This window comes from Cupressus sempervirens, chromosome 3 (genome assembly GCF_028749045.1).
Source record: "Cupressus sempervirens isolate cs-2001-9-10 chromosome 3, ASM2874904v1, whole genome shotgun sequence".
NCBI classification, from domain to species: Eukaryota; Viridiplantae; Streptophyta; class Pinopsida; order Cupressales; family Cupressaceae; genus Cupressus; species Cupressus sempervirens.
The window spans coordinates 1,053,152,530-1,053,440,887 of NC_143120.1; the positions used below are offsets into that span (position 1 = coordinate 1,053,152,530).

Consider the following 288,358-nt stretch of genomic DNA (forward strand, 5'->3'; position numbering starts at 1 on the left):
ATCAAATATGCGGCTTTGAATTTAGAAGGGGTGGCACACAAATGGTGACACCATGGGCAATTAACTTTGGTTATAACCAGATTAGCACATATGCTACTTTCACCAAGAGATTCATAGATAGGTTTGATTCTAAGGACCTTGAACTTCATCTTAAGGATTCAACTCAGCTTAAACAAACAAGGCCAATAGAACAATAATTTATGAATTTGAGAAGTTAGTAGTCCTAGTAACTAAGATTATTGAGAGAAAAAAATGCTATATTCATTTGTGGGTTATCTGGTGCATTTAAAGGATGAGTCACATTTATGGGTTATTTGGTGCACTTAAAGGATGGGTCAAATCTCTAAATCTTCCATCTTTGTAGACTACCATTGAAAAGGCAACAAAATTAGAGTCTATTTCTAAGGGAAAAAACTTTTAATAGGAGACTAACACCAAAATTAGATAATGATAGAAAGCCTTTCACGAATGTTCCACCTTCTAGAAATAAGTTGGATTAAGAGGAAGGAGATGAGCTTAGGAGAAAATAGTTATTTTTCAATTGTAAACATGCTTGGGCATCGAGTCATACATGTTTGAAGAAAGGGAAAATACATTATATTGAGGTAGTATCAAATAGTGAAGAAGAAAATCTAAATCTAAACCCAGAACCTAGCCCGAAGACCATTGAACAAGCTTAGGAAAATAAACAAGAACTCTACATTATAATATTTTATGAGTGAGAGGAGTATTATAGGGCTAGCGAGTAGTTGTTATGTTGGATAGTGGATCTACACATAATTTCATTGATACCATGCTAGATAAAAAAAATTGTGGTTTATATACAGTGGAACATGAAGGATTTGATGTTCAAGTTGCAGGTGACACTAATTTAGTAAGCACACATAAGGTTCCACAACTAAGTGTTGCTCTTGTTAATTATACAATAATAGATGATTTTTATGTGTTTGATTTGGCTAATAATAATATTATTTTGGGAGTTCAATGGATGGAGACTTTAGATAAGTATTCATAGAGTTTCAAATGTATGAAGTTTTCTTTCAAGGTTGATGGGAAAAAGGTAATTCTCAAGGAATGTCAAATGGCGGACCCAAGATTGTCTTTGCTAACAGGATGAAAGCATTTCCGTCATTATGATGTTGTCTAGTTAGCACAATGTTTTATCTCCACCGAGGTAACAAGTTTTGAATCTAAACATTATCAAGATGATTTATTGCAGATTTCAGATTCACAAAGTATGGTTTTTAGTGATATACCCCCAAGAATACCTTCGGATAGAGGTTTTGAACATACTATTGAACTAGAAGAAGGGGCAAAGGTAGTCATCACTACTTTATTCAAACATCCTAAGGTGTTCAGAGATGAAATAGAAAAGGTTATTAAGGAGTTGTTAGATATGGGATATATCAGGCCCAACTCGAGTCCATTTGCTTCGTTTGTGGTATTGATTAAAAAGAAAGATGGGACTCTTTGTATGTGTATATATTACCGTACTCTCAACAAAAAGACTAAAAAAAGGTATCTGATTCCTCAAATTGATGAATTGTTAGATGAATTACATGGTGTTGTGTACTTTTTGAAAATTGATTTTAGATCAGGATATCATCAAATTAAGTTAAGGGAACAAGATATGCATGAAACTACATTTTGTTGTCATTTTGGGTATTTTGAATTCCTAGTTATGCATTTTGGCTTGACAAATGCCTAGACAACATTTCAATCCTGTACGAACCATATTTTTAATAAACAATTGAGGAAAATTTTGTTGGTTTCTTTGATGATAAACTGATTTACAACAAGACTTGGGAGGAACACTTGAAACATATTGATGAGATTTTGGGTATCATGAAATCTTGGTCTCTTTATGCAAAAGCCTCTAAATGTGAATTTGGTATGACAAGAATTTTACATTTGGGTAATATGAGTAGTGCTAAAGGTGTGCAGGTGCATCAAGAGAAAATTAAAGTTATTTTGAGTTGGCCACCTCCACAAAATCTTTCAGAATTAAGGGGTTTCTTTGGCTTATGGAGTTATTACAGGAGATTTGTTAGAGGGTTTTCACAACTTGGAGCACCATTGATAGATCTTACAAAAAAGGGGGCATTCAGGTGGACTAGGGAAGCACAACAGGTATTTGATAAACTTAAGGAGGTAATGAGCTCTTGCCCAATTCTTGTACTTCCAAACTTTAAACAACCTTTTGTACTAGAATGTTATGCTTCTAGCGAAAGAATAGGAGCAAATATCTTATAGCTTATGAAAGAAGGAATCTCAACAATATTGAAAGGTTGTATTCAATATATGATAAAGAAATGTTGGCAATAATGCATACATTGGCTAAATTTCGACAATATTTGGTTGGTGGTTGATTTGTGGTTAGAATTGATCATAACAGTTTGAAATATTTCTTGGGCCAAAAAGATTTAAATAAAAGGCGACAGAAATGGATCAGTAAGATCCAAGCATATGATTTTGAAATTGAATACGTTAAAGGTAAGAACAATGTGGTTGTTAACGCATTATCTAGGAAACTTAAAATTAATGGTATATCAAGAGTAACAACTAAATGGAAATCTCTTTTATTAGTAGAATATTTTAAGAATGCATTTGAATGTGATTTATTGGATGCGAATGTTCAAGATGGTAGATACAAAATTGTGAGTGATGTTATTTACTACAAGGATAGATTCTTTCTTGTACCTTGTTCTAAATTAGAATTGAGAATTATTCAGGCGGTCTATGATTTACCCTTGGTATGTCATCTAGGTTATTTCAAAACTTACAGACAAATCCGTGAACAGTTCACATGGAAAGAACTCAAGGATGATGTGTTGCGCTATGTGAAGGAATGCATTACATGTCAACAGAATAAAGCCAAGCATTCATATCCAGTAAGGTTACTCTAGCCTTTAGCCATTCTAGAGAAGAAGTGGAAGAGTATATCCATGGATTTCATTACTAGATTACCCCAATCACATGGTTAATAGTTATAGACTTGAACAAATGAGTTAAAGGGTACCTTCGTAATTATGTTGTTGGACATCAAAACACTTGGGTTGGATGGCTACATTTGGGAGAATATTGTTACAATACAACCTATCATATGTATATTGGAAATGCTTCATGAATGTCGTGATATTCTTAAAGCACTTAAGGAAAACTTACAAATTGCACAAAATCAACAAAAAAATTATGCAAATAAGAAATTTACCGAGCACAGTTTTGAAAAAAAGTTGGTGTATCTTAGATTGCAGCCATATCATCAATCTTCACTCAAACACAGTGGAGCTGAAAAATTGAAGCCTCACTTCTGTGGACCTTATCAAATTGCCAAGAAAATTGGTACAATTGCTTATGCACTGAATTTAGTGAAGGGCAGTCATATACATAATGTTTTTCATACTTCTTGCCTTAATAAAGCATTGGGAAAACAAGTGATAGTTTTAGAAGAATTACCACCTTTGGATTCAAAAGGGAAATTGGAAACCATACCTGAAATTTTTTTGGATATATGAGTAAGGCATTTGTGTAATCAAACCGGTAAGCAATATCTGAAACAATGGAAGAATTTTCCAATGGATGATGCTACGTGGGAAGGTGAACAAGTGTTAAAACATTCCTCCAGATTCTCCAGGTTTGTCTTTTTAAAGACAATATAAATATATATAATATAGTAGTAATTAATTTAATATTTGTTTCTATAAGCTTATAATAAATAAAGACTTAGTGAAAATAAAATAGTAATAGTTGATAAAACTCCTAATTAAGGGAAAGGGAGAAATAATCTTTTCATCAATGATTTATTACATATCTAAGTAGGAACATCATCCTTTCGTCAATTCTTGGTGACTGGCCTATTGGAGATCAACAAGAGAATCACACGCAGACCCGTCTGTCATCATATTGTCCAGAGTACTGAGTTGGGATAATATTGAGTTAAGAAGATTCATCTGTCGTGGAAGTAATTATCTCAGTCGCAATAGCAGCCGCCTGTGTTTGTGTTTTAAACGGCACCAAGTTGAAAATCAAATCCAATCACCGTGGATCCAAAGGGGTTCATAACGCGTACACGATAAGACGAGTCTACTGGAACTTGGCAATCCTAGTCAGGCAAGAGGCAAGATTGTCGGGCGTGGAAGGTATTGCATCACAAAAATAACGTTAGTATTTTCTTTGAAGAGCCGCGTCAGCAATAGAGCAGTGTACGAGTAAATCTTTCCATTGGGCAGAACTACTGGAAATTGGAATAACCGCTGGAGGATGAATCTGTGGCTATGGAATTAACTGGGAATCAAATTATTTTATTGACAAGTGATCATATTTTTTTCATTAACTGTTACAGTCACGTTCAGCTGTTTGGTTCATATTTGTTTTCCAGAAATTATTTAAGAAACTCAACTTATATTGCTCTGTTTAGCAAGTGACAAATAAATCAATATTTCTTTGTATGGCAAAAATTACTGTTATAGATATGAAAGAAATATTCAGTATTCTGATATTAAGTGTTCAGTTCAGTTAATTGTCCAGTACATTGATTTCAATTTTCCTATTTCAATTACCTGCCTTGGGATTTTACACAAAACACACGCTCAGAACCAAAGTTGCCTGCACAAATCGACTATCCAAAACTCAAGAAAGATGACTTCATACAAACTGTTTGAAGCACAAGCATAAAATATTGACAAGGAAAGTTGAACATAGATTCAACACTATTTTAGATCAATTTATTGCGTCAGAATATAGAAGGCCATGTTAGTCCACATGTTGAACATAGCTTCTGACAACTGTGTTCCGAATTGTATTCCATTATCACATAAATGTTACATAAATTGTTTGTAGAATATATACATAAAACTCTGTTATCCTCAGCATAGAAAATCAAGTTAATGCAATATGAAAATTGGTAAATACAATTTGTTTGATTACATGTGTGAGATATACTACAATCCGTCAAAGTGCAACTCAAGGATGGAAGGTGAATAGCTCTTGTGAAGTCAGAATAGGACGAATAGCTCCTGTGAAGTCAGAATAGGACTACACAATTTGAATGTTTTTTCTCCGACTGAAGCTTCGATGGACAGTTAGAATTGGTTAGCAAGAATCCAGCAGACTTTCCCATCAAATGCTGGATCAAGGAAAAGAGAATCGCAACATCGACATAATGCTTTTCATTCTCTTATAGTAAACAACTTCTTGTGCCAAAATTACAATGAAGAATACTTAAAAGGACACAAAAGATGCTAGTTATAATACAGCTTATTCATTAATCGTCCTCTTCACTAAGGGAAGCAAAAGAGAACGGATTGAACTTGTAACCATCCCCTTCATAAAATTTATTTTGAAACTCAACCCAGTGAAGACGCAATGAGTGCAGAAGTGCACTAAGAGTTTCCATAAGAAGTAACACAACAATTGTTGCACAAGCAAACACAGAAAATCCAGCTACACGAATAAGGATGTTATCATAGCTGCAAATCATCACAAACAAATAACATGTTCTATGATTCAAAAGATTTTGAAGAGAAAAATTCTACCAAAACTCAATACATTAGTAATACAAATTATCTCCCATTAACCATAATCCTGTGATTGTAAAGATAGACTTGACAAAATATTTATGTTCTTACAATTGACCAACATATATATACAGAAGTTTAACACCTGAAATGCAATGGACGTGTTATATGCAAAAGACATCTCATTTATTTACTTACCCCCAGGCAGACTGAAGCACTTTCTCATAGAAAACAGACGACAATTCTGAGTGTGCCAAGCTGCAAGACACCTTATGTCAGCCCAGGTACTAGTGAAATATCTCCTCTCAGATACATGTTATTGCAAGTTTACTAATTAATAAATAGATACCTGAGGGCCCAAAGCCGCAGATAAGATGCAGTGTTTGATACAGCACCTAATACAAATTCAATTGAATGTATCATTTGGTGGACACAAATTTCACTGAAGTTGAAATCTTCATGTCCAACATCGAAATCACGTTCCATCTCAAATGAATCTGTGTCTGAGCTGTCAAGAATGCCATATGCACGACCTTGAAGTTTCTGTATGAAATTAAAAAGATAAATTGGTATCCATTCTGGGATGGAAAATTACCCTGCAAAAATTAGGATTTTCCATATCACATGTTGATGGCTCTACTGACAAACCTTGAGAAGCAAGCAATATTTTATCTATTATAATGGAAAGACTCCCCTAAGGCTTAAGATTCTAGTTAGAGTTCTAACTTTGTACTTGAAATGTTTAATGTAGATGTTTCTACAAGGGCAGACTAGAAACTGGCATTAGGAATTTAAAGACCCTGAATCCAGACGCTAGTCTGCCCTCATAGGAGCAAATGCATTAAGGTTATGGGGATACAGTCAAAGCCCTAAAGGAAACCTCAGGGCTTGAGGAATCTTTATCTTTCAAGAACGAAAATATTGCTCACATTGGTATTGCCAAAGGTCAACATCACTTTTAAAAAAAAAAAAACTAGATCACACTAACCATTAATGGCAGTACTGATCTCATTTCTACCATCAACTATAAAGACTAAAAAATCATGTTTGCACTAATAAAAAAACAGTATTCTGAACTTCCAATAGAAATTATTCTATGATGTGTGCCTGCTAAATTAAGGACATGCCTTTCTCAGAAAACAGACAAAACCTGTTCTGTTTGAAAGAACTCAAAATTCCTAATTGAAACAATTCTTTTAAGAGAACAATCACCTAAAGAAATCATTAAAAAACAAAAATTGCTTAAGCTATTATTTGAGAATGCTTAGTAGATCAAAAGATTGAAAACCTACCAAAAGATGTTGCTTCCTTAAAAGCAAAGGTTTTGGCAGGAGCATCCAAGGCACTGCGACAAAAGCCAATAGTAGCAACAGGATCTGACGAGAATAAAACAATTCATTTAAAATCAAACAATCAACACAATTTTAAATTGATGGAACTGTTTCAAAAAGCTTAATGTTATGAGGAAAAAATGATGAAATTATTTTGTAACTTACATTATCATCTCCATGAATACAGATTTTTATCTCTAAACATACTTTATATTTCAGTTATGTAATACAAGAGATTTTCTGAGATATAAATAGTACCTGTATGGGTTTCTGACCCCAAAAGAGTTGATTTTCACCAAGATCATCAGTGGGACTTAAGAACATGTATATCATTACATGATAAAGATCAGCTTTACTACCAGTGCACCACTTAATTAAAATAAGCAGTGAGAGATATCCAAAGAGGCTGTTCAGAAAAATCATCTGGGGAACAAATTGGTACCTGTAACATACACCAGCACACAAGTTTAAAGATATGCCCCATGTTGCAACAATTACAAGAACTCCAGAGAATTATTTAAAATTTTAAATAATAAAAACAAAAAAAGGCAGGAACTGTGTCCATATCATTCTCACCAAATATTAAGTGAATTGGCAAAGAACTTAGCATTGAAATAGCTCATAATGATTCCTAAATTCATGTGAGCAACGCCCAACAAAATAGACATCTTCATTTTTAATGAATTCAGAAATGGCAATTCCGTTCGACTGCCACGCCACATAGGATCAACACCAAAAGGGTATGGACCACGATACTTAAACAAACCACGACTTGAAGCGTCACTGCAGGATACAATAATAATCAGCTTAAGAAAACATGATGTCAGCATTTCCATATGTATTGGCAATATGATAAAAAGTCCATCAAAATACTTAAAAGTATAATAGAGCTTTCAATAAATAGATTTAACTTGGGCATAAACATTTATCAAACACACAAACTAATTAGCTACATTGGATAATGAAAGGATTACAATCCCAAAAACCAAGTATTAAAGAGAGTGAACAAGGATGTCTTAAAAAACATGGTTTTGGCTGGTTCCCTCTCCACCCTCCCACCAAAATGAATTTCAGAGTTTCTGGGAAAGGCCATTCCCAAGACTTTGGACTGGGAGAAGCACTACCACCTACTGCCGGAAACATTCCTCGGATTGTCGCGCACCATAACGGCTGTTTCCACCACCAAAGGGTGATCATGTCTCCCCACACTCAAAACACAAATAATCACTTTATGAAAGAGCACTTTTTAAAAATTGTAAGTGCAAACTTGCACTAATGTGCAAGGGAAACCAGCAAGACCCCACATCCCCCAAAACTTATAAATATAATAACCAATCCTCACTTGAAATTGCTACTAACCCATTTCAAATTTCAATTGAACAAGATGAAGACTCTTCATCCACTTCAGTCAACTTTGTCAATCATAATTTATCGAAGTTCAAAACTGAACCTTACACTCAACTTTTAAGTTTGTTTGCTGTTTTTTTAGGGTTACAATATTTAAATATCAACAAAAGAAATATGTTGTTTTTTTCCGTTCCTTGTTTTAAAATACTTCCTTTTATGTTAAGGTATCAATTTTAAAAATTAGTTTTCTGGATTTTTAAACGGTTTTTTAATTTTCTTTATCCATGTATATTTACACAATGATACATTAGATAGCTTAGTTAACTTTTATGTATCCTCTACGTTGTGTAATTTAAGACGAGCACAAGTAGAATCCTCTTTTTGTTTTAACAATAAAACATCAGTATTATAAAATGTTGCAATTATTTATTTATGTTTTGTAACTTACAGTCAGAGGCATTTCATCATTTCAATATCCTCTGCTTCTGCTTTCATACACCTTAAAGTGTGGTGGGGGGAGTGAAAATCCTAGTTTGATAAACAAATTGATTAAATTTTTTTTTGTAATTTTATTATTGAATTAATCAGTTATCAAACAAACAACTCAATGTCGAAGAAATAATGCAATTTTTGTGTATCTCTTACTTCTGCACTCCATGAGGCCCGAGATAACAATAACAGAAGGAAAATTCTGTTGCATGAAGTTTGTGTAGTACAGTTACACCATAAATCTTATTATTAGAGGAGGTCTGGGTAAGAAAGAGCAATCCTAAAACATCCTAGATATAGAGATTTATACTAATTAGTAATTTAAAAAGTAAAATTAAAATAAAACTCACTTAAACTGCATTAGTTAAGTGAATCTAATATATATTGAAAAACTTACAAAGGCAATATTTCATATCAATATATTGATTTTTTCAATTTCTATTTTTAAAAGTTATTTTTCACTTTTTACTGTAAGTTTTTTATTTTCTTTAATTCCTAATTTAACATTGAATTCAAGAAAAAAATCTATTTTTCAATTAAATTAATCAATTTATGTCATTGTAAGTTCATATGTGTGCATCAACTTTGATGTGGCTGCTCCATTGATCTTCAGATGTCTTTTTCAAGGTGGATGATGCACCTCGTTTAGAATGTCAAGACTCAAAACAGAAATTTTTAATGCAGATTATCCAGAATTAATACATGCAGAAACCTTTGACTGTAAATTGGTGCTTATATGGTTGCCATCCAAAATTAAACTATATTGAGGATTAAGCTTCTACAAATACAACACGATCATAACAACAGAAATGGATATAGTATAACCAGAAAAAAATTGGCATATTCTCATCTGCTACAGCAATGGTATACATGCATTTAAATAAAAGGTTAAATATCAGTGTCAAATTTAAAAATGTTTCTTGAGCAGCTAATATTTCTTACTCAGAAATACATATTGATTGTGAAAATGGAAATGTTGTAAGATTTAAGGTGTTTTAAGTGAAGCTAAACTAACACCAAACAAGATACTAGAATGATTCATTAAAGAGCTCTATATACATACTTTACCTGCAGGAAAGATCATGACATTTATATGAAGATGGTCCAAATATGTGGAAAGGAATTGAAAAGAATTCATTGTAGATAATTCCACAATAAATTGAGAACAATGCCATCATCAAAAGAATATAGCGCCCAGCAAATGCCATCTCCATAATGTCTCCAAGTTTCTGCCATACAAGAAGAAAGGTAACACATTCCCAAATTAATAATAAACATGTGTAAGCAATCATACTCAAACATTATTTGTTATCATTTCGATATGCAAACTGAAATTCCCACATAACTAATGAACATAACTCAATATGCAAATCATGTTGCAAATTAGCCTAGTTTGCTGAAATTTAAACTAATCATTACCAGCATCGAATATGGTCATCACACCAAAATATAGATGGCCAGTGGACAAACATTTTTTATTTCCTTCTTTTTTAATCCGCTATTTATTTTCTTTATATTGCTAGTGAATCGATAAATTTGAAAAATCAAATAAGTCGAACAGTAGTAATTTGAACAATTAAATGAATAATACAACCAAGCAAAAGAGCGCAATATTGACATTTTATAAAGCTTACAAAGAGATAAACACTCAATCGCTTGAATTTTCATTATTTAATACAAATAGTCCCTGAAATTGATGACTGTAGACTTGCAGAAGACATCTGCCAGGCAAGGCAACTCTCTTGACATTGCAGCCAAGTAAAAAATCTATCATGGGCATAATTTAAGTTTTAAAATTAAAACTTTTTCTTCTTTTATTTTATTCTTAATATTGAAAATTAAAGCTGGACAATTTTTTTTTCATCTCAGATGCATGGTAGGAAAAATTTGGTCCGAAGGTACCGTATCTTCAAATGATTTCAATTGCTGATCCAACCATGCAATGCTTCATGTTGTGAGGACAATTGTAGTATTGTTTGAGCGCACACACCAATAAGCTCAATAGATTCAGTGCATGTAATGCCCCCATTTTTACACCATCTTGTTCAACAAGTGTTGATAATTTTTAGGGTCTTTGTAGAATTCTAGATTTTCCTTGGAAAGTTCCAAAGTTATTGGTGAGCTCCATTCTCGATTCCTGTCAATTTCGACACTATTCGGTACTTACAGTAAGTTCCTGCATGGTACTAATCTTTCTGAGTTTGTTTTCTTTGCTTCTTATGAACATAGTGCCATCTCTAATTTGTCATATTCTTGACATGAAATCTGAAATCTGCTATACTAGAGTTGTCTCTGATATGCTAGTATGAATATGCTCTGTATAAAGTGTCGTCTCTAATTTTCTTTATTAATGCTTGCACTTTAATTTGTAATGGTTGCGTTAGCAACCAAAATGCTCAATTCAAACATAATCACAAGGGGATTGGTTTTATGTAATGTCCCCTTTTTAGCATTCATAGCATGATGTTGTTGTTGGCCTATTTCCCCACGGTCCCGTAGGCTAACCAAGACATTAAAGGGAATTAGAGGCCATTTGGCCTAGATAGTTTCAGTTGCAGGTCTTTCTGAGGGGTTTTGAGGCAACTTTGGGCATACTTACTATTTATAGTAAGTCATCTTGGATATGGTCGGACATCCAATGGCAGCGGTATGTAGATGGTAATTGTTTAAAATCGGCATGAAGACTTGTTTATCATTGATAAGATTTGTTATGCATTGATAAAGCGATTTTATAAAGTTAAATTTAAATATTTAACTTTATTAATGCATAGACTATAGTTTGTGGAAAATATTTAAATTAAAAGAGTCCCCTTTATTTTATAACACATTGGAGACATAAGTTACATAAAGGGAGTTATGTTTTATCCCACATTGAGAAAATGAAAGATGGAGCCCTTGTGAGAACACTATAAAAGAAATGGAAAAACTTCTTTTAAGTAGGCTTGGAAATACCAAAGAAATTGGAAAATTTTCTGGAGATTATGTCTCAATAGTTTGAAGGACGAAATCCCTTCAAGCTATAAATCTTGACGCTATTGAAAGATATGGTATTGAGATTCAACATGGTAGCAATTCGAAAAAGAAGATACGAAAAAGCAGTCCGGAAAAGCAAAACCGAAAAAGCAGGCTGAAAAAGCAGTCAGTGAAAGCAGTTCAAAAAGAAAATCCGAAAAAGCAGTTCGAAAAAGCAAAGCAGAAGGGGCAGCATTGAAGGAAATATTTACAGCCATCTACAACCAGGGTCCTTTGTTAGTATTGCTTTTTTAGGTGTTATAAGTTTCAGCTGTAAGTGTGCATTATACCAGCATTATCATTTTGTAATCCATGTAAATGCCAAAAGTCTTGGCCATATTTCAAGAGCATTGTATTAGAAAATTTCATTGCCATTAAGAAGATAATAGTTGTTGGTGTCATTTAAGCAATTCGATATCATTATTTATCAGCTAGTCAGTTTGCATACCAACTGTTTGTAAAAATGTCAGTTGGCTGTAGGTGTTCATTTCTCATGCTTAGATTATATATATGCACTGAATATTGTCAAAATTAGTAGCACACTCATGTTAGGTCATTGTGTAGTCCATTTGGAGTCTTCTAGCACAAGATTCTCATTGATGCAAATTGAAGAAAGAGTCATTTTAAGCCAGCTGAAATACTATATCAGTCATACGTCCCTTGTATGTGAATTGTTTGATGAAATTCCTTGAGTTTTCATCAGCATTTTTGAGCGCAGATTTAAGGAGGGTCATTACAGTGGTATCAGAGCTTGCTTGCAAAGTGTTTGACGAAATGTCAAACAACTGAAGTATAAAGATTTTTGGTGTTTGAAGAAGTTATAACCTATTGGGGTTATTACATTTTATGATATCAAATCTCATACACGTCTCTCTTAGCCGATCGGCTTTGATACATATGTGTCAAAGAGGCACAACGAAAAGATGCCAACTTCATTAGCAGTAATTACCATTGATAATTGATAATCAATATAGTTAACAGTTTTCTATATTAGGTTAATAATTAGTCAATCATTGTTGACTCACTAACCAATGTGCTTTACCATGATGATAACATGCAGATGAATCCATAATTGAAGATATGATCAAGATCTGAATCTTTGTCAACTTATCTTACTATATCTTGGTGATTAATCATATCCTATACCCTTGGTATCAGATGCTTGATGTCCAATAATAATTGTGACTTATCAATGATGTCAACATCGACACCCCTCTATTGCTTCCATGAGTCCCTTGACGCAATACCCATGTTGGTGTTAATAATCTTGCTTTCATGTTGGGCAATAGTGTTTGGAATAATAATCAATTGATGAGTCGATGCTCCCAAACTCATACTTGATGTCTATACTGTCGTCAAAGGTTTAATAGCTGGCACTTCACCATTAATATGCATGTCTTATGTCTTGTTGTCGACAAATACACGTATACCACCATTGTGGCCATTTTAATTAAAGACTCCCTACATTGTATCATCTATGCCACTTAATGATATCAATGATGTCGGTTAGTGATTGGTTTGTCTATACCAATCAATATTCACTAGCTACTCACTACATCATCGACTCAATATCAATACTAATTAGTATTGTATGATGTGGCTTACTAATTTATTAATAATAAGTTTCAATATTTGATTAAAACTGATTAGATCATATATCTTTTTAAATTTAGTGATACTACAGTCTCCTCCTCCTGGAAAATGCTTGCCCACAAGCATTCTTATAATTGCCACAATGATCCCTAGATACCAAGGACATGTATAGAACATCTCTTGCCTAATGTTGATGTCTTTGGACTCATAATTCAATTTAGTTGTCATGAAGATTTCCAGATCCTAACAATTAAATACCCAATGGTTCTTAAGATTATTATTGAGAACAATGATTTTGTAGCGTTCATGTTTAAGGTAATCCACTTCTGTAGCATCATGTAGATACTCTATTCTATTTCAAATAATCTGAAATCCATTTCCAAGCTCTAAATGTCCTTTTGAGACCTTGGGTCGTTTTTCATGCCTAAACTCATGCTCTTAATCTTATTGAAGATAAAAGAGCCCTTTTAAATTATATAACAAGAAGTTTTGTATCTTCTCTCAAGATGCCAAAAGAAGAATTCCAATTCTGCATTGCAACCCCATGAAGTTTGATTAAGGTATGTTTTGGGATGGCATTGTATGGATTTATCATTTTATTCTGACTCTTATGGCTCCATTAATTAAAGGGATACTAGGATCCCAAAACCCATTTTCATCTTCTCCTTTGTTTGACTTGAAGTTAACTTCTCCATACACCCCAGGGGGTGGGTTGTCACAAATTTTGTCTTTCAACTTCAAATAATGGATTAGGAATAAGTTGAAGCTTGCTCATGAGATCCAATTTCTTTGGACAACTATTCAAGTCATTATCATCTTTTTCATTGTCACTATGCCCCTTGAAGTGTTTGGGTACATTTCTTTGTATCTTTGATGGCAGTGCCTCATCTATGCCTCTTATCTTATCCTCTTCTTTGTAATGATTTGGGGCTTCATGACAGTGAACATTTCTTCTATTTTTATTTACCTTCTCTTGTATCTTTTTCAATATTGCCTTTCGAACTATCTTTAAGTGCTTGGGCATACAAGAAGCTTTATTAGCCTTTGTCACCCTCATGGCTGCTACCTCTTCTTTGGAAGGTGGAAAAGTATTTAGATTGATAGATGTGTCTCCAACCAATTCAGCAGAACTGGAACTGTGGTACAAGGATTCAATCATTATCTTGTCGTTCCCTCTGCAAGGCCCTTGTTATGATGCATAATCCAATTTACGATCATTATAAATTTGCACACTCAATTCATTTGTGGCTACATGTATAGAAGAATGGTCAACCGTTTTTGTTATTTTAGGAATATCTAAAACAGTTTCATCATCTGCTACCTTTTGTTAGAAGTTGTAATCTTTCCTTGGTGTGTTTATAAACCAAGGTTAGACCTCCTTTATTTATTGTTATAATATATTAGGATATAAGCCAAGGTATCCTAATATATTTCTTTTTTGTCCCTTTTCCACTACATTGTATTTTGTCCTCTAGTGGAATATGTGAGGACAAATATTTATTGTAATTTGTAATTTAGATTATTTCTCCTTAAGAGGAATCTCACACTTGGCCTCACACACTTATGAATGGTGGCATTCATAGACATGGGAGTTACATTCTAACTCCTCTCTCTCATCTCTATTTAAGAGATGGCCCTCCTCTCTCATTTCTAATGAGGTTTCTTCCTCTTCTCAATTACTGTATGAGCGATTGCTTTCTCTCTCTCTTCCTTCTTAGGCTTTTCATGCATCATTCATAATGTCACAAGGGGTTTTCTTTGCTTTCCCCTTTCAAAATATCTTGTCTCATGGTGTTGGATCTTGAAGCTTTCTCTCTCCTATCTTAAGGTAATATCTTTTCATGCATTTACTCACTTAGATTCTTTCCTGGTATTGCTTATTTACATATTTCTTTTTCATTTCTAACATGGTATCAGAGCAGTTTAATCTTTGTTTTGAGTGTTTGCATGAAGGTACGATTCGAAGGAGACTCTTGAGAGAGATTTCACTAATTTCTTTTTAAATCTTCTTAAGATGGAAGAAATTGAATTTTTTTTGAGTTTGGCTGGTTTACCGCCAAACCCGATTAACTTCTGTTTGCTCTAATTTGTGCAGGTTACTTCTTATTTTCTATTATTTTTCATCTAACCCCCTTTGGAAGGCTTGCCGCCAAAGGGTTTTCCTATCTTGATATCAATGTTTGTTAAAAATTGTGATTAATTTTCCATTTTTTTTTAAAAATTTATCTTAAGAATGATTCAGTCGTATCGGACAGCCTCTTTGATGGTATATTGAAGATTTTTCGTGCTGTCTTGTTATTCGAGTTGCGTTGCTGTTTGTCGAGGTTCTTTGGCTGCCGTTTTTTGGTGTTCTCCATTCTGGTTTCACCCTTGCCGCAGCCCTGCTACGTCCTTCCCTGAAAACATCTCTAAAGATTGTGGGTCCGTATAAATCTTTTCTGGAACCTCAGTTCCAGACTGCAGATTTGCTGAAACCTCTTATGAATTTCTGTCTCAATTTTAGAGGAGGAACTCCTCTTATTACCAGAAGATAACTTACGTTAGGTATTCGACCGCTGGCTCATCCATGCTCAAGAACGTGCAGCTCTTTGTGGCCAGATACAGGTTTGGATCTGTCGGTGTTGCCCACAATGGAAATCTAGTAAACTATCGAACCCTAAGGGACCGGCTTGAAGGGAGTGGTTCTATTTTTAATACTTCCTCTGATACAGAGGTGGTGCTGCACTTGTTTGCCATATCCAAGGCTAGGCCCTTCATGCAAAGAATCGTGAATGCCTGTGAGCAATTAGAGGGGGCATATTCGCTAGTGTTCCTAACTGAGGATAAGCTTGTGGCTGTGCAAGATCCACATGGATTTCGGCCCCTTGTCATGGGAAAGTTCCCTTTGCGATTGAAATCCGCGGGCCTGTCCGCAACAAGAAACCCATCGTCGAGGTCAAGGTCCAGGTCCAGGTCAAGAGCGCGCTCCATCCGACGCTTCTCATCCTCCTTGAGAAGATGATCATAGTCACTCTCCTCCTTAACAGGACTCTGAGACGGAACTCGCCGTGACTTAAAGCTAAGCATAACATTATGCATGTCATAAACCTTAGCCTTCCAGTTACCCACCATCTCAGTCTTCTCCTGCCGGCGCCAATTCGACTGCGGAACAAGGAGCGCTCCAGTGACATCTATACCAGGCCTATAGACATTAGAATGAGTCATGGCCGAAGCCTCATTATCAACCTCTGCATCCGAGGGAGGAACACCAGCATCCTCAAACGCATTCATAATCTCCTTATCCTTATGAGACAACATCAGGAGCGACCCAGGCGTGTATTTTTTGAGCACATTTATTTTTCGCTGCCCAACTCATTGGTCTTTGGACGTTCAGTATATCAATCAAGGTATACATTTGGACAGATCCTGGCAGATGAGGCGCCTGTTGTTTGTGATGTTGTGATTGCTGTTCCAGACTCAGGTGTTGTGGCTGCACTTGGCTATGCAGCACGGGCCAATGTGCCTTTTCAGCAGGGCCTCATCAGGTCACATTATGTTGGGCGAACCTTTATTGAGCCATCACAAAAGATTAGAGATTTTGGTGTGAAGTTAAAGCTTGTCCCTGTCCGGGCAGTCTTAAATGGCAAAAGGATGGTTGTTGTGCAAGAGTCTTTTTCTTTTTTTAGCTCCTGACAGAGGCGCCAGAGGTAACATTTTCTTGTCTTTTCATGCAAGATTCTTTCTCTTTTTTTAGCTCTTGACAAAGGCATCATTTATTTTTTATCATTGCCTTTTGTCAACCTATTTCTGGCATTTTATCATTCATTGTCAGAAAGCTCAAACACAAGTGCAATATTTTACTTTAAATCTCTCTTACTCCTTTACGTGGTTTTAAGTTGAAAAAGGAGAAGTTTAAGGATATTTTTTTAAAGAAGTTTTCTTAGTATTCAAACTAATTAAAGTTTTATTATTATTTTTTACATAACAAGTTAAAAGTTTTTATGCTTTTTTTAAAAATATCCTCATTTATATTTCCTTTTTTTTCATTAATCTAGGAGGATTCTTGTCTTTGATGGTGGGCCCATCCTTAATATCTTCTCACTTGTGTTCACCTTGCATGGAGATTTTAACTGATAACTTATGTTTATTGCTCTTCCAAATACTTCTTTTTGTTTATGAGTACATTACACTATTGCCTTCATTATTTAATGATTTGAGTTAATTGATCTATCTGCACATGGTTGCAGTTTTATGCTTTTATAGCATCATTCCATGCCCATGTTGGCACTTTATGGTTTTATACCATTGATATACATGATTTATATGATATTTGTTTTGAGTTGCATAGGGAGCCAATTTTTTCAAGGATAACTATGTAGGTCCCCTCAGTATAACTGATACATAGTTTCCTTATTTGGCCCATGGAGTATACCTTCATCCTATATTGGTGTGCACTCATTTTATATGGAGTTTCCCTCCATTTGGTTCTATTGATTCCACTTTGAAAGATTAATATTTATATGGAGTTTCCCTCCATTTGATTCTATATGCTCTACTTTGAAAGGTTGATATTTATGGAGTTTCTCTCCATGTTGTTCCATTTTGTTCCTCAATGCAAGGATGATATTTTATGGGGATTTCCCATTTCAATCTCTTTATCTCCTTGGTGTATGCTCCTAGTTTTGATTTAGTCATGGTATGATTTCCTACACTTTGCTCATTTTTGAGTGTATAGATGACGAGGCTACCATATCTTGGAGCACTCCTATATTGGAGACTTTATTTGAGAAGTTGTTTTGACCCATGTTGATCTTTTCCTCGTGGCAATCATGTTGCTTGTCCATGATGGATTTCTTATTTGAAGGCAATATGTTGTTACTCCTCATAAACCCTTCTTTTGGTCCACTTCAGCTATAATTCTTGGAAAATTTGTAACTTGAATTATTTGGTGCTTGAAGCACTTATTTATTATTGTCTCTCTTATATTTCTTTGATAAATATACAATGTGATAATGTTCTGCATACTTTATTGCCTAGATCATGAGTCATGCATGTTATGGAGGGACGCCCCCATTAACTTGCAATGGGATGATTCATTAAGTGGACTGTCTATATCCACGTGATTGATGCAATGTTGATGCAAGTTTCATTAGTTGGCCTTGTCTGTGGTCATTTGTGCATTAGTATGTTCCTTTCATGAGAGATTTATTGCATCTATTATGATCATTTTGAAATTATGTCTTATTTTAGATATCATGTTAACTCCATTGCATGTTGGTGAACACATTCATTTATTCTCATCTCTCTTAGTTCCTCCTTGATTAAATTATTATAACTTCATTTTTTTTACTAACTTGACCATTCAATGTAATTCTACTTGTGGATAGTTGTCTTGTTTTTTGTTCTCTATTTTTTTTCCAGGTGATCCATCAAGGAACCTTCTCGATTTCTCACATATGAAGATGTGTCTATGCTTCCACTTGATCACAATCAAAGGACTCGTGTACTTCTCTTGGATCTACAAATGTACCATATGGCTTGAAGGCAATCGAATTACTTCATATTTAAGATTAAGTTGCAGATTTTTGTAAATTATGGGTTTAATACCCCTTGATGTAATTACCCCAAGTAAAGATTAAAGGGGGGTGTTAGAAGTTGTAATCTTTCCTTGGTGTGTTTATAAACCAAGGTTAGACCTCCTTTATTTATTGTTATAATATATTAGGATATAAGCCAAGGTATCCTAATATATTTCTTTTTTGTCCCTTTTCCACTACATTGTATTTTGTCCTCTAGTGGAATATGTGAGGACAAATATTTATTGTAATTTGTAATTTAGATTATTTCTCCTTAAGATGAATCTCACACTTGGCCTCACACACTTATGAATGGTGGCATTCATAGACATGGGAGTTACATTCTAACTCCTCTCTCTCATCTCTATTTAAGAGATGGCCCTCCTCTCTCATTTCTAATGAGGTTTCTTCCTCTTCTCAATTACTGTATGAGCGATTGCTCTCTCTCTCTCTCTCTCTTCCTTCTTAGGCTTTTCATGCCTCATTCATAATGTCACAAGGGGTTTTCTTTGCTTTCCCCTTTCAAAATATCTTGTCTCATGGTGTTGGATCTTGAAGCTTTCTCTCTCCTATCTTAAGGTAATATCTTTTCATGCATTTATTCACTTAGATTCTTTCCTGGTATTGCTTATTTACACATTTCTTTTTCATTTCTAACACCTTTAACTCCTTGAGTTTCTTTGTGATCACATTATGATTTTGTCCTTGATGACTAATATCGGTTTTGAACTCTTCTAGCATTCCATATTTTGCTACTACACTTCTCTCATTTGATTCAACTAATCCCAACCTTTCTGCTGATGCATGAACATGGGAGACTTGTGGTGCATTTGTTGTGTTGCAATCATTTATCACTCATTCCTTATAGTGTATCTTCTTTTCATCTTCCCTTTTGAAGTCCAGGAGATGAATGCTATGTTTTACGAGAGTATTTTATTCATAGATCAACGTAGTCCTCTAAAGAGGTATCTTGTTGAAGAATGCTATACAACCAACCAATCATGTTGAAATTGATTTGGCCTCCCATCACCAATGATTTTGTAAATGAACAAAAAATAACTTCTTGTCGTCCTTTCTTTGGAAGGAAAATAGGAAGGTTTGGTCTATTGCTCGCCGAACTAGGTAGTTAGACGATTATGGGTATGGGTACAGCACTGTTGCTTCATTGGCATTGTGTCGGATGTTATAAATATGGCATACACTTATTTAATTGGCATTATGTTGGTATTGAATATTATTACCTTGTGTGGAAGCATTTGATGAATGAATAATACTTTACTTTGTTAAGTTATATGTTTATTTCCTATTCATCTATAGGCTGAACATTTGGCATCATTGCCAATTCAAATCCAGAGTTGCAGCAAATGTAAAGCCGAGGATAAATGGGAATACCTGTACTAGACAACCATAAAACTAATGATGAGGACGAGACAAAAACTCCTAGAAAGTGAGCACGAGGCAACCTAGAACTTCCACATCCTATACCGCATAAGCCTCGAAACCCTCGTACAGAGAGAAGCCGCAGAAAACAAGGTTACACAGGATATTGTGTGGGATGCCATGCATGCAAGCCCAACAACGAACAAGTTCCTAGACCAACTCCCCCATTTAATTGCACATGCATACCTGTCCCAGAAGAGAGATAGGGAAGAAGTGGAACAAGAGAAATGTCGTCAACAAACCCTTGAGAATTTCTGAGGGGAGAGATGCATGGCATCGCAAAACTAAACCATGAGCTTTAGAGCCATGTTACCAAGAGCACTCAAGAGTTTGTAACTGTTGCATGAGTTGACCACATGATGTATACCGATTGAATAAATAAAAGTGTTTTATTTATTTATTTTTATTTTTTTAATATAATGGTTATGTCAAATGCCCAACCTCTTAAATAAAAAAAGGAACTTGAAGGAGGATATTGATGAATTACAATCTGTGCGTGGAGAGTTAATCCAAGCCAAATGAAGGTGGCCACTAAGACAACTTGCCGAAGAACAGGCCATGGAGTAGTCGGAAGAATCACCAAGTGTGGTAGAAGGCAACCGCGTGGGTGGCGCAGGAACCACCGAAGGTTGCCACAGTTCGCCTAAACAGCAGGTACAAAGCAACGAGGAGTTGCTCGAGGAAACACAACACAGATTAATTGTTCTCGAGGAGACAAGGGAACAATTTCCACATTCGTCCCGTATGCCACTACAAGAGGGAGCACGTGAAGTAGGAAAGGAGGCAACGACAACAGAGGACACTGGGGCACAAGGAAGTGTTAGAGGGACACTGCACAATGGTCAGAGTAACCCATCGAGACCAATTCCTAACAGTTCCAAGACACAATCGAGTGGTATGCACACAACTGGTCGTAAGAGGAGAAGAAAAACAATGCCTCAAACAAAAACTCCCAAAGTTCACAGGGGACAGGAAGGAAGACCCTACACAACATTGTCATACATGTGAAACCATGTGGATCGCCAACTCAGTCACAGACGTGGACAAGTAGTTGCAACAATTTCCAGCCACCCTATGGGGAGTAGTGGTGGGTTGGTTTTCTGATATGGACAAGGCAAAGATCAACAAATAGCACAATCTCAAAAAAGAATTTCAAGCAAAATTTCGATTGTTGCAAGATGACGAGGTTGTCACCGAGATCTACAATTGTAAACAAGGGAAAAAGGAAACCGTACGAGCCGACAATGGAAGGCTCAAGGATCTTCTTAGCAGGATGGGTACTCAACGCGCCGATGAATTAAAGAAATGGTGGTTCATAGAAGGACTCCACGGGGCACTGAGAAGGAAGACGAAGATAGTCCCGCCCACATCGTACACAGACGCCTACCACTATGCCATGAACTTGGAAAGTGAGGTAAAGACGACAAAGAAAAAGAAAAAGAGGAGTAAATCCTCATCCTCCTCTGAGAGCAATGAGTCCTCTGAAGAGGAAAGCAATGCCAACAGCGACGAAGAACCCAACAAGAAGGTACAAGCCCTCCAAAAGGACATGGAGTGGAGGATGGAGGAGTTCAAGTCCATGAAGGGAACCATTAGCCGTACAGAGGAGGGCGAAATATGGTGTACCGATTGTAAAGAGAATGGACACACAAGGGGAGCATGTCCTAAGAAGGTGATGTGCGATATCTGTGAAGTTTTGGGTAATTCTACGAAGGAGTGCCCCTATAACATGAAGACACAAAGCCAACAAATACTCTTCACGCAGAAACAACCATCCACCTCTGGTACTAATAATGAGATGTAGGGGAACAACAACAATGCTACGTTCGGTAGCTACAGAAACAACCACCAGGAGGGACAAGGTGGAATTGACAACAGGAATTGGATGCAGTATGAGTCCAAGGGAAGGCCCATAGCCCAATGTCGTGCATGTAGCCCAATGGGGCCACTTTGCTAGAAATTGTCCAAAGGGTGACACTCCTCAAAAATTGTGTCGATGGTGTGATCCAAGGGACCACAAAGACGCCAACTACCCAATACAAGTGAACCTCTTGAAAGGAGGAGAAGGTCCTCGTCCTCACCTGCAACCAGGCCAACCAGGCAACATATCCTGATCCGCACACCAAGAAGCAAAGACTGCGAGAGGCACTAGAAGAAATAGAAAAGGCAATGAAGGGTAAAAAAGATATCAATGGAACTACTTCTAGACGAACAGAGGTGGAGAACAACTTATTGAACCAGATGTTGCAAATGGAGGTGCCGATCAAACTTCAAGACCTCTTACAAATAGTACCACAATTAAGGACAACATTATTAAACACTTGCACAAACACGCCAACAGTATCAAAGACGAATGAACAACCAACTTTACCAAGAGGGTCAGCCACAAACCCATGTTGCTGATAGTAAGCAATGTCCGTCACCTAGTGGTGGTCAAGATGGGAATCCTCGGAACCATCCTGACAGACACTATTGTGGATGGTGGGTCTGGGGTGAATGTCCTTCCCAAGGAGACTTGGAAGAAACTCAGCAAGCCTACCCGATGGCCAACCACATTCAACCTACTCAGTGCCAACCAGCACAGGATAAAGCTACTAGGGACCCTAATGGTTCAACAGGTAATCATTGGGACACAACCATTTGTGCTTGATTTCATTGTGATTCCCTTGAAGAAAAAGCGAAACAAAATGCCATTCTTGGAAGAGGAGTGGCAGCCAAGGTGAATCACAATTGGAAAAAGAACATTCTATCTATAGAAAGTGGAGGGCAGAGGTTCGCCATTGATCTCCAATCATAGATAGTAAGTGAAGAAATGGCATCATCATCGGAGTTTGAGTCAAACGGGCAACATCGAATGGATAAGGGAAGAGCCCACATGGATATGAACAATGAAAGCATTTTGGAATTGGAGGAATGTTCAGGAGATGAGACTAGTTCAATGAATGCACTTTTCTGTTGGCAGATGGAAGACTATGAGCTCTTCTATTCTTACATGCTTGGCATCGAGGAACCTGAAGGTGAGAAGGAGGTAATCTCACCAAAGTTTGTGGAATACAAAGAAGGCAACGCAGAGATCAACGAGAGTCCTACCCGTCGCTTTGAAGGGAAAGCCATTAGATACAAAGAGCTATAATGGAGGTCACCAATCTTGGTGATATGTAAAACCCGAGGAAAATACTTGTTGGAGATGACTGGAACCCTGTACTCAAGGCAGCAACATTTAAAATCTTCATGGAGTATAAAGATGTATTTGTCTAGAGTTATAAGGATTTAAAATGGGTCCTGCCAGAGATGTGCGTATACCTTTGGTGGGCAGAGCCATACCTGTGCGGAAGGACCGTACAAAATGAATAAGAACTACATGGCACACGTAGGTGAGGAAATACAATGAATGCTGGAAGTCGGCATAATATTCAAAGTCCAAACAAGTGAGTGGGTGTCACCAATCGTGATATCCATGAAGGACGGGAACCAAATCTCAATATGTGTGGACTTTCGATGCCTAAATACTATCATGATAAAAGATCCCTTCCCCATCCTTTTCACAGACACAATTCTCAAAGAAGTGGTACGACACAAGATGTACTCCTTCACGGATGAATTCTCTAGCTATAACAAAATCTCCATTGTTGAAGAAGATAAATTGAAAACTACCTTTGTGGTGGAGGATGGAGTATACACTTACAACTGGAGGCCCTTCAGATTGTGTAACGCACCTACCACATTTCAGAGAATCATTTTATAGATCTTTGTCAAGATGTCAATAGGTAACTTCCAAGTTCTTTTGGATGATTGGTCCATCTTCAGTGGACAGGATAACCACTTGACAGCACTCCAAGAATGTATGGAAAGGTGTCGACGGGCATGGCTGGCACTAAACCCTAAAAAGTGTTGGTTCATGGTTCCTCAAGGCAAATTACTTGGGCACATTGTGTGCAAGAAAGGATTGAAGACCAACCTAGACAAAGTGCAAGTAATTGTGGAAATGGAAGCCCCGTCAAAAGTAACTGGAGTGAAATCTTTTCCCGTGCACATTGGATACTACAGACGTTTCATAAAGAACTATGCCCAAATTGCTCTTCCCCTCGACAAGTTGACATGGAAGGGAGAATCGTATGTCTGAAGCTCCGAAAAGGAGACTTCCTTTAAAGAGTTGAAGAATAGATTGTTGGGGGCGCCTATCTTGGCATATCCAAATCGAGACAAGGAGTTCCACGTCCATGTGGACTCTTCTAACTTCGCCATAGGTGGAACATTAGCGCAAACTGGCGACCATGGCCTTGATCACCCAGTATATTTCGCAAGTTGGCTACTTTCAAAAGTTGAGAAGAATTACAACACCGCTGACAGGAAGGCCCTCGAGATGGCGTACATTGTACAAAAGTTTTGGCATTACCTCTTGGCTACACCATTCACCTTTTACGTGGACCAACAGGCGCTAATGTACCTAGTGAACAAAACGATCATCCAAGGAAGGCTTAATAGATGGTTGTTACTCCTACAAGAGTTCACCTTCACCATTATTGTGCGACTAGGGAAAAGTCATGTCATTGCCAACCAGTCTCCTGAATCAAGTTAGGAGAGTCATTGGAAGGGTTCAATGATGATTTTCCAGATGCACACTTGTTTGGGATCGCCATCCTTCCAAGATAGTATAAGTCTATTAGGGAATATCTATCCACGTCACAATATTCGAGGGAGACACCGCCAAGCGAACAGTGAGAGCTAGTGTTAAGGAGTCAAACCTTCCAACTAATAAATGGCCTCCTATATAAGATGTGCCCAAACCAAATACTAAGGCAATGCGTAAGGGAAGAGGAAGTAAAAAGTGTTTTGAGGGAGCCATACGAAGGTCCAACAAGCAGCCACATGGGAACCGACACAACTACAGGGAAGGTCCTACTTGCCAAAATATGGTGGCCCACACTTTACAACAACATATGAGAATGGATGTTAAGCTGTGATACATGCCAGAGAACCGACAAACACTTAAGTGGGACTTTATGCCGTTAAACCCTTCCCACGCTCAAGAATTGTTTGAACGTTCGGGACTAGACTTCGTCGGTTTGCTAAAGGCAAGTAGGACCCGACATTGTCAATACTTGGTAGTGGCCACTCAATATTTAACAAAGTGGATAGAGGCACGGGCACTACTAGAGAACTCTGCAATAAGCATTGCACAGTTTTTATATGAGCAAATCATCACGCGGTACAACATACCCATCCAGTTGACAAGTAACAAAGGAGGTCACTTTGTAAATCATGTGATCAGATGATCTGATTAGGATCTAGGACTATTACAGAGGAAAGCTTAACAATATTACATAAAGTTAAATTTCAAAGCGTTAATTAGCAAATTAACACAACTTAAATTCTTAAATGAACAAAGCATAAAAAGGTAATGACTAAAAGAGAGTAGAGAGACATAAGACAAAACACGATTGATAACGGAGTTCATCTGCGGGTCGGACTACATCTCCGGGTCCTGCTCCAATAGAGGGACCGATCCGATTTGCTCCAAAATCAATTACAAGTGTTCAAGATCTTCCCTTCAAGCACAATTGCAGCATTACTCTCCAATGTGCAGGAATAATCATCAAGTCTCCAAAATCATAATCTCCTTCTCATCACCTGGATGCTTTTCCAAAGCCTACTACCCCCATTTTATACATCAAATTTAGCCAAAAATGGGCTAAAACAATTAACCAACATAATCTCCCATTTTGATTACATATTTCGAATTTGCCGCTTTTACCATTATTTTGTTATGATCTCACACCAAAATTAAGGGTTTGTTTTCAACAAATACCCTTATTTAAATAAGATTGGGCGGATTTGTTATGCATAGATAACAACTCTTCCCTTAATATTCTATATACCATAAATAGCCCATTGGTTGGCCTTAATTTTAGGGGGCCAATGGTTAGGAGTTCAACTCCCATTATCTCATTCCTTTAATTCGAATTAAATAGCTATTTTAATTTGAATTTGAATGTTTTCCCTCTCTTTATGATTTTGTGATGTCATGCTGATGTCATCAAAATCCATACTTTTACTTGAATTTGAAACCATCATAACTTTTATATCCGATCTCCATTCTTGATGAAACGAACGCCATTGGAAAGCTTTTGACGAGCTCTTTTATTTGGAATCCATTGTCAAATACTTTTGAGATGATTAATTTTTCACCCTTTTACGACCTCTAGTCCCAGTTTGATCAAATTTTGACCAGTCATAATTTTTGCACTTGAACTCCAATTTTGCTCGTTTGAGTTATGTTGGAGTCAAAATTGTGAACACTTTGTACTGATGTTGATTCTTGGAGCATTGGGGACATTTTACGTTTCAGTAATTTTTATCCCCTGGATCATCAGATCACTGACAATTGAATTCTAGATTTTTCATTCATTGTCAAGTCCATATTACCCAAGAGCCAATGGCCAAGTGGAAGCGACAAACAAAATCCTCGTGGCTATCATATACAAATCATGCGGAATAGAATAGGCAGACTAGGAGAAAAAGTTGCCTTCAGCGCTATGGGCCTACCGCACAATGTTCAAAGTCACAACTAGAGGAACGCCATTCCAATTAATGTTTGGGCAAGAGGTCATGGTACTAGCTGAATTCATGGTCCTGAGCCTCTGGATTGCAATTGAAAATAGACTCTAAGATATGGAAAGTCTATGAGAGCGCCTTTATCGACTGAACAAATTGGATGAATGAAGGTTAACGACGCAATGGGCGACGGAGGTGGCCCAAACTCATCACAAGGCACGGCACGATAAACATTTGAAAAGGAAGAGGTTCCAGCCAGGCCAACTAGTGCTTTGGTACAATGGACACAAAGAGATAAAAACCAAGGAAACTCAAGGTCAAATGGCTTGGAGCATGTAAAATCAAAGAAGTCGGTGATAATGGGTCTCTAAAATTATGGACCTTGGAGGAGTGTTTCGCAAGGGAAGAGAAAAGAAGAGGAGCACTCCATAGGGAGGAGAGGAAAAATGGATGCATCCCATGGGGAGGTGAGGGAAAAACAGTCACATCCCACGGAAATGAGAGGGAAAAAGGAAAAAAAAAACTCTGTCGGTAAAGAGTAGGCGTGGGAAAGAAGAAATAAAAAGAAAAGCCATTGCTATCAAGAGAAACATTCTCGCGGAGAAGGAGAAGAAGGAAGCATTATGTGGGCACTGGGGGAGAAGAAAACATACCACAGAAGGAAGAGAAAAGAGATATCGCGGGGGTGGAAGACAAATGTACCAAAGGGGCTGAAGCAAGACATGTCGCGAAGAAGTAACAGCAAAGCAACTGCATGGAGCAACCCTAACCGTTTTTCTTGCAATTAAGACAAAACAAGAAACCATTAATCAGTTGGAGTATGCAGTCTACAGGGAAAAGGAGGCAATGGAAGGATCAGTTGAAGGAGAATAGTGCCAAGATGGACAAGAATGTGAGAGTATTAACTTCAGGAGTTTGGATTATAGAGCTAGGAGCATTAAGTGGCAAGAAGAAGAAGAAGGTGCATCCTAAAGTGCAGCCATCCACACGGAAGGCCGATATTTCTAATCTCATAGTACAGTTTGAAGGGTTGAATGATAGTGAGTGCCACAGATGGTGGCAGGAAATGGCTGACACAGACCTCATCAAACAAATACTGATCCATGTGCAAGTACATTGGCTGATTCAACTTCCGGTATTTTCCATACAATTGTTTGAGACAATATTAAGAGCTATAATTGAAACATACAACAATGTTGGTTGACAGTTTGTCCCTCTTGCTAACATGGCTTTACCTTGACTCTAGATGCCCAGAGTGTAGGAAACGAAAGGATGTCACCAACAAATGGGTCACTGTATGTGTTATATCACTACCCTTTGAATTATAAGGTACGACTCCCTTATATGCAATATATGAAATGAATTGTCTTTTTAATAGATCATTGGGATAGGGAGTATGCTCCTAACTGAGAGCAGAAGGGAATAAACCAAGATACTCATAACTACAAACACCCCAAGCAGAAATAGATTTGGACAACCTATAACACCCAGCGGAATGAATATCAAAAGCTACCTTAAAGTCCCTTACTACTCATAATCTAATCTAAATGCAGATTAGTCCTACTGATATACAATCTCGAGAGAGAGCAGAGATGCACATGAAAAATGAAATGGAATCCACCATGACTGATAACCCTACACTAAAATAAAATCTAGTAAGGTATCCTCAGCTTCAAATACATCTGTCCTGCAATCCCATAGAGACTACTTTACTATGCATGGTTAGCTCAGCTAGAGAAGACAATAAATAGAACATTAGAAATGCTGATCCTAAATGGAATTTCGACCACACAAAACCTAGTTGTAAATATCAATCAGATCCTCCATTTCATACAACCTCTCGATTGTCCCTCAAAGAAATACAGGGGGAGAAGTTGCATAAAATTGCCAATCCTTTTTGTTAACTTTGAAAATTACATATATGCCCCCCCACCCCTCCAGGGTTCTTGGCCAATTACATATTCATCAATTACATTGACAGAGCACTTGAATCGCGCAGAAAACCAACAGTCATTCAATACTAAGAAAATATGAATAATAAATGGAAAATATCTAATCTTCAACATGGTATAGACGGGTGACATCATTCCCAATGATGATCATGCTCCCATGGCACCTCTAAGAACACCTAGCGACCTTTCATCTTCAAGCAACTTCAGAAAACCCTGTTAAACTCTTTGTTTCCTCCATATTCTGTTGTTTGGCGCCAAACCCATATATTTCATATTCCAACGGTCACTGCTTTTTCAATTTTTGGTCGTCGATCTTAAATTAACGATCGAGATTAAAACGTTATGATCTTCTTGTCACTGTTGTATTTCCTTCTATGGGTCCACCATTCCATGTGTCTCATTGTCGCTTCCTCGCATGATGTGGCTAATTAGATGTGTTTTGATTTGTCGATTCAATTTCAACTTTGGTCTTCACCACCTTTGACCATGTTCTTCACTATTTCTGCATCTTTCAGTGTTCACTCTGCATCAAATTCAACAGATATTGTTTTCTAGCTTGTTCTTACAATCTACGTATCATCTTTAAGCTTCAATCTTTGATGTTCTCTACTGTATTTTCTCTGTATATGCTCATGATTTCTTCATTCTACCTACATTATGCCTTTGACGAAACATTTGATTACAGAATTAGGATTTCTCAAAGATTTGTAGGAATCCTTTCATGAAGAGCTACTTCTCAACATGAATCTCCATCTTTAGCATCATTAAGAACAAAAAAATATGCATCACTAGAATATCCAGACCTTCTTCTCATCGAAAAAAGCATGAACAAACCCCCCAAAAAACCTAATCACCTAGCCACGAGTTAATGCATTGCTCATATAACCGCACCAAGTTAGCTTTAAGGAATGATGAAAGAAAGGCCATCCTATGGGCAATCTAGACTCAGACTTGACATTACACTTGATTTGACTCAAACCTTGGAACTTTGAAAAATATGTAGGAAACTGGAATCATGGCAACAAATAGACAAGAAGCATCATCTCACAATCTTGTTCAAAGCCCGTGACTTCACTAGGATTCTTGGCATTCCTAACCAAGGAGGCCACAAAGTGCCAACTACGAACCACAAACTTCCACAAGAACGAAATGAGTACTGGTTGAAGTTGGTGGGATGCAACCTCATGCCAGAGGAATTTGAGTTCATCATAAAGGATACTAAGAGTCGAGGACTGCATTAGGACTTCATTCAGGAAGGCCATTGAAGGTGTATCATGGACGTGATAAATAGCAAGTTAACAAGGGCAAGTAGGGCTTCAGATATTGCCCTGCCACAAATTACCTTCATGAATGGCATTATGAATGGTATGGTATATGATTGGGTGACCGTCCTCGCTGATAGAATGGAGGAATTCATGACACTGCAGAATCACACAGTCTATATGTCACACCATGCTATTAGGTTATTTCTTGAAGTAGCACTCCATCAAATTCCAACGGATGAGTTTGAAGTTCCACCGAAAGGAAGATTGGCGGCAGGAGAACCCCCCATATTCTATGTTTATTTCTATATTTCTATGTTGTCTCCTAATTTTGTTAGTTTTGAGTCGCCAGGAGATGACTTCTCTTTTGGGGGGGATGATGTTGTCTAGTGAATGGGGTAGCTAGACAGTTATGGATACGGGCACGGCGATGTCGCGTCATTGGCACCATGTCGGATATTATAAATATGGCATACACTTATGTAATTGGCATCATGTTGGTATTGAATATTATTACTTTGTATGGAACCATTTGATGAATGAATACTACTTTACTTTGTTAAGTTATATGTTTATTTCCTGTTCAACTACGGGCTGAACATGATCTATTTTTAAGGGTGTGATATCTTGAATATTCATCTTTTTCTCTTTTCTCTTCTTGTTTTCTATGATTGTTATGGTTGGAATAAGTAATGCAGACAATTGATATAATTTCTTCTAAGTGTTTCTTGACCATGCATTGAACTTTTCAAGGATGTGGTTGCAGAGATCTCATATTCTTCTATATTTTGAAGCTTTGTTATTAAATATCAAGTTCCCCAATTATTCTCATCTCCACAAGTTGGCAAGGTTCATGAGCTTTGATGCTAGTTGTAATGTCCCTTTCTATTATTCCTAGACACTATGTGATCTAATGCAAGGTCAAGAACAATAAATGTATGAATGACTAGTAAATCCAATTGCTAAATAGATTAAATGAATTACAATTTATAATGCAAGTATAGTGTAATGAACAATGTATTATGATGCAACAAGTATGTAATGAATGAAGATTGAATAATATATATATTTACAATTGTAATTCCAATGCCACAATGGAAAACAATGTATCTTCACAAAGGTTGTGAGTAAAATGGTACTTAGCACTTCAAATCTCAATATATATAAATATGGCCTTCTCTAATCCATTGAATATGGAATATGCACATAACCTTCAAGCTGTCTTAGACAATTTTCTATATGCTGATATTCTTGATATGAACTATGCAGTCTCCTATTCTAGAGTCATCTCTGATATGCTAGTATGAATATGCTCTAAATATGGTGTTGTCTCAGATTTTCTTTGCTAATGCTTGCACTTTGATATATAAAGGTTGTGATAGTAAACGAAATGCTCAGTTCGAGCCTGATCCACATGGGGATTGGTTTTATAATATCAGATTTCATACATGTCTATCATAGTTGAGAGGCTTTGATACACATACAAACTGAAGAGGCATTATGAAAAAAAGCCAACTTCGTTATTAGTAATTACCACTACTAATTGATAATCAATATAATTATTGGTTTTCCATATAAAGTTAATAATTAGTCGGTCATTGTTGACTCACTAGCCCATGTGCTTTACCATGATGTTAACATCCAAGTGCATCCATAATTGACAATATGATCAAGATTTGAATCTTCATCAACTTAACTTAGTATATCTTGTTGTTGAATCATATTCTACACTCCTTCGCATTAGATGCTCAATGCCCAATAATAATTGTTACTTGTCAATGATGTCGATGTTGACACCCAACCGCATTCGCGAGTCCCTTGACGTGATACCCATGATGTCATTGTTAATCTTGCTTCTAACATAATCTCCAATGTCAATTAGAATGCATAAACAACTTTCATGTTGGGCAATGGTGTTTGGAATAATAATTAATTGATGGGTTGATGTTCTTGAACTCATACTAGATGTCTATATTGTCATCAAAGGTTCAATATATGTCACTTTAGCATTAATGTGTAAGTATTATGTCTTGTTGTCAACAAATACACGCATACCACCACCATGGCCGTTTCAAGAATTCTATTACTTTGTATCCTATATGCCACTTAATCATATTGATGTTGGTTATGTCATTGGTTTTTCTAAACCAATCAATGTTCACTAGTTTCTCCCTACATCATCCTCTCAGTATCAATATTGATTAGTATTGTTGACATGGAATACTAATTTATTAATAATAATTTTAATTAAAACTCATTAGATCATATATCTTTTTTAATTTGGGGATATTACATATATTGATTGTTGATCATTTGTACAATTTAGTAGCTTGCATCCGTGCTACACATCTCAGGTAGACAGATCACACAACTCCTATCAGTTTAGAGAAGGTTGATCCTCTGGAAGAGTTTAACATTAAATTGATGATTCTATCTTCAGTAATGAAAACTTTGAATGGGTTGATCAAGCGGATAAGGAGGCAAAGGCAATAGTGATATAAGAGGAGGCTAGAGCACAAGGAGACCCATTGGAGGACCTTGAGAGTAAGAATGAGGATGATATGGATGTTATGAAGGTTGAGCCTCAAACACGGGCAAATATCATGGCTATAAAATCTTCCAAGGCCTATCTTAGGCATACATATAGGAAGATTGTGGGGTTCACTAGTCACTAGTATAGGCTACTCAAAAACCTTTGTCTTCTAGGCTCTAGCTTATATGTTGATATATGTTTTGAACTTTTGATTTAATGGAATTCATATTCCATGAATATTGTAGACATTTGATAGAGAAATTATTTATATTTCTATTGTGCTATTTAGTTTAACTATTTTCCTTCAAAATTTTGCATTTATACTTGCGTGATCAATGTAAACTTGTGTATGTGTGCAAAGTAGTTTTTATTTATCTCAAGTATGGTGTCTTTAAGGTTAATTTATTAAATGATGCATGGAAAAAGTTTTAAATCCTTAAAATCTTTGAATGTCTTGGGCTTTTCAATTTGAGGAGTCCCTGTTGAGTTTTTGTTGAGTTGTGGGTTGACTAGTCACTGATATAGGCTACTCTGAGCCTTTGTCTTGTAGGCTTTAGCTTTTATTTTGATATATGTTTTGATCTTTTGATTTGATGGAATTCATATTCCGTGAATATTGTATGCATTTGACAGAGAAACTATTTATATTTCTAAAGTGTTATTTAGTTTAACTATTTTCCTTCAGAAATTTGCATTTATACTTATGTGATCATGTAAACTTTTGTATGTATGCAAAGTAGCTTCTATTTATCTCAAATATTGTGTCTTTAAGGCTAATATATCAAATGATGCATGGAAAAAGTTTTAAATCCTTAAAAATCTTTGAATTTCTTGGTTTTTTCAATTTGATGAGTCCTTGTTGAGTTTTTGGCATTTGCTGAATACACAAGTCCAGTCTGAATCTGAGTCCAAATGAAAAATCAGCTTTCCGAGTTTGAGTCTTGTAACACTGATTTATAGGAAGTAGATGCATGAAACAACCCTTTTTGGTTTTCTTTGAGTTAGTTCTCTTTGGTCCTTGGAGAACACTGCTATTTACAGTGACATGACACCAAACTGCGATTTATAGTAAGTGGTCACATAGCACCAAATCTGTTGGATATTTTGGGTTTGTTTTTGTTTCGGTCTGCTAAGAAAGCTACAATTTATAGTGAATGATTACATGACACCATCCTTTTTGGGCTTTCCTAGGTTTGTTCTCTTCGGTCTTCAAAGAAAATTACTATTTATATTAAACAATTAAATGACACCTACCTTTATGGGCTTTTCTAGGTTTGTTCTCTTTGGTCCTCAGAAAACAATATTGTTCATAGCATAGTTTGCAAACTTGGACTCAAAGAGTACTCTGCAAGCCTAAAATTTTCAACTCGGCATAATATCGGAGAAAACTTGATGAAAACTCAGCAAAAACTCAAAAACTTAGAAGGAACAAAAAACTAAAATCTCATAAAGAAACTTTTTCTCTCTTAAAATTCAATTGCAAAACGTATTAAATTAAAAATTAACATCCTAAAAGAGAAAATGCATTGTTTTATAGCAAAATCAGCATGCAAAAAGCACATTTTAACCAGCATTTTACCTGCATTGTCATTTTTATCCATGGTTTTTTGAGTCTATAAAACTGTGAGACTTAACTTGCCAAGCAAAAAACATAGAAAGTACTCAACAAATTAGGGAGTATTCAGAAAGTTTGTAAACTATGGTTAATAGGATAAGCTTGTGCCAGCATCAGTTATCATGCATCAACTTCAATTTGTTCTAAAATGTTCAATTCTCCATTTTCGATACCTTAGTTTTTGTAAGAATGTAGAAATTATTTTAATATTTACACCTAAGTTTTAAAAAGAACTTAAGGTGAAATAAATCTTTTAAAATTATGATAAATCAATTTCGGAGTTGTAAGGTTTATTAAATTAATAAATTGATTTTATAAAGGATTTTCTATAAAGTTCCTTGAAAAACTTATAAATAGGAGGTTTGAGAGCTCATTTGGCATATTGAAGTCTAAAATTCCTCTATTTGAAAATCCTTTTCATTCTGGAGATTGAACTTGGTTCATATCAACTTCCTAAGGACAAAACCCTCTTGGAGAAGATTGGTTTTAGTAGTGAGATCTACCCTAACTAATGAATTGACATAGTCACTCCAATTTTGCACCAGCACTTCAATGGTTTGGTAAGAAATTTATGAAGTCTTCGAGAAGATAAATTTTAGTTTTTGTAGTCGCGATGTCAAAGAAAAATATAAATTGTTGGTTCAAGTTTATGATTGCAATGTGAAAGAAAAATATAAGTTGTTGATCTTGATTTGGGATTGGGTTCAGGTTTGAACTTTCCGTCGATGGATTCGACTAAATTTTTTTTCTAGGGGTTAGGCTTGTTTTGGGATCTTTTGGACCAAAAATATATAAAATAAAAGTATATATATATGCAGCGTTAATTAAGTTAATAATACACCAGTATGCTAATAGACAAATAAAATTATAAAATAAACCACTATAATAATAGTTAAAACTTGACTATCATGATATATATTAAAACTTTTAGCTTAAATAATGTAGAAAAATACCAAAATATACCACCATATTAATGTTTTAGGTCAAAAATAATGATGTCAAGTTGTCCACTATGAACAATTAGCAATCAATAATGTTGTTACAATGTGGCATGTGGATCTCACCATGGTGTATGGGGATCCAAATATAGTTGGCAAGTTAGGTGATTCTTTGGCTAAGTGTGTTTCTACACATATGAGATGGCGAGTTTGTTCTCGTAATTGTGGATCTGGCATTGGGCTATCTGTAGTATGTCCGTGGTCCTGTCTCCCCTAGGGTGGATCATGCTACGGGATTTAGGTCTGTGTTTTACATTTAATGTTTCTCTCTTATCTGGATGGATGTGTGCCATGTATGACCTATATTTGAAGTTTATCTCTATCCAATTGTGTCCATTCTATATTTTCATGTGGATGCTTTCAGCATGGGACCTTATTGCATTTTGTTGTTGTCATGGCCAACTTGTATTTTGAATTGTAATATCCTTTTGGCATGGCTGACTTTGTTGTAAACTTCAATGAACTATGTTGTATATAAGCATAGTTTGTGTTTTGGCAAAGTATAATAGTGTAAGAGAGAGTGTCTTGTAATCGAGTGTGTGAAAATCTACAAGCAGATTTTTCGAAAGAGCAGCAGTTAGATTGTGTAATAGAGAAGCAAAGATAGAGACAGTGTGACAGAGTTGTGTGAATCAATTGCATTATTAAGAGATTACTTTTTCTCTATTGTAAAGAGTTATATGTACCTTGTCCCTAGGATAATGTGTCTTGGATGCACATGCTATTTGCAGTATCTTGCTACTTTAGTAGCAAGCCTCTGTTTGCATGTCCGGAGTAGTGAGCTCCTATTTGTATTTATGGTTGTATTAGCAGTGAGTCTCTGGTTGCAAGACTTCTGCAATGAGCTCCTTTTATCTTTGTAATCAGAAAATACATCAGATGCAGACAAAAAACAGAATAGGGCTGATGAATTGAAGACCTCTTATTCATTTTAAATTTTTAGGTACTCATTTTTTCATAAAATCTATTTTTCTTTCAATAAAGAAAGGCATGGAGCTAATAATGTAATAGTTTGAAAAGGAGTTATACTATTAACAAAAGATGCTATCATTGCAATAAGTTAGGGCATAAGGTAGTTTAAAGCAAATAGAGAGTAAATTTGGTAACTTCAATCAAGTGAATGAGAATAGAAATGATAAGAATTCCAATGGACACTGCTATTGTTGTAATAGATATGGACACAGAAAGGTTGAATGCAGTATAAATATTAGTATCAAGAATAATAAATTGATGAAAGTGAAAAAGGACGGTGTGGTTTGCTATAAATGTAATATGACATGACAAATTGCAAGGAGCTGCAAGAATATGGAAAAATAGGATAATTGTTAGATGATCGTAGAAGACTAAGAAGAAAGGAACAAGATATATTTAATGTGGAACACATGAGGCGTTTTCATTATGATAATAGATAGTTTCTATTATTTCTCTAAAGTATCTAATGGTTATCTATTGTAATCTTCTATAAATATTAGAATGTTTCTATAAATATTAGAATGCTTCTAATATTTAGTTTTATGTTTTCGGAATAGAATGTTTCTATTCTTTATGATTGTTTCTTAAGGAAGCATCTTTCAGTCTCTTGTATAAATTGATGTCTTGATCACTATTAATAACAAGCAAATATTTTCAAATTACTTCGTTATAGTTTTTTATAGTGGTCTGGCATTAATTTTGAATCTTGTTTCCTCCTCTATTAAATGACTGAAATTGAAAGTCTGAGGGGACGAGGAGTGGGTCAGTTCTATTGGGTGGATATTTTGCAACTGATAGTTTTGGGTAAAAATCTAGTAGCAAAATAGGATAACCAGCCACAACATGTGAGACTCTCCTACCTTAAAGGAAGGCTCCCCCTTCTCACCATTCCTTGGATCAACTCAAGGTAAGCAAGAAGTCAAGAGATTTTACAAAATGGGTGTTACCAATATCCTTTCTTCTTATCTTTCAAGAAAGAATTCACTTACTCGTGGAGCGAGTAATGGGCAGGGTGACTCTCTAACTACCCTTTTATCAAGAGCTGGAAATAGTGATACCAATAAACCTTCACTAACTCAAAAGGCTAGCTGAGGTTTGAATTTAAGTCAAGTCGTACTTCTAAATGGAAAAGCTTTACAATAAGGGCATAAAGACTCCTAAAAGTAAAAATAACTTAACTATTTTGCAAATTAAAAAAGAAGTATAAGCTACAGACAAAGCTTCTAGCTATATATTTCCACAATTGCTGCTGATCACAGCTCTGGCTTCAATTGCTTCTTAACTCTTTTTATATTGCTTCTTAACTCTTTTTATATTCAATTCACAAGATACAATTACCCAAAACACAAAATAACATGAATGAAAGATAACTTAGATGAAATATAGACAAAGCTTATATCTCACACGTAACAATCTCACTTAATCAAAGTTAAGTTTCAAATGCTCCTTTGTATTCACTTTCTCTCAAAATAGTGCTTACACAAACAAAGTTCTACTAGCACAATTTCTCCAAAGCTCTCTTTCATAAAGATAATGATGATTTTACAATGAGGGGGCACTCCTTTATATAGGTATAGGAGTTGAAAAAAAGGTGAAGGAAAAAGTGGGAGCAACTCAACCAAATTTGACCTAGTCTAACTAAAAGAGAAAATATAGGGTTACATGCAATTGCACATGCAACTCCCTTTACATCTTTTTACATACATGTAACTCACATTACATGTAATTACACATTTTCATATAATGCATCCTCTTAGACCTACAAACACGAAATAAAAACAAAAATAACAATCTTAAAGATTGTTTCTTAGTGCCTTGAATTTAACAATGATATGACGCACTGTGGGAAGATCAACAATTTCCATGGTCTTTGATATGGCTTCGATCCTCACTGCATCTACATATACTGATTTCAAAACTTTGGAATTTGCTGCCATAGAATCTAACAAGTGTTTTGTCAAGGGTTTATACAAGACAAACTTGTTCATTTTGTGTGAACCAAAGTCTTCAGAATCTACATCGACATTGATCCTAATCATATATTTTGAGCTTACCCTTTCAACTGCACTAAGATTACTAGACTCATCAATAACATGGCATCCCATCTGTTCAAATCAAAAGTAACACCTATTTCAACTGCTTGACAATCTCCAAGTGTTGCCTACAACTTTATGATCAGCTTCCTCAATATTTCCTCTTTGTAACTAATAAGTCCTTGAAATTTGAGGAACATTTCACATGATGGAAGAATGTCAGATGAGACCAAAGCATATAGATCAAAACTTGCCATTCCATCCCAATCATTCAGGATTTTCTTCAAATTATCTGCTTCTCGAGTCAAAGAAGAGATCAAGTTTTGCTCTATTCCATTTATCTCTTTGACACGCTTAAGAACTGCAAATGTCTCCATGATGACTCAGACTCCTTCAGAGATGAATTCTCCTATCCAAAATTTGGCAGCTTCAATCAGCTTTCTCTCTTTGGATGTTTAAGACATAGCAACAACACTTTGAGACGATTGTTGCCGAATGACCTCATTCAGGCGAGAAACTTCTTGTTTTAGTTGACTTTTCTTTTCTCATAGCTCATGATTGCTCTTTGATACACCAGCCAATGCATCTTGAGCATCTTATAAACAACTTAGACGTGATTGTTTTCCAATTTCAACCTTAGTGAACTTGTAATCAGAACAAGTAAGTTCTTTTGCAAGTTTCTCCACCAAGGGCTTAGCAACTTCAACAAACTTGATCTTATTTGAATCAACCAAAATCCTTGAAACAATCTTATCTTTCAAAGATTTAGATTTGGTCTTCTTGACAGGGAGATTATTCAGAGGTACAACCACTTTTCTTCTCTTTGTTGTTATTCTGCTCAACCATGCAAGCAAATTGAAACCTTCATCTGTAGAAGCAGATACAGTGGAGACCATTGGCATTGATCCAAATTGTATTTCCATTGTAGCAGAGCAAGATTTAGTTTGCACAACTTAAGGCATAGGAACATGCTGAGAGGACTCTGTTATGAAAAGCTCAAAACCTGTCAAAGAAGTATCAAGTTAGGAAACTTGACCACTTGTGAGAATTGGAAAATCCTCAAATACATTTGCCAAATGCTCATATTGTTCATTTGCAGAAATGAGAAGAGCAGCAGAAAAAATAGGAAGGGCCATTGTATTAACTTTCGGGACTAGAATAGGAGTGAAAACCATGGAGAATGAATCCACATCGTTATCTACCTCATCCAAAAAAGGTGCTTCATGAATAGATGGTGCACAAGTTTGTGTAGGCTTTGGGGGAGATATGATCATGACTTCCCCTTCTTCATTTGATTTTGTCTCTAGTTCCTCTTCTGATTCTTCGTCTGACACTTGAACTGGTTCAAATATTTGAGAAGATTTAGATCCTTTTCTACCGTTTAATTTCAATTTGAAGGAACCCTTAGCATCATAAGATGAGGCACCATCTTTCCCTATAATCTCTAACTGTGACTTCCTACCAAGAGGGCCAAAGCTTCCACAATCCAATACCATCTTAGGATTAACTCTTTTAAGGTCTTTATTTTTCAGTCATTTGTTAGTGTTTACCAATATGGATTGAAATCTATCCATGATAGATGTACCTTCCTTCTGTTGCCACTGAATAGGAAAAGGGCACTTTTTATCAAAAACAACACGATGAAACTCCGGATCAAGAATGTTGACATCGTCGTCAACTTGGAAATCTGAAGGGATCTCCAACATGTTGAGATCAATTATCTGTTGCAGGGTTAATCTATAGTAGTCCATTGTCATTATATCAAGCTCTGTTCTCATATCAATCAAGATGTTCTCAATGAGATGAACATACGTATAAGCTCTTTTCATTTGAGAATTCATCTCTCAATAATTAAAGTCAAATCTGGCCTTGAACTTTTCTAAGGTGATCAACTACAACTCTGCTTCCATGTTCTTTGCTTTGCGCACATAATTTATTGAATAGTTGTCAATCGCCAAGGGTTTAGCTGAGGTAATGTCGAAACTAGGCCTATGCATAGCATGCTGATCAGTTTGACAACCATGAGTTTGTCTAGCTGGCTCCATCAAGATGATTCGGTCTATAGCATACCTAGGTAAAGTATACGATTCGCCTTTAAAATACCCAACTCTTTAAGTATGTAAAAGTTAGAAATTGATGAAAATACAGCCGTATTGATTCACCTTTTCCCATGCTGCATCAAATACTCTCTTGACAGATAACTGTCTATCAAATAAACACCAAAAATGCCCAAAGAAGGCATCTTGGACTCTTCTGTAATGAAATTTACTATTTGCCTGAGTGATTTGGTCATGGTAATCCCAAACAGGAACCTAAAGACAATCTCCCTTGGTTGAGAGACCAAAGAAAGATCACATGGCAAAAGCAATGTAAACAATGTAAGAATTCATGTAGAAGGGCACTAAAGTTCCCACATTTCCAATCTGCTGGCAAAGTGCAGTACTGATTAGCTCTCCCCAAAAGATGTGTTCTTTGTTTTCTATGATTTGAAAGATGAATTTGTACATCCATGGCTCGAAATCAATAGAATCTTTGAGACCACAAACTCTGTTGAGAAGGATGATGAGATTCTTGTACTCTTGTTTAAAATTAGATCAATGAACGATCTTTGGCCATCGTGAGAACTTGTTCTTTTTATTATCTAACTAGTATTGGTTGACATACTTCCGATAATCACCTTTCTGCCCATTCCAGCATGCCAAAGATGATTCCTTGATTAGATTTGCGCACTCTACTTTATGTGGTACCTTGAAAATTTGTTTGATGACCTCTGAATCAAGGGTAATGACAACCTTGTCATCAGCATCCTTGATAATCTTTGATTTTGGAGTAAAACGTCGTGCACATCCAAGAACAAAGTCAGGTTTCATGGCTGCTATAGGAAATACGAACACCAAGTGAATCTTACTTCTTTTTATGCGCTTCATATCGTGACCAACAGGATTTTCAACTCTTCACAGAAAATCAGCCATGTCCTCGTGACCAATCATTGCGTCCATTACATTATCAAGAACAGATACAACTAATGATGGAGTTCCATGAGCCAACTCTTTATCGTATTGATATTTCATCTTTCCTTTGGATTTTGATGATGAGGGCATCTCTTGTGTTTGCACTACAACACAAAATCTCAAAACATAAACACATCATCAGAAGGAATCGCCATACAAGTTGATTTGGGATCAGCAACAAAGGATTGGAAACAGATTTGGAGACTTTGTAGATTCGATGAAATGATCTCAAAAGGAAATCATCATGCATATGCAGTGAATGAAGATGAAATGAACGGAATATGGAATGTAAGTGTTATGAAGGTGGAAAATGGAAGATGGAATGAAATGAAAATGTGTGAATGTGGAACACATGGAAGTGCGTGTGAATGAAGATTGCTGATTTTGAACATGATTTAGGGTTTTCAAGGCATTATTGCATGAAAAATGAGTACATGTAAGTGAAACATGTAATAGGAGATGAAAAGTGAGATGAAATGCGAATGCAGATGGAGGATGCACATTACATGCAAGTGCGAATGGAGGATGAAGTGCAAAGCATGGAAAGATGTGGAAACATGTATTTGCTCGTGAAGGTGCAAATGCATATGGAGAGATGGAAATGGAAAATGGAAGAGAGGATAATGAGCTTTATAGTCATCTTTGGTGAAAAGGTGAAGTCAAAGTACATGGAAGATGAAAATGGCATCTTTTTGACTTTTCAAAAAATGACTTTTAGTCAAAATCAGACCTTTGAGATGCTATTACACGTAAAAATATTCGTGTAATCGTGTCGTACGAATCGATGCGGAAAGTGAGATGAGTGAAAATGGAAGAGGAAAATGGGATTACATGCATGTGCGAATGGTGAATGAAATAGAAAACATGTAATTGCATTTGTCGGATGAGATGCGAAGTGTTGTGACATGTAAGATGGAAGTAAAACGTCATGATGCTTTTGCATGAAGTGAAACAAGTTCTTGGGAAAGAACTTGTGACTTCTCCAAAGTGGAGAAAACCGGCAACCAAAAACAAAACACAAAAACTCAAAAGAAAAGCGTACCTTTGGAAAGTGACTCAAACATGTAAAAATGCAATGCACTTCAACACACAAAATTCGAATTTGGAAATTGGGGAAAAACCAAAAACAAAAAAATGAACAATTTCTTCATTTTTAAAGGAAAAATGTACTTTCCATGGCATTGATTTCAACAAGTGGCAATTATCAAGCAACAATGTGCATAAAATCAGCAAGATAAGCAAAAATTAAATAGCAAGAAAGAATAAGTCCACTTACATGAAGATTAAGTGCCAAATATGAAGGAAAAAGATGCTCCAACGTTGAAAATGTCTTCAAAAACACTTAGACTTTTTCAACTTTGCAAATTTGAATGGGAGAGAGCAGAAAGCAAGGAGTTATTGTTGAAAGATGTCAAAACGTGTCCAATTCATGCTCCATGATCCAACATTTTTGGTGAAAACGTGTTTCACCAAGAAGCATGATGATTACATTTTGATCATTAAAGGTCAAAATGTGCATCAATATACAATGCAATCACCATAAAACACCAAATTGATTCATCATTGTGCAAAAAAAAAGGGTCAAAAATGGATCTATGTGGAGTTGTTTCCAAAAACGTGCCCTAGGATAGAGCTTCCAAAAACGATTTTCAGCATGATAAATCTATTCTTGATGTTAGAAAAACCATTGTCAAACAAAATCAACCTTGATGGAGAAGATCTCATGCAAAAACCTCAAGTAAATCTCTCAAAATGAGCAAAATCGGGTTCTTGGTGAGCAAATGCATGTGTTCTTTGTAAAATCAAACTTTTTAGAAGGCACATGATGTTTTAAAATATGTTTTTGGTCAAAATCAGACCTTTTGGAGTGACATGCATATTTTAAAAACTCCCAACAAAGAAAATCGAACCTATTGGAGTGCATAACACATTTTAAAACATGCACATGGTCAAAATGCCACCTTTTGGAATGCAATGCATATTTTAATGGGGCATTAAAAATATTTATATATCATATTTAAAATATATCACATATATATCATTTAAAAGTAACATTTAAATGAGCGTTTGATTTTAAAATAAAACATTAAACTAAAACTATATTAATTAAAAACTATATAGTTTATATAGTGACCTTAAGTGAAAAATCAAAAAGTAACTCAACTTAAAATTATAACATAAAGTGCACTATAGTTACTTTAAGTGAAAATTTAAATAATAAAGTAACTTAAAAACATAACATAAAGTGAATTTAAGCTATATTTTTCAAAAAGTGAATGTCAAATTGAAAATATAACATGATATTTTTAATTCGTATTGTTGCATTAAAAAGGTCCACTTTTGAGGCATTAAAACGGTCATATCTCTTGACTAACAACTCTGATTACACTCTAAGTTAGACCAAATCGAAGGAAAAACCGAAAACCACGACATGAGCAAGACCAAAGGACTAAAAAAAAACAAATGCAAACTCAAAAACAAAGAAAAGGATGATGAAGGCCTCAAAAATCAAGCGAAGGCTCAACAAAAAGCAAAACAAAAAAGGTTTGATGAAAGCCTTCAATAAAACAATTTGATATACGAATTGAAGTCGATTGATCGATCATCATTAAACAATTGGATATCAAATTCAAACTTGAGATATGCGAAACTAACTTGAAAAAGTTTCGTGTTGTTACTAACATTTTGTGGCGACAACATGCAGGACAAGAAGTTCATAAGAATTCATTCCCTCCTTGAGGTTGGATGTTGAGTTCCTTCTCAGTATGACAATAAGAGAATGAAGAATTTTCTAGAGGTAAGATTTGTATTATGTGGTATAGAAAGGTGATTGTATGGTTTTCTAAACAGTATATTAATTGTTTGGTTTTGTCAAAGATTGTTCATACTATCTTGTATTCAAATATGGATTGGAAAAATGTTATGTATTTGGATAGCTTGGATGTTACATCCCAATTTTTGACCTAGCTTGAAATATAGCCGTTGAGGTTTGCATGAAGTCAATTGGCAGTTTAATTTAATATAATCTGGCAAAATGGTAAGATGGTCGTTATGATTTCAAGTGAAGATGACATGTTAGTTGATCATTAATCGCGAATTCATGGAATTAAGATGAAAGGTTAACTGTTATGATTATTTATAATTAAATAATATAAAAATTAATTACGAAGAATTTCCTTGCAAGAAGCATGTCGAAGGAGTGAAAGCATTGTCAAAAAAAAATTAGGCAAGGCATCACCATCACTGGGTAGACGGGTAAAGGACCTAGCCAGAATACATCTGCGAGACTTGCATGAGTTATTTAATAATTTAATTAAAATAATTGGAATAAAATATTAAACGTATCTTAAAGCATTTTAAATTATCTTTTGTCATAGTATTTTTAAAATTGTTTATAAATGTTCATTTAAATATAACAATGATTTGACACCATTATCATTTAATAATTTCATAGTTGTACATTATAATAATGTTCGGATTATAATAATTGTATTATTATAATCTTTGAATTTTAATCTTCCAATTCTTTCCAACTTATTCTTTTGTTTCTTCTTAGTCAATTTAATATTTGGAATCCGAATGGTCATCTTGGATTTTCGTAGGGGTTTTCTTGTAATTGATGGAAGTCGTAAGAACATTTAATATATTTATATGAAACCTTTAAACGTATATGGACATCCATCCTTGCTCTCAACATTCTTCCATGCTCTTGGCATTCTCCCCACTCTCGGCTTTCAAGCCATTCACATTCGAACCCCTCATCTAGCATACAAATAATTGCAGAGGTAACAACAGGTGTATACTTGCATACGGCTGAGTATACTTGCCACGGATTGGAGGTCTCCCCAAACACTCAAGCTACTTAGTAACCAGGAAAAGTCACGTAAGGTTTATATTGCATTTCATTGAAACCGTTTTCCATTCCATCATAATTGTTAATGTATAAGTAATCGTTCCTGTAGCAGACGTACATGTTAATCATCTTTCATTGCAAGTATATCATTTTCCTCCTGTATTATAGAATACAAGCTGTGAAGAAGTCATACATTTTCCATATTCAATTTGCCTTTTATTTAATAGTGTTGCAAGATAATGGTTGAAGCCAACTACCGTCTTTTTCCAAGTTCATTATAATCTTTCAAGATCAATCGACTGCCATAGTAATTTTCCAATTTGAGTCTGTTTATCATTATAATATCCAAATGTGCAATATTCTGTAAATCATCTTTGAAATGTTTTTCTTCTTAGATAAAATTATTATACAATCTGAAATAAAGTTATCATCTAGTTGGATATCAATTACAAGATATTAGGTCACCAAATATGTTCTTATCGTTGATTGTCCCTTTAACTATAAACTGTCTCAATTTGAAAAATGGATATTGCAATGAAGTTTAGGATCTAAACTATTCCATTTATACTCAATCTGGAGATGAATATGAAATCATGATAAATCCAACGTGCTAGAACTAATATAATCACAGACTAAATCATGGACAGCAATAGATTTCTAGTTATTGGAAACTACTCTTATATCATACATGTTTTCTTAATTCATAAGAGTGTATCAATCATGCATATAAAAGATTGAAATGCAATGAAAGTTGTCACCAATTAAATTTAGCTTAGAATGTTATACATTCGTTCAAACCATACATAGATGAAAATATTATCATAAATCCAATTACCATTGAACTCACCAGGCAATATGGTGAAGAGGTGGAGTTAATTAGACATTCAATTTTGAGATCTTTAGACAACATAATTATGTAATCACTGTTAGTGAAATGCTGGATGCATGTTTAATTGACAGAACCGGTTGTTTTGAGAATTCCTAACACCTAGGATCCACCCGGCTATGTAGCCAAAAAAAAGGGTGAGGAGGTGAGAGAGAGGAACCATCAATAAAATGAATCAAAATCAGTTATGACATTTCAATATTTATCATTTAATATGAATTAATTAATAGCTCATGTATATTCCTGTTATTGTGATCTTTTGTTGCCAAGTCATATAGTGAGTTAATTACCAGGAAGCCCAAAGGATGGCATGATGACCCTTAACTATTCCGGGTAGGGAGGGCCTTTCTCGTTAGAAATCGTGTGGAGATATGTTGTGGTCTGAGGTTCGGTGGTTAAGCCCCTGACAATGTTTCACCTCTCTCAAGATGTTGGATTTGCATCAGACAAAAATAAGCTATGCATTCAATTGTTTATCAAAAACAGGTATCATTTTTAGTTATGTGGAGGTAGGATTAAATTGAGTTAATTTATTGTTACCGTTATAGAATAGTGGATTGTTTTTCATATCAACTATAAGTATATTTCTAACCTTGAGTTACTGTCACAGTTAAGCAATCGAAAGGAAAGGAATCTGAAGCCCAATGCGATTCTGTCGTCATGGAAGCCCTAAATTGAATCCGTGGTCGCGAAAGCCCTTAATTGAATCCATGGTCGTGAAAGCCCTAAATTGAATCCATGGTAGCCGATGCCCTAAGTGATATAGCAATATCAAAAGCCCTAAATGAATCGATGGTAAATGATGCCCTAATTGATACAGTGGTATGTGATGCCCTAATTTAAAATAGAGTAGTATTTAATTGTAATTATCCTTTTTTCTAAGATAGCAGTTTGTAGATGATAGTCATCATATGAAATTGTTATAGTGTATTTGTGGACTAACTCGGGTGGTTGCAGAAGCATCCCTGGTTTGATTCGAACTCATTTTTACAAGGTATGTGGTTTTCAATTTCTGTGGTAATTTCATTTGATGGTAATTCAAGTTTTTAATTAAGAATTTTTGTTTAACTATTTTTAATAGTAAATCTTATTCACATGAACATGAATGATATAACTGTCTTCCTATGAAACGAAGTAGTAACTGTATTCCTTGAGTATGTTGAATGATAAATTAGACCCGAAAAAATGGGATGTTACATTGGATGACAATCTTGTTGACTGTACAAGATTCTTTGATAGGTTGAAAAATAATATGAGTCTATGGAACTAGTTTTTTCCTATTCAAATATATTGTTTCTATGTTAATAAGAGTTGTTGCTACATAGACGTAAAGTCTAAAATTGTTTGGGCAACTATGTTTTCATGTAAGACTACTGACGAATAATGTACGTGCAATATTGAGACTCTTAAGGATACTAGTGTTTTTATCTCTTTTCTGGCCGAGCTTGTTCTATGTTTTGGTTCGAATATTTTTGGCATGGGAACTTATTGCATTTTCTTGTTGTCATGGCTGACTTCTAACTTAAATTGTAATATCCTTTTGGCATGGTTGACCTTGGTGTAAACTTTAATGATCAATATTCTATATAAATAAAGTTTGTGCTTTGACAAAATGTAAGAGTTAAAGAGAATGTGAGTTGCAATTGAGCATGTGAAGATGCACAAGCAGTGTTTTAAAAGAGAAAAAGTTAGTTTATGTAATAAAGAAGCCAAGGCAAAGATAGCCTGACATAGTTGTAAAGATCAGCTGAATTATCAGGAATAATTTATCTTTATCTACTGTGAAGAGTTGAATGTGCCCTGTTTCTATGACAGTGTGTCTTGGTGCACAAGTTGCAGTATCTTGCTAATTCGGCAGTGAACCTCTGTTGGCAAGTCTGGAGCAGTGAGATCCCATCTGTATTCATTGTTCTATTGGCAATGAGCCTCTGGTTGCAACTCTGAAGCAGTGAGCTCTTTTTATCTTTGTAATCAGAATAGTTACACCAGTGAATTTTCTTTGTGGGCAAGTGCTCACTGTGGTTTTTCCCAGTTTGGGTTTTTGGCATATAATAATCTTGGTATTCATGTGTTGTTTCACTTCTTTATTTGCTTAATATTTTATATGGTGGAAATTGAAGTTAATTGATTGCTCGAGTGATTTTAGTTTATGTTGATTCACCTCCCCTCCCCCCCCCCCCCCACCAAACAAATCTCAGCATCCAGACTGTTCATCAAATACTTCGAACAGTTATACTAATGTTTTCAAAACACACGGTTTGGTAGTTAGCAATAGATTTTAAAATTAAAAAACACCCTTAATGGAAACCGAAGGCAAATAAAAGCAACCATGAACATAATAGTTTTGTAAAACAAAGAAAATATCATACACAAAGAATATTCATAAGTGATCTCCAGAGTACATAACTAAATAACTTATTTCTTGTCATACACTACAATGTTAGGCTATTCATAAGCATTTAGATCTATGAAACAACTAATTTGTAACATTATCACTGCAGTACCTGTCGCCCAAGTTTCTTCTCTCTCAAAATAAGTACCAATGTTGCCAACAATAAACACAGTCCATGACCCCAATCACCAAACATAACAGCAAACAAAAATGGAAATGTGATGATTGTATATACTGTAGGATTGGCTTCTCGATACTTCGCCATGCTGCAAATTTAACAAATATGCACATTAATTTCAAAGAATTATCATGTCTTCCAAAATATTTTTCCGAAAAAAAAAACCCAAAATTGTAATATTTGCTTAATGGTATGATATTAAGTATCCTGTATCAGAGAGAATAATTATATTCTTCTAATAATTGCATCAGGTCTTCAATCACCTGATGAATATAAAGAGTAAAAATCTATAGTGAAATTATTTTACCTTTTTCTTCCAAAATTACTTATAGTTACAATTTGGAATACCAGTGCTTTACTATCGCCAAATATTTGATTGCAACCAATTTTCAACATCAACAAAGACACGACTTTTCAGAGCAGCAAAAAGCTTATTATTTTGTAGCTGAGAACCATTATCCAGCCAAAACAAGGTAGAGGAATACATTTACTATATATCCATCACATAGGAAGAAAAGACCAATATATGAATAGTTAATTATTGCACTCTCTACTTCTATCAAAACTTTGAAGCTGTACCAGAGATGCCTTTTGTGCAAGATCATACACACTGGACTTGATATATGTAGTGCATTTCTTGGTTAGGATTTAACTGAGAAAATTCTATGCACATACCGATAAAGACGTCTTCCGCAATAAATGAGAACTCATCTGACTGTTTAAAGGGTACTAGTTTTACCAAACACTTCACTTAATAGCTGATGCGTTCTTTAAGATTTCCAAACAAATGCTGATTATTTAAAAAATAAAGATGTCTATTAAAAATTAAAAGTCTGACTCATAGAAAATAAAGGATTACTGCAATCTCACTTGCAATTTCAAAGACAAGCTTCAAATCCTAGTATAGACCAACCTTTAGCCAAATGTAATCTTAAATTGTTCATTTTTAAGTGGCTAGTCATCTCATTGTTGATATCAACCTTCAATACAAGACTCACAGAACATTTGTCTTTAACGCACTTGAGCCATGTCTAAAGATCTCAAAACAACAAAGACTTTTAAACAAATAAAGACATGGAATCAAATTTTAAAATGAAAGTCTGACACATTGTATATGAAAAATAACAAATAATGGCTAATCAAAATCCTTGTAGAGACAGACATTAAGCCAGAGGTAGCTTTGATTGCTAATTATGTTTATTTTTTAAGCATCTTGTGATCTCATTGTTGATACAAACCTTCGATAAACATTTTCAGATAAAGGGGATAACTGATGGTATTTTCTCCCAAATACTGGAAATAATATTACACTTTTATTATTTTTAAATGATGTACTTTCCTGTTATGCTGACCTATTTTTGATCACTCGTTGACATAGATATTTTTCTCTCGAAGGCTGAAGTTTCTTATACAAGTCTGTTGCTTTTATTAACTAAGTTGCCAGTTTGGATTCTAGTACAAACGTGGGCTTAAGATTCGAATTCAAAATTCGTCCAAATTGTTGGGGGTTGGTTTTGTGTTCATTTTCGGTTTTAAGTACAAGAAGTTTTTTAATGTAAATAAATGTAAAAATATGCTGCAGCAAATAGGTTCACACACCTCTATGCTAATATTAAAGCAACCTAGCAAAATACACCACCACAAATAGTAATGTTTTAGTCCAAATGACAACAAAATGCTGAAATACACCACAATATCAATGTTTCAGTTCGAAAACAATAATGTCAATATTAAGAGTCAGCCATTAGTGATCAAAAATCATCAAACAAATCATCATCATTCTGCTGTTGCAAATTAGAAGCCCAGAAAGTGCCACTAGCATCCGTACTAGCAGCCTCGGGCCCAACCTCAAAATCGGCCTCAACATCACTAAGTACCTTGCCATCACCATCATCAATTAAAAGTGCATCAAACTAGGCTTCTGATTCTGCAAAATCTGGTTCAACACCCCAATGGTTTGCCTCCCCTTTTTTGTAAGTATTATCTTTGTGTTAAGAGCCTCAAGTTTGAAAGCACAAAGACCAAGTTATTTGTCTTCTTGGAGTTTAGTTTGTTGCATTTTATTGAGCGGATGAAAGAGTATGTGCTCTACTTCCTCTCAGATGATGATGAACTAGCAACCTATCAAGATTTACAATTTTGATATTAGAGAGTTAAAAGTTTTGAATCAAATATAAGTTACAATATTCATCAAGAAGAATTTAGATATTAGAATCCTAAGAGCAAAGTTGTGAAAAAAAATTTATGGCAATGGTTTACAAGTGCTAGTACATTTGTTCATGAAGGTACCGCCATTTATGAGCATCAACATTGTTCTTGTCCTCAAGAGCTTCAACACCACAATCATCGGTATATAGAAACTCATGAATTTAGACCTAACAGCAGGTCGCATGTGCCTGGGAAAGAGTCTACAAAGGGCTTCCTTGTACCCTTGAGCAACTTTAGGATCTCTTTATGGGGCAACTCTAATGGTACTCCCCTTGAGGATCGATTAACTATAGAACCCGGGGCTCAATACAAAGGCAAGTGGATGCAAAGGGGTAGTCATTTTGTTCCATCTCTCTACCATGATTACCTGGAATTCCTCAAAGAACTTTTTATCAGGATCTTCCTCTCTCTCATTTATGATACTTCTAATATCCTCAATCATGGAGTCAATGCAATCATATACCTCACCCAAGAAAGGCCTATCCAAGTCACTGCATTCGATCATTCTCAATATAGGCTCAGTGAACTTCAAGAGGTACTGAACACGATCCCACACAGAGTCATCTGGGTATCAATGCCTTAATGGCAGCTGCCTTGACACTATTAGATTGCCTCCATTCACACTAACTAGCATTGATTACCATTCTAGATAATGCCTCTTGAACCTTGACAAGGCACCTCAAAACAATAGTATTGGAGGCAAAACAATCCTCAGCAACCTATTTAGAGATCAAAAGGATAATAAATTAAAATCAAGATTGATATTTAAATTTAAAAACATAGAAATTTTACTAAACTAAAATGACTACATTTCCATGTTTAAATTTTTAAATAATTTAACTTACTTGGAAGGGCTCCAATTTCAAGAATTGTCTATATATGGCTTGCATTATATTGTGGTTTGTGATGAACATTGGGATCTTGTGCATCTTCAAACATTTTTTTAATCCACTCAATCTAAGTGTCAATGTTTTATAGCATTAGGTAGAGTGAGTGCATAGCACAAGATGGCCAAAAAATGTGTTTGAAGCGCTCCTCAACTAATAACCCGACAACCCTATAATTCTTGGCATTGTCAATTATTTCCTAAACAACACTTTGAGGGTCAACTTGCTCAATGACTTGGATGAGAATGTTTGCGATGAAAGGACCGTCATTCACCTCCCCTTCACAATCCACAACTTGTAGAAATATTACACCTCTTGTGGACATTGCAATAACATTGACTAAAGGACGATTTCTTGCACCTTTCCATCCATTACATACTATGGTAACACTTGTTCCAATCCATGAATCCTTGATGGGTTGCATGGAAGCCTCTACATTGATCACCTCTCTATCCAATGAAGTGGTGCATACCTTGTCATAACCCAGGCCCTTGAACCCCTTTTAAGCCTCATTATTTGCTCTCACCATTTCTTGCCAATGCATTGAGCAAGCAATACTAAATGACAATTCATTTGCATTGATGCATCTTGCTACGACTTCCTCGGAAAAGTCTCTACCTTCATTCTGAAATGATATTTCCAAGGGCCCCTTTGCTTTCTTATTTGCAACTAGTTCTTGAGGAGCACACAAGAATGGATAGCCCTCTAAGGGTAGTTCATTGGAAGTGGAAGTTGAGTCCATAGATGATGATTTTGTATTTTTTTGAGCCTTTTACAAGGGATTGGAATTTTTCCCTCCACGATGCTTCACCTGCTTGTTTTTTTCTTCATTATCTTTGTTTACAATATGGTTTGGAACAAGGGTTTTAGGTAGCACCCGATCAACTCTTGGCTTCCCTATACAAAATTTAATGCCTTTTCGAGGAATGGAGCACAAATTTGCTTTTATTCTACTATAAGAGCTACTAGATTCCTCTTTCCAATGGCTGCAAATCCACAAAAAACCTCCTCCACCTAGTATTGGTTGAACCATTTCCATAGTGGAGAGCATATGTCTATTTTGAAGGGAGATTTTCCAGTGCTAGAAGTAGAAACACTTGCAGAAAAATAGACTTAGAGAACTAATTTTATTTTGTTATCTCTGTTATTTTCCAAAGAAAAGCTTCAGCACAACGACAACTTGAATTTACTGAGATTTGCAGACCTACAAAAGTTATCTTGATTATCACTTATCTCTGTTATTTCCCAGAAAAGGCTTCAGCTCACAATTAAGTTATAAACTAACTGTCCCTGCCTACAATCGTTGCCCAAGCTTGAAGTTGGAAGACAGTAAAAGGGAATACTCACTGCCTCCATTAAATTGTCGCTGCCTTCCAGGCTTGCAAAAATCACTGCCTACATAAAACTATTGTTGTAGCCTGTCTTCCACAAATGTTAAAATCTCATAAAACTGTTGCTGCCTTCCACAAATCAGAAATGACATATTAAATAGGGAAAAGGTCTTTATAAAACAAAAGTTGTATTAGGCTTTGGAAGTTTGATTCGAGCAAAAGGTCAAGAAAACTTTATGAAAAGTCAACAAAATGATATTTTCCCCCAAACTCACCCCAAAATTATCAGAATTCTGTCTGGGCTAGCGTGGCGATTTAAAAAGTCTAGCGAATGCCCTCCAAATTTACCCATGGTTTGGAAAAGCATTTACGGCAAATTTCTCAGACTAAAGTTGACTTTTGACCAAATTCGAATTCACAGTGAATCGAATTTCAACTTCCCCCTGTTCTGGGTGAATCCGCTAATCATGTTAGTTTCTTTGATGTTTATTGTCACTTCTCAGTTTTCTACTTGACATACAAACAGGAATTGGAAATTTATTAATTTTCCCAACCAACAAATAAAACAGAAAAATATATCAGAAAACAAGAACCAATGTAACTCAACATAAATGAAAAAAAGCCCTTTGTTGTACCACTATGAAAAATATTGTATTTAGTCATTGTTGGTAAACAGGCCCGTCTTTACAAAATTTAGTCGATTTTTAACTCTATTTGCTCAATCAATAAAGAAAAACGCCACCAAAAATGTAGAGAGATCTACAGTTTATTGCTTTTTTTCCTCTGCATTTGAGAGGGGCGTCCCCCTTGCATGATACAATTTGAGATTATTTGGGGTATGCTTTTGAACGGAAAGCAGAAAAGTAAAGCTAATATCTGTGCATAGCCATAACACAAATGTGAATACAAACTTTGAATCAATGGAACAAACACAAACAAGGCATTGATTACTTACTCTGTACTCACAAATGATAATCAATAGAATGAATAGAATTTCCTTTCAAATATGACTAGATAAGAACTCACAGATTCTGAAATAAACACATACATAGTCTGATATTCATATTACAGAGAAGACATCGAAAAACAATTGTAAAATCACAGAAGAAAATATGCAGTCAAATGGAAAGATAAATAGACAATATACACAGAGTCACATATCACCCTGAACTTCTTCAATGAAAAGAGAGCTCAAAAACACATTTGCCCCTGTACAACAGCTTATGTTTGATAATAAAGTACACTGCTGTCTTCCCCCTTCTCTCCATACTCAATCCACATTCCTTGGACAACTTTTCAATAAATATTACAGGATGACCATTCAATTTTCCATAACTGCTTCTTTAAGGTTGGAAGTTTTACCAAAGATTATAAAATAGATTGCAAAATGATTCCCATGCACAAATCATTAATTTGAAAAATCTGTCAAGTAATCATAAACATAAACTTAAAATTAAAATAAAATGATATGCTCCAGCTTAAAGTTGACCACCAAATGACTGTCAAGGAACCAATGGACAAGAAACTAAATTTTGGAATCTATATCTTGCTTTCTCTGTTTCACTCTTGGTAAATTCTTTCCAAAAGCTTTTAGATTCTTGGTTGTTTCATTGATAATCTCCTCACAGAAATATTTATCATGTAGCTAGGATTCAATTCCCTATGATGACAACATTGCTACTAGTCAACTTCACTTCAATGGTCCTTGTGCCAGCTTCAATTTTCTACCCCAACCTGAATTTATTCCTTAATTAAATTAGTAGAGGAGCTTATTTCAGTGATTGAATGTTGCATTTGAATCCTACTGTTCATCCAATGAAGTAGAAAGAACCAATTTTATCAAGAAGGAATTCAATAGTTACAACCCCGATGTCGTAGCTGCAACAATAGCATTTCCCATGCTTTTTCTTAGCTCAGGATTCAAAGTAGGTGATGGTGCCACCTCTGAAAGCTACTAATTCCTCCTCCAAATACTGCATTCATCCTCATGAAAAAGAAAACAATTACTGTATTTATCTGCAAAAATGTAAATTTCAATTTATCTTTTTTTTTTTAATTTTCTTTTGAAAGAGAGTTCTGGTTATCCCTTCCCTGGAAGCCCTCAGCTCACACAAAACTTTTCCAGATATGAAATTGTTTTTGTTAGGCATCTTTCTCTCATCTGAAAATACAAATACATATAGCATTTATCTTCTCCACAGATTCTCAACTCCTATTTGATAACATGTTTAGGAATAGAGAAATAGTTGCATACGTCATAACGCAACCCATCTACCATTTTGTAATATAAACAAGGCATAAAAAGTAATAATTACCTAAGAGGGCATCCCTGATAAAGCAATAAATAAACAATAAAAACTCAATAAATTTGTCCCTGGAGGACCAAAAAAATTCAATAAAGTTATATTGAACCCTCTGTTAGATTTCAAGATGAGACCTCCAACCACTAAACATTGAAATGCAATGGTGAATCTTGAAAATGAATCTACTCTATAAATGGAATTGTTTTCATCCAACCCTGTTTTAGATTCTTCATTGACATCAATAAGTCACTTTAATTCTCAAAAATAATTAAATATGAATGTTGCTAATAGGTTTGGGACTTATTCAGTACTTCATTTTAGATTACGGTAAAAGCAAATTTTGAAGGGACTCAAAACCCTTTACAAAAAACTAAAGATAAACATTAAGCACTACTAGGTTTTACAAGGACCTGAAACCTAAAGTTTTAAACAAAGAAACCAGGTTTTATAGGAACCTGAAACCAGAAGTTTAAACTATAAAAAACAACCAGGGTTTACAAGGACCTGGAACCTAAAGTTTTAAACAAGCTAGAAAACATAAAGCAAAAATCCAAAAAAACCACCCGGACTAGCACGCAGCACACCCGCTCTAAGACCAGCGGCTACAACAACTCTTTGATGATATTCGCCACCTCTTTACCTGCTTCTGCAGTACTCTGGATAATGTCCGCCAAAGCTAAAACAAGAGCCTCAAGAGCCTCAGTGGCCTTTTTCCTCGTGCTTTGCCTAGTTCTCTTACTAGGACCACCTGGACTCCTCAACCCCATATTACCAAAAGACATTATCTCCTCATTACTCTTTTTACCCAAACTTGCCACTGCAACATACAGACTAGATGTCGCCTGTTCCATTCTTTGACCACTTTCCTTAATAAGGTAACAGAGCTCTTGCTCGTATTCTTTGAGCTTTTTAGGGATGTTACCAATTTGTACTTCCATCTGAGCTCTCATAGTGCGTTCGTAGTCCAGCTCTTTCTGCATAACCCTCATTTTCTTCTTGAGAACCATTATTTCATTGTAAAGCCAGGAATCACCCTAGAGGGAAGCCTCCGCTTTAAGCTTAACAGTGTGAAGAAAGGATAATTTAGCCTCATGAGAATCTTCCCTACCATCATCAACAGCCCTAATCTTAGAGTCAATGGCAGTAGTAGCAGTATTGATCTGGATATCATAATGGATATCTTGCTTCTCTGTCCTCTCCTCCTTTTCGACTTTTCTCAAGCTATTGTCCTTAGCTACAAGGTCTTTATCTTCTATATTCTTACCAGTTTCCTCCTCCATTTTCTCCTCGTTGTCATTCCTCATCGAGTGGGTAGGGTGAATACTCTGTTTCTCTTTATCCTCCCCGAGGGCTTCCAAACCAACATTAGAATCAATGATTCTATCCTTGCTACCCTCCATATTATCTTTACCAGTCAACACCCCTTTACTCCCAGAATAACCATCCAAGTTGGAACTAAGTTCTCCCATTTTTGTCTTATCATCATTGTCAGAATCTTCAAATTCTATGATCTCCTCCACATTAATATTTTTCCTCTCCCGTTTGATAACCTTCTTAGTCTCACTGGTACCCTCCTCTTTTTCAACCTTAATTCTCTTAGAATGAGAGTCAATTCTAGACCATTTCCTCTTCTTCCCGAAACCGGAGAAGGTTTAATAGCTTTACTTTTACAGAAATTTTCTATAAGTAAAATTAAACCTTCATGAAGCACGGGGAGCAATTTCTTCTTCCTATGAGCATAGAGGCTTTGAAGCAAAGAATATTTCAGATAAAACAAAAAGGAAATCCTATCTTTGTGCCTAAAATGATTTAGGAAAACAAAGTGAAATTTATGGACTCTCTTAGCCCTACCATCAAGTATGAAGTACTCACAGATACATGACAACACGTCCGTCCAAATAACCTTAATTTGTTTCAGGTCATAGAAATCACCATTTTTCTCCAAGTTTTTCTCTTCAGCTTCCATCTTCGAGAATTTCTTAAAAGCCACATTCGAGATACTATCTCTTTACTAAATTTTATCCCTGCCATAGGAAGCCCCATAACCTCAGAAATAAACTCTTCAGTCAAGTTCACTGTGATCCCATGCAAAGTGACCCTTTCTTCAAACCAATTTTTGAAAAAGGTCTATGTAATGTGAGGTTTATACCTATGGAGTCTCTCAATGTAAGGCGTCACTTTCCCTTTTTGCAAAATCTCCCATACAGAAGCATTTGCCTTCCATTCCCTACAATTGCTCAATTCTTGCTTTCTAGGTTCCCCTCCCATCTCAAAATCTTGTTTACCCCTGCAATTCCCCTAAGAAATGGAAACCAAAAAAAAGAATAAAGTGTTTATGATTACCGAGGAGCTATTAGCCTTACAAACGTGCCGAGTGCAAGTCATAATAGCACTAAAGTACTTCCTAGGGAAAATCAAATTGTCCTTCGCAAACCCATCACTCCCCTTAATAAATTTCCCAATCTTAGAAAATCTTTCCTTCTCTAGCATGGGTCTTGTCATAATTAGTCTTCACTGTCAGCTCCACTTCCTTGCATAGGTCAGCTTGCCAACTCAACTTTCTTTCCCTATAAGCAGCTTGGTTGGCAATCCAGTCAGCAACTGAATTGCCCTCCTGAAAAATATGAGAAGAACTTTATCAAATTTATTAATAAGGTTTTTAATTTCCATTATACTTCCCTCAATAGTCCAAGTAACCGGGCTCTTATTATTTAGCATATCAATAATGTTGAGCGAATCTCCTTCCATCCACAAACTCCGATAACCAGAATCCACAGCCAACCTCATAGTATACAAAGCAGTCGTAGCCTCAACTTTATGGCTAGTAGTTATACCTATAGGAATGGCAATAGCATCAACAATTCTACCAGTATGGTCCCTCAACACCTCTCCACAACCAGCTTTACCAGGATTACCTTTTGCAGCACCATCAAAATTACCTTTAATCCAGCTCATAGGAGGGGAATCCCATTTAAAATTCTATCTTTGACCATCAATTTTGGTCTTAAAGTTTTTGGTCTCCATAGGACTGATAATTTGAATTTCATCACTTAGTTTTCAATAAGACTTGAAATTTTCCTTGATAGCTCTAATAATATTATGACCAAGAAGAACCCACTCTGGAGTTTCTTTGTCTCTAAAAATTCTATTATTTCTTTCTTTCTAGATTCCCCACCAGAGATGGGGTAGTGAAATTTTTCACAAAAAACCAATATTAACATCCTTAGGACATGTCCAACTCTAGAAGCATTGATCGATATTATTATGCTGAACCCAATCTAAGTTCTAGTAGAGAAGTATAAAACTCCAAACTTTCTGACTGAACCTGCAATTTAAAAAGAGGTGATTCTTGTCTTCAAAATCCCTTTTGCATAGACAACATCTGTTAACCACATAAACCCCTCTCTTATGCAAATTGTCCAAAGTTTAGATTTTGTTTTGAAGCAAGATCCAAAAGAAAATATTAATTTTAGGAGTAAGCCCTTTAATCCAGACTTTAGCCCATAAAGGTCTCATTCCCTTTTCCTCACTTCTAAAAATAGAAGAGACTTTAAAACAACCTCTAGGACCAAACCCCCAAACCATTTTATCTTCAATATGAGGATAAAGCCTAAAAGCATTCAGGATTAACTAATATCTGGTAAAGGCCATATTGATTTCAGCAAGATTGACCCATTCACCATTAATCCAATAATTCCCTACTAATAAACCAAATCTTTGTTTACATCTGTCCACAAGAATTCTATCCTCAAAATCCTCAATCAGAGGATGTTCCAACAACCATACATCATCTCAAAACCTGATCTTATGCCCATTCCCCACTTGCCAAATGCATCCTTCGATTAAGATATTTTTGGCTCCCTTAATGGCACCCCAAATAGCAGAAGAAGACTGGACATTAGGGTAAGATAGAAAATCAGGCAAAGAAGGAGCAGCAAAGAGGTATTTATGTTTCCAGATAGAACTCCACTCCTTATTGTCATGATAAACTCTCCAACCCTGCTTTGCAAGTAAAGCTTTATTCATACTCCTGTCAAACATGATGCCCAATCCACCATCCAATTTAGACTTACAAATTTTCTCCCAGGCAATTAAAGCCATTCTCTTCTTCTCCTCAAATCCTAACCGCAATAAATTCCTTTGGATTTGTCAATAGTATCAGCAAATTTAGCTAGAATCCTGAAGAGACTCAAGGCATAGGTAGGGATAATTTGGAGGGAAGCCTTAAGGAGAGTAACTTTACTAGCTTGACTAAACAAGTTACCTTTCCAACCTGCCAATTTCTTATTGAATTTCTTAATAAACTCCTCCCAAAAAGAATCCGAAGGATTAAGGCCCAAAGGGAGACCTAGGTAAATGCAAGGAAAAGATCCTATAGAGCACCAAGGATATTAGCAATCTTGCCATGTCTAGAAATAGGGGTATTAATAAAATACAAAGAACTCTTGTTCCAATTAATCAATTGACCAGAAGAAGACGAATAAAGATTTAGGGCCTTCTTGAGATTCCTCGCTTCCCTTACCTCAGCTTTACCTAAAAAAATAGTATCATCCACAAATTGTTCATGAGAACAAATAAGAGGATGAGAAGGTCTCAAGCCTTTAATTTCCCCTAAAGATACCAGTTTCCCAATATATCTGTCTAGACAATCAGCCATAATCGTGAAGATGATAAGAGATAAAGGATCTCCCTATCTCAACCCCCTTGTCGGTTCGAAGAAAGCAAAAGAATTCCCATTAACCAGAACAACAATCATAGTAGTAGAGATCATCTGCATAATAAGCTTAATCACATTGATACTAAATCCAAAAGATAAGAGGATCTTACGAAGAAAAGACCATTCAACTCTATCATAGGCTTTAGCGATATCAACTTTCATAATAAACCCCTAATTATTTGAAAGAGACAAAGAATGGATATTCTAATGCACAGAGATAATAGAGTTAAGGATTTGTCCACCAGGAATAAAACCATTATGTTGCTCAGAAATAAGAGAAGGAAGCAAAAGCAACAATCTCAGAGTTAAGACTTCAGAAATAATTTTGTAAATCGACTTGCAAAGACTAATAGGCCTGAATTGATCTGGGGAATCAGCACCAGTTTTCTTAGGAATCAAACATAGGAAAGTAGAATTAATTTCCTTCAGCATCCTTTTAGCCCCATAGAACTCTTTAACAGAATCACACACATCTTTGCCAACCAGTTTCCACTCTCTCTGAAAAAAAAGCATGGGAAAGCCATCCGGTCTTGGTGATTTATCCCCCCTAGAGAACAAACAAATTTATAAATTTCCTCTTCCTTAGGAATAGCACACAGCAATCTATTCTGATTTTCAGTAACCAGAGAAGGAATAACATCCAGCAATTCAGCCTAATGATTCAAATCAATTCCAAGATTTGAAGCCATCAGAGAAGAAAAAAAGGAAACCATTTCCTCCAATATTTCCTTTTCATTAGTTAACTTAGTTCCTCCTTTATTAAGACTTGAAATTCGAGTTTTAGCTCTACGTTTGAAAGTTGGCAAATGATAAAATTTCGTATTTCTGTCACCTTCATCTAGCCAAATCAATCTGGATCTCTACCTCCAATAAATATCTTCTTTAGTAACAATATCACAATATTCCACCATCTTCTCATTTTCTTCCATTACTAGATCCTTAGAATACCCTTCCACTTGTATTCTATTTTGGATAGATAGCAAGTCCTCTTTAAATTTAATTTTTCTATCAAAAATATTCTCAAAAAATCTTTTGTTCCAAACTTTAACTTTCTTTTTAACATTCCTGAGTTTAGAAGCCACTCGAAATAGAGTCGTTCCTTCAATATTTATGTTCCACCACTCAGCCAATCAGTCCTCAAACTGTGATGCTACATCCACATTTTCTCAAATCTAAAAGGAAAATTCTTTTTGTTTAAAAATAGCGTCAACTGTAAATAACAAAGGAAAATGATCCGAACCAATCTTCAAGATAGCGCTTAGATTACACAAAAAATCTTTCATCCAATTTGGTGATATAAGACCTCTATCTAGACAAGCTTGGATGCAGTCACTACCAACCCTTTTGTTACTCTAAGTGAAATCAATCCCAAGAAGATCTAGATCCATTAATCCTTCCGTATTTGTGAAATCCATAAAATCCAGTCTTTCATCCAGTTGACTAGCATTTCCCTTTTTTCAATGCTCATAAAGTGGAACATTAAAATCCCACAAAAAAATCCATCTACCATAGTAGTCATTACTCTTAATGTTAGACAAAGTATCCCACAACTTTTTTCTAGCATTCTTGATGTTCAGTACATACACATTCACAATATACCATTCATTGTTCAGAGCAATACTCTTAATCTTAATGTAATGCCCCGCCAAGGGATCCAAAAAATTTCACTAAGTTTGCCAAACAATTTTTTTTTTAAAACATGGAAGTAAAACCATACACAACACTTGTGGAAGCAATAGTAACATCCAACTGAAAGCAAACATAACATACATACATAACAGATTACATTCTTTAAAGATCCCTTAACGTTGAATTACTTCTAATCATAACTTATTCATCTAACATTACATCCTTAACAATGAAATAACAAGGATACATCCAATGTTCTTAAACAATATACATGTGTCCTTTTAGTAACTACATTTTAGATTGCTCAATCATCCACTGTACATGTTACAAGGTATGAAAAGCTTAAAAGAATAAACATCCATGTAAATAAAGTACATCATCGTCCAAAATTAATCTATGATGTAATAACATAATGAAACCATAACCATACATGATACATCATCATCATAAAGATATAAACATCCATCATAAAAGATAACCATATACCACAAACATAAATAACTAAGTGCACGGTTCCTCCCAACCGTAAATAGCATCATTAGACCATCATGGATCTTAGCCATCCCTCCGTGCGTAACATTCCAAAGCACCGAAGAGATCATCGATATTATCATAGTAGGAATGTCACTCCTAAAACATCCTACTAACATGAAAAGTAAAGCATAAGATATCATCATCTAACATATGCAAATCATCAATGTAAGGAACATACCAGTAAATACATCCATCATAGGGTATATCATCTACCATAATGATCCAAGAACATAATGAAGATAAATACCAACCAATAATACTCCAGCCACGGTGTCTCAGACGGATCTCAAATGATAAGAGTGATAAAACACTACCACCCGACCGCGTGGTACCTAAGTGGTCCACTCCCACCGTGCTGAGGAGATAATCTCAAGTCCCAAACAAGATATCAAAACCACAAAGCATAAATCTCTTTAAGTCTAGGAATCCTAAAAGTATACTAACTCAAAGGTTCCATCACACAAAATCTGACATCTAATTCCCAGAGGCACACAATGACATGTAGGAAACCTACTCTGCAAGCGGGAAAGTGTCATCGCATTTATCTCGTACAAGTTACCCTGGCAGTTAGCTAAACTCCACGGGTCCATACAGATCTCATACGGCCACTAGTATCCTCTCATACTGACGAGGCATACTATGGAATGCAAGGTCGCAACCATGCGTCTCACTACTCCCATCCTAGCCTGTACAAGCGCTCGAGGCATGGGCGAGAACCAAAACAATTATCTTTTTAGGTTCATTTAATCCTCATTTAGTGTGTAAATGTTATCACTTATTAACCAAACTTACAATGAGTTACCCTGGCAGCCACTTAGGGCCCCGGCCCCCATTGCAAGCCACTTCCTGACACTACAAGTAGATTACCTACCCTAATGCTCATGGAATCATAAATCACCACAATCCTGTACAAGCGACTGTAAAGAAATCCAAAAAATAATCCATAAAAAGAATCATCAAATATCCACAATAAGAATCATCAAATATCCATGATAAAATCATCAAATATGCATAAAAGCATCAAATCTCCATGAGCAACATCCATAGAAAATCATGACCACAACAATTCTCTATTGGCAACTGAAGGCATCACTGATAATCATAAGTATCCATTGGTTCTCAATAACCAAAATAAATCATCACATCCATTGGTTCTCAACAAGCAACCAAGAATATCTCAAAATCATACTGATCGAAGACTCCAAAATGGTTGAGTCAAACATGTCACAATATGACATCATCAAGAATAAATCCATATTTCAGTCCCATCATGGCGACTAGAAAATAATCCAAGGATAACTGATCGATGACTCAAAAATGATTAGCTCAAGTGTCTCAGATACATATACATCTCAGCTTCACACATGAAGACTAATGAACAATAACAAACATTTCATAGAGCATACGATCACATAACCATGGTTGGGCTTATAAAGATCGAGACCAAATAAAATCAACATGCCATCACATCTCATAACCCCCGAGCCTTTGGTAACAACCTAGGACTGGTCAACACTAGTCAACCCAAAAACCCAAACAAGAAGCATATAGAATACACGATGCAAACACATGTTTTGGTTTTGCTATTATCTCATAGTTGAATGAAGTGTACAGTTTCATTTTTTTCATTTTCAAGTGTAGGGATTTCAGTTTCCATTTTCAAGTATACTTCAAATGTCTAAGTTTCATCATTTGACCTACAAGTCAACCCAATTGTTCCCCGATAGCATTATCCTAAGAATAACTTAAGGATAATTATTCACTAAACTGATCATCATTGACCTTCATCAACTTGTTCTCTTTATTTAACTATGATCCATATTTTAATTAATTAACTCTTCTTTAATGTTACTTCTACATTTCAACATTATCAAAGGATCATTATTCTTTTAGGTTATAAGAAAGTCAGTTATTAGTCTTCAAATAAGAAGATTATAACTTTATTAAAATGATCAATTTAACCAATCAATTAACATAGATATAACATTCATGACCTATCAACATTCTAATAGTCTTCAATTAGAAACTTTATTAAATATTACTAAAGTTTGAGTCTTTTAATTTAATCGTTATCACCGTTGACAACCATATAATATCTAAGGTCATAATTCAAGTCATAAAACTTGTCAACTTCGATATAGATAATTTACAACCTCATCAAAAGATTTATATTAATTAAATCTCCATTACATAACTTAAGTATTAAATCCAATTAACTCTAATTAATTGATTTAATTAATAATTTCATAACCAAACCATCAACTCAATGAGTATTAGTTGACTAACAATAGTTTGTACGTCAAAGTCAACTTCAATCCAATACACAAATATTAATATTTTAATAATAATAATATTAACAAATTATTTTGGAAATCTTATCCATAATGACTACATTCATCTTTCTTAACGATTTCGTATTAATGATAATCATTTCCTAGTTAAATCTTTATCGCATTTAATTATATTGACAACTCATTAATTGATTAAAATCATTTATAATCCAAAAAACTAATGTCTTTACAAGACTTCAATCGTTAAATAGTCTCTTCTAGATTAATTCTAATCGAATTAGCCATTTATACTATTATTTAAACCATTATTTATTAATAGTTTGTTAGACCCAACAAACATTAATAAATAATAAACTTATCAAACTATTATTTCCATAAATCTCATTAGTTAATATTTGACCAACTCTTAACACCATTAAGGTATATCCATAATCTATTTAATAATACATAACAATTCCAATCATAGCAAGATAATTAAATGTTATAACAATGTCTATGACCTTTGTCAATTAGATCCATTCTTAATCATCATCATTAAACAACTATTATCAACATAACATAAATCACCATCTCGTAATTATTTAATATATATTAAATAATATATTTAATATACATTAAATAAAATTAATATTAAAGTCAACCATATTCAAATTAACAATTTAAATGAATTTTCAATATCTCATTTTGATTAACAATAGTTGATAATTATCATTAAATCAATTACCATCATTCAACGTTTATAAGTAATAAGGTTGAAGTCAAGTGCTATATATGTATATATGTAATATAACTATTACCAATTCACATATTTAATATATTATATATATATATATATATATATATATATATATATATATATATAAACTCACAATATATATATTACAATTTCGAAATATCATTGAAAGATCGAATTGCATATTTATCATATTGCAAAATAGTTTATAAAATAACGTACGCGATTTACATTGTGGCGCAGGCTTAAAGCCGCTGCCACCAAAGTTCACGGCAATGCCGTGTGGCAGTAGACAGGCCCGTTGTGGCAGTTTAACGCCCCGTCGCCGGGTACCCTGCCATCCCATCATCGGTCGCGGGTACTCTGCAGTCGCAGGTACCCTGCGACTGCCGCCGCCGCCGCCGGGATTAGTGAGGATGGGGGTGCGGTCAGGGTAAAGCCCGCCCACCCCACTACATATATATTTTTAAAAAAATGTTTTCAAACAACGTTTTCTTTAAACGTTTGGCCATATGCGATTTCGGATTAATTTCGACTGTGATTAAATATTCGATATTCCACTAAATAAATATATATGTATATATATATATACATATGTATGTATATATATATATAAGTATATATGTATATATATATATATATGTGTGTGTATATATATATATATATATATATATATATATACGCAGAGTTTGTGTTACAACATTAATATATACAAATGCGTAGATATATCGCAAATTCAAAAAGGTAAATAATCATGTATAGAACATATACACAATTTTAAAAGACTTCCAAAACTAAGAATATTTGTTTCTCTAAATTTATCCAATTCTTCTAATAGGTTTGGCTATAGTTTTAGAAACCATTTTTCCAAATTTATTTATCAATTTGATTCTAATTCGAACCCAAACCCGTTTAGATCTAATGTCTCTTTAATTGGATCTAGGGTTTTCTAATGTTTTCTTCTCAAACAAATAAATACATATCTAGATTCCGATTTCAAATTGCAATTTCATTCATGGAATATAACCGGACACATATAACAACATGATGAAGACAGGAAGAGAAATGGTGCAAGGAGAATATGTGAATATCACGAGTGCACCTGGACACTGATGCTAATTTTGCCATGCCTCAGAAGTCCATAGAAAATCCATTCCTTCTCCATCATCCACGATTCCTCCAAGATCCAAGCCAACCAAATCCTCCAAGTGACTAGAAGAGATAGAAGGAACATAGAAGCATGTCAAAAAATATATGAGCATATGAACTTCTCCAATGCATGTAGCTTTGAAGCTTCCATTTAAAGCTTGTAGCTTGTAGCTTCCATTCCGCTTGTACAAACACACTAGGAGAGCCTCTATTTAAAGGCCTCTAAGATGCATCTAGAGTGTCTCTAGAAACAACTAGAAGATAAGCATGACAACCAAGCATGGGCCTTCTCCAACCTTCTAGATAAGTCTTAAGGTTGTAGACACCATGTGCTCAAATAAAATGCTAACTTCTAAGTGTAGACAACTTGTGCATTCTTAGAGTGCAAACTTCCGTATTGTCTACATGACAACTCTCGAGAATTTGCCAACTCCTATGTGAGCAAATATAAAAATAATGCACATTAATTAATATAATACAAGGTCACCGGGAGACGGGGAGACTTTGAGGTCTCCGGTACTGGTACTGGTACCGGTACGGCAATTTTTCAAATAGGAGACGGGGGTACTTGGAGACGGCAATTTTTTTTTTTTTTTTTTTAAATTTTTAAATAAATTTTTAATAGTTTAAACTTATAGAGTCTAATACTAAAAGTAAATAGAAAATTTCAAAATAGTAATACCGTAAGACTAAAAGACTAAAGTAAATAATAAATTAATAATACTAGTGTTGTCACATTAAAAATTAAAATAGATTCATAGAGTCAAACTGTCAAAGATTATAATAATAATAAGCGGTCAAATACAAAAGTATATTACTGAAATAGATTTTAAAACCTGACAAATTGGCATTGCTACAAAAAATTTGTGAAAATTATTGAATTATTCAACATTGATGCATGCATAGAGACACACTTAGGATTTCTATTTTCTAACTAAGAGTTAGGATTGCTTAGTTTAAAAGGGAGTAAATCATTTTGTAATAGTGTTTTTTTTCCAGTTACACAGATTCAACTAACAAAGATTCCTATATTGGTACTAGGATATTGCCAACAGCAGATAAACAGGTACGAATAAAAAATACGACTTATACATCAAACTGAAACATGATATCCTCTTGAAAAAACAGAAATATGGGACCAAATACATTCATGTTAACATACATAAAACCTCTAGTCTATCACTGTTATCGCTGAGTCTTTATCAGCAAATAGATGCTTGGTTTTCATGAGGAATAATACTATTATCAAGCATTTGCATATCAGATTTCTGTAACATACGTAATACTATCTTCTAATGCACTAACAACAGTTTTTGCACCCTAATTCCTCAGCCACATAAATTTATGTGATTTGGGATCTTTACTGCAATCCTGTACAGCTTCCAATATGTTGTCTTAGACTTCTATCGTGTTCCTGTAGGTGACGTACATCACCAAGCAGTTGTTACGGAATTCATATAGTACCTTAGATTTTTGCATTAAAAACATTTAAATGAGGGCTAAAATATATAAAATTATTTAATATTATATTTTACATTTATATTTTATTAGGAGACTTCGAGGAGACTTCACTTTTTGGATTAGGAGACGGGGAGACTTCAGGAGACTTCGTCATGAAGTCTCCAACCTTTTTTGAGGTCTCCGGAGACGCGAAAAGTCTCCGAGACGCGTCTCGGTCTCCGAGACGCCACTTTTAGGGGGGAGACGGGTCTCCTGGTAACCATGATATAATATTTAATTTACTCTTTCCAATTTAATTAATTTATTAAATCTCATGCACTTACTTTAATAATTCCACTTTTCAATCTTAATATATTTATATTTTAAGCACATGAAATTTAAAATCTTTTATTAATTTAAATATATTTTCCACTTTTAAATTTAATTTTCCAAAACTTAATTGCTAAAATATTTATTAGCTTTAATAATAATATTATTTAGTCATTTATTTAAAAATGAACTCCAAATATATTATTATTGAAATAAATATTGTCACATTCCAAATTTAAACTTTTAACTTTTTATTTTCAAATTTAATTATTTTATTTAATTAATTTTCCAATTAATTAAATAAAATAAATATTAAAATATCATATTAATTTTTCATTTAAATTAAACCATTAATTAAATCTTTTAATTAAGCTTAATTAATAGAAAATACTTCAAATACTCATAAGGTAAAAATATGAAAATCCATCATAGCCAAAATACATACAAAATCAAACTAAGGGTTTATATCACGAATTATGTCATCCGACATATTCGGAGGGTACTCAACTCGGATACTTGTCCTAATTTTCCAATTAGAACAAATGGCTTAAAGGATTGGGATTTGGACTTGAGAATTTATCTCCCCTCTCTTATCATTGAGATAGTGTGATAGGATACGCTCATCCTGGCAATTCAGGGAAGTCGATACCCGGTACCTGCAACCTGCATAAAAACCACGCATGTACAAGCACAATATATACTGTTGGTAAACAGATTTGTCACAGTAGAATTGCCCAACGGAGTGTGTGTGGCAAACCGTTCACAACAGTTGGATAGGCCCTTGATATCCGGCCTTCCTCTGCGTTTTGAGGGGCAGCTCCCTCGTATGATATAATTTTTAATAGATTTTCAAATAAAGAATTCAAACTTCAAATTTCAAGGGGAGAGTCATGGAAGACGAATGCACTACACGCCCTCACAACCCTCTGTGGTTAACAAGATCGATAACGGTGGTGTCCAAGAACTACGCTTGAAAGCAACCAATGTTATTAAGCATATTCATTATCATTTGTAAACACTCGCATAGCATCATGAGAATGTCTACCAAAACGTATAACAATTTGGATTTTAAAATAAGAAACCCAACGCACATCTCGTTTCTTTTTCTTGCACCAAGAAAGCAATAGAGATTTTTCAATTCAAAGATAAAAAGTGTACATACTTTCCAAAATTTATCTCTAGATCAAAATTTCAGCATAGTGTTCCCTTATTTTTCCAACCAAAAAGTCCCCCCCCCCCTTTACAAAGCCAAAAGGTGTCCTTATATAGACATAGAGGTTAATAACTACCTCTCTGAGGTTAATAACCACCTCCGAAATATGAAATTTTGGAAGGTTAATTAACCTCAAGAAAATTAACCTATACAAGGAAACTCGTAAAAACAAAACTTTAGCTAGAGTTCCTAAAAACATTTGCATATACAATCACCAATTTTTCTAGCTACTAGCCCTATCTATCCGGACACAATTGATATATCTCGGAAAGCTCTGTAAGAATCTCGGATGAGTATCATTGATTCATAGTTTGGAATGAGCACATTTTCCATCCTGAGTTTGGCTGTGAGATATCTATCTTGGATTTCTTCTGACTCCTGCCGATAAGCTGAAATGTTACAATCTCCCAGCGTGACTGCAACCAGGCTAAGCTTCATCATAGTTTCAGCATCTGATACATGGTTCTCTATTTCTGAATGAATATGAACACTGAAGGAATCAAGGAGAAACTGACAATCAACATGCTGAAGATCACTTACTGGCACCCCACCTGTGATAGTGGAGATTAATTCATCTGTACTTTTTGCTTTCAGTTGCTCCAAAGAAGTTATTAACTTTTCGAACTCAGTGATCCCTTTGTTGATGTTTATCATCTTCCAACCAACACCTTTACTCCAGATACGTATTTGGTTGTCACTTGGATCAGAAATAATTTTCTCAAGGAGTAGGGTGCTCGTATCCAACTTGGCCATTTCCTTTAATTCATCAGCTACTTTTTGCCAGCTATATTTATGTTCTTTGCTATTTTCCAGCTCCTTAGAAATTTCCTGTATCTGCGTGATGGTTTTCCCACATATCTCCTTTACTCCAGTTATAAGTTTTGAAGCATCTTCTATCATCCTGTTTATCCAAGCCTGTTTATCCAAGCCTCGATCATCATACTATATGACTTTTGTTGGTCGATTCTTTGAACAACAGTATGATCTAAAATACCATCAAGACCTGTTAGAACCGGCAGGGTGGCCATGACTTGGGTATTAGAAGGATTGCTGATTGAATTAACATAAGTTACCATCATCTGAAGTCAAAGACCAATCAAATATTTGAAGGTTTGAAAATATTCTGTCTGGATTATAGCTCTTGGGCAGCACAATCACTCCCTGTTCTATTCCCCATCTTAAAATAACCTGGGCTCTAGTCTTCCCATACTTCTGAGAAATCTCATGGATGATGGGGTCATCCATCACCAAATTTGAGCCCCATGGAGTATTTGGAGCTCCCAAAGGACAATATGTACTCACATGAATGTTATGCTTGCCACAACACTCTCTCAGCTTCTTTTGCTGCCACATTGGATGCATCTCCACCTGATTAACTGCAGGAGGTATCTTAGCATGGGCCAATAGGTCTTCAATCTTCTTGGAGGAAAAGTTACTAACTCCAATAACTTTGGTGAGCCCCATCTCCATGCAGTGCACCATGCCCTTCCAAGTAGATTCCATGTCTAAGGGCAAAAGGTCTTCTTCCTTGGGTTTGGATACGCAAATTGGAAGTTACTTTCTCATATTGATAGGTAAGTGGACAAGATAAAGATCAACGTAATCTAGTTGCAAATTCTTCAAACTTGTCTTGGCTGCAGTGACAAGGTTGGGATGTTGGGTACTCCATAGTTTGGTGGTGACCAATATATCTTCCCTCTTAACAAGTCCATTTTGAAAGGCTGTATGCAGAGCTTTTCCCAGTGGCCACTCTGACCTGTAAACGATTGCTGTGTCAAAATGGCGATAACCTAGCTGCAAAGCCGTAATCACGGCTGCCATAATCACCTCCTCACTCTGATCAACACCATCAGTTCCCAGACCAGTCAATGGCATTTTGGTTCCCGTATAAATGGAGTAAGAAAGAAGAACGACTTTGGGGAGCTGCTCATAGAAAACTGGCTACCGCTGCTTCATTTCGCTCTTATATAGATCCGACGTCATTGATTTCGTTTGGAACCCGAGACTGCATTTGTCCTTGCTCACGCATGCAAGTTCTAAGTTTGGCGCTGAAGGTTTGTTCTTCAAATTCTCTTTGAAATGCCTTGACCAAACTTATATCATGATTCGGCTTCACACCATCTGCCTTTCCAAATCGTGAAGTATCCTGCTACTGTAGTAGGAGAAATAACCGCCGGTTGAGCAAGCATGATATGGGTTTTAATTGCTTCTTTAAAGATATCTTTATTATGCACTTGGTGAAGAGGATGATCTGCACATGGTCAGATATATTCCAACCTATTTCCTTCATAAATCTGGACTCCTATAGTTGATGGCAAGCATTCAAACTTCAGTATCACACCCACTATATTCGAGCCAAAAGAATTTACATATGGTTTATACAATTTGGAAATTTTCAAGCAGGTTAATAACCGTCTCATGGAGGTTAAGAATTACGTGTTTTTAATCACTATCATTAACCTATTGAAGAGGTTAGGAAAAACGTATTTTTCGTTGTTAACATTAACCTTTTATTTGGAGGTTAAGAAAAACACGTTTTTGATGGTTAACATTAACCTTTTAAGAAGTTAAAGGTTAAGAAATACGTGTTTTTGGCGGCAATCATTAACCTTTTATATCTTGAGGCTCAGAAGTTGGATTTCAATGATCTCAAGCGCTGTATGGAGTTGGGAACAAGCCGGGGACATGGAAGTTTGGAGACTCACAAAAATTCAGCGATAAAATGGCCAATTTAAAGCTTAAAATTGGACAATTTAATAAAAATTAACCAAGGCTTATAAAATTGAAAGAATTTTATAACCGGGTAACATATACTAAACTAAACAAGCAATGGCAGGAAGTGGTGCATCGTGTAGATCCCGACTAGCAGGTGACTACGACTCCCTTCCTTAACCACATCAGACACGCCATACAAAAGCAAACACGCAAAGCAAACACGCACACCATACACATGCAAGTATGGCGTAGGTATCCATAAGAAAACACATATGATAATAAATAATCTTACTAATCATCATTAATAACTGCAAACACTGAAAATAACCATCATACATACATGAAATGTAGAATCTAAGTAATCTCATCACATGATAAACTGAATCCATAGCACAATATCTGATAATCCCAAAACAATGTTGCTAACCATCAACATAAAACTAGTTCTAAAAGAGTTCAGCAACGATAACAAAATGCGAACTAGGGGCAGGCACTACACTTAAACACCATAAAATGTTTATTAGCATTCAGCAAAGTACCTGAAAACAATGAGTGCTTCCACATTATCATCATTCCGCTTGAAGCTCCTTTTGAGCTACTAGCCATTATACAATAGTTATTAAAAGATTTAAACTTTTCGGCTTTCTCTTTATCCATTTTGGTTTCCTAAAGCACTAAAAAGTCTGGTTTGTCTCTCTAACAAAATTTTGAACAATATCTAACTTATGAATACTATTCAACCGTCTGATATTCCAAGTAATAATATTCATCATAACTTTTTAGGGGTAAAATCCAAAATAGTTGCCTGTTTCCCATCAGCAATATTCTATAAACTTTCACTTTCTTTGATTTTTTTAGTCGTTTTCCTTCCAGGATTCTCTAGAGTACCAACATTTTGTTTCAGTTTTCGAAAGCACATTTCCAATTTACTACTGTGAGTCTCAACTCCTTTAGATAAAATTTTACCTTTCTTCTTTGTTTTCTTTCTTTGACTTTATTTCTACTTAGGTTTTTTCTTATCTGATATCACATCCATACCTTTAGATTCAAGGGCATTCTTTATGGATACAATTACTTGACAAAGGGGTGACGTTTGAACCTAAGTTTCAAACACCTGAATACTCTGTAATGCCAAAATACGACTCCTTTCCTCAAGAATTTCTTCTTCCTCTATCTCTTCTAATTCTTCTAAATCTTCCCAATCTAACTATTTTTTTTGGTAAATGACCATCTAATTCATCGGAACTGCATCCTCCTCTTTTTCCTACACACTTGAAGTCTCTTCTACTTCCTTCTGCAATCCTAACACTTGATTATCTTGGATATCTTTACCTTCAATCACCTTCTCAAGCATTGCTTTAGGTCTCCATACACTTTCCCTTTGTTGGATCTTAGTTTCTTTCTTTTTTTCCACATTTACCAACTTAGGTTGGTTCTTAACTTTCAAAGGACAATTTTTCACCCAATGTCTCTGTTTTTACAAACAAAACAAGCATTTGGAAGATCTTCAAAGATTATCTCTTGCATCCTTTTACCAAGTTTTGAATTCAATTCAATCTTTTGAGGAAGGTTCTTCAAATTAGCAACTTTTATATAGATTCTAGCACACTAAAGTTTTGATCTTGAGGCTGTAACATTATCAATAGCTACAAGTTCTCCGAAAGATCCAACTATCCCCTTGAAGATTTCCTCATGCCAGAACTCAAGGGGTAAACCAGGTAGCCTCACCCAAATTGGTCATTAGGAAGAAGGCATCAAACAGATCCATATTAGGTTCCCATTTTTTGATTGTTAAAGTATTATTACCAAACAACCAAGGTCCTCCACATACCACCATGTTTAAATCTTCCTTACAAGTAAAAACAAAGGAAAAGAAACCATTCATCATAGAAGCAATATCCACTTGTTTGCGAAGTGCCCATTTTCTTCTGATCATATTTCTTAATGCATCAATATTAGGCCTAGCCCCCAAAAATTTACCAACTAGAGTAAAATCCATTGTCGAGACAGAATAATCAACAATCAAATTTGGTATAAAGATTTGAAACTCACCTTTTTCCTAGCAGGATTTCGATGTAATATAATGACCCTGCTTAAATCTGATCCCAAAATGCTAATAAAGGTTCAAGGAAACACTTTGCATACAAGGGTCATATGACTGATATAAAATTTCAGTTTGCTTTTATGGCTCTTTCCTTCACTTAGCATCAATAAGAATGCTTGCAAAAAGACTCTAAATTGACTAAATAATGACCTAACATGAATGCGCAACTTATTTTGACAATATTCAATGCATATATGTGACTGAAACTACTTGCAATATGCAGCTACAGCAACTGGTAATTTTGACAAACACTTGGTATGCAGAATTATAACATTATTTATGCCAAAAAGAGAACCTACAAACAATTGACATTTTGTCAAACAATTGGCATGCAAACTAATAAGCTGATCATGAATGATAAATACATATTCAATTACACTATATCAGACCAGCAAATTATGTCTCCTTTATTGCACATAAAATGTTAACTACAATGCTAGTATGAAATGGCCAAAACTCTTGGCTTACATCCGTAAGAATAATGCTTAAATCTGTTACAACTTTCACCTACAGCCTTACCTTCTAATATGCATTTAAATGATAAGAACAATGCATGTAATATCCGAAGGAACCTAATTGTAGATGGCTGTAATAATTTTCTCCTTTTTCGAACTACTTTTTCAGATCTGTTCTTTTGGACTGCTTTTTTCGATCTGTTTTTTCGGACTGCTTTTTCGGATTGCTTCCAAAAACTCAAACCCTCAGGTACTCTAAGTATACAAATTAAGCTCAACTTGAAATGGCTGAATACCACTTCCAAAGTGCAACCCTTCAGAATGTCTTTCACTTCCTCAGTTATGCAATCTCTTGAGAGGTATCATTCTCAAAGATTACGCTGAATATTTGCAGACCTGGATGGTGCCACAGATGCTCAAGAGAAAATGTAGTAGAATTATCAAATTCAGTGTGTCCAAATGAGAGGCCAAGCCCTTTATTTATTTACTTTTCTAAGAAGTTACTAAGGACTTCTAGAAGCATCCTTTACTAAGAAGTTACTAAGAACTTCTAGAAACATCCATTATAAGATCTCATTATAATGCACTTTTATAATTAAATAACTTTATAAAATAAAAAGTGCAACTCAACCTAGAATTATAACATGTAGGCCCTATATAAAAATGATGATAAAATATAAATAAAATAATATCTCCAAGAGCATAATAAACCATCCAATCCCCAAATAAACACCAAAATGACTCTCTCATCACAACCACCCGTCTACGAGAGTTCGTGATAGACTGATCCGGCACGCAAAACGTGCCAGCCAAAACAGGGACATTACATGTAACTAGAGGGAAAGAAGACTTCCCTCCAGGTCTTTTCCCAAACAAAGAAGACCACTTTCGTGGATCAACTTCCACCTTTTCCTTTTTCTCGTCCTCTGCACTCCACACATTTTCATTCTTATCCACACCTTTCGAGAGATTCCTTTTGTGCAATGGGACCCCTTTGTTAACGTGACAGTCAGACAAAGGAACGGAAACATCCCTACCACCACAATTTGTGGAACAAGAACCCAATTGTTTGTCATCTTCTTCCAGGGATCCATCACAAACCATGTCCGATCCTACATTTCCTATCAAAATCCCCACTTTCCAACACCCGATCCCTCCAGGGTCAGTCCCTGCCGCTGAGTTTCCGCCTTCCAAATTCTTGCCTACTAGAGCTCTAACCATTTTCAAAATTTTAAATTTTAAATTTTAAAAATAAAATTTAAATTAAATAATTTAAATACCTTATTGAATAATTTAAATAAGTCATAATTATATATATATATATATATATATATATTAAAGCTTATAATTTAAGCCATTTACTTAAATTCTAAGGTACAAATATAGGAAACATTACAGAAGATGTGGTGTCAACAACATATGCCCCTTATAGGATCTATAATTACAAAAAGGTATACTGGTATGCGATTTTGATCCTTCAGCCAAGGTGAAGTCCTAACCCTAATTTCATGAGTGAAGAGCGAAGGAATGGTTTCCATAACTTTGTGAAAAGTCTCTTGATCCTAGTTTGATAGTCAATAGTTCATCTTCACCTCAAGCTAGGTCAAGAAATGCCTAGTGCTTTGTCTAGAACATATGGTAAACTTGTTATCACTGAAATTCAGGGACTCACACCCAACCCAAAGCTCAGGAATGCCCAGTGTTGAGGTTCTAGGACATGTACTTGGAGTACCCAAGCACCTCTATTGCCACCCAATCATTGTCAAACAGCAATAGCACCTGCTGCCACACCACTTAAGTGCTTGGAGACTAGGTCATCCCAGGACGTCAAGAGGACTGCTAGGCATCCCTCAACCATCCCTGGGACATCTGAGCATCCCCAGTCGGCGTCTGGCAGCTGAGCCAAATAAAGTGTTTTTCTTTTTAATACCCTTCATAAGCCCCATAAACGTTATTTGTATCTCACATTTGGTTTCACAATTTTGTTACAACTGAGACCAAAGAGTAAAAAGCAATTGAAAGAGTGACTACAAGACCAAGCAAGAAGATCAAGAAGAAGAAGTTTCATCAAGCAAAAGCTAAGGTTTTTAGAAAAAAAAATTGTTTTACTTTCTGATTTTCAGTTTTATTTCTAAAACTATATGTTGAATGCATTGTTGGTTTTTGTTTGTAAATCCTATTTCATTGTTTCAGATTCTTGTTGAAAGTATTTTCACTTTTGCTCTATCAGTTTGTCAGCAAGATGACTCTATCCTCCATGTCTTCTTCCACTTCCCATTTTCTAGGAAGTTTGGGACTTATTTGGTTTTTTCTTATGGCAACTTCTTTGTACATAACATTATCTTTGGAAAAATAATATGCAGCAATAAGTGGTGCAATGTGTTTTGGTCTTTTTTATCTTCTGATATTCTCTGGCTTATTTGGAAATTTAGGAATGATGATGTATTTCAAGGTAGAGCAAGGATTCTTCCTGAATCTCTAAGAAGACTCATATTTCTTGATGTTGTATAGATCACTGCAGTGTTTCAAGTTGAAGGAACGTGCTTTCCTTAAGATCCTTTAGGAGGGGAAAGGGGTTGTAGAAAAGAAAGATCTGGCCCATGGATATACTACAATGAAAGATGTTGTTGAATTCAACATCCCCCTGGCGCAACTTATTTAGAAACTAAGGAAAGAGGACAAATGGAGGCCCAAGGAGTGGGAGAGGGACATCCCTGCATATCTGTAAAAACCCCAACTTGGTTATACTTAAACCACATCAATTTTCTTCATTAATCAGAGATTTGGCATTTAACCAAACACTTGGCAAACATACTTATAGCCACTGAAAAAAAACCTGAACATAGATTGCTACTGTATATATTAATACCCTTTTGAATGCAAATAATAAAATGTGCAACGCTTAGGTATTAAGTTCAAGAAATGATAATCTTTATTTGCTCAAAGCCAACTCTGATTTATTTATACCAGGATCAACATTAATCAGCAAAAACATTAATTAATGATAAACAATGTGGAACCTGGCTGTGCGTGAACAATCTTTCAATACCCAAGGGCAATCTAGAAGTGAATGCAGGGTTCTGTAATGATTCGCAGATCTCAAATAATGCCACACCTGTCTCCCATATTAGTTGCAGCTCTAGCACATAACTACTGGTCGCAGAAATCAGTAGCAGACCTGTGATAATGAAGTTCAGCCCCAATACACATATGCAGATGACAATCAGAAAATTGCCCAGATTCACCTCTTTGAATCGTAACGCAGCTTCCAGAATTTGATTATTCCTTGACCTTTGAATATTAGGTAATGATCTTCAGCAACAACTCTCTAGACTTGAACATTGTTGTTCAATTTGCATGTGAATTTCCCTTAAACCAGTCAATATGCACAACTCTAATTTTCTCCTTAGTCACAGTAGAAAACAGTAGCGGAAATGGCAAAGTAACAGTCCAAGAAGCAATTACAATTTACTTTACTTCAGCAGCAAATTGCAAGACAAACTCATAAGGAAACTCAGTATCTCAGAACCACGATATATACAACAAGAGATATTAATAATAATTTCAGAATTTTAATCCGCAATAACCTCAGTTATGGATTAAAGGCACAACCCAGTTTCAAAACCCTTATACTTCAGTAGGGGCCACAAAATATCAGAACTCAGAATAGCCACAAAGGCAACAAAAGCATATAAAATATTCAAGCATGCTTTTCTCAACTAATGGGCCTGTATTTATAACCTCCAAATTCCCTTGTGTTGTCAAAATGTAACTTCACTCAAGAAGCTTCACCACACAACATTAATTAGAAGCTTCCTTTAGATTCTCTCACTTGACTTGGCTTAACTAATTAATAAATGGTACTTTCCAATGATAACACTCAAGTGAAATTATAAAGTTAGATTATAATTTTATAATAAGTCATTTAATAATTAATAATAATTTGGCCACTAAAAATATAATAACTCCTAAAATACTCATCATTTAAATGTCGTCTGAAATAGGAGTCATACCTATTATTTCTCCATGTGACCAAATGCATTTTCCAAAAATAGAAAGGGTCCATCTCAATCAACACCCAACTTACCAATACACCAAAATTAAGCCCAAACGAAGTCCAATCTGAGCCAAACAAATACCAACTTGTAGCTTACTGAAATGTGGACATTATGCTGATATGCAAAGAGAAACCAAGTATCAGAGCATTGAAAAGTACAGTCAAAAGTAACGAGTTCGGAACTAAACTATCATCTACCCAGGGAAACAGCAAAAAGAACTAAATCCCACCCAATACAAAAAATATCAGTCACTTATGCGACATCGGAGAGTATCTTTTAATACAACTTAATATAGTGCCAAAATGACAGTAAGATCACTATCCTTCTTCTTCTTCGCCGCTGGATTCAATGGTGGCACATCGAATCGGAGATGGTATGAGAGGCTACTGTAATGTCCCTATTATTGTGATCATTTGAAAAGCAAAGATTATACATTTCTGAACAAATCCTAAGCTTCAACTATTCTTAATTAATATTGTGGATGTCAGAAGTCTTATTTTGAGCGTGCCCAAAGACGTCTTTAGAAAATTGTTTTTAACCGAGAAATTATATGTGCTACATATAGAAAATAATTTGTAATGGTCGTTTCATATTCCCAACTACTATAGTTGATCAGTAGTTAACTATGGGTGCACATACAATCCATAACTTAGAGCTACTGAATGGATATTGGCGTCTACTAGGAGTCATACTGAACAAGTTCGAGGTGAATCTACAGGTGTAGTGTGGATCCATTACAGGAACTTAAGGGGGGGGTGGGGGGGGGGGGGGGTCTTTGCTAAGTGCTAGTTGCCACATATGACTAAAGGAGAAATACTAATTATTCTATGGATGCATTACCAAGAATTTGTTTCATTGTGCTTTTAAAGGTTGTGGTCCGTATTTGAATTGAAGATGGATGCGATGTGTTTGAGTTTATCAAATAGGCAATAGATGACAATATTATAGCAGAAATAATTGTTCATTCAGTGGGCATGAGTTGTAATGTCTAGAACCCGGAATAGATTATTGCTGGGTAATTGACATTGCCGTGAGATATTAAACATCAAATTGTTTTGGAGACAAATATTAATGAAATTTTTGGAGGTCCTAAGAGTTCCCTAAATTGATATATTACAGTGATTAAAACCTTTGTCTCTACATTTACAACATTTTCTTGAAGCTACAGATAGAAGGAATTGTCATAAGGTGATTGCTAGGGCTTGGATATTCTACAAGTTGAGCATGAACTCATTGGCATAGCAAACATCTGTCATTCCTTCTATGTAATCTCTGCTACAGTAATAAGTGTTTAAGACAATGATTCTTGCTTGATAGTAATTCTGGAAACATATTCAGTTGGGAATAACAATGGTTTTGTTTCATAGTCAGAGACTTGGGAAAAATCTATGAAAGATTTATATTTTTGCTGAAATTGATAATTGCTGTTGGGTATCAGAAAGCGTCTTCAAACTAGCAGAAGTCTGGTCATGGAGCCTATCCATATTTTAAAAATGTCTTTTTGAGCGCTAATTTCATCAATCCTCCACAATTAGTTGGGATTCGAAGATTTTCAAAGTGCATAGAGATTATTATGACAGTTGTTAGAAGTGTAAAAAACATCAGTTTCCTGTTTGAAGAATCGATGGAACACAGGCCTAGAAATAGTGGGTGTGCCAGAATTTGAAGGGTTTGGGAAACTCTACCAACTGTTTACATGTTTGAGATTTATCAATAAGATTCAGTCTGTATGTTGATTTTTGCTCAATTGAGTAAAGCGGGAACAAAGCTGGTAAGATCTTGTTTCAGTCTCTATCACTTGGAAATAAGCTTAGTTTGACATTGCCGAAAAATTAATGCTTAAGAGAACCAGATAAGAAAATTCTAATCTTCAATGCATTGACCAACAAACTAAACAAGGATTTAGCACATAGTATGCAAGCTAATTGTGACAGAGTGTCCTTGCAGTTGTATTGGTGCAAGACATCTCAATGAAACAATTATACTCTAAGTTAATTTGAAATTTGAAAAACAAAGTGTTCTCCATGGAATTTAATGAGACCTTTAATGGTGAACAGGTAAGAGACTTACATAAAGAAATGGAATTGGGAAATCGTTGATATGTGGATGGATTAGAATTAGAGTCCATGAAGTCGTTAAATGCCATTCTTTGGAAGTTGGAAGTGATAGAAACATATTTGACTATGATACAGCTGACAGATTGTAGACTCCTAAAATGGGCTTTACAACCTTCAATGGTAACCTTGGTCCAACCCAGATTTATGGAGCATTCAAAAAAAAAAATGTTTTTTTTACCATTGCCTCATGTTTTAACCAAATTATGCGAGTAATGGCCCCTATGGCATCATATAAAGATCATGTGTTGAGGAAGGTTTTGCAGCTGATTGTATAAAACTTAGGGAGATTATATGATGACAAGGACCCTACGTTTGCCAATAGCATTACGGATGTGCCATGGGTCGAGTATGCAAAGCTGCTATACGAGCGCCTACAAGAGGAGAACAATTCTCCTAAGGTGAATACTTCAAAGGAACTCTTCACAGTTGATGATATCAAAACGGGGATAAAGAAATTGGCAAGTGGCAAAGCAAGTGACATTGATGAGATGCAAGCTGACTTCATAAAATGGGGAGCGAATATTATTGCGCCTCATATAAAGGATATTTTCAACCATGTTGCTTTCGAGGGTTTCCCATTAGATTGTACTACTAGTGTGGTTATCTCACTTTTTAAGAGTGATGATATCAACAAGGCATCTCAGATGAATATAGAGCAACAACCCATAGATTATATGACAAAGTCAGAGCCAAAATCAGAACTAGTGATGGTATGTCCAAATGTTTTGAGAGTGACATTGGTGTCAAGCAGGGATGCCCTTTATCCCCTACCTTGTTCAGGCTATACATCGATAAACTAGAAAATTGGTTAGATAACACAGAGGGGGAGGGTGTTAAGTTGGCAGGGAATGTGGTGAAGCTTCTTATGTATGCTGATGACCTTATTTTGATAGCAAAAATGGCTCAAAGATTAAGAGATCATTTAGGAGCCTTAGAAAAATTTTGCCAAGAAGTTGGTATGCAAGTGAATATCTCCAAAACCAAAGTCGTGATTAGATCTCTAAAGAGAAAAAAAGAGAATACTATATTCCTTTTCAAAGGCAGCCCATTGGAAATCGTGAAAGAATACAAGTACCTTGGGATTGACTTTCATTATAAACTCAGCTGGGAAACTTGTAGAGCGAAAAAGGATTCAAGGGGGTTGGAAAGCTTCATTTCTGCTTCAAAATAGATGCAGGACAGCGGAACTATGGGATTGGAAAACTAAGAAGACTCTCTTAGGTTTGCTGGTCACACCGGTGGTTCTTTAAGGCTGCAAGGTGTGGGGGCAGCATGTCAAAATGTGGATGGAGGCAAATAAAGAGAATTCAAAAACACTTAATCACAAGCAATCTCAAAGTCAAATCTTTCGTTCCCTATGAAATTCTTTTGTTAGAAGCCAGTGCTTTTCCCTTAAAGGCTTCAGCATTAATTCAATTAATTAGCTACTTGAAAGGGACCGAAAACATGCATGACCATCGATAGCCGAAAATTGTGAAAGAAGCTCTTAACCGTAGGTAGAAAACATGGATGAAGAAAAACATTAAATGGATAGATAAATGGAACATCAAGGTGCAGTACTATCTGAACGATAATGCGGGCATAAAAAAGTTTGTTAGGGAAAAGTTTCAAAGTGCCATGTAGAATAATAACATTGGCAGAAAAAAGGCTTATTACATAAAAGAATTCAACCCAACCAGGGATCATGGTGAAAAAGCATACCTTGGGGCTGGTATTAAAGGTAAGGCAAGGTTATTATTGGCTCAGTTGAGGACTAGATCCCATCACCTCAGGTGCGAGAAGGCCAAATGGAAGAGGCCCAAGAAGGTTTGGGAGGAGAGAATATGCATGTTTTGTAGGATGGGAGCTATTGAAACAAAATGGCATTTTCTCTCCGAGTGCACAGCTTACCACAACATCCGAACTTACTATGATTTCATACAAATGGCAGTCAACATGCATAGTTTGTTTGAGGTTGACAGGATCAAGCAAACGATGGATTTCTTAGTTAAGATTTGTATTAAAAGATTGGAAATGAAAAGAAATATGGAATCTTCTTAGCACTTTTTGATGGTCCCATAGACTGCTATGGTCTCATGGACATCATTAAAATCGCATTCATTCATTCATTCAAGAGTGTTAAAATTCTAGATACTATAGCAGAGGTGGGATATTTTTACCTTAGGATTGACCTTGGATGCAATGACTTAATAGTCCAATTGTTATATTGTTTTTTTCCAGAATTACAAAGCACCATTCAAGAAATACAAGGACTTGCATCCACACCATCATATCCGCAATTCTACATGATGATGTTAAAATCTGCAAAAGGTTGCAGTCAACCTTGTTAGCTTTTTAGAGGGAATATTGCAAAGGATTGTTTAGGTTGATGCTCCCATTTGCAGCGTGTGAGCCTACAGAGGAAAAAATTAAGCTTAGAATCAACAAATTCCAAGATCTCCTGACAGATAGTGAGCTGATCTCCATAGGTTTACAGATTAAAGGAACTCCTATAAGGCAGGAACAAATCTGCTTGACATGTGAGGACACTTGAACACCTGATCATGATTGTGGGAATTGTAGAAATGAGACGAAACTAAAGAGAAAAATATAGATAAGATGATTCTAGCTATGTATAAGGAACACACAAGTTTCTAGATTGGTGATTTAGAGATTATTCTTGACAAACAATTTGATGAGGTTAGTCCGATTCAAAGCAAGAACAAGCTAGAATTATCACACGATGAGTTTTGGCATGAGAATGATGACATAGCAACAGATTTGCCTTTGCATGTAAATCAAATGAACAAGGAAATTGAGGCCTACGATGATGATATTACTTTCATCCCACATAATGTTGATTGGATGAAGCATAGTAATTCACTTTTTGAGATGGATGCTCATTGAATAATGGTGAATCCGCTATTCAAGTTTGAGATGGCAAAGAGTCTCAGATTGATATTTATTGCAGCCAAGAGGTTGCTGCCCTGATAGAAAGACATAACGCTGATTACAAATCAACCTTGGATAGAGATGTGGCAAACAATATAGCCAAAGAGCATACAGTTAGAGGAGTAGCGTTGCAGTAGTTGAGCAACTTGGATATTCCACCCATTATGGGCACAGTGCAAAAGGATATTACAGAGTCCAGACAATTGAGAAGGTGGATGGCCTTTTTGTTTGTGGGATCTAGGAGGAACTTTCCCATGGTTAGTAATCTTTCCAGGAGTTGGTTGGTACACAGTTGAGTTCCCACGGTCATTCGACCATAGTGGTGCTTGTGATCTCAATTGGAATGAGATTTTTAGTTGGATAGAGGATCTTCTTGTATATAATGGTAGCACATGGTAGGTTGTTCTAACTAATCATGCACATAACGTAATTTGGGACTCTGGTATTGGTACAATTGATGCATTGCTATTGAGGGAAACTGATGAGTAGCTTCATAGTTTTGGACATGTTTGTATCAAAGTTGCACAACAACTTGTTCGAGCAGCTTACTTGAGATTGATATGGGACCCAAGCATTATGGTTGCAAGATGCAGATCTTGATTGCTTGAGGGCAAGCAATCTTTGGGAAGGGAGGATTGTAATGTCCCTTTTTCTGGTTCATTACTATTGTCACATTCCTAGCCCTCCCCGCTATGCCATCGTGGGCTAACCAGGAATCTTTGAGGTATCAGAACGAGATTTGGTCTAGGTACTTGCAATTCCAGGCTAGACAGAGTGTTTTAGCCAAGTTTCTAAGATACTTGCTATTTATAGTAAGTCAGTTGGGTTTGTATTTTGGTATTTCGATATTGGACTTAAACCAATTCATTGAGAGCTTTCCATCGAGCTATCCCACTAGTTATTTTGAGTTCAGTTGGTTGTTCATTTTTATGCTAGAGATTCATTTAGATTTTTTATCATGCCACTTTCATATTACATCGAGACATTAATTAAAGTGGAATAATAAGGCAGGGGAAATATGGAGAGTCAAGCAAGGGGAAAATGAAGAGACACATAAATAGATATAAAAGGGCATTCAAGTGTTCATTTTGGTCATGCTTGGTTTTGATTTGGATACAAGCTTCAGCTTTCAGCCCACTTGGAGGACGAAAACCCACAAGTCGAAAGATAGTGGACGAAAACCCATTGTAGTGAAGGCGTCATTTCAAGTGTCTCACTTGTATTTATTTGTATCTATGATCTTCAGTACTTCTAATCTGACTTTATCTCTATTTGTAGGATTGGATTTGGGTGGTAATAAGAGTTATTGTATTGCTGATGTATAATGCAATAACAAATCTGAGGTTGCTTTTAATTTTTGATATTGGTGTAATTGCTAGTTTAGGTTGAATAACTGGTAAAATCTGGTAATGCATTTGCTGTTCATTATTTTGTGATTTTCATTTGAGAGTTTGAAGACAGTAGCCAACTGGGGTATTACAAGAAGCTAGTTGTTGTACATAGTGCCTTGTGTATCATAGATTGCAAGACACACATGTACAAAAAGATCCCAGCAACACGATGGGATTTAGAGCAAGAGGATCCATCTTAGATTGGCAAGGATGTGATTCCAACAAAAACCAATGTAGGGTCGGTTTCTATTCCTTTGATAGAACTTGATAATGAGTGGTCCAATAGTTCTAGTGATGAGGGCTTTGGCTTGGGAGATGAGTAGGGGTTTCCCTTCACTACATTTTGACATGGTTTTGTAATTGTTTGGATGTCCATCATGATATTTTAATTTGCTGCTAACTTGAATTTCTACATAAATTTTGATTTTTGAATGTTACCATGGTTTCAGGTATGTTACTTTGTTGAATGTTCAATGATTTTGGTTCGTGTTGCAAATTTGCTACGTTCACCTATTTCAAGATTCGATTTGGTATACCATATTGAAACATCATTTTATAACTAGCATTTCATGTTCTATATGTGCAGTATGCAACATCCATCCCCTCCCCAAACCCCTAACAACCCCCTTGTCCCCATGCCGTCCCACCACTATCCCATTGATGTCCCCAAATTGAGGCCTCTTCCCATCCCAGAAAGTCATCCTGGTGTTCCTATGTTTGTCTAAAACTACTTGTTATCCATCGTGGTTTTTTGAAAAGATAAAATAACTTATCCTTCTTTGATGAAATTTCAAAGCTCAAACCCAGGTGTCTTTGAAAACATCACTCTTGACAAGAAAGAAACAAAGTCTTAGCCAAATAGACCTTTAATAATTGGCAAAACGCCGAGGAATGAAATGAGAGAAATAGGCATGTCTTCTCATGTGTAGAGCATCACATTATACTATTCAATGTATGCTAAAAAACAAGTAATTACATGCTAAAATATAGATGTATCAAAATAGAGTAGAAGTTACAACAAACTAATAGCTAAGACAGCTTGACTAGTGTACATGGATAATTTATTATTATATTAAACCCCTACCTACAATGGTGAAACCAAAACGATCTAGCAGTTAAGTCATTAGGTTAAAAAAAGGTCTATGAAATGTACAACAATGAGAAGCAACCTTCACAATGATAGGCCTTGTTGATACTATTAAACCAATATTGTAATATTCAGAAAGATGGTCTCATAAGTAGCTTTCTTTTAAGACAGTCAGTTTATAGTAGCTTTTTGTTCTTTAAGTTGTTTAGTTAGTTCAGTAACTTTCAATTTTTGACTTTAATTCTCAATCTTTTCCATTAATGAGAGATCTTGTGATGACTTATCTAAGGAGTTCTCATCTCCTTTGTTTAATATTTAGAATCAATCAATTATCATTTCATGGCATCAAAACAGAGGTTAGTTTTTTTTTTTTGCAAATTTTTACATCTCGGGGCTTTTTGCCCCTTTTTTAAAACAAAAATAAATGAGGTTTTTTCAGCTGACTTTTTTTATTGAATAAAATTAGTGGTTTTACTTGAACATTATGTGAGGAAATTTGCAAACAAAATTTTCAATATAAACAAGGATTTTACTTTTTGGCAATTTTTTTGATAAAAATTCTGAATTGTGATTTTTGCAGCTTTCTTTACCATTTTTCACCAAAAAAGGGGTTTTTTTTAGATCACCAAGGGTTTTTCTTGTGACGGGGAGTTGCTAGATCTTTACTTTGTGACTTCTTGATGTAAAGATAAAGATAAATATCAAATTTTTTAATTTCCAACAAGTGACCTCAAACAGGTCAAAGGGACTGAGGAAATGTACAAAAGAAACTCAACATCAAGAACTCCAAACGATGACGAGAAACCAACCAAGAAAAGAGAGAGAGAGAAGGAAGGAACAAGTAGAGTCCCTAACAAACCCTGAGCTAGGGGACGGAAGGGGCAAGACAATAACCCCACAACACCAAACAAAGCTAAAAAGTTAAAGAGGGAGTGAAAAACCTCAAAACAAAAAGATAAACTGTAGAAGTGGTAGTGGCGTGGTGGCAATGATGTTCTTATCTCTGGAGGTGTCTCATACAAGTAGAAGGAGTGGATCTGGATCACTGTGAATAGGATCTCTAGAGTCTTATGGATCATAGTTTAAAATTTTGGTTTCGGCAATATCTCGTTTGATCCAAATTTTTTGAAAATATCGGAATCGGCGAAAAATTCGGCAATAAATCGGCACTTTTATCGAACATTTGAAAATACACAATTTCTTAAAATATTCTTAAAAACTCATACATACACACCAAATTTGTAGAACACATAATGATTTGAGATATTCACCATATATTAATCAAAGTTTTAAGTTAAACAATAATTCATAGCAAGTAAAACTTAGTAGATTAACACAGTGATAGAATTATATACCAAAAAACAAGTGCAACATCTGAATATAAATAAATTCAATACATATAGAAGTCAAACTCCATGAAACTACAACTTATGAGTTCACATTAGGTTCAAGTTTCAATATCAATGAAAACTAAAAGTAGCAATCAAAAGAGATTGTTGTTGCTGAGTGGGTAGTGTTGAAGTGGTTTCCCTAGCAACATCATGCTCCTCCTTACATGCTGCCACATCTGCATTCCAGTTATCTTCCTCCATCTCAAACTCACCTAGTTGCTCATCTGTCAATAAAGGATCCTCATATCTGAGGCCGAATAGAAAAAGCCTCTCCACTTGTTTGTGATCCTGTAGAACTAAAAGTTCCCATTGAGGCTGTCATGGCCTCGAATGTCCTCTTTTTTGCTTCCTTATTTTGTGCAATTTTTTGAAGTCTCGTCAAAGCCTCTCTTGAAGCCTCCTTTGGACATTTATCACGTGGTGTAATATCTTTGTTTGCAATTTTCGCAAGATGGTATTTCAATTGACTTACACTTGAAGTCATATGCTTGTGGCAAAAGATACATTGGACTTCTCCTTTGTTTGCTCCTACGATCCCGTATTTCCATAAAGAGTCCTCTCTGCCACCAGCCATCTTATGAAAAAATAGGTAAGAGTTTGAGAACCTAACAAATAAACAATAAATTATTATTAGAAAGTGTCCAAATTTACAATAAATCAAACTTAATATTTTATAAATTTAGTTAAATACTGTTATAAATCTATTAATTCTTAAAAAATATAGTAAATACTAAAGTCCAATACTTATATATAATAATAAAACAATATTACTATAAAAGTTAAATTTATAGTAATATTGTTTTATTATTATATATAAGTTATTGTTTTATAATTTTATTATTATATATAAGTTTAAGTTTTATAATTTATTAATTTTATTATTATATATAAGTTATTGTTTTATAATTTTATTAATTTATTAATTTTATAAGTTTAAGTTTTATAATTTATTAATTTATTATATATAAGTTTAAGTTTTATAATTTATTAATTTATTAGTTTTATTATTATATATAAGTTATTGTTTTATAATTTTATTATTATTATATATTGTGATATGAATATCAGGATTTAACTGTGTGATTTTTGAGTCAAACTCGATGACCCATGTTTCATGAGTAGTGATTCAACATGAATCCATCTCTCATGAGAATAAATGGAACACTTAGCACTCATTGGATCTAGGTGATGCTCACAAGGGTGAAGCACCGGGACTTCCCGGGAGGTCACCCATCCCAGTACTACTCCAGCCTGAGCGCGCTTAACTACAGAGTTTCCTCCCGGGAAGTCCCGGTGCTTCACCCTTGTGAGCATCACCTAGATCCAATGAGTGCTAAGTGTTCCATTTATTCTCATGAGAGATGGATTCATGTTGAATCACTACTCATGAAACATGGGTCATCGAGTTTGACTCAAAAATCACACAGTTAAATCCTGATATTCATATCACAATTTGACTAGCTGTGGAAATTATCTCCTATTATATATTATTATTAATTTATTATATTGTAATCACTAATCTGTTTGTAATAAATTTAGTCCAAATAAAAAACTAAAACTCCATATTCTGGAATCTGAATACAAAACTAAATATAATAATATATATTAAAATTTAATAAAGTATATTGAGTATTGTATGACTATGAAGTTGGATGATGAATGAGAACTATGAAAAACAAAAAAATGCAAATATAAAATGAGCAAAAAAAATAAAAAATGAACCCTACCTGGAGAGAAAATCCTGACAGCAGACTGCAGAATCACGGCTAGATACTTCACGCGGCAGTTTGCAGGCCTATCATCAATCACAGTGACTGCTATTCCGACTACAATCCGACTGCTATCCCGACTAAATCCTGGCGTCAAGTTTCACTCTCACAATTCACAGTGACGATGAAAAGACGAGTTCATTTTCGCATATATAAGCCGTGCGACGAAAATGGAAAACCTAATTTGCGTTGACGTTGAGCGCAATCAACAATTTAATCCGGCGTTTTATTGTTTTATTCACGATATATTCTGCTAGAAATCGCTGCGAGTTTTATAAAAATCCAGGCGCGATATTTTCAGCGTTTAATTCTTCTTCAGTTTAGACCCGCGATAATCCACAATTTCGGCGATGTATCGCCGACTTGTTAAACTATGTTATGGATCAAGACTAAAGAGGTGAGTCCAAGTGCCTTTCGGTGCCATGAACCATCTCTAGGAAGAAAGAGGTTTCTCTTTTTTCCCAAAAATCATGGTTCTCCATCATGGATTTGTTATTTTTTGAGGACTTTTTAAAAATTGTCTTTTTTTACTACTTTTTCATCAAAGTAAAATCTTTGACTATTTTTTGGCTAATCATGTTTTTCCATCTTCGACAAAATGTTTTGAAGATTTTAAAATAAATCATGGTTTCTAGCAAATCATTTTGGGTTGTGCTTAGGGTTCCTAGGAACAATATTCTTGCAAGTGTAGAGTTTTCTGCACGAGTTTTTTACAAAATAATGGGTGTTTTTCCCTAAAGCAATGGAATGTTCTTGACAAATTTTCCACAAAATCATGGAGCCTTTTTGCAGCAATTTCTATTGACGACTTTCGGAAAATTTGTGGTTCCAGAGTTTCTTTTCCATTTTTTTATCAAAAACATGTTGAAGTTTTTTGAGAAGTTGATCATTGGTTTTGTCTTTGCATAACGAGAGGAATGTTGGGATTACCCACCATTGGGTTGGCAAGCACTCTGCTTGTTCTTGGTCATATAAAGAAATCTGTAGAAAGCAATCAGATGATCAAAATTCCAACCAAGGAGGGCCACAACGGTGACCCATGATTTGAGTGCTTTGAAGAGAAAGAATTATAGAAAAATGACCTTCAAGTTATGTCAAGTCTTTTGTAGAGTGCTTAGTACAATAACCATTAGGAAGGGTATTCAAGTTATATTGTAAATTTAGTATAATGTTCATGTAAGAAACTTTCATTTCTATCTTTAATTCTCAATCATTTCCATTAAATAAAGATCTTGTAATTGGTTGTAATCAGTTATCTAAGGAATTTTCTTCTGCTTTGTTTAATGTTGAATATTAATCTATTATCATTTCAAAAACATGCAGAGATAATATTATAAACTTGTCCTATTGTAAAGCTATCAATTGATTTCCCTATCATTTGAGGTGATGCAACTAATGTTGTGTGATCATCATCAATCATAACAATTGAGTTCCATCACAATATCTAAGCAATAACAAGTGAAGGCTTTAGAGACAAGATCTAGGCTAGTTGAACACAACCAAAACAAAGACATATTTAGATCCATGTTGCAAAAACACAAGTACAACCCATATGAGGAGACACAAGATTAGCGAGGATGAATTAATATAATGCAAACTTTACCAATTTAAAATTTTTTCAGCACAATAATGTCATTTACTCAACATAAATAATCAAATCGTGCACATGAGATAAACACAATACCACAAAATTATTATGATAATAGATAGTTTCTATTAGGTCTGTTTAGTTTCTAATGGTTATCTATTGTAATCTTTTGTAAATATTAGAATGTTTCTAAAATTTAGTTTTTTGTTTCTAGAATAGAATGTTTCTATTATTTACGATAGTTTCCTAAGGAAACATCATTCAACCTCTTGTATAAATTGACCTCTCAATCTCTGTTAATATTAAGCAAATATTGTCCAATTACTTTGTGATATGGTATCAAAGCAAACACTCTAAAAAATTTCGAAAATAATTATAATTTCTTGGTTGAAATTATCTGGCTTTTATTTTCGAAACTATTTACATGCATATTTGTTTCCAACTCTCTCTATAATCTAACTAAGGTTTCCGTTCTGAGAGATTTGAATCCGCCGACTTCTAATCCTTGATGGATTTTTTGAGATCTCAACTACATTGTCTATTTTTTCTGGGTGTCTTGATTTTCAAGCTAGCCACTCTAAAAAACGAACACATTCTTTCTAGGTTTTTCAAGCTCTCTTCTGGGTCACCCTTCAAATTTTTTGGGTTTCTACTTTTTGAGGGTTGCATGTATTTGCATTTTTGTTGCATGCACTTGCATGTTGTTTGCATGTGTTGCTTTACCATGCAAAGTCTCATGTTTTGCCTCTCTTAAAATTATGGTGGGCTTTCACAATTTATTTTCCAAAAAAAAAAAAAATTGATGGGTTTTCATTTTTTTTTCCTAAAAAAAAAAATTCTTATGAGTTTCTACAAAATCTCCCATAAAAAATTATGATTCTATAGTTTGCAAGATTGTGTGGGATTCTTTTCTGGGTTTGTAATATTTTCTTCAAAAATTATCTATTGGGTTTTACCATTTTTTCTAAAAAATGAAGCTTTGTATTGTCAGGTTTTGATTGTTTTTTCACCTCAAAAATCATGTAAGGTTTTGATTGATTTTTCATCTTTAAAATCATGTTGGATTTTGATTGATTTTTCACCTCAAAAATTATGTTGGGTTTTGATTGACTTTTCACCCAACAAATTGTGTTTGGTTTTTTCGATTTTCTCCTAAATATCATGGCTTTTTTTTGGTTTTTTTGGAGCATTATGCTCATCTACAAAGTTTTGGAGCATTATCCAAGGTACCATCAACAATCTTCTTAGCAGACATCCTTTGCTTCAAATTCAGAGGGCTCCTACAAAAAGAACATTCAATGCAACTATTGCCACAAGTATGAGCATAGAAGGTTGAATGTCAGAAAAATCTAAGCAATCTAGTTCGCAGCTCAAAGCGAACAGTTCAGAGCCCCTTGAGCAAACAAAATCTACCTTTTACGCTTTTTGACAGCTTTGTGCTTTGAATAGATTAACCATTAAGGAAGGGTATTACGATAATAGTAGTTTTTATTATCTTTGTTTAGTTTCTAATGGTTATCTATTGTAATCTTCAGTGAATATTATAATGTTTCTAATATTTATTTTTTTGTTTCTAGGATAGAATGTTCCTATTATTTACGATTATTTCCAACGAAACATTGTTCAACCTCTTGTATAAATTGACCTCTTGGTCTCTGTTAATACTAAGAAAATATTTTCCAATTACTTTCTTAATAAAAATAAGTACGTGGAAAATTTTAAAAGAGAAAATGACGATAAACTTATATTTTTATATACTCTTTATTTTAAAAAAATTATATGCACACTTCCCATTCAATTGTAAGCACCAACTTCACATCTAATTTGTAGGTTACCCTACTAGAGAAATACCAATGTCTCCTTTAGGAAGCACCAACATCAGAAGCAAAGTACCACCCTCTATATTGCTCCTTCAATAGGTGATGCGCAATAAGAATTTTTCACCAAATCTATATTCTATTAGTATTATATAGGTAGAAAATAACAGTTACATGCAAATATAACCAATATCATAGAGGAATAAAGTACACGTAAATGAAAAGAAGACGCAAAGATTTAATGTGGTTCACCCAATACCTAAGCTACATCTACCAAACCATGAGTCCAATATTATTATCCAATAACTTCATCCTATTACAATCTTCAATCTTCCTTACAGCTCAATACCGTTGCAAGAAGCTATATATTTTACATCAAGAAAAACCCTAACCGTAAGCCAATATTACATGACTTATGTTGGCTTAACAAGTTAACCCTAAGCATACTTAACAAGTTGACCTTGGGAAATGGTCAATGAGTCAACTCAAAAATGCTTGACGAGTCAACTCGAACACCATGGCTTATGAAAAGTGTACAATACTTTCCTAATCACTCACAACAAATCAGCAATCTCCCACTTAGGAACTAATTAGGATCCACACAAAACCACTACACACTTGGAGACTAACCCTATAGCCACATGCCTGTCCTTGAAGCTCCCACTAGATTGATACACCCTAGACTTTGTTATTCTTTTATTATGTTCAATCTAGAAGGCCAACCGAAGCTAAAAAGGAGTTCAGCTTCTCCCTTAGCACTGCCTTTGTAAACATATCTATTGGATTATCATCTGTATGTATATTTTCCATCTTTAACCATCCATCATCCAAAAACTCACTGAATGAAATGGTTCCTCAACTATATGTGTTTTGTCTTTGAATGTTAAGAAAAAATCTTGGCAACATGAATGGCACTCTAGCTATCTGTATACAGATAATTTTTTGTCCATGGGAGTCTAAACTCTTTCATAAAAAATTGAAGACATATCATCTCCTTGGATACCTTTGTAGTAGCAATATACTTTCTCTCTGTAGTGGATAAAGCATTTCCCTTCTGTAACCAAGAAATCCAACTCATTAATGTCCCACCAATAGTAAAGACATATCCTATGAACCCCTACCAAATTTGAGTTAACATTACCTTCTAGATCAGTAGTAGAGTCCTTCGATGTACCTCTCAAGTATTTGAGAATCCATTTGACTGCATTCCAGTGCTTAATTCCAAGATGACTCATACCTACTAACAACTCCCACAACATGTGCAATAGCTAGCTTAGTGCGTACCATGGCATACATTAAACTTCCTACAACTAAAGCATAAGGTACCTTGGACATTTTATCCTCCTCTTCTTGTGTCTTTAGACACATCTCCTTAGTCAATTTCAAATAACTAGGCAAAGTTGTATTAACATCTTTCGCATTATCCATATAGAAACGTTGTAACACCTTTTCAACATAATTAGCCTAAGATAGAGTCGATTTCCTGTTTTTGCAAATTTTCATGAAAAGGAATTTGTTTTGTTGCCCCTAAATCCTTAATAGCTAATGAATATACTAACTGTTGTTTCAATCCTTGATGTGATCCATGTTAGACCTAGCTAGAAGCATTTCATCAATATATAAACATAAATTAACAATGGTCAAAACCCCACACATCAAGTGCACAGACGGCCCTGGTGCGAGTACGTTGCACACCCAAGTACCCCCACTACAGCAAAAATGTGGCCGCACCGAAGCTGCACCTGGGCAGGACACGAGGACACAGGTGCATCCAAGGTGTGGGGGTGCGCGCTCTCATGCATACGAGATTCGCCCAAGGTGCATGCAAGATCCGGTCAGCGCCTTGACTGAAAAGTCAAAAAAAAATTGCAATTGTGTTTTTTGGCAAGGGAACCCTATTTGGGTATGCCCCATGAGGTCTATTTCAAGGCTTAATAAGGCCAATACACCTTATTTTCATTTCACATTCCCATTTCATTGTTTTCAAATAGCAAGAAGCAAAGTGAGCAAAAGAAGATAGAGGAGAATGTGAGAGCTAAGAGGGTAAATTTGCAAGGGATTGCAAGATCAAGAGGAGCAAGAAGATTTGATTTGGCAAGTGTCTCATCAAGTCCAACGTAGGTTATTTTTATTTTTACAGTATTTTTTTGTTTTAGAAATCAATTTTTATTTAGTATTTACTTTCAGCTTTACATTTAAAAATAAATTTTCGAATGTTTAATTCTTGAATCATGTTGATAGTTCTATGATTTTTATATTAAATTTTTATTATTAAAATAGGCTGAAACGTATTTAGTTTACTATTTTTTATATTTCTTAAGTTTTGAGTAGGCTGAAAATAGTTTATTTTAATGTTTTTTTAAATAATTATTAATCACTTGGGCTGAAATGTATCATGATTCTTAATCATTTTTATTTTGATAAATGCAGTTTTATAAATGGCATCTAGATCCAATCAAAGTGTAGAAGACATGGAAATTAATGAGGGAACTGCATCTGATTATGAGCTTGAGCCTAAGGGAAGTGATCACGGGCTAATGTAGATGCACAATTTGAAGAAGAGCCTCCTTATGTTGCACCAGGGGTGCCTTCTATTGATTGCCCTTCACAAATTTTGGCACAATTTGCTAGGGGTCCTTATGGTTCAAAGTCCCCTCTAAAACAATTTGCTATAAAAATTACACACTTTACACCTATAGGTGGAGGCACACACAAATGGAAGTGTAATATGTGTGGCAGAGAATGGTTTGGCAGCATTACGAGAGTTAATGCACACCTTTCTTGGACTGGTTATGGTGTGACCTCATGCATATTATTTGCAAATCCTAAGAATGTGAAATGCAGAATTGAAGTCAACAAACTATTGGGCATTTCTGATGATATTGAAGTCCCAGTGCCTAGATCTTTGGCTGCTAGGCAATAGGTACAAAGTGTACAATAGTTACATGGGCAGCGAGATACATCTACTCGTATCTTGCATCAAAGAGCAGGGACTATGTCACCTACACCATCATTTTCCTCACCTACACAATTCAACAAGGGATAGCAGCAACTACAAGTCATAGTGGATGTAACCCCATTGCTCATTTATTTAACACGCACGCAAGGGAGCAATTAGATGATGTTGTTGGTGATTTCTTCTTTTCCAATGTCATCCCTACACCTGTGGCTCAATCTCCTTATTTTGTGAGGATGATGTCCCTGGCAGTGAAAGAGAGAGAGCCATCATCTGTGCCACCAGGTGAACACAAGTTGAGGACCACAGTGTTGAATAGGGCTAATGACAAGGTTGGGATCTTGATAGAGAAAATGAAGGCATGTTGCATGGATTTAGGCAATAGCATTTTCATGGATGGATGTACGAACATTAGTCATTGTCCACTCATCAACATTAAGGTTACATGCCTCGAGGGCCCATACTTTTTGATGGCAGTCGATTGTTCAGGGCATCGTAAAGATGCTTATTTTCAGTTTCATGTGCTCAGGGAAGCCATTGAGGAGGTTGGGCCACAAAATGTGGTCCACGTTTTAACAGATGCAACATATGTGTGCAAAGTTGCACGAAGGCTTGTTGAGACAGCCTATAGGCATTTTTGGTGGACTCCATGTTGTGTGCATGCCATGAACAATGCACTCAAAGACATGGGAAAAATTGACTGGATTAGACAGGTGGTTAATGATGGCAAAGAGGTGCAGATGTTTATTAGCAATCACCATGCATCACATGCACTTTTTAGGAGCTTTGCAAAGAAGCAATTCTTGAAACCAGTTGAGACTAGATACACCTCATATTATATTCTCTTGGAGAGAATGATTGAGCTGCAAGAACCAATGGTTATGACACAAGAATGGAATCAATGTCCTGAGTCCAAAACAAAGAAGGGAAAGAGGGTAAAGGAGACAGTGAAGAGTCATCGGTTTTGGATTGATGCAAAATACAGTCTCCATCATTACATCAGTGTTTCAAGTGATTAGAAATGGAGATGCAAATTCGCCTAGCCTTGGAAAGGTTTATGACTACATTCATTCCGTGCTTGTGTAGATGAGGGATTTTGTGCGTGAGAGACCCCACTCTAGCATTCTATACGGAGCACACTGAGCCTATTATTCACCGCAAGTGGAAAAAGCTAAACACTCCTTTGCACATGGCTGCCTATGCTTTGAACCCGAAGTGGTACATGCCTAGGCCTCATAGAGTTACACCACTTCAGGATGATGAGGTGAAGAATGGATTCTTTCAGTGAATTACCAGGATATATGATACTGAGACTGCTAGTGAGATTCGCACCAAGTGGACCAAATTCACTAGTCTTTCAAGTAATCCTTGAATCTTGATCCAATGTTCTAAACTCTTTATAATTATCAGTTCTTTTAATTGTTACTTATAACTTATTTTAATATTATGTTGTAAACTTGTAACTTGTACAATACTCGTATATTGCAAAGGTTGATCTAAAAAATATGGCACAAAAGAATCCCATTTTACGATGGAAATGTCATGGATCACAAAAGTCAAAGATCATCTCACTAGCCATTCCACTGCTTTCAAAGGTGTGTTGTGAGGTTTTCACACCATGGCCCCAAAACTTTGGGGACCCCCTATTTCATGCAAGCCTTGGCAATTTTCGTGGATTTTTTTTTGGAATTTTTTTTAGTTTCCTTAGCAAATTTGGATTGATCCAGAGGTTTTCGATTGAAAATTTTACACCCTAGACACCTTCAGGCCAAGAGGGATTTGATTTTCATTTTCACCCAGTGCAAAACTTGATTTTCTACATGTAATTTTATCCTTAGGCCAAACAAAATTCAACAACATTTTTTGCAATGGTTAAAACGAATACCTGGCAAGATAAAATTGCAAATTTTTGGACATAGATGGATTTTGAAAATTTGATATAATTGTATAAGCTTGAGCATTTTCAAAATGAATTTGTTAGATTTAGTCATTTTGGAAAATCTTGAATTTTTTGATGAAAAGCGAAATTTTTGATAGTGAAATTGGAATTGGAGTTTGAATTTTGACTACTAGGAAAAGGATTAATTTGTTAAAAATAAAAATAAAATTTGAAATTGTATTTGCAAAATTAGAATTGCATTAATTTGGTTGAAATTTTGCCTAGAGGATTTTTAAATATTAAAGAAAATTGGTAAATTGGAATTGAAAATTGATTTTAGCTTGATAGATTCGATTTTAATGATATTTTGATTGTCAAAGCATTATTAAATGAAAATTTTGACATCTCCTAGGCTTACCTTGTTTCTATTTTGCAATTTCTAATCAAAACTGGCAATTAAATGGGCCAATTTCACTATAGACTAAGTAATTTAATGTTGCATTTAAATTGGGGCCATTAATTAAAGGGCTAATTTAATTTTGTTTTTTTTCCTCTAGGCAGATCGACCCACTTGAAGAGGCAAAAGTTGTGGTATAAGAAGGGCTTCCTCTCCTCTTATTTTCTCATTCCTTCCTCCTCCTCCTCCTTGGATGTGCAATTTTCTTCTAGAGGCAAATTTCAAACTTGGGCGATTTTTCTTGGGGCAGATTTGGCAGCATTTTTTCTCCTTGTTTGGCTGAATTTCTGCCCTAGAGCAATTTTGGAGTAGATCTTATTTTTTCTAGATTGGGTGATTTTTTTTTAAGTCTAATTTCTCCATCTTTGGCTGTGATTTCTCCTTGCAGAATTGGGTGATTTTGTTTGGTGAAGGGCAATGTGATTTAAGGTCTAATTTTTGGCAAGTGTGGGCAATTTCAAGGAAGTCGAAATTCTAATTTTTGCTAGGGCATCATTATTTGAGAAAAAAAAAAGCTTGAAATTTTCGATATCTAATCCAAACTTGAAGAGGGCCCGATTATTGGTAAAAGCAAATTTAAGGTAAAATTATATTCATTTTTAGAGGTGAGGATTGGTTTTAAAGGCAGATTCTATTCCTTGTTCTTGCTTGGGTTGTTTTCCTTATATTCTTCTTGCACTCATCATCCACCACTTCATCATTCCATTGATAGGCTGAAGTTGGGAGATATAAGTGTAGATTTCATGATAGGACGCTTGCCTAAGATTTAAGTTGAGAGATATAAGTGTAATCCATCTTAAGGTAACGAACAGGCAAAAATAAGTGGTAGTCCCACCCCTAGGTTGAACTTCGGAGATTGATAAATGTAGGGGGTAGCACTTGAAGAGGCAGAAATAAGCTAGATTCCATCGATAGAAAGAAGGTTGGAGATTGGTAAGTGTAGTCCATATCATTTAGAATGAAGGGGTAGAAATAAGTGTTTAGGATGGTAGATGTTGTTGCAAGCAAGAACCCAAAGAGAATGAATACCCAAAAAGACAAAAAAGACATGATGCATAACACCACCTTCTTCTCGAAAGTGAGGTGAATAAGTGATACCAATATCAGTACAGTGAACATGGTACAGTTGAAGGACAGATTGAAGGACAATCCCCCATGGCAAAGAAGATCTACAAGAGCGGAATTGTATACACGGCAACTTTCCCTCCTACCTTGCCTTGTCTAGCATTGGTAAAGGAATGTGCATCCCGGTTTGATATTGTTACTAAGTCCATCATTTTTTATGAAGGGAAAAAAGTGTTAGCCAACATTAGCGGACAAGTGATCGAAGAAGTATTTAATATTCCCCACTATAAAAGCATGACAGAGCTAATGAGGATCAGGCAGCCAAGTTATTTCAGGAGAATCAAGAGGCTTATTTCATTCATCTAAAGCAGAATTGGTTACACGAGGGAAAGAAGGAAGTCACCAAGTCATCAAGGCTCACCAAGTCAGATTTCAAATTAGAGTACGGCGATCTTATTATGTTCTCAGCCGAATCATGGACATAACTCAAGGTATGCAATTTGAAAATTGGATGTACTACTTTATTGATGAAATTGAAAATGGAAAGAAAAAATTTGATTGGGCTTAAATCATAAGTGAAAATTTAGAATTGCAACTTAGGACAGCGCAAAATCAAAAGCAATTCTATATGGGATCCTATCTTTTCTATATGATTGCGAGACTATATGAAAATCCAGGACTTAAGGCTTTAGGAGTGATTGGAAATGGGCGGGGCAATGTTTGGTGCATGAGAGCTATCCACAGCTTCATTTGCACAACACCAAAGACTACAAGATGTTTTATGACGCCTTTGCCATGAAGATGGTAAGGATATTACAAGGGACACCTGCTAAGAGGCTCTCAATGGAAGCGGAAGTAAAAGTTAAGAAGTATGGGAGTTGGTTCATCCAATTTCCATAATTCACATATATTAGAGTAGCAGGATGTACAGTTTGTCCCAAGAGACTTCCAAGGTACCCGCCTGACAAGGTAGTTTTGATGGAGTTAGCTAGGCAACTTGAGCATTAGGACAAAATGATGACTTAAAAGTGAGACAGGGATTACCTTCTTATTTAGAATAGGCAATGATGCTTGCCCGAATCTTGTCGCCTTTGCAGCTGCGGAGAAAGAGTTAGAATGGTATCATCTAGGATGGTATAGAGCAAGATAAGAATTCGATCCTAATGGTCTTATCAAGGCATCTCAATAAAATACATTCAATCATATTCCAACCATAGAAGATTTTTGGGCCAACATAGAAGATGACTTTTGTGTGAGGAAGCTAGCTTTCTCAAGGTTGTCAGTGAGCATGATGAGGGCAATCAGATGGAGAGGTCTTGATATTCCTAATCAAATGGAAGATGATGAAAATGTCCTAAGGAGAGATTATGATACAGTGGATGGAACAGAATTGGGCCCAGTGGATTGGGATGATCATCAAGATCCTTTCTTAGAGGCAATTACAAGGACAGTTGATCTACACACCAAGTTGTGGTACAATGAGAAGTTAAGGCAATTACAAAGTCGGAAGGCACGCCTTACTTATGAGATGATGAAATCGGAGGAGGAAGGTCCAGCAGAGTCAGTCAGACAGAAAGGTGAAAGCAGTAGCCAGCAACAAAGAGTAGTTAAGAGCAAGAGGAGAAGTTTGGAGGTTGAGAAAAGTGAAGAACATCAAGAACCTCCAGCAAAGAGACGGAATGCAACACCGTCAAGGGAGAGCATAATTGAGGCTAGGAGCAAGGAGATTAATACAAATGGACAAGGGGTCGCGGTAGAGGTGAGTTATGATTCAGAATCAAGTGGCAAGCAACATGATGAATTCGGCTGAGATCAAGACGAAACACACGCTTTGCCCTCCCATGAAGGAAGTCAACAACAACCTAGCCAAGTTCATTGCCTTGGCTAAAAAGATGAAAGAAAATGGTAGAATTATATTAGAAAATCATTTGATGTAAGCTCAAGTGGCAAATTCTCTTTCTTCTTGAGTAGGATAAGTGTCTGATTCTGATTGGCTACCATTTTGGTGCCTTCTCATTGATTGTCACTTTTCCTTTTTTTTCACTAGTCCAGTGATGAGGTGGCATCTTCTCATTGACCGATGGAGTGGCAACCCTAATTAGGGTTTCTAGGATCTAATCTGGATCGTCGATTTTGCCTCTTAATCTCTACCGTTGGTTGTACTTTTGGCCCCTATATAAGGCCATTTGCTCTCATTTGTAAAGGCTTGAAGAAAATTGTTGCTTAAGATAATACAAAAATTGCCTCTCTTTATCATTGTTGTAACTTGCATGGTGATTAAGAACATGTGGTGTTATTCCATGGTTTCTACTTCCAATATTTAAAGTTGGATTCCTTAGAAGTTGTTAAAGTAGATTTTATTTCAAGAAAGTTGTTAAGAGTAGGATTAGATGGATAGTTGCATGGTGATATTAGTGGATGTTTGATAGGGATCTATAAACTAGGCCACTAGCATCCTAGCGGCTGGTTAGGAAGCCTTGTGTGGTAATCTAGTCATTTTCCCTTAAAGTATTGCATCTATGGAGATAGAGCCGCTGGTAAACTTTCATCAAATTCGATCCCCATCCATTTGTGACTCTTTCCATTCATAGGACTAGAGGTAAAGTAGCAAGTAGTGTGGTAGTTGGAGTTCATTCTTAGAAAGTTAGAAAATTAGAGCATCATTGGTAGACACACCCCCCATCACCATCACCATCAACATCAACATTATTTGGCACTCGTATATATTACAAGACTAGATATCATTACCATCACAATAAGAGTTCAACAATCCTCAAATGAACAACGTCAGGCCGCCTACATAATTAACCAGCAAATCACATTAATATAACTGAGTTAGTATCCACAGGTGTAAGGAACATTGGAGCTTTTTTCATGTCTTCATGAGTATTTACTTTTCAAGAAAGGGATTGAGTGTTTGATATTCCATATCAAATATTCAATTGCTATATGTTATGTAGTGGTACAAAACTGACATCAACAGTGTGTAGTTTCACCCTTTTATAATCTTAACTTTAAGAGTTCTACTTTACTGATTTATGATTCATTAATTCAAAGATTTATCATTTATCATTTGTCACAAATTGTATGAACATTTGTTTGTAGGTTGCAACTTTCAACTTTGTTATCTCAGGTTTCTAGCTCCTCGGCTGCAGGGATGAATTGCTCCACCTATAGCTTCATCCACTCTGTTAAGAGGAACAAACTTACCTCTAAGAGAGTGGAGAAGTTTGTTGTTGTACATGGTTTCTTGTAGCTCAAAGATCACAAGACATGCGAGTACAAGATGTAATGTCCTCATTTTTAGTAGGTTCCTATAGTTGGCTCGGTCAGTTCATCATCGCGACCCTCGTGAGCTAACAGTGGGATTTGAGGGTCTCAGTTGTGGGGTTATAGGCTTTTCAGTAGCCTATGGTGTGTTTTGGCTCCAATTGAGGTATTTACTATTTATAGTAAGTCAAACTGTTGGTTCCAATGAGCTCAATTGAGTTAGAGGAGTTGGGTGATGTTCTCAATTTTTATTTCAGGCTTCCGGTTTGGGCTCCAAGAATCTTGATGGGGGCGTCTATTTATAGTAAGTCACCTCATCAGGTTCATTCATCGTCTTTCATCATCAAGATCACTTTAGTGTTGTCGGATTTCAATTCTGATGCTTTTTCAATTGTTTTCGCAAGACGGGTGATTATTATTATTATTCATCTAAATACGTTGAGTTTGCTATTTTTGTTGGTATTGTTGGTCGGTCACCTCAATATCATAGCTCGTTGGACTTGGGATTAAAAATTTTAAATTGTGGGAACAAGAAACAATGGCCTTGCATGTCAGAATATTAAGTTATGGTGGAAAAGGTCATTTTTTGAGCCAAAAGCAATTAACAAATTATATTACTGGCACTTTATTATATTTTAAAGTTGTGTAGAGAAAGCTTCCTAACTGAAGTTCTTTTGGGAAACTGGTGTCATTTGGAGATTATAAATATAAGGACATTTGATGAGAAAAGCATCTAATTATTTGCTTATCTTATTTTGCTCTTATTCTCTTTGTGACATTTCTAAGTCTGAAGTTTGTGCCCTTGTTAAAGTATAAGGGTTTGGTATCTACGACAAAAGTATTGTAGATTTAATTCTGAGAATCCACAGCTAAGGTATTGTGAACTTTTGAATTTTATTATTGTCTCTTCTTTCTGTATTAATTGTGGCTGAGGAGCATTTATATGATTGATTATTATAATTTCTATGTTGCTGGATGAGGGTTAGGTATGCAGATTGGAGTTTGTTTTGGGCAACATTTGTAAAGGTAGATTGTGAACGCTATATTGAAATTGGACCAGGCAGCTTTCAGTTTGACTTTGCAATTACATTCTATGGCAAAGACCAGGTTCTTAATTTGTAAAATTCAGTTAATATTACATAGTTTGAAAGTAAACAGGATGGCTTCAAAATCTGATTTATAATCAGCCACCAATTAAATTTATTTTTCATTATATTGCTCTAGGGTTTGTTGATGAATGAATTCAAAGGCTAGTGTGAATCATTTCAGAATTGTTTATTGTCATTTGGTATTTATTTATACAAAACTTATAAGGCCAAAATTAAATAAATTTGTGATGAATTTCCTGTACATCCTCATATTGTGTTTGAAAATCTAAGACATCGTATATAAATGGTAATTGGGTTGCTTGCCACGTGTTTGACAAAATGTCAAACCATTTAAATGTAAAAGAAATTGATGCGTGATTTAGCTATAAACAGATAGGGTTATTTCACAAGGAGAGCCCAGCAACACGATAGGATGTGGAGCCAGAGGATCCAACTCAGATTGATGAGGATGACGATGCAGAAGAAGCCAATGTAAGGCTAGTTGGTGTTCCTTTGGAGGATCAACTTCTTACCCATCAGGAGTTTAGTAGTTCTAGTGATGAGGACTTCGGTATAGGGGATGATTAGAGAGCATTTGGGATGATTCCATTCTTATTATTGATATTTTGTCATTTTGTTGATTGTATTCACTTTGATATGGCTATGATACCTTATTTCATTTCATTGTTTCACGATACTCAGATCATTGTCATCATGAGCATCTTTATAATACATGATATTCATATTTGAACAATGAATTTTGAATCTTTCCTCTTTGTCATTTGATAAATTGATAGTGATGTAGCCCAAACCCTTCAAAATAATAACTCAAAAGAAATTACACAACACCGATTTTCAAAATGCCAGATTCCTCATTAAACTTCTCCAACTCTACTCTACCTTACAATGAAAGAAAAACTACTTATTACAATTTCAAAGATTAGCATATTTGGTAGATTTTCAGGAAAAACGGGTTTTTCCATTTTTGGTAATTTTCAAAAGCCATCCTACTAATCTCATTTTTTCCCAAGAAATGCCCCCAACTAAGGCAAGATGAATTGCCAAATAATCTACAAAATCAAGAATAAGATTCAGAAATTATTACAAAAACAACTTTCTAAAGAAACTGGAAAAAACACAAATCTAATTTCGGAGGCCAAGATGATATTTCAGGGTCTCATAGCAAAGTCGTAACGGCCACCAATCGAGTTGAGCTCAATTGGCAATCCAAATAACTCTCACACAACTGCCTAAAAAATTTTATACATCTGAGTTGAAAGTTATGACCCCCAAAAGTAAATCCCAACCAGAACCTACATCTAAGTCAACAGCCTTGATCCTCAAATGCTCCTGCATTATTCTCCCCTACTTGAAAAGAACGCAGCTCCTACAAGTTCTGGTTCACAAAGTTCTTCCATTTAGGCTCATCTAGCTTCTGCAAATCCCATTATGTAATAGCAGTGGTATGGTTGGGCATTCTAGGAAGGATAAAACAACAGCTTTGACAGCAGATAAGTACTACTGGCCAAAGATGAAGCGAGATATCACCAGGTTTGTGGAAAGGTGTCAAATTTGTGAAGTAGCCAAGGGGCACTCCCAAAACACCACATTGTACATGTCATTACCACAAGGTGAGTAGATGCTAGTACTAATAATATTTTCCCGCATTGAGCCTATAGGAACACACAACTGCTTCCCCTTGAATAAATAACCATCTTGCATAAGATACTCACCTTGAATAGTGTCTATGTGCCTAAGTACTAGATCCTTCAAATGATCAACAACTACCCAAAAGACACTATCAAATTCATACAAGTCTTTGATTGCATCAAAGCCAACCACTTATGTTTCCATGATGGTCAAAAGAACAACTCACCTTCTCAAGGCATCTGCAACTTGATTCTGTTTCCCTAATTTATGCTTCAGAACAAAAGTAAACCCTTGTAGGAAAGAGACCCATTTTGCATGTCTAGTGTTCAATTTCTTTTGTGTGTTCAAGTATTTCAAAGCAATATGGTTTGTAAACAACACAAATTCTTTGGCTACTAGATAATGCTTCCAATGTCTCAAAGCTTGCACAATTGCATGGAATTCTATATCATATGTAGACTATTTCTTTCGCACATCATTCAATTTTTCACTAAAAAAGGCAATGGGCCTACCTTCTTAACTAAGTACAGCACCAATGCTCACATGTGAGGCATCACAGTCCACTTCAAACACTTTATCAATATCTGGTAGGGCTAGTATTGGAGCTTCAATGACTTTCTTCTTTAAGTATTGGAAACTCTCTTCAGCCTCTTTGGTACATGAAAACTCCCGCCACTTAGTGTAGTCTATCATAGGTGCTACAATGTTGCTGAAATTACGAATGAACTTTCTATATAAAGTAACCAAGCCATGAAAACTTCTCACCTCGGTGATACTACGTGGACTACGCCATTCAAGAACAGCTCAAACTTTTTCTAGATCCATCTTGATACCATCTGCAAAAATGACAAACCCCAGAAAAACCAAACTTTCTTGCATGAACCTCACTTCTTCAAATTAGCATAGAGTTCCTCTCTTCTCAATACCCCCAATATGATCCTCAGGTGTTGCAAATGTTCTTCCCTTACTAAAAATCGGTATATCATCAAAACAAACAACTAGAAACTTACCAATCTAGTAACGCAACATAGTGTTCATGAGTCTCATTAAAGTACTAAGTGCATTGGATAAACCAAATGGCATAACCTTCCATTCATACAAACCATCCCTAGTTTTGAAAGCATTTTTCCACTCATCCCCCTCTCAGATGCAAATCTAGTAGTACCCATTTCGAAGATCAATCTTACAGAAATACATTGCTCCAGTAAGAACATCCATCATGTCATCCAAATGTGGGATAGGAAAACGATGCTTAATGGTTATCCTATTGATGGCTCGATTGTCTATGCACATCCTCCATGTTCCATCTTTCTTTGGGGTTAATAACATTAGGACAGCATAGGGGCTCATGCCTTCCTGTACTAAACCTTTTTGTATGAGCTCAGTCACCTGTTTGTCTAGTTTTGCATGCCGTGTTGGACTCATTCTATATGCCGCTTGATGCAGAAGACTTGCTCCTGGAATAAGATCAATATCATGTTGGATATCTTGTTTTGCGGGAAGTCCATCAGGTAGCTCCTCTGGAATAATATCTGAATAGTCTTCCAACACCGCAGTTGCTTCTAGTGGTATATTCAAGTCTTCATCTTTCCCCTTTTGTACTACCAATGCATAACAACACCCTATTACTTTCATCTCCTTGACAAGTTCTTTTTCAGATAGCATACTTTCAGTTTTTCCATCACCCCTAGGAGGTAATAAGATTAGTTTAGATCCATCCTTCTAGAAGGAGTATTATTTTCCCCATTATGAATAACCTTTCTATCATATTACCAGAGACAACCCAAGAGGATATGGCATGCGTCCATCAAAATCACATCACACCATAGCTCATCCTTGTAGACCTTTACTATGGAAAATTTAACAAGGCACCTCTTATCTATTGTGACTTCACTTCTCTTTTTAAACCATGCAATCCGATAAGGACAAGGGTTCTTTTTACACCAGAGATTTAGTTTCTCCACCATTTCTTTAGAAACCATATTCTCACAATTGCCTCCATCAACAATTACTTCGCATACCTTTCCTCCTAAGGTACATCTTCTCTGAAATATGTTGGTTCTGAGCAATGAATCATCAATGCCTTTCTCCTCTACATCCTCCTTGGCTGGAATAATCATTGTCCTCCTCATCACGAGACTTTCTCCGATATCCAGAGACACTTCTTGTTCAGATCCGTCATTGTCAGCCTAGGCTAGCTTCACTCTGGATGGCCCTCCTTGATTTCTATCTTGCTGTTAAAATTGGAACACTCGAAAGCCCTACGTCCTCCACACCTAAAACAAGTGAGAGGCCTTCTCTAGTTTTCCCAGCCTCTTCCGCTTCCGTAGCCTCGACCTCTCTGAAACCCACTTCCTCTTTCATGATTTGGAGGATCTTGCCTAGTGTCTATATTTTTTTCAAATCCTTGAAAAGACTCTTCCCGACCATCATTAGAACCTCCCCGAAATGGAGTTGAGGTACCCCTTCGACCAACTCTATTTGCCTAGATATATTGCCTATTATGCTTTTCTTTAGCCTTTAGAGCTAATCGGTAGGCTTCCTCCGTACTGTTAACACGATGCATGCTCAATTCCTCTTGAATAGAAAATTTTAGGCCATTTATGTATCTAGCAGCCATTTGCTCATCATTTTCTTGATGGTCTATTCTCATGGATAACTCATTTGTGTACTCCTGTACAGAAGACAAATTTTGCTTCAAATTTTGGAACTTACAAAAGAGGGTTTGTGAGTAATCCAAGGGTAAGAACTTTTCCCAAAGCTTTTTCTCCATCTTGCTCCATGTTTTGATCTTTTCCTTTTGTTTTCCAGTTCGTTCCTTCTAGAGGTGATCCCATCATATCATTTCATGTCCTTTTAATTTTGTGCATGCAAACTTCATCTTCTTTTCCTCCAACATAGGCTTCCATTCAAAAAAATTCCCCATCTCATTTCGCCAGTCTATCAACTCTTATGGCTTAGGTCTACCAGCATAGTCTGAAACTTCGATCTTAATCCCTTCATTTTTGCCTTCTAAAGCCCAAAGCACTCTATCTTCATAGATCAACTCTTCCGAGTGTTTTTCATTTTCTTCATTTTGATTAGCACCTCTTCGATTTCCCTCTTCATCTGATTCGTTCTCTCCTTGTACCACTGGTATTCCTTGATTATCCATTTGCTCATTCAGCCATTCCATCTACCTTTATATATCCAGCATAAATCTTTGCATTGGAGTGATAACTCCTCTTCCTCTTCCTCTCCTAGCCATCCTCCCGCTCTAATACCAAATGATGTAGCCCAAACCCTTCAAAACAATAACTCAAAAGAAATTACACAACACAAATTTTCAAAATGCCATATTCTTCATTAAACTTTTCCAAGTCTACTCCACCTTACAATGAAAGAAAAACAACTACTTATTACGATTTTGAAAATTACCATATTTGGCAGATTTTCGGGAAAAACAAATTTATCCATTTTTGGTAATTTTCAAAACCCATCCTACGAATCCTATTTTTTCCCAAGAAAAGCCCCCAACTAAGATGAATTACCAACTAATCTACGAAATCAAGGATAAGATTTTGGATCTATTAGAAAAGCAACTTTCTAAAAAAATGGAAAAAAACAAAAAAAAAAATCTAATTTCAAAGGCCAAGATGATATTTCAAGCTTCCGAAAAAAAGTTGAAATGGCCACCAATCAAACTGAGCTCAATCGGCAATCCAAATAACTCCACGCAACTGCCTGTAAAATATCAACTAAAACCCACATCTAAGTCAACAGCCTTGATCCTCGGATGCTCCTACATCAATTAGTCAATCGTTGACTTACATAGTAGTATGTGTGGTTTCTATTTATGAATTTTTCATTTATCATTAACATTATTATGTTTAAAAGTTTTGGCATTTTACTAAGTTCAATGGTCATTCGTAATGGTTATGAAATTTCAAGTTTCAAGTTTGAACTTATGGTTCGTGAATCGCATTTCAATTTTCTATATTCAACTATATTTGGTATGTTATTATTGAAGTATCATTTCATAATCAGCATTTCAGTCATATATATATACTATGCAACCTCCCCCCCCCCCCCCCCCCGCCGTCATACCCAAATTGTGACCCTTCTTTTTCCCGCACACAAAACTCCTCCTTGCGTCCCGCCACACCCCCATGCCAGTGTAACACTGTAAATTAATGGAGTTGTCATCATCCAACCTCTTAAATAAACACAATGGCCTGAATGACACTAAGAATATCCATGCTCAATCAAAAAATTGTCAAATTTAAGATACCATTGCCGAGGTGCTTGCTTTAAGCCATATAAACTTTTATTCAATTTGCATACTAAATTTTCCTTACCTTTGATCTCAAATCCCTATGTTTGTTCCATATACATTTCTTCATACCAATCACCATGAAGAAAAGTTGTTTTAACATCATATTGTTCCAAATGCAAATCTTTAGTAGCCACAATACTTAGAACAGTGAAAATAGAAGTCATTTTAACAATTGGAGAAAAGATCTCATCAAAGTCAATGCTCTTTTTCTGTGCAATTCTCAACCAAGCTTTTTCATTCCTTAGAATTTTCAAATACATCAGATTTATGTCTAAGGAAATAAATTCATACTTTCCTAGTTGCATTATCAATGAATGTTGTTTGTTCCATATACATTTCTTCATACCAATCACCATAAAGAAAAGTTGTTTTAACATCAAGTTGTTCCAAATGCAAATTTTCAATAGCCACAATACTTAGAACAGTGCAAATAGAAGTCATTTTAACAATTGGAGAAAAGATCTCATCAAAGTCAATGCTCTTTTTCTGTGCAGTTCTCAACCAAACTTTTTCATTTCTTAAAATTTTCAAATACATCAGATTTATGTCTAAGGAAATAAATTCATACTTTCCTAATTGCATTATCAATGAATGTAACATAATATAAAGAGCCACCAAGGGAGGATACTTGACCTCGTCCCCATACCTCTATATACACAAGCTCTAGTTTTTCATTTTTTTTTCCTTCCCACTCTTTAGAAAACTAACTCTCTTTTTCTTTCTATAAACACAACTTTCACAAAAATCCATATTGACACATCTTAAATTGGGTAAAACATTCTTTGAATGAAGTAATTTCATCTATTTTTCAATCATGTGCCCAAATCTGTTGTGCCACAGTGCTATTTCAGAATCTACAACTGTTTGATTTATGGGCACTGCATTGCTGAGCTTCTGGGTGTTAACAGTGATGTCTTTGGGCACTGCATTGGCATTTGTAGGCCCAATGCTTTGTGGGTATTATAAATTTGGTAACTATGTATGAAGTTGTATGGGTTCATCACAAAATGGTTAGCAAGCAATTTAAATGTATTACAGTGCTCTATTTTATGGCAGCAGAAATAATGATCTCATTCTATAATATATATTAAATTTAATGCTTCAATAATTTAATGTATATGTATGTCTATAAAAAGGAGACTATATTGCATAAACACTGTCAATCTATTACAGTTGTAACATCACTGCATTTCATAAAATTGTATTACACTCAAACTATTTGATAAAATCCTTGCATCCAATCATGGAAGACAACAAAAAAAGTTAACAAGGAATTTCACAAAGTATCTTGCTTGTGTGAAAATGAAACGAACTATAGTCTAATGATAAGGATGAAAACACACTCACCCATATGCATCCACAATTTCTTGAAAAGCACTTGTGAACTTGTTAGTTCTGAAATATGTAGGTGGGGACTCTGTTGTGTCCATCATATGGAATATAGTTCCAACTGGTGAGTTACTGTCAAGAGTTGCACGATGTAGTGCATCTTGAATCTGTTGCACAGCATGAGTGGTGCCTACTTTTAAATTCCATAGTTTCCATAAAATGGAAAACAAAAAACAAAATGATACAACAAAAAGGCAAAACAACTCAACAGTACCTAGAACATTGAAAAGCAAAACAACTATACAGCTTATGTTGTAATTTTGGTACATTCAAATATTCTGCTAGGACCAAAAATAGAAAACGGGAAAGTCAGAAGCCACCTGAGTTTTTGCAAAATTAGGGACCCAACCCACACCAACTAGGCACTTCTTGGTAACATCAACGTTGAGCATGTTCAAAGTGTGATAAATAGCTTTCTCCTTTTTCAGCTGAAAAATGCAAATAGATATGCTTCAGGAATCACCTTCCACATAACTTCATAGTTACTATATGCTTGTTTGTTTTATTTGTTCTTAATTCTGCTCTCCTAAAACAGATCAGCTTAAAAAGCACCAAACACAGCTTTTACACATTGACTCATAGTTTTCATTAATACTACTCCATGACAAATCATTTTACTACCGAAATAATCCATTTCTCAAGCTGGTCCCCAATAGTGATAAGAACATTATTTCGATGACGGATGCCAGCATCTATTGTTGTTTGAAGCTCAGTCAGCCTTTCAGAGACCTGCATATCACAAAGGTTAAGAAAAAACTTTCAGAATGTCACCCCATTTGTAATAACCCTGACTACATTATAACTTTAAAAACTCCAATTTTTAACAAATTCAAGAGTTTGGCAATTTGTCAAACACTTGGCAAGCATTCTCCAATATCTGCTAGTGCTACTGAATATATATATATAAATTTTTCTAGACTGAACTAATCAATGATTTATGTATTTCCAGTAAAAATCTGCCAAATAAGTAATGATGAACAAGAACAATTCACCATTAACTTTCTATGCTCAATAAAAGTCTGCAGATTTCAATTAACAATGATAGCTAATGATAGCTTGGAAGGCTAATACAATAATCAGTTTCAAATTGTAATGAGGAACCTATGGTTTTCACAGTCCAAATCTGCAGCTTAAATACCAAGACTCCAACAGCAGTGACGCCAAATCTGGAAATGCTATGCCAAATTTCACAGTGACAATCACCTTCTTTGCAGCAGTATAGGTGATCAATAACAGGCCCTAGTAATGCTAAAAAGAATCACAATCTCCAATGCCCACTAGCAGATGTAATATACAGTAATTAATTCTAACAATTTCTCCCAACTCCTCAACGTCTTCTTAGCAACAGCATATACAGAAAGAAGACTCAGATTTTCAGCCTTGAACAAGTCTCAAAATTTAATCCACAATACTTCAGTTGTGGATTAAATGCACACTCAAAATCAAACTTATACTTCAGCAAGGGCACAAACTTCAGCATGAGAACTCAACTTTAGAAATTGCGGAAGTTTTTTAAAAGAACTCAACACTTCAAACTTTCCAACACAACTCTTTTAGTAACATTTTATACTTGGCTTAGGCATATAATTAATTAAATAAATGGCTCCTGCCAATGATGACTCAACCCCAACTTAAATGAAATTATAAAGTTAAATTATAACTTTATAATAAGCCATTTAATAATGTAATAATAATTTGGCCACTAAAAATATAATAACTCCCAAAATACTCATCATTTAAATGTGTTGTCTAAAATAGGAGTCACCTATTATTTGTCCATGTGGCCAAATGCACTTTCCAAAAATAATAAGGGTCCATCTCAATCAACACTTCACTTGCCAGAAATAGTCAATACACAAAATTAAAGCCCAAATGAAGTTCAACATGAGTCAAACAAAGACCGACCTATAACTTACTGAATTGTGGAGATGACAAGACCCTCCCAAGCCAAGCAATTGCCTCAAAAGACCTTTCAAAATAATTAGCCCACGAAGACCAAAATAATAAGCTAATCTCTCAAACTCCGATGTAGACAAAAATTGGGACATTACACCATTCTTCATCCATGTCTACGCACATTGGGAATTTGTAGTGTCCCTTTTTTCTGGGACATTATAATTCAGTGTTGCCAGCTCACTTTCCCTAGGTTTCGGGGGCAAAAAGGTTCTTTACGAGGTACAGTTCGAGAATTGGCCTAGACATTTCCAATTTTAGACCCATCTTAGCAATTTTGGCAAGTTGTCCGGATGATTACTATTTTTAGTAAGTAAACAGAGCTCAAAATTCTTGATAACTCAGTATTGGTTTGGAAGCGTCTTGCCGAGAGCTTTCCAATGAGCTATTGTACGTGCTTATCCGAGTTCATTTGGTCAGTTATTTTGATGCTTGATGATTATATGGTTTACTGGCTAAGTGACTTTTAAAGTTTATTTAACTTGTCACTTATTCTAAAAAAGTACTTCACTTAAGTGACTAAAGGACAAAAAAAGGCGCTTTATCCCACATTGCTTAAAAGAACATGCATCCCATTGGGAAAAGTGATAAAGGTACAACAAGCTCCACATAGGAAGTTATGAAGTTTTTAATATTTAAAAAAATATTAATCTAGGAGCTAGAAACAATTACTAGTAATCTCTTCAAGGACGCAAACCCTTAAAGAAGCTTTTGGAGGTTGGACACAAACCTAGCCTTCTTACAGGTTTTATCTATATTACCAATCTTATTGTTATTTCTGTTTATAAGATTGGATTTTCTAGATTGTTGTGGGTTATTGTATTGCTGTTGTATAATACAATAATGTTATTTGGCAACTATTTGTATTAATTGCTGGTTTAAATATGTACTTCTGAATATTGGAGGAAATAAACACACTTTTCTGGGTTTTCTCGTATGCATATCTACTAGTTATAAATCGATTAACATTCTGGAATTTATATCAAATATTGGTTTACTGTTCGATTTTAAATCTGCAAGTTTATATCAAGGGGTTTTAGTAAAATATTTGGAAAGGGATATTACATGTATCAGAGCCATGAATCCTGCCATCTTGTGGAATCACACAACACAAGAATTTATAAGCAAAAGCATTTGAAGAGTTCTAGTTGCTCATTATGACTGGTCTTCCAGAAGATGTCCACCTTTTGGAAATTAGTGAAGCTAGACGAAAACCTAGCATTCACGTTTTCTGCAATACTAAGTTGGAAGGTTTTAAAAATAAGCTTGGTAACCTACGGTAGCTGTAGGTACAGACAATAACACGGGTTTTTGCACCAGTTTATACATGGATTATTGGCATCTATTATCAGTATTATGTTGAAGGTAGCATGTCACATTCATGGTGAGATGGCAGTTGTCAGCAAGAAAGGCATTCCCATGGTGAAGAGAAGGCCAGCGTGCACGGAAAGAAGCCAACGATACAGTGGTATTGGGAGTCAGCCGCCAATCATGGCCATACACCAGCAGTGAGCGTTGGATGGCTATTGTTCCAGCTGCAAACACTATGAGCAAAAAGTCAAGGACCCCCATTTCCCAAGTCACATGGAGGATCGGTGGAGGCAAACTCGATTGGGTCTGATGTCTAGTGTTCATTCATAAATACGAGTTCAGCATTGGGTAGTCGACAAAGTAAAATGATAGACTTAAGACCGTAGGGTAAGAAGATTACAAACCTACCACGAATACTGTATGGACGGGTTGAAATCACCGGCCGGGAGTGTTCAATGAGGGATCATGAATCCAGGCAAACTTACGTCAAACTGCTAGGAGTGTTGGAGCCATCATTTCCAGCTCAATACAAAGAACGTGACCGCCACCGGAAGCACAGTCTGAGGACCACGAGGTGAGCTCGGCATTTATGTAAACGTCAGAAGTTATAGTACAGGTATACTCTCCATGATTGAAGCCGACTCCTGCTTTCAACATTACACTTCCCACAAGTTGAGACCAAATCGTAGCCAGCAACAAGTTGGACGAAAATCAAGGGTGTTGACTGTGTGTATGCATGGAGCAGATCAAAGGTCTTCAACGGCATTATCCTTGCTCGATCTGTACTTTCGTATAACTCTCTTGCATTATTTTGATTCATTAACATGAGTGGGTCTATTATATAAGCCTGGGAAAGGCACGTAAGTACACTTTCATGAATGTTGGGCAAAGTTCATTAGAATTTAACTACAGTATTATTACAATTGGCCAAGTTGAATACAACGCCGTAGCCATTATTTCATCAAATGTTGAGTACTATATGCATGAACTCTAAGAATCTATGATTTCACGATAATTGTTCGTCATAATACCACAAAGTTCAAATTTATCAATTAAACAGAACTAGCTAAAATTAGCACAATAATACCAGAGGATTTTCAGGTTATCTGAGAACTGTTTGACGAAAATTCCTCTCAGTTTAACATTCAGCAATTTTGATTTTAAAAGTCAAGTTCAGATTATTACAGTCATACCACTTCCCAGTCTGAAAAACTCAAGACGAAGAACAGTGTTTCCAGAAGTGTTGGAAGTTCATCCTGAATCACCTCTACTCATGGGTTGTCTTTCACGCGGGTCGGGAATCATTTCCAAGTCATGTCCGAGTTTCCCAGTGGTTGCAGACAGTTGGGTTGTCCTCTTCACATGAGTTCACTCTGCAATTCCAATTGGACACAACCCCAACTCACATGCCAACAGTGAAATTGCCTGTGGATTGTAATTTCATTGTTTTATCAGCTAGATCGAACATTGTGGTATCAATTTTGGATAAGATTATTATCTTCATAGAAGGTACATTGTGTGGAAGTATCTAAACATTCTAAAGAGCCCAGTTAAAGATCATCAGCCAGTCATATTACTTTGGCATTTATTTATTCATCGCAAGCCATACAAACATTAGAGAAGGTACACCAAGTGGTTGACCAAATTCCTACAGCAAACATTTAAACTCTCTATTCAGGTTAGACAAAATTGTGAAGTTTATTACAGCGGTTTGACGAAATACCTTCTATGTTCAAAGTTCAGCAACAATTGGCAATCGGACTGTAGCTTTAAGTTCACCAAATTATTGGTCAAAAATTGGGAAGTTGATTACAATAATTGGCATTGAGTCGGAAGCATAATCTTGATGAGTCTTTCAATATAAGTATAGAATGACAAGAATTGTTGAAGACGCAAATCATGCCTACAACATACCTTCAAAAAAATAAGAATTCAAGGTACACTCATGATGGACAAGTCAAACATCCTTATGAATGTAAAACTGAAGTAAGGAGATTGTACGATGATTATAACAAATTTCCGTCAAAGCTTCAAAAAGAATTTCCTTTCATTAATTATGTGGACTTTCAACTAGAGCTGCAAAACAAGACAGATATGATAAGAAACGAATACTATGCATTGGCTCGAGATCTCCTTGCAGAGGACAGTTATAGAAATTTGCATAGGGAAGATATCAATCAACTTGATAGTAGTACTATTAATGGCACAAGTATACTAACAAGTAATTGGGAGAGAAGTATCTTATGGAGCTATTTACACTGGTCCTTTTGATGAGCATATTGATGGCCCAGGTAGAAGAGTTGACCAAACCGCCAACGTTGGCAACTCCCCATCTTATTTAGACATAGAAAACACCAAAATCTTATTTGGTGACATGGAAATTAACTTGGATATTTTTATGGTGATACTAAGCTGAAAATTATGTCAAATTTTGAAGAGCAAATGGACCGCAATATTGGCAGGATAGATGATCTAGCACACATTGAGTTAGAGGATATATCTGAAAATGTTGTTCCCCTAGGTGATGAAAAATCAAGAAATTCTATGGAGAACAACCCACTTGTGTTTGAAGGAGATGGTCAAAAACCATTATCACTCCTTGACTTATTGGATATGTTTTTGGTCAAAGATGACAAGATTGTCCAAGTGTTGATGAGGATGAAGATTCTTCCAATTTGATTGAGGATCTCGTGCAGAAGTTTGTGATAAAAGAGAGGCATGAGAATGCATGTGGTGTCACAAGTCCTCTTTTACATACTATTTTTGAAACTTAGAAAATGATAAAATATGATTTTCTGCAACAATTCATGGATAGAGACTTAACAATAAAATTTGGAAGCGACAAGGATAGTGAGGTAGATGAGTTATGCCTTCAATTGAGCTTAACACATTACTCCATCCACAAAGCTGAAAATCAAACAAGTGAGGCAGCCACTTATGAAAAAGATAACCATGGTTCAAGGCCACAAGAAATCTCACAAATCATTGAAGAAATTCATAAAGTGGGTAGATGTGAAGGCAAACAATGTAAGTCAATCACGTGTCCCTCGTTTCAGACTTTTTATGATGAGAAAAATTCTATGGATCAGCAAATTGATGAGTCTGAAAATTCTGATTTTTATGACAGCAGTTGTACATCATCACATGAGCACATGGTGATACAACAAGTGAGGATAATTCAGAGATTTCAATTAATGGTGAACCATCCTTTTACAAAGTCTTGTACTTATGGTGGAGTAGGGAGTTCAGATTTATCCTTAGCATGCTTTGAGGGATTTTTCAGCTTACCTAGAAATTTATCACCTAGCTCTTACAAGATGGCCACAGCCTACTTGTTGATTGGCGATTTTTCCTATTGGTATATTTCAGCTATCAGTGATTTGCATGTGTATGTTAGTAGTATATTCATTGATTCTATTTGGCCTTCAGGGCTCAATGAGTTATTTGCAGATGAGTGGGGAGAACATACACTACCCTACATTCCACATGAGGTGTCTACATTTTTTATCCAACAGTATATTGAAGACAGTGTGAGCATTCATGATGTTAGTGATTCACCAACCATTCCTTCCTTTATCCAGGATCATGTTGATTGGGTGATCAAGAATCCAAGTGTTAATAGTATTTTACATCTGATGGATTATGTTGTGTTGTTACACAGTCACAGGATTATGATCTATGTGTTTCAACCCCCTGACACATCAAAGTTCCAGAGATTAGGATTACTTCGTTTTTACCGGGGTGATATAGTGATTGAGTCAGATTGACTGAATTTATCATTGTCATCGGTACAGTTATTTCAGGAGTGGTATAGTGGTACAGTGGTACAGATATTACAGGAGCTAGTCAGTGGTATCTTAGATAGCGCACGAGTTCTCACTTGGGATCCACGGGGAGCATCCCTATGTATTGCCTTTTATCAAAGAGCTAGGAGGAGAGTTTGGTTGTTATCATCTAGGGGTGAATATTGGTATATTGTTGAGCTCCCATCTTCACTTGATAGTTGAGACTTGCAGGATCACTCAAGGAGTGAAGCATTCATTCTAACTGAGGGTATTGGTACACAGGGCAGCAACACATGGCAGTTAGTGTCCCTTAATGGTGAGCCTTGGTATCCCAGCATTCAGTTATTTGGCACATCAATTCCTATTGTACTGTTTCACCATTCCAAGTTAGGGAAGATGCATGTCGGGGTACATCAGTTGAGGTGTAGAACCTTTTTCTCAAGGCGAGTATGAGATCCTGGCATTTGGTTTCTACAGGTATGAGCAGATTGGTTGAGGGCAAGCAATCTTTGAAAAGGGAGGCTTTGTAATGTCCCCTTTTTCTGAGACATTATAATTTAGTGTTGCCAGCTCACTTCCCCTAGGTTTTGGAAGCGAAAAGGTACTTTATGGGGTTCAGTTCGAGAATTGGCCTAGACATTTCCAGTTTCAGGCCCATCTAAGCAGTTTTGGCAGGTTGTCTGGATGATTACTATTTTTAGTTAGTAAATAGAGCTCAGAATTCTTGATATCTCAGTGTTGGTTTGGAAACGTCTCGCTGAGAGCTTTCCAACGAGCTATTGCACGTGCTTATCTGAGTTTATTTGGTCCGTTATTTTAATGTCTGATAATTATATAGTTTACTGGCTAAGTGACTTTTAAAGTTCATTTAACTTGTCACTTATTTTAAAAAGGTACTATGTTCACTTAAGTGACTAAAGAATTAAAAAAGGTGCTTTATCCCACATTGCTTAAAAGAACATGCATCCCATTGGGAAAAGTGATAAAGGTACAACAGGCTCCACATGGGAAAATATGAAGTTTTTAATATTTAAACAAATATTAATCTAGGAGCTAAAAACAGTTACTAGTTATCTCTTCGAGGATGCAAACCCTTGAAGAAGCTTTTGGAGGTTGGACACAAACCTAGCCTTCTTACAGGTTTTATCTATATTGTCAATCTTATTGTTATTTCTTTTTATAAGATTGGATTTTCTAGATTGTTGTGTGTTATTGTATTGCTGTTGAATATTACAGTAACGTTATTTGCAACTATTTGTGTTAATTCCTGGTTTAAATATGTACTTCTGAATATTGGAAGAAATAAACACACTTTTCCAGGTTTTCTCATATGCATATCTGCTGGTTATAAATCGATTAACATTCTGGAATTTATATCAAATATTGGTTTACTGTTCAGTTTTAAATCTGCAAGTTTATATCAAGGGGTTTTAGTAAAATATCCAGAAAGGGATATTACAGAATTCGACAGCTTTTTTCTGCCTAAATCTTGACAACAATGTAAAATTGTACATGTCATATTTGACATAGAGATTCCAATAGACATTTTTAACATTAAAACAACAAAGCATAATCATAGCTCTTCAATAATGCCATTATAAACACAGCTCTAGTGTAAATAGCTGAATAATTGTGCACTGTAATGTATCTAATTAACAGATGAAAGATTAAAATCTTAAAAACAATACTCCAAATATTACAATGGTCTTAGCTTCGTCGGTCAAGAGTAGAACAAAATCATCCCATGGCTATTTCACCATATCATCTCCTCAAACATTTGGCATCCTCTAACATGGAGGCCATTTACATCACACTCACAAAGTTTGTGAAGTAAAAAACACCTCTTTGATCAACTTTTTGTTGAGAATCCAATGTAATTCAACGTGATCAATGTTCCTACATATGCATTTTCAAACAGCCCAGTGGGACAATGCTATGATCCAAAACTACAGCAATCAGAATGTTTATGTGTCACAAATTTTCAATCAAATTGCACCCAGATTTGATCAACAAGTATATAGTCATCTCTATGGAGACCAATTTCCACAAGTAATCATTACTTAATTATCTTTTCACATCTATGATGGTAAAATTCACAAGGCAAAGGTAACTACAAAGAGGAACTTTTAGACCAGAAATAAGGAATATATGAACACAACTAACCAAGGACTCTCACTACAGACCTATTCTGCTTTGCCAAGTTTGCAGGCTAGTAAAAATTGAACACGTAAATTCAAATTACTTATCTTCACACTTTTCTGTTAGTTTAAATCGCACATCATCCAGCATTTCCTGATCAATCTAGCTCTTATTGCATGCATGGTCACCCTCACTCAAATTCAATTGTGTTAAAACCATTTCAAATTATAAACACAGGACATAACACAAAAAGTGTTTTAGTTAAGAACCACATGCTATTCAAGAGGCCCTCCCAAACAGGAAAATATTGTTACCCATCACTAGGGAGACATTCGTGTTAAAGAATCTAATGAGGCTAAGATGAGCTTAAAAAATAAGTGGAGATCAAGTTATTTTGGGCATATGATAGTGATTATAAAATAAGAGTAAACAAACATTGCAAACAGATGATCTTTTGCATAACATTACCGGAAATGTACTCTAGTTTAAGATTGAATCATTCAGGAGTAGGATTTTGAGGATGGTGCATTATCTCCAACAACATTTTATGTGGAATATTATGCGTGTCTTTAAAATATTCAGATTGTACTTAAGAATACTTGATGAAACCAAACTCCAATCTCATACATAAAAGTGAAACATTTCAACCACAGAGTGAAATACCCACTCATATTGGTCAATTAAGTTGCAACAAAAGGAGGATGACAAGGATTTTGATTCAGATGTTTATGTCAAACATATTCAACCAGGCCCTAAGTTTACACCATATTTTGGTTCACTGAGAGCTATCCACACATCTCAGCCCAGCACCCACCTTCCCTTGGTCATATATATTGCCAAGTTGAGGTTCAGCAAGATCAGGCAAGGGGTTTCCACATTGCTGTTACTTGTTCTCAGAAGATTATCGCGCTTGAATTTATGTGACGAAGGGGACCCAAAGTGAATACAGAGTGTTGTTAAGATTGTATTTGAAACATTTTCACCGAACAGTGGAAATATTATGACTAATCTTTGCACTACAAGGAAACTAATTCAGAAATGTACACAGAATTTCTAACGTTTTTCTTCTTTATGTCCTTTAAATAGAACCACAACAAAACTCCAATAGATGTGGTCATCATGATGATCATATAGAAATGAACATTATACAAATTACCCTTCCTTAACAAAGATGGTAATTTATGTCAAGCTTTGCAAGTCACAAAACCTAGCAGCTCCATCATCTCTTTAGTGGTCACCTTGGTAAAACTTTTTGGCTTATTTTCCTATGCATATCTTTAGTTCCCTAATCAACTCCATGCAACAAATCAAACTTCCTTATTTCGTTGACACAACTGTCGCTTCCGAGCTTTAGTATAATTTCTTTATTTATTTCTACATCTCAGACACCTAAGAATACCTTTGTTCAATTACAGCTACAAAAGAAGGATGAAAGGAGTAAAATAGACCTGTCATCTACAAAACATTCGATTTTTTAGAAATACAGAAGTAAGCATTTTAGTTATATTATTGATAATCAACTGTCTTGCAGATATTTTATTTTTTAAACAGAACTGATTCAAAATATATTTACAAAAGATGCTGTTTGAAGCCTATCTCTGAGTGTTGCTAAGTACCAATCAAGATCCCCATAGGAGCAAATCTTCTTTGATGGTAGCAAAACTACCAGCTACATTTTGAGTGATTATGAAAGCCTACAAGAAAACCCATGCTACCAACTATGTTTTAAGAGTATGAAAGCCTAGAAGAAAGCCAAAGTCCCTTTTAGTGGTCTGTGTGTTATCTTGAAAGTTAATTTTAACAATACCATGTCAAATAATTCTCTCCTCTGTCTTTTGGTTAACAGATTGGGGTTTTTAGTGCTCCCTGCATAGCTCTTGCACTACACTCTTCCGTCAATGGAGTATATAGTTTCCCCTGCACGTTGTGAGTCCATGTGTTTTGGAGTCACCCCTTTTTTCCATGTTCGTTCATTCGTCTGTTTCAGTGAATTCACACACGCTCACTCTTTCATTTGTTCCTTTTATTCCTTTTGCACTCATTTTACCAACGTATGTTGCTTGCTTGTTGGTTGTTACCTCTTTCTCGCTAGACTTCTTTCACAGCTTTAACAATACCATGTTGGTTGTTACCTCTTTCTCGCTAGACTTCTTTAACAATACCATGTCAAATAATTCTCTCCTCTGTCTTTTGGTTAACAGATTGGGGTTTTTAGTGCTCCCTGCATAGCTCTTGCACTACACTCTTCCGTCAATGGAGTATATAGTTTCCCCTGCACGTTGTGAGTCCATGTGTTTTGGAGTCACCCGTTTTTTCCATGTTCGTTCATTCGTCTGTTTCAGTGAATTCACACACGCTCACTCTTTCATTTGTTCCTTTTATTCCTTTTGCACTCATTTTACCAACGTATGTTGCTTGCTTGTTGGTTGTTACCTCTTTCTCGCTAGACTTCTTTCACAGCTTTGCTCACTTGTGTAGTGACCCTGTGTTTGCTTCAGCAACTTTGCACACACTCACTCGCACAGTCTCTTTCGTCTTCAAAGATGTGGCTTCTACAAGTCCTTGGTGGCTTTCCATGCCTCACTCCCAACTCGCTACTTCCTATTGCTCTTGGTCTGTGCTTGTCCCCACAACATCCTTTTTTGCCATGTGGTGGCTTCCGTTCTCTGTTGCAAAATTATGTGATCCTTCTTTGTCATTGCCTTCATGTATGTGGGTCTCAAGGTCAATTGTGTGTATTATACATGCTTCACACATTAATAGTTTCATATCCTTGTTGACACTCGAGCTTCGACTGGGCTTCACATTTTACCAAGCTTCATTTTCTACCTATTCTAGCACATCTTCTCTCTCCCACCTCATTTGGCATATGCATTGACGAGCTCAATGCCTTCCTTTGGGATTTCTTGCTCCCAAATGATAGTTTCTACTTGCATCATATTTTGATCTCCATTGTACTATTAGCGGATGATGTGGTCCAGAGGCTTCTTGATGGTTTGGCTTCCTTTTGCAACTTGCGACTATTGGTTGTGAACTTGGGCAAGACCTAGGCAATGGTCTTCAACTGCTTGAAGACCTCCCATCTTGACTTTAATTACCAAGGCGAGGAGATTTGAGGTTGCATCCTGTTATACTTACCTAAGGGTCAAGTTTTCTAGACCCCGTTTCAGTATAAGACTTGTCACGCAACCTCATGCTAATAAAGGGTTTGGCTTCCTTTCTATGTTGGAGAAAAAGTGCTTTAAGAACCATGTCCAAGATGTCTCTTTTGGACTCCTTAGTCAGATCGACCATACTTTATGTCTCTGTTGTGTAGGGACCCTCTCTCTTAGAGTCGGATTGGGTTACAAGCAAGAGTCCAAATCTTATTTCTTCAGCACATCATTAAACGTCATCAATCCACTCCTCACATTGTCATTTTGGTCGAGTTTGGGGCCCATCCTTTCAGGCTTAGGGTCATCTTTGATCTAGTTTGGTTCCTTTATAATCTTCGAAGTTTTGCTAACTTGAGCGAGGGTCATCACAGATACTCTTAGTTGGCCTATTGCTCCTTTAAGGCAATTGCAAGTTTGATTTTGCTAGTAGGGCCCGTTGCTAGTACGCCCAGACATCTGTCTTGTTAGGTTCAATAGAGATTGAGATGGATTGTCTTCCCCCCTTTTAGTTCTCTTCGGATGCCTTTGATCACCTTCTTCCTTCTAATGAGTTAAATGATCATGCCAGGCTCAACATATGCAAACAATATATTATCATGACATGGAGTAAACCCCCACACAGACTCCATCTGAGGATGGCCTTTTATGCTGAGCACTATATGCATATTCAAGATATTCATGATCCTTTGCATTATCATTCATTTTAGCATATATTGTCCTTTTGACTCCCAAAACAAAGACAATTACAAGAAAATTGTTAGAAAGATCTTGATTTAAAATATCATAAATTGAAGTCTTATTCGACGCTTGGCAAATGAACATAAAATAGAAAACTAAAAATAGCATATGATAGACAAATGTGATGGGGCTTTCTCTACTCCTTCCACAGGTGTCATTTGGGTTGTCTACTTCTCTTTATGTGCCTATAATGCATTGACAACTGCAACTATATCTTTAAATTCTAGAACTGTAACATTGGTGTTCTGAACAGTCCAATAAGCCATTTGCTCTTCAATTTCTTTGGCTTTCGTGAGGAAAGTCGGATGATGGTTCTTACGCCACATTAGAAAAGCATCAATTGGCCAATTTCTTGTAGACCTCTCTGCAAGACACCTAAGGATGAATGATCACAACAATATTTTGCTGATATTATTTCTTTATTTCATCTACAAAGATTATCCCAGAATTGTCTTTTTACAATTTGTATCCAATATCTTTAAAGTAACCAAATATTTGGTCTATCGTCTCTTTAGCCTCCTTTAAGAGTTTCCTTAAATTATTCACACTTTTTGAAACACATTCGCATTTATAACCCATACTAAACATCCATTTCGTACAAGTTGATCAGGTGATTGCAACAAACTAAGGTTCAAAACTGTAGTAACTTTCATGTCTATTACCTCCTTGGTCATCTTCATGTTTGTTTGTCATTTTCCATTTTAGTGACCCTTATCTCAGAGACCACTACATTCCTAGCCAACACCATAGCATCGTATGACTCATTTATCCTATCAATAAAAGGGAGACCTCTAACTTTTAAACTTGCAATCCACTCCCTGGTCACTTCTCCAAATTGAATGTCTACTTGCATTTGAAAAGACCAATTCCTTACTCTACTCAGTGGTAGGGTCTCTGATAAAAATTGAACCATTACCTTTAATTGATCTTTATTAAAAAAAAAATAATAATTGTCTTATGCATCAACTCATTGGAAAACTACCATACACACACATCTTTCTCAAACTCGAGGTCCCCTATGTCAATCCTCGTTATATTGTGCTTGAAGGGAGTGGCAACACATAGATCTTTGTCTATAGTAGGTTAGGTTACCTCCTGAAAAACATGCCTTGTTAGTTTGTCCTCTACAAGACGAGAAGCAGTCTTCAATTCTTCATCTTTGCATGTAGGATATTCTGCAAGATTTGGGAAATGGCACCTTTAGGAGGACATTTCTCTGTTTCTCTTTCCTCTTGCTTTCCAAACTCTCATGCAACCAAGTAGGTGATGCTAGCACTTGGAAGGCAGCCTTTAGGTCAATAGGAAAGAGTTCTCATGATAGAGGGAGTGGTGGTACTTGGAACCAAGCTAGAAAAGGGGACCTTAAGCACCTTTCTGGGGCAAGTCGTTGAGTTTCTTGTGCTTGTCGTTTCCCTTTGTCTTCTCCTTGTTGGCACGTTTCTTTCTCCTACTCTTGACTTTCTTAATTTCCTTGTCCTAGGACCGGATCATCCACTATAAGATCAATAGTAGGTAGGGGACGTGCTTTTCAAGTTGAAGTAATCCCAGGATTCTTCTTTGGCAATTGTTCATCACCCCTTCCACCACATTGGATGAACCTGCAATAGATGCACTAGAAACTGACATTTCGTGTTGGTTGGGCTGTAGAATTTCTAACCAGCCACAGAAAAAGTGCCTAATGGCCTGGCATCACTCCTTCCCACTTGTCCGCATTAGTCATTTTTGACTTCTTGTGAGAGCAGGTGTAATGTACTGGCACATAATTTAGCACCTACATCCACAATACTTTCACTATACAACCTTCCCTTTGATGTCCTGACAAAATATGGCCCATACAACTAGATTGTTCACCCTCTCAACACATGTACAACACTCCTTGACACTTGTATAGTGCACTTAGAACCCTCAATTCATATGAGTCAACTAAATGGTTCATATATGCCAAATGTATTGTTTATAGCTTATTCTAAAACAGGGAACTCACCACCAACCAGAATGAATTGCAAAGAACAGAGAATTGAATTTTCAGATTATATATCTCAGATTTCATCAGATTTGTCTTCAAGTGAAGACTTCACAAGTTGAACAATTATGCACAAGTGAATTATCTAAAGTGATATCTCTAGCGGCAGACTAGAGTGGCTACTAACCACCGAAACTACAATCACAAACTAGAGAGGCTCTTGCACCTCAAAAACTACAAATAATGAATGAACATTAAGCAAGTTACATGTATGAAACTATGATGCATTATATAAATTTATAATTGTAGTAATATAAAAAATGTATGCATATATGTGTGTGTGTATAATATAGAATATAGAATTTATTAATATACATACATAGCACGTGTGTGTGTAAAAAATCGCAGCAATTCATGCAATACAGCGGTTTGATTCAAACTAGGTGATTTTTTGTGAATTGGTGAATTGAATCGACAATTTCTTGGCGTAAATCGCCATGAATCACATAAATTGCCATGAATCAGCTGGAAAAATTGGGCAGCCTTATTGGGCAACTTAAAAACATAAAAAAATACAACTTTTTTAATGACTTTTTTTCACATTTATCTTTCTTATAACTCTAAAAGGCCTTCAATTTGTTGAGTATGACAAAAAGAGAGGAAAAGGGAGATAGAATTGAGCTAGAGCTAGAGCAGATAGACTTGTCTTTTCATTTTGTTTACAGATAGACATATGTTTCATGGATCTTCATCTTACATACATTTATGATTTGATGTCATTATTTTTATGGATCTTCATCTTACATACATTTATGATTTGACAACATTTATAATTATTTATATCTATGTCATCACTCATTATGTTCCTATGATTTCTATTTATTTAAGCTAAAATGTATATTTTACATATGTGACGGATTTATCATTTATATTCCTTGTTTATGTATGTTAGATTCTATTTGATGATGTTATAGTGTGTTTAAGTTATATTCAATCAAGGGTGCATGAAATAAGTTTAAAATTGTTAAAATCTCTAAATTTCAAGGGTTTTTTAAATCTGTCGATTCATAGTCGATTCAATTCCGATTTATGGCCAATTCGCGATTCGATTCAGCCTTGCCGATTCTGATCAGACTCTGATTCTCGTTACTTTGATATATACCAATGATACCAGAACCTGCCCAAAAAAAATTGTTAAGAGTCTGCTAACCTAAACCTGAACCCAAAACTATATTACAACCAAGATCAGCAACTTAAGGTTTTTTAAACCCACATGTTATTTGCTCGGTCGATTTGTTTGCATCTACAATTTTAGTGGGCGCTTTCCTTGCAGAAGGATCAAGGGTTTCTTGTGATCAAAGCATTATGATGATTTATGCAAATCACGAGTTTCAAACTTGTGTTTTTCAGCATATTGAAGGAACAAGGAAAGCTTTTGTTTTATTGTGACATTTCTACTTTGACCATGTCAGAGAAAGGAATGTTTTCATCCAAGAAATCGATAATATTTTTGTGACTTGATTCTTCAAACTACATCATTCCTTTTTGGCTTAGGTTTTCTATGAAACCTATGAAATGCGCCATTTTTTACAGTCACAAATGATAGTTTTTTCCACTCAAATACAAAAAATCGTTACAACATTCTTTAACACTCTTAGTTTTTCATTCGATTTCTGGTCCTTTTTTGGGTGAACTCTACATCGTTCTTGCATGCAATCTACCAATATTTTCTGCTACACACAGTTGCCTTTTAATTCACAAGGGTTTTTTACACGATTTCACCAAAATCACGACATGTTCCTACTTTAATAAACACTATGATTCCTACACCCAAGGGTTTTTTGCAGGTCATTTCAGCAAATATTGACCTAAGGTTTCAACACTTGTTAATCAATCTTGTGTGTTCTTTGTTATTTTAGTCAGAGATTTTTTCTATAGTCAAGCGCCTTGGGATCTATGTTGGTGCAAATTGGTCTAATTTTATAGAGCAAGCTCAGATTTTATCGAAGTTCAAAGTTGATTGTACATCTTACACCATTTTCCATGCATTGGAAAAGGAATTAATGATATCATCAACCAGCATAAAGTTGGAAAGTAGTCAGTAATTCAACAGAAAATGTTACAACTAGTGGAAAAAATGCATCCTAATGATTTTTGAGTATCAACTAGTCTTTTGGCCATAAACAAGACTCCTTTTGTTCAATATGCTCTCCAAAATAGGCCTTTTGTTGAGACCCTCACTTGTTGGGTTTTTCATAGCCAATTGTTTCTAGAATTGGTTTTTCATATGACCAAGCTTACCACAATAAAAACATGTGATAACCTTCTTGGAGTTTTCCTTAGGTTTTACTCTATTTTTCTAAAAGGAGTTGTCTTTACCTTTGTTTTTGGCTTTGGTACGAAATGCTTGTACAATAGTAGTTGTTTGGCTGCTTCCAAGTTGTTGTTTCCACCTATCTTGCTACAAGAGCTTGGTGCACTAATCTTCAAATGCCAAATCACTATTGGTGGATGTAATGTTGAGAGTTTTGATGAACTGCTCATAGGATTGTGGTAAGCTTTTCAACATGATGACCACCATATTCTCTTTTTTTATTTTGTGACTGAAGGATACTAGTTGATCACAAATCTCTTTTATGTCCATAAGATGATCTTATAAAGAGATTTTATTGACCACCGTAATTGAAAAGAATATATTCTTCGGAAAGACTGCTCTGCCCTTGTTTGATGGTTCGTGGAGATGCTTCAGATGCGTATAAATCTTCATAGTTGTTTGCCAATCAACAATTATGGAAGCATGCCATTAGTGACTCATAACTTGAGGAGCATTGTTGCTTATCTATTGCACTCATCAAATATGTCTTGATCTTTGCATGTTGCTAGGGGATGTCATGTCAAAACATCTTATTGGTGCAATAATTCTAGAACTTCGAACACTTCAAAGTTTAAACACATAAGAGATTGGTTTATAAAGTACACACCTTGGTACAATCCAGTGACCTTTGGAAGAGTTGAAGATGATACAATTGTTGACAAAGGTAATGAACAAATTACACTTGGTGGGAGATATCTCATATTTCTCAATGTATGTTATGTTTCGAACATAGAGCTCAATCTGCTCTTAATGAGTCGGATTATGCAAAATTACCTAAAGTTGGATATCATCTTTAATATGAACAAGTGTACCATTGTTAACAAAGTGTCCAAGATTTCATCTTATTGACATTAGAGAATCTCAAGAACTTCCAATGGCTATGAAGATTTCATCCATCAATTATCTTTGGCATAAGCTATATGGGCAGCTCAACATGTATATTTCTCTAAGTTGGCTCCAGAGAATCTAGTGAATGGTTTATGTAGGATGTAGTCACAAACACATGGTGCTTATGGAGCTTTCCAGCCAATGTAAAAACCCTCAACGAGCTATATCCTTAATAAACATCAATTTAGTTTTGCTAATCAATAGTTTGATATTTTTTCAAACATTTGGCAGGCAAATTATTATCACTCAATAAATAATGCTTTAAATTCAAAGCCAGCTGCTCGTAATTTTAATTGATTAAGTCTTTATCAATTTGGACAAATGAACACCACTAAACAATTCAAAAGTAATTTTGTAATACATCTGCATATATTTATTGCTGAACATATTTTGGGCAAAATCGAGTAAATATCCGATTCGAGATATTTCAGTGGTATCAGAGTGGAGTATCCTGCCATCTTGTGGAGTTAGATCAGAGCAGTTTTTCGGCCAGCCTGTGAGATTTTATAAGGATTGCTAGCGAGCAGGTTAAAGAAACGTTGAACTTAGCCCTCCTAGTTGAGAATCTTGATGGTCATGCTTTATTGAATGAGATGTCTATCTCTCATGGTCTTCCTTAAACAATGATAATCAATTCTGATATTTAAATTCAGAACTACGAAAAGAAATTATGCCAAAGTTGAAGGTGTAGAGAAGTAATGTTTTTTTGAAGTCCAAATTTCTACCGCAAACAAAAGTATAGAGATAACGACAGATTAATGACAAAATGTTTATAGAATGCGTGACAACTACAATTGAAGACCTTTGGGTGTTACATAATCAAATGAGTATAGTAAAGGTGAGAAGACATTCATGATAGACTCAAATAGCTGATGAAATATAGCATTAATATTTTCTGGAGTGCCAATGTCATTCACAGCAGCTTGACAAAACGTAAGATTGTAGCAATATACATATAGGGTAACCTTCTTTGGTGAAAATGGCTTGTCATGGGAAGTTTAGGAGCAAAATTTGGCATATGCATATTCCACTCGTTGTTGGTTAAAAACCATTCGACTCTGTGTTATAGTCCATCCAATCCAGAATAGTGCGCAACGAAAGTGTTTATTTTGGAGAACAAAGCCATTCATTCTTGCGAATTTCTCAAGCTTGGGAAACAATAGTAGAGAGCGTTAACTTTGAAACAAATTCTAAGACAAGGCACGTTAGCGGAAGAACAAGTTTGGATTGGGGAAGCGAAGTAACATATAAATTTCTCTTTCATTAGTGTCTCTAGATGAAAGGATATATGGTGGGTCCAAATGTTAAGTCAGGCTAAATAATTGTGTCTTGGCCTTTAATCAGCAAGACTATTCATTATTTTGGTCTTCAAATGCAAAATTGGCGGGATGTAGGAAGAGCTTCAACACACACCCACCGTTAAACTCTTCGCCTGAGCAAATAAACAGTTAGATGACACGTCAATTTAAGAAGTCATCATATTTTTTCCAAATCAACAGCAACCGTTACATCTTCAGATTCTCCATACATTAGGAAAGGTGTCATTAGCAAGCAAGAATACATGGAGGTTACGTACCATGACCCGTATACATAGCATTAAGGTTTCATCTTACATGAAGGATATTTGTCTTTGGCAGATATGAGACAAATTATTTGTCTTTGGCTATACTATGGACAGAGGTTTGAAGATGGTGCTTGACAGAAAGCATTCAACAGCGTGGAGCCATTACAAAAAAAAAAAGAATCTTTCGAGTGTTCTTTTAGCAAGTGACAGGTTGTTGCATGTGAATGAAGATTGTTGTGAATAGGAAATATTGAAGTATTAAATATTGGACGTCAATAGGAGCTTAAGACATTCAACCTTATAGTCCAATATGCCGTGAATAGGTCTGTTGCCGTAAAGATGATTTTATACGCCAAATCCGTCGAAATCTTCTAACAAGTTTCATTTTTTGGTCATTACCTTAAAAGAGTTGACAAAGGTTGCGTGACACTAGAAGTTAGAAGACACATTGAACACTTATGATATTTGTTTCAGGAGCCAAATAGGGGTGTGTAAATATGCTAGAGTTGTCTTACTGTGTGAACTGGGTGTTATCAGCTATTGGTAATAAAAGTTAGCAGAATATGAGTAGTTGAAGCTGATAATTTCTGGAGCTAAGTATTGATGTATGAGCAAACATAACAACTAGAAGTTGGCCAAGCATATTAGATGCGCATCATCCATCAACGTAATAGAGGGTTAGAACTATACAGTTGGCCGAGAGGAGGTTCCCAAGACAGGCTATTGGCAGAGGGCAATTGCACGTAACTCGTGTCATTGAGTGCATGAGATTGGGTAGTGCAGTAACGTCTTCATGCCAGCATCTTCAGACATTTGAAAGCAAACATAGTTTTCATTGGTAAAATTGAAAACATCTTGTAACTGAACCTGGAATTGGCAAATTCTAACACAACAGAATTAATGAGATAGTGGACAGAATCTACAAAGATTTCAGCCAGTCATTGAGCATGGCAAATATTCATGAGTACTAGGAAAACAATTTAAGGGAAGCACAAGAAATATCTGCATGACAACTTGAGCTGCGTAATCAGATGGCAAAACTGAAGTATCAGTTGGAGTATGAGCAGAGACAGGACACTACAGCTCCAATTGAAAATTGACAACCTATCTGAGTAAAGTCCAAGAGGAGCTTAAAAGGGTAAGAAATAAGGAGGCAGAAGTAAAATCATCAATGAACGAATTTGGACAAGAACTAGATGAAATGAAAAAGAAGCTGAGGAGCTGAAATCAAAGGCAGATGAGTGTGAAAGTGTTCTACAGGAACTAAAAAACAAAGCTAGTTATGTTACAGCAAACATTGCAAAACAGAAGCGACAGATTAGTGGTGAGTATTCTCGCCTGTCACGAGGGTGACCCGGGTTCGATCCCTGGCAACGGCGCCAAATGTTTACCGTAAAGGTAAAGAAAATGAACACATATAGACAATGAACACGAATAGAAAAATTATATTCGCAATAGTAGATGAATGATGCTTTACAATGATCCCAGACGGGATATAAATACTACCGCCGAACCTTCCCGAAGGAGTCCGTCGGCCACAAATATTCTATCCGCTACAAACTATTTACCGACGATGTCGGCTACAGAATACAGAAACACCGCCGGACCGTCGGCTACAGAATACAGAAACACCGCCAGACCGTCGGCTACAGAATACAAAAACACCGCCGAACCGTCGGCTACAGAATACAAAAACACCGCCAGACCGTCGGCTACAGCATAGAAAATACCACCAGACCGTCGGCTACAGGATATAGAAACACCGTCGGACCGTCTAGTCGGCTAACACCATCCCCCCCAAAAAGAAAAGTCGTCTCCTGACGACTGACAAAATATCTGAGACAAATTAACAAACAAAATACATTAACAGAGTGACTACAATAAGAGAAATCTGCTTCTGTCACATCACTTCCACATTCATCCCGCTACATCTGTAGCCTCTGCTAACACAATACTGTCTCCTCAAGCTGCTTTCTCTGTTTTCAATTCTTCGGTACCCTAAGCCAAGTGTCGTTGCACTACCTCCAACTGGATGATCAGCTCCTCCCGAGCTCTCTACGCATCCACCAAGACAGCCTCACAGCCAACACCTACTCCCAGTGCCTCAGTACACAAACAGTCCGTGCCTGCAGCAACTTCAACTCTTTTGAACTGGTCAAACTCCCACGATTGATATCCGCCACGACTGGGGGTCCAGGGGGCCCCCGGCAGGGTCGAGGGGCAGCGCCCCGAGTGCGCTCCCTGTCGTAGTGCTGCCCCTTGCCGCCAAGACCAAATTAGCACTTCGTAACCCACACAGAAATGCACGGAACACACCATTTCTGTCATTATCTACCGATTCTGCACTCTTTCTGGCAACCATGGATGTGTCCCCTTTTCTTTGGCATCATCTGTCACTCATTCTGAACAACTTGATTCTGACATCGTTTTTTTTTTTTTTTTTTTTCTGCTTCCTCTACAATCCACCACAAATCTCTCTGCACACAGAAATTCTTCTCCTTCTGACAGAACAAGAACTCTTCTTTATGTCTCTGTTTCCCCGCGGAAGTCTGTTCCCTTGCAGTGCAGAGGAGAATCTCTGACTGGCGGAGCTGAATCTTTTAATTACACCCGCGGCCTATCTTTCCTTTCTCGCGGTCTATGTTCTCCTCCCCACAGCCTTTCTTCTCCTACCCGCAGCCTAGTGTAGAAAGTTTTCTCTTTGTTTTTTTCGTACGAAAAAAATTGTGCCCGCGGACAGCTGCCCGCGAGGCTTTTAACAGCTCGCGAACAGACTGTTCGCGGGACCTTCCACCAACTCCCGCGGTCTTCTGCCCGCGGGACTTACACTGCCCACGAGACTTTCACTGCCCATGGACAGCAGTTGCCCGCAAGCCTTTCTGTCCACGGCCCTTTTTTCAATTTTTTTTTTTTTTTTGTTTTTTTTTTTCTTCTTTTCAATTTTTTTTTTTTTTTTTCTAAAAGAAATCAAATAACAGAGGTACCTCCATTTTGCCTCCAGGCGTCGCCATTCTGCAACGACAACGGAGTCAGCTAGCCATCCTGTGACAACGATGGAGTCTTCCTGGCACCATATATTTTGAATTTGGATCTGTTGACTACCGGAGGTATCTTCTGCCCGTCCAAAGTTGATAATTTGATCGCTCCATTGTCACCGACCTTCCAAATCTGATATGGTCCAACCCATCTGCCCTTAAACTTTTCCACTTTGATTTCATTCTGACCGTCGTACGCCTTACGTTTGTTCTATGCCACCCCCGTCGCCCACTGTGTCTGCGGTTGTCACGCAACTGGATTATTTCCTTGCTGTCGGTGCCCTTCCACTAATTTTATGCTACGGTGTAACCTTTTCTTTCCGCACAATCCATTCACCATGTACCGGACAGTGGGATTTTTCGTTTTTCTGTGTTCAAACTGTATGTTCTTCCCCTCAGCTTCAGCCATCGCAGCTTTTCCTTCTTCCACTTCCTTGCATTCCTCCAGACATTCGTTTTCCTCCTTTTTCTCATCTTCGTCGACCCTTAGCATATTACAACTCGGAAAGAGTTCGTAGTCTTCTATCTGCCAGTGGTAAAGGCCATTCACCGAGTCCAGGTCGTTGTCATTCGATCCTCTGTCAAGTCTCAATACTCCTTCATCCGGTTCCATTCTCCTCTTTCCTTCGTCATCACTCTTGCTTTCACTGTCAGAATCTAACAATGCTGCCTCCTCGCCAACCATTTGCGTATGCAGGTCAATTGTGAATCTTTTGCCTCCATGCTCCATTGATAGAGTATTTCGTTTCCAATCATGTTTTACTCTTGCTTGCACCAACCAATCCCGTCCCAGAATAGCATCATATCCTTTTCTTTTTAATGGAATGACCACAAAATCCAATAAAAATGATTGCGTACCAATGGTTACCGGTTGCACCCTCAAGATTCCCAACGATTTGATTACGTGCTGGTCCGTCGTGAGCAACTGAAATGTAGGTGGCCACAGCGTTGGCTTTCCCAACTTCTTCCAGGTATCCTCCGATAAGACATTCGCGCCGGACCCTCCGTCAACAATTGTCTCTGTCAAAACATTTCCCAAAATCCCCATCTCGACGACCGCCGGATGTCGTCCGGAGGTGAGTGCGAGCAACATCGGGTCTGTTGTCATCACTTCCCTACTGTCCCTTCCTGTGTCCTCCATTACTTTCGAAAACGGTGTATGATTCAGAATGGTCGTCCGTAACAGGGGCATTGTGAGAAGGTCACTTATCTTGACCGGTATCTCCATTTGTAAGATCTTTCGTACAATGTTTTGTTCTGCGAAGTTCCTTGCCAAGGTGTCGGTGATGTCCTTCAACTGAGATGTCCCCACCGACAATGCCTTTGCAATGTCCACCTGCGCTTCCCCCACTTTTCTCTTTTCCTCCGCTTGCCTTCGTATAATTGCCAAAACCTCCTCTACATCCGTGCCAACAGTGATCAAGTTTACTCCAGCCTTTGGACACTTGGAATCTTCGTGATCGCCGGGTCCACACCATCTGCATAATAATTTCGGTGTGTTTTCCGCTGTACAATCCCACGCAAAATGACCCCACAAATTACATGCTCGGCATTGAACGATCAGTCGTCCGTTTGCATCATACTGGGTTCGACTTCGGCTTCCATTATTATTGTTATTGTTTGCATTGTTATTTTGCCCTCTGCTATTATTCCTGTATCCTCCAGATGTAGCACCGGCGGCATTCGTGTTTCCGTTACCACCTGACAGGGAAGCTTCCTGTGTGAGAAACACCTGCGGAGATCCTCTTGTCTTCATGTTAAAAGGACAGTCTTTTGTCGAATGGCCCATGATCTGACAGATGTCACAAAATTGGTTCTTCGAACACAATCCCTTAGTATGACCGTCGGTCTTACATTCCGTGCACCACAGTTCACTACCTTTTGGCTCCTTCTGCATGTTTTTAAACTCCTTCATCATGCGAACCATATCCTTCTGTAGGGCACGAACCTTCTTGCTGTTGCCTTCGTCGTCGCTACTATCATCTCCGGCAGGCTCGTCGTCATCAGAATCAGAGGAGCTAGTTTTCTTCTTCTTTGTCTTCTTCTCACTTTCAAGGTCCAGTGCTCTGTTATACGCGTCCACATATGATGACAGTGGCACAATTTTCATTTTCCTCCGCAACTTCGAGCATAGTCCGCCGACAAACCATCTTTTCTGCAATCCGTCCGCCGGCTTGCTTTCCATTTTGTTTATTAAGTCTTTTAATCTCCTGGCGTAGACACAGACAGTTTCGTGCTTCCCCTGTTTGGTATTGAAAATCTCCGCTACGATTTCATTATCATCTCGCAAGAGTTTAAATTCTGCCAAGAACTCCTTTTTAATGTTATCCAAGGTATCCAGCTTCTGCGGATCCATATACAAAAACCAATCAATCGCGACACCCCGTAGAGTTGCCGGAAATTGCCTGGCCCATTTGTCAGCATCTGTGATTCCATTTGCTCGCCAGATCGTCTCACATGTCTTACAATGTTGGATGGGGTCGGCTGTACCATCACCTTCAAATTTCGGCAGCTTTTCTTTGGGTCCCGCCATAACACTGGAGGTCTGCACTCCTCCACTGGTCGGCACTCCCACACCGGCAATCTGAACTCCCACACCGACAGTCTGTACTCCCACACCGGCGGACTAGTCTCCCACACTAGAGGTGTGCACTCCCACACCGGCAGTCTGCACTCCCACACCGAAGGTGTCGACAGCTGCAAACCTTGGTGAAGACGAAGGATCCTCCGAAATTGTTTCCTGCAGAAATCTATCCTGGACGAAGAGGTCACTCCACGCTCGTGCTCCGTCGGCACTGCGAGCCGTGCGAGTTGATGCTCTTCCGTCTGAATTTTCTTCCCTCGGCGAACACAAATTCAAGAACTCCTCCCGTGCTTCTTCCGCCAATTCCACCCGCTGTCGAGTCTCCTCCAACAATTCTTCCGCGCTACGGTTTCCGTCGGCAATCTTCTGAAATCTCCGTCGGCGTTCGGCTTGCTGAGCCAGAATTAAATTCTCTTGCGCAATACGGATTCCATCTTTTCCCTTCGCCTTATTCCGATCCTTGTTAAGCTGATTTGGCATTAATCTTCATGCTTCCCACCTTCCAGATTCATAAGGCAACGGTGCCAAATGTTTACCGTAAAGGTAAAGAAAATGAACACATACAAACAATGAACACGAATAGCAGAATTATATTCGCAATAGTAGATGAATGATGCTTTACAATGATCCCAGATGGGATATAAATACTACCGCCGAACCTTCCCGAAGGAGTCCATCGGCCACAAATATTCTATCCGCTACAAACTATTTACCGATGATGTCAGCTACAGAATACAGAAACACCGCCGGACCGTCGGCTACAGAATACAAAAACACCGCCGAACCGTCGGCTACAAAATACAAAAACACCGCCGGACCGTCGGCTACAGCATAGAAAATACTGCCGGACCGTCGGCTACAAGATACAGAAACACCGCCGGACCGTCCAGTCGGCTAACAAATGAACGAATTTGGACAAGAACTAGATGAAATGAAAAAGACGCTGAGGAGCTGAAATCAAAGGCAGATGAGTGTGAAAGTGTTATACAGGAACTAAAAAACAAAGCTAGTTATGTTACAGCAAACATTGCAAAACAGAAGCGACAGATTAGTGCGAAGGAGACACAACTTGAACAGCTAAAATCTCGAAAGCGGGAGATAATTGAAAACTGTGAAATTGAACAGATAAAATTTCATACCTTATCAAGCCCAATGAAAATTGATTTGTTAGGCCCCAACTACCCAGTGACAAATTTTGATTACTCAAAACTTAGCCTATCTCATCAATAGGATCTGAGATCAGCTGATCGAGATATAGAGAATAGGAAGGCTAACTGTACCAAGGGAAAAGTAAAGAAAACCAATGAATATGAAAGGAAGATTTATGATAAACACAGACATCCACAACATGCTAATCACAAGCTAGCCTATAGAAGTGGAAATTCTGATATAAGAGCAGAAATTCTCAACATGTAAAGAGAAAATAAAAAACTTCCTAACCGAGTTCAGAATAAGTTACCATTCAGCAATTACTTTGAGCTTCATCTAGAGCAACAAAATAAGATGGATATGGCAAAACGAAAGTATTTGGAAGTAGTTCAAGATCTCCTTGCAAAAGATCAATGCAAGAATCTGTATGAGGAATTTCCAGCAGACCAGAATCATCTAATAGAGGATCTTGAAAAAGAAGAGCAGTCAACCCCCATTGAGTTGCAGCCTTTGGGTACTAATCACGCAGAAGAGATTACACAGGGCGCAAGTTTCCACGTTGCTAAGTTAGAGATTAGCTTTGACAAGTAGGTTGATGAGGTCGGTTGCACATGAGGTAATAGCAGGTTGGTATCTTTGTATAATGGACCATCTATTTCTGATACCCATGACATGAATTTAGAGGAACAATCTAAGATGACAGTGCAAGATGATGAACTACTTTAACAGGACAATAATGAAAAGCATACCTTAAAGAATCAGTTGAAGGTTAGTAATGATAGGGTTGTGACATCGTTGATCCATTATGACAACACTCACAAAATGGTAGAAGATCTCTACAGGAAGGTTCAAAAGGGAGTGGAAGCAAATTGGCTTGTCTCTGATTTGCAAGTGATCAAAACAGCTCTTGAAACTATGAAATCAGATTATTTGTATTTGCTTTTCGTCAAGAATAGCATTCTTAAGGTTGCTGAAATAAATGACGATCGGTTGAATAAAGAATGGAATGAGATTATGGAGCTCAATAAAGAGCTTAAGGATACTCATGAGGCATTAGATGATGCTCGGGTTTCCCTTCAGGAAGCAGAAAATCAGACTCAGAGAAAAAATCATTCTAGAAAACATGAGGAAAAGGGAGGCAGGAATTTTTCCTAGAGGTAATTAATGAACTTGATAGCATTCAACAAACGTATGATTTGGATAGTTGCCCCAAGCGGCCAAGTTCCAAAAATTCAGATCACATTCAGCTTATGGACAACCCGTTGTTTGAAGAAGATGTTGTTTGGATTTCCGATAACCCACTTTTTGAGGTAGAAGAGAGATTTCCTCTTGATTTCCAAAAAGAGGATGACCTTAACTTCAGAGATTCGGAGCAAGCTACAGTTTTCAACAGTGAACCTTAGTCAACAGATTGGTGTGGTGAAGTAAATACTGCTGCCCCTCTTTCGTACAGCCTTTACATGGTTCCGAATTCTAACTTACATATAGGTTGGATGGATTTCTTATTTCAACAACTAAACAGATCCTGGTGGAGGATTGAGGAGAGTTATGTGTTGATCATAGGAAATGCTTTTTCAGCTTCATTCTTATTCATGGTACCTATGCACCCAGAGGTTCTCCAGATTGGTGATGACAGTATGGTATTTGATGCACCCAGGGTGTTACTTTCAGTTTTTGAGTTGCTTGTTTCTTACATCATCCATTTAGGTCGGGTTGTCACCATTTACTGGGTTATGCATAGTTCATTGATACATCTCTATCTTATCATATCGGTTGGTTATGACAACAAGGTTTGGGATCCAGGTGTTGATTGTATGTACCTGTGACTTGTTGAGGAGTTGGTTGTAATCCTATTCAATTTGAGGCTAGATGCAGTGATGAACAGAATTGTACAGCTTAAGCGTTTTTCAGAGTTATATGGGATCCGGGGATCTAGTTGACAAATGGTTTGCAAAGTGACAGCTTGCTTCACAGTATGGCCGGATTTGTTTTCAGTTTGGGGAACAGAGTTACTTGCAGATCCATATGGGATCCTGGTATTGATTGCTTGCAGACAAGCAATTTTAAGTAAGGGAGATTTGTAATGTCCCCTTTTCTGAGACATTAGAAATGTTAAAGGCGTATTATATATAATATCAAAATTGACTTGGAGAGCGTAGACTCAAACTATAAAGGTCAATTTAATATTATAAAGTGGGCAAAAAGGACAAGTGGAGATAAGACGAAAAGCCAGAAGGGAAGTCGAAGAATCACAGCTGTGGGGATAAAAGGAAAAGAGACTCTTCCATTTGGCATGCTTGGATTTATTATTCAAATTTTAGTTCTCTCTTAGGAAAGTATTTGGAAAGCTTCAGCTTTCAGCCCGTGTGAGGACGTCGCTCCTCATGCCAGCAGACAGTGGATGCAAACCCATTGTCCGTGGAGATGTCACTTCAAATGTCTTGTATGCGCTTACAAGTTCTTCTTTCGATGTTCCAATCTGACTATAAAACTGTATTTATGATTGGGTTCTGATTGTTGGTTATTGTATTGCTGTCGTGTAATGCAATAACATGTTTGAAGGAATTTAATAAGTGTTTACTGGTTTGATTCTGTTTGTATGTAATGTACTTTCATATGCTGGTATTCTGATTATTATTTTGGAAAGAATGGGTTATTACCTTCTGGAGAATCTTGCAACTGAAACATAATTTCTTCCTTCGGAGCTCATATCTAGTAGCTTCGTCCAACAACAGAGGTTTATTATCTTTTCCCCTCGAAAACATCAATGATTTGGAATGTGAGTAACCTCGAGAGGATGATGTCAATGATGATGCCATACTCAGTGCAGGATTGAACCCTTTTACCCAACCTTTTAGTGGTTCTATCAGTCCATCCATGAAGAGCACTATCAGTCTTCTTTCAGAAATGTTTGTGACCAAAACAAAGAGTTTTTGAAATTCTGCAATGTACTGGTCAACAAATCCAATTTGTCTCAGTTGTACCAAATCTTTGAAATTGACTTCTGAATCTTTACCATCAAATCGATCTGTCAATCTTTGGGTAAATTTCGCATAGGTATTTATTTGATCATGCCCCAAAGTGATGGTGTCGTGATGCCACCATTCATGCGCTACTCCCTCCAAGTGTAATGTAGCAAATTTAATTGCTTCTTCTTCTGACATAGGATTAAGCTAGAAGTAAATATTGACCTTCATCACCCACATTTGCGCAGATATGGATCCAGAGCCGTCAAATGGAAAGAAATTCACTTTACTCAACTTCGTTCTGAGATCGTCATTAAAATATCTTCGGTTTCCACCTCCAGAATATCTCATTCTGAGATCTGTGTAGTCTTTGTAAGATATATCTTCTTCAAGATTCGCATTCTTCTAGTCCTCTCTCAACTATTCTTGAACCTCCTCAGAAGTTGGCTACTTCCATCCGTGTGGTGCCTCCGTCCGTGGGGGAAAAACGGCATGGAAGGTCGTGAGCATGTTGGATGAGGATTTCCTTTACTCAACGCTGAGTCCGCACAATGACTATTCTATTCACCGAATACCTATGCTCCATGGGGATGCATCCCCTGCCTCTGTACCCTAGTACTCATACCGGGTACGAAATGGGGACGCAGGTACAGATTTTGGCCGTACCCTACAACGTCCCTTTTTGAGAGAAAAGGGGACGGTCCCCGAAACGCTAAAACAAGTTTTATAGGAAACTTGGGTACGGATTTCCGTACCGAGGACGGCTTTCCCGTCCCTCGCCCGTACCCTTTTGCCCACGCCGTCCCCTATTTTCCAGCCAGCTGCGGGTGAGTTAAAAAGTTTTTTTTTAAAAAAAATTTTTTAAAAAATTTGAGTCTTTTCTATTCTGCCCAGGGCCCACATGGATGTTAACCCTAATGTGTCTTCTTAAATAGTTAAAGTTGGAGTTCATTGCTCATTTGGAGTTGTTTGCAAGTTGGGAAGAGGAAGAGGAAAACATTCAGCAACAACAAAAGAGGAGTGTGTTTTGGAGGTGGAAGAGGAGGTTTTGCCTTCATTTCTACTTCATTCTAGGTATCTTTTTTATTTTCTTTTTGTTTGATTCAAACTTCATTGTTGTTTGTTGTCATTTTTCATTTTTTTCAATGACATAGAGAGGGCATGTTAATGGAACATTGAAATATTTTTTTTTCTATAACTTGCAGCAGTATACTATAAATCATTGTAAAATCCAAAGGCAAAAACATGAGCAGCAGTCAGAGTGAGGGAAGTAGTGATAGCATGGAAGTTGCCATGCAAGAAACTCAAGTGTCACAATTACAAAGACCAAGAAAAAGACCTAGGGCAGCCATTGATGAGCCTAATGTAGATGTCCCTATGGAAGATGCAATGCCTAATCCATTTGAGTGCCCTTCCAAAGCCCTAAAACAATATGCCAAAGGCCCATTCAATCCTAAGAAACCTCTCCTACAATTTGCCACAAAAGTAGACAAGAATAAGAAGAAAAATTCGAGGGGTAGCAGGGAATGGGAGTGTCATATATGTAAGAAGCATTATTTTGGGAGCTACACAAGAGTGTATTGCCATGTTTTATGGATAGGTGGGCAAGGGGTGAAAGGTTGCAAAAAAATTACGGAGGAAGAAAAACTTGAGGCCAATAGGTTGTATGTGGAGGGGGAGTTATTGAAATCCGGGGGTCCTACGAGTAGCACACCCACACCGTCATTGACTCCCACTAGCACTGTTAGTAAAGGGAAGGGAAAGACCAAGACTAAGAGAGATACCAATGTGGCTGATTTATTTAACATACAACCAAAAGAGAGAGCTGAAGAGTCCATTGGCAGATTTCTTGTTGCTCATGGCATACCATACCATGTTTCTCGTTCCTCATTTTATAAACAAATGTGCAAAGATATTTATGCTGCTGATCCCTCATTTGTACCACCAAGAGAGACTAAATTACGCACCACTATCTTTAACAAAGAGTACTCAAAAGTAAACATTTTGATGGAGGATTTGAGGCAAACATGGATGAGTAATGGATGTTCTATTATCATGGATGATTGGACCGATATCAAACATCGGCCACTCATCAATCTTATTGTCACTAGTACAGCAAGGGCTTATTTTCTTAGAGCCATTGATTGTTCGGAAAAAAAGAAGGATGCATCCTTCCAATTTCAGATTTTGAAGGATGCTATAGAAGAGGTAGGGGCTTCAAATGTTGTGCAAGTAGTCACTGATTCAGCCCGGGTGTGTAAATCAGCTGGATTGATAGTAGAGAGCACCTACAGACACATTTTTTAGACCCCATGTTGTGTTCATGCATTGAATAACACCTTGAAGGACCTTGGGAAAATTGATTGGATAAAGACTATGGTGTTTGAGGCTAAAAATGTGCAAATGTTTATTTGCAATCATCACACATCTCTTGCATTATTTAGGACATTTTCCAAAAAAGAATTCCTCAAGCCTGTGGAGACTCGATATGCTAGCTACTCCATTTTGTTGGAGAGGATGCTTGAGGTCCAAGAGGCCTTACAATCCATGGTGGTCAATGCAGAGTGGAATAGATGGCATGAATCAAGCACCCCAGATGGAAGACTTGTCAAACGAAGAATTCTGGATGAAAATTGGTGGACCACAATAAGGTAAGAAACTTAAAAATTGGTGGACATCATAATTGTTATTATTGCTGATTTAATAAAAAAAATATTCTGATTTAAGCACTTGCTGATTTTTTTAACATATTATGTTTCTCACTTGCAATTTTCTTTCATTTGCAAATACATTTGCTCCCTCATTGACCCTATTGTGCAAGTCATTAGATATGTTGATACTGACTCTCCTAGCCTTGGAGAGATTTATGAGACCTTTGATAGCATGCTTGGGCAAATCAAGCAAGTTGTTAAAGATAAGGAACCTACTTTGGAGTTCTATGAGGAGCATCTTAAGCCCATTGTAATGAAAAGGTGGAACACTATGAACACCCCACTTCATATGGCAGCCTATGCAGTCAATCCAAAATGGTATGCACCAAGGCCTGGGAGGGTGCCTCCATCTAATGATGAGGAGGTGAGTATAATTTATTAAAGAATTCTGATTTTATAATACATTTTTAAAAAATTTATTTTATTTGTGAAGTTTATAAACTCTAAGTTCTCACTTCTTAGTTTTTGTTTGTTCAATATAGGTGAAGGAGGGCTTTTTCAAGGCCCTTTCAAAAATGTATAGTGCAGAGGATGCTACAAAAATTCGAGGGCAATGGCTTGACTTTGCCAATCTTCGTGGTCCAACATTTGGTAGACCAAAGGCGAGGACTGATAGAGCTACATTAGCTCAAAAAGATCCGATTGGATGGTGGACATGGCATGGTAGATATGCACCTGAGCTGAAAGCCCTTGCCACCCGTCTTCTCTCACAAGTTGCGAGTTCCTCTACTGCAGAGAGGAATTGGTCTACATATAGCTTCATTCAATCGGTCAAGAGGAACAACCTTACCTCTAGATGATCGGAGAAGCTTGTGGCTATTCATAGTGTATTGCGACTACAGGAGCGACAGAGTCTTGAGTATCGACAGACTCCAGCACTACGTTGGGATGTTAATCCTGAGGATGCATTGCAGATTGATGAGCATAACACACCCCTAGGGCTGCTTGGTGTTCCATTGGATGAGGACCCTCTGCCTACCCCTGCCAGTGATTCAGAGGATGAGATTGATGATGATCTTGATTTAGATAGAGATTTAGATTCCTAGAGGACAGCCATATATTTGGCTTTCTGCTTTTCAGATACTCAGGTACATTATTGCTTTTGATTATTATGGAGTTGGACATCTCATTTACACTTCTAGTATTTACTTTCATTATGTCATTTTGATTTTCATTTCATGCATGATGATGATAGATTGATACTTGGAGCCTTTGGGCATTTTTGCTAATTGTATGTGATATTCGGATATATCATCATATCATATTCTCATTTTGATTCTAATCTTAATAGTTTTCAATTTCCATGTATTCTATGGTGAATGGTTTATCAATGTTATGATTTATCATTGTTATGGTATGCATAACAGAAATATATCTCTAAAGAAGTCTAATTCTCCATATATAAAAAATTTAAAATCCCCTATATATTATAGCCGTCCCCTGGGGTCCCGTCCCCTAAATTTTGGCTTCGACCCGTACCCGTAACGAAAACACATTCCCGTCCCCTAAAACGTCCTTGTCCCGAAAACTCTGTGGAGCATAGCCGAATACTTTATTATCTGCCAATTTTTTGAGAGTTTTTTCCATGAGTCACTGGGTTGTCATCAGTGGAAACTGTGTAGCCAATGGGTGGGTGTCGTCAGTAATTGTTATGTAGCCGAAGGACGCCTTCGGGAAGGTTCGGCGAAAAGTATTTATGCCCGTCTGGGATCATTGTAAATCATCTTATCACCAATGATGGAATCTGTTGGCTTATGCGAATAACGGAGTACTGCTGTTCATGTTCATTATCTGTGTACATTTCTTAATTAACCTAAGCGGTAAACATTTGGCGTTGTTGCCTTATGAACCTAGAAGGTGGAAGGAATGAAGATTAATGCCAAATCAACTTAACAAGGATCGAAGTAAGGTCAAGGAAAAAGATGGAATCCGTACTGCGCAAGAAAATTTAATTCTGGCACAGCAGGCCGAACGCCGAAGGAGATTTCAGAAGATTGCCGACGGAAACCAGACCACGGAAGAATTGTTGGAGGAAACTCAGCAGCAGGTGGAATTGGTGGAAGAAGCACAGGAGGAGTTTTTGAATTTGTGTTCGCCGAGAGAAGAGAATCCAAACAGGAGAGCATCGACTCGCACAGCTCGAAGTGCCAACGGAGCAAGAGCGTGGAGTGAACTCTTCGTCCGGGATATACTTCCGCAGGGGGCAACTTCAGACGACCCTTCTTCATCAAGGTTCGCAGCTATTGAGACTGCCGGTGTGGGAGTACAGTATGTCAGTGTGAGAGAACAGTCTGCCGGTGCAGGAGTGCAGACCGCTGGTGTGGGAGTGCAAAGCCACGGTGTGGGAGTGAACAACGCCATTGTTGCAGGACCGAGCAACGCCTGTTTACAAAAACCAATTGTGATGGCGAGACCATAAGAGAAACTGCCGAAGTTCAATGGCGATGGTACGGCTGATCCAATTCAACATTGCAAAACATGTGAAACGATCTGGAGGGCAAATGGGATAACTAATGAAGACGACTGGATGAGGCAATTTCCGGCCACCCTACAGGGCATGGCAATTGACTAGTTTACTAGTACAAATCTGCAAAAGCTAGACAGTTGGAATAACATCAAAAAGGAGTTTCTAGCCAAATTTCAACTATTGCGCGACGATAATGAAATTGTAGCAGAGATCTTTAATATTAAGCAAGGAAAGAACGAAACTGTCCGCGTCTACGCCAGGAAATTAAAAGATTTGATAAACAAAATGGAAAATAAGCCAACGGACGGACTTCAAAAAAGGTGGTTCGTGGAAGGCCTGCGCCCAAAGCTGCGGAAGAAAATGAAAATTGTGCCGCCGTCATCATACACAGAAGCGTATAACAGAGCATTGAACCTTGAAAGTGAACAAAAGACAAAGAAGAAGAAAAAGACTAGCTCATCTAATTCTAATGATGATGACCCTTCCGGAGAAGATAGTAGCGACGATGAAGGCAGTAGCAAGAAGGTTCGAGCCCTACAGAAAGACATGATCCGCATGATGGAGTTTAAAAATATGCAGAAGGAGACGAAGGACAGTGAGCTGTGGTGCACGGAGTGTAAGACAAACGGTCATACTAAAGGATCCTGTCCAAAGAACCAATTCTGTGACATTTGTCAAATCATGGGCCATTCAACCAAGGAATGTCCCTTTAACATGAAGACCAGAGGATCTCTGCAGGTACTTCTTACACAAGAGGCGTCCCCGTCAGGCAGTAGCGGAAATACCAATAATGTTGGTGCTACGTCGGGAGGATACAGAAATAATAGACGCAGGCAGAATAATAATAACAATGCAAACAATAACACTAACAATACTAGCAATAGCCGAATCCAATATGATGCGAACGGACGGCCGATCGTACAATGCCGAACATGTAATTTGTGGGGTCATTTTGCGCAGGATTGTACAACGGCAAACACACCGAAATTGTTATGCAGATGGTGTGGACCCGGTGACCATGAGGATGCCAAGTGTCCAAAATCTGGAGTAAACTTGATCACTATCAAGACGGATGAAGAAGAGGTTTTGGCAATTACGCGGATGCAAGCAAAAGAATACCTGGCCCCGGTAGAAGAAAAGAGGAAATTTGGGGAAGCGCAGGCAGAGATTGAAAAGGCATCACAAACGAAAACATCCCAGTTGAAGGACACCACCGGCACTTCGGTGAGGAATGCCGCTGAACAAAACATCGTACAATAGATTTTACAAACGGAGGTACCGGTTAAGATAAATGATTTGCTTCTTACGATGCCTCAGCTCCGATCTGCTCTCACAAATATTGTGCCAGTTCCTAAGGTACCGGGAGAACCAAGAAGAGGGAAGGAAATTGCTGCAGGCAGAGAAGATCCAATGTTGCTAGCCCTCACATCTGGATGGCATCTGGCGGTCGTCGAGATGGGGATCCTCGGACATGTTCTCACAGGCACAATAGTCGACGAAGGGTCCGGCGTAAATGTCTTACCCAAGGAGACTTGGAGGAAGCTGGGGCAACCGACGCTGTGGCCACCTACATTCCAGTTGTTGACAGCGGACCAACAGGGCATTAAACCTCTTGGCGTTCTGATGGCACAACCAGTGATGATTGGCACACAACCGTTCCTGTTTGACTTTGCCGTGATCCCGCTGAAGAGAAAAGGATACGACGCCATTCTAGGCCGCGGATGGCTTATTCAAGCTAGGGTTAAACATGACTGGAAGAAAAACACTTTATCACTTGAAAGCAAAGGGAGAAAATTCGTCATTGATTTGCACACCCAAATAGTCGGGGAGGAAGCCCTGTCATCAGATTCCGAAGACGAGGAGGATGAAGGCAGACAGCGTATGGAACCGGATCAAGAGGGAGTCCTGCAGTTGGAGGGAAGATCAACAGATGACAATTTGGATCGGTCAACGGTCTCTACCACTAGCAAATAGAGGACTACGAACTATTCCAGAACTACAATGTACTGACAATTGAGGAAGGTCCGAGGGGGGATGAATTTCCAAAGGAGTTCACTGAGGTAAACGAGGGGGATGCACCGTTGGATGTTACACCCACCCATACATTCAATGAGGGGGAGACAATTAAGTATAATGAAGCCACACTACAAACCATGAATTTGGGAGATGAGGCCAATGAGTCAACTTCGAAAAAAGTGGAGCTGTTGTAGAATGAATCAAAGAAGGAGATCGAGGTTATTGTGAAAACAGTGATAAAGCAAGAGCTCTCGGAGAAGATGGAGATCAATAAAATGGTGGAGAAAAAAATTGAGAATGAAGAAAGTGAGGGCACGCGTAAGAAGAGTAAGAAAAAAAAGCGAGCAAACAAAGTAAAAGGAAGAGAAGTGAAGAAAATCACAGAGGAAGATGGAGAAGTAAAGAAAATCACACAGGGAGAAGGACAACTGAAGACAACAAAGGTTAATGAAAAAGTAGAGAAGAAACCAAAGGATGATCGAAGAGTGAGCAGAGTCTGCCCGGACAGGGGTCCTGCGAACACCTTTTTCGCGGGCTGTGTCTCCACAGGAATTCTTTTGTTCCCCGTGGCCTGCCCTTATCTCCCGCGGACTTTTGTTGTGCGGATGGCTTTTTATTCTCTGCGGATTGCATCTTGGTGTTTGCGGGCTCATCTTGTTCATTGGCAGCTTCACTTTTCCAACCATGGCGTAGTGCGGCTTTTTCCTGTCTTCCGCGGATTCTTCTGTAGGGTGCATTGTGATTGCGGGTTGTCTTCATTCTTCCTCGGTGGCATCTTCTTCCACCCTCGGTGGTATTCTTTCTTTCGCAGTTTCCTTTATTTCTTGCACACTTACTTCTCTATACACGGATGGCTCCCTAGTTTAGCGACTGGCGTTGTTATGTGTCTTTTGACTCCCTTGTCGTCGTGGAATGGCGAAGTGTGGACTGGAAATTTTGTTTTTTTTTTTTTTTGAAGGGAGAAAAAAAATTGAAAAGAAAGAGAAAAAAAAAAAAGAAAATTTTAAAAAGAGCAATCGACCGCGGGCACACCCCGCGGACTGCTGCTCCGCGAGCAGGTTGTCCTGCAGACAGTTTTCCACAGGCGGTCCCACTGGCCCGTGGGCACATCCCCACGAACTGCTGCTCCGCGGGCAGGTTGTCACACGGACACTTGTCCGCGGACAGTTTTCCGCAGGGGGTCCCGCTGGCCCACGGACACATCCCCGGGAATGGATCCACCAATGCTTCCCACAGATGGCTGAGTCTTCCCGCGGAGTAACCTCGCGGGTTGTTTTTTCTGGCGACAGATGTCTCCTTCCGCGAGCGTTTTTCTCCATCTTTCTCCGAGCGTTTTCCTCCATCGGTGTACGTGGTGAACTGGGAGAGGATCCTGTTGGCGTCTTTGTTGTAGGCTACATAGTCGTTTTTGATGACATTGGAATTGTCGACGTAGCCAGTGAGTGCCTGGAGGGTGCCACTGCTGTCAGTGCCATAGTTGGTGAAGTGGTCGCGAGGGACGTTGGTCTGGAAGCTGTACAGCATGAAATCCTTCCGCGGTTGAGGTTTTATTCCCGTTGATTCCTTCTGCGGACTGTTGGTGTGCTGGTGACTTCCATTTCGTGGGAAGCCTTGAAAAGTTCTAATGTATTGAACGCCCTGGTGAAGCCAGAAACCCATGTTGCGAGCTTTGTGGAATGATTCGGCAAGAAAAAAATGTAGAGCAGAGGAGCATGCCCATCAATTTAGGGTCCCGCAGCTTTGCATTTTTTCTCGGGGATACCTGTGGTAGCATTCTTTTCTTCCACCATGGAGGTTTTCTATAAAAAGAAAAAGAAAAGACGACTGAGTGAAACAGTTCTGAATGAGTAACGCATGATGCCAGAGGGAGGGGAAACACATAAAAGATAGTAAAACATCAACAATTGCCGGAGAGAGTGTGGGATCGAAAGAAAATCACGAAAATGGTGTTTTGTGTGGCTTTGAAAGTGCTAATTTGGTCTTGACAGCGAGGGGCGCTACTCCTCGACCCCACCCTATATTGCGACAGGGAGGACCCTGCGGGGGCACTGCCCCTCGACCCTGCCGGGGGCGTTGCCCCCTAGACCCCCAATCGTTGCGAATATCAGTCATGGGAAGTCTGACCAGTTGATGAAGACGTGGAGCTACTGCAGGCATGGAGCCTCTGTGTACCAGAGGCACTTGGAGTAGGTGAAGCTATCTTGGTGGATGCGTAGAGAGCTCAGGAGGAGCTGTTAATCCAGTTGAAGGCAGTACAGCGACACCTGGCTCAGTGTACCCAACAGTTGGAAGCAAAGAAAGCGGCTCAAGTGGCTATCAGGGTCAGATGTCAAATTGGCTAAGGTGACAGTGTTGATGCAACATATTTTGGATACCAGTTTGGTGCAGGCTAAATGTGAAAGTGTTGTGACAAAAGCAGATTTATCTTGTTGTAATTAGTCAATTAATGTATTTTGTTTGTTAATTTGTTTCAGATATTTTGTAATTGTCGTCTGGAGAGGACTTTTTCTTTTGGGGGGGATGATGTCGTCAATTGAAACTGTGTAGCCAACGGGTCGGTGTTGTCAGTAATTGTTATGTAGCCGACAAACCCCTTCAGGAAGGTTCGGCGGAAAGTATTTATGCCCGTCTAGGATCATTGTAAATCATCCTATCACCAATGATGGAATCTGTTGGCTTATGCGAATAATGGAGTACTACTGTTCATGTTCATTATCTGTGTGCATTTCTTAATTAACCTAAGCGGTAAACATGGGTGTCATTGATCTGCACTTGATTCCTCACAAGTTCTCTTAGCAACGCTACAAGTTTGGCAGCCGTGGGTTCTAGTTCTGCCACCATTCTGTCAACCAAATGTGATCTTCTCTTTCGGCTATAAACTCACACTCATTGTCCATAGGCTGGCAGGATCAACGCTCTAATACCACTATAATGTTTCGTTATTTGGCTACCCCTCTGGAATAGATCCGTACAAGTATAAACTTGACGAATGTCGGGATCAACTTGCCCTAGTACACACAGGAGGAGGCTTGAAAGATGTCGTACAGAATGAGGTCATATGGTAACTGCTAGGAGGCTAGCAAGTTGATGGTCGTACGGTAAGGTTGGTCATACGGTGGAGAGAATGGGCAAAAAGATAGGTTACACAGTAGTCCGTACGGGAAGCAACAAAGTGGTAAGACCGTGGGGGGTCAAGAGGCCGTACAGTTGATCTTGGTGGTCGTACGGTAGTCTTGGGACACAATCAATGAAGTCATACAGTATATGTGAATATAATACGGTATATGTGTGGAGGTCGTAAAGTTGATTGTGATTTTTTTCTAGGATCGTTTCTGCAAATGTAGTAACATTGCCAATGTGATTGATGTGTTCCAAATGCAAATTTGAACACTCCTAAATATGAGAGGAGACATGTCTCTATAGTTGATCATCATTAGTTAATAAATAACCAAATGTATAACTCATCTTTAAGCATATATGTAATATTAATAAACATATATATATAATTCTTATCAATAATATAAGACATAAAACAATGTTCATATAAATCATGAATACAAATACGCAATGTAATGAGTATATCACTTCAACTGATGCTATACATCAACACTCCTGCTTAGCAAGGGAGAAGTGAAAATTACACAACACATTATCTGACTTTAACACTCTGAAATAGTGACTTGTCAAATAATTATAATTACAATGTTATGAACACTATCATAACATATATAATGATCTCTAATTGTCCAAAACAATATCTAGAGTAATCATAATGCATTCGTTATCAATGACTTCCGGTGTACCCAGAACAAAACTATCATAATAATAGGCCTATCATTTGCAAGATCGTCAACTTACAAAGATTACCTTTTGTTTGTTCGTTATCATGGTGTCCAGCAAAGTCCAGTCGAAAGAACCATGATAACAGGTCTACCATTTATAAGATCGTCATCTTCTAATGGTTACCTTTTGTTTATATATGTAAATGAAAGAACGTCACCTTTCATTACATATCATATGTGAAATAGTACCCACCATGAACCCAATCAGAGGGTTGTACAAAGGTTTTCACCTCAATTCTATCTCATACAGAAGAACACATTACAATAAATTTTACTTTAACTTCTAATAGAGAAGATATCATTCACAAAGGATTGCACCTCAAAATTCTCCCTCCGAACAATGATCCTGGGAAGTCTAGTTACTCCCTTAGAGACTCTCTTCACCTACGGATTCTTGTTAGACTCACTCTGAATGTGATATCAATTTTTTGATCTTCTGGTGATAAGTCATCACTTCCTCATGATATACATAGAAGTAGGCCCATCAACATCATGCAATCACACACATGTATTTTTAGACTCCCTCTAAATATTAATTTTTTAAGCTCCTATGTTGTTTTCGAAGAAGTGTCATACTCCCTCTTAATGTACAAGGATACTCATAATCTCAATCATTAAAGATATTTACTTCAATATCCTCACTTTATCCTAATCATCAAACGACTAATGAATACTTGTCTACACAATATTTGACAGCATGTGTAAAGTACCAACCTTCTTTTCCCGCAAGAACATCCTCAGACAAGCACTTATCTGCCCATGAGGGTCATGGAACATCCCCTTACTAAAGATGATTCAAGTGGGAATGAAACATTGGTTATTATTCTCCCCACAATGTAAAATTCCCATTCTTATATCTTTAGAAGTGTCATCAGATCTCTACACTGATTTGCCCTTGTCCTCAACAACTAGCAAGGACACCTCATCATCAAGAAGAAGAGTGGAAGAATTCAAAGCAACCTTGCTTCGAGAAGAGGACTCCAAGTCACGCGCCTTGCTGTAATGACCCCAATAGATTATAACTACTTCAAACACCAAAAATCTTTATACTTCAGTTGTTTGACATCGTCAAACACTTTGCAAGCAAGCTCCGATACCACTGTAATAACCCCAATAGGTTACAACTTCTTCAAACACCAAAAATCTTTATACTTCAGTTGTTTGACATTTCGTCAAACAATTTGCAAGCAAGCTCTGATACCACTGTAATGACCCTCCTCAAATCAGCCCTCAAAAATGCTGATGAAAGCTCAAGGAATTTCATCAAACAATTCACATGCAAGGGACGTATGACTAATATAGTATTTCAGCTAGCTTCAAATGACTTTTTTTTTCAATTTGCATCAATGAAAATCTTGTGCTAGAAGACTACAATGGACTACACAATGACCTAACATGAGTGTGCTACTAATTTTGACAATATTCAGTGCATATATATGATCTAAGCATGAGAAATGAACACCTACAGCCAATTGGCATTTTTACAAATAGTTGGTATGCAAACTAACTAGCTGATAAATAATGATATTAAATTGGTTAAATGGCACCAGCAACTATTATCTTCTTAATTGCAATGAAAATTACAATGCTCATGAAATATGGCCAAGACTTTGGCATTTACATGGATTACAAAATGATAATGCTAGTATAATGCACACTTACAGCTGAAAGCTTATAACACCCTAAAAAACAATACTAACAAAGAACCTGGTTGCAAATGGCTGTAATAATTTTCTTCTATGCTGCCCCTTCTACTTTGCTTTTTTCGAACTGCTTTTTCGTACCCGCTTTTTCAGCCTGCTTTTTCGGTTCCGCTTTTTTCAGACTGCTTTTTTGTACCCGCTTTTTCAGCCTGCTTTTTCGGTTCCGCTTTTTCGGACTGCTACTATGTTGAATCTCAAGACCATATCTTTCAATGGCGTCAAGATTTTCAGCTTGAAGGGATTTTGTCCTTCAAACTATTGAGACATAATCTCTAGGAAATTTTCCAATTTTCTTTGATATTTCCAAGCATACTAAAAAGAAGCTCTTCCCTTTCTTTTATAGTGTTCTCACAAGAGCTCAATCTTTCGTTTTCTCAATGTGGGATAAAACATAACTCCCTTTATGTAACTTATGTCTCCAATGTGTTATAAAATAAAGGGGACTCTTTTAATTTAAATATTTTCCACAAACTATAGTCTATGCATTAATAAAGTTAAATATTTAAACTTAACTTTATAAAATAGCTTTATCAATGCATAACAAATCTTATCAATGATAAACAAGTCTTTTTGTCGATTTTAAACAATTACCATCGACATACCGCTGCCACTGGATGTCCGACCATATCCAAGATAACTTACTATAAATAGTAAGTATGCCCAAAGTTGCCTCAAAACCCCTCAGAAAGACCTACAACTGAAACTGTCTAGACCAAATGGCCTCTAAGTCCCTTTAATGTCCTCGTTAGCCTACGGGACCGTGGGGAAATAGGCTAACGACAACATCATGCTATGAATGCTAAAAAGGGGACATTACACTTGCTCATCGCTAACTATAGAGAAGATGGGTCCTATGACTTCACCTATCCACGAAGTGGCTCAGTCAATCCCTCCATGAATAACATCACTCATCTGCACTCTGAAATATCATAAACCATGACTGAAAGCCTCTGGAACTCATTGATGTAGCTCTCCAATCCACCAAACTACTTCAACTGAGTCAACCCACGAAAGTACACCTCCGCATCCTTCCTATCAAATCTCTCAATCAAGCGATCCACGAACTCCTAGTAGGAAGTGATCTAATCATGTTGCAAAGAAACCAACCCATGGTACCACCAGTCATGGGCAACTCCGTCCAGATGCAACACTCCAAATCTAATAGTGTCCACTTCACACATAAGATGGAAAGCCAAATATGTATCAAGCTTATGAATCCACGCACGAGCTGTAACTCTCCCAGTACCATCAAAGTGCTCCAACATCATCCTACTAACAACTTGTTGTAACTCAATCTATTGAGGTCCCTATCCCTCAAGTCCCGACCTCACTCTCTAATGCTCCTGTTTCTCAGTCAGGAACCTATCAAAATTCAAATGATCATTAACAGCTTGTGGTAAGGCATCCCACTCTATAAAGTGTGTCAGCACATCATCAGCAAAAGGAGCGACCTCAAACTCAATACTGACCGCATCCACCTCAAGTCTCAAAAACATGGGCCTCCGCAACCTATCATGAGTGTCAAAATGTATGTCAACTCTATCAACTAATCCACCACGATCCTCAACTCGAACACAATCATCTCTGTACCCAACACCATCTTGGGTTCTATCCTCAAAACCAACAGAAACATCTCAAGCTCTCTCCCTACTTTGTCTTCGAGGTAGTGCTATATGCTGCAAAGTATTTGACAACTGTTGCAATACATTTGTCATCTGTTGTTGCCCGAATGCAATATTTCTAAATGCCTACAAGGCATCTTTATCAATCTCAGCATCTGTGGGTCATAGTCCAGTGCCACCAGAACCACCTGGACTACCATCCAAACCAAACTGACTCTCAGGTTCTCCTTCTCTAGGAGGAGAATTACATCCTCTTCGAGTATAGTGCATACTAGGCACAAACCTCCTATCATCAAGCATGATAGAAATATCAAATCAAATACTGACTACACTTTAAAACAAGCATTGACCAAACTGAGCCCAATTCCTACAGGCTGGCAGGAAAACGCTTTGATACCATTGTAAAAACCCAAACTTGGCTATAACATGAACAATTTCCTAATTCACCAATATCTTATATCATTTGGATGGTTTGACATTTTATTAAGCCTTGGCATGTATGCAACCAATCCCGATGTAACTAACTTGGTAAAATACTTAGAACTTGATATACAATACCTCAGCTGTGGAATCAATGTACAACTCAAAATCAAACTCTTATACCTCAGCAAGGGATTTGAAAATCAGAATCTCAGGAAAGCCACAAAGGCAACAAAAGCAATTGTATATTCAAACGTGTTTTACCCAATGAAAAGAGCTCTCATTTACAAGTTTTTTCATTGGCAAACGTTTCCATAAAATTCCACTTCAAAAAATGTGGAAGTTTTCCAAAAGAACTCAACACTAGAAACTTTCCAACTTGCTTTTTAGTCATTATTTATAATGATATAAACATTATTATAATAATGCAACTCAGTGAATTAATAAATACGAGCTTATGTAATTTTAAACCTGATCAACCGCAGGTGACAACCAACTGCCAAGTGATCCACTGTGCTGCTAAAACTAGCAACTGCCCATAATAGACTTACTAAAAATAGTAAGTAATCAACTGAGACCCCCAAAACACCCTGTCAGCTCATGAGGGTTGTTATGATGAGCTAACTCAATCAACTACACAAACTGGCCACAAATGGGGACATTACAGATCATATATAAGAAGCCATAGAATTCATAATACAAAAATCTTTATACATGTGATTCAAAATCTTTGAATATTTACTGCAGTTGAACTTATTTCAGGCAATTATCACATACAAGTTTGCAGATTGGCTCTGATACCATGTTGTTTTTCTAGGATTGTTTCTGCAAATGTAGTAACATTGCCAATGTGATTGATGTGTTGCAAATGCAGATTTGAAGACTCCTAAATATGAGAGGAGTAGACATCTCTCTATAGTTAATCATCATTAGTTAATAAATAACCATATGTATAACTCATCATCAAGCATATATGTAATATTGAGACATATATATATATATATATATATATATATATATATATATATAATTCTTAACAATAATATAAGACATAAATCAATGTTCATATAAATCATGAATACAAATACTCAATGTAATGAGTATATCACTTCGACTAATGCTATACATCAACAGATTGGGAGGCAGTACAGCTTAGCTTGGAGGCCGTATGGGTGAGTAATGGTAGTTGCACAAAGAGTTGTGAGTATCGGATGGGTATAGAAGAAAGAATGACTTCAGATCTGCACTTTAAACTATTAATCCCAAATTCATCAAATAATGCCAAACAAAAATGGAGATTTGAACACAAACAACCTTCAATTAATATTTGCCAAGAGATGGTGCTCCAATTTGTTAGATCCGAGTGAAGTATTACGGGCGACAGAATAGGGTGAGAATTGAATCCCACCGAAACCGGACAAGCCAAGTAGGGAAGATCTTTTACTTCTGAAATGGCGAACAACAAAGAATCCCAACAAGAATTCGTAGTACAAAGAAAATAATTCAAATTGCATACCTAATGACTACCTGCAAGTCGTGCTTAAATACCCGTCAGCAAAACTTTCCGAGAGTGTACAAAGATAGCCGATGGCTACACAAAACTATGGAAACAAAACAAAAGTGGGTCTGAGATATATTAAATCAATCAGCCCATTAACAATACTTTGATTAATAATTTATTTTATAACGGGAACATTACACCTTGTACTTTATCATGATCATGGGATCGGGGGATTCCTGTATTTTATGCCACTGCATTCAGCATGAGAATCAGGGTGTTACGCCTTTTGATAGCCTCTAACTCTCTTTGATCAATTGTCCATTGTTATTTGAAATCTTGATGTGGTCAAGTTTTTTCTCATTCAAGTTGTCGTGAATTCTCCTTTGTAGATTGGCACATTCTAGAGTCTCCGACACTTTGAAAACATTCTCAATGGTGTCCGGATTTAAACTCGGAAAAACTTTCCAGCAAGCATCTGCAACTTCTTTTTTTGAAACAAAGTGTTTGGCACATTCTCACACAAACTCAAAATCTTGACAACCATTGGGAAAATGAAGATCAAATGAATTACTACTTCTTCAGAATCAAAGCATGTCTTCTTGATAGGATATCTCCGTTTTTTGAAAAACTTTGACATATCTTGAAAAGTGTGCCACAACATGAAGATGATAACATCTTCCAATGAGATTAAATCTTTGAGAACTTTGAGATTTGAGTTACAATGACGAATCCATGAGGAGCGGGTATTTAAAGGATGGATTAGACACTTATGGAACACATATGATGGCTGGAAATGAACCGGAAAGCATATGTATTTGGGTGGAAAGGGCCAAAGTCGGACTTGAAAAGATGGATTTCATGTGGGCAATGATGAGCTTTTGTGGGTATGGCCAAAAATGCAAGTTGGAATGCATATGAATATGTGCAAATGATAACTTTTGACTTTAAAAGTGTGAACTTTAGTCAAAAACGGGTTCTCTAGATGTCATTACACGTAAAGTGGATTACATGTAACATGAACATGCATTTAGGTTCGGAAGATGAAAATGCGTGTAAATGGGAATGAAGGATGAGATTGCATGTAAATGTAGATGGAGGGTGAGATTACATATAATTGCAAGTGGAGAATGAGATGCAGTGTGTCATGGCATGGAAAGTGGAAATACATGCAAAAGCTCTTGAAGTGTAATTGCATATGAAAGTAATGGATGCAATGTGCCTTGGCATGTGATGGTGAATATGGAATGACACGATGCACTTGCACCAAGAGGTGGAAGGTGGAGTGAAGTGAAATGTGCTCAAGTTCTTGGGAAAGAACTTGCAATTTCTTTCAAAAGAAGAAAAACGAGAAAGCAAGCAAATAAACAACGAAAACAAGCCCAAAAGAAACACATGCATTTGGTCTTAGACTCAAACATGTCAACAAGCAAGTTACTTCAAAATGCAAATTCGAAATTGGAATTTGGGAAAAACCCAAAAGTATTAAAATCAGAATTTTCATCATTTTTAAAGAAAAAATGCCCTTTTCATAGCATCTATATGGACAAGTGTGCAACTTCAAGCTAAAATATGCATGGAAATAGCAAGTTAAGCATAGATTGATGAGCAAGTTTGAAAAAGTCCATTACTTGGAGATCAAAGGGTAAAGTCCATTTACTTGGAGATCAAAGGGTCAAAATAGCAAGAATCGTAGACTTTGAAGACCAATTCTCCTACAAATCTGGATTCTCAAACAATAATTTGACTTCTTCCATACATACATTCAACAAATATTAATGAGCAATGAAGGGTCGAATTTGACATGAGAATGGCAAAACCATGGTCTCCAAAGGTGATAGCATGCATTAAACTCAAAAATGACCTCTATTGATCCAAATGTATGGGCTGGAAATGTCATTTTTTAAGTTTTTTTAACAAAACCGTGCCCTTTTTATGCAAGACTTTGAGTCGTTTTTGCAAAAACATGGCCAAAAAATGCATGTATTTGAGTCATTTTTTATTTAGGAATACAAAAAATATCTTCCCCAAATGCAAAAACGTGACTTCAAAACGCATATAAGTGGATTAAAAACCCAATTTTCTAGGTATTTTTAGAAAAAACGTGATTAATATAAGGCATGAAATGAAGCATTTTTTACATCTAAAGGCAAAAATGTGTTCTTCAATAGCATATATATAAATTGAAACCTCAAAACGACTTCTATTTGAGCCAAAAAAACATTCAAAACTGCCTCAAATCTGGGTGTTTTTCATAAAAACGTGGCTCAAAAATGCAAAAATATGAGTTATTTTTGTCTTGGATATGCAAAACCATGAACCCCAAATGCATGTATATGCATTAAAACTCAAGAATGTCCCCCTTGTGATGGATTTCAAGCCATTATATGGGCAGATCTAAGCATTTTTTATGAAAAACATGTTCATGGAGGAAAACATCAAGTTTTGGCCCTTGAATCTTCAATTTCAGATTCTATGAGGGCATATGCATGAAGTTAAAGACGAATTGCACCTTTTGGATGCAATTACATGTTTTAAAATCACCAAAAGGACTCTGCATTCAAATCGCACATTTTGAATGCATGTGCATATTTTAAAAACACATGTAATATGGAGTCTCTAAGCAAAATTACACCTTTTGGATGCATTTGCATATTTCAAATTTGCTCACAGATGACCCTTAGTGCAAATCACACCTTTTGGGGGTCACTGGATATTTTAAAAACACTTAAATATGCATGTCTCGCCTTTTGAAGCTTATTGCATATTTTAAAACACATGTTTTATGTGTTTTCAAATTGCATTTTCATTCAAAATCACACCTTTTGGGTGCAATTGCATATTTTGACGAAAATGTGTTTGTAGACATGTTATGCACAACTTAAGTGATGAATTAAGCACATGTCAATTTAATTTTTCAAGAAATATTCCTCAAATGGGTCATAAATAACATTTACACTATATAGTTAATATATGATGTGCAAATATCATTTAAAAAGTAATATTTACTAAGATGTTTTGAATTAAAACTCAAAAAATTAAATTAAACCATATAGTTAATATAATCACTTAAGTGAAAAATTAAAAGGTAACTTAAAAATATAACATAAAGTGCTCTATAGTTACTTCAAGTGAGAAATGAAAATGATAAAGAAACTTTAAAACATAACATAAAAGTGAATTTATGTTAGATTTTTCAAAAAGTGAATGTCAATTTCAAAATATAACATGATATTTTAATCATGCAGTTGCACCTAGAAAGTCCATTTTTTGGACTCTAAAATGGTCGTATCTTTTGATTGCCAACTTCGATTATGCCCTAAGATAGACCGAATCGGAGAGAAAATCGAAAGCAATGAATTGAGCAAAACCAAAGGACCAAAAGCCAACAAATAGACACTCAAAAAACAAGAAAAGGGACGTTGAAGGCTTCAAAAATCAAATATAGGCTTGACAAACAGAAAAACTAAAAAGACTTGACGAAGATATCAATTGGAATCGATTGGTTGATCAATGTTAGCCAATTAAATAATGAACTAACTCAGAGAAATGGAAAACTAAGTTGAAAAAGTTTTGTTCTGTTACCTACATTTTGTGGTGACAAAATGCAGGACAAGACTTATTGAAGCATACAATCAAGTTATAAATTAGCACAACAAATTATCAAAACTATATAGACACCAAGGTAACAGGCCCGAAGAGGGTACCCAGAGTTTCAGATTTTATAAAACTGTGGATTTAATGATACTGATTATTAGTCTAAGAGATATATCAAAAAATGATTAAAAACTAAAAAAATGCCCATGTAACAGAGAAGTGAAGCTGTACGTTTCACTCCCCACAAACAAACAACGAGATGCATCAATAGACAATCAAAAATTAAATAAACCACCATGCAACCGATCCAAACTGGGACCCTCCATTTCAGACCCCAGAAAACCAGCAGATAAGATATTAAACAAAGACATAAAGGTAAGATGATTATCCAAGAAGCAAAGTTATGATCAAAACATGGGCTTGCAAAGTACATTGTAAATGTTAAAATAGTTGAAAATGCAGATGAGACTGTGGAGTGAAATGTTTGATGAGAAGGAAAATATTAAACAGATGAAACAAAGTTAATAGAATGACAAGGATCAAAACTACAGTCGGCATGGTATTTACTCACAGCTGATTTGAAAGAGATAGGAAATACAGAATTTCTTGAATCAACCACTGAATTTTACTAGTCCTTATGTTAACCATTACCAGGATACATATGATTGTATTAAATTACTTACTGAATGAGAAAAGCATTTAAAGACCGAGAAATTAACCACTGGGATACAGACCCACAAAAAAAAGCCAGCCCAGCTCCTGGAAAAGTTGTTTTATAAGAACTTAGATAACAAAATATCCTATTGGTAGTCAAACCACATAAGCAAGAGTGTCAGAATGTAAGTCACACTAGATTGAATATTCACTGGAGACAGTGTCAGGGTACATGAAATCTAGTTGTTTGGTGACTGGTTTGGTCAGAGGAAACTATTTATTAACCCCCTAGAACATGCAGGAAATGTTAGTCTAGTGTTTATACTGGTCCTACCCCTGGCATTTGTTTTTCGCTAGAGCTAGTGATGACATCAACATCAGCAAACTCTTCCACAGAATCAGCAATTTTAGTGCCACCCAATCATCTCACAATTCCCTCCACGAGGATATATGTAGAAGACTGAGTAGTAGTTTACTATGTACTGGAAACGACTATTTAACAAATACTAATAATGCATGTGTAAAACTACGACTACTTAACAAACACTAACAATGCATTTCAACTTGGGTTGCCCGTCTCAAATGATTTTTTATTTTATATATTCTTATCTGTTCTCATTTTGGAGATAGCTGTGGATAGCCTAGTTTATCTCTGTATCTATTGGCATGTACATTCATAGTATAGCATTTTCTTCTTATACATGTTTACTGTTCTAAGCTCAACCATGAAGTAGGTGAATAATCAACATTTTTCTCTCTAGAAAATTAAATAAATAAATAAACACAGTGACTTTTTCCCACTAAGGCATGAGAGTTATAAAATTGAGTTCATATGTTAAACTCCTTTATAGAAATGGGAGCATTTACCCTTGTCATAAGTTATGTTTTCTTACTAAACCAAACAAAGAAAAGAGTCCTCCAAAACTGTGAACAATATTATGTTTCCTAGCCAAAATAATGCACAACTTTCCTAATAAACAATTCATGTGATATTCAAGTAAGTTTAAAATTAACTACCAAATGCATTATCGTCCATACCTCCCAAAATCAGGAAAATGTGTACAAACTAAAAAGCACATAAAAATACCTCAACCATAATTTGCCTTTGTTGACCAACATCTTCAGGAAAAGGATAGCGATTAGCTCCAAATGTGTCACAAATCTTTAGGATTTTGGTCTTAGCCTGATCTCCAGAAAAGAAAATTACAAAAACAACTTTTGCGACCTGCAAGAACACTCCTAGAAGACTTAGTAGGGTTATAGAAACTTTGTAATTAAATTAGTAGGCAAGTAGCATGCAAATTTTACCTATTCATATGCAAAACTCAAAAAAAATATTATTAACATACAACAAGCCTACATAAATGTGATTCTATATCAAGGGAAGATAAAGCTTAAAACCAAGGTATTTCAAAATAAAATAGAGATTACTACATCAAGATAATCTTAATATTATTTCATCAACATAGAAAACATAAACTCTATCAATTTCATAACGTATAGCACTCTAAAGTTAGGTCAATAGAGTCAACTTCAATGAAGATTTTCACATACAACTTTATAATGTTCTATGCACTTATACTGCCAACAATTAAATAATCAAGATGCGACAAATCAAATATATACGCAATCTTAAATTACTCTAGATTGAACTTTAACTCCTCAAGTGGGTAGACAAACTGGACACAGATACGAAAACAATTTAATATTTCACAATATCTGTGATGATCGTTATTCAAAATGTTAAATGACAGAGTCTCTTATCTGACATTTAAATTGTACACAGAATTCCAAAAAATGATAATAAAGGACGAACCATTTGTAGTTTAATTTTCCAAGCCTTTTAGAAATAAACAAAAGACATTTTATTTTATTATTAAAATAAAATAAATGAACTTATATTACAAGTCATATTTAAGCCTTTATTCCTTCATACAATTAAATATAAAATGCTTCTTGTGGAATGATTGTCCAATGTTGAATATCTTGTTTCCAACTAATACATCTTCTATTTATATACATAAAGAGACATAACCTTTCAAAAATAAAAGTTATGTCCTTCCTTAATGATCTCTCTTCCTTTAATTGCACCGCTTTCTAACAAATAATTGATCGGGAGCATTAATTATTTCCATATTTGAACTCTGTCAAATATTATTGATTGGATTGTGCACTCCAAACATCATGTAATATTGACCACCTATGTATGCGATTTGCAAGATCAAACTCTAATAGTCGCATATCTAAATAATAATGTGCTTTTGACTTCACTACGTCGATGTCTTTAATTTTCTGATTAAATTCATGAGAAATAATATGAATCAATCACCTCTTGTCATTAGTTCCCCAGATGTTGCTAGAATTATTTGACGTGGGAGATATTGTACATCATCGTTCCACTGCTCTGTATTTGGCACTTTTGGTATCGATGGCCACTCGATAACAACCTTCTACGGTAGGCTCTTCTCATGTTTTACAAATACTAACTTCCCTTAATGAACGATGGCGCTTCTTGCCATTGGAGTCTTTGCAAGCCTCAAATATATTCCACTCCTATCATGCATATAGTCCAACAAATCTTCATACCAATATATCTCTTATCTAATGGAAAAATCATAATATCATTACCATCATTGTATTCATGATTGTCATTCATACTTTTGTTCCTGGTAGATGTTCTCTAACATACCACATCCAATATTGGAGCCATCACCATATAACGTCATTGTGATTTATCAAAAGGGCTCTCTTCAGAACTTATGCACCTAATAGGCACCTTGCAATATATCTATCTTCATTGTGACTTATTATATGCAGGTGTTTTGTTGTGATTTTTCTGAGTTTCAATGATTCCTATGGATGTTGCACTTTGCACATTCTTCCTTTCATTGTGATATGCATCCAATTTATGGGAAATGAATATCCCTAATGAAGTATTTGCTTCCATAAGGACCAATAGATATATTATCAACATTAATATCCTTAAGCATCCTTTGTCCATCACAGAATGTACCAAATGTTTTAGTTATAGATATCAACTCTGAATTATTGCCTCTTGTTGTGTAGCCCTTACTAAGATAGATATATTTTAGCTATTCTCCTCAACCTTCAAATCACACTCGTTCATGATTTTCTAGGATGAGTTGTAAGATTACTGAGGCCCTTCTCGCTTGAAGCCTAATATCTGAAAACATATCTTTTCAATGTATTCTTCTTCTATCTTCAGCAGAACATCCCTCTTCATGACATGCTTGTTTTTAGGACATTAATGATGCTTATAGTATTCTGTGTTTGTAAGAATCCTTTCACATTTATTTCCAACACCATTTCATAAATGGAGACCCTAAATGTTGCAAAAATTTGAGGCTCCATCAGTGGCTCTTACCAAGGACATGTTTCCATTGTGGACATAATGAGATTCCAACTATCTCTGGAAGAGCAAACCAAGCATCCATGCTTAACATGATGGATTGTAATGTCCCCATTTTTAGCAAGTTCCTACAGTTGGCCAAGTTAGTTCACCATCGCGGCCCTCGTGAGCTGACAGTGGGATTTGAGGGTCTCAATTGTGTGGTTATAGGCTTTCCAGCAGCCTATGGTGTGTTTTGGCTCTGTTTGAGGGACTTACTATTTATAGTAAGTCAATCTATTGGTTTCAATGAGCTCAGTTGAGTTAGAGGAGTTGGAGGATGCTCTCACTTTTTATTTTGGGCTTCCAGTTTAAGCTCCAAGAATCTTGGAGGGAGCATTTATTTCTAGTAAGTCACCCCGTCAAGTTCATTCATCATCTTTCATCATTAGGATCACTTTGGTGTTGTCAGATTTTGATTTTGATGCCTCTTCAGTTGTTTTCGCAAGACAGGCAAATTATTATAATTATTCATATAAATATGTTGAGGTTGTTCTTTTTTATAGTGTTGTTGGTTGGTCACCTCAATATCATAGCTCGTTGGAACAGGGATGAAAAGTTTTAAATCATGGGAACAAGAAATAGTGGCCTTACGAGTTAAAATTTTAAGTTATGTGGAAAAAGTCATCTTTTGAGCGAAAAGCAATTAATAATTCAGATTATAATGGCACTTTATTATATTTTAATGTTGTGTGTGGGAACCTTCTTAAGTGAAGTTCATTTGGAAACTTTGTGCCATTTGGAGATTAAAAATATGAGCCCATTTGATGAGTAAAGCATCCAATTATTTGATTATATTATTTTGCTCTTGTTGTCTTTGTGACATTTCTAAGTGTGAAGTTTGTGCCCTTGTTGAAGTATAAGGGTTTGGGATCTACAGCTGAAGTATTGTAGATTTAATTCTGAGAATCCATAGCTGAGGTATTGTAGACTTTTGAGTTTTATTATCGTCTCCTCTTTCTGTATTAACTATGGCTGAGGAGCATTTATACAATTGAATATTATAATTTCTCTGTTGTTGGATGAGGGTTTAGTCTACAAATTGGAGTTTGGTAATTCTAGATATCCTAGTTTGTTCGTTTTGCATGAGAATTTGCGTGTTGTTCGTTTTGCATTAAAATTTGTGTGTTGGATTTACAACTTGAATGCCAAGGGTTCTTATATTTGGCATGATTTCTATATCAATTTTGGGCAGCATCTGTAAGGGTAGACTGTGAACACCAGATTGAAATTGGACCAAGTGGCTTTCAGTTTGACTTTGCAATTACATTCTACGGCAAAGACCAGGTTCTTAATTTGTAAAATTCAGTTTATATCACATAGTTTGAAAGTAAACAAGTTGGCTTCAAATTCTGATTTATAATCAGCCAACAATTAAATTCACTTTTCATTATATTGTTGTATGGTTTGTTGATGAATGAATTTAGAAGCAGGCGTGAATCATTTCAAAATTGTTTAGTGGCGTTTGGTATTTATTTATGCAAAACTTATAAGGCCAAAATTAAGTAAATTTGTGATCAATCTGCTATACATCCTGATATTGTGTTTGAAAATTTAAGGCATCATAGATTCAGTGGTAATTGGGTGGCTTGCAAGTGTTTGACAAAATGTCAAACCATCAAAATGTGAAAGAAATTGATACTTGATTTAGCTATAGCTAGACAAGGTTATTACAGTGGTATCAGAGCATACATAAAGTTTTTTACATAGACGGTGACATTGGGTGGCCCCTGGCCCCCCAAAAGGTAAACATTGATTCTTTCCTCTATCAAACACATAGTTTTGATCATGTAACTCTTTCTTCCTTATGGTCATGGCATGCTTTTTTGTTCCTGCTCCATCAATGTTATCTTTGGTATCCAACTTTTGTCTTGCCTTTGAGAAAACATTAGGTGCACCATGACTTTTGCTGAATAGAGGATCCCCATACATTTGATCAGCTATACAAACATCTAGATCAAGGTTTTTGTAATGTCCCCTCTTTAGTACGACATGGCATTGTTTGTGGATTTGCCTATTACAGACTCTCGTAGGCAGATGGGATTGATGAGAGAGTCATTTTGGCATTTATTTAGTGATTAGATGGCTCATTATGTTCGTGGAGATATTATTTTATTATCATCTTTATACGGGACCTACATGTTATAATTCTAAGTTGAGTTGCATTTTTTTTATATAAAAGTTATTTATTATAAAAGTGCATTGTAATGGGATTTTATAATGGATGCTTCTAGAAGTTCTTAGTAACTTCTTAGAAAAGTAAATAAATAGAGGGTTTGGCCTCTCATTTGGACACGGGAATTGATGATTCTACTACCATTCTCTTTGAGCATTTGTGGCACCAACCAGGTCTACAAATATTCAGCATAATCCTTGAGAACGATACCTCTCAAAAGATTGCATAACTGAAGAAGTGAAAGACCTTCTGAAGGGTTGCACATTGGAAGTGGTATTCAGCCATTTCATGTTGAGCTCCATTGATGTATTCAGTTTTGGACAGAGACTTGATTGAGGGTTTGAGGTTTTTGTTACAAGTAAACTTGTGCTTCATTGATACATCAAGAGGATCAGTTTTGGAAGAACTTTGGATATAAATCAGGGCATTTCTGAGGCATTTTTGACAGGTCCTATTATACAACGAAGGCATACATTTTTGCTCATAACTTCCAATCGGCTAGGAGTCTGATTTTATAATTTTGGGAGGACATTCTACCACCCTAGGCGCCCCTTTTCTTGGTATTTTCGGCAGCCAAAACTCCAGCATTTATTTTTGCTAGGAGCCGTACAGCCAGTGCAGGTACGGCTATACCTGTTGACAGAGCTGGGACTGGTTTGGGAGTAGATTTTTTGGGCGCAGCACAGTTGCTATTTCATCAGCGTGGTCATCAGCATTTCATCAACAGCACACTGCATGTTCCAGGTTCCTTCATACAAGTTTAATGATATTTTATGTGCATTCATGGTAGCTGCTGTGGTTGAACATTTTGTATCAGACCTGTTTGGAATTATTATATGAGTTGTAAGCCAAAAGTCTTGGCATTGGCATTAACTTCATTGTTAGAAAATTGCATTTTTAATACCATATCATTAGTTGAAAGTTATCACTTGTTGTTTTGAGCATTGAATGTTAAATCGGAGGGTGTATGTCAATTGTTTGATATAATGTCTATGAGCTGCAGCTGCACATTTAGGTCATGATACTACATCTATTACATTTCAGAATACAAATGAGAAATCTGCATTGCATCAAGGACCTTGTCTCAACATCATAGGACTCTTTGCAAATAGTAAATATCTTGAATATCATTGGTATAACATTTTTGCATTCAGATTAGCAAGTTAGAGGGTTGCATGTGATTTGTTTGACAAAATTACAAGCAACAAATTTGGACAAATTGTGATCAGTTTGAGCAAGGGTCTTTACAATTTTAAGGATCTCCTTGGACATAATCTGCCCTATCTTCAAGATGATGTTTCTCTTTACAACAAGGCTTCGAAGATGGTTCGCATTCATAGGATATTGCTTCCCTTTTATCAACAATTTGATTAGATGAGACATTTGGAAGGTTTTCAGAATTACCCTTCAAGACATTTTCCTCATTGTGTTTGGCTGAGTTAATTTCATCTTCACATGTTTGAAACAACTCCTGCTCATAGCATGACGTGGTACATGCCCCACTTTCTGAATACGTATCATGAGTTTCATCAACTTCAAAATTATCATCAAGTCTGTTATTTTCATCATGATGCTGATGGAATTGATCGTATTGGAAGTCTTCTTCAAATAGTGGATTCAAGAACATAGAATAATCAGCCATATCTTCTTCTAGTTCCTCTTCAAACAACTAATTTATGAAGATAGAGAATTCAGGCATACCCTCATGAGAGTTTTCATCCGGATCATCAGATGTTTCATCAACAAGACTAATATCCTCATTGATATTATCTCCTGAATTTTCCTCTTGCTCATATACCATATGTAGTTCTATTTCATCTTCACTATATGATTCTTGTGAAATACTATGTCCTTCATCCAATACATCTTGAGAATGCATTGATCCATCAACTTGCTCAGCATGGTGAAATGAGAAAAAATTTAGACCATTTGTTTTAACATATTTTTGATATTCCAAATCCAACAAGGCTGAGATTTCTTCCATGCTAAGACATTATGCCTCCTCATTTTCACATTCGCTAACATGTATAGTCATACAAATATCATCATAATCGGATTCCTCCTCAGAGTGTCCACAAATTTCTTCTCCATTCAAATCTGAAATATCATTAGACTCTTCTGCAACCAGTTCATTATCCATAAGCTTGAGAAAGATGAGAAACTGATGATCATACAAGAGACCTAGTTCTCGCATTCTGTTGAGAAGTCTAGAGTATGGAGGTCTACATTCTAAAGGTATTTCTTGATAGGCATTAAAAATCATCATGAAGAATTGTACTACAAATTCCTCTCCTTTTCCTAAGTTCAAAAATACATCCAGAGGAGATATATAACTCATACTTTCATCTAATATTTGGAACATAATCTTCAAATCAAGGTCCTTTGGTGAGATTCCCAAATCACGAAATTTTCTTATCAATTCCTTGTACAAAGACATGATGTTTGAAGGTACTTCCTCAAAAATATTCACCATTCTCTTAAACAAATCCTTCAATGTCTCGCCTTCATATCTTTCCAATTTGAAAAAATCATCTAAAGGATGTATGTCTTCTTCCTCCATGGTGTAACATAGATCCACTTCTTGATCATAGTACATATTCTCCATGTTAGGTAACCAAATCTACCAACAAAGCTAACAACTGAAATTTTATTGCATAGAGTCACCACCTCTTTCGAGGAATGTATTGATCTATTGATCTTCCAGGTTCTCACTCCCCAATAGAGTTGCCAATCTGTTGGTTCCAAAAACCGCAAATTGGAGATCCAAGAGCTTGGCACTTCTTTGACAAGATTCCACAATCAGTTCTAGCCAACAAACAAGAATCATCTTGATTCCCCTACACTTCAGGGTCCCCTAAACCTAGGCGGGTAGACCTTCTCCTCAAACCAAATCACTTGGTTCAAAGCTTTTCTAAAGAAAATTTAAGCTTTGGAGTTCTCCCACTGGCAAGGTCCTTGAACTCAATTAAAATGAAACTAAATGCTGACTGTTTAAAATGGTTGGATGTTTTGTATAAGATTTTAACAATGGATTTGATGCTTGTAAGAAGAACATTATAGATTTTCTAACTTCAATAATAAAAAAGACCAGTGCCTCTGCTCATTCCAACAATAGAGTCAACTTCAGTGAAGATTTTCACGTACAACTTTATAATGTTTTATGCACTTATACTGCCAACAATTAAATAATCAAGATGCAATAAATCAAATATATATGCAATCTTAAATTAGACTCGATTGAACTTAACTCCTAGTAGGGAGACAAAATAGACATAGATACTGTAATAATTTAATATTTCACAATTTCTATGATGATGGTTATTCAAGATGTTAAATGACCGTGTCCTCTTATCTGACATTTAAATTGTACACAAAATTCCAAAAAATGATTATAAAGGACGAACCATCTATAGTTTAATTCTCCATGCCACTTAGAAATAAACAAAAGACATTTTATTTTATTATTAAAATAAAATAAATGAACTTATATTACAAGTCATATTTAAGCCCTTATTCCTCCATACAATTAAATATAAAATGCTTCTTGTTGAATGATTGTCCAATGTTGAATATCTTGCTTACAAATAATACATCTTCTATTTATATAGATAAAGAGAGATAACCTTTCAAAAATAAAAGTTATGTCCTTTCCTTAACGATATCTCTTCTTTTAATTGCATTGCTTTCTAACAAATAATTGATCTAGAGCTTTAATTATTTTCATATTTGAACTTTGCCAAATATTATTGATTGGATTGCGCACTCCAAACTCATGTAATATTGCCCGCCTATGTATGCGATTTGCAAGATCAAACTCTGATAGTCGCATATCTAAATAATAATGTGCTTTTGATTTCACTAAGTCGATGTCTTTAATTTCCTGATTAAATTCATGAGAAATAATATGAATCAATCACCTCTTGTCATAAGTTCCCTAAATATGGCTTGAATTATCTAATGTGGGAGATATTGTACATCATCGTTCCACTGCTCTGTATCTGGCACTTTTGGTATCGATGGCCATTCGATAACAAAATTCTACGGCAGGCTCTTCTCATGTTTTACAAATACTAATTTTCTTTAATGAACGATGGTTCCTTTAATGAACGATGGCGCTTCTTGCTGGTGGAGTCTTTGCAAGTCTCAAATATATTTGGCTCCTATCATGCATATATTTCAATGACTCGTCATACCAATATATCTCCTATTTAATGGAAAAATCATTATATAATTACCGTCGTTGTATTCATGATTGTCGTTCATACTCCGTCACAAGTATGTCGTAAAGTGGTATACTCTCTACTCTCCCGTCATGGTCGAGACAAGGACACCATTCTTCAGGCACTCAAAACTTCTGTTCCTGACAGATGTTTTCTAACATACCACATCCAATATTGGAGCTATCACCATATAACATCATCGTGATTTAACTAAGGGGCTCTCTTCAGAACTTACGCACATAGTAAGCACCTGTCGATATGTCTATCTTCATGGTGACTTATTATATGCAGGGGTTTTGTTGTGATTTTTCTGAGTTTCAGTGATTCCTATGGATGTTGCACTTTACACATTCTTCCTTTCGTTATGATATGCATCCGAATTTATGGGAAATGAATAAGCCTAATAAAGTATTCCCATCCATAAGGACCAACAAATATATTATCAACATTAATATCCTTAAGCATCCTTTGTCCATCACAAAATGTACTAAATGTTTTAGTTATAGATATCAACTCTGAATTATTGCCTTTTGTTGTGTAGGCCTTACTAAGATAGATATATTTTATCTATTCTCGTCAACCTTCGAATAGCACTCGTTCACACTTTTCTATGATGAGCTATAAGATTACTCAAGCCCTTCTTGCTTGAAGCCTAATATCTAAAAACATATCTTTTCAATGTATTCTTCTTCCATCTTCAGCAGAACATCCTTTTTATGACATGCTTGTATTTAGGACATTAATGACGCTTATAGTTTTCTTTGTGTTCATGAGAATACTTTGACATTAATTTCCAAAACCATTTTATAAATGGAGACCCTAAATGTTGCAAAAAATTGAGGCTCCATCACTTAGTTCCAAAATTTAAAATGCTGATTGAATTTTCATTACAGCCTACATTACAAGGTGTGAATCATCAGGGACTTGCACGGACCCACAAGTGCAAGTGCAGAGCCTATGCAAACCACGCACAAACCCAAGTACCCAGCCCGAACCCTAAAATGACCCTAATAAGGAGGCTACAAACACATTTCATTGCACATTTGCTCTCTCATTTGGCTTTCTCCATCTTGCAAGTTTGAAGTGAGCTGATTGTAATCGAAGGAGATCAATTGTGGAGTTAGAAATACCTTCAACCATATTCTTCAGATTTTTGATAGATTGTTGCAAGTGTTTGAAATTTTTTTAAATTTTTTTCATGTTTTTGTAGCAACAATGAGTAACCAGAGCTCAGTGGGTGGGTCTCCTCTATGAAAATAAACTACAAGCATTTCTCAATGTCCTGGAGGTAGGGGATTTATATGGAAATGTCATTTTTGCAACTCAAAATATAGAAGCTCTTATTTCTAAGTAAAACTTCATTTTATCAGCCCTAGGGGTAAAGGGAATAATACGTGTCAGGGGCCAACATGGGGGGGATAAGAAGTGGTGTCACCTGGACAAATAGAAACATTCATTAAACAACAAGAAGATGAAAATAATTAAGTTGCAAAAGGAAAATAAGTCGATTATTGTTCCAGTTTTAAAAAAACCAATACACACTCAACCAGCTTCTAGGCATCCCTTCTTGCCTATACCTTTTGGGGAGAAGGATGAGGATGTAGATGAACCACAAGTTAGCACCCAAGAGAGAAGCCCATTAAATCAAGCATTTCAAAATAAGGCAAGATAAATTCCTGATGAAAAAATTATGCATTGCTTCTATGTGAATGTTCTCCAATTCAACCTAGTGAGGTCACTCTATTGGAGGGAGATGGTGACAGTAATAAATAATGCATCATCTAGTTACTAAGGTCTTGGATTTGAAAAGTTGCACACCACCTTATTGAAAGGAGGAAAAATGTAGAGACCCAATTAAAACCAATTAGAGGATCTTGGGTCCAAACAGGTGTATCTATTGTCTCTGATGGATGGAAAGATTCTAAAAACTGTCATTTGATCAATGTTATTGATGTGTCCTCCAAGGAGGCAATGTTTTTTAAGGCGATTGATTGAGGGGATGTAAAAGATGCAGAGTTTATTTTCCGTATTCTCATTGATTCCATAAAGGAAATTAGTTGTGATAATGTTGTCCAAGTAATTACAGATGATGCAAAAGTTTGCATGGTAGCAGGTGCTTTGCTAGAGGCTCGATATGATCACATCTTTTGGACACCATTCACTTAAGTAGACAAGGCGAAACAAATTTATGAGGGTGAAGAGGTTCAAATGTTTGTGACAAATCATCATTGTCATAAGCAATTTTCAAAACCTTCTCCAAATTGGAACAATTAAAGGTAAATTTTAAATTTTAATTTATTTAGTTTCATTTATCATTTTATGTTGTGTTTCGCATAGTTGAATAAAATAATTTTCGTGTTACTTACATATTTTAAATGTGTTACTAACTAACTATTAACATGTTCTTAGGTGGCTGAAACATGTTCTTGAGATGACTTGTGAAGGTAAAAGATGCATTGTCAGTTTGTCACAAATTGTTATTAGCAACCAGTGTAACGAGACTCTATGAGTCTGACCAGGACTCTGCGAGTCCGAGGCAGAGTCCCATTTTCCAAGGCAATTGGCCTCTAGACTTGGAATCGGTCGAATCCTGGCAAAGTCCCCGTGGACTCGCCGAGTCTAGGGACTCGCCAAATGGCAGCAAACACTTAAAGTGCAAAAAAAGCATTAAAAACATTGACTCAAGTTGGACTTTTCCGGTTCTTATAGCATCTAATTGACCTAAAAAGGTCATTCCACCATTTTCTTATGCTCACAAGAGAGAGGAAAGAGTTAGAGAAGAATATTGGGGTTTAGAGAGAGAAACCAGCAAACCGGTTGGCTCTCCCGTATCTATTGTTGGTAGTTTGTGCAACTTTGTAACTTGCACTTAAGCATTGAGAGGAGCTTATGGAAGCATTTGGAGGAGGCTTCTACAAAGTTGCATTTCCATTGTTTGACTTTGTGCAAATTTGAAGAGGTAAGCAACAAGTTGCATTTCTTTGTGTTGTTTTGTAATATGTTTTACATTCATATTTTCTACTTCTCATTTTGTTTACATTTGTTTAGTCTCTACTTCTACTATCTATTATTTAGAATCTAGATTTATTCTAATTTATGTTGATGACAAAGTAAGAAGGCCCTAAAGTTTAAAAATCTGATTTGATGCTAACTTTTTTCTATTTATAATATATTCATATTGCAGCAGGCTAGCAGCAAACACATTGAAATTTGACATAATGCCTCAAGGTGAGGGAAGTGGAACTAGGCCTGCATTTCACCCTGATGCAGACCCAAGTGCAATAGCAAGGGATAGGGCTTGAAAACATGCCATCCCAGGGCACAAAAAGGGAGTTGTTACATGTTGGCATTGCAGTGTAGTATATAATAAGGGAGGAATAAATAGATTGAGTATCACCTAGCACATATACCTAAGTGTGATGCTAAAAAATGCAAAGATATACCCCAAGATGTTATGCAAGACATGTTAATTCTTCTAGAAGAAAAAATGGAGAAAAAAGAATTGAAAAAGAAGCAACAAAAAGAAATGGCACAACTAGCCCAACAGGGATTTCTAGTTTTTGCTCTCCATTATCCCCTGCTCCACCTATGGAAGCCACTGCTTCTACGAGCTTGACCATTGAGCCTCGCATTCGTACGCAAAGATTGACACTTGATTCCATATTTGTTCCACACATGGCTCCAAGTGCACAACCATCGCTTGAGAGCATGGGTTGGAACAAAGAGAAACATGATTATGCAGAATTGGCACTTGGAGAATTCTTCATCTACAACAACATTTCATTCAATGTAGCAAGGTATTTATTTATTTAAATTTAAATTTATATCTTCTCTTGCTTTCAACTTTCAACTTTCAAGAGACAATAATATGCTTATTTTGTTTATTTTAATTGGTATTTTGTTTTCAAATTTATTTATAATATACTAATTTGTTTAACTTTAAATTTTATTTTATTTTTTTTAGTCCCCTTATTGGCAAATTGCAATCGATGATGTTACTATTTGTGATCCGGGGTTCAAAGCCCCTAGTGCTAACGAGCTAGGAGGCCCTATTTTGACCCGAAGGGTGGCCGATGTACAAGGTGCAATCAAGAGGCAGCGTGAGATGTGGAAGATGAAGGGTTGCACCATCATGACTAATGGTTGGACTGATAGAAGGAGTAGAACACTCCTCAACTTTCTTGTCTCCTCATCAGGTAATTGTACTTAAGAGTCATAGACATTAAAAATTTAGAAGTAGAACTTGTACTTAAGTGATTAAGTTTATAACTTTATAAATTATGAATTTATAAATTATGAATCATGATTCATCATTAATCATTTTACTAATTTGTTGTTTTTTCTTCAAGTGCCACAACATTTTTGCAATCAATTGATGCCTCAGGATAAACAAAGATGTTGAATATCTTTGTGAGGTAATGGATGAAATGATAAAGGACGTGGGTGAGGAGAATGTGGTGCAGATAGTTACAGATAATGCAGCAAATTATGTTGCTGCAGGAAAGCTTCTTATGGAGAGACACCCTCACATATTTTGGACCCCTTGTGCTGCTCATTGCATTGAGCTCATTTTAGAGGATCTTGGTAAACTCCCTTAGATAAAAACAATTGTAGAGCAAGGAAGCAGTCTATGCAAATTCATATATAATCATACATGGCTCCTCAACTTCATGAGGAAACACAACGAGCAAAAGGAATTGTCTCGTTCAGGCGTCACTAGATTTGCAACCAATTTTCTCACATTGAAATCTTTGCTTGATTCAAAGGGAGGTTTGAAACACGTTTGTTAGTGAGGAGTGGATTGCATCATCATATGCAAAGACCATTGCAGGGATTGATGTAGCTCATCACCTTTTTTATTAGGCTTCCTTTTGGACACCGACTACTAATATTGTGATAGTAATTTTCCTTTTTGTCCTCATTTCAACTTTATTTTGTTTACGAAATTATGTTATAAATAATTGTTCATTTTTTAAAGAAAAAACGTAAAGCTGATTATTTCTCTTCCAACTTTCATACTGATTGCAGTTTGTAAAGCCACTTGTTGTTCTCCAACGAACTGTTGATGGAGAGAAGCCCTCAATGGGCTACATTTATGATGGTATGGATAGGTGAAGGAGGCCATTCGCTCTTTTTTTGCAAACAATTGAGATAGGTATAGTCCTATATGGGATGTCATTGATAGACATTGGCACAATCTACTTCGCAGGCCTATACATGCAGCGACCTACTTTCTTAATCCAGCATACCAATTCAGCCCACATTTCAAGGCTAATGATGAGGTATGGAGCGGCCTTTACGATGTTGTCGAGAGAATGTCACCTGATTCAAGAGTTGGAACAATTGTAGTCCGTGATATTGAGTTGTTTAAGAAAACTCAAGGGGACTTATTTGCACAGGAGTTGTGCAAGAAAAATAGGACAAAATTGATGTCTGGTAAAAATCTTTGATTCTACATCCTAATTTCTAATTCTATTACCATTTTAATTTGATAAAGTCAAAGTTATTGATATGATTTAATAATTTCTTGTTTCAGATGCATGGTGGGAGTTGTTTGGCACAAAGATGCCAAATTTACAGAGGATTGTGATTCGCATCTTGAGCTAGCCATCTAGTGCATCACGATGTGAATGTAATTGGAGTCTATTTGAGAACATACACTCGAAGAAGCACAATAGGTTGGCAGTGAAAAAATTGAATGATCTTGTCTTTGTTCACTACAACCTTAGCTTGCGCCATGACAGATCCTGGGCAACGATACACCACCGATTGTATTAGAGAATGTTGATCCACATGCAGAGTGGAACATAGAGAGTGTTGATCTTGTCTTCGGTGATGAAGATGTGGAGTGGGTAGATCACGTGGATCGAGAGGCTAAGGCAGTAGCAATGGCAATCGAGGAGGCTAGAGCGCAACGAGAGTCGGGAGACAGAGTGCAGGACCCTGAGGCTAGGAGTGATGGATACAAGTCTGATGATGAGGATTATGTGGGTGAGGATAAGGATAAAGATAAGGTTCAGCCTCAGACACAGAGAGAGAGGATGGCTCTACAGACTTAGGCGTACTCGTAGGACACAAACTACTATGAGCCCTAGTCTTCTAGTTGTTATTTTGATATATGTTTTTAACTTTTGATACCATGGATTTCGTAATCCATGAATATTATAGACATTTGAGTCTTTTACATTGGAGTGACACTATGTTTATCATGCTTTATACTTTATAGCTTATATTGTGTTATTCAGTTTTTTTCCTTAAAAAATTTGCTTTTATACTTATGTGATCTATGCAAAATTGTGTATGTGTATTAAATAGCTTCTATTTATCTCAATTATTGTGTATTTGATGTTAATTAACTGAAAGATGCATGAAACAATCTTAAAATCCTTAGAAATCTTTGAATTTCATGGGTTTTTCAATTTTCCGAGTCTTTGCCGAGTCCGGTCGCTGAGTCCAAGTCCAAGTCGAATTTTGAATTTTCGAATCAGAGGTGAGTCTGAGTCCCATAACTATGTTAGCAACCAATGGGGCATTTGGAAGCAGTCCAATACAATAAGGGCCCAAAAAGTGAAAGCAATGATATTATATGATGATTGGTGAGGTCGTGTGGAGTATGCATTGAAATTCACCAAGCCAATCATGTCCATGCTCTGCTTTGCTGACACTAATGAACCATGCCTCAAAGATGTCTATGATGCCACGAACACCATGTTGGAGAGGATAAAAGAGATAAGTTATAAATTTTATTTATAATACATTCTTCTATCATTGTTTATTAAGAGATACCAGATATCTAGATTTTTAATTGACACAACTTACATGAACATCATTTGATATCCCAGGTGATACAAACAAGAGAGAGTGATCCTAAGGACACCTTTTATAAAAAGGTGGAAGCAATTGTTCTCCATTACTGGAACAAAATGCCCACACCTCTTCACCACCTCGCCTATGCTCTCTCTCCTAGATACTATGGCGTAGAGTTACTCATTGTTCCTTGTAGAGTACCACCATATAGAGATGTTGAGATTGCTAGTGGGTACAAGAGGGCACTTAGCAGGATCTTTAATGATATAGAGGTGAGGTAACTCTTGCAACTGTTACTCCCTCCTGCATTAAATGACCAAAGCAGAATGGACACAATTACATGTTGATAGCTTCACGGTTAGGATTTTGTGTACCTCCAACCTCTTGCCATTACGATCCTCTCAGAAGTAAGTTTCTAATTTTTTTATAAAAAACTTACTTTGTGGTAACTTGTATTGTGGAATTTAACACAAATTCTTGAATTTATCTTCTATTTTTTATTTTGTTTGTTTTCTCTCCAAGTTGCTAAATCTTCTCTTGCTGAGCAAAACTAGAGTACTTACTCCTTTATCCACTCATTCAAAGCATAACTAGCTTGCTGCCAAATAAGGTGAGTTCTTGGTGTTTATTCACACAAATTTGCATCTCTTGGCACGCAAGTATCCGAAATATAAAAACGGGGTAGAGAAGTTGTTGGACATAGCACAAATGTCCACTGACTTGGATATGATCGTTCAAGATCTTGTTAGAGTCACTCTATTCGATGTGGATGATGATGAAGACATATGACTTGATGCATCTAGTGCTAGTGTAACTGTTGAAGTTTCTCGAATCGCTGCAAATGAACTTGCATTGCCTATATTGGTATATGTTTTCCATATGCAACATCCTCTCATATTTATATTAGACATAGGTCATGAATAGACAAGGAACATGTCTATTCAATAATCAAGTAATTAATTTATATAAACTTAATTATTGTTATATATATATATATATATATATATATATATATATATATATATATATATATATATATATATATATATATATATATATATATATAATAAGTTTATATCTCACATAAAATTATATCTCATATATAATTACATGTATAGCCATAGAGTTATCCGACAAAAGCTACCAACCATTAACACTCCCTCTTAGCAAGGGAGGATAAACACAAGACAAATATTACACCATTGCTAATATTAAGAATTTAAGGATATCTCAGAAGTTTTCCACCATTAATATCGCATACAATATCAAGAGTATTGATCTCCAAAACATCAACATATGATATTCATCAATCACTCAAACTAGAGTATGATATCACATTTGATATCAAGAGTCTTGATCTCCTAGAATATCGACATCCGATATTCATCAAGTACTCAAAACAAGGTTTAGATATCACATTTGATATCAAGAGTGTTGGCCTCCCAGAATATTAATGATATTCACCACTTACTCAAAACATTTAGATATCACATTTGATATCAAGAGTATTGGCCTCCTAGAATATCAATGATATTCACCAAGTACTCTAAGAGTAATGGCCTCCCAGAATGTTGAGATACAAGACATTCACCATTTACTCAATTTATTTAATCTCATAATATAAGTTGTTGTAAGATTGTCACCTTACAACAACTCCTCCAAATACAAGTGATGATCATTTGGAAGTCATCACTTCCTCATGATGTACATAGGAGATAGGCTCATACAACTTATTGAACTTTTAGAGAAACCATCTCAACATGGTTTACTCCCTCTTAATCAATAAGATCGGTTTCACTGAAGATTAACCAAATAGCATTCTCAGTCTTCTCCCTCTGAATCTTAATCCCTTTCTTTTTCCTCCATGTGACTCTTTTCTTATTTATGTCCAAGGTCAAGGGTTGACGGCATGCATAATCTCTGTGATTTCCAATAAGAGATATCCACATTGGGCACACCTTGAAAGCATACATTTTGATCCCATTACCACCTAAAGTAGTGGTTTGTTCCTATCACCATTAATACCGCTTCTATACATATTTTGTATACATTGTTGGATCATAGGCATATTATTGTAAATGTGGGCATCATGCTGAGGCATTCCTGCGAAGCAGCATGCTACAAATGGACAGGTTGTAGATATTAGTTGTATTATTGAGATAATGCCTCCTTGCTATGCATCACAAATGGAATTGTAGCGAGCTGACCAAGTGCACAAGTAATGAATGTCAATGTCCGCATGCATTGAACTTCACATAAGTGTCAAACAATAACCTTTATACAACCAATCAGCCAACTCCAATCACTCCTTTCAGTCCTTATGTTACGTGTACCACAACCCCGAAGTCGGGTGAATGGAGTTCTTCTCCAGAGAAAACTCAATTATCAATTCCCTAGTGTTTGATTTGCTAATTTGATTTAAATCATAGCCAACCAAAGGTCCACTTTGTACATGGTGAACATGGTCATCAAGATGAATTACTTTCCATTCAAATCGCATGAAAAGACTCAGAGCATCCATGAGCACCTGAACAAAGGTATCAACCCAGTTGCAAACAATGACACATATCACATTAAAGAAGCAACCCCTCCGCCACCAATCAACCCATGTTGGAACTTAGAAATCCTATAGAATTCAATACATCCAACAACTCACACAAAGACCCCGATCCTTCATTGCTGAGCAGCACACAACCACGGATCTGTCATCTATATTTTTGTATTCTTCACAGATAAGCAACGTATGATACTGCAAACACAACTCAAAGAGAAGATGGCTTTCCCTTTACCCGCATAGTATGCGACACCAAGTATTAGTTGTATCATAGTTGTTTGTAATCGATGTTCTCTTAATTTCTGTCTGCAACAGAAGAAGTCACTGGTAATTTCAAAATAGATCCTCTAATATTTGCAGCAGCTCTGATACCATGTTGAAGTTTCTTGGATTGCAGCAAATGTACTTGCATTGCGTGTATTGGTATATGTTTTCCATATGCAACATCCTCTCATATTTATATTAGACATAAGTCATGAATAGACAAAGAACATGTCTATTCAATAATCAAGTAATTAATTTATATGAACTTAATTATATATATATATATATATTTCTCTCATATAATAAATTTATATCTCACATAAAATTATATCTCATATATAATTACATGTGTAGCCATAGAGTTATCCGACAGAAGCTACCATCCATTAATAGTAACAAATTTGGATGATAATGAGGATATACTAGCAGCTGGGGAAAATGAAAATCTAGATGATTTCCTTAATAATCCATTTGATGATTGATCAAAACTTTGATATATCATTATTGAATAACTTTAATCTTTGAGTCATGTTTTAACTTTCATGAACTATATTTTAATTCAGTAATTCAATGCAATGGTTTTCATTAGAATGATAGAATCGTGTGCATTAATCAATGTTCAAGCATCATACTATGAAATGATTCAGTTATACAATGAAATGATTTAGTTTTGAGTTTCGTATATTTAAATAACAAATGAAATAAACTGATTTACTTTGCATTGCTGAACTGGACTCCTTGGCTGTGGCTGTAATAAGCAAACAGCTGAAATATTTTACACTTGAATTGCCCATCTTGATAGACTGCTGCATTGGCCTTTTGAGCTGCTGAACTCTCCCCAAACAACCAAATGCCACCTCATGTTATGACCCATCCACTTTTTCCTTACATCTTTTCACTCATTAAAATTCCTACACCTACTAAATTTATGATGGCAACCTCTTCTTCTTCTTTTTGAACTCCATAAGCTGCAATTGCAATTCTCAACCTACTGTGACTGCCTTCTGTTTGCTTTTTGCTCTACAGCTTTTCCTTCCATTGGGGTGGTCAGGTGTTTTTCAAATAAGCTCTTAATCAGCAATGCTTCACCCTCCTTAGTCCCTCGTGCCTTTTTTCATAGCTATACAGCTTCTTTTCTGAATCTTGTTTTTGCCACATCCTGTCTTCCAAATCAGTGATTCCCTCTTGAGCTGTTAAGGACTTAGGAAAGAGGCAGCTGGAGGTAATGAGTGTCCCATGAACCCTTACAAATCTGCTCTTGAACTAGGCAAGTGTGCAAAGAACTCGGCAAGTGTGCAAAGAATTCCTAAGCCTAAAATACTTTATTGCTTAAACCTCTGTAACCTACAGCTGAAATAGGAGAAATCCTGTAATCCTCTGTAAGCACAAATTTGACCATCGTATGGAACCAACAATGAACATATGAGGATTTTCATCTTCTGCTTCCTAGAAAAACCATGAGAGGTTTCACCCTTAGGTAATGCTAAACCAGAACTCTATAAACAACGATCTTTTGAAATTGATAGTACAGAACAAATTCCTTTTTCAAATTATTTTTTTTTCCATCCAACCTTCAAAGTAGTTAAAATTATTTCTAATCAAATATAAACCTTTTTTCTTTTACTTTATTAATTATATCATTTAGTTTTTCATTTTTTGAGAACTTATATATTTAATCATTAAATTATTAGAATAATAATAATGTAATGTTCCTAATGGTCAACTTTAGTGAGTTTAGTTTCATTAGTTAATTTCTATTTTTTTATTTGGTTAAACAGTTATTTCATTTAGAAACATTGTCTTCTACTCTTTCTATTTAAGGAGACTTTATGTCCACTGTTTCATATAAAACTCTCAAATTTTATAACATGGGATGAGTGTATGCCTAGGTGTAGCTCTCTTACTGGAATCTGAGGGTTATGTGGATTACAAGTACATGCTTGTTGCTTCCATGTGTTGTTTTCTGCACAAAGTGCTTTCTTGTTTTACCACATGATGATGTCCGGTCATTTTCTAGGCTATGATACCACGTGAAGTCTTATGTTTTGCCACATGAAGGTATTTGTGACGGGATGTTTTGATTAATGCAGCTGTGCTTTACTGCTTGTAACACAAGAGTTTTGCAAGATTTTGTCCTAAAAATCATGGTCTTCTAGGTTTTCTGACTTTTCTCCACAAAATTCATGGAAGGATTTTGTTATTTTCCCACAAAAAAATCAAGGTTTTTTCAATTTTCCTTCAAAATTGTGGCTATGTATACCTACAATCAGAGTTGAAGGGTTTGCAAAGCATAATTTTCTTAAGGCCAACTGGGCTTTCTTTTGTAGGTTTTTTTCCCCAAAAACAAAGTTTTGTATTATGAGCATAAGGACATGGAGGGTTTTCTGACAATTCTTTTTCCACCATAAAAACATAGTGGGTTGCTTCTAGATTTTCAGAAATAGCAGATTTTTGTTTTTTCCTGATTGTTTCCAACAAAAATTTTAGGTTTTTTCTTTGCTGGAGGGTTTTCTGATTTCTTCCAGAAAACATCATGTTTGATGTTCTTCTCTACGTTTTTGTAAAATTTTCCTCAAAAAATATATCTATGTTTTGCTTGATTTTCTCCTAAAAATCATGGGATCTTTCCTAGGAAGAAGTTTTTCTAATTTTTTCCACAAAAAATTATGATTGTTGTTTTAGTGCCTAGGATTTTATAATTTTTTTATAAAAGAAATTCTGGTTATGTTTTATAATTTTTTCCACAAAAATCATTTGCTTGGTTTTATCATTTTTTCCTAAAAAATGTGGGTTTTGTGATATTTTCTGCCTCAAAAACCAATTTGTAAAAGGTTTCTACAATTTTTCCTTAAAGGTGATATTTATATGGTAACATGTGTCTCAGATTTTGTGTCAACAACTTGCTATGTTTTAGCATTTGGTTTTAACTGATTTTTCTCCTCAAAATTTGTGTTGGATTTTCATCAATTTTCATCCGCAAAAACAGCGTTCGGTTTCTTCAATTTTATCCTAAAAATTGTTTCTATGTTTGTTGTTTTTTTCTAAAAAATCATGACTACTGTCGTTGGGCTTAAGAGTTTTTTGTTTTTTCCTAAAAAGAATCATTAGAGGGTTTTGTCGAATATTTCCACAAAAAAATGTGGTTTCCTACAACTGTTCTAGATTGCAACTAGAGTTGCTAGGGCAATTGTCTATACAAGGGTTGCTGATTTTTCCTCAAATTCAAATTTTCAGTTTCATAAGCTTTTCTTAGTGTCTCTGGCTACATGGTGACAAAGTTTTGTCAAATACAAAAGCTCTATAGAACCAAGGAAGGTCTCAACAGCAAGCTCATGTTGCAAAGTCTTCTAAAGAGAAGGGAGCAGCCTTCTATGCTTTTTCTATTGTTAATACGATGTCCATTAAGGGAGGGTACTAGAATAATAATGTAATGTTTCTAATAATCATTTTTAGTGAGTTTAGTTGTGTTAGTTTCTATTTTCATATTTACTTAACAATTGTTTTGTTTAGAAACATCGTCTTGTAGTTTTCTATATAAGAAGACTTCATCTCCATTGTTTAATATCAAACTTTCAAATTTCATAACATTAATACTTTTTATTGTTCCACACGATCACCACAGATAAAAAAATATTTAGAAGCCCAAACAAGAATTCTAACTGACCCACTAATACCTTAAGTGCATAGGAAATCGGTCTATATGAAGATTCTTTCTGCTTAAATCTTGAGGTAACAAACTCCAGATATGTTTTAAACAAATTGAATAGGAAAGAACAAGAGACACAGTGCAATGACAAATGGATACAAGAAAGGTGCGACAACGTGAGACCAAGGCCTAAATTACTTCCATGTTTTAATTAGAAAATAAGCCTTATATTATACAAACCAGCATAACAGTTATATCAAACGAGCAACAAAATTACATAGAAATTCAAAACCTTTCCCTACCTTGAATGGCTAAAATGACTAGCTTTAGGAGGATGCATAGTTGTTTCCCTCTTATTATTATTGAGCTCTCTAAAGCAATGTGTAAAATTAACCTCCTTAACAGTTTCCTTGAAACCTATCTTCTAAAGGAAATCAATTGAGATGATCTTACCATATGCCATACCTCATTAAGCATGCCTCAAAATCTCTAATCATTTACGTGTCCCATAAAGGAAAATACTTTCAAGACAAAGGAATGGTGAAATGTGATGGATTCTTCTGGCTACCTTGTTCAAAAGCTTTAAAAAGTAAGATACGTCTGAAAATAATTGTATATAGAATCTAGTTCCTCACATCAAACCCAAAAAATCACACATTCCAGTGCTCCTAAGAATTGTTTTGACCACCTGATATCCATGGAGTAATAACCACCCCAAAACATTCAACTCAAAATATCTTTGAAATTTCAGAGACTCTCTGCATCCTTTCCCAAGATTCTTATCCACTTTTGATAAAACAGCATAGCAATATAGAATTTGTCTTGCTCCAACAGATAGATGTTTGATGACATGATTATACTATGGCTCCACTTCTAAAGTTACGCTACCAGGTGAAATGAGCTAGGGACTCAAAGCGGGCACAAATACAAATCTATGAAATGATCACCTCTTGCACACATCGAGCTTAAAAAGAATCTAGTGACCTCAGCACTACATCGAAATTCTAGGGCATATTGCTTTGATTCTTTCTGTCTTTGATAATTGCTCAAATTCATTAACATGGTGTCCAGAAAGGATGAATTCTTCCTATCATGTGTAAACTCTTAAATGAAGAACCAAGTTTTATGTAGGTTTAGAAACAGATGTGAACATTTCCCAAGGTGAAAAATTTTACAGGTCAGAATCACACAAAAGTATTAGATCCACAACTGCAGGATGATCCAGAGTGACTGAAATTCTATCAATTCCAATCCATTCATTTGACATGTCCTAAGTTTCTGTGGTAGGAATGAATTGGTTTTGAGTCTCTTTTGACACATCTAACAAAGCATGGTTTTTTCCAAGAGACAAGTACAACTTCTTGTTTATCGAGTTTTCGAGAGGCATGTAATTCAGCATATTTATTAGTCCAAACACTATAATCTAGGGTAAATTCTAAATATTTATGTTATTTATTTGTTTATACTTGTTTTAGTAAATAAGTATTTTATTTCCTTAAATAATATTAAATGTTTCTTTCTGTAGTGAGCCTAATTATTAATATGTATTCAACTTCATCTTATAATACAGCCTTATATGTACATTACATAAAATCTATTAAAAAGTTCAAATGTTAGAAGTAAGGTTCAATAGGCCATGAAACTTGATAACAAAGCAAACATTTACGTAAAATTGCATATTATCATCTATGCTAGTTATGAAAAGAGTCTTCAATCAACACTCTCGTTGCTGTAATGTTAATACTCAATATTCTGTTGATTATTCAATTCATGTTCTTCATCTTCAGTGTCCTCTAAACAGAGCCTGGATTATTTCAGGAGATCTTATTAATCACCATGCTCAATTACTAGATCTTTCACAATATATTAAGAAGCTCCTATGTATGTTTTCCACTCCTGATTAATTCTTTAAATGACTAAACTACAGGGAGATACAAGGCACAAGAATCATTAATTTCCTAAACATCTGTATACATTTGCAAAAAAGTCAGTAAATATTGAATGCGGTATTAATGAAAGACACAAAGAGTGACATGGAACAAATAATGGTTTTATTCAAAAGAAAGAGAGAAAAATAGCTCACCCAATTCATGTTGATCTTTGGGTGAGGTGCTAATAAAGACACACGGGAAATAGATATTATGGAATTGATAATTATTACATTGGCAGAAGAAAGAAAAATGGATTTCAAAATTTCATGTTTATCTTTTAAATTATCTTCATAACCATCTATAATATTCCCAGTGAATTGATAACATTAACATTTAGATCATATAATGGCTACAGACATTTTCTACTCTAACAATAATGTGAATTTACCATTTCAGACAATACTGGATCCTTTACATGTTGTTCAACTGCCACCTGCTTGAATAACATATTTCCCCTTGTAGCCCGAAAAAGAACCCTTTCAAATGGTATAACCTTGGCCGTGGGAACAAGTCCACAAACAAAGCCTAGCCTTCCTTGTCTTGACATACCAGCCTGTATTTCCTGTAATGTTATTGGTTAATCAAAGGCAAATGAAAAGAAAAGAATCATTTAAGGAAAATAATTTCTACTACCTCAGCCACCTGTTCTAATAGCAATGGACTCTCCACAAACTCATCTCCATTATAAGAAGCTTCGTCTATTTCTGTTTGATGGGGAACCGTACTGTTCTGAGATTTAGAGAGGAACATTCCAGCCTGAAATGAAATACATACAGATTTGAGTAAAGCAACACTATTGATTATCCATGGCTTGCAAATTAATGTCAAATCTGTCAATGAATGTTGTAGAGTGGGTGCTTTAACTCTCGATACTTAAGATGAGTTAGCAGTGAATGCAAAGAACTCAATTTCATTAGAAGAGATATTTTTTGAAAATTTAATAATTTGAAATTCTTTATGAACACAGAAAACACACAAAATGTTCTCAAAGAAAAGAAACATTCTCATCTGGGACAATGCTTCATTATGGCTTTAAAAAAAGATTTGTATTGGTATGATAATCATAAATAAATAAGCTCTTGTGATATGGCTAATCACATTCTTATGGTATGTGATTATATTGGCATAGTGTAAGACCCTGAACTGTCTTCTGCTGCTATGCTAATGAATAAGATGATTTTTGAGGATTCTGCACAGGGAATGAAAGATAAGGAAACTAGAAGGGAAATATCAGAAACTGAAAGGCAAGAGCAAAGCCTTGTGCGAATATATAAAGAGCCTACCTCATCCAATTAGAGAAGGCCCAGCCTTTGTTCCTCCTACAGCTTTTCCAACTGGGACAATGGAAGATATACAAAGGATCAGACTGATTTCTCAGAATCCAGAGGCTTGGGTAGAAGGCATCCAAAATGAGGCATCAAGTATGTTGAAGACTTGGTGCAAATTCATGGCAGGACAATGGTCATCCTTTCTAGGATACAATGCATGGATGAGTCATCAAATGGTGAACGTTTCATTAAGATGAGGTAATCTCACAACTACAAGATTTGATGGTGCAGTGGTCCAAGAAGGAAGGGCATATGACTTTTCCCAATGGTATAATGTGGTGATTGTGGAAAAGAAAATGTTTCAGCACTTCAGAATGTTCAACAGGGATCTCCAACATGGTTGTGTCCTTGTTATCGCAGTGGTGCAGTGATGCAGGAGCATCTTGGGTCAATGAGCAATCTTGCATCACCCAAAAATATTTCATGTTTTCTATAACAGTGTGCTATTCGTGGTGTAGCCGTTGCTACGTTGAGTTTTGTGCAATGAACAGTTAGCATGCTGCTGATGTTGATGTGTCATATTTCTCGAGTTTTGTGTCATTCTTTCCGGTCTTTGTTTCCTGCTTATTTCATCCTGCGAAGCGTGTTGTTTCATTTGGCATGGTTTCCTATGTTCACATGAGGTCTTGCGCAATTGGGAGTCAACCCCTAACTTGTGTTTGGACCTATCCTTAAGAGCGCATGAACAATTGATGCCCATTGCTTGGGTTATAGTTTACATCTCCAAGACTGGACCTATATTGTAATTAAATGCCTGACTAGCCAACCTTTGGCTTTGCTGGCTATATAAGCACTTGGATTCAAGATAGGAAGCAAGAAGAGTTGAGGTAGAGTAGTAGCATGATTAGTAGAAGGCAAATAAAGACTGCAAATGAGGAATCTGAAGTTGTAAATTCTTTGTAAAAGGCCGCAACCTGAAAGGCCTCACATCAGGCATGTTTGTTGATTTTATCTTGTCAAATCAATCAGTTAATCTAAGAATTCTATGCTCTCTTTGCTTCAATTCTGTGTCTGGCTTCCATGTGTACTCTAGGCAGGGTGTTAGTAGGTTTAAGTTGAGTTTATTGGGTGAATTAGCTCTCTTTGTCTTTGTCTTCTTGTGGGGAAGGTGTTTGTAATGTCCCCTTCTCCACGCTAGACCTTATGGTGCCTTGTTGGTCTATCTTTCCATCCTAATAGGCTAACGGCACTTATTTTGAGGATGCCAACTAGTGTCTTTGGTTTCGACAGGGAGATATTTATGTGGGAACTTTATATGGTTAAGTCACTTAAGTGACTAAAAGACAAAATAGGCTTTTTATCCCACATTGCCTAGTTGTTTGCATCTTCCCTCACATCAAGGTTATAAAAGCAAGTATCTACAATGGGATTGGGACCACGAAATATAATACTGTTTTAAATACATCAAGGTTGCTTAAATGTGACTAGTTTTCTTAAGGACGAAACCCCTTAAAGAAAATAGGGAGACTGAACGTAGCCCCAGTGTTTCTTGAAGATTGTCAAAGTTAGCGTACAAAATTTACAGCATACATTATTCAGTTGAGCCTATTTTAGAAGCAGGCCGAATAAGCAGAAAATCTTTTGTAAACCCTTGTTATAGGTGGGTTGAATTCGTACGGTCATAGTTTATATCAGTGATTTAAGGGAGTTTGGTAGCCATAACAGGCAGAGGGTGGCACCAGAATAATGCTCAGGTCTGACACAAGGAGCTTGGAACTCCAACAGCAATGGAGTATTAAAATACACATACAGTCAACATCATGCGTGAATGAGCAGAGGTTGCAGATTACGGCAACATTAACTCTAGTTGGAAAGACATGACAGTCACCTCTCCCAGTCACGTGCAGTGGTAGGGTGGACGTCATCACAATTTGTGCAGACTGAATAATAAGGAAGCAAGGTTGTAAGCAGCATTCGATTGACATTATTATCAAGCACAAGCTCTCCGCAAGCAGCACCACTCTCAATGACCAGTATTGTCATTGGGAGTATCATAGGAAATCACATGGGCTGCAAAAACAGACACCAACATCCAGATGCTTCTTCCTTATTGTTTTGCATTGAATGTGAAGGTATGTCTATCAGTACTTTTCTAGTTTGAGTGGCTACAAGTGTATTTATTAACGATGTCATACCCTTCTCCTATACGAGTTAAATGAAATGTATGTAAGTGAATAAAGGAATCATAAGATGTGTTTAGTTTGTTCCATGGATTATCTTCCCACCTCTTTATAGTAGTCCCAACAATCAATGGCATAGCAGAAAAATAAAAACTCATAACACACCATAACAGCATTCTCCTCCTTGTGTGGATTAATTTTGTTGAATCCTCTTATACTCCGGGTTGGGATCTTACAATCGTATTAGAGCTACAAAACCTGGCAACTTGTGTGGAAAAAATTATTACTTGCAAGCTAGTTTTAACAAGAATAATGTAAGATAGGCATCAATAGGAAACCATACAGGTTTAGTCACATCCATCTGGAACAGGCAAGATCTTCATATCAGATTGATATTGAGGGTAGTTACTCAGTTGACGAGGAATTAACCTTTGGGACAAACATACAGGTTGAACAGGGTGAACAAGTTCAACAGGTTGCATAGGTACACAACACCCAAATGGCTCTTAATGAGAATGAACAAGAACGGGAAGTGAAGGAAACCTTGCGAGCTATTAGAGATGAACAAAGCACTATCGCTACTGCACTTCAACAGCTTATAGGTATTATGCAGCAGCTAGCTCCAACTCACAGGACAGCACCGAGTCATCATAGTGGAGGTGGTAGTGTAGTAGGATCACCCTAAGCTGCTAGGGCCCCTACACAGAATATTGATAGGCTTACTTCTGAATAATGTTATGGCTATGTACAATTAATGGGATCTATTCCATGATCAAGTTAAACAAAACTTGTCCTTTGTTCAATACATGAATCAAAAAAGGGAAACAAAAAGACCACAGCAAGACAAGAGGCCTAGAGCACAAAATAGGGATTTGAAACATGTCATGAACAAGTTATCTCTTCCCACCTTTGATAATAGCAATAAGACATTCACTAGAGCTTGGATTCACAAGCTAGACACATACCTAACACTTTAGCCCATGTCAGAGACAGAAGCCATTAGATTCACCACAATGCATCTAGAGGGAGCATGCCATGTCCCCTTCTCAGCACTAGATAGTTGGGCGCCAATTTAATCTATCTCCACATCCGGATAGATTAATAATATTATTTAGCAGGATACCTACCAGTCACAACGGGAGTCTAATTTAATTTACTTCAGAACTTTATTAAGTGAGTGGAATTAAGTCATTTTAATGTTATAAAGTTATTTACTTTATAAAATGACTTTAAGTGACTATAGGACGAAAATGAAGTTTTAATCCCACATTCCTTGCTCCTTGTGTTTTCCCTCACTTCGAGGCTATAAAGAAGAGCTTACATTGGGATTAACAAGACACGGAAGAAATTTATGAAATCAAATATTCAAGTTTTGGTTGCATTGATGTGACTAGTCTGAGGCTTTGAGGACGAAAACCCTCAAGTCTATAACATTAAGGAGGTGGACATTACCCCATGCTTCTTTTTAAATTTGCAGTTGAATGGTTTTGGGCAGAATCAGCAAGGAGTGAGTTTCTAAGTAAGTTCCATTGTTCTTTTTGCATTTGGAGTATTGAATTCAGTGCTATACAGATAGCTCAGCAATATATGACAGTAGTGTGATTGCCATTGGGTCTAAGAAAGTGGCAGATAGACAAACCCTTGCTAAGTCACCAGGAAATGAAAGTATCACAAGCGTTTTGCTAGATACCACGTTTTTGAAGAAATCCGATTGATATTGACTAGAATAATCTGGACGTATTTAGCAGGGTCAATTTAACGTAGGTGGTCTTCTACTCCTATCTCCAACATGGACATAGTTCCAGCCTTCAGAGTTTTATAGCACTTATAGTTGGAAGTTGGGAGTCTGCGTGAGGGGTTTGTTTTCAATATATCCTAGCGTAATACATAGAAGAGAGTGAGATGCCTCTGAATATGTGATATTTATCGCTGCAGTTATCTTGGAGTCATTAACGGCAGGAAAAGACGTGTTTGTTTCTGAGAATGGCAGTCTCTACAAACACAACACTCCCAGTCATGGTATGCCGTTTAGATATCCCTCACATCACAGTTAGAAGGTAAACCGGTAGCCGCGGCCAGAGAATACGTCCTATTTCCGTGCCATGATTTTCTAAACATATGGCGTATGGTATTGGATATATGTTTTTCCGGCAATGAGCAAAGATTGCTTCAAGTCTTCATTTCCATCAACGGGTAGGTATTTTCCAGCAAGAAATGAGTATTAATGAAGTGGAGGAAGCCGACTCTTTATAAGAAATGAAGAATAAGAGACTCAAGTTCTGCAACTCCAGTGACATTTGGGCAAATACCACAGTACGGTCTGTATCTCAGTTATTTGCATATATTATTGTAATGTTAAACTGAATGTATTCTCTCTGATTGTAGCTTCAGATTCTGAGGTCTAGTTATAATCTCTTAGTAAAAACTGAAGTTATCTATTCTAAAATTGAAATTGGAAAATAACATCATTGTTAATGCTGTAGTAAATGTTCCTTGAGATTGGCATTAAGTTTAAGTAAAAGCTTGATTTTGTTGCTTTACACTGGTCTAAGACCTTGGTTGCACGTTAAGTGTTTGACGAAATTCCACCAGCCTGGTATTAGTCTTCTGTTCCATTTCCAGTAAGCTTATTACAGAGCAGCATATGATTGGTGACATCATGGGTTGGTCACCCAGGATCACGGTCTCATTACTTCTTATGAGATATTTAGCTCTAAGTTGATTACCTGTTTTAACAGGAAGGACATTTAAGTCTACTACAGGGATTTGGCGCAGTTGCAACAGGGTGGATCTCTTGATGAGTTTCAACAGATTTTAATGATGGTTCCGAATATGACAAAACAGTGGAAGCTAATGTTGTTCATTGAAGTCTTACAAGATAGATTTAGAGGTTTGGTTAAGATCCTTAAACCAAACACTCTAGATGATGCCATTAAGATCTCACACAATCTAGACTCACCTTCTTCAATACTACAGCCTCCTAAGAGACCTTATAAGAGGCCTACTTTGTTTCAAAAGAACAAGCACCAGCATAAGACTACCCCAACTAGATTGGACTTTGAGACTCAGAATGAACTCTGCAGAAAGAAGCTATGCTTCACTTGTAGGAAGCCTTGGACACTGGATCAGAAATGCCTCGGCAAAGGTAAAATACATTATGTCAAGGTTATGTTGGAAGAGGAAGATGAGCCACAATAGGGCAGTGAGGTTGATGGCAGCAAGGAGAGGGAGAATGAGGAGCAGCCTCCTAAAGAGAGGATGAAGAAATCCACACCGAAACCGTCCCCTATCATAGCTTCCCTTTCTAGCGATCCCACAGGTCATCCCTTTCGCTTGAAGGGTGTAGTTAGAGGATAGTGTATTGTGTGTCTTTTAGATACAAGTGCATCACATAACTCCATAAGTACACGTTGGGTTTCAAAGAGGAAGTTACAAGTTGATGATATACCCGAGTTCGAGGTTAGAGTTGTAGGGGGTGATAGATTGAAATGCACAGGGAAAGTACCAGGGCTACCAATTCACTTTGATGACTTTCTCCTAGAAGCAGATTTTTATGTTGTCGATTTGGATGGATTAGATGCCATGTTGGGTAGACAGTGGTTGCAGACTATCAGTAGGTACATCGTTGATCATGATAAGATGCAACCCGAATTCTTACAGGATGTCCGGCTAGTGATTCTCAAGGCCATGACAGAAAGTGAACCCAAGTTGATTTCAGCTCACAGGATGGGGGCTATTATGAGGCATAATGACATGGAGTGGGTAGCCCACTCTTCCATTTCCTCTAAGGCCACTCTAGACACAAGACAGTAGATCCATGTTGACATTCAACCAGTGCTTGATATGCACAAGAGGGTTTTTTTAGGACGTTCCCACAAGCATTGAGTTAGAGGAGGGCGCCAAACACGTTATCACCATATCTTATCGTCATTTCAAGCACTATAAAAAGGAAATAGAAAAGATGATTAAGAAACTCTTGGACATGGGATACATCAAACCTAGCTCCAATCCCTTTGCTTCTTCAGTCGTTTTGGTGAAGAAGGATGGCACTCTTCACATGTGTATTGATTACTGTGCTCTCAACAAGAGGACCATTAATAACAAGTACCCTATCCCTCACATTGATGAGTTACTAGATGAACTACATGGGGTAGTTTATTTCTCAAAGATAAATCTTAGATCTGGGTACCATCAAATACAGGTTCGAGAGGAGGATACATAAAATAGCTTTCCTATGTCACTATGGACACTATGAGTTCTTGGTTATGCCATTTGGACTCACCAATGTGCCAAAGACATTTGAATCATGTATGAATCATATCTTTAGAAAACAGTTGCGCAAGAGCACGTTAGTCTTTTTTGATGATATCCTAGTTTTTAGCAAAACTTGGGAGGAGCATCTGCAACACTTAGATGAGATACTTAGTATTATGGAGGAGCACTCATTATTTGTGAAGGAGTCAAAGTGTGAGTTTGGATTGACTGAGATTCTTTATCTTGGTCACGTGATTGTTGCAGATGGGGTGAAGGTACACTGGGAAAAGATTTAGGCAATCCTAGATTGGCCACCACCGAGGAACGTATCAGATTTGAGGGGCTTCCTTGGTCTTTGCTCTTATTACAAGAGGTTCGCTAGAGGCTTCTCACAGACAGCAACTCCCCTTGCCGATCCCACATGGAAGGGGGCATTCAAGTGGACAGATGATGCAAAGGTGACCTTTGATAAGCTCAAGAAGGTGATGAGCACATGCCTGATTTTGGCACTGCCTAATTTTTCTCGCCCTTTTGTACTAGAGTGTGATGCTTCAAAGAGCAAAATTGGGGCAGTTTTGATGCAGGATAGGCATCCGATAGCTTATGAGAGCAAGAAGCTCAAGGACGGTGAGAGACTGTACTCCACCTATGATAAGGAGATGTTAGACATTATGCACGCTTTAACCAGGTTTAGACAGTACTTGGTGGGTGGCAAATTCATAGTTAAGACAAACCACAACAGTTTGCGCTACTTTTTTAAACAAAAGGATCTAAATGAAAGACAACAAAAGTGGGTCAGCAAAATTTAGGCCTATGATTTTGACATCAAGTATGTCAAGGGTAAGAATAATGTAGTTGCTGATGAGCTTTCCAAGCGACCTTTAGTGGTAGAATGTTGTGTCATTTACGAGATATCAGCAGATTGGAAGTCCCAATTGCTAGTTGAGTATTCTAAAAATACTCAAGTGTGCCAAATTATGGATGGACAGCTTCAGGGCAATAGGTACAAGGTAATCATTGATGTGATCTTTTATAAGGATAGAATCTACCTCGTATCAGAATCTAAACTAAAAAGAAAGATTATGGAGACTCTTCGTGATGCACCATTAGCCAGATACCCAAGTTTCTTCAAAACCTATAGACAGGTCAATGAAAGGTTTTCATGGAAGAGCCTCAAGGATGATGTCCTCCAACATATCATAGAATGTTGGACTTGTCAACAGAACAAGTTAGAGCACGAGTTTCCAGCTGGATTATTACAGCCTCTTCCTATTCCAGTGCAGAAATGGGAGAGTTTCTCCATGGACTTCATTACAAAGTTGTCAAGGATGCAGGGCAAAGATTCCATTTTTGTGGTTGTGAACAGATTGACTAAGTTCGCTCACTTTTTTGCTATAGCGACAGATTGGTCAACCTCTCAAGTAGCTTAGTTATTTTTTCAAGAGGTTTTTCATCTACATGGGCTTCCTCAAACCATTGTGAGCGATAGGTATAACAAGTTTCTCAGCACCTTTTGGCAAGAACTATTCAAATTGGCAAGTACGTAATTGACACCCAACACGAGTTGCCACCCACAGATGGACAGGCAGACTGAGATAGTAAACAAATGGGTGGAGGGTTATCTCCGAAATTATGTAACAGGGCAGTAGAGAGCTTGGGTTAAATGGTTATATCTAGGTAAGTATTGCTACAACTCCTATCACACGTCCATCTGGATGACTCCATTTCGAGCTCTCTATGGTAGCGAGCCTCTATCGTTCGTAGATCTGGCTTTGCAGGACAGCAAGGCAACACTAATTGGGGATTGGATATAGGATCCGTAGGACATTCTCAAATCTCTTTGGGAGAACATTCTATGAGCTCAAAATCAACAGAAGATGTACATCAATCACTATAGGGCAATGCGGACGTTTGAGTTGGGTGACATGGTTTACCTTCATCTCAAACCTTACAAGCAGAGCTCCTTGAAGAAGAGTGGGGCAGAAAAACTTCAGCCTAGATTCTATGGTGCCTATCGCATTACTCGGAGGGTTGGAGAGGTTGCTTATGCGCTGGACTTGGCTGATGACAACAGAATTCATTACGTATTTCATGTTTTGTGTCTCAAGAAGGCAATTGGTCAGCATGTAGTGCCCTCTATTGGATTACCCCCACTTGATGTGGAAGGGAAGCTAGTTTTGGTCCTAGCAGAGATGATTGAGGTTACAGAAAGAAAGTTACGTAGCAGTTCCATCAGGGAGTATCTAATTCACTAGAAGAATTTGCCATATAAAGATGCCACTTGAAAAGGCAAATCAATCTTGTAGCAATAGCATCATAAAGGTCCAATTTTAAGTGATTTTACTTTTAAGTTGAGTTTTACATGCAATCACATCAAAAAAGTCCACTTTAAGATATAATTGCACATTTAAGTTATCCATTTAATCATATGTTAATTTAATTTTAATAAAATAATACTTAAGTGGGACAAATTATATTTACATTATCATATTAACAATATAACATGTAAATATAATTTTAATATGTAATATTTACTAGAGCATTTGATTTAAATATCAAAAATTAAATTGAACTATATAGTTAATATAGTCACTTAAGTGAAAAATCAAAAAGTAGACTCAACTTAAAAATATAACATGAAGTGCACTATAGTTACTTTAAGTGAAAAATTAATAGAGAAGGTAACTTAAAAACATAACATAAAGATAATTTAAGTTTTATTTTTCAAAAAGTGGAAGTCAAATTAAAAATATAACATGATATTTTTAATTCATGTAGTTGAATCTAAAATGTCCATTTTTTGGGCACTAAATTGGTCATATCTTTTGATTGACAACTCTGATTAAGCCCCAAGTTAGATCAAATCAAAGGGGAAATCAAAAGTAATGATTTGAGAAAAACCAAAGGACTAGAAACCAAGAAACACATACTCTAAAACGAAGAAAAAGATGATGAAGGCCTCAAAAATAAAGCATAGGCTCGACAATTAGAAAAAAGAAAAAGAGTTGATGAAAGCCTTCCATATAAGAATTTGTTATGTGAATTGGAGTTGATTGATTGATCAACGTTAAGCAATCAAATAACAAATTCAATTTAGAGAAATGCGAAACTTGTTTGAAAAAATTCCATATTCTTACCTGCATTTTGAGGTGATAAAATGCAAGACAACAGATTGCACTGAGAAAAACACTAAAATTCTGAATGAAAGAAGATTGGAATGGCTTCCAGCAGACTTATGGAGCTAAAACTTGTGTCCCATTGGGCGTGCCAAAAATTGTTGACACAAAAGTTTGCGCCCTTGCTTGAGGTATGACCCTCAAGCGACCTTGTACAACATGGAAACGACCTCCAAGTGTGGGACTTGCACTTTGAGGTCGAATCTTTGAAGGTCAGCTTCCTTACTATTAGGATGCACCTACACTACCACTTGAGAAGAAAAGGGAGAGAAATTGCAGAAAGTAAATTGTTGAAGAGAAAGGGGCGTGATGCACCAAGATAGAACATGGTTACAACTCTGCCCGCAACTACAGAAAACATCAATGAAGCACTCCAATACACAGATCTCGACTCTAATCTACCTTCAAAGAACTCACATGCAGGTTGGAAACCGATTGGGTGCTGAAAGGAAGGAGAAATTTTATGACACAACACTTCACCAACAAATTAAACACAACATGAAAACCTTAAAAACTAGAAAAAAAAATTCACTAGAAGGCAATAGACATGCACAAATAATTAATGGCAAGAAAACGTAAGAAATAGAGCAATTTCATTAATGGAAGGCAAAAGTTGCAGTGCATAATGTTGCTGCAAAATACAAGCAGAGAAGAACCCGAAAAATATATTTACAACTATCTTTTAAAGAGTTTAGGCAGAACTCTGATTTAATCATGGTGTTCAAACCCCAACCAAGTGGAATCGAGTTGCAGAGGAACGCAATAATTGAGAATTAGAAAGAAATTTGATCATGGAGTGCACTCTGTTGCTGGAAGTGACATGAAAGAACAAAACAAATGCACTCAGTCGTAAAAGTGATCAAATCACCAAAGATTTGATCATTGCATTAAAGAGGCATGGAGAGCATTGGCGTCGTGTAAACAAGGCCCAAGAAGTCACTTTGCATTGATGAACAAGCCCTGATAGTGTGTCATGGCCGCAAGAAGCCAAATCACGCCACTGTAGAAAACTGCGGGAAGGGATAACATGACATGTTAACCACCCGCAAAATGCAAAAATGATCGCGATGGGGGAATCTAATTTCCCCGAAAATGAATGATGGTCAATGAAGATCTTCCTTTCAAAATAGATAGTCCAAATGGTGAGGGAATCTCCCCAAAAAGAAATTAAGTCACCACCATCACTGCAGATCTTCCCCTCGAGATGAACGGCCCAGATGGCAAGAGAATCTCCCCCAACCAAGGATTAAGTCGCAATCGTTGATCAATATCCTCTATTTGAAATGGACAGTTGCGATGCAGCGAGGATATTGAGACCCTCCGCCATGTGGTGCAATTCTGGACTTCAGAGCCTCACGAAGACTCTGCAACATGAAGAAACGCTGGAATGGAGACACGTGGCAGCATCTTGTGTTTTCGCAAGCCTTATCTGATACTCCATAAAAGCACGGGAGTCGTTGATGTGTTTTGTTGTTTGACAGAACAAGTGGCGATCTTTTAATCTTTCGTTGAATCTTCGTCGTAGATCTGTGCATGTGCATATTAGGTTGACTCAAACGTCAGAGAAGGGACACAACCACCCGAAAACACATGATGCAATTCGGGGTTCCAGAGCATAGAAGCACTGTAGCATGAAGGAATGTCAGAATGAAGACGGGTGGTAGCATCTTGTTTCCTCGAGGTAATGTTGAGATGGTACACAAAAACAGGTGGGTCAATGATGTGCGCAAGCCTAACCCGCAACTTGGAAAAAGAGGAAACCAAGTTCATTTGGTCAATGAACAAACTGAGCTAGCTCGGTCAATGAAAAAATTGGGTCAACACAAAAACTCGTGTTATCCCTCTGCAAGGAATCCAGCCCATTGAAGATCTCTCAGAGCGATTATCCGTGATGAGCTGAATGGGGAGAAAAAATGGCCAACAATAATTACACTAGAGGTAGCTATACTAGTTACTAAAATGGTAAGAACCTTATGAAAGCTAAGGAAAGGTTGGCGAAGAAACATGATCAAAGAAAAGAGGTAGAGGTGCAAGATTTCAAAGAGGCAACAGCAGAACCTATGGAGAAGGTAGCATATCTAACAATGCAATACAAGATAAAGGAAAGACGGAATGGAAACAAGAACCTAATGGAAAAAGAGGTAATTACACTAGAGGTAGCTATATTGGTTACCCTGAGAATAATAATGGTGGTAGGAGAGAAGAGAGATCTTGGTTTAAGGGCACTTGTTTCAAGTGTGGAGTAAAAGAACATAGACCTTTTGAATGCGGTAATTCTAGTAAAAAGATTAGAGGTAACAGTAGGAATATGTTGGCTTGTGAAGAAGTTCCTGAAACACATAATGAACCTAAGCATGGTGAGAACCTAATGATAAGAAGAGTTTTGTGGAATGAGGAAGCTCATGAAAAACCTATTTTGAGAAGAAGTTTGTTCAAGTCCAAATGTAAGATCATTGGAAAATGTTGCAAGGTAATCATTGATAGTGGAAGTTCTGAAAATTTGGTGTCTGAGGAACTAGTTAACAAGTTACAGTTGCAAAAATTGAGACATCCAAAGCCTTATCATGTTGCTTGAGTCCAGAAGAAGCATAAATTACTTGTAAGTGAGCAATACCTTGTTAAGTTCAAAATTGGAAATTATCATGATGAAGTCTTGTGTGATATTATGCCTATGGATTGTTGTCATATTTTGTTGGGTAGACCTTTGAAGTATGATAGACAAGTTTTGCATGATGGTAGATTGAGTTGGTATACTATTTGGGTTGATGGGAAGAAGCAAAATTTGTTACCTTTGGTAGAAAAGCTTAATGAGAATCACTATACCACCAATTAGAGTATGTTTGGTTGAAGGAAAATAGTTTGCTAAAGATGTAAAGGAACAGAATGCTTGTTTTGTTTTGATTCCTAGAAAGATTGAGAAACAAGATGAAATAGGACATGCACCTAAGATTGAATCTTTGTTGACGAAGTTTCAAGACATTATTTCTATAATGTACCTAATGGTTTACCTCCTGTGAGAAGTATTAGTCACTGTATGGATTTGATACTTGGAGCTCGTTTGCCTAATAAAGCATCTCATAGGTTGACAGCTGCTGAAAATGATGAATTGAATAGACAAGTACAAGAATTGATTAAAAAAGATATGATTAGACAAAGTTTTAGTCCTTATGCAATACTTGTTGTATTAGCACCTAAGAAGAATGGAGATTGGAGAATGTACATTGATGCTAGAGCTATAAATAAATCACAATGAAGTATAGGTTTCCCTTGCTTAGAATGAATGACATAATGGATCGTTTAAGCGGAGCAAAGTATTTTACAAAGATTGATTTGAAAAGTGGCTATCACAGGATCAGAATTAGAGAAGGAGATGAATGGAAAACTGCTTTTAAGACTAATGAAGGTTTGTAAGAGTGGTCGGTTATGCCTTTTGGTTTAACTAACACACCTAGTACTTTCATGAGGCTGATGAATGAAGTTCTGAAGAAATTCTTGGGTAAGTTTGTGATTGTATATCTTGATGACATGTTGACATTCAGTAAGACTAAAGAACACCTTGACCATATCAGACAAGTATTGCAGAGATTGAAGGAGGAGAATTTGCTGATTAACTTGAAGAAATGGTCATTCATGAAGGAAGAGACTGTGTATCTTGGTTTTATCATTTCAGCTCATGGTTTGAAGATGAATTCAGAAAAGGTAAAAGTTATCCTTGATTGGCCTACACCTGAGAATGTGGGAGAAGTTAGATCATTTCATGGATTGGCGAGATTTTATTGGAAGTTTATAAGGAATTTTCATTCAGTATGTAATGCTATGACAAAAACTATGAGAGGTGACAAAAAGGATTTCAAGTGGACACATGGGGCACATAAGAGTTTTGTAACATTGAAACAAAGAGTAGCCGAATTGCCTACACTTGCATTGCCTAATTTCAGTAAATTTTTTCAAGATGATTGTGATGCTAGTGGAAGTGTCATTGGAGCTATTTTGAGTCAAGAAGGAAGACCTATAGCTTTCTATAGTGAGAAGTTGAATAATGCTAAGAAAAGATATTCAATTTATGATTAGGAATTCTATGCTATTGCTCAAGCTTTGAAGAAGTGGAGACATAACTTGATTCCTAAAGATTTTGTGTTGTTCACTGACCATAAAGCTTTGCAATATTTGGGAAGTCAAAACAAGTTGAGTCAAAGACACATGAAGTGGGATAAGTACTCGCAGATTTTTTCCTTTGTGTTGAAACATAAAAGTGGACAGTCAAACAAAGTTGTTGAGGCTTTGAGCAAAAGAAGGAATTCGCTGACATAAATGAGAGCTAAGGTACTTGGTTTTGATTATTTGAAGCATTGGTATAAAACTGATCCTGATTTTGTAGAACCTTGGAAACCTTGTAAGAACCAATTGATAAGAGAGAATAAGTGGACTGATTATTTCATTCAAAAAGACAAGTTCAAGGGAATTCAGTTATGCATACCTACAGGATGTATGAGAGATAATATCATGAAGGAGAAACATAGTAGAGGACTTGTTGGACATTTTGGAATTGATAAAATAGTGAAGTGTATTTCTAATAGGTACTTTTGGCCTCAAATTTATAAGGGTGTACAGAGGATGGTTAGAAGTTGCAAAATTTGCCAAACAGCAAAAGGAGTGAGTCTGAATTTAGGATTGTATTCACTAATGCTTGTACCTAGTAAACCATGGGAAGATATCAGTATGGACTTTGTTCTTGGTTTACAGAGAGGTAATGATTCTATTCTGGTAGTAGTTGACAAATTTTCAAAAATGGTTCATTTCATATCTTGTAAGAAGACATCTAATGCAGTACATGTGGCTGAATTATTCTTCAAGGAGATAGTGAGATTGCATAGTTTACCTAGGACTATTGTTTCAAACAAAGATACTAATTTTACAGGTCATTTTTGGAGGACACTTTGGAGGAAAATGGATACAAAGTTGAAGTTCAGTTTTACATTTCATCCACAGACAAATGGACTAAGGTAGTAAATAGAAGTTTAGGTAACTTCTTGAGGTGTTTGGTTGGGAATCAACTTGGTAATTGGGATTTGATTATAGTACAAGCAGAGTTCACATATAACAGTTATGTGAACTAAAGCACCAAGAAAACACCTTTTGAGATTGTCAATGGATTGAAACCCTAAAGGAACTACTAAATTGAGAGACTTGAACACTGAGGTAAAGAGAAGTGTTGAAGCTGAAGAATTTGTAGATTTCATGAAAGCTTTGCATGATGAAGTAAGATAGAATCTAGAGAATAGTAATCTTGGATATAAATAAAGAGCAAACAGAAGAAGAAGACATACATCTTTTGAGTTTGAAGATAAAGTGATGATTCATTTAAAGAAAAACAAATTTCCAATTGGTACTTACAGTAAGCTAAACAGAAACAAATTTGGTCCTTGTAAGATTCTAAGGAAGTTTAACAATGGAAATGCTTTTGAAGTTGAATTACCAGAAGACATGAATATTTCACCTATATTCAACATTGCAAACATCTTTCAATACTTTGAAGCAAATGAGGATTAAAAGATAACCTAAATTATCCTAAGAAGATAGCTGACATCATTGAGAAGGTTTTGGATAGCAGAATAAGCAAGAGTACTACAGGAAAAGACTCCATGGAAAACCTTGTTCGGCGAAAAAATAAACTAGATGAATTGTGTTCGTGGATAACACAAGCTAAGTTGGATCTTTATGATTCAAGTCAAAGCACCAGGGATGCCTAATGTGGACATCAGTTCTTTACTTACCCCAAGTGTCTAATGCAGGAGCATCTTGGGTCAATGAGCCATCTTGCATGACCCAAAAACATTTCTTGTTTTATGTACCAATTTGTTGTTCATGGTGTGGTTGTTACTACCTTGAGTTTTGTGCTATGCGTAGTTAGCATGTTGTTGAAGAGCTATTTACAATCCTTACCCGAAGAGCGCAAATGTTGATGTGTCATATTTCTCAAGTTCTATTGTTCTTTCCAGTCTATGTTTCCTGTTGGTTTCATCCTACTAGGCATGTTGTTTTGTTGGCACGATTTCCTTTGTTGACATGGAGTGTTGCACAGTTGGGAGCCAATTCCTAACTTGTGTTTGGACCTATCCTTAAGACCACGTGAGCAATTGATGCCCATTGCTTGGGTTATAGTTTACATCTCCAAGACTGGACCTATATTGTAATTAAATGCCTGACTGGCTGACTTGTGGCTCAGCTGGCTATATAAGCCCTTGGACTTGAGATAGGAAGCAAAAAGAGTGGAGGTAGAGCAGTCGCATTATTAGTAGAAGACATATAAAGACTGCGAATGAGGAATGTGATGTTGTAAATTCTTTGTAAAAGGCAGCAACCCGAAAGGCCTCACATTCAGGCATGGTTGTTGCTCTCATCTTGTCAAATCAATCAGTAAATCTATGAACTTTATGGTCTCTTTGCTGCAATCTTGTGCTTGGCTTATGTTTGTACTCTAGGCAAGGTAATAGTAGGTTTAAGTTGGGTTTATTCCTCTTAGACCCCCTATCATACCCTGCGTCACGGAGAGATTGGTTGAGAATGAAATAATAGCGGACAACCTAAAAGGTAAACTGAATGAGTTCTTTCAGACAAATTGCATTGCAAAGGACAACTTTGAGAACTCCATTTTCTCAGAGGTCATGCACACGACCCATCACTTGTTCCCAAATTGGAATAATAGCTTGAGCAAATCTGGACGAGAGTTGACAGTCCTGGAATTCAAATGGGAGTCAACGCTAAGTGTTATTGTGGACAAGTTGGAGATTGTATTGGGTAGATTCCATGCATCCAAACGACAAGGTCAAACTAAGTCTATTCTAAATAGAGATGCATTTAATGAAAGAAAAACTTGTGAGTTTTATAAATTCAATTTTATCCTTGTTCTTTAGGATTCCTTTACAAATCTACATGCTTTTATAATATTCAAAAATGTTGGCTTGTCGAGCATTTCTGAGTCCAAGTATTTGCAATAATGGTATGTCTAATATTGGTATCTGGGCCAAATATACCAATGTCTTGAGAGATGATACTAAAATAATGTAGGAAAATTCCTACTAAAACTTTTTAGTTCCGGATCCGGAGCTTGTTAGGGAGCACCACATGTAAATTTCTCATCAAGGTGGTGTGTTTCTTTGTGGTCCCATTAACCATTTGATATTGTAGGCATTATTAAAATAATTTCATTTCATTTTTATTTTATCTGATTTCACCTGGCCCCTTTAAGCTGGCTGATATCTACTCTACGCTTAGCTTTGTTTTGGCTCCTTTCTCCCAACCTTGGAGATGCCTTAAATGTATTCTTCTCAGATCCCCCTCCATACAATATCTGCCAGTTTTGAATCAAGATGTGTCATCCAATTTAATTAGAAGTGTATAGAATTAAAACAAATAGGACTTTGTTTAAAGGCTTGTTGAATAAAATATCACATTAAAAGAGGCTTAATTGATCACAAATTTAGTTCAGCATCATTGATGATTATTTCCAATTTCACAAATATATCTCAACTTCTTGATTACAAAGGAAGAATTATTGAAATTTCATCTTGCAAGTTACAGAATCTTCCACTACGTATCACACAACTTCTGAGTTTTGGTCTAGATCATCACAGAATATTCAATTTGGAAATTTGGAAAACTGCAATCACTCATTGATAATATTCCAATTTCCAACCACTATTTTTTCTGTCAATAAATAAGTAATCACCATAAGGAAATGATGGGATGGTACAGTATCCAAGCTTACTTTTTCCAGCACCAACGTAAACTCTGACAACTCACTATAAGTACGCTGCAATTTCTCATTATTTGCATTTATTTCTTGAAGTTCTGCCTCATATTCAGCAAGTTGCGCCTACAGTCATGTAAGGTACAATATTACTAAGGACTACAATTAAGTTATAGTGATTTCTTACAATAAGTAAAATGACAAAATCAGTCTAGATACCTCAAGGTCGTCAAAATCAATGTTCATTTCAAGAAAAGGCCCATCTGAAGGAGATAGACCAGATTTACTTATTTGCTCTCTAAAGAATAGTAATCTTCTCAGCATCTCCCCACAACGTTTAACCTGCAAAACACACCTAGAGAAATTTATAGTGAAGTTGTTCTTGGATGTTTTTACACCCCAAACAAAAAAAAAACATGAGCCACTTACTTTTATATACAAAATATTTATTCAAATAAATCAATGGTTACCAACTACCTAAAAAACTTACTTTCAAAGTTAAGCCCCAACATTAGATTCAATTGACATATCGACATAAGAATTATTTCAATTCTTTCTGTCTAGCTACATTCAGAGTTTTATAAACTTTTAAGCACCTTTAAGAAATATAAAAAAAAACTTAGAACTGGTCATCCTTGAAACTTGTCACCCCATCCCCTACAGTCTCCACAACAGAAACTTAGAGTAACATGGTTATTCACCTTGTTTAAAATATCTCACATGCATTCATATACTATCAATAGTATTTTCAAAGTTTACCACATTACAAATTCCAAAATAAATCTTATTATGCACAAAAACGATATGTAGACTAAGAAACAATAAGCATACCTGATTAGCATAGGTGAGTTGAAATGGACTCTTATCTCTATTCAACTGTCAAAACCATTGCAGAAAACAAAATAAGACTCCAAGATTTCCATGCTTCCAAATTAGAAAGGGATAAAACTGGACTTTAGATAATTGATGAATGAAATGTGTAACATTGAACCACACAAACCTAACAAATAACAGAATTAGTGAAAAGAAACAACACCACATGCATGCTTATGATATTTCTAGTACTTTCCTTGCAGAAAAAATAAAGTAATTGAATAACAGCAGTGATTGTTATTAACTTATTACCGAGCCTAGGTAAACAAGAAGTGACTTAATATTACATATTCATCTCATAGCAATAAGAAGATTTAATCCATTTCAATGTCCACGAGCATATCCTTTAGCATCAGCTAATTTCAATTGAGAAGCCAAGTACTGCATACTACATAATATTTAAAAGAAAAACATATCAATGCAAAAGCTTCAAATTTGTTCAGTTAATATTTAATAAAATAACTGTGTTATATCTATTATGTTCAAATTCCCACATGAAAAAAATCTCTCTTGTTACAGTGAAATTGTCCATGGCCAAAAGAGGCACTCTCATTCCTATGTTGTATCTATATATATCCACTACTCTTGATTGGTGGTGCTGTATTAAGAAGATTTGAAATATCTTCGTCCAAAAGAGGTATTCTGATTCAAAAAACAAGCTTGCAAAACTATAACTAAAAGCACACAGCTAAAAGAGAAACGTCTTTTATCAAAGTACATGTTATGTTCAACGTGAAACCCTAAACCTAGTCTTGGTCTGAACAAAGGAAAAAACACTGCAAGTACTAAGCATAACCATTTTGGAGACTTTTATGAAGCACCTCCATCAATTTTCCTTGCTCACCCATAAAACACCAAACTGACTCCATCAATAGATCTAGGACTCTACGAGCCCCAAGCTGAGCCAGGCCTTGAGAGTCTTTTTTGCCTCTCTTTTTTGCCTCTAGGCTATAACTTGGCCGAATCAAGCACTCAGTCGACTTGCCGAGTCCCGTGGCCTGGACTCTGCCACAGCAGTCACCTAGTCAAAGGCAAAAAAAAACATTTTTGTAAAGTTTTGTTCATAATTAATTTAAAGTGTCTCAGATGGACAAAGTGTCTAAAACAAAAGAAAAAAATGGAGCCATAAACTGCTCTTCTTTTGCAGGTTCAAGAGGCACGAAGAAGAGCTTTTGAGTAGGTGAGTAATTTTTCTTAGGAATGAAGAGTATTCCTGTTTTCTTATTGATTACTAAATTATTTTATTCTCAAAAGCTAATTGCCAGTATTACCATAACAATGACCAATTCAGACCCTACATCTGGGCATTTTATTTAACACTTATGTCTGCCAAATTGTGGGTCGAACTTGAATCACATTATTTGCAAATATATCGGATGATGAAAATGAGGATAATGAGGATGAGGGTGATGAGGATGCCACTAAGGCTAAGCCTCAGACTTGGGGAGAGAAAATGATTGAAAATCTTCCATGACCTGTCTTATGCGTATACATAGGAAGGTTTCAGGAGAGACTAGTGATTGATATAGGCTACTCTAAGCCTTAGCCTTCTAGGCTCTGGCCTATTTTGATATATGTTTTGAGCATTTAATTCCATTGATTTCATATTCCATGAATATTGTAGTCTTTTGGCAGTGACACTATTTATATTTCTGATGTGTTATTTAGTTTAACTTATTTCCTTTGGAAATTCGTATTTTTATTTATGTGATCAAAGTAAAATTTTGTATGTGCGCAATATAGTTTCTATTTATCTCAATTATTGAGTCTTTGATGTTAATTGATTAAATGGTGCATAAAAAAAATTTAAAATCCTTCAAAATCTTTGAATTTCTTGGGTTTTTCAATTTGTTGAGTCTGCTAAGTGATCCAGAGTATACAAAAGATCAAATGTTTGAAAATATTTTTTTCATATTTTTAAAAAGTTTTTCTAGGTCTTTTTAATTGGCCTCTTCAAAGGTCTTCTGCTCAAGATTTCAAGTCGAAACTTTCATTAGTCCCTAAAACTGGGCAGCTAAAGGCTCCCCATTTTAGGGACTGAAATTAGATTTTTAGTTCTTCTTTCCAACAGTGTAAGCAGTTTCGAATTCTGAGCTCTAGGTCAAAAGTTATGACCCCGACAAGCTAGGGTAATTAAACACCTAGTTTTGAATACTTTTAGTTAAATATTGTTGTTTTTATTATAGCCACATAAACATTTCGAATCCATGGCTATGGTGACTTTGATGTTCCATTATTGTATTTATTCTTACATTTTCGATTAATATGATGGCTTTTGGTTTGCATACAACTGTTTTCGAGTTTTTGCAAGTTTTTCCAGAAACTAAACATTGATATCACAGGTATTTGATTTCACCAAATATTGTGTTTTTAGCCCATTTCTTAGAATCAGATCAATGGTATCAAAGCGGCAACGCTCCTAAATGCCAACTAACACAAGAGCTTCCTATCAAAGATTAGGATTGGCCACGCAAGATTTATCTAAATAGCTTCCTCTGTGGTGCACAAAACCAAAGATGTCGGATAATTCAGCAGACTCTGTGAAGAAGATGGTGGAAAAGGCTTTGGCTAGGCAACAAGAAGAGATGATGAATCAATTTTCACAAATTTTGAAGACCCAACAACTGCCCAGTTCAGTAGCACCATTCCATGGGAACACCCCTTTAAAGTACAGGTGAATTTTGACATCCCAAACTTTGAAAGAAAAGTTGATGCTGATGTTGTTGATAATTGGTTATCGAAGTTAGATCGATACTTCTTTCTGAATCATTTCTCTGATGCGGAAAAAATAACATTTGCCCTCTTGAAAGCTGAAACTTATGTGAAACTAGCATGGGAAACAAAAATATTGAACAAAGAAAGTGAAGCTGGAGAATGGTTGGGAATACTCTCTGATAACAAGCCTAATTGGGGAGAATTTGTGGAATACATAAAAGAAGCATACTTGCCTAAAGATATATATGAACAGAAATATATAGAATGGTGATTGCTTCGACAAAAGAGGTTTTCACAAATTTTGAAGACCCAACAACTGCCCAGTTCAATAGCACCATTCCATGGGAACACCCCTTTAAAGTACAGGTGAATTTTGACATCCCAAACTTTGAAAGAAAAGTTGATGCTGATGTTGTTGATTATTGGTTATCGAAGTTAGATCGATACTTCTTTCTGAATCATTTCTCTGATGCGGAAAAAATAACATTTGCCCTCTTGAAAGCTGAAACTTATGTGAAACTAGCATGGGAAACAAAAATATTGAACAAAGAAAGTGAAGCTGGAGAATGGTTGGGAATACTCTCTGATAACAAGCCTAATTGGGGAGAATTTGTGGAATACATAAAAGAAGCATACTTGCCTGAAGATATATATGAACAGAAATATATAAAATGGTGATTGCTTCGACAAAAGAGGGACCAATTTGTACAAGATTACACCAATACATTTCATGCACTCTCAGCAAAACTTGGTATAGAAGATTCAGAGAAGCATCGAATTTTGAAATATCATAGTGGGCCTCATAGATATATTCAAAATGAAATGGAATTCTTGAATATTGAAACATTGGCAACTACCTTCGAATATGCTACAAAGATTAAAGAAAAATTCAAACAGAATGGAAAAAGAGATTACTTCTCAAATAATAAGCCAAGGGTTGAAGGCAGTAATAAATTTGGAGGAAAACCAGTGGGAAAGGACCCTCCCTAAAATCCACGTAAGAATACCTAGTGGGCTACTAAAAAGACACAAACAGATACAGGCACGTGGTGTGAGATACATAAGAGCCCAACCCATAACACAAAGGAGAGTCGAAGCATTAAGAACTTGATGACAGAAATACAAGGAGATGAAGTTGAGCCTAAATCCACACCAATAGAAACTTCTGACAAACAAGAGAATGATTCGGTGATAGAAGCAGACCGTATGCCATAGTTGCAACAACGAAAGTAGTTCCACGTGAAGATGAAGAGAGATTGTTCCATTCACAGATGTGAGTTGATGGAAAGCCTCCACATTTTATTGTTGATAGTGGTAGCCAAAAGAAATTAATTTCTATGGAGACGGCCAAGAGATTAAGTTTTAAAGTGACAAGACACCCACAACCATACTCTATGGGATGGGTTAATGAAGGGAAAGACATTCAGATAAATCAGCAATGTCGCCTATTGTACTCAATCAAACCATTCAAGGATGAAGTAATTTGTGATGTAGCACATTTAGATGTATGTAATGTTTTGTTGCGGCAGCAATACATGTATCAAAGGCATGGGGTGTATGAATCCAAACTATGCAGTGTCACAATCAAGCTTGGTGAAAAGAGATATCGAATACTAGAGGTATGCCCAATTCAAGTTGCTTCTTTAATCAGTGTTAAACAATGTAAACGTTTAATTGCTCAAACTAGAACTTTTGTCCTCCTCATGATTCATTCTGAGAAAACAAAGTCAGTTGTCCTTAATACACATGCTAAGGTGGCCACAACAATAGACCAACAAAAGAAGATGGATAAAATCTTGAAAGAATACCATAATGTGTTTAAATCACCAGCAGGGGTCCCAACACACTATCAAGTCAAGCATTCTATTGATTTAGTTCTAGGAACACCATTACTACACGAGTCAATATATAGGAGTTGAGTTTTGGAAAATGATGAAATTATGAGATAGATTCAAGAACTGATTCAAAAGGGACACATCAGGCCAAGTGCTTCACCATGTGGCAGCCCTATTGTTTTGGCAAGAAAGAAAGATGGGACATGGGGACTTCATATTGATTACAGGGCACTTAACAAAATTACTATGAAAAATAGATATCCAATTCCTTGAATTGATGATCTTTTGGATCAACTTAAGGGGGTTAAGTTCTTTACAAAAATTGACTTGAAATCTGGATATCACCAAGTACCAATTTATCCAGCGGATGTATGGAAGGCTGCATTCAAGTCCAAGGAAGGTTTGTTTGAATGGCTGGTTATGCCTTTTGGCCTCACAAATGCTCCTGCTACATTTATGAGGTTGATGAATGATGTGCTTAGACCATTCATTGATTCTTTTGTAGTTGTTTATTTGGATGATATCCTCATTTTTAGCAAAACTTGGTCTAAACACTTGCAACATGTTGAACAAGTGCTTTTGAGTTTGCAAAAACATAAACTCTATGCCAACATAGAAAAGTGCTCTTTTGGTATGCAAAGCATATGGTACTTAGGGTACGTCATTGATCGTGAGGGTGTTCATGTGGATCCTACAAAGATACAAATAATCAGAGATTGGCCACCTCCTAAAGATTTCATAGAACTTCGTAGTTTCTTGGGTCTAGCTAACTTCTATGGCAGATTTGTATTTGGTTTTTCACATTTTTCATGGCCTCTTAATCAGTCACTCAAAGGTAGAGCACAAGCAAAATTATAGTGGACAGGGGAAAAACAAAAAACATTTAAGGAATTAAAACTAAGATTATGTTTAGCTCCAGTATTGGTCCTTCCAGATTTGCAACAATCATTTAAAATAGAAACAGATGCATCAGATTATGCTCTTGGCACTGTACTCATACAACACGGGCACCCCATTGCGTATCATAGTAAGACATTTTTTGATACAGTTTGAAGGTACCCCACCAATGACAAGGAGTTGTATGCCATTGTTTAGGCCTGTAAACAGTGGAAGCACTATATTTTGGGAAAGGAAATTGTGATACATATAGATCATAAACCTTTTCAATTCTTGCAAACACAAGGGAAGTTGCAGAATGATAGGCATTAGAGGTGGTCAGCTTATTTGCAACAATTTCACCTCAACATTCGTCATAAAAAGGACAGTAGTAATAAAGTAACAAACTGTTTGAGTACGCCTCCAATTATAGGCTTGACAATGGTGTTGGATTCCTGTGGCCATCAAACAAAAACTTGGGCTCAACTATATGGTAATGATCCTGATTTTTGTGACATTTACAATGTTGTCTTAGAAGAGAAGCATGTTCTTGAATTTTATATACATGATGGGTTACCTTGTCATATTGGTCACATATGTGTCCCTAGTGAAGAAAGAAAAAAACTAATATCAGAAGCACATTATAGCTGGGTGGCAAGACATTTTGGTATTGGTAAGACTACTGCAATTCTCCAAAAGTATTTCTATTGGCCAAAATGAAACATGATATCATTTTATATATAAAATCATGTGTTGCATGTGTAATTGCAAAGCCTTCAAACTGTAAATTGGGCCTCTATCTACCATTACCTATCCTTGATAAACCATGGCATTCTGTTTCAATGGATTTTATGTCTGGGCTTCCAAGTAGCAGAAGGGGAAATGATTGTATATATGTGCTGGTAGATAGATTTTCTAAAATGGCTATCATGTGGCCTGTAAAAAAATGATTTCAGCAAAGGAGACTGCTAAGCTATTTTTTGAACATGTTTGGGTTCACTTTAGGTTGCCAAAAGCATTATTTTTGACAGGGATAGCAGGTTCCTCAGCAATTTTTGGTCTTCACTATGGGCTAGAATGGACACAAAGTTGACAAAGTCTACAGCATGACATCCTCAAACAGATGGCTAAACAGAGGTAGTCAATAGAATGATTATCCATATCCTTCGAATGTACCACTCCAAACACCCATGTACATGGGATGACAAGTTGCCTTATGTGCAACATAGCTACAACCGTACACTCCACACTACTAAAGGACACAGTCCATTTGAGGTTTGTCTTGGGTATCAACCATTGGCATCTATAGATGTAGCGCTACCCATCTTGCAATCTAGTCAGCCACTAAATACTGAAAAGGAGGCAGATAAAGCAGAAAATTTTATTGAAAAGATCAAATCTCCAAAATATTTTAAATTTTCAAATTTTATTAACAAAAAAGAAAGATATTCCAGTTTACTAAGATGACACTTGTAATGTATTGTCTTTGAATTGAATAACCCTATTTTACACCCTCAATAGTGTCCTGATACAAATTCCTTAAGAAATTTTCTGCCAAAAGCCTATTGAAATCAACTAGGGTATTATAATTGCTTACTGTGTTTATTGTTTAGTTTACTAAGTGCTTGCTTGTGAAACCTACCCCTCTAGTTCATTGGTAAGAGGTAGACTAATTGTCGGCTAACTCCTAAGCTTTGGTATAATCATGAACTCTTGTGTAGCTAAGCAATTGGATCTAAAGATCAATACTGATACCTAAAATATAAAAGGTTGTGTCAAATATTGATCTACCCTGCACCAAGGGCTTTGGAGACAACCACAAAATGCGGGCTTTTCAACGGTACATGGAGGTAGAGGACATACCATGTTATCCAACTACGAGGATAGAGATGGAGCAAATAACGAGGCTAAGGTCTAGACCCAACTACTAAGGAGATGTAATTACTCTTATTCAGTATTATTTGACTGCTGACCATGTTTTCTAATCATTGATTGGGTATTTGCTTCTTCCATGGTTGAATGAGATCAAAGAAGGTCTTTGTCAAAAACGATGATTGAACGGATTAAATCCAATGTTCTTATTATTTGATTGGTACTCAAATCAATAATTATAATGAATTGCTGCGTTGAATTTGTTCTTCAGCAGGCAATGTTTCTTCTTCGAATAGTTTGTATGCTTCCTTCTAACATGAGACCATATATCTATTCACTATAGGTGAATATAATATACAAATATGGATATTTAGTGGTTATTATCTACAGGTTGTCTTAGAGTAATTTTGAACCAAATAGAACTCCAAGATTGATTTCAATAATACTAATAGGCTGGGATTATACTCCCAACACATGACATTGTTCTCATACCCTAACTGAATACATTGATGCCATTACATATCCTTGCCAGATGAACACTCCAAATGATAAACTGGGCCCACTCTCTAATGTTTCAACTGTCAAATATTTTCTTATATTAATCAATGAATAAATCACCAATAATTATTAGCAATGAATATTTAGGGGAAAAAATATAGTTTGATTGCCTTCTTACATCACCAAATGTTGTATAGGAATGAGTGTCTTGAGAAATATTCAATATGAGCATCGATATGAAGAGTTTGCATAATATTATTCCTCCAAACTATTTATAATCAATCCCATGCAAATGTTATGTCAATACTAATAATAAACTTCCACCATCAATCATAATGTCCCCAATTGATACATTTGTTCGCAATAGATTGTCTCGTCAAAATAGTGGCATTTGTCTATGACAAATCAGATTGACCCTAATTTAGCTTAATAGATTACCTTATTAGGTATCGATGATTATTATTATTAGTAAAATCAACATTTAAGAAATATTAATTCAGTAAGTTTTTTATTTGTATTTTAATTTAAATTACAATATTATCATATATTATAGTAGTATAATTTACGTATAATAATAGGCAAGAGCCTACAACACAATTGTAAATTGTGAGCCTCTTATCTAGGAGGTCTTGAGTTCGAGTCTACCCGACTTAACAAATAATAATAATTAATCACAATAAATAATAATAATTAATCTTGGCTTCGGGCTATGTAATGAACCCAAATTGGGGGTCCATCATTTATCTACGTCTTTCCTTTTCTATAAATTATTTTGCCATATTTTTCTCGGAATGGTTTTTGATAATCTCCATCTAATTCCGTATGGCACCCTTTCAAAGTTATTATTCCACACATATACATTCTAATAGTAAAAGACACATCTTTTCATAATAATAATTATATTATATTAATAATATATTTATATTAATAAGCTTTAGTTAATATATTATATTAATAGTTATATTGTAATATATATTAATTTAATAATATTTCAACTATACATTATTATAATTCATTATTAATATAGTATTGTTACATTGAAATATATCTTAGTAATCATAATATCATTATATTATATTATCATTATTTCATTGATTATATTATAATACGGTATACATAATATGACATTATTATATGATTATAACATAATATTGAATTTATAAGTCTAATATGATTATAAAGTATTATAGGATTATAATAGTATTACTTATAAATAATAATACTTTTACTAATATAGTATTACTATATTAAAGCGTGTCTTTATCATTATTTATTATTACATTATATTCATATAAATAATATAAATAATTAAGTAAAATAGATCATAAATATTTATAGTTTATCAATATTATTTCTTTAGCAATAGTATATGAATTATTATTATATTTTATCCCATAATTATAGGATTCTCTTTAGGAGGGGTCATGACAAGTCCTCCCCTCTTGAATTTGCTTGTCCTCAAGCAATAAACATTTTCATATTTGTTTCACCTTATATTATTCAAATTTTTACTTGTAATATTACTTCGTTTATTTTATAAAAGAGTCACATATGTAGTATGCATCTAAATGCAAAGTATACACATGAATGTATGAAGACACAAAGCAAACACGAAGCATGCATGAAGTAGACACATGTAAACACAAAGCATACACGATGAAAATAGATGATGCATGAAGGCACGAAGTAGACACGATGTAAACAGATGAAGACACGGAGCAAACACGATGCAAACACATCATACATAACTTTGATTAGATCCTAAAATTAACAATGTGCAACGATTATACTTCTTCATTAGGCTTATGAACCCAAGCCCAAGAGCGAAACTTTGGCCCCCCTGGCCCCGGTGGTGGGTGTTAGGCATCCACACGAGGTGGTATACTTAGTGGATTGCTTGTTTGGCTAGAAAGGTTCTTGTGAAAAGGAGCCATTACTATCTTTCCCTTAACTAGCACTATAATAGGGTGTTCTCTCCTAATTGTAGACTCCATAGGAAAGTGGTAGGGTTCCCTTTTCTTATTTACATAATCCTTTGGAAGGAATCTTTCTCCCTTTCCTTATTATGATCATCATAAGATGGTAGATTTACGGTGCAGAGGGCGCGTGAAACAAGCTCCAAGCGTATCCAACAAGTGCTCGAAATTACTCCGCCTCTCCCTCCACCAACTCCCTACCTTAGGATATCATAATGTGGGTGAGGAGATGAGTATTAAATTTAATTTATTTAGTTCATTTGAAAGATTTCTTCTTATAGTACACAAACAACTTTCTCTCTCCTTGTTACGATCATCTTGATGGTAGAATGACGGTGCAGAGGGCGCATGAAACAAGCTCCAAGCGTATCCGACAAGTGCTCGAAATTACTCTGCCTTTCCCCCCACCAATCCCTATCTAAGATTACGTAATTTGGACAAAAGATAGACTCTCTGTACTATAATTGAAATGTATTCTAATTACTATGTTTTCCTTAAATCAACATATTTATATTTCATTTTTTCATTTTTCATATATATATTTTCCATTTATATTTCTTTTTTTCATATATTCTGATTTCATTTCTTTGTAACTAGAATCATTGATAGACTATTCAATATTCTTCACAATAATGAATGTGTCAGTAATAAGGAAGACATTATCAATTATTTCATAGCAATATATGCAAAAATATATATACCTTACCTCATTACCTTTATGTGTTGAAGTGGTGATTTAGGAGTATGAAGAAATCTTCATATCCATTTAAGGTGTTCCTCTAGTTTAATCCTGAAGACAATTTGATTCTCAGATGAGAATCCCAAAAATAAAGAATTTCAGTAATTTCATCTTAAAATTCAAAATTCAAAATAAAACAAAGATGAGCTTATGTTGATTGAAATATTCAATATTTGGTGTCCACTTCAAATTTATCCTTTGAGTCTATATCACCTTCCTTATCCTCCTTCTAATTTTGTTATGGGTACTTCGAATGAGGTAAAGTCAATCCTCAATTCCTTTGTCCAGAATTCTTTCCACCATTTCTCCTCAAGGTGAAATCAATGCTTTCCCGAGTAGTTTTGCACTTAGTTTGAGAGATAGAGACTTCATTGATTAAATAAGATAATACACAATTGTGAATAATAATATATGATCATTCTAATATATATCTAAATTAAAGACATATTGTCTTATAATCATAACAAATTGTATTACTATCAACTAATCCTCTTACATTTAATAAAATTTGTTATTAGACTATACTCTTGAATACTCAATAATTATAATATTGAGATAGGTAATTTCATCTCTATCGTCAAACAATAATTTTATCTTATTTTCATTATTTAGAAATAACATTTATATTCATATTCATATTCACCATTATGAATTATTTCATATACCTAATAATATTATTAGAATTTTGTTTCAAAATAAGATTATCATAAAAATTAACATAACTTTATAAATAGATAATTTGAATTGATACTCTTTCAGTTAAATAATCATACTTACCTTATAGAAGTCATTTTTGTACTTCCCAATGCATTTTCCTTTGTTTCTTTACGCTTGCATCAGGTGATAATCTTCATTCAATAGTCTTGAAAGGAAGCTCATGCAATGGCCCAGTCACTAAATGTAGAATGCTTGTCATTATATAGTTACTAGTTTGTATCAACAATTTGCTCATATAATACAAACATCTCACACAATTTGCTCCTATAATACAAATGTCGTATTTATTATGCAGAATTTCATTCAATCTATGCTCCACTTCCTTAATATTTTGGTCTCGCTAGATAGTCATTCTATAGAATTTGGGGACTCTGCCTGTTGTAAATGATACTATCCAGGATCATTATAAGTTAAGGATAGTTTAAATGAAATCCGTGTGAAGGTGCTCTGAAGAGTATGTGCATGCAAAGCTTGTTGCTTACATTGAGATTTTTTAATTTTTAATTTTATTTTTAATTTTTGTTTTTGGATCTTGATCAGTTATCTCATATTGTGTTGGCATTGCTTGAAACCTGACATACAACCTCTCACCATTGCTTATCTATGGGTCAATATGCTTCATACACATCTTGATTATCTTGTCCAACGTCCATATGAGACACTCATCTCACTTGCCAGCATAGATGTTTTTGACGTGCTTCTATATCAATGGTGTCATTCTTAACTTTGTGACTTTTGTATTCATTCACTATTATAATCATTCACCGTTTATTGCAATTGGATTGGTTGTATCCTATGCTGAGTAGATAGGTTCTTATCTACTCATTTTTGGTTCTTATCTACTCTAGTTTCTGAGTTATTTGTCCCTGATTATTTTCTTCTATACAAGGAGATTGAGCATGGATATAAATTAAATGAATTTATTTGAGTCATTATAATGGATAATATACTTACCTCAAAGATGCACATGTCTTAATAGAATCTTTCCTTTTGTGTTGGGGGTGTAATTTATGCCTGATTGCAAAGCAATCCTTACATGTGCCAATTAGCCATAAATGTATCTGTCACATTCTTAGGCTGATTGTAATCAGATTTGTTTCTATCTTACATTTCTATTCATCATTTGTATTAGCCATGCCAATTGCTTTTTCTTTTTCTTTTTTTTCTTTCATTTTTATATGTTTCTTCTTGTCTATCATTGAATTAAAGTTGATAACTTCACTTCATTTCCTTCTATATATGACTCGCCTGATGGAATGTTTATCACCTCTGTTAATTGGTTATAATTCATTGGTGCTGAGTTGGACCATTTAGTATGAATTTTAATCTACCTCAATATAACAGATGATTCCTCCAGTGATGAATTGGGATAATTGGTATTGTTGTTAAGAGTAAAATTTCCTCATTACTTGTAGTGCTTATGTTTGTCATCTTTCCCTTTGAAGTCCATGAGATGACTGTTATATTTCTTAGGAGAGTGTTTAATTCGTAGATCAATATTGTCCTCTATAGAGATATCTTGTTGACGATTACTACACAACCACTCAGGTTGAAATTGCTCATATACATATACTAGTTTTAGCTCCTATTGCCACTGATCTTGTAAATTAGCAAAAGTAACCTCTTGTCATTCTTTCTTTGGAAGGAAATTAGGAAGGTTTGGTCAATATTTAAGGGCACGATGCCTTGAATATTCTTTTTTTTTCTCTTTTCTTTTCTTTTCTATGATTGCTATCGGTTGGTATTAGTAATGCCACAACTGATCTAATTTCTGATGCTTCTCTCCTATAAAACTAATTATCTCTTTCAAATAATCTTTGATAAATATATGCACGATGCATGGAAGAGGCGCAAATCGAAGAGTTGCCCCTTTCACCCTATTGATCATAATGGAGAGGCACCTCTTGTCCCCGTAATAATCATAATGGTTATTGCAGTAATCACATATTATTGACTGCATTATTAATCATGCTAGTTATGCAATGCGATATAATGCAATCTATGAAGAATATGCCAAGCGCATATGCAATTCTAGCATGATGTAGTCATTTGAAGAGTTGATTCATAGCATGAATGTGATTGATTTGTGTCTATACTAATTTCCATTAACTCATGGAATCAATATATACTAGCTGCCCGATATATCATTGATTCTATGTGGTTTTAACTGTTATCACGTCTTGTCTTCTCCACTCACGTTGATTTCCTTTTTATACGCATGATTACCTTGGGAAGCAGATATTAAATCCATCGCTCATATATGGAGATCATGATGTGCACAGAAACCATGGAATTTCAGCGAAAAAAATGGAACTCCCATCAAAATTGTATCTCCATTCGATATGCCTAAACATGTCTATGTGCTCCTGTCCTCATATCTGATTGATGGGTAAGAATAAACCTTTGTATTCAATGTTCTTCAATTCCTTTGACTATGCTATGTCTCCCTTTATTCGCTGCTGATCACTTTAATCAACGTGCGATGATTTTAATGTAGATTCATTATTCTTTGCTGTTGCCTGGTGTTAAAACTGATGTTATTTTTTTTTTATCTCCTTCGCTTTCTTCCCCCTATGCAGCATAGCTACCACTGTATGTTCATGGTGAAATAATGTTTTGAACACAAATAATATGCCAATACTATAGTCTTCCAAAATTACATCTTTGTTTTCTGATACATTCCTGAGAATTGTAAATACATATTAATCCCTTTGAAAATCTGTAACTTCATTTATAATGAAACCTGACTATACCCAACAGGACGGCAGGTTCATGGAATGAACCCAAATTGGGGGTCCATCATTTATCTACGTCTTTCCTTTTCTATAAATTATTTTGTCATATTTTTCTCGGGATGGTTTTTGATAATCTCCATCTAATTCCGTATGCCACCCTTTCAAAGTTATTATTCCACATATATACATTCTAATAGTAAAAGACACATCTTTTCATAATAATAATTATATTATATTAATAATATATTTATATTAATAAGCTTTAGTTAACATATTATATTAATAATTATATTGTAATATATATTAATTTAATAATATATCAACTATACATTATTATAATTCATTATTAATATAGTATTGTTACATTGAAATATATCTTAGTAATCATAATATCGTTATATTATATTATTATTATTTCATTGATTATATTATAATACGTTATACATAATATGACATTATTATATGATTATAACATAATATTGAATTTATAAGTCTAATATGATTATAAAGTATTATAGGATTATAATAGTATTACTTATAAATAATAATACTTTTACTAATATAGTATTACTATATTAAAGCGTGTCTTTATCATTATTTATTATTTCATTATATTCATATAAATAATATAAATAATTAAGTAAAATAGATCATAAATATTTATAGTTTATCAATATTATTTCTTTAGCAATAGTATATGAATTATTATAATATTTTATCCCATAATTATAGGATTCTCTTTAGGAGGGGTCATGACAAGCTATTATCCATCAAAAATTATTATGTATAATAATATTATTATATTTATGTATTTGAAATATTAAATTTATACTTTAATTTAAATCATAATATTATTAATATATTATAGGCAAGAGCCTACAACACAATGGTAAATTGTGAGCCTCTCATCTGAGAGGTTTTGCATTCGAGTCCACTCGAGCTTCACAGTAATAATTAATCTCACCAAGTAATAATAGATAATCAAGGCTTCGGCCCATTACGTATCAAAAGAAAATATTATAATATATTAGTGCCTTATTATTTATGTCTAATAATTTTATTTGTATTTTTATGCATTTAAAAATATTATATTTTAATTTTAGTTTAACTTATAACAATATTATTATATAATATATTATAATTCATGTATTTAAATAATAAATATTATTTATTTATATTATGGTTATATCATTTATTTATTTATTTTTATATTGTATTATTATTACTTGTTATCAGATCTTTATTAAAGAAGAGAACGTCATAATTAGGGGCCTTAGACAAGGGACATAACACTAAACTGTTAAAAAATGGCCTTCTAATCTTGAATAACCAGCTATAATTTGAACACCCAGCAGATATTTAGTAGCACAAAATATTCACATCCACCACCGTTGTAACTGTCGTAACAGTAATTTCAAGGCCAAAAGAACTTAAATTTCAGTGCCTAAACTCTACTAGCTCCAAAGAGATTTCAACAGTCAATAAAATATTTCAATCCTTTAGACAAAGTTCAATAGGTTTGAACACCTTATTTTAACTTGAACGGGAAATTTTAAAAACATTGCTGAATATAACTCAAGGCGTGGAAAAACTGCAGCATATTTTGTTTCTTCGTTATTTTCCATGTAACATATACATATCTCTAGTTTTCTTCTCCCTGTACAATTTTACAATTCATCTTAATTCATATAAAGAATTTCTGCTAATGCTTTTATTTCATCATATAATGCTTTATGAATCATTCACATACCTTGTCTATGCTTCCACCAAACACACCTTTCAAACTTTCAAACAAGTGAATGATTGAATAGGCCTAGAAATCAAGGTGTTTTCTCTGCTATTTTATCTATGACTAGCAACTGTTGTGGTACCATATTGAAAATGGTTGAGCTTGAACTTAAAAATTCAATACAATGCATTATGGCTTTATAAAGTCCTTATTTCTCATATCCACTAACCCAAACTACTCAAGATACTAACTCCCAAACTAATTATTTGTTTATTTATTTATTTATTTATTTACTAACAAAAACCTAAATTTCATTTATTTTATATCTCTTGTCCAAAGTAACGTACAAGTTAGTTTAAAGATGTATAATCCAATACAAGAGACAAAAGGAGTCATTGGGAGGTGCATTGGCTACACTTTTAGGAGCAATCTATTTAGAGTCAAAGGAGTCTTAAAAGGATAGTGACAATATTGATCGATAGTGAGGCTACCCACAATTTCATTGATCAGAGTTTGGTGACTAGGGTGGGAATGAGGACATGTATTTGAAGGTATTCAACATACAATGCTTGATAAATTTACTATTCCATGCAAAAAAAGATATTAGCATCACGATGATACTGGGGAGACATCAACAGGGGAATTCTTTTTATGCATTTGGCATTGGTGAAAGAGGCATAGTAATGAGTGTGCAACGTTTGCATTCACTTGGCCAATTTATCCAAACTATTAGACTATGAGTTGAGGTTCCAATTCAAAGAGAAGTGGTGGTTCTTTGAGGCCTATCCAATAGGACTCCTAGGATTGTGTCAACTAAAAGGATGGAGAGGGCTTTTCACAAAGACCAACTAGCTTAGGCAGCATAATGTTTGATTACAGGCATTGATTCATCCAAGGATGAGAGATCTTATCATGTTGACACCCATGCATCTTTGATAAGAATAACAATGTGTTTGACAATATTCCTTGAAGGCTGCCAATGGATAGATTTTCAGCATGTGTTTGAATTAGGAAGGAGTGAAACCAATCATTACTACACCTTATCATCGTCTTAGGAGGCACAAGGAATAGATTGAAAAGACAATTAAGGAGTTGTTAGATATGGTACACGTGCGACCGAGTCCTAACCCAATTGCTTCTTTCCTAGTTTTGGCCAAGAAGGATGTTACCTTGACAGATGAGCTTCATGATACGGTATGCTTCTTCAAGATTGATCTATGATCAAGGTACCAAAAAATAGAGCACTAACCACATCTTGTCCTACATAAATCAACTATTCATTAAGTAGTTGGGGAAGTCTGTACTAATTTCATTGTTGACCTCTCAATCTATTGTATGACATGGGAGAATCGTGTGAGACATATCAATGAGGTACTTGGTATTCTAGCACAATAGTCATTATTTGCCAAGGCTTTAAAATTTTAGTTTAGGTTGATAAAGACTTCAAATCTAGGGAATAAAATTTGTGGCCAAGTAGTTAGTGTTGATGACGAAAAAAATTAAGGCAGTTGTAGGCTACCCTCTACCTAAGAAAATAACACACTTGAGAGGGTTTTGGGGGTCTTTTGTTTGTTGGGAGTTTATCATAGCTAGTCAACCTATTGATAGACTTGACAAAGAAGGGAACTTTCACTTCCTTTTGTCAAGGAGCATGATGCTTCAAGAAAGGGGAACGAAGGGATTTTATTTCAAAAGCCCATAGCACTTGAGAGAGGGAGGCTCAAGAAGTCAATGAGGATTTTCCCTATCTTTGAGAACAAGCTATTAGCTAGCATGCTGCACTAGCCACGTCCACACAATATTTGGCTTTTAGAAGATTCGTGGTGAAAATAAATCTTATTAAGAGACAATAAAATTGGATAAGTTATAGACCTGAGATTTTGGCATTATACATAAAGGGAAAAATAAAATTGTGGATAATGTACTATCTCAGAAGCCTTATTTACACTCCATGACTAAAATATGTACTTATGGGCAGGTTTTCATGATAGTTGAACATTGCAAAAACTCATTTGATACTAATCTATTAGATGGAAAATTAACATAAGGTAGGTAGCAAGAGGCCAATGAGTTCAACCTCTATAATAACCAAGTTTTTCTTTTTCCAAAATAAGAGATGAAGGAAAACATATTGAGGTCATTTCATGACACATTATTAGCTAGTCACCTCTGGTACTATAAGACATACAAGCATAAGAGTGCTTTTCATGGAAAGGACTCACAGGTGATGTTTTAAGACATATTAGAGGGTATTTGGGTTGTCAATAGAACAAAGGGAAACATGTATTTTTAGCTAGTTATTAAAATGAGTATCTCTACTAAGTTGTCGATTTGGGTAAGGATACCAATACAAGATATCGAATAGGGCATGATGGTACAACAACAGAAAAAATCTTGGGTATGGCCATGGGTGCGGCTATGTTATTATGTATGCATGTATGTACATATATCAATATATATGTTCAAAATTAAAAGTTGTAAAACATAAGAAGTAATGCTCGTAAGTCAATAAATACAACAAAATAAAGATTTTAAATACTTCATAATATTATATTGAATATTTACAAAAATATGATAATATTCAAGTCTCAAAATATCATTACAAACTATTTAATATCCATATTCATCTTCATCAGAAGTATCAAGGTCAACATGTAGTCAAACTTCATTTGAACAACAATCCATCAAATTGCCAATCCTATTCGCTATGTCTATGACAAGTGCAAGAGTTGTCTTCTTTATAAGAACTTGGGCAAGTTGTGCAACTGTAGCATCTAAATCAGCACACTCATGGGCTAGATCCCTAGTCCATGTCATGCCCTCATAATATTTAGGTATGTGACAACAAACAAAGGTTGGAATATTGAAGCAAGAGCATCTTGTGTTCAGAGCAACCTTGCATCAGCCAAAAAATATTTTGTTCCAAATTTCGCCAGTTTATTTCAGTCTATTGATCATTTCAATGATCCCTCATTTATTCAAGCCAACACTTGCGATGTTCGAAGTATGATCTAGACCTAGTCTTGCTCTTGTTCCTAGGTTTGTGGCTCTTTCGGTTCCATGTTGCTTGAGTTGTGATTTGTTCTCTCTCAAGTAGCATGTTTGTTGGTGGATTTCGATCTTGCGATAGAAATCTTCGATCATGGACCTTTGGTGACACATATAGCTATATTCTTGGATCGTGTGAGGACCTAAATTTGGAACCGCAAGATTTCAAACAATTTATGTAACTTGTTCCTTATGATTTGGGACCAAACCAATTTGTTGTAATACGATCCTTGTTCTTGGGAAATATTTTGAAACTTGAGGACAACCTGCATGTTGCGGTGACTATTTATTTAATGTAATGTATCATTTGAGGCGGTCGACTATCATTAGAAAGGTATTAGTCATTAGAGTTGGATCTAAGGTCTCTAACCAAAGATTGTAAGCATGAAGGCATGTATGAGCCTGACATGTAGGAAGGCCTTTTGACGAACATTTCTAGATATGATTTTCTATGAGTACATGTTGATCTCACTTGGTTCGTTACATATACTTGTTACCACCATGTTTACTCCTACTACACTATTGGATTGATCTCTTTGAGGTCACTCTAACTCGGCGTCTACGTCAAGTGATATAAGAGCAAAGGTTGTGTTCCTTGTGAATTTGTGTTGTAAAGCCCTAATTGACTTTGGTTGTAGGGTGGCAAAGTTGGGATCTGACCTACACTTGCAGAGGAACGCAAGGATGGTTTGAGGAAGGAGAGATGCGGATCCAAATGTGATGGACATGTTGAGACTAGAAGCAATAGAAGCTGCCCAAAGAAGAGGAATACCAATTGAAGATGTAAGTGATAAAGAGTCTAGGGAAGTAGTTGCAAGAAATGTTGAACTTGTATTTGAACATGGGGATGAAAATTTCTTGAGAGCCCTAACTAGAGTTAATGCAAGAAAAAATTTCAATTTACTTGATTATGATGGTAAGATAGACTTGGATGAGTTATGAAAAGTATTTCGAATATTAAAGTACAAATGCAGATAAGAAAGTGAAGATTGCTAGCACTAAGTTCAAAGGACATGCATCATCATGGTGGGAACATTTGCAAACCGATCGATAAAGAAGAGAAAAAGAAAAGATCAAGTCTTGGGATAAGATGGTGAATAAGTTAAAGAGTAAATTCTTACCTGGTGATTATCGAGTTAGTTTGTTGAGCAAGATGCAGAATGCAAAGTAAAAAGAGTATTATAAAGGAATATACCAAAGAATTTATAGGTTGGATATCATATATGGACATATCAATGATGAGGTTGAAAGAATTGCAACATACCTTAATGGTTTGAGGACATCTATTCAGGATGAGATTAGTTTGGTTAAGATGGAAAGTATTGAGGAAGCTTATCAATTTGCCTTAAAAGATGAGAAGAAATTGAGCAAGATACAACAACGTAGACAAAAAGGAAGAGGTGGAAGATTTCAGAGAGGTAGAACATTTACTGAAGGAGGAAGATCTTACTTAGATCCGAGCAAACGCAAATCAAAATGGAAAGAATAGAGTTCATAACAAGGAAGAGGAGTTTAACCTAGAGGTAATAATTATAGAAGAGAGGATAGGAATTTACTCAAAAGGCACTTGTTTCAAATGTGTTGAGGAAAGTCATAGAGCATATAAGTGCACACAAGGAAATTCAAGTAAGAAGACTAATAGCAGTAGTAGAAATGCATTTATGGAGACAAAATCGCCTGAATCCATGAATCAACCAAAAGATGGAGAAGCTTTGATGGTTAGGAGAATACTGTGTAATGAGGAACCTGATCAAGAATTAGTATTGAGGAAACGTTTGTGCAAGACCACATATAGAGTTGCAGGAAAGTGGTGCAAAGTCACCATGGATAGTAGGAGTTCAAATAACCTAGCATCAAAAGAATTGGTTACCAAGTTGCAATTACCGAGGATGAAACATCTAAAGCCATATCAAATTTCATGGATAAGGGATGATCATAAGGTACTAGTAAGTGAACAATGTGTGGTGAAATTCAAAATTGGATCTTATCACTATGAAGTCCTTTGTGATATTACGTTGATGGATTAGTGTCATATCTTGTTGGGTAGACCTTGGCAGTGTGATAGACAAGCTCTATGTGATGGCAGATTGAATAGATATACCATAGTAGCAAATGGGATGAAGCAAGTATCATTACCTTTAGTAGGAGATCCTGAGAATGAGAGTTGTACCATGGTGAGGGTTTGTTTCGTTGAAGGAAGGAAATTCTTGGATGGTATGAAGAAAGAAAGTATGTGTTAACTTGATTTGGGAGTAACATATTAACATCCTAAGGAGATAAGATAAGATAAGATAAATTTATTAATGTCCAACAAGAGACCACAAGGGTTTAAGGGACTAAAAGAATACAACAAGGGCATTAGCAACCAACAGGAGCACCAAACAATGTCCAAGAAGAAACAGAAAAGAAAAACAAAGCAACCTACACAAAAAGACTAAGTGTCCTTTCTAAGCGAAAAAAAGTCCAACACCAAAGAATAGGGCCAAGGCAAGAAAGAGCCCTAATTTGTTGTAGAGCACCACTGGAAGAGGGGTGTCATTGCTGACCATACCTTCTGTGAGGCCTCACACGCCTAGTGTGACTAGAAGTGGGAAGGTCAAGCAACCGTTTCGAACCCTAGGCAAGGGATGTCAGTGAGAAAAAGGAAGTGATAAGCTGATTAGAAGCCTATCTCAAAGGGAAAAGAGCCTGCAAGGTATGGTCACGAAGTCACATGGCCTCCTAAAGGTAAAGCGACAGCATCATTGGTCAATGTATCTAAAAAAGGACGAAAGGGACTTGCACTCTCTGAATAAGCAATGATACCTCGCTCTAATCTCATAGTAGATTAGACACCGGAAGATAAAGTGAACCTCAGTCTCGACCTCAGCCAAGGTACAAAGACAAGAGATCCGATTGGCCCTGGCAATTTGATGGTCGGCCTAAATGCGAAGCTGGTGGGAACCAACATGGAAAGAACCCAAGAAGATGCGAAAGGCATGATTCCAAAGCTAAGACGGATATTGGGGCGTACAATGACACCAACCTAGATGTTCAAAAAGTACTTAGTATAGGAGGCCATCCTTGGTTGAAGACCACCTGTGTGGTTGCACTAGGTCGTGGTAATGTACTATCTATAGATTTCAGGTCCAACATGGTCATTCAGCGCCTGTTGAGAGGGAAGGTGGGCGAGGGCATCCAAAGAGTACTAAAAGGGAGGAAGCAATCAATCCCAATCGAGCCCAACAAGGAAAAAGCTTGTAGAAACCAATAATGGGCTATGCTGTCAGGGTCGAATGGGGCGATGGATGCAGAAGAGTAATAAGCCAATTAGGAGTATCTATAACACCTATCGACAGAGTGTGCAAAGCCTCAAAGACAATGAAAGAACTAGACCAAGTCACATATGGCTCCGAGCCTGTAGGGATGAGCCCCAAACTCAGCCAAAATAATGTTGTGAGGAGTAGATCAATAATATTTGATGGTGCATCAAAGGAGAAGGATCTAAGCCCTGTCAACGGAGGCCCAATCAGTGTCAAGAAGAGAAGGCCACCACACAACAGAACCGTAATGCACAGTCAGTCTAACCAAGGAGTCTAGGAGAGACAACTTGGACGTAGTGTCCTAAAAGTGATGTCTGAAGCATTATCTCTCAAGCATACCAAGGGATCCAAGCCCTTTGTTGATTCTAGACTACATGGCAGGTCTCAAGCTGAAGCAAGGACCACAAAACTTAACCTCAAGGTAAATATTGTTAGAAATGAAGAGAGTAACAGAGAGGGGAGTCGTAAATCAGTTACTGCAAAACAATTCCCTTTCTCTAGATGTCAAATCAAACTTTCACGGATCATATAATATTGTCCAACTCGGTTATAACTATGTTAATACTATAACTAAGTTAATACAGTAACTCAATTAACAAAGCAATCTTGAATATTAAACTGTTTTAACCTTTAGTAACTTAGTTGCAAAAACATAAAGCATTAAGCAAATAACATGAACACAGATGACACCAAGATTTAAAGTGGAAACCCAATTTGGGAAAACCACCATGCAACTACTTACAATAATTTTCACTCTTTTGAAGTGAGTCCTGTTAGGAGCCAATCCTGTTAAAGGTTACAACACATACTGTTAACTATGACCTTGTTAGAGGATTTGGATCACCCTGTTAGGAGTGGCCTGGTTAGAGGTCTTCAAACTCTTTAATCTTGAAATGTCACCTTGTTAAAGGATTTATAAAATGACTGTTAAAGCAACTTTGATAAGAGATTTCTTTACCGCTACAATAGTTAGAAGGTAACAGCAATTTGACCTGATTTATGAAGAAACTTCCTTTGCAGATTCAGATCTTTGTTCTGGCTTGACCTCTAGATCCTTACTGGTCAGAATAATCTTTGCAACTGATCTTTCACACTTTCTTGCTTTTCCTTCACTCACATATCCATCTTATTCCACATCTTACAACTTGCACATTAAATCCTCACTACTTGGGCCGTGGCTATACAGCCACGAAAATGCACTTCCTTTACATTGCTTTTTCTAACTTTTTAAAAAATTAACTAAGTCCTCTCCTTCGTATGGAAGTGCATTTTCGTGGTTGTATAGACGTTGCCCACTACTTGACCTTACATATATCATAAGCTTTGATAAGTCGGCCTGAATACCCTTTCAAATAATCATTAAACATCCAAATAGTCGGCTTCAATTAGTTAATTATTAGAAAATTTTATTGTGTTGTCACTCGGTCAATATTGGGATTGAATGCTCCATTAACACTAGGAGTCCTTTGATGCCCGACCACTCAGTTAACACTACAAACTGAGATATCCTTCTTTGCCTGACTGCTCGGTTAACACTGAGTGCTCTTCATTACCGGACTGCTCGATCAATACTAAATATGCTTAATTAATATTGCAAGTCCTCCAATGCTCAGTTAATACAAACATTTGTGTAACATCAATGACAACATACAATTTGAATAATTGTTTCCAACAAGTATATGAGGAAGCAATCTCAATATCAAGTCCCTAAAAATAGAAGTGAAAATGGGAAGTCATCAGGCAATTACTGACCATCACTCAGGTCTTCCCCATGTTCACCACTAACTATTGTTTACCGTACAGGGTAAGAAGTTTAACACATGTATAACACGACTCAATGCAGAACAGGTACTTTATTCATGTATGCACTTGCTAATTACAATCCGATTACAATGACTACAATGATCCATTTACGGCATCTAGTATTTCTTTTCCATCCAGTGTCCACAATTTAATTGCTCCGTTATATCCAACTTCCTGTATCTTATACGGTCCAACCCATTTAACTTTAAATTTTTCAGGCCTTATTTTGTTTCGTCCATTATACTTCAATACTGACTGACCAGGTTGAAAGTTGTTTAATTTTAAGTGCTTGTCGTGCCGTGCCTTCCTCCTTTCTTATGTAACTTCGGTGACCCACTGTGCTTGCAACCGCTGCTCATCAAGTTTGTTCAAATTGTATAGTCTCTCTCGTAAGCTCTCCATATCGCCTAGTTTATTCTCGATCGCTATCCTTAAACTTGGTACCATGAACTCTGTTGGCACCACTGCCTCCTGTCCGTACATTAGCTGGAACGGGGTATGTCCTATAGTTACTTTATACGAGGTACGGTACGCCCATAAAGCAGATGGTAACTTCTCTTCCCAGTCTTCTCCCTCAACTTCAATCGTTGTCGAGTTTCTTCCAGCAATTCCTCGGCACTCCTCAGCCTACTAGGTGGGTTTTGGAGTGCTAATTTGGTCTTGGCAGCGAGAGGCGCTGCCCCTCAACCCCGCCCTATATCGCAACAGGGAGCGCGCCTGGGGCGTTGCCCCAAGACCCCGCGAGGGCGCTGCACCTCAACCCTGCTGGGGGCGTTGCCCCCTAGACCTCCAGTCGTTGCGAATATCAGTCGTGAGAAGTATGACCAATTGATGAGACCTGGAGCTACTGCAGGCATGGAGTAGTTGTGTACCAGAGGCACTTGGAGTAGGTGTTGGACGTGAGGTTGTCATGGTGGATGCATAGAGAGCTCGGGAGGAGCTGATCATCCAAGTTGGAGGCAGTACAGCGACACTTGGCTCAGTGGACCCAGAGTTGGAAGCAGAGAAAGCGGCACAGGTGGCTATCAAGGTCAGTTTGACTAAGGAGGCAGTGGTTACAGATGCAATGTGGGTTGGAGACCAATTTGGTTCAGGCACAGAACAAATGTGAAAGTGATGTGACAGAAGCAAATCCATCTTGATGTAGTTAGTTGTTGGGTTTTTTGTTGTGTAGTCGTTGGGAGATGACTTTTCTTTTTGGCGGGGATGATGTCGACAGTAAATAGTGTATCAAGATGTATCCTGTTAGTGTATCGGGATGTATTCCATTAGTGTATCAGGATGTATCCCGTTAGTGTATCAGGATGTATCCCGTTAGTGTATCAGGATGTATCCCGTTAGTGTATCAGGATGTATGTCGTCGGTATCAGCCGACAGGGTGTGTATCGAGATGTGTGTCATCAATATAGGGAAGGTTCTTGTGTATCGGGAAGGTTCTTATTATGTAGCTGACATATTGTATGTGGCCGACGGATACCTTCAAGAAGGTTCCTCGGATAGTATTTATATCCCCCTTCGGGATCGTTGTAATCATCATAGCATTAGAAGCATAATGTAATATCTTGGCGTATGCGAATATAATAAAAAGAGTCTGCTATTCTTATCTGTTATTCAGTTCTATTATCTGTATGCTTTGATTTCTTTACCTAGTACGATAAACAACTATCTCAAGTCACGGAAGGAAGCCAACCCATCAAGAATTCATCAAAGGCCCTCTGGAGAGGAAGCCAAAAGAACCGCGTCATCTGAAAAAAAAAGAGTGGAGATCAGGGCCTAGTGCAAGTAGCAATCATACTTGGGGAGCGAAGAAACACAAAGGCCTCAAGCCCATCAATGTAGATACCAAATAAAGTGGGGGAAAGAGGGCAGCCATGCTTTGCCCTAATGGTGCTCAGAATCGGCTCGGAGAAACCATGAGGAGCCCTGAATCTTCCCATCACAGACTTGTATAATCTCATAATCGCTGCCAAAAGAGTCACAGAGATCCCAATGTCTCTAAGCCACTGAAATAGAGCCTCTTTAAGAATAGAGTCAAAAGCTTTGTGAAAGTCAACAAAGCAGCAATAAACTTTTCCTGAGCAGTGACAAGCTTCCTCAATAATAGCCCGAAGAGTCAAGTCATGATCTGTAGTCTGAAAATCTGTACGAAAGCAACCTATCCCCTCGTGCGATAACCCCTCCTGTCAAGCTCTTTACAAAGGATAGTGTTCAGTATATTAGCATAGGTTTTGGCAAAAGTGTGCCCAATCATGATAATCTTATAGTTGTCGACGTCAGAAGGCGAGCTGGCCTTATGAATGGGATAGATAATGTATCTCGACCAAGAGTCAAGGAAGCCCATGCAGACCACTCTATTAAAGAGTGGAGTGAGGAAAGAGCCCAAGACCATGTAGCCAAGCTTGAAGAGTTCCACCTAAAACCCTTCCTCATTTGCAACCCTACTGCAACTCATGGCTCTGATAGCCTCGCTAATTCTAGAGAAGGTAGAGAGGTGGCAACGCGTCGGTGGAGTGAAGTAGAGAGAGGGTTGGCTAGAGATGTCATATAGAGTGGAGATTTAGGAGACTAAGGAGTTGTATATGAAGAAGCAATCTCTATATCATGTCCCTAAAAATAGAAGTGAAGATGGGAAGTCTTCAGGCAATTAAAGATCATCACCCAGGTCTTCACCATGTTCACCACTAATTGTCTCAAGTCACAGAAGGAAGCCATCTCATCAAGAAGTCATTGAAGGCCCTCTGGAGAGGAAGCCAAAAGAACCACGTCATCTGCAAAAGGAGAATGGAGATTAAGACTTGGTGCAAGTAACAACTGTCACTGGGGAAAGAAGAAACATGAAAGAAGGCCTCAAGCCCATCAATATAGATGCCAAATAAAGTGGGGGAGAGAAGGCAGCGCTTCTTTGCCCTGATGGTGCTCAGAATCAGCTCAGAGAAACTGTGAGGAGTCCTGAATCTGCCCACCGCAAACTTGTAAAATCTCATAATGGCCCCCAAAAGAGTTACGGAGATGAGCCGCGGAAATAGAGCCTCTTTAGGAATAGAGTCAAAAGCTTTGTGAAACAAAGCAGCAATAAACTTTCATTTAGCGGTGACAAGCTTCCTCAATAATAGCCTAAAGAGTAAAGTTGGTAGTCTGAAAATTTGTATGGGAGCAACCTATCCCCTCGTGCGACAACCCTCCTATCAAGCTCTTTGGACAGGATAGTGTTCAGTACAGTAGCATAGAGTTTGGCAAAACTGTGCCCAATCATGATAATCCTATAGTTGTTGGGGCCGGCAGGCAACCCAGCCTTATGAATGGGGTAGATAATGTGTCTCAACCAAGAGTCAAGGAATCCCATGCAAACCACTCTATTAAAGAGTACAACAAGGAAAGAGCCCAAGACCGTGTAACCAAGCTTGAAGAGTTTTGCCTGAAACCCTTCCTCATCTGCAACCATATTGCAACTCATGGATCTGATTGCCTCATCGATGCTAAAGAAGGTGATGAGATGGCAATGTGTCAATGGAGTGAAGTGGAGAGAGGGTTGGCCAAGGATGTCATAGAGAGTAGAGGTTTGGGAGACTAAGGAGTTGTAGTCCAAGGTGGAGAGAGGGGTAGGGTGGTGAGGGAACATTAAGTGCCAAAAAAAATAATGGAAGAATTAAAGAGGGAGGTGCAGAGAGTCTGACATTAGGAGGAAACGAGCAATCACTTCTTGTGTCGAAGAAGGTGGCAATAAGAGAGAAGAAACTAGGTGAAGGAGTTATTGACAAAATTCGAGTTCATCATTTCAAATAATGTATCTAATGAAATAGATCCTATCAGAAGTAGCAATCATTGTATGGACCTAGTTCCAAGAGCCAACTTACCAAACAAAGCACCACAGCCTAGGATGGATGACATAATGGATTGCTTGAGTAGAGCAAAGCACTTTACCAAGATCAATTTGACAAGTGATTTTCATCAGATTAGAATTAGAGAAGGTGGCGAATGGAAAATTGCATTTAAGACTAATGACGGTTTGTATGAATGGTTGGTTATGCCTTTTGGCTTAGCTAACACACCTAGTACTTTCATGAGATTGATAAATGAAGTATCATAGAAATTCTTGAGTAAATCTGTGATTGTATACCTGGATGATATTTTGATTTTCAGTAAGAGTAAGGAAGCACATTTGTTGCATCCAAGGCAAGTGTTGTAGAGAATGAAAAAAGAAAAGTAGTTGATCAATATCAAATGTCATTTCATGAAGGAAGAGATAGTATATCTAGGATTGTTTATTTCAACTGAAGGTTTGAAGATGGATCCTAAAAAGGTTAAATCAATTTTGGAACGGCCTAGACTGGAGAGTGTTGGGGAAGTAAGATCATTTCATGTACAGATTTGTTTTTAACGAAAGATTATCAGGTTTTTCAATTCAGTTTATAATCCTATGACAAAGATTATAAGAGGTTATTGGAAGGACTTCAGATGGACACATGGTTCTGACTGGAGTTTTGAGTCATTGAAGTGGAAAGTTTCTAAACAACCAATCTTGGCCTTACCAGATTTCATTAAAGTATTTCAACTGGCAATTGGAACTGTGTTGAGTCAAGAAGGTAGACCTGTTGCTTTTTACAGTAAAACGTTAAATGATGCCAAGAGGAAATATTCGGATTATGATCAAGAATTTTATGCCATAATTCAAGCTTTGAATTAATGGAGCATCATTTCAATTGTTTTAATGAGTGTTAGATTATAAAATAGATATATAAATATATGTGAACACCACACATGTTGCAAAGTTGTGTGTTAAGGTACATTCAAACAGACCATGCCTAAAAAATTTGACATCTTGCCCAGATTTAGGAAAAATATTTTTCATTCTTTAGCCATTATTATAAAACAAGATCCAAAACTCAACCATCTTGCTTCTCATTTAAATTAGTTTTTGTCTCTATTTCTGTTAGTGTTTTTAAATAACATCTAGCTTGTCCAAGGAGGTCTCCATCAAGAACAAAGTAGTAAATCAAAGCAGATAGATGCAATCAATCCTCAAGAAATAGAGACAAAATAGAATCAACTCCCAAAACATGCAAATTAGGCAAAACCTAGGAAATGAAGTAGCACATGACCCCAAAATGGAAACAGACACAACAATAGACCACGGCCAAAAAAGAAAACAGCCATTCACAAATCACAAACCAAAGAGTCAATGATGAAAAATAAGCAGCCAATGCTATTAAGCTTGAATGAGGAGGGGGCTCCTAGTCACCTAAGCAAGTCATTTCCATCAATAACAAACTCTCAATTAGTGAGAGCATAGTCTTCTCCTTCTTGAGGCTAAGAATCCAATAGTTCAAGCTATGGCAAAATCCAAGTAAGGAAAGTTGTGTCCTTTTAAAGAGGCCCACCCACATTGCTGAGAGGACATAAGTGAGTGGTGAGCAAGAAACAACCAACCTATTCGCTTCCTTGTCAACAATGACAAAACAATAGACTACTTAGCCAACAAGAAGCATAATCATCTACAAGCAGTGCCAAGAAGAATCAAAGCAACCATGTCCTTCACTTGAATGAGAGAGACTAGCTCAAGGAGATGAAGAGTAGGGGACTACAGGCCTACTACAAGGGGCATTCTCACAATGATCAAAAAGACTCTTAAAAGTGTGCCACTTTCTATGTTCCTGAGCTGACCTAGACTTGTATCTACATGAGAACATTCAACATCACCAGCAACTTCAAGACAGTAGCAAAATTCGAATCAACAAAAACATGAACAAACAAGGAAGCATTTCTATCTTTTCATATGTCAAAAAGAATCTCCAGTCTAAAAGCACGCCGTAGAGGCAAATTTCATCAAATTTTTTGCCCTATTGCCTGGCAAAGCATTGTCCCATCTCAAGGGATCTAGTTTTAAAGGCTTCAAAAAATCATGAATCCACAATCAAGCCAATTGTCCATTAACACAAAACTAAAACAAATGATTTATTGTTTCAAGTTGCTCACAAAATAGGCATTTGGGGTTAAGCACTCCTAAATGTGTCAACCATTTTTCAATAGGGAGAAACCTATAAAGTAAGAACTAGGCAAAACGTGCAATCTTGGGCTGTAAAACTGCTTTCCAGATTATCTACAAATGCTTATCCAAAATAAAAGATGGAGACTGAAGAAACCATCTTGAATTTAATTTCTAAACCATAAAAAAATGTGAGAAAGGTCATATGTATCCTTTGTTGAAAGTGTAGCTACAAAAGATGATACTAAAATACCACATCCAATCTTTCAAGTATAGTTTGACAAAATGCAAGAGATTTTGTGCAAATACTAAACAGGTTCTACTTCACCTATTGTTCGGAAGGTCTCTTTATCCTCAGTGTTCAAGCTAAACTTAATGCTTTAATTGCATCCATGAAAGCCAAGAAAAATCAAACTTGAAGAATAACCCTTGTCTATGCCCAATGCCTCTTCTAAAGAACTTCGCAGAGTGAAACCAAGAAACCTTGTCTAGCAACTTGTCAATATTACCCCAAGTTTCCCAGAAAAGGATGGTAGAGGACAGGGGGATGTGTTTCGAAAAGGGAGACGGGATGGTACCATGTCTGGAGAAGGGCAAGGGGAGGACTGTCAAAAAAAATAGGAAAAAAAAACTGAAATGTAGAAAATTTCAAATGTTCATATGATAGCATTGATAAGGCAATCATCATATACATCATAGAACCTTAACACATATATGAAGTTCAAGTGAGATTTCCATTTCATTAATAGCAACAAACAAATAAAGTTTTAACAGAAATTAATTGCATTCAATGAAAATGTGCATATACAACAAAATGTCCAAAGGCTGCAAGTTTCAACTATAAAATGACAAAAATAATGATGCTCATCATAGCTCAATTAAGAATTGGATCACACCAACCCATATGGCAGTCAAGTAGATGGAATATACAAACAACAAAGGTAGGAAAAGAGAATGTATCCATTCTATGAAAACGTTGTACCATTGAATACATTCCAACTGCCTGCCTAAATAACCTAGAGGAAATGTCTTTGTCTGCATTATGAAGAACATAGTATTCAAAAAAAAAAATCTAATCAAAATTCATATAAGAATAATGGATTCTAACATAAACTAAATTTGCACAAATAATTTTCTTTTTCAGGAGCTCCTCACTTATTTTTATTCTATATAATCTTATAAACCATTTCAATCTTGTACAATACTAAAATCTATCTATCTTTAAAAAAACAGAATCACAACATCTCATTTACAAAGATATTCTAAGTCTCAAGTAATGATCAAAGCTAAAAAGACCAGAAGTTTTTCTTGAGTCTCCATTAATGCAAAAAGGCCCTTTCTACCATTTTTCTTCAAACTCACATCATGTCATCCCAAGACAGGGAAAAAGAAACCCCAAATCTAAGCAAAATAAGAAGCCTTAAATTCTTGAGAAAGCATTATACAATGTGCATCACTAGGGTAAGATACCACTGAGAAAAACAAAAACCCAAAAAGGAAGAGCTCGAGAAAACAAAGCCCTGGATCTTCAATGGCTCTAGCTTATTGGAAGCCTCTAACAGGATCATCAAAGGTTTAAGTTCCGGCTATTGCAAGAACCCACAAAGAATGCACTGTCAGCAATCTTTCACTTGATCTACTTTAACACAATATATTTTTCAGTACTTTTGTGTTTTCTTAAAATGAAACATATTGTTGTTGGCACATACAGGACATCTAGCAGTCGGATATCATTTCCAAAATTTTCTCAGACATCCATGGGACATTTCCTGAATTTTTGCAGATTTTGGCAATAGTGGGGAAGCATTTCCAACCTGTCCCCTCATTCTCAGGATGTTTCTGAGCACAAACGGCCCCAATTCAACTAGGAACACATCATTGGACTGCGCTGTTATTGATTAATACAGTGTTATAGTGATGTACAAGTGATTGTGATATCTCTCGCCATTCCACAAAATCCATGGTTTGATACCTTCCCGTGCCTGCCAAATGTTTTGGCTAAAAAAGTATTGAAAACTTAACATGGTCAAAACATTTATCAAGGGAATGAAAGTCAAGGCCAATTCAAGTTAGGTCAATGAAAAAGGGAACCTACAGAGATACAAGCCATTAAAAGGACTTCCCAGTCTTCATTACCACCACAAGCACTCGGATCCATTTTGTGCAAAGCTTAATTCCTTATCAATTCACATTACTAAGCAGTAGACCACCAAGACCTTGGGGAAGGCAACATAAATTCCAGGCCATCCTGAAGAAAACATATAGTTCCTAGCAACAATGTGAAAACCATTTTTGCAGTCAAAATTGACCCAAAGAAATCATGCAATAGACTTTCTAGCTTAAATAAGATGCCTTATAAGATACCCAAGATATAGATATTGACAATCCTAACGGCTTTCATTTGAATGTTACCAATTTCCACTACAATAGGGCATCCAACAACTCCAATATGAGTGTAGCTGGGTTGCCATGATTATTATGTGGCACAACCATGTTCACAAATATAGAGGATATGACCCTTGCTCACCAGATGCCATATTACAACTAACTACCAATCCAAGCAAATTCTCAGGAAGAATAAAAATTTGCTCAGGTTTTTCAAACATTGTCTATAATGACTTTATGCATGCAGCATTGCCATCTTTCAAGCACAAAATAGTTCAACTTTGTTTCATTTAAATTCAATTTCATTCTTTTTTCATCTTACTGATTCTAACATTTGTTTTGGTGGGTAAGCTATGAAACCTGACAGAAAGAGTGCCTACAAAGGAGTCAACTACCAATGGAAAAAGAGACTCAATCTTGTCATCGATTCTGGTAATAAATAGAGACCCGTGTTTACAAATCCTGAGAATGCGATTAAGTTTGCCCATACCACAATAATTGAAACGAAAGTTCAATTCGGTTGTTCAAAAATCACAATAATTCAACCCTCCAAATTCTCATTGGGACATCTTTTACGTCCCAATTATTTTAAATCGTTGTCTCTTCGACGAATTTTTTAAGCACTACCCAAGTTAAGCACAAAATAGTTAAATTATATCTCACTAATTTCATTTTAGGCTGCAGTAAGTCCTCTAATTACTCCACCATTCATGTAGTGAAGTTTTCCTGTAACCTGCAGGAACATGATGTTCCAAACTTAACCTAGGCAGTAAAAATTCCAAATCAGAACCTAGCACAAGATATAAGCAGCATAAAATATCTCAGTTCCGTTTGACATTCAAAAAACAACCCAAGATCCAAGGAGAAAACAACAATTCTAATAAATTCTATTACGGGCATCATTTTCTTTATCAAAAAAAATTACAAAAATTCTCAAATGAAACCTGATTTATGCAGAACAACCCACCTCGGTGCATTGAATATTCAAGTTTTATTCCACTAAATACACAATTTAATATATTGGATCCAGGAGAAACAAATTAATTAATAAATTAAAGAGGAAATCCAACATACATTCTTGAATTGCAGGCAACCGAGTTCTCCCAGGTAAGTAATTGACATATGCGCAGATTCCACAGGGATAATTAGCTGCACCATATTCATTTCCTCTGAACGAAATTGCTCAAGTGGAGGCAAATTCTCAAAAAAACTCATTCTATATCGACCTCTTGCTACACTGGACCCCCTACCACGCGGATCCAGAATTTCAAACGCCATTGAAGAAAACCTGTAAAATCAATCCTCTCCAATTTAGAAAACAAAAGGATTTGATTCTTTGAGGTTTCAGTTGAGATTTTATACTAGGAAGAGCGCAGGCCTAGCTAAATTCGTGGCATTTTTCATCGTGCACATATAATTTAAGATTTGTGTCTTGAGTTCCGTTGCTTGGTGGACATTTTAAAATGCATCTGAGCTGAAATTTTTTCCGTACGTGCCTTCTTTTATATCATTGTCTGTCTTATTAGCAATTTCACAATAAGGATTAATTTAAAGGCCAATTTTTATATATTTCTTTATTTATTTATTTGAGAGAGAGAGTGTATAAAAAAATTATGAATATAGTTAAGTAGTATCTATCTATTTTTAAGTCGATAAGCTTCTATGTGACAGTTTTGCTGCTGAATTTTACAATTTGTTGTCAATAAATTTTCCATTTATTTATTTTTATTTCTTTCTAACATCACATAAATTATAGAAACAAAATAATTATATCTTTTTTAACTTTCTATTTCAGTTTGATTTGTTATATCACATTTGGGTTATTCCCCTCAACTTTTTTGCAATGTTTTTCATTTGCCCTTTTACTCTATATTCATTTAGTTGTGGTGTGATCACTTGATCCATTGGATTGGGTGATCTCAGCTTTGCTTGATCCACTGTTTCTAGCTTCCCCTATTTCTTTCCATTTTTTCTTCACTTCAACCTTTCCTTTACCTTTGTCATTTCCATTGTTTGGTGCAGGTGCTCCGGTTCTACAATTTCTACTAACATGTCCAACTTTAAGACAACTAAAGCAAACTAGTTCTATATTCAACCATTTCTTATAATTTCCTATGAAATGTGTCTTAATGCAATTCTCTGGAATGTGTCTATATTCTCCACAATAATGACAATTGTACCATGTATTGTGATCCCAATAGTGAGAGTTGCCTTTTCTTGATGCTTGTTTTTGTTTTTCAAACGTCTAGTTCGATTTTATCTTGGATCTGCACTCATGAACTCTATGTCCATATTTCTGACAATTATAGCAATATCCTTCAAATCTAGATATAGTGGGTGAATCTCTTTTCTTTATTTTGCATTCATGTGCTTGGTGTCCTATATTATTGCAATTAAAGCAATTACCAATAAACTTAGGTTTAGAAGTTTAGATACCATTTTTGCTTTTGCAAATGTTGGCTGTGTGTCCAAGTTTGCCACAATGATGACATATAGGCTTGCCTTTAAATTTTGTATTTATTTTTTCTCCACTTTGTGATAATTCTCCTTCTTCAATAGATGAAATGTGCTTTTTGTATCCTAGTCTAGAAGTATCTCTTGTTGATCTAGGTGATCTCATCAGTTCTTCAAAGTATTTGATAGCTTCACTTGGTTTGTTAATTCTTTACAGAAGTTCCCTTTCAGCCCTTAACTCATTTCTTAATTGCTCATTTTGTGACCTTAAGCTTGTGATCTCCAATTCCTTTATGTTCACTTCCTGGGTAGCAATTATCAATTGATTCATCATGTCCAACTGATTGTTTGCAAGCTTATATACTTCAAATGATCTCTCTTCCAGTATGGTTGTCATCTATCTTTTATCTTCTTCAACCATGATTTTGTCTTCATTTGCTTTCTTCTTTTTCTCTATCAATTCACATAGTCTTACTAATTGGATTTCATGTTCTCTCTTGAGTTCTTTTACCTCTTTGCTCATAATGTTGTTCTTCTCTAGTAATTTTTCTATTGTTGCATTTCTACCATCAGTCTTCCCACTATCAAATAGCTCATCTGTATCAACTTTCTAGTATTGTGTGTCATTTTGCTCAATTACCAACTCTTTCCTTTTGGTCAAGGATTTTCTTAACTCTTCACTCACTCCTTCAATTTGTTGCAATATGATATGGATTTCAATCAATGAGTTCTCAAAGACTTTTCCCATCAAGTATTCCTCCATTTCCAAGATTTGATTCTCTCAAGTTGTTAGACTTCTTCCAAGAGAACTATGCTCTGATACCAATTGTTGGAAGGATTTATTGGAAAATGAGATATTAAGAGGGAGGGTGAATTAGGATCTTAAACCTTTACTTGCAAAACCAAACTACTAATTTCTCACCTAATACATCTCATATCTATCATCAAAATTGTAATGCTAAAATGTAAATGAAAATATCACATCCATGAAAAGATTCAACACATAACACAAATGCTTTGGTTACCCAGAAACACTTTAATGCGAAGGTAAAACTGAGGTGGAGATGAAACCCACAAATCTTCACTTTTGCAACAATAAAGTTAACATGCTAGGGTTACAATGTTTGATCATAATATATGATCTACCCTATGAGGGGTTTGCCCTATTAAAAGCTTTAAGATTGTTAGGTTTTACCCTGTTAAAGGATTTCACACTTACAATCAAGTAAGGACTCTGTTAGGATATTTTCATAGATATGTTAGGATCACTCGATTAAATAATTTGCACTGACTCAATATGTTAAAACTAATACAGTACCTAACCCTCAATTTGCTCTAAAAGATGATTTTGGATCTCCTTTGTTCAATGTCTCAATCTGATCTCTTAATTCAATATCTTTGTTCTATCCTTCACTGCTTGGATTTCAGACTTAGCCTTTCTTGCTATGTTTTATCCTTGTTTGCTCCTTTACTTGTGCATTCACCCATTCATTCACACATACACTTCTTCTCCTCTCATTGATCCTAGGGTTAGAAACCTCATTAAATAGACAACCTTTGAAAGTTCTAGATCATAATCAATGGTTCAAAATTCATCTCTTTTGTTGTTTCCCTTCTAATTTTCTGATTGGTTGATTTTCTTTCCTTTGGGCTCATTACCTCCTATAAATATGTATACACTCCATCTTAATTATCTCTACAATCATTAAATGTATATAGAAGTCAGCCAAAAATGGTTTACATAGGTGTTTGTGTGATTACATGGTTTACATAGGTGTTTGTGTGATTACAAACTCATATGACAAAACTGGTTTTCTTAGCATTTGAATGTTCTAACACTCATTCGTAACTAACATTCATGCTAGCACTCAACTTCTACATGCTTGATCTTTTCCATTTACTCAGAAAAAATTATCTTCCAATTGACTCGGTCTCAACTGTAATAGCTCAGCTTATATATGTGCTCAGTCTCAACTAGAGTGCTCAGTAATCTCTGACTTGCTCAACGTGTAATGCAAAATAAACAAGTCTTCGGCCTTTACTAGATGACTCGGTCACAGTGATGACCTTCCATCCTTGCCACTAAATGACTAAGTATTTGGATACTAATAGGCAACATAGGCGTAGAGATCAATACTAATAAAAAAATATATATATAATTGTCATTTGACCAAGATATATCATAAAGATTGGAGGCATATCATATATATATCGAGATAGCAAAAAAAGGGTGAATCAATGCATACGCAAGTATACCAATGATATGTACAATATTCATGGACCTAAGACAAAATGTCCATGATATTAGAGAGTAATCAAAGTCTATCAAAGAATATCATAAGTACATCCAAGCTACATCAAGTACATAAGATGAACAATGAAGACTACATCAAGTCTTACTACCTCCTTCATTAGGATGATGAGGAGGAAAAGGTCAAACCACTCTACATGGTGCATGTGGTAACATGGCTTCCTCTAAATGCTAAGTCACAGATGAATACCTAGTTGCTTTGTCACCCTTAGGCATTGCTCTCTAATACAAAGCTATATGATTGGAAACTCATTGACTATGAAGGGTAACAAAAATCAAGTCTTGATATGTCTCAATCTTCAAAGCCTCTACCTCACAAGTATTCTCTACCCTCAAGGAGGTTATCACCCTCTTTATCAGTTTATCCCTATCCTCAAGAAAATACTCTAAAGATGCAATGTGTGTCATCATCTATATCTCATGATCTTGACTAGATTCTAACCTACTGGACTCACCACGAATAGGCTAAAACTGTCTCTGCTCTAATCTGGGTATTGGTCTCTTATCAAATCTCTTAGTAGTTAGGATCGATAGTTATGACCTCTACATCTATATAGGAAATCTCTATGTATCTCACAGATGCCTCTGAGGTTGATCCCTAGAAACATAACCAACCAAAATTTCTAGAGAAACTCAACAATGAGGCATCACTTGGAATTTGAGCCGACATCCCCCCTATCAATACCATCCCCCCATCTTCTCTATATGCTCTATCATCATCATCAACCTATATTCAGAGTAATCACAGCATCCCCATCTGCACCCATAGCTCCCCAACCCTCACGGACTCTGGATCTAGCTCCATGTCCTCATCTTACTCTACTTGGAGAGGGACCATCATCATCATCCTCCTCAATGTTAGGTTTGGGCTCATTTAGGGTAGTAAATCTCAAAAAAGGGTGTAATGCGAAATAGGTACAATATATGATTATGACTCCACCATCCTCTACCTCTATAAGAGGATCCCAATCAATATTATTAATTTTTGTAATACTCTTCAGTGGCTTGATAATCAAGTCATTTACCCCATAGTACCTCCTCACGAGTGTGAGCATAAATAGTAGTCTTCTCTTGAATATCCTATACTTTGCCAAACTATCTCAAGGTTTGAGTCACAGTAAACTTCTTAATCACATATGTAGCATGAACAATCAAGAAGCAGGTCTAGAAGAAAAAAGGAACCTAATGATCATCATCATCCCACTCCTCGCAATCTAAGTATGATCTCTTGACAACCTCAGATAGATTATCTAAAATCCATCTCTAATACTCTAGTTGCCCAACAGGTGACTATTGCACTAACCTAACATGATCAGATGACCATGTGTTATAGGCCTCATAACTAGAAGATGATTCCTAGCCCATATATGGGGAATCAATACCCCAAAAATCATACTATGGGAATGATGGTACACTACCTTATGTAAATCTCTATCTCTATATATATGTATATTATCCAAGATGCAAGCACCCCATGCATATCATCAAGGACGTCTAATCATCTCTCCAATTATGTAAGCTCATCCATAGGTGAAGCCATGGAGGCCCTCATCCAAAAGTATGATAATACTAATCAGTCCAACAAGCATCATAGGAAGTCTCTCATGTAGACTAGATAAGTAATCCCATTAGATATATTTTTTGTGATATACTTGGATCCTCCAAAAACTTTGACATCATCTTTAATGGTTTGGTTGCCAGTAGCGTAAAATTTGACTAACTTACCCATCATGGGTATTCAAGTGATACACCACATGTCTTTAGGAGTAATAGTCATTTCCCCAATGGGAAGATGGAAAGTGTTATGTTCAAAATGCCATCTCTTTGCTAAAGAAGTAAGGAGACCCTAGTGAACATGAATGTCAGACATATCTAAGAAATATTCTAGACCTAATCAGGGGACATGCTTGTGATCATCATCTAAAAAATCTCATGAACGACTAAGCACATGAAGAGGTCAAACCATCATGATGGAGATGGGAGAAAAGTGGACCTATAGAAAAAACATTTAAGGAATTAATCATGGATTCTAGCTATCGTTATGGACCTTAAGAGACTTTCAAGGAGATAAACCCTAGAATATCTACTAAACTTGACACTTAACATTTCTTGCAATATGGAACGCATGAAGCTTCTTCCCAAGAATGACCTTGCTCTAAAAATAACATTCCAAACACCCTAGAAGAGACTCTACATCCCAAAATTGACCTTGCTACTAGAAACAACCTTTCAGGCTCCAAAAATTGACCTTTCTCTCATAAATAACCTAGATCTAGCCCCAGAAGCTACCTTCTAGCTAGAAGCAAATCATATCTCCTAGAAGTGTCCCATAGTCCCTGGAAATGACTTACAATCCCTAGAAGTGATCCATTTCTCCTAGAAGTGACTCTCTACATACCATAAGCTAAAAATGATCAAAATATGCATGAAATTGACCTACAAAAAACAAAACAATAAGGGTGTTGGGTATCACAGGTGGAGGATAGTCATTTGGCCTCTAGTATCATCATAAAAAGATTTAATCTTTGGTTCTTGATAAGAAACACCATCCTTTTAGTTGTGGAATGCAAAAGACTATAAGTGCATATGACAAGGAGAAAGTGTTTCGGGTCCTATATATAGAGATTAGGGTTTTGAAACCTTGAAAATGAAGTTTGGTCAAATTATAAATTTCACTTAAAATTATAATTGAGAGAAAAATCAAAATTCACAAATGTTAGAAATGTAGAAACAATGATAATCTTGAAACCCTAATTAGTTAAGTCAACCAAAGTCAAATAGGAGTTGACTAGGGGCAAATGAAGGAGTACAAATACAATTTTAACTCAAAATCATGAAAGGTTCCTAATGGTCTGAAGACTCATAGAATTTAATGAAATATAAGAAATGTAGAAATGCTAATAATTTTGAAACCCTAAGTAGTTAAGTCAACAAAAGTCAAATCACAGTTGACTAGGGGCAAATGAAGGAGCACAAATACAATTTTAACTTAAAATTATATTAGCATAACTTGGAATCTTAGAGAAAGGTTACCAATGGTTAGTAGACTCATAAAATTTAGTCAAACCATGGTCAAACAAAGGTCAAAGTGGGTCAAAGTAAACATGGTTAAAACAACATCAAATGGCTACAAAAACTTAGCAAAATTTTTAGAAAGATATATTTAATGAAATGACTCTAATCAACTCAATATAATCTTGGTCAACCATTGTTAAAATTAGTAAAACCTTGCCAAATACAATTTTGAAGTGGTCAAACTTGGTCAAAGAGTGTTTTATCAACTCAAATCAAAGTCAAAACATCACCATTAGATTCTAAACATGTTATAATGGTTCAAAACAACTTCTTAGTGATTCTTATCATCTTCATATCAATCATAATCACATTTATATCAATTAGACATCTTGAGAAATGCTTGAAATCAAGACTTCATTATGCATCATTTTGATTTTGCTCTCGAGGGGGCACGATCATATTTAAATCAATCAATCTTTTTAAAAAATTAAGCCTATGAAGGCTAGGTGCATAGTAATTTTTATTTCATCAAGCTAAGACTATTAGGTAGTTGACTTTATCACATCATATTAAGTTAATTATCTATGGATAAAGAAAATCAACCTTGCAGTTAATTAATTTCATTGCATCATATCAAATTGATTATATTGTCAATCAAGCATCGATTCTCTTGATATCTTTTGACTTTGATCATTTCTAACATTGTGAATTGAATTAATTATTTGTTAGCAAATCATGATTTGGTATATTCCAAGCGAGCTTTGAAGGATCTAAAATGTTTATTTTTATCTCTAAGCTGAAAATGTTGAAAGAAAACATTTTGAGGTGGAATAGAGAGCACTTTAATAATATTTTCAAAGAAAAGTTGGAGATTGAAGAAAAACTAAAGAAACTAAATTAGGATATTATAAAATATGGTATGAATTATGAGAATTACTTTTTAGAAAAAGAACTTCTTGCGAAACAGGAAGATATCCTCTCCAAAGAGGAAACTTTTTGGAGGCAGAAATCTAGGGATAAATGGTTGGATGAGGGAGACCGAAATAGAAAAAAAAATCATAACTCTACCACTTATAATAGATCTCTAAATAAAATCACTAGCATCATTAACTCTTTGGGTCTGTGCACAGAGAACCCTAGAGAAATAACAGATACATTAGTCTCCTACTTTAAAGGGCTATTAAATAATTACAAAGGATCAAATGGGGAGGCCCAATCCAGAATGCTTAAATTTATCCCTGAATTGATTACACCCGAAGATAACAAAAATCTAAATAGACTAATTACTCTGGATGAGGTTTGGTCTGCAGTTTTTTATATAAATCCTGACAAATCACAAGGGCCTGATAGTTTTTAGGCCTTTTTCTTCCAAAAGTGTTGGGATATTTTGGGGAAAGACCTCTGGAAAGCAATTGAAGCGTCAAGAAATGGAGGATCATTGCTGGCAGAAATCAACTACTCCTTTATTACATTGATTCCTAAAAAGAATGGGCCGGAACACCCTGGAGACTTTCGCCCTATAGCCTTATGCAATATGATATACAAAATCTTTTCTAAAATTTTGGCTAACAGGCTCAAGGGTCTTTTGCCAAAATTGATCTCCGAAGAATAGACAGGTTTTGTTCCAGGGAGATCTATTTTGGATGGTATTCTCACAATCCAAGAAACCATCCACTCGGCATCTAAAGACAAAGTTGCATGTATGTTTATGAAGCTAGACATACATTAGGCTTATGATATGGTTGATTGGTGTTTCCTATGCAAGGTCCTAGAAGCTTTCGACTTTTCTCATCAATGGATTAATCTAATCTTCAAGTTTATATCCACTCCTAAGATTTCTATTCTTATCAATGGGATGCTTGAAGGTTTTTTCAAAATCTCTAGGGGTATTAGACAAGGAGACCCATTATCTCCTTCTCTCTTCATTCTTATGGCAGAAGCTTTTGGTAGAGCAGACTTAGACACATATTTGAAACGAAAGATCTTGGCTACTACTGTAACTAGAATCTTCCTAATATAACCCACCAACAGTATGTAGATGATACTATTTTACCTGGCTAGAGCTCTGTTCAAGAGGCTTTTGGTTTTAAAAATATTTTACAGTCTTATATGGATGCCTCAGGACAGAAGGTGAACAAAGAAAAGTCTAAGATATTCTTCCTGAACACCAATTCGGATATGGAAAACCTAATTTGCAAGATTATGGGTTATAAAAAGGGACTTTTTCCGTGCAAGTATTTGGATATTTCCCTAGAAAAGGGCTCAAAATATAGCAAAGTTTGGATGGACACAATTGAGAAGGTAGATAAGTGGATTGGAAGTTGGAAAGATAAATGGCTCTCTAAGGCCAGTAAAATTACTAAGATTAGATTGGTCCTTTTAGCCATTCCAATCTTTCCTATGGCTTGTCTGCCCCGTTCAAATTGGATGTCCACAAAATTTGAATCCAAACTCAGGAATTTCTCATGGAAAGATAAGGAAGATGATAAGAAATTAGCCCTTATTACATGGGATAATTTATGCATACCTAAAGAATTTGGGGGTTTAGGGATTAAGAAGCCACTGTGGCAAAACAAAGCTTTGGGAGCAAAACTGATTTGGAGGTTATACAAGGAATATGATCACAAATGGGCCAAAATTATATATAATATATATCTTGATTCGAAAGATCTTGAGTTTCTTTATGTCAAAGTGTTGGAAATTGATATGTAAATTTTTTACATGGGATGTGGGTTCAAGTGATAAAGCCCTATTCTTGGGCCAAGTTTGCCTAAAGGATCAGAATGCTGGAATTTTATGTCTAAGTGTTGGAAATTGATATGTAAATTTTTGACATGGGATGTGGGTTCAGGTGATAAAGCCCTATTTTGGGAAGACTTTTGGGATGGGCACCCTCTGATCCCTTCCTCCCCTAGTAATGAAAATCTTAAACTTAGGTTGACATATTTATGGGGCAGTAAGGTAAGGGACTACAAAATCAAGGAGGTCTCAGATGGGGTCCTTCAATGGAGGTGGCATTCACCTGATGAGATAGGTTTAGATCCTGACTTAGTCAAGGCTTTTGAGAAGATTGTTTCCAACAGAAATATCAAACAATCTGAAAGGTTGGAAAATCTTATCTAGGTTGAATCTAAGGATGGTATATACAATGTGAAACAAGGATATAAGGCTATTATCCATTCTCAAAGTTGAAATCTTTTTGAGTTACCGCTAAAATTGTGTTGGGATGTTACTTGTCTTTCAAATGCTAGATTCTTTTTGTGGCTAGCATTACAAAATAGAGTTTTGACTACTAACAAATTAGCAAAATTTGGCATCATAGGCCCTTATTGGTGTGTTCTCTATAAATAAAATAATGAAGATGTTGACCACCTATTCCTCAACTATCCATTCGTGCTTAATTGTTGGGAATGGCTCAGGGCTCGACTTGCATGGGCCACTCCTTTACCAAACTCCCTCCAGGGACTCCTTCATTCATGGCCTATGAACTTGGTCCATGAGGTCTATAATAAGCTTTGGAATATTTGCCCCTCCATAATGGTGTGGGAGTTTTGGAAAGAAAGAAATCGTCACATTTTTCAGGATAAAGAAATGAATGTGGATAGGTTTTTATTAAAACTAGAAGCTTCCATTGTGGAGGTGTTAAATGCTCATCTTAGGAAATCTATTAAAGAAGAAGGCTCATTCTCTTTTTGGGATGGACTTATGAAAAAAAATTGGCCCAACCTCATCATCCCACCCTTGGTCTACTCATCAAGCAATAAGGAGGCAATGGCTTGTTGCAAGTGGGCCCCTCCTCCATAAGGATGGTATAAACTTAATTTTGATGGCACGACAAGAGGAAACCCAAGAGTGGCTAGGATTGGTTACATAGTAAATGATGATTGTGGCAAGTGGATAGCTAAGCTAGTGTCACCTCTACTGCCTTCCTCTAATAACTTGGGCAAATTAGAAGTGCTAGATAAAGGTTTACAACTTTGCAATAATCTAGGTTTATCTAAGATAATCATCGAAGGAGATTCTCAGATTGTCCTTAATGCAGTTAGGAAGTGAAATACTCCTAATTAGGTCCTGAACTCAAAACTTCAAGAAGTTCTTATGTGGTTGGACCATTTTGAAGAATTCCAAATTGGTCATATATTCTGAGAAGGTAATAAAAAAGCAGATTGGCTAGCTAACAAAGGCACTGATGGAGAATCGATATTGATTTGCAATGATTAGTAGCCTATTTTGGTTACTCCTTACAGTGGCCTAATAGAACAAGATTTTTTTTTGGATAGGTAAGATAGACATATAGGTATAAAAAGATGAGAAAGGTTATAACTCGAGTTTTAATTTTATTTATTTTGCCATCTGCCTTCTTTCTCCCATACTAATTAGGTTTTCTTAGCGTTTGTCTGGATGGTCTGCGACTCATCACTATTCTCTAGTTTAGATGATGTTTACTAGTTCTCTTAGGTAATTAGAATAACTTTCTAACATTTGGAGGTCTTGGTGGGATACCGTATCTTAGATAGCATTTATAGAATTCCTAAATTTATGTAGAGTTGGTATGATTAGTAAGTGCAACTAAGCATGTGAGGTGTCTACAATAGTTGTCATGATTGCCTGAGATCATTGCCGAGTTATGGCATTCATTGTAATTTAAGGGTGACACAAACCAGGGTCGGAGTATGATGTGAAACAACTGAAGAATGGTTTCTGGTGTCATTGCAGGGTCTTTCACATAGTAGTCTTTAGGATTTCCCTCCATTGTGCATTCTATTATTAGTATCGATGGAGACAAATATCCATGTTTACCATACGACTGAGAATAGAACCATGGCTTTTTTAGGGAAGGTCAAACCTGAGAGATGGAGTCACCTTCTTAGACCAGTAGATGATATGACTCGCTTTATTTTTAGTAGATCCATAGGTGAAGAAGTTTTTGATTATAAGGCTACTTGGAGGACCAACAACACCATTATTGGTTCATTCGTAGGTGTTATGGTAAGGGCAAATATTAGATGTGAGGACATAGTTTAGCTCTGTTTCGACATCTTCAATCCTGTATGGCGAAAAGGGCTAGAAAAGGCAGTGTATAGCATCGATGAAAAATTCCAAATTCCACTACCCGAGAAGTACATGAGCCTTCCTCTGGGTGTGGATGATTTAGAAACTGCTCCCCATCGGCAATCCCTCATCGTTAGGGAAAGTTTGGCCTTTTATAAGGAGTGGTCGTGCATGGAAGCCAACATCAATTTCCTTCTATGCTGGCAGAAGATCACTGTGGACAATAATAAGGTGTGGGTTATTAATTATCTCCATATGTTCAATGCATATGTGCAATTGGGTGTGGTATTCGATGACCTCAACATCTTGGCTTTTAGCACCCTCAATTCATAAAAGACAAGTAGAGCTAAGGTAAACTTTGAACTACCCCCTTATTTTTTCATAGATGATATAGATGATGTCCCTGAGGTGATAATGGTCACTTGGAAAAAGTAGTCTATGGCATGGGTTGGCAATTTTTGTAACTAGCTATATGGTTTGGATGCTATGTACTAAGTTGTATAGGATTGTATGTAGTGGGATTCTGGGTTTTGCACTAACTCCTATGTAATAGCAAAGTGTAGTGAAGACTCTGTGGATGTTTCACCTATTGTCATTTCAGACCTCTATACATTCAATATATTGTCCATATTATATATTTATTGTTTGGTGCTTTTATGGGGATTTTAATTTTGTGCTATGTGTTTATCAAGCAGAATATTTCGATTAGTATATGTACAACAAGTGAGATTTATATGACTAACATTGTTTTGCTTATGTTTTGATGGGATATCTTGAGTATGAGATCATAAATCCTTGTGTTTTGATGGATACTTAAATGTATGGCTTCCTGGTTTATTTTGCCATTGATTTTATGGTTTGACAAAGTAGCAATTTTGGGATATTAGTAGTTAACATGTTTTAGGGTTAGACATAGATTAGATTGCCCTATTTTCATGAATTTAAACCATGAAATGAGGGCTAACTGTGGTAGGAATTACTTTTATCCAAATGATGGTTGTTTGATATGAGTTTAGTGCAGCGAATTTTGTGATAGTGAAATGGATTCATTCCCAGAAGTTGGAATTTGAACATGGATGATAGTTTTTAGGGCTTGATGTGATTCAGCTTATTATTGCATATTATCTTTGATGCATTGTGTTTTAGAATGGATGTCTGGATTTCCTTGTTTCTATCATGGGTGTATGGTTTTATCAGGGCTAAGATTTCTCCTGGTTTATTATCATGGTGACTAAAGCCTGTTGCTTTCCTCATGTAGTAAGATTTATTTAGGTATTCTTTCTGCATCTTATATATCTATGGCATTGAATTAGATATGACATCAAGTGGTATGATCTATTGGTAATGTAATAAATAAGTCATCGGTTTACTATTATGTTTAATTTTGGTTGCTTCCTTATAGATGAGGTAATGAGATTGTCTAAAATTAATTTTGTGATCTCCCTTTCATGTTTAGATTTTAACAAAGGATTATCTAACCTAGTTAATGTTTTAAGATGCATTGGAGAAAGTATGTTTTAAACAAGTATATTTGTGCGATTTAGGAGTCGACATAGGTTTCCTTGACTATAATATGGTGGGAGATCTGTATTAGCTAGATTTATACTTCATGGGGATGCCCATGTATATTTTTCTATAATTTTATGTGGATAGGGGTATGCCCCTTTGAATATGTAATAATATAGGATGAATGTACCAGGCAAGACTGGAGGTTTTCTTCTCTGTTCTTTCCTACCAGTGCCCGTTTGAATAGAGTAACGCTATGTAAATTTAATCTTTGATTTAATGAAATTATTCAAGGTCTTGGCCATTTATCGATCAAAAAATAAATAAAATGATTTGGTATATTCAGTTTTAACATAGTGATTTAAATTGGGTAGTCTTCTTGAGCTCTTATTGACCTTCGTTCCATCAAGTTTAGGATCAGTATGGTTGGTTATTTTTCCATTAAGTTTAGAATTGATATCTTAAAATTATTTTATCAATTAAATTTTGTTTAATCAGACTCAAAATTATCAATCTATGAATCAAGAATACTTTCATTGCTTCATATCAAGCCAATCTCTGAGTCAACAACATCATTTGTTTGAATCAAAATACTAATTGTACATCAATTCAAAGAGGGAAAAATGTAATCACCCTAAAATGGGTTGATCAAAAAATCCCTATTTGCTCCAATTGAACCAAATTACCTTTAATTATGTTGACTCATTATGTTGATTCTATTACTGACATAGTTCATCTAAAATCACCTTGATTGTATCAACTCAAATATCGTAACACTCTGCCAAGGAACCCAAAAGAAATTAACCTATTATGTCACTAAGTTTTCCAAAAAAAATATTTTGAAATATTAAAACAACAAGAGTTAACATAGCGAAAGTAATAGCTCACATACATACAAAGAAACATAATAACAGCTACATCTCCCAAGGGTTACATGATGTTAATCACATACATAAGTTTTATTATTATTAAATCTAATACATAACAAAGTCCACATCATAGGATAACCATAAGTACAAATTCAAATGAAATAACACACAAGTACATCAGATGTCACATGGAATAATCCAACATGCATAATCATCATCTGTACAAGTCACAAGGTATGAAATGCTAAAAGATCATTCACCATGATAAGGTACAACATCTCATAAGATCTCCAATAATCAAAGTATGATAAATTAGAATATGACCTTAGAACATAATCACAAGATTAGAAGAATAGAACAACTGCACAAACACATCCAACATCAACATCCAGCTGTTAGATCTCAATGGTATAAAAAACACTACCACCCAACCTCATGAAACCTAAATGGCTCACTCCCATTGTGATGAGGAGATAATCTCAAGTCCCAAATAAATAACAATCCAAAATTGTAACAAGAATCTAAGTCAAGTAATCTTGATAGCAATCTATCTTAAAGGTACCAACTACACAAGTAACATCTAATCCCAAAGGCAACAAAGACACATAGGAAACCTAATATGCATGTGGGCAAGTGTCATCACATGAGCCAACTCTAAGGTTATCCTGGCAGCCTCTCTGGACAATGGCCCCCTAGTGACTCTATGCAACATTAGTATCCTTTCTTACAGACAAGCCATACCAACAAGTCAAGGTCACAACCAAGCATCCTGTCTACTCCCATCCTAGCCTGTACTAGCACTCAGGGCATGAGTGAGGTAAAGCATTAACTCATGTTAATTCATTTTTAATCCATTTAATGAAATGTTATCACTTATTACGGGTTCCCATGCAACCTCTTTAGAACTTTGACCTCCATTTCAAGCCATTTCCCAGCATACACATAGATAACCTACCCTGCGCTCATAAAAAGCATATCTCATAAAATCACAATATTCACCTCAGTCCTATACAAGCAACTAGAAAACACCAATAGATAACTAATTGAAAACCTCATAAGTTACACCGAGAAAATCACAATACATGAGCTTATAAGAAAGAACTCAATCTCATCACACAAACACATGGATATAACACATTGGTTGGAAATAAAATAATCGTGACAAAACAACATCACAAAAACAACCACTTCCAAAGTCTCTGGTAAACATGCATATCTAGTCAAACTACTAGGTTTCCCCCAAACCCACCACAAAATAAAACATGACATCTCGACATGCGTTTAAAACAATGTAGTTATTTAAGTCTTTTTTTAATAAAAATATAATTTGTAAAAATTTATTTGTGTATTATCATGTTATTAATTTAAATAATCTTAAATCATGAATGATTTAATTAATAACATAAATGTGTATTATTAGATTAAATCTTAAAATCAATTTCATTTCTAAAATGTTAATTTGACTTCTATTTAAGTTTAATATTAATATTTACTTTTCCTTTAATTCATAACACAAATCGAGATAACTCAAATTTGAAATTATAATTAATAAAGTTATCTACAATTTCTCTCATAATATTAAATTTTCATGATTAGATGATTACAGTGAACTCGACTATAACTTCTCCTAAAATATAACTAAATTGCAATTATCCACTTGCATTAACAAATATAAAATTATTTATATACAACTAATAGTTTAACTAAAAAAGTTTCTTTAATACGAACATCCACTTTATAACTAAATGAGTAGTATTAATTTGATTTTCAAACTTAATAAATAATAATAATTTTTAAAAATTTAAAAAATTATTAATATATTATTTTAAATTTTTAGAATTATTAAATAATTTTATTATTTTAATAATAAATCCAAAAATTGGATTTTTGTACTTAATAAAAGATCATTAATTTTGATAGATACTATCTCTTGATGTAGTATTTCTTCTTCTGCATCCCTTTTTTGTATCAAGCAATGACTAGAGTTTTTCTTTTCTGGTTCTTTTCTCTAGGAGCTTTTTTGAACCAGTCATTATTAATATAAATATAATATTTGGCCAACAAAAATCATTAATTTTTTAAAATTTTAATTAATTAATAAATCTGAAAAATATATTATAATTTTATAAAATGTTCAATTAGTATTTTCACATGTCTTTGATCTCTCAAATCATGCAACCATAATATACTTAGTTTTCTATATTTAGTATATTTGTTGTCACATGCATGCATAAGTTTAGCTACAACATGCTTTTCTCTCCAATGAATTTTGCAATTAAATTATTTTAGATATAAGAAGAATTTTTATCTTTTTAAAGAAAACTCATGATAATCACATGACAAATTTAAAGTTCAAACCCTATATGTTCAATTTGTTCAAGAATAAATTTCAACTTTACACAAAGCTTCAATACTTGAAGGGTAAAATTAAAAGTTGGAATAAACTTGTGTTCAAGAATATCTTTGCTCAAAAGGAAAAGGTATCAATGAAACTTGAGCAGATTAATTGGCATATTATCCAACATGGATTAGCTCTAGATGTCTTTGTAAAATAGAAAGTTCTACAGGCGGAGTGGGAGGAACTCTGTGGCAGAGAGGAGGAGTTATGGAGACAAACATCTAGAGAGTTTTGGTTGAAGGAAGCAGACAAGAATACAAAGTATTTTCACTTATTAGTTAAACAAAGACTAGCATCCAATACAATATTTGACATACATTCTACTACTTCTGGTTTAATATTGAAGGAGGCCAAAGACATTAAGATGGAAAGAGTTTCCTTTTTCAAGAACTTGCTTTCTTCTCCCCATGATCTTCCTCTAGAATCAAAGGTGGTGGATAATCTTTTATCATTAATTCCTGAGCTAGTGACTCTCAATGACAATACAAATATGTTGATGCCCTTTTCCCTTCTTGAGATTAAGGAAGTAGTCTTTTCCTAACCAATAGATAAGGCTCCAAGGCCGAATGGATTCAGAACATTTTTTTCCCCAAAAATGTTGGGATTTCATTGCATTTGATCTTCTTTCAACAATGGAAGAATCAAGAAAACATTGATCTATTTTGCAAAACTTCAACACGGCAAACATAGCCTTGATCCCCAAGAATGCAAACCCCAAAACTTCTGCAGATTTTGGGTGTATCTCAGTTTGTAACACAATATATAAGATATTCACGAAAGCCATTTACATGAGATTGTAGAAAATCTCGTCGAAAATCATTTCCTTAGAGCAGGGAGGTTTTGTTCCTAGAAAAGAAACTCCAGAGGGTGCACTAGTGGCCCATGAAGTGCTACACTCAATCAATGCCCATCATATACCATCCTTTGTCGTGAAGCTATATATGATGAAAGCATATGATAGATTAAACTGGTCTTTTCTGATGAAGGTATTTTTAGAACTTGGCTTTTCTAAAAAATAGTGTAAATGGATCATGGATTGCATCTCTGGAGAAACCTTCTCAGTGATTATTAATGGGATTCCAGCAAGTTTTTTCAAATCTTTTTAAGGGGTAAGACAAGGTGATCCAATTTCACCTTCATTTTTCATTATTATGGCAAAGGCTCCAAGTCGGCTGATTTCAATGAAGCATGGACAAAATCTTTGGCTGAGAGTTAAAATTCTAGAAACTCAAATCTCTACTACACACTCTTTATTTGCTAATGACACCTTATTATTTGGATGTGTCACAGTTCAAGAAGCTAAAGTTATCAAATTTGTTTTAGATGTGTATACGTCAACATTTGGCTAGCAAATCAGTGCTCCAAAATCTAAAATTTACACCTTTTTTTACTAATGAGGTCATCGACTCTAAAATTATTAAGATTCTTGGTTTTCAACAAGAACTTCTTCCATAAATATATCTATAAATTCCTTTCTTTGTGGGGATTATTAAGTCTACATATTGGAAAACATTTATGGATAGAATAAGGAGTAGAGTGTCTTCATGGAAGGTAAGATGACTCTCTTTCTCGGGGAAAATTCTTTTGGTTAAATTAGTCCTTTCAGTGATTCCAAATTATTTCATATCTGTTCTTCAAGCACTAGCTCATATAATTAAATAGATCAAGCACATTGTCACAAACTTTGTGTGGTCTAGCAACATGATAGATCAGAGGAAAATACCTTTGATATCTTTGAAAGAGATGTCTATGGGAAAGCAAATGGGTGGGGCAGGATTACATGATTTGGCCATTTGAAACAAAGCTTATGGAGGTAAGTTGGTCTGGTAGACAATGAAAAAGCCAAGCAACACTTGGTGTAAAATAATGCAAGCTAAGTATCTAGATTCTCAAGATCCTAATCAAATAATCTCTACATTTGCTGTACCAAAAGGGTTTGAGGTATGGAATTTTATGTCAACTTCAAGAGAAATAATAGTAAAATATGTTAGTTGGGAAGTTAATAATGGTCATCACATAAGTTTTTGGGATGACTCATGGAATGGTTTCCCTCTGCTTGGAATGGTCAGACTTTGTAGATGTAGTGCCGATCTTTAAATGTAATTGGGAAGTCAAACTTATCCATTATGTGTATCATGTGGATATATACTCAGGTCAAGTTAGATGGAAAGATCCAGGGTCTATTATTAAATCCAAACCATTGAAGTTACTCTACAAGCAATTATTTTATCCAAGGAAAGTATTTTTACAAAATAAGGATGATTCATTGGTGTGGGCCCCAACAAAAGATGGCAGGTATACAATTAGTGAAGGATATGCAACAAGTCAAAGAGTGCAAATGGGTCAAACAAGATAGAGAGCATACTCATTATGTTGGAACAATACCACACTCCCCAAAGTTGGTTATTTCTCATGGCTTGCTCTTAAAAAATGACCACTAATAAGTGATAGGCTTCAAAGGTTCAGAATGGCACAAAAATTTGGTTGTGTGTTATGTCAAAGGGAATTAGAAGATGCAGATTGTCTTTTCCTTCAATGTGATTTTGCACAAGTTTGTTTAAAAAATTATTCTAAATAAACTTAGTTAAGTAATGCCACTTCCTAATACCTTATGGAACTTCTTTGAATCTTGACCTTTACTTTATCCTAATGCTTTATTGGCTCCAATCTGGAAGTGTTCACCATCCTTAATTGTTTGGGTTATGTGGTAGGAGCGAAACAAATGAATCTTTAGAAAAACCTCATCCACTGCAAAGGCAATTACTATCATGAACCCAAATTATTGTATAAATATATTTCTTAAATGAATATATAATGTCTTATATATATATATATATATATATATATATATATATAAGTCTAACGTCACTATGTTATGAAAACTCAAATAAATAATATTATAATTCTTCCTAATTCATATCTAAACCTAAATTAAACTAGTATTCATATTGGTTTTAATCCTAATACTACATTAGTAATTTTATACACACACACACACACACACACACACACATATACATATGTATATATATGTGTGTGTATGTATATATATATGTGTATGTATATATATATATATATATATATATATATATATATATATATATATATATGTATATATATATATATATATGTATGTATGTATATACATACATATATATATATACATACACATACATACATACATACATACATACATACATACATATATATGTATATATATACATATATATATATATATATATATATATATATATATATATATATACATATATATGTATATATATACATATATATATATATATATATATATATATATATATATATATATACATATATATGTATGTATGTATATATGTACATATATATATATATATATCTATACACACACACACACACACACACACACACATATATATATAGATATATATATATATATATATATATACATATATGTATATATATATATAATATGTGTATATACATATATATATATACATATATGTATATATATATATATATGTACATATATATATATATATATATATATATGTACATATATATATATATATATGTGTGTGTGTGTGTGTGTGTGTGTGTGTGTGTGTGTGTGTACATATATATATATATATGTACACACACACATATATATGTATATATATATATGTGTGTACATATATATATATACACATATTATATATATATATATATACATATACATATACATATATATATGTGTGTACATATATATATATACATATATGTGTGTGTGTGTGTGTGTGTGTGTAAACGTTTCTAATGGATAATGAAATCAAGGGTCATGACCCACTACTGATGGAAATTAATGATCAGGATATAAGAGGTGATAAGGGAAGGATAATAAAGGACCATCACTGGGAGAGTGGAATAAGAAAAAAAGAAGGTAGACCATTCAATTGTACATACAATTTACATGGCATCAAAACAATATTGCATACGGGGACAAGGAATACGTACAACCAAGTGGGTGTACAACCACATCATCAATGTAAGAAGATTATCAGACTTTGTCACAAAGCGAGATTAGGTTCAAGTCAAACCACACACAGAGGTTGAGGATGAACGAAGTAAAATATGAACTAAAGGATTATATGAAGAGTGGGCCCTTAGTGGTATTAAAGGCATTGGTTCCCCTTACCTAGGTAAGTTATATAGGATCTTCTTTCAAATTATTAATAAATTAACAAATACATATGATGAAACCAATAAATATTTAGTAATATATTTTTAATAAGATAATGAACATATGTTCAAGTTCTATTATAAATGTGACATTGAATAATTCTATATAGATTATGAATTCAACAATTAAAATTATTAAATAAGAATAAGAATAGCATCTTGATCCAAATTAATTTTCCTGGAGAGCATTCATTCTGAATGCCATAATATGATCCAAACTAAGTTTAGTGGAGGGCATTCATTCTAAATGTCATAACACAAACCAAATTAAGTTTGGTGGAGCGCATTCATTCCAAATGTCATAATATGATCCAAATTATGTTTGGTGAAGGGAATTCATTTTGAATGTCATAATACAATCCAAATTATGTTTGGTGGAGAGCATTCATTCTGAATGTCATAATTGTTAGAAACAATATTCCACCAAGATAACTAAGAGGGGGCAGGGGGTGAATTAGTTTTCTAATAATTAAAACATTTATTATCCTTAAACAATATTAGCCATTCAACCAAAGTAAACAAAAACCATAACAAGGTGCACATAGACAATTACACCAAATATGTTAACTAGGGAAACCCTTGATCAAAGGGAAACCCCAGTGGGAATGATGCCCACAAAATGATGTACTAATATAAATATTCCTTGTTAGAGGATGGACCCTGTTAGAAGTCTATTCAAACATTTAGTACATCGAGACCATGTTAGGAGACTTTGAATCCCTGTTAGGAGATTCCAACCCTGTTAGGAGTTGTAGTACAATGTATGCAAGAAGAGCCCACTGCCAAAACTTGCAATTTCAATTACAAGAAGAGCTCACTGCCCAAACAAGTAATCTACTATTAATTTCCTCCTTTCTTTGTTCTATCAACCAAAGTAATCATTTTCAAACCTTGTAGACCAGGTCACAAACCTCAAATCCAATTATCAAACCTCGAATCACATAATAAAACCTCGTCAACGAAGTTTTCTTCACTTTTGATCTGCTCTGCTCAACTTCACATTCCACTCTTTGTGCTAGTTACAAATCACTTCTTCATGTCATGCTTGATAAAGGAAAATGTCCTTCCTTTATATTGAATCTATAAAAAAATTCCTTGAGAAGGTTGTTACACCTTCTCAATTAATTATTATAGAACCACATTAAGAACACATTACACTCAACGATAACATTAATCCTCCACCTTGCAACTTGAATAACTTTTCATACATGCAATATTATGAGGAGCGAGCTTGAGCACATCTCATCATCATGTCTTCTACACATCCTCAACCTTGATTCTTAGAATAAAAATTCTGCTAAGAGATATAACAATTTTATTAGAACATGCCTCTCTAAACTCTATCTTAGAACATACATCACCAAAACTTACATAACTTCTTCCAGACTTAACATCTCTTCACCTGACATTAATTGCATATACTAGATACTCAGAAGTATCTCCCATAACCTTGGATAGTGAGAATACTCAACTAGCTATCCTTACCAACTTGATCTTTTTTATGTTCTTTTGTCAAATACTACAGAAAACAACTATATTGACATCAATGACAAACTTAGTCATGAATGTAACATATCATCATAGTAAAATATCTACAATAATCCCCCATAGAAATATCATCAACATTCATGCTTTCAAAAATCTCCCCCTTTGGCATTGATGGAAACATAGATGAAAAACATCTAGTTCCAAGAATACCAATAGTTAAAGATTGTTAACCTTCTTTTCAAATCCTCTTCATCAATCATTCTACCAAACTATTTTCTTCGCTAATCTTCTCCCCAACTTGAATCTTCTCCCCAAATTGTTTTTCATGCTAATCTTCTCCCCCATTGACATCAATGTCAAAGGTTTCAGCATCCATCAAACTCTACAACAATTAATTCTTACTAGCACAAGTGTCCAAAGACATTGTTCAAAAACAACATCCAACAAGAGTTTGTGATGACTCTGTCTATCACAAATACTCCCCCATATAAGAAGCATCTGCATTTAGTCCAGACAAACAATAGTGCTCTATTACACTAGACTGATGCATCCTTTCATCTTCTTCTCTAATGTAGGAAGGGGCATAACCCCTAGCATTCCTCGCAAATACTCAAAAGTCTCTTTGGGAAGAGACTTGGTGAATATATCTGCAATCTGCTCTTTAGTGCTCACAACTCCAATCTAATTTCCTTTTCTACAACTTTCTCTCTCAACATGTGATACTTGATAGAAATGTGCTTGGTCTTTGAATGCAACACTAGATTCTTACACATATTTATTGTGCTTGTGTTGTCATAATGTATGACAACAAGTTCACTAAATTCTATCCTTATATCCTTCAGCATCTGCTTCATCCAAACAACTTGATTAGAATTGTTTGTTGCTACAACATATTCTGCTTCTATTGTACTCTGTGAGGTACAACCCTACTTCTTTCTCAACCAAGAAACTAATCTTCCTCCAAGAAAGAAGGCTCCACCACTGGTGCTCTTTCTATCATCCATATTGTCTACCCAATCAACATTAGTATAAGCACTTAGAGTAAAATCATTAGACTTATCATACCACAATCCAAAATTTGGTGTTCTATTCAAATATCTAAATATCCTTCTGATAGCTGCATAATGTGCTTCTCTGGGATCAGCTTGAAATCTTGCAACAATTCCAACTGCATTTTCTATATCTGGCCTTGTGTGAGTCAGATATTGAAAACCTCTAATCATAGATCTGTTGACAATTGGCTAATAGAGATATGTAATTGTTTTCATTTATGGAAACACATGATGTACATGCTTACAGAAAACCTTAGAAATAAAGAGACTTAGCTTTTGGTAATCAGAAAATTGTCCAAGTATGGAATTGGTATACAACAATATGTTGTTTTGTTTATAACTTGTTGTTGAATTCATATTATGACTAGAAAGTTAGATGGGGATAGTATACATGTCAGTGATGATGTGTATAACCTCAGAAGTCAGTATGGACTATACAAAACAAAGATATTCATGTTTTGATGAAACAAGATAGTGAAATTGAAGGAAAGGATTATTTTGTTTACAAAATAATTACTTGTCCAATTAGGGCCGACATCCTACATGTTTACTCTAAGTTAAAATTGTATTTCAGTCTTAGCCGACCTTGAAAAAATTTGTGTAAATGCATGGTATTTATGCAAAGGAAATCTTGGAGATTCAAGAATGTAATCGTGCTATCTTGAAGAAGTTATGGTTGAGCAATTGTATGCAAACTTTTGTGAAAGCAATATATGTGAAGTTTTCTATAATCTATTTTGTGATCTAAGATCGAGATGAAGATCAGAGATCAATTAAGAAAGAAGTTACAGTACTTATATTTTAGAAGTCTAATTACTTGTTTGTGCAGTGAGCTCTTCTTGTAATTGGAAGTGTATGTTTGTGCAATGCACTCATCTTGCATTTACTATACTACAACTCCTAACAGGGATTCAAAGTCTCCTAACAAGGACTCCTTATACTGAATTTTCTCACTAACTCCTAATAGGTTCCATCCTCTAACAAGGAACTTATATATCAGTATATTATCTAGTGGGTATCATCCCCACTAGGGTTTTACCTTGGCCAGGGTTTCCCTAGTTAACAAAATATAGTGTTATGAGTTATCTTTGTGCATTGTTATTGTTACTGTTCAACATTACTTTATTACTTTGTTATGCATGGTTTAAAGTAAGAAATAATATCTAGTTGGTGACTAAAGCTTGTAGATTACTGATTTACGACCCCCCCCCTCCCAGTAATCCCTATTTCTAACAATTAGTATCAGAGCACAGTTACTTTGAAGAGGCTTAATAACTTGAGTTAGAGCCCTATGGATATGAAACAATTGATGAAGAACCTGGAAGAAGCTCTTGAAAAAATTGATCTCCTTATTGAAGAAAGAGATAAGTTGAAAGATGGATATGAAGACTCAAAAGTGTACATTAGAAAACTGAAGGAAAAGATTGAACATCTCAAATCCAAGCCTGAATCTACTGAATCTGGAACTAATGATGATAATTATTCAAAGCTGAAGATAGAGTACAAGATCTTGAAGCATGAACTGAAAATAATGAATCTAAAGTTGACTTTGAGGAATGATCCTAGCAAAGTTGAGTCTAATTTGAAAATTGAAAATGTAGATTTGAGAGCAAGTCTGGCAAAGAAGACATCTGAGTTTGAAACATTGAAAAATATCATGAAGAACTTCATATGTACAATACTATTGTGAAAGGTGAATTAACTGAGTGCAAGCAACAACTTGAGAAGCTTTATTCTAGCAGAGAAAAACTTGATGATTCAATGTCAATATAGAGACCTACTTATGATAAGACTGGTCTTGGTTATCTATTTAACATGTCTGCAAATAAACTTGAGATTAAACCAGATCTAAAAGAAAAAGATAAATATGTTGATAAGATTGAATCCAGTCAATCTTCTGATAAATCTAAAGAAGTTGAACAAAACAAGGAATTTGAAATTTTAGATGGATCAAAGAAAGTAGAATCTCCTAAGGAAACCAGGTATGAATATAGAGGTAAGTATTTTCCATGTAATGAAATAGGTCATATGAAAAGAGATTGTACTAATAAGTCATTTAATCATGTTAAGGATTTTTATTGTGTATGGGTCATAAAGCAATTGATTGTAAGAAAGTTAAGTATGATAACAATAGAAGGAATAGTACAATGTCTAGAAATACCAACCATGCAGATAGAAGAAGATCTAATGAAAGGACATCAAGAGAAGGAAGACCTTATGAAGGAAAAAGACAAATGATATTATAAGTGTAACAACTTTGGACACATTGCTCAAAATTGTAATGCATCTGATGATTTGTAAAATCCTAGAAGTAGAGCACCAATATGTCAGTTATGCAATAACTTCAAACATACAACAAAATATTGCAGAATGGATAAAAACTTCAGAGATAGAAGGAACAATGGAAGAAACTTCAAAAATAGAAGAAATGATGGAAAGAACGTCAAAAATAACAGAAGGAACCATGAAAGGAACTCTGAAACTAACAAATACAATGAGGAACAAAGAAACATAATCAGTGAACTTCAAGAAGAACTCAATGAGGCATTTGTAAAAGGCTCAAACATCTCAAAAGAAAAGCTAGATGATGATGAGATAGGAAGATCGAAGCCAGTTATTAAGTTTGGTTAAATTTAGTTGAATTAAGGTTGTCTACAACACCAAAATTTGAGAACCATATTTAGAGATATAATTAGAGGTAGTGAAGTTGCATCCAGTTGAGTTTAGATAGTACCTAAGCTCGCTTGTAATTTAGAGCTCTAAATTACAAGCGAGCTTAGGTACTATCTAAACTCAACTGGATGCAACTTCACTACCTCTAATTATATCTCTAAATATGGTTCTCAAATTTTGGTGTTGTAGACAGCCTTAATTAAGTTATGAAGGAATTTAGAGTTATTGATATTATATAAAGGATTAATTTTGTAGCAGAAGATGAAAAGTATGTTTTTGCAAAGTATTACATGAAGTGAAGTTCAGTAGAGCTTTGTCATGATGGAAAATAGCAATGGAAAACCTTGGGTGGCATCTGAAGATTGGATAAATGATCTTGAGTAGTTATTTGATTACCAGATGTAATTGACAACTTTTTCGCGTTTGCAAAGTATGCAATTAATGCAAGTTCAAGTTGATGGAATAAATAGAGTACAAAATTGATTTTTACTTCATTGCAAATAAATCGAAAGTGAAGAGCACTCAAAAGTGACTTGTCAGAGCGATTTTGAAGCAAACCCTATTTTTGGAAAGAGGTATTGTATAGTTTTTCCACAAATTTATTTGGTAAAAGTTCTTCTTTGATAGAATCATGGACATGCTAGTGGTGCACAATGTTGAGAATGAGGATAGACCTAACTTGAAGGTTATTTCCTTAAAACCTACTAAAGGAAACCCTAACTCAACGTTATCTATCACTCTGAATAATGTAGTATATCTTGAAGATGTAGGAAGTTATCTTAACAGTAAATTTGAGTATATTGGTAGTGAATACATGAACAAGGATATGGAATTAGTTTTAATCACGACATGACTATGAAGTCTGGATTTGAACATTTAAGGGAACTAGACCTATTCAAATATCATTTCTATCATGAATTGGACACAAATGAATGGACATAGATCATATTAAGTAGGGTACATGATGGGAAACTATGGATGGAATATAATGTAGTTGATATTTCTGCCAACTTTATTCATGAGGTAACTGGTCTTAGTAAACAAGGCAGTGTACCTATAGGTGAGAAAATTGTCAAGAAAAAAGTTGAGAGCTATACTAAAGCAGTGTATAATGGAAAGGTCATGGTGATCAACACCATTAAGTAAGATGATGTAAGATTCCTAAGTAGAATCATTGCCTATTCTGTATGTGCAAGCTCAAAGATTGATGAATTATTAGCTAGATTCATCTATGCAGCATATAAGATATGTGTAGAGAAGGAACAAGTAAATCTTAGTGAAATTCTAAGAATACAACTCTTAAAGAACCCAAAGAAGATAAAAAGGACTAAGAATGGTGTGTTTAGATTTCAGTCATTGATAAATCACATATTCATTCATGTGTGTAAAAGATTTCCATATTTATTAGTCACTGAGATAATGAGCAATGATAGATGTACAATGGAGAAGATCACATAAGTATGTAGAAGGCATCTTGCAGATAAGATATTGGACAATGGAAACCCAATAATGAAGACATTTTAGAATGAAATAAGATAGAGATTTAGAATTGCACCTGCAATTTTACATAGATTTAAAGATAACATTTGTGTTATGGTTGATACAGATTATACTTATATACAAGTAGTAGAACCTCAAAAAACATTTCTTGATCCCTTGGGTTATGAATTGAATGATGATACAACAGTTGGTTACATTGATTTATTGTTGAAATTAGAGAAGGACAAAGCAAAATACAAATTTGGAACCTATGATGAGATTACCCAGTCAGCTCATCAGGCATCCCTAGAGAAGGCTTCTCACAAGAAGATAGAGTCTATTATGGAGAAAGCTTTATTTGAGGCCAGTATGTCTGAGAGTTAGTCCAAGGTAGTCAGGCAAACAATGAAACAAGACATATTGAAAATACAACCTTTCTTAGTATCTGTTGCAGAGACATCTTCAGAGAAAAGCATTCCATATGCAACAGTGTTAGATGTGCAACCTTGTGAGCTAAAGAGAAAATTTGAGAGATTGGTGGAAGCTTTGAACACAAAAAACAAAAAGGGTAAAGCAACAAGCCACTAAACCAGGCAAAAGGAACAAGATATTGTTGACAATTGTTGAGTCTAGTGATGAAGAGGAAGAAGAACAAGAAGTTAAGCAAGAAGAGAAGGTGGCAATGTCAAAGCAATCAATGAGAAAACCTCGACAACCTTGGAAGCCAAAGATAGAAAAGATTAACTCCACTATTTCTATTGAAGGTAACTTTGTTCAAATGAACAAATTCTATGACTTGTATAATAGTTTTGAGAAAGATTAGATTGATATCTCTACTATGAGATATATTATTGCAAATAATATGAAATTGAAGGATATTGAGAGCTTAGTAAATTAGAAATTCTATGATAGACTTATTTAGAAGAAGGCTCCAACAAGAGAAGAAGATCTAGAACTTTAGAAGTCTATGCTAAAAACTATTTGTAAGACTAATGACGAAGAAGAGGTCAAAAGATTATTGATTAATCTAGAACCTTACTTTAAAAAATAAAGTAAGACCATTTTTTTTTATGGTGGGTGAAAAATAAAAATTAAGAAGCAAGACTAGAATAGCAATAAGTTAGATGTTGATAGAATCTAAGACAACATCACCTCTAGCACCTAGAACCTTGGAAGTTTCAGTGAGTAGTGACACTATGCAAATAAATTAGATCAATGTTACCATTAACATTGACGATACTATTCCATTTGAAATTTCCTTTACACACTAATCTAGCTTTGTTTCTTGATATCTTACCATCTTCATTCAACTTATTCCTGAATACCCATTTTGTTCCAATCACATTTTTGCCTTTAGGCCTAGGTACAAGAGTCCAAGTTTTGTTCTTCTCTATTTGCTCTATTTCTTCATTCATAGCCTCAATCTAACTTTCATTTTCCAATGCATCTTTGACATTTCTAGGTTCAAAATCAACAAGTAAAAATTTACCTTTTAACTTACTTCTTGTCATAGTACCTTCTGGTTTAACTCCAATAATCTGATTTGTTGCATGATGCCTCCTGACGTACTTGGCTAATATAGTTTCCTTTCCTTTTGAATGAATTACATTGTCATCCTCTTTAACTTCAACTTTAGGTTCTGGTTGCTTAGACTCGGTAAGCATTGGCTCAGTAGCTTTAGAATGTGACTTGGGTCCCTATGACTTGGTTTGAACTTCTTGCAGCTAAGTGACTAAGGAAGACTTGGGAGTAGAAGTCTCCTTATTGATAGATGTATCTGGAAATGTATCAAGTTCAATGTAAATAAATCTATTGTAATCCTTTGGTTCCTTTTTTCTTTCTTCTTCAATCCTTTCTGCAAACTCATCAATTCTCACATGTGCACTTTCTATGATTTTATGAGTAGACAAATACAAACATCTATATGCCTTACTCTTGCAAGAATATCCTAAAAATATACCTTCATCAACTTTAACATCAAATTTTCTTTTTCTAGATTCTTTCAAGATATAACATTTACTCCCAAATACTTTCAGGTAACTTACATTGGGTTTATAGCCATACCATAACTCATAGGGAGTTTTATACGAGTCCTTCTTCGATTATACTTCATTCAAGGTATGAACTATAGTGCTGATAGCTTCCTTCCAGTATTTGATAGCAATGTTCTTTTCAATTATTAGAGTCCTTGCACAATCCATGATAGATCTGTTTCTCCTTTTAGCTATACCATTCTGCTTGAGAGTTCTAGGGGTTGATACTTGTATTTTGATTCCTCTTTCAATGCAAAAGTTATTGAATTCATTGGAGATGAATTCACCACCTCTATATGATCTTAAGCATTTCAATCTTTTCCCTATTTATTTCTCCACTCTTGCCAAATACCATTTGAATTTCTCAAATGCTTATGACTTCTCTCTTAGATACATAACAATCATCATTCTAGAGTAGTCATCAACAAAAAGAATAAAGAATTTTTCTCCACTATAGCTCTCAATTCCAATAGGTCCACACAAATTAGTATTCACAATTTCCAAGATATCTTTAGACTAATAATTTTTTCTTTTAAAGCTAGTCTTTCCCATTTTTCCAATCTAACAATTCTTGCATAAACCAACATCTGGTTTCTTCAAACTAGGAATGCCTCTTAGTTTCTTGAATTTTCTTATTTTCACCATGTTATCAAAATTTACATGACAAAACCTTATGTGCCATAACCAAATTTATTCAACTTGAGAAATAAAACATGAGCACTCACCAAGAACAAGATAAAATAGGTTACCTTTTGTTTATTTGCCTGATCCAATCAGTTTTCCTTTGTCATCCATTATTCTTGCCTTCCCATGCATGAATTCCACCTTGAATCCAATGTTGATTAGATGTGCCACACTCAACAGATTATGTTTTAGTCCTTCAACCAAATAGGCATTATCACATACAAGTTCTTTGGTTAATGAGATTCATTCTCTCCCTTTCATGCAACACGGTTCATTGTTTCCAAACCTTACACTACCACCATCATAGTCTTCAAAGTGTTCAAACTTTATTTTATCACTAGTCATATGATGTGAGCATCCACTCTCTATGATCCATGTATCATTTTGGCTCACATGAGAGATAAGTGCCATCTTATCTTCATCATCATCATCAAATTCATCTTTCACAGCAATGTAAACTATTTCATCTTCACTATTATTAGAATCCTTAGCCATAAAACATGTTTTCTTACCTATGTCCTTGAATGATTTGAAATCCTTCTTGCCATTACACTTGTGACCTTTCTTCTCATCCTTGCTTCCTTTGTTTGGGCACCTGGCTACAATATGACCAATTTCTTCACATGAAAAATAGATTAGGGGAACTTTACCTTTGTATTTTCCTTTGCCTCTAGAATATTTCCTTGCAAGTAGAGCTTCAACAACTTCAAGATCACTATCAGAACTTTCCTTTGATTCTTCTTCACTTTCTGACTAAGTTTCCTTTATTTTCTTTCCTTTTTCCTTGAGTGAAAGCTTGGCCTCAAATGTAGATTATATTCTTGGAAGGTAGAACATAATTTTCATAGTTATCTAGCTCAAAGGCTATCAATCTTCCTACTAAGGTATCCAAAGTTATCTTATGATTTGTCTCACACCTTCTTTCTTGAATTGCAGATACTCTAATTGCATAAATAGGAAGCAATATTCTAAGAACTTTACTTACAACAGTTTCTTTCTTGATCTCTCCTCCAAAAGATTTGATTGCACTAACACTTGCTTTGATCCTTTCAACATATTTGGCAATGTTTTCATCCTCTCTCATTCTCATATGATCAAATTATTCTCTAAGGCTTTCTACTTTGGCTCTCCTAACATTGTCATCACCACCATAGATATCCTTTAGCTTGTTCCGCATTTCAAAGGTAGTTTTGTAGTCTTTGATGTGCAGATGTGATGTCTATCATCATGGTGTTATGAGTCTTTTTCTCAGCAATATCACCAATAGATAATGTACCAGAAGGAGTTGTGTATTCTTCATCAAGGTATTTCAATCCTAAATCACCAATAGAAGCCAGATGAAGTCTCATGAGTCCTTGCCATGCTTTCTCTATTGTAAGACATCTTGATCTTTAGCTTAGGTCCTTGAAACCTTTCCTACAAGTACCAAAAGCTCTGATACCAATTGTTGGAAATATAGATGGAGTAACCTAGAGGAGGCAGGGAGGGGTGAATTAGTTACCACAAAAAAATATTTCATAGATCCCTTAGATGTCAGATAAAACTAATTACTACTGTCACTCAACAAATATACAGAAATTGTTGTAACTCAGTAGATGCAGTGTATGTTATACTTATTATTGATCTTTAAACATTCACAATGATTAACATGCAAGCATAAAAAAAAACATGAACACATGAGACACCAAGATTTAACATGGAAAGTCAATATGGGAAAATCCACCAATTAACTAGCTACTAATTTTCACTCTTCTAAAGTGAGCCCTGTTAGGAGCCAACCTGGTTAAAAGTTACAAAAAAAAGTGTTAGGTGTGACCTTGTTAGAGGATTTAATTACCCTGTTAGGAGTGGCCTTGCAAGAGGTCTTAAAAAAATTCAATAGAACTATCACCTTGTTAGAGGATTTACAACTGGCTATTGAACCAACTCTGCTAAGAGATTTCGGAATCATTGCTACAATGGTAAGAAAGTAACAATGAAATGACCTAAATGAGATGCAACTAAATTGCTGATTATAGATCTCTTTTTTGCTTCATGCTAGATCCTTCCTGATCAAATATAACTTTGCTACTCCTCAAGGATATCTGACCATCCTTCAAATTCTCTCACACTTTCCTACTCAAACAATCAATACACTCGCATACTTGCTCATACACTAGAATCTCAACTTGACCTTTCATTTATACCATTCAAATTATCAAGTTGGCTCATTTACAAATTACAATGACCATTAATTATTACCATAGTCAGCTGGAATCAATACTTTAAATAATTAAACTTATATCCCCAAATTAACAAAATCCTTCCTTGGCCAACCCTACTCGGTAAACACTGATCCTGAAATGATTTCCTGTGTTAACCAATAGAAGCTTGGTTAACACTATGAACTTGTAAAATCATTTGGAAATCAAGTGAACTCGGTGGACACTAACTCTGACCAACTTTCCTTCATTAACCATGAGAGCTTGATTAACACTACTTTCTGCCATATTTCTTTCGATGCCCGAGTGAGTTTGATAGACACTGTCTTCACAGAGTAATCTCCAAGAATGCTCGGTAAACAAGGAAATTTTCCTTGCTGACCAAGTGAGCTCGGTAAGCACTAACTGCCAACTGATATGACATTTGTGTAACATCGAAGACAACACACAATTAGACAGTTATATCTAACACTAAGGGTATGGGTAATCTTAAGGAAAACTTTGATGATTGCATGAAGATCCTATCAGCTTAAGGAAGGACAACACTTTTGACAATTTTTGGATAGTTTTATATTTGTTGACATTTTGACCTTTGTCATTGATGTCAAAGGGGGAGAATTACACATAAAAATTGTTAAGTGTAGAAGTACATTTAAAGGGAGATAAATATTGTAAAGTATATTGTAAGGGGGATCATATGTAAAGATGGAGAAATGTATAGATACAATATTACTATACTATTTATGTATTTTTTGTTACTTAGCCAATTTCCCCTATTTTGTTGCCATCAATGCCAAAGGGGGAGATTGTTGAAAATTGGCTAATAGAGACATGTAATTGTTGTCATTTATGGCAACACATGATGTACATACTTGTAGGAAACTTTGAAAATAAAGAGACTTAGCTTTTGGTAATAAGAAAATTGTTGAAGTATGGAATTCAGTATACAACAGTATATTGTTTTGTTTATAACTTGTTGCTGACATCATATTATGACTAGAAAAGTTAGATGGAGATAGTATACATGTTGGTGATGAGTTGTATAACCTCAGAAGTTAGTATAGACTATACAAAATAGAGATACTCATTTTTTGATGAAAAAGGACAGTAGAATTGAAGGAAAGGATTATTTTGTTTACAAAATAATTACTTCTCCAATTAGGGCTGACATCCTAGATGTTTACTCTAAGTTGGAAAAGTGTATTTTGGTCTTAGCTGACCTTGCAACAATTTGTGTAAAGGCATGGTATTTATGCAAAGGACATCTTGCGGATTCAAGAGTGTAATCATGTTATCTTGAAGAAGTTATGATTGAGCAATTATATGAAAACTTTTGTGAAAGCAATATATGAAATGTTTTGTATAAGCTATTTTTTGATATGAGATCAAGATGAAGATTAGAGATCAATCAAGGAAGAAGTTACAATACTTTGTTGGAAATATTCAAGATATGACAAGTTACTGAGAGGGGAGGGGTGAATCAGTAACTTCTAAAATTTCAAACAATAAAACTGCATACTGATATATTCACCATTCATCAAGGTAACCTACTGTAAGCATGAAACAAAATCATTTGCAACACTTGAACACACAGATTTGGTGACCCAGAAACCTTCCAAATAGAAAGTAAAACTGGGGTGGGGATGAAACCCACAAAGCTTCGTTACTGCAGTATGAAGTTGGCCGGTTAAGGCCTACAATGACCACTTCTAGTGATCTGCCCTGTTAGGAGCACAAAGGATTGCTAGATCCACCTTGTTAGAGGATTTACAAACATACAATAAAGTATGCACTCTGTTAGGAGATTTACAAAAGACTGTTAAGTCTACCTTGTTAAAGGATTTACAAAAACTGATTCACCTGTTAGAATGAAACAGTGGATCTGATTACAACTGATTGCTGATAAGATCCGCTATGCTCTGATTCACCTTGATGTGATAGATAAAACTTTTCTGCTCCAAAATTCGACCTTGTTGAATTCCTTCACAACTCAGTACACATACTTTCGCACGCATGTATTTCTTTCACACTTTCGTAGTTTCATTCATTATCATTACTATTTCCATTACTTTTGAATGATACAATACATTGCATATATATACCATCCAAATAAACAATACATGCAAGGTCGGCCAAAACAACAAGTGCAAATCTCTATACAAAGTCGGCCCAAGGTAAAAACTCGGGTTCACTGAACTGACTCGGTGTCCTTTTGATACTCGGCGTCCACTGCGTTACTCGGCATCGTCATGCACTCGGTAGAAGTGAAGGCACAGTCCATACTAAACACTTCGAGTAGTTCTAAACTCGGTAACCACTGGAGACTCGGTAGAAGAGATGTCACTCGGTGAACACTTCTATCTGAACTGTAGCTCGGTGATCAAAGGAAACACTCGATAGAACCTTGTGACTCGGTGATAGTTAGTTTTCTTGATAACCATTAGGAGCTCGGTAAAATTAATTTTCTTGATAACCTCAGAAGCTCGGTTATCACGAAGTTCTCGGTCAATACTAAGTACATCTTTACTCGGTCAAAACTGATTCCTTTCTTTACCTCGAACACTCGGTAAACACTGGCTGCTTTGTTCACCTCAATCACTCGGTAAACACTGACTTCTTTGTTCACCTCGATCACTCGGTAAACACTGAGAACTAGGTAAAGCTTGGCTTACAAAGGAATGTCTGGTGAGAGCTCGGTAAGCATTCAGAATCCAATAAGTGTTGTAACTAATGACAAAAATGTATCATAATGCCAACAATCTCCCCCTTTGGCATTAGTGACAAAAACACTTATGAGACTAAATTTATCTGGCATGCTGATGACTGATTCTGAATATACATAGCTTCGTTATATACAACTCCCCCATAGAATGTACATATAGTATTTACATGAGCTGTATATCTCTTCCTTTGTACACTTATTCACCCATAGTATACATATCCAACAATAATCTCCCCCTTTTTGACAATAATGCCAAAGAATAAAAGAATATATATACTTATATAGAAACACCAAAATGAGAGATGAACTCTGAATGTACCTGAAGAATAAGCTGGAGAGTCTTATCCCAATTCTCTTGCAAAATTTTGCAGGTGGAAAGAGCTACTTGAACTTCAGCCAAAAGTTCAATCACATGGTCTGCAATGGAGAAGTTATTATCATGGATTAATGTCTTTGAATGTGCAATGTGCTTCTGCATTGAATCCATGATGGGAAGGATCATGTTTTGGATATCTATCAATGTAGATCGGATCCTTGCCTCTTCTCTCAACAGCTCTGCCTGCTTCTCTGACAAAAATTTGATCCTGAGGTGATGAGATGAGCTTGAACTGGGGTCAAGCTTCAAGTTCTGTGCGCTCACCTTCAGATCTTCATCAATTTTATTTAGTTTCTCTCTTATTCCCTTAGTGTACTCGGTAACATCACAAAGCTTAGCAAAAAGAGATGTTACATTATTAAAAGAATTTTCCATATCTGCCAAAACTGAGGTTAATGCAACCTGATTTATTGCAATGTTCTAGGCAATGTGCCCCAATACCTTATTATCAAATTTCTTTGCTGCACGTTCAATCAGCTTTTCTTGTCCGGAGGCATCTTCATTGAATTTATTAACTACCTCTTCCAATTGAATCAAAATGTGTTGAGAAGTATCAACATCAACACCTATAGCCTCAGTAATTATGTTTCGGGCATCCTCAATTATCCTGTATTCCTTATCCCTTTCCGATCTTAACTGCATCTGAGTAGCCTTTTTCTCAATAAGTTGACTAGCATACCTCATTTCTTCAATGGTAGCATTATCAAAGTCAATCTTTGGAATTACTATCTCTGTGTCCAAGTCAATGTCTTCAGGAATTTCCTTTCCAGTGATCATAAGTCTTAATGGTTGCTTTTGTTTGACTTCTGAGATGACTGGTTTTACCTTTGGAATAGACACAACAGTAGAGACAGAAGGACTAGCAGTAAAAACTGGGATGCTTGAGGGTTGAGTGCCAATAGGAGTATGTACAGGGTCAAAAATTTGAGTACTGGCAAAAAATGGTGATATACTCGGTAATATAGTATCTAAGCTCACTGTGCCTGAAGTAGATGGCGACAAAATTGTAGAACAAATTGGAGTAGTCAAAACTAGAGAACTCACAGCAATACCAACTGATGATGATGGAGTCGAGGAGGCCAACTCGGTAGATGAAGAGGGGTGCAGCTTGGTAGACGAAGAGGGATGCAGCTCGGTAGATGAAGTGGTAGTCACTTCCACTGATGATACCTGGAGCTGAAATATGGCAGGTGTAGATGGTAAATCTGGTGTAGATGAACCTGCTGAAGCTGACTCCAACCTTGATGATGTCACAGGTTTAGCTGGGGAGTGAGGAAGGGATGCAATAACTGCTGCTGCAATTTTTACCGGATCATCCTCCTTATATTCCTTTTCAGCTTCTTCCTCTTTCTCTTCTTCCTCTTTCTCTTCCATCATTGCATGCAACTCTCCTGGTGTAACTGTGATGGATGGAGCGCTATCTGATTCATCACTGCTGTTGCTGCTGTCATCATCCTTTATTTCTACTAGGTCTACACTGGGCTTATGTAGATGATAGATATTTTTCCACATGTTTGTAGCATCATTTACAACATGCTCTATATCTTTGATCAAAATCAAACAAGTGTGGAATCTGATCATCATTTTACCTTCATGGGTTTTCAATTCAGATTTTACCTCTGCTCCAGTGAGACTAGGCCGAAGATTCTTCAGGGATTGCTCATATATATCTTTTACAGTCTTGGTGGCTATCTCCCATCTTGGCTGTACTCTCTCCAGTAGTTCTTTAGAGATATGAGGAGCAATCTGGTCCGGGGAGTATTTCCATTTTCCCATTTTGTTAAGTACCAGTTCCTCAATTTGCATTTTCTCTGCATCAGTCCTTGTCTCAAATTTCAATGCCTTGAAATTTGTGATGCCAGCTCCTTCTTCCAATGATTTGAGCCTTTGCTCGAATGTAGGTGCAGGCTTGACCAATACAGGTTCCTGAATACATCTTCTTGTCCTTCGAGTAAATACTGCAGTAGGCTGCTTCTTGGGCTTGGTAATGATTACCTTGCCTTTCTTCTTTGCCAGTTGCTCTTCTTCTGATTCTTTTTCTCCTTCTTCTTCTTCTTCACTTTCTTTATCTTCACCTCTTCCCTCGGTGAGCATAAGAGGACCCATTGCAGTTTTCAGTTTGGCCACTTTCCTCTTACCTTTGCTGATGGCCTGTGGAATTTTGATTTCCAGTTCAATTATGGCCTTTGCTTCATCATAAGTACCAAAAATCCGTTGCCTTGGGTCTACTAGCTCATTTACCAGTGCTTCAATGATATCCCTTGTTTCATCAATATTTACCTCATATGGAAGAGGTTTCACCCATGCAACTCGGGGTCTAACTGCCTGTATGTACACCTTGTCACAGTCAACCATAAAACATACGTCATCTTTATATTCTTCAACAAGTCTAGGAGGAATTCTGAATCGGTTATTCATCCTCGCCTTAAAGTCTTCAAAATAGTTATCCATGATACTATCAAAATTTTCTCCCATCTCTGCTATAAACTCTTTAATCTGATACAAAATTGGGATATCTTTTCTCCATTCTACGGTTCCCTTTGATGGAAAGAATTTTTGTACATAAAATAGTAAACATATTAACAGAGATCCAAATTTACAGGGGTTATTCTTTGATTTCCTTATACTGTCCATGTTCTTGTTTAACTGCCTCAACATTACTTCTGACAGATCAAACTCAAGATTCTTCTTTACAATTTTCAGGGCCAAATCCATAGCTTCACACGGTACACTATTTAGCCTGCTGGAACTATATAACTTATATGCAATAATATGTATGCCAAATCTTAGTTCCGGATCTGTTACAGTGTTAACCTTTAAACCTCTACCATCCCACTCGGCTAGGGTTTTCCTCTGTAACTCATCCCGTCCTAGGGTTTTAGTGGTTTTGGCTTTGCTGAGCATCAGGAGACTCGTGATTTTGTGAATCATCTTCTTGGTTATCAAAACGGGTTGTTCCAAACACAACTGACCATTATGCACTCGACTCAAGATATACCTAATCCATTTGGTTTGGAAGTTTCTAGGCATATGCGCGATGTGAGTCAAACCTTTAGTTTCCAAATGTTTGTGCTCAATTTTGAGAGAACCATTTACACATAACTCCGCTAGGGCATTATCCATGTCCAATGTCCCTATTTCTTGAATAGCACACTTAAAATGAGTGCAAATGTCGTTCACGAGGAGTACCTTGGGTGGAATCTGTGATTGAGCTCCATTGGGATCAAGCGATTCAGCGATGGCAGGAACGAGCTTGAACGTAGGTGCCTTCCATTCCGTTCCCTTCACAAGCATTTCAGAACCTTTCTTCGCCTTGCTGCTGCTGGTGCTTGCGGATGCCATTGCTGCTCGATGAGTGAAAAGGTTTCGTAAGAATACTTCGCTGGACAATCTCTTCAAATCGCTTGAACTCGCTTGAAAGCCCTTTTTGTGTAAATCTTGAATTCGCGGTGAAAAATGAGGTCGAAATCTGCCCTTTTGATGAAAAATTCGCCATTAATGTTCAGTACGGAGGTAGCTGCGATCGACAGACTATCATCCACTAGCTCGGCTTAAACTTCGCAACTCGGTGACCAAAAGAAAATAGGTTAAACCGACCTTAACTCGGTAAGAGAAGAACCAACCATGCTCGGTAAGTGCAACTTGGTGAAAGAAGCCTTATTGCACCCGACTGAGCTCGGTAAGGTCATGTACCGACCATGATCCTGATGTGTCTGAAATACTGATTTGATCATATTTTCATTCTAGGACTGCTTAGGATATTGCTTTGTAGATACAGTCCTGGTCTTATCCTGATGAGTCTTAATTGGAAATGGTAGAGTCACTCACTTCTTGAGTGACCATTCCATCACTTGAATTATCTGACTCGGTAGACTTAGGAATCCATTGCTGCTTCATTTGCTTCCAAATATTGTCTACTTTGATTTTCTTTTCATCCCTGACTTTCTTTATGTTCATGCAGTTTTTAGATATATGACCAAGTTCTGTACATGTATAACATCTTATAGTGGTATCCCTTTTTCTTAAGTGATGCCTTGCACAGTTTATGCCAGTATGACCATATTCTCCACAATAATGACATCTGCACCAAGTGTTGTAGTCCCAACCAAATATTGCTTTGACAAGTTGTTCAGCTGGATTAAATGATTTGGATTTGCATTGTGATGCCTTATGACCTTGCTTTTGGCATTTGTGACATTTACCTTCAAATTTTGGTTTCTCTTTGCATTCATTGGCTTTGTGTCCATGCTGATTGCAATTGTAGCACTTTTCATTAAATTTGCCTTTTCCATTGCTCCAACATCTGTTAGATGTATGACCTAACTTACCACAGTGGCTGCAAGTAGGTCTTTGATTCTTTTGAGTACCCTGTTTGGAGGATTCACCTTTTTCTTTGTATCCAAGGCCTGCTTTACCATTTTGTTTATGAAAGTTTTCTTCATTTTGTAGATTCAATTGATCCATGTCCTTTTGAGATTTTACCATTCTCTCATTGACTTGTTTTTCAGAGATTAGATCACTTTGTAAGCTTGCATTGATTTGCCTTTCAGTAATTAAGTCATTTCTCAAATTCTCATTCTCAGATCTTAGATTCATAATTTCTTCATTTGCATTAGATAATTGAGTTACAAGATTTTCAAGCTGAGAGGATTGATTATTCCTTACCTCTAAGTCTTCAGCTACCTTGTTCCTTTGCTCCAAGATTTCACATAGCCTGATGGACTGGATTTCTTGTTCCCTTTTGAGCTTTCTTACTTCTTCCTGCAGAGATCCATTCTTTTCTAAAAGTTCTTTGATTGCTTTGTCAGCTTCATCTGAACTACTTGATGGTGAGAGATCTTCAATATTTTCTTCAACATACTGATGGTCATTCATTTGCCTTGCAAGTTCTTTTCTTCTTTTCAAGGATTGTGAAAGATGCTCTTTTGCTTCATTGAGTTGAGCCATGGCCATTTCCAGATCTAGCTTTTCATTCTCAATAGTTTTGTCAAGTCTGAATATCTCCATTGTCCTTGATCTTTGCTCAAGCTGTGAAGCTTTTATCTTGAGAACCTTATTGCTCTGATACCAATTGTTGGAAATATTCAAGATATGACAAGTTACTGAGAGGGGAGGGGTGAATCAGTAACTTCTAAAATTTCAAACAATAAAACTGCATACTGATATATTCACCATTCATCAAGGTAACCTACTGTAAGCATGAAACAAAATCATTTGCAACACTTGAACACACAGATTTGGTGACCCAAAAACCTTCCAAATAGAAAGTAAAACTGGGGTGGGGATGAAACCCACAAAGCTTCGTTACTGCAGTATGAAGTTGGCCGGTTAAGGCCTACAATGACCACTTCTAGTGATCTGCCCTGTTAGGAGCACAAAGGATTGCTAGATCCACCTTGTTAGAGGATTTACAAACATACAATAAAGTATGCACTCTGTTAGGAGATTTACAAAAGACTGTTAAGTCTACCTTGTTAAAGGATTTACAAAAATTGATTCACCTGTTAGAATGAAACAGTGGATCTGATTACAACTGATTGCTGATAAGATCCGCTATGCTCTGATTCACCTTGATGTGATAGATAAAAATTTTCTACTCCAAAATTCGACCTTGTTGAATTCCTTCACAACTCAGTACACATACTTTCGCACGCATGTATTTCTTTCACACTTTCGTAGTTTCATTCATTATCATTACTATTTCCATTACTTTTGAATGATACAATACATTGCATATATATACCATCCAAATAAATAATACATGCAAGGTCGGCCAAAAAAACAAGTGCAAATCTCTATACAAAGTCGGCCCAAGGTAAAAACTCGGGTTCACTGAATTGACTCGGTGTCCTTCTGATACTCGGTGTCCACTGCGTTACTCGGCATCGTCATGCACTCGGTAGAAGTGAAGGCACGGTCCATACTAAACACTTCGAGTAGTTCTGAACTCGGTAACCACTGGAGACTCGGTAGAAGAGATGTCACTCGGTGAACACTTCTATCTGAACTGTAGCTCGGTGATCAAAGGAAACACTCGATAGAACCTTGTGACTCGGTGATAGTTAGTTTCCTTGATAACCGTCAGGAGCTTGGTAAAATTAATTTCTTTGATAACCTCAAGAGCTCGGTTATCACGAAGTTCTCGGTCAATACTAAGTACATCTTTACTCAGTCAAAACTGATTCCTTTCTTTACCTCGAACACTCGGTAAACACTGGCTGCTTTGTTCACCTCGATCACTCGGTAAACACTGACTTCTTTGTTCACCTCGATCACTCGGTAAACACTGAGAACTAGGTAAAGCTTGGCTTACAAAGGAATGTCCGGTGAGAGCTCGGTAAGCATTCAGAATCCAATAAGTGTTGTAACTAATGACAAAAATGTATCATAATGCCAACATACTTATATTTCATAAGTTTGATTACTTGTTTGGGTAGTGATCTCTTCTTATAATTGAAAGTGCATATTTGGGCAGTGGGCTCATCTTGCATTTATTGTACTACAACTCCTAACAGGGTTGGAATCTCCTAAAAGGGATTCAAATTCTTCTAAAATGGACTCCTTATACTGAACTTTCTCATTGACTCCTAATAGGGTCCATCTTCTGACAAGGAACTTATATATTAATATATTATCTAGTGGGTATCATCCCCACTAGGGTTTTCCCTTGGCTAGGGTTTCCCTAGTTAACAAAATATGGTGTTATGAGTTATCTTTGTGCTTTGTTACTATTACTATTGAACATTACTTTATTAATTTTTTATGCATGGTTTAAAGTAAGAAATAATATTGAGTTGGTGACTAAAGTTTGTAGATTGTTGATTCACTCCCCTCAATAATCCCTATTTCTAACAAGATTTGTAGTTCTTCTACTCAATAGTAGGTATCTCATCCTTTGTATATAACTCTTGTCCAATTACCATAGGTGTTCCAACAGGTTTACATGTTTCCAAACCAAACCTTTTCAACAAATCCTTCAAGTACTTAGTCTAAGAAATGAAGATTCCTTCTTTATTCTATACAATTTGCAATCTTAGAAAATATTTCATTTCTCCTATCATACTCATTTCAAATTCTTTCTTCATTTCTTCTACAAACTTTTCACTTTCCTTATCATTTCCTCCAAATATGATATCATCAAAAAATATTACCAAAATCATTAGTCCATCATCAATTCCTTTCCAATAGAAATTACTATTTTCCATACCTTTGCTATATCCAAGTTTTGTCAAAATTCTTATCCAACCTTGCAAACTAAGTTCTGGGTGCTTGCTTCAAGCCATACAATGCTTTCTTCAATTTGAATACTATGTCCTTGTCATCTGTTAAAGGACAACCTTTAGGCTGTTCAATGTATACCTCTTCTTCAAGTTCTCCATTCAGAAATACTGACTTGACATCCATCTAAGATACTTTGAATTTCTTGTATGCTGCATATGCTAAGAATAATCTTACTGCTTCAATTCTAGCCATAGGAGCATAGGTCTCATCATAGTCCATTCCTTCTTTTCGTGAGTAACCTTTACATACCAATCTCACCTTGTTCCTTAAAACTTCTCCTTGTTCATTCATCCTGTTCTTGAATACGCATTTAATTCCTATCACATTCATGTCTACTAATCTAGGGACCAATTCCCATGTCTCATTATTTACTATCTGATCCAATTCTTCTTTCATAGCTTGTTTCCAATGATCATCTTTACATGCTTCATCTTCATTCTTGGGTTCAACTTGAGATATCAAACATAGTTCTTCATTGACTCTGCTTCTTGTCATCATATCTTTACCCATGCTTCCAATGATCGGCTTGGATGGGCGATTCTTTATCATATTCTTTCCTAAAGTAGGAGTTGTTATCTCAACTCTTGGCTCTACTGAAGGTTCTGGGCTTTTTTCCTACCTTAGCTCTCCTTCATTCTGCAAATCATTGTTAGTCTCAAAGGAATACTTCATCATTCCTTGGTTTAGTAATAACATCATCATCTGAATTGTAATCAACTATTCTTTCTTGTATCCTATATTTCTCATGAACTCTTACATTTTCACTTTCTATAATAGTCTTAGATCTCTGATTATTACATCTATAAGCCTTTCTTTTTAATGAATAACAAAGAAACATACCTTCATCACTTCTAGCATCAAACTTACCAATATCATCATCTTTTTTAATATAACACTTGTTGCCAAAATTTTTGAAATACTTAATTGTAGGTGACTGACCAAACCACAGTTCATAAGGGGTCTTGTTTGTGTCTTTCTTGACCTGTATTCTATTCAGAGTGTAGACTACTATATTCATAGCTTCTCTCCAAAAAATCTTGGATACATCATTCTCAGATAACATGTTGCTTCTATTACTAATATGTTTCTTCTCTCTACTATACCATTTTGTTCAAGGGTCTTCAACTCAATTCTTTCTTCTACTCTAGGATTGAATATTTTCTTTTCAATCTGATTCCCATTCTGCAAATAATTTCTAATGATAAATTCCACACTTTCATGGTTAGCCTTTGGATCAACAATAGTTACCAAAGCTATCTCTTCTACTACTTAACCAAATCAAGCTCAATACCTTTATCACAATCATTTAAAAATCTTTCCATACTTGCTTTAAATTCTTCATCTTTATCACAAAGTGAGCTCTTTCTAGTTTTCCTTACTCTCTCAGGGCATGAAGATGAAAAATGACCAAACTCTTTACATGTCCAACAAGAAGAAAATTCCATACCTTCTTTCTCTCTTTTCATAAGTAGATCAATACCTTCTTTGATGTCCATGTCTTCTTCGGATCTAGATCTGTCTTTTCTTGTGGTTCTATCCAGAAACTCAATGTTCAAACCTGTACACAATTCTAATCTCTCACCAAGAAGCTCCATCTTATGTGTGTAGAAATTTCCTCCATTAGAATTAGGACTATCTTTTCTGAAATAACTTGCCAATGATATCCCAAACTTGTTAAACTTTATCTTCAAGGACCTAATTCTCTAATACCAATTGTTAGAAACGATAGTCCACCAAGATAACTGAGAGTGGGAGGGGGTGAATCAGTTATCCAACAATTAAAACATTTATTATCCTTAAATAATCTTATCCACTCAAGCAAAGTAAAAAATAACCATAACAAGATGCACATAAACAATTACACCAGATATGTTAACTAGGGAAACCCTCGATCAGAGGGAAAGCCCTGGTGGGAATGATGCCCACAAGATGATGTACTAATATAAATATTCCTTGTTAGAGGATGGACCCTGTTAGGAGTCTATTACAACATTTAGTACATAGAGTCCCTATGAGGAGACATTGAATCCCTATTAGGAGATTTCAACACTGTTAGGATTTGTTCCAACCCTATTAAGAGTTGTAGTACAATGTATCCAAGAAGAGCCCACTACCCAAACATACAATTTCAATTACAAGAAGAGCTCACTGCCCAAACAAGTAATCTATTGTTAAATTCCTCCTTCCTCCATTCTGTCAACCAAACCAATCACTGTCAAACCTTGTAGACTAGGTCACAAACCTTGGATCCAAATATCAAACCTCGGATCACACAATAAAACCTCGTCAATGAAGTTTCCTTCACTTTCACTCTATTCTACTCAAATTTGCGTTCCACTCTTTGTGTTGCTTATAAATTATTTCTTCATGTCATGCTTGATAAACTAAAATGTCCTTCCTTTATATTGAATCCATAAAATAATTCCCTAATTTGGTTGTTACACATTCTTAATTTATTATTATAGGACTAGATTAAGAAGACATTACACTTAGCGATAATATTAATATTTCATCTTACAACTTGAATAACTTTTTGTACATGCAATTTTATGATGAGTGAGCTTGACCACATCATCATCAACATGTCTTCTACACATCCTCAACCTCTCAAAATAAAAATTCTGCTAAGAGATATAACAAGTTTACCAAAACATGCCTTTGTAAAATCTATCTCAGAATAGACATCACCAAAACATACATAATTTCTTTGAAACATAACATCTCTTCACTTGATGTTAAGTGCATATACTAGATACTCAAAAGTATCTCCCATAACCTCAAATAGTGAGAATACTCAACTAGCCATCTATAACAACTTTATCTTTCCACTATTCTTCTATCAAATACCGCAAAAAACTATTATGTTGACATCAATGACAAACTTAGTCATGAATGTAACATATCATCATAGTAACATATCTACAATACTCTCGCATAGGAATATCATCAACATTAATTCTTCCAACAATAATATGATCCAATTTATGTTTGATGGAGGGTATTCATTCTGAATGTCATAATACGATCCAAACTATGTTTAATGGAGGGCATCTGTTACATATGTCATAATTTGATCCGGGTACAACCTAGATGAGGGCATTCCTTGATCTGGGTATAAACTAGTGAATGTTATAATATAATCCAAGGAAACTTGGTGGAGAATATTTGAATGTTAATTATCTCAATTTGGATAATTTGGTAAAATATGAAATATCTAAAGAGATTTATTGTGATCTTTCCTATAATCATGGGTCCCATTCTAACTCTAATAGTGGGGAAATTACAGTGGTATCAGAGCATAATCCTGTCATCCTGTGGAACTAGTTAGTCTATGCATCATCACACCATAAAGAATAGTGGCAAGGGAACTATTCCAAGAAGTAAGGAACTTTATAGAACAAACTAATGAGAGATTTGAAAGGATTGGAAAATCCAATAAGGTGTATACAAAAATTAAGTAGTAATAATAATAAAAAATGAGACTTAACTCACAGAGGGACCATCATTCTACTCATGAGGAAAATGAACCCTTGTCACAAAGTTCAGTCCCATGAGAAACATTATCCTCATTCATTTCAAGAGAAACCTGTTGCAGATAATGGAATGACCTCCAATAGTGTGGAAGAGATTGCATGAATGTACGCTAGTTTGGATCCTAATCTTTGACAACTTATTATCTTTAAAGAATACTATGAATCTAAACTCATGGAACATAGAAAGAAACATTAGGTAGATGAAGACCTTCAGAAGAAGGTAAATAAGGTTAAATTACCATGTTTTATGTGTTAGGAGAAGAAACTACTCAATCATTGGTTCAAAAATTAGACACATATCTATCTTTTAGTCCTATGATAGAAGAAGGTGCTATTAAGTTTTCTATGCTTATTTAAGAGGATCAACCCACAAATGGTGGGACTACGACCAAAATTCCCTAGGGCTCAAAAAAATTCACATCCTATAGTGACTTCACTCAAAAGTTAAAGAGTAGGTTTGATTTACAAGACCCTGAGTGGTATTTCCAAGAGCTAAATCACCTCAGACAGGGAAGAATAGTAGAAGAATTCACAAATCAATTCCAAGACTTATCAATAATGGTTCCAAATCTGTCCCAAGGAAAACTCACTCATCTATTCATAGAAGGGCTTAAAGATGCCATCAAAATCCAGGTAAAACCCCTTGAACCCCAAAACTTAGAAGAAGGCATTAGGAAAGAAGGTTGAATCTAATAAGATGGATGAGAGGTCCAAGAATCCAAAAATGTCTATCAAATATAAAGAGACAAGGAAGGAAGACCAAGAAAGGAAATGTCATTTGTGCCATGAACCATGGAACTTTGGTCACAGATGCCCGAAGAGAGATGACTTATTGAAGAAAATATTATGTTTTAAATGTAAAGAACCTTGGAAGCATAATCATTGATGCAAAAGAGGACAAATAAATAAGATGACATTAAATGAAGGAAACACCAACAAAAATATAAGGTTTGATGAACAAGATCTTTTGATAATGGCAATTATTACTCAAGAGGATGGTGATAACCCCTTTCAAATCAATGGTTTACCTTAAAGTTATTAGATGTACATTAGAAGATTCTATATTGCTTGAGGACAAGCAAATTGAGAAGGGTGGATTGTCATGAACCCAAATTATTGTATAAACATATTGCTTAAATGAATATATAATATCTTATTCTAATATACATATATATTAAATATATCAATAAGTCTAATGTCACTATGTTATGAAAACTCAAATAAATAATATTATAATTCTTCCTAATTTATATCTAACCCAAATTAAACTAATATTCATATTGGTTTTAATCTTAATACTACATTAGTAATAATATAATTTTCACCCCTATCTATATCTATATCTATATATATATATATATATATATATATATATATATATATATATATATATATATATATATATATATAATGGATAATGAGACCAAGGGTTGTGACCCACTACCAATGAAAATTAACGATCAGGATAAAAGAGGTGATAAGGGAAGGATAAAAAGGACCATCATTGGGAGAGTGGAATAAGAAAAAAAGAAGGTAGACCATTCAATTGTGAGCCACACACAATTTACATGGCATCAAAACAACATTGCATATGGGGACAAGGAACACATGCAACTGAGCGGGAGTATAGCCACATGATCAACGTAAGAAGATTATCGGAGTTTGTCACAAGGTGAGCTTAGGTCCAAGTTAAACCACACACAAAGGTTGAGGGTGAATGAAGTAAAATATGAACTAAAGGATTATATGAAGAGTGGGCCCTTAGTGGTATTAAAGGAATTGGTTCCCCTTACCTAGGTAAGTTATATAGGAACTTCTTTCAAATTATTAAAAAATTAACAAATACATATGGTGGAACCTATAAATATGTAGTAATATATTTCTAATAAGATAATGGGCATAGGTTCAAGTTCTATTATATATTTGACATTAAATGATTCTATATAGATTATGAATTCAATAATTAAAATTATTAAATAAGAATAAGAATAACATCTTGATCCAAATTAAGTTTGGTGGAGGGCATTCATTCTGAATGTCGCAATATGATCCAAACTAAGTTTGGTGGAGGACATTCATTTTAAATGTCATAACACAATCCAAATTAATTTTGGTGGAGGGTATTCATTCTAAATGTTAGAATACAATCCAAATTATGTTTGGTGGAGGGCATTCATTCTGAATGTCATAATACAATCCAAATTATGTTTGGTGGAGGGCATCTGTTACCAATGTCATAACTTGATCCGAGTATAACCTGGTGGAGGGCATTCCTTATGAATGTTATAATACAATCCAAGGAAACTTGGTAGATAATATTTTAATGTTAATTATCCCAATTTGGATAATTTAGTAAAATATGAAATATCTAAATAGATTGATTGTGATCTTTAGTATAATCACATGTCCCATTCTAACTATAATAGCGGGGACACTACAATTACTACCAATATCAAAAAAATAATATCTAAAGTAGTTGATGCATATATTAAAATTTGCACTTCACAGGTTACATTCTCAAATTGGGATACCGCAATCCTCAAGGAATGGAAATATATCTCACTGACCAAGTTTTTTTGTAAATGACAATGATAAGAAGGAAGCAACTAGATCAAAGGTTAAATGGATACCACCAGGTCATAATATAATTAAACTTAACTTTCATGGTGCTTCGAGAGGCAACCCAAGGCAATCAAGAATAGATATTTTTTTAAGAAATCATAATGGGGAGCCAATTGTAGTTAAGTCTTCTTCCATTCCACTTGGGACAAATAATGTGGCAAAATCAATGAGCTTGTTGGAAGGGTTAGTTTTAGCAAAGAAATTGTAGGTGGATCAAATTGACATGGAAGGTGACTCTCTTTTGACTATTTAGAACTATATCAATAGGAAAAGTCATAATTGACATTTGGCATACATTTTCAATGAAATTTGGATACTTTTAGATTCATTTGATAAGTTCCAATTGTCGTATGTATTACAAGAGGGGAATAAAACAACAAACTTTCTATCTAATATAGGTTGTGATGGCAAAGATATTGAGTTGTGCAGAATGGAGGCGTGCTTTCAAGTAAATGATAATTTAATGACTATTTTAAAGTCCAAACATACTAGAGTGGGTTAAATTGTGATGACATGGAGTAGGCTATGTGTCACAAGTAACAATCATGGCTTGGTTTGGCATATAGTGGGGTTGGGATGCTAGACCTAGGTCAAGTGAGTGTCTATTGCTACTATGGATCATGGTGAGAGTGATGAAAATATAGAGGGTTAGGGAGCATCTGGTGCTATACATACTCAGGATTCCCATTGGGGATTGGAGGTGGAATTTGATAATTATATCTATGGGTCTCCTATGGAAGAATAGTGAAATTATCA

At 35.8% G+C, this 288,358-nt stretch overlaps 1 protein-coding gene and 1 pseudogene across 7 annotated transcripts; both read right to left on the reverse strand.

Annotated features, from left to right (window-relative positions):
- Nucleotides 1-4,698: 4,698 nt before the first annotated feature.
- On the reverse strand, nt 4,699-239,122 carry LOC149570353 (V-type proton ATPase subunit a1-like). Of its 7 annotated transcripts, none has more exons than XR_016362925.1 (18): nt 238,710-239,111; nt 205,381-205,425; nt 204,769-204,891; nt 204,568-204,675; nt 186,555-186,677; nt 186,310-186,483; nt 162,002-162,139; nt 111,402-111,509; nt 111,101-111,208; nt 110,739-110,887; nt 48,458-48,611; nt 9,752-9,912; nt 7,424-7,630; nt 7,106-7,289; nt 6,809-6,892; nt 5,866-6,112; nt 5,715-5,774; nt 4,699-5,468 (listed from the first exon to the last, which is right to left on the reverse strand). XR_016362925.1 is itself a non-coding variant. In XM_089822996.1 (18 exons), exons 1-18 carry the CDS (start codon nt 238,911-238,913, stop codon nt 5,264-5,266), a joined length of 2,520 nt encoding a protein of 839 aa, XP_089679122.1. In that variant the 5' UTR covers nt 238,914-239,122; the 3' UTR covers nt 4,699-5,263. The 7 variants fall into 7 exon arrangements, 6 of the variants coding, with proteins under 6 accessions (XP_089679122.1, XP_089679121.1, XP_089679124.1 ...); XM_089822996.1 differs by having other exon boundaries at nt 5,866-6,059; nt 186,564-186,677; nt 238,710-239,122; XM_089822995.1 differs by having other exon boundaries at nt 5,866-6,059.
- LOC149570354 ((1S)-1,7-diacetoxy-luvungin A aldo-keto reductase pseudogene) lies at nt 70,194-71,124 on the reverse strand (annotated as a pseudogene).
- Nucleotides 239,123-288,358: the final 49,236 nt, after the last annotated feature.

Coding starts and splice junctions, on each gene's coding strand:
- LOC149570353 (XM_089822995.1), bottom strand. CDS start 238,913: ATGGCGTTTGAAATTCTGGATCCGCGTGGTAGGGGGTCCAGTGTAGCA. Junction 186,678..204,567: donor TTACGTTGGTGCTGGAAAAA/GTAAGCTTGGAT, acceptor ATTTCATTTCAG/GCTGGAATGTTCCTCTCTAA. Junction 7,290..7,423: donor GCCAATTCACTTAATATTTG/GTGAGAATGATA, acceptor TGTATGTTACAG/GTACCAATTTGTTCCCCAGA.